This window comes from Plectrocnemia conspersa, unplaced genomic scaffold (assembly GCF_051122295.1).
Source record: "Plectrocnemia conspersa isolate PC_06_02 unplaced genomic scaffold, ASM5112229v1 ptg000012l, whole genome shotgun sequence".
Taxonomy (NCBI): domain Eukaryota; kingdom Metazoa; phylum Arthropoda; class Insecta; order Trichoptera; family Polycentropodidae; genus Plectrocnemia; species Plectrocnemia conspersa.
This window is the reverse complement of record NW_028277176.1, coordinates 23,746,301-23,977,210: the sequence shown is the minus strand read 5'-3', so window position 1 is coordinate 23,977,210 and position 230,910 is coordinate 23,746,301. Positions and strand designations below refer to the sequence as shown.

Below are 230,910 nucleotides of genomic sequence, written 5' to 3'. Positions count from 1 at the left end.
AAGCGTTTCATTCATTTTCCTCAATGATATTTAGCCTTTTAGAACGATAGCATCATTCAATATGCGGCTCACGTTGTCATATTTAATCACCTTAGACCTTCTGTAGTAGCTGGTCTCGGGTCGAAGAGTCGAGGAATCTAGCCGGAGACGGCAATGGGAGCGATCCTCGCGAACGATAAGGAATTAAGGAACAATAAAGATTGACTACCTGGATTTTACGTGATTTCGTCATAAGGGCACGATAATGAACTCGGTTCTCATGGTTCAACATGTGTAACATATCTACCTGTATCTGAGTAAGAATTCCGCGACAGTTGTTGGCTCTGCAATTATATTATATTGAAGAATTAAATAAAAGTTTTATATATTTTGGCTATAAAAATATACAACTACAAAACACTTCTATGCCAAAGGATCTTAAAGATCTATAGGGGAGGTGTGATTTGCATCTCAATAATTGTCGGTGATCAGATAGCTGCACACAAAGTAATATAATATACATATATTTAATATATATTATATGTAAAAATATTTATAATAATTAGAAAAATATTATAATAAAATTATTTGTGGGTACTTTTGAGGAGCCTCTTAAAATATATTGCTTCATTCACCATACTAATCGCTAATCGTATCCAAACGCTCATAAAAGAAAGGAGCTGTGATACAAAAACGGGTTATAACCAAATATTTTCGTATAAAGGTTTCTCAAGAACCTTTACGATTTAATGGTAGTATTTCGTTTTTCTGAGATTATAAATAATGCGAACTAACGTGTCATAGAGGACACGAATAGCTCACAGATCGTCAAATTAAAATGCGTTCCTCATAACAAAGTCGAGCGTCTTGGAAGATTTTTCGCATATGTCGTTTACATACAGAGAGAGCTTTCAGTTGCTCTCAAAGGTGATACCGATATATTCAGCGAAAGTTTTTCTGGTCACAACGTTTCCACTGAGATTATAGGAATAATTTGATGGTGAACGGAATCGAAAACGTACCATAGTATGTCACTTTCAGACACTAACGATCAGACGGTTGACGGAAACCCATCTTCATAGAGAATCTAAAGCACTCTAAATCAAAGAAGCCCGCAACTGATCGGATGCATCTAAACAACTTTAAATCGTCTGCATACAGAAGAAAATATTAATAAATAACGTGAAGTGCAGAGGGTCTGAGTTGGATCTTTGAAGAACCTCCGAAGGAGTGAAATATTCTTTCGACAATCGGCCGCCATAGATTACAAATTGTCTACGATCGTTCTAATAACCGAGTTAAATCATCCGAGCAACCGAAATTCGATATTTTTTTAATAATAACTCATGACAAACCTTGTCGAAGGCCTTCTCAAAATCTGTTACTACGTCTATTTGAATTCCCGCATCGAGAGATTTTGTCAGAAGTTTAATAACAATGAAACGGGCGGGACGAAACTTAAATATGTTTATTTGTCTCAAGAACTAGTGTTAATAAATAAATAAATCTATAAAATAATATAACTGGATTAAAAGACCGACTTAAAACGATGATTGCAACTGTACTAAAAGTTAAACGCACTTCTTGGCTAGTTTATTTCTTGTTCTTATCTGGCTTTTTGAGAAAATTGATTTTTAATACTTGTATCAAGTATTACAAGATATTGGATCGATTTTATACATTAATTATTACAAACACCCGCGGCATACATATATACACACAGGCATATATGTGGGATCCGATTTATTTCTTAATTGCGTACATAAAACACACCGCGCCCGGGGCTTCAAATTGTAAAATATATTCGATATCTCCGGCCCTGTTACGTGGGTGCCCGCCGCAATTACGCGCAAAGTGCACTGTTCCGTCGAATCGGAACCGAAAACGGTTCCGGTTCCGGGAAGAGGCGTCGGGAAATTTCGCACAAACAACGCGTCCATGTATATGTATATATAAAAAGACAAAGCAAAATTGAATCTTTCGAAGATGCGGAATTTATGATCTGTGGTCTCTGTGCAATTTCCTCTTAAAGGTAAAGCCAGTAATGAGATTTGGAATTGTTTCGTTCTAAGTACACATAAATATTGGAAAATTGATTAAATTGGCTCCCGTCGTAAGTTAGTGCAGATTGTAATTATCATGAAGTAGGCAATACATAATGTATTATGTTGATGGTGGCAATGTTATCTAAATGCAATAGTGTTGTTAATTCTATGGAAAATATATATAACTACAATATACATTTTATTTCCTGCCCTATGATTATTTTATTAAATTTCATTGTGCAGTGAATTGTAATGGACTCAATAGTTGTTTAAGAAAATAATTAAAAAAATGACTTTATTTTTTTATGATTTAAATTTGATAAAATTGTATTGTAATGATCCAGAACTAATTGATCGACTGTATAAAGTAATTGCCAATTGCAAAATAAGCTCTATCTGGTACAGATTCGTTCAAGTGTCAAATCGAAGCAGTCGTAGAGGTAAGTACTTGACATCCAGGAGGGGCGTTTTTCTGGGTTGGCCATGTCGGAAGAGCAGCGATCGCAAGACCACAAAGTTCATCATGGCGTTGACGTATTATATGAACACACTCTCAGCTCAAAGGTAAGCAGTAAATATTAGCTGTCGGTTTACAGCATGTAGATGCACGGTAGAGACCGGATGTCAGCTGACTCTCGAGGTCGGTCGACGAAAGTAACAATTCATCGTTACTTTCGTCGACCGTTGTATGACTTTGTCATAGTGTGTCCAGATCGGTTGTATTGTAAATCACGGTTCGTGAGTCAAAATAGAAGGGAATATCATAGTACGTGATAATAAGAGTTCCTCTATTCTCCCGATTTTTGGTTCCCTAGATCAAATGTTGATTCGCGAGTCCCTTAAAAATTGTTAAAATACGTTTTCAAAGATGTCTGATGAAATCTCTGCAAGCGGAAGGCCATCTATTTTTTCGCGGACGGTGAGAAGAAGGCTCAACGATGTGAATATGTAAAGCCCGACACAACCAGTGGCTTTTAGAAATTAATAAAACGCGGAGGTTAGAGTGGACCCGAAAACACTGAGATTGGACCACCGAAAATTAGGCGAAATTCATTAGGTATAGGTCATATAAAAATATAAAATCTTAATTTATTAAGAAATTCTAAAGCAATACATTTTTAAAATAATCAAACTTTTTTAACATTAAGTTTTTAGACCCCTGGTGTGATACACGTTCGTCAAAGAGTCGGAAAAGAATATCTAGCTGATTGCGTAGCACCCAAAGTCAAATATAATGGCGGAAGCGTTATGGTATGAGGTTGCATGGTAGCAGCATGAATAGGATACCTGTATACTTGCGAGGGTAATATTAATAGTTACATTTACATCTCAATGTTGGAATTCACTTTAATGGATTCCTACTAAAAAATATTGCTAAGTACAAATCACGCTACCACCCGATTCTATAGTGCCATACTTCCCAAAGAAGCAGGGGTTAGTTTGCATCAAAAAGTTTGACGCTTTTAAAATGGCCAAAACAGTCACCAGACCTAAATCCCGTAGAGCATTTATGGGCAAAATTAAAAGGAAATGTTGCATAACACAAATTACAAATCCTAAATTGATCTGCGAGAAAAATTGCATATAAAATGGAAATAATTGTCTCTATCCACCTGCAAGTTGTTGACAGTATGCCAAAAAGGGTTGCAGCTGTATTTAAGGTGAGAGAAAGGAGACAACCTTAATTGGTTTTTTGTTTATATTTTCACGATTTTTTAAGATTCATCAGAGTGCTCTATTATTATAACCAAGTATGTATATGTAATAATAAGATTATATAATGATACCAGGCAGTTAATTTAATTAATTTAATTAACATGCCTATTTCCTATATATGCATTCCTCTTGTTATACAAAAAGCTTAAATGATACATAAAGCGCTTTACGCATCTCTGTTAGATAACGCATCGAAAGATAAATTCTCACACACATCGTTCGATTGGAATTCCATTTTGAATTCATCGGAATTCGTACGATATGGTTACTGAAGATAATAGGCTTCGAATCTGACACCTAGACGCACATTAACGACACTCAATATAAACTCGTTAATCGATTACCTTCTTATTTCATACACATAGTATATACATAAATGTACGTATATAAAATACTACGAGTTGCGTGTGTTTCGATCGTAAACATTTTCCATACCCTCCCAGAGTCAAAAGTTTTGTACGATCTTAATTTATTCGGTCGAGGGAAAGAAACAAGCTACATGAAAGCCTATCTTTGGGGTCTCGGATTGGCGGACGCTTTGAAGGGCTTTTATTCGCTTTGTTGTTTCGTTATCGGTTTTCGCTACTGATTTATGTTTTACACGAGTTTCGTGATACACTTTTAACAGGTGACTGATTGGGGTTTTATGTCTTTGGACCTTTTCGACAGATATGGCGACCCTTAGAATAAAACACAATGAAGTATGAAGTGGGTTCGAAAAGTCCCTAGACTATTTTTTTAAGAATAATTATTTTGTTTAATATTTTCATATACCAACATCTACACTATTAAGTATTCATACAAAAACACTGATTTTTTTATAATATATTTTGTAAAACATAAAATTGTTTTTAGCTAATTTATTATGATTTTTATTGTTATTTGTATACATTTACATTTATGTTTTATGATCTTTTAAATATTCTAAATATCATTCAAACTGGTTGTTCTTTTTTGCAACATCATAAAAGTGTTATAAATACATTCTAAGAGATTAAGGCTTTTGCAAAAAAAACTACTGCACAAGGCAAACTCGTCTCATTTACGATGCGCACGCAACGCAATAAAAAAAATCCACTTTTATTTGTTTACGCTGGCTATAAATCAGCAAGTCGATTTTTGCATAAAAATATATTTTATAATGCCGTGCTTCGGTTTCAAAAAAAATCATATCTAAATATTTATCGCGATGACTTATGACTGTCATAAATATAAAATCGTTCACGCGGGCGAGTCTCTCGACTTTATTAGCGCACCGTCTCGTTTGGCAGACGCGTGGCGAGACGAGCCACTAAAAACGAGGAAACGATTCGGTGACAAATATCGCACAAGCTTTGCGCCACTTTATTATGGTTAGATAATTTTTTTACCTCTCGCCTACGTTCATATAGAGAGGTACATATGTGGCGTTGGATTCTTCGTATTTTAGAACATTAACAGATTTTGACTGATGTATACATTTTCATTTTGTAATTTAAATTATTTACTAAATAAATTGTGTAGTACAGAATTTATTAGTATTGTGTTAAATACAAGAGTACATGATTCTGTGATATAAATGCAATTTTTACTTGGCTTGCAACTACTGTAAATTTTGTGTCTTGTTGACTTACTATTACTTGTTCAGAAGCACCACAAGAAGTAATCTGCTCTATTAAGTAAACAAGGAGGTCAACTCATGTCGCCTTTTTTTTTTGTAATTGTTAAAAATTCAAAATTTGATTCATTGCCTGTTCGCCAATTGTGAGTACACCATCTCCAGGTTTGTATAAAATTAATGAATTTTCATACGCCTGATTTCATCAAATCAACTGATGTGTCTCTAGTGGTTGATATGACGAATGGGAGAATATTAGTCAAGTAGCTTCTTAAATGTGCTAAACATAATGGGAAAATTCCATGTTTTTACACTGAAAGGCTTAACATCCAGATGTGGTAGACCCTGGGGTCGAATTATTTCAGGTCAGATTCTTAAAAAAATGTATTTGCTTCTCTTTTATAACTTAAAAAGCACTAAAACAATATAATTTTGATTGTTTATAAACAAAGTAATAGTTAATAACCATAGTATCGAACTTTGTCATTGAAAATTCAATAAAAAAATTAGTCGATAATTAAAATAATATAATAAATAAATAAAAAAATGGCAAACATTGATTATTCTGATCAACACAATTTTTGTCCCTTTAACGTAAATAGCTGATTCCGATAAAAAAAATTTGCACTGATTTCAGAACCGCCAAAATATTATTTCTAGCACGTCAGGTTTTTGTAGGATTTCAGTTTTTGAAAAATGTGTGTAAGAAACACCGATTCCAATGATTTTTATAGCAACACTGTACTCAAATTTCAGTTTGAGAATTATAGCTATAACTTTTTTAATCTCTATTTAACCAAGCACATATTTTGATGTGTTTTTGTAAGTAAATAGTGGAAAAAAATTGTAAAAAATGCCTCCAAAGTACAAAAACAATGTCTTTTAGTTATGTGTGTGGTGAGTTTACACCAGCTTCTCAAAGAAAAATAGTTACGATTTTGGAGAAAAATGCGTATGAACTTTATTTCAAATGTGTTCCAAGAAAAATCAAAAACACATCACATATCCAAACCTAGAATCAGCTATACGGCATGTACGTCATAACAAATCTCTATCTACATCGAAACCTCGAGAAAATTTTCATTTAGAGGGAATTTCATCAAAAGAGGATAACGAAAATTCGGATCTAGAATTTATCGTGGACACGTTTACGTCTACGTCTACAGAGCCCCATTTGTTAATGACTGGTACGTGTACATAAAAAAAATGTTGATCTGGTAAAAATTCATTCCGGCCAAGTTCAAAGCGTGCACAGATTGCTCTCTGCGTGGCTATCGCAGAATAGTTGTTCTCATAATACGCTTGAACAACAAAACCATAACGTTCAACGGTCCAACTGATGGGTACTGGAAACGGCAGAGCCAAACCTATCAAGTTAAGCTTAACCCAAATACAGTACACATAGTGTCCTCTTGAAATTTACAATAAATTGTATTACTAAGCTGTAGATAAAAAAACCACAACAATGCAAATACATATTCGATCTGTACCCCTTGTAGAGATATCAAAAAAAAAACATTTTTTTGAACCTTTTTTAACTAAAAAGAGAGAGGTTTCCAGAAAGTGCACATTTTTGAGGACGCTTGTAAATAAATTGCTTAAATAACACGCGACGCGCATAATGAAGACGAGCCTTCAACGCCTTATTGTAAACTTTAGCGATGTGTATACTAAATCTTCATCTCTGCTCGAACGCGAATGAAAATCTGCTCAATACACTTGAAATGTAAGGGAATTTTGGGCAAGGGGATCTAAAAGTCTTTAAAATTTAGTATGTGAAGTACAATAAAATACCATCAAGTTTTTTTGTCCTTTAAATATGCTGATAATAAAGCGAATTTAAATTTAAGGTAATTGAAATGGCACCCTACGTTACTTTAATTATTAAATTATTATACGCATACTTTTATTTAATATACCATCAAAAAAAAAATTAGCTTCTCCATTAATAATAAAATTTGGGTGATATTTAGAAAAAACTTCTATCAAGCTACCTAGTGATCAAAATATATATATGATAATAAAAATAGTCGTTAAATTAGGATTACTAGGAAAGCTATAAAATATTTTGAGTTATTATTAAAATATAATATTACTTCATTTGACATATGATATGCTTATTGAGAACCGCAGATAAAAAAAAATTGGAAATCAATATTGCTTGCATGCATAATATTTTAGTTTAATATATGGTTAAATATTATATTGTGTGAATTTTAATAATATTAAATAAATTATGATACATAATGCATATTATGTTGAATATGCACCTTGTACACGTATATATAATATCAACGTTACAAATTTATGTACAGGACATTGGTTTAAGACATTGCCTGAATAGTCAGTAAGAAGATACTTAAAGGTTCGAAAAATTCAAAACCGGCTTCAATATATTTTAAATACAATTCGAAACCCGAAGAAATGTGGGCGCGTTAAAATTTTAATTTGTAATGAGCCGCGCGTTCTATTCTGATGTCTCCTCTTATGAATCATTACACATTATTGTAATAACGGACGCGAAGAAAAAATAATATTAACATAAAATAATAAAAAAATCGAAAGAATATAAATTGAACGCGCGCTAACGAATTAACCGTAGAGTGTTAGGTTATGTAAAAAAAATGTTAATTTAAACCTGTGGGTTCAAGGAGCGAATGGGGGCGTAATCGAGAAGGAGTTACAATTATTGCTTTACGTTTGAAAAGGGTGGTGAGATTTCATCACAGTATGAATTATGTCCATCGGGGTGTTAACGCGTATTATAAACTAACACATCTTCCTTATGAAAATAATATAAAAAATGTAGGATGCGACCATTTATCATTTCAAATGCATGTGTACAAATCGAATAATATTCGGAAAGAAGAATATGTGCGAAGCCCAGAAAAAAATTCTAAAGACATTTTTGTCAGCGACTTTTTTAGAAATTAACAGGTGCAGAGTTTCCGATTAACTTATATATAAGCAACCATTTCATGAAGAATTGTTTCAAATACTTAATTTTGTTTTTAGAATTATTGATAGAATATTTATAAAATTTATATATAAAACTTTGTCTACTTTGTATTAGTACTTACATTACGTTATAAAGTTATTATTTTTAAACATTACAAACAGTTTTAAACTTACTATCACTATAATAAACAAGATAGTTAAACTCATACAGAGTATACAGTTAGAACAATATCACGTACATTACACACTATCGTAAAAATAAAACTAAGGAGAAAACGCGCAAGGTAAACTCTACTGATCACATAAAGCGATACAGCTTTTCTTCTTTGGCTTATCACTTATTTAAAAAAAATAAACGAGACTAGTTTATTGTTTCGTTTAATTATAGGGGATCCATTTTGTCGCTCCTTATACGGAAACACCGATTTAAACAAACACTACCATGATATATACATATCTGATAAAATAGTTTGCTTTAGGGGGGAATCTAGTTAAACCTCTAATAATTTTCTATTGATATCTTTTATTAGTTCTATAATTTTTTTAAGTTAAAATATAAATAATTTATGTAACATAAAAAATATGGACTTAAAAGATAAGCGCCACAACAATCAGTGAGCGAGTTTAACAACCTTTCTTTATTCATCGGCCTATGAACCTAAGCAGACAAAACATTTAACAAGTGTACACTAAGTGTAAGAACAATGTGCTCCTTTGGTGAATACTCCTTTATCCTCCCGATTTTATTATTGCGTACCTACTACAAAGTTTGCGCAAACTGCGGAATCTCACACGTTTTAAGAACATAACCGCCGCGGTTGAAACACCGATAATTATGCTTGTTTTACGATTTTCTTAATCTCGAAAGCAGTTCATTGTATGAAATGATATATACATTGTAAATATTTTTAAGGAACAACAAAGACCCACAATGTTCGTGTGAGATAAAATAAAATTTATATTTTATAATATAACAGTGATTGTATTCAGCTAATAAGGTGTGAATTGTGCCTTTGACATATATTGTATTTTTTGAACGTCACAACAGCATAATGACGCATAATTTATACGTAAAACTACTTGCAGATATATAAAATCATTAAATAAAATGACTATATGTAAATTTAACAGCCGCACTCTATGGATTGTGCTTCTAACGAAATCCATATTTGGATTATTGATATGTGACTGTTTGCTAATTTTAATATATATTTTAAACGTGTGCCTTCTCAAACATTTATTATTTATAAATTATGCATTCATTAAATATATACAGATAATCTTAAAAAAATCTACAGCTTTAAAGAAGAAAAAAATATTTTGTAAAACCTCATCAATATATAAAAACTGATGGTGTATATATGTATTTTATAATTTCAGGAAACAGCAAATGATGACACAGAAGGCGCAATAAAAGGATCAATGGTAAAAAATGTTTTTTTATCAACATAACCTTAACATCTTTTTGGATTCATTATTTAAGAACAAACATTTAAATGCTGATTATATTCAAACAGGTAAAAACGCATTAGGCGACTTACTTTATTAAAATAAAGATGAATAAGTTTTGTGGGATTATCATTATTGGTATTTAACTACTATTTAGGGATTCTGTTTCGTGACAACCCAGGAATTCAAAGATTTTTTGCTGTCTCGAGTCCCGGGAATTTAAAACAATAACATGGGTCTCGATTTAAATTTTATTTAATATATCCTACACTTATTTTTTCACGAAATTACGAGTTTACGAAATAGAAGGTATTTTAATATCGTCGTTCGTAGTGAAAACGTTATTTTCAATTTAGGCCTAGTCTTCATATCAGGAAGACGTGATTCTTATAAAATCCAAAGAATTGTTGAGAACCGTTTGGAAGATTTTTTTAAAACCGACATTATGACAATGACAACTGATGGAACTAGCTAGCGTTATGAAAAAAATTGGAAGTGAGAGTCAAGTCAAAAATCAACTTTGCCTAAATTGTGCAATAGTTTTATACCGGAAAGAGGATGAATGTCAAACACATGAAGATTCAGATAAAGAGGACGACGAAGATGAATAATATATTCAGGAAAGTGACTTTTATAAATAATGAAAGTGCAGAAATTCCAAATGAAAAACTTTGTTTGAAATCGAGCTTGAATAAAGCTCTAAATGAGATTCGAAAAATAATCAAATTATTTCGAAAGTCCAACGAAAGGTACAATCTAACAAAAATATGTAAAATGCAAATTTGATGTTAAGCTTAATTTATGTCTCGAAATAAATTAAGCCTGAAAGGCAAAATAAGAGTCTATATGATAAAATTTTTACAAAATCCCGAACATGTTGTCAATACTAACTATTTTTCAAGTTGTTCCAAAATAGTATATTTAAAATATGGTGAAGAATTACTGTGACGACTTTATTCCAGTGTGAGAAAGTTCGGATATCGAAGTAATCGAGGAAGAAAACGCCGATTGCCATCTCAGTAACATGTCGATTGAAAAATAATTAAACAATGCATTATTGAACCACCAGAATATTACAACCATGAAAAATAAAAGATTCAACTTTAAAAAGGAGTTTCACATTTTAGACTCAATTGGCAAGCGGACTCCGAATCTAGATCTTTTGTTCAACTCATTGCTAGCAAAATACAATGTGTCAATTTTTTGCAAAATGGCGACAAGTATAAAAATTTAAATACTCGTAACTCAGTAGGTTTAAATAATTACGAAAAGATCGCTTTACATGAAACGTTTAAAAGCCTAAACTAGATCCAAATAAAATATAAAAAAAATAGTTTTTTGCTTCAAAACAAGCGATGTATCAGTTCGATCGGACCCCCATACGAGTCATTTTGAGACTTTCAGAAGAGTTAACGCTCTTAACTGCTTGGTTTTAAAGATTCAAAATTAAATTTTTAGTATCGTATAGAACTACCAAGCACCCTCTATACGTTCTGTATGAAAAAAAAAATATTTTTTTTTTACAAAATGGCGGCCAATGTTAAAATTAAAAGTGTCATAACTTTGCAAAATAAAATCCTACTGAAAAATGTCGTATGCAAAAAGTGTTTAGAAGCTTGATTTGCATTTACAAACAATTTTTAATTTTTTTTTTTAATAAAAAACTAAAGTTAGCATCGACAGAAAGAGTTTTCTACGGCTGAATATTTGTCATAAAAACCAGGAATAGGCCTTGTGATTCGTCTTTAAATGCCTTGGATTTTTAAAGACATATTTTTATATCTGTAATATATTACATTTTTTTATGTAATATATTACAGATATAAAAATTTCGAATAAAACATTTGTAATAAATTAAATTATTTCAATAATTTTTTACCTATCGTACCTATGTTTGTCCACAAATAATATAAGTTAATTTTTTACCATCAATTTTTTTTCATGATTTTAATGAAAAATAATCAAAGTCTCGGGTCTCAAGAATTGAAAAATTCCGAGAATTCAGAATCCCTACTATTATTGCAAAGGTGTCAACTAAAATGTAAATCCTAAATATTATCAGAAGCATATTTTATATCTAACAAACCATACATAGTACAGTATCATGCAAAAAACACATCATTTCTTGAAACCATAAGAATGTAAAATATATCAGTAATCCTTGCTTAGATTTCTCAAAATAATATATCACTAATTTAAGGGTATATCTATATTAGTCTCAATAAATAAAATTAGGGTTAAAAATAACTACACTTAGTGTAGCTTGAGTGCTTGCATGTATTTGTGAAATATTTGATGAAAAAAATAGTACAGACAACTTTTGTGTATGCAGTCGCATACATGCTATTAAGCAAAAAATTGCGACTAATATGCATAAAATGAGCCAATTGATATAAAAGCTGAATTGTTTTGGATTGAGAAAGAATAACGCTCTCTGATGAAAGTAAAATAAATTTATTCGGGTCAGATGAGATACACTAAAAGATACATAAATTTATTCGGGTCAGATGAAATACAACAAAAAATTATCGTTGATTAATTTCATGCTTTTCATAAAATAAATGGTAGACAAAAATATTAAACTGGTCCTAGAATAGCCCTTAATTAAATCGATAGAATATCTACATGACATAATTTAACGGGCAAACACTAGTTTGTAAAAGTAAGTATGTCTACAATGCCAAGTTACTATAAACTTTCAAATAAATAGTAACTAATAAAAATGTATTTAATGTTTAACCTGTCTATTTATATGTCCATATACACAGATACTACATCTGTTTATAAAATAAATATTTTGTACTTTCAACGTACTCATTTTGGTTTCAATCGTGATTCCGTTTTAAGCTGAGACAATATTAGACAATATTAGAAAAAAAGGATGCAGTTTAGATCGGTTTTTGGTAGAAGAATTTAATATATATTTATATAAATACTTTGGTAAACGTAAGCTTTAATATAAATTTAATTAAGTACCCATATTAAATTTTATTTAATATATGTTAATATTTTAATCATATTAAATAATACAAAAGTTACAATCGTAAATCGAAGACAAGTGCGCTGTAAATTAGATCGTACCTGTACTCGTTCCCCTTCATTAAAATCACAATAAATCCCACGAATTCGTCTCACGCGTGGAAATACATGAACTTCACGAGCGCACCTAATAAATTAAGCGTTATATACGATTCTTTCACACTTGCCTCTCCAGCTCGTATATTACACGTCCAAATTTACACTTAATTTGGCCGAAAAATCCCTTTATAACCCTTTCGCGTGTTACCTCAATTTCGCCAAATAATAAATCAACTCTCTCGACAAAATCAAACTCAACTATAATAGTTAAATATAGCTATTGTTATTTCGTCTGCCGGTTAATTTATCACCGTCGGCTCTCGCCCTTGTATAACAACGTGTACTTATGTATACACACAATCACACGGTAACGAATAAAATTTCCATTAAACTATATGCCCATAACATTCCTTGCGATCGGCCGTAAATTTTAATTTTATAGATATTTATTTGATCGGTCGTGCATCATCGAAGTGCCTTGTGTCGCCGAATACCGCGTGAATATGCGATGCGTGTATGCAGGCCTGCCGAGAGGGGGAAGAGGGGACAAATTCTCGGGAACTTTTCTCTGAGCGGCCCAACTCTAGAAATATATTTATAAAAAAAGTAAAAACCGAACTCAAATAGTGAAGCTGAACTAAACTACAGTTGTTTGAGATGTACAAAATACTGATGTATTTTAGGTATCAGTTTCTTTAGCGCATTTTTATACATATTATACAAGAAATAAAAAGACCGGAACATTGCCTTCAAAAGCACCCACTTTTTAAGTTGTACTTTCACAATAAACATTATTATTCAAAGGTACAGATTGTAGTTTTTTGACGCGGCTCAGTTTGTGCTAAAATTTGATTTCAAATGCTTTTAAATGTTTAAAAAATATTAGACATGAGAGGAAATATTCAACGAATGTAAATTAGTAGCAGTAAATGTAAATATTTGATCTGAAAATTCAGATGTGTAAGAAGGAAGTAGCAAAATTGAATGTTTTTATAAATTGCATTATCGTTACTTTGACAATTATTTTTATGCAGCAAAATAAATAAATAATACACTCAGTTTTATGTGCTTATTCCTAAAATAAAATCTTTAGCCAATCCCATTGAATTTGTATTAGAATAATTGATTCGTTATACGGCTTTTCGCTTTGCGGCCAAGTTTCGTATCTAGGTCGTAAAGCGAAGTATGGGTGTATGCTACGTTAATAATTTAATAAAGCCATATATTTTAGATTTCATATACTGACTATCTTAGATTTCATATGTATTCGCTACTCTTTTTTTGACTATTTTGTTAAATGAATGTTAAGCGGATTTGCTGCTTGTTTTTTTTTCAATTTTCAACACAAGAAATGTTTTTTTGATATAACAAGACGGTATTTAAATACAAGGTCTTAGCCACTTGTATTTGCATGGGGTATGAAGAATTTATTTAAATAGACGTAAAATATTTACGGACCACCAAAAAAAAAAACACCGACCCAAACTATGCAGAAATTAGAAAACCATACATATCACAAAGATACAGGGCTAACTATTTTGGTATCTAAATAAATTAAGGTATTTTTTAAATGTTATAATAAAAAACATTTAAACAGAATAATATTAACAGATTCCTATATGTTTTGTCATTTACTACATTTACTACATAGCCACCACACATACATATCTATTATGTAAATGGAGACCGAATATAAAATAGTCCACCATTAATTCCTAATGAAGAGAGCCTTAAAGAATATTTCTCGTTGGTAATATTATATTGTAACTGAATATACAAATAACCACGCGATCTTTGATCATATTTGTGACAATTCATTCGGCGATGTAATGCTTTAATATTTTCCTGATATTTCGAACTTCAAATATACAACTTTTAAATGTAAATTATTTCGACATTTCAATTCGATTTTTCTGTTCATGTTTTCTAGGCACTAAATCATCAAGCAGTAATTCAATAGAAATTTATAAACAATCAGACTTATCTAATATATATATATACCGTCATAAAATCTACAAACGTATTAAACGAACAACGCTGAAAACGTTTTCCAATATCGTAGCGCATTCCATCAGGCCTTTTATATATTCGCAATGTGTAGTACAATATAAAGTCCCGCTTTCGTTTGCTCAGCAATATTCGCAAACGGAAAGCTCAAGTGATATGCGTAACTCGTGTATGGCTTCGACATACATCCATCCATGTTTACGACTACACAAGAGTGCCTGTGTGTCCAGGCTGGACTTGGTCATCTTTCGACCTCGTGACCATATAATAAACTCTTTTACTGTACCGTGGCGGAGAAATGCTATTTCGCCACAAAGAGAAACGTTAAAAGTAAATGAATCGTATGTATATACTTGGATGTTAATAAAATGAATTGTGTTACATATGTAAAATAACTTTAAAACCTTAGTGAAAAATGAAAAATATCAATAGTCGAATGTACCAAAAATATTTAGGATTAGACATTAGTTAAATTAGTGTTAAAAATATTTAATCAAGTTTATTCTTGATTAATTTTACTTAGCTTAAACAAATAAAATAATAATAAATTGATAAGTACAAATTAAATAATTTTAATTTAATATAACTGTACTGAAAAATTGTAGCCGAATAAAAAAGCCATACGCAAATCAGAGAGAAACTAGCATTGGTATAAAAAGTAAAATAATTTATTTGGTTGAACTTGTAAAATTCATTGTAATTGCTTTGAACTAAATTACTGTGATTCTATATATTTAGAGAAGTATTTATTCAGTGTAGTAAATCTAATACAGTGAAGAAGTTCAGAGTGAGTCTGAATATGGTTTGCGGTTAAACAGATCCACCATAGATAAATTTAAAGGCGTATAAATACAACATTATATTTATAATACATACATAAATCTCCGCCACCTATTCATATACTTCAAACATAAATAATTTGCTATTATGTCTAAAGATATTTGGATTTTCGTAAATTTAGCCAACCTATAAACGTCACGCTTTTGAATCCCAAAACAGTGGTAATGTGAAAAACAATAAAATGAGATGGTAAATGTGGAAAACAATAAAAAGAAACTACTCTAATCTGCCTTATTTTTGCTTTAGTAATCTAAGAAATACATTAAACATTTAGATAAGAAGAAGCCGCTCCGCGTATAAATCGTCAGATTGCAAAAATGTATGGGGGCTTTTCATAGAGTCACGCTATAAAACTTGCCTGTCGGCGAACTTAATTATTGTTAACTTAAGAGATTTTTCATTTTTATCTTGTTTAAAATATAATAAATGTAAAGTAGCAACAGCCGTTATTGACATTTTTTTATGATTCGGGTGCCCAAAATACTTCCTAACTCAACACTTCCGTTCCATTCTGATCCTTCAGTTATATGCATCCATTATAACAATTTCTCATCCTGTTGAAGTTTGCTCTCTTCAACGATCATCCAGTTTTTTTATCAATAATATACTGTGTTAATATAATCACAGATTGATTAGCACGCAATTTAAGTATGAATGGTTAATTCACTTACATACAAACTTCCGATAGGAGACTCCACACGTCCCTAAGCTGCAACTCAGCGCTGCCCAGAGAGCCTACGCCCCACAGAGATCTGCCGAATTCATAAAAATGTAATTATTATTTAATATTTAAATATATGTATACTTTTTGTTATAATAAACATTTTTAAATATCTCATTACCTAATTATTATTAATATTAATAATAAAAAATAAAAAAAAACTTGTTATTTTTTAATCGTAAACTATTTAATGAACCTTTTTTATTAGGTTACCTTTGTATATTTATCTTGTAAAGTATATTTCCAGTTGCGATAATCTTACGTTGGTATTTAATCGAATGTTTTCTGACCTATTTATTATATTTATAAACACACAATACAATTTATGGCGTCGGAAATGGTAAATGTCGCGTCCCGATATCGTAATCTAACATACACATCCGATAATTTCATAAAAAAAATCCAGATTGATGACGGTGCTCAATCATAGATGATGGCCGAGATTAGCTGAGACACTGGCACCGTGTAACAACACCATCACCTCTCTCGTATTTACCCAAAGATCGTCCATGGCCGTCGTGAAAGCGACACCACATTCCCATGATTGACGACACCAATTATCGCCTGCTTTGTTTTAATTACCACACCTGTTCGAGTTAAACGACGCGGTTGAATCTGACGATTCATCATATCCGTTCCTGCGGCGCATGCGCCTTTGTCATGCGTGTGTGGATTTCTTCAAAAGTTCAACTCGAAAGCTCGCCGTTGTTGTTTCGCGTGAGAGCCACTCGATTTTCACACGAGGGTTACTGGTATTATAAATGAAGCTCTGTATTAAAAAATAATTGCAGTATATTAATAATAAACTAAATATAATTAATGTTTTATGAAAATATACTATTTGCATCACTACAAACTGATTTTAGGACTTTTTTGTATATCTTGATTTTGTTCTACATTGATAGCTTAAAATTGCTTCTACATATATTAGTTCATTATCGCCCATTTTGTTATGTATTCGCTTATTGTTACATACAGCAATATATTAATAGAACTACCATGTTGCTACATCGTACACTATATTTATAAATTATAAAAAATAATAATATTTAAACGTTTTCCGTTTGGAATCACTGGCTATAGTAATTGTCACAATTTTGTTATGTTGTTTTGATACACAAACTATAAAATTACATTTTGAATGTCAGGTGACTGAACTATAATGTATGTGTATTCGTATTGGTTTCTTCTATTACACCACTAACTGTCAAAAAAGTGTAAGGCTATAAGCTTGTTAAATTCCCAGACATAAAAATACATTTTTATTAATCTAGGAGTCACACATAGATCTAGTATTTTTTAAAAGTTACTTCTACTTAAAACTTGCTCAAAAGTTTCTCTACCGCATTGTGAATAATAAATGCATTAAAAGAAGTATATATTGAATATGAATATATTATAAAAATAAGAGGGAGAAAATATTCGACGCAATATCTGTGGTAGACGATCGCAATTGACCATTATTCTAAATTTGATTGTGTTAAAATCGCAAAGAGAGCTGAAAGTCGCTGTAAATTGATCAATGGAAGTGTTTTCGCTGATAGTGGAATTTCTGCTGAGCACTTTAGTTTTCAACTAGCTATCAAAAAGAACACCCTCGAAAGTTTTGTCTTTCGACCCTCCTTTTCAACCGCAGAGGTGGATTCTCCCTAGCGTTCGAATCAACATTGAATAATATATATCTAAGTGTATATAGAAAATATACATATAAATCACGTAATTTAAAAATAATCACCGTATTATATTGATAGGAATTGTAAAATTTATCGTCAATTTTTATGGTACGTTGGTGTATGTAAGTCAAACGAAAAGTTTAACTCGTTCAAAATAAATTTCACCTAATATTACCTGTATCTATGTGAAATATATTTTCCGCCATTCGCTTGACGGGACACTTGGAAGTTTTCCGTCTCCGTTCTGGTTCCTTTAAAACTTCCGTTTCCCCTTTCTTCCGATCTGACTCCTGACGCTTTTCCACCACCCTGTCTACGCAATAGTACCTACGTTACATAAGATTATAAATAAATATGTTACTATAATAATTTTACACCAAATATGCATTTTTACCACAGTCATTATCTTTATTATGTGGATTAAAATTTTTTTTTTAATTTTTTAAAAAAATTTGCTTACGACACATTATATCATATATAAAAAAAATAATAAGCAATATTTAATATATGAAGCTAAAGGGTAATGTTTAAAAGTGGTTTAAAAACCATTTCATTTATAGAAAGCAAAAATTAATATATGAAGAAAATGCTTCAAGTACTATAGGGATATGTTGTTTATTTTATTTATTTTGTTGAAAATAAATTAAGGCTATCGTGACCTAACAGGTAACCCCAATCCATCATAATGGTAAAAAATACATAATATTATTACAAAACACAAAAAATACATAATTCACAACAATAATACACAAGAAAGAAAAAAGTAGTTTATAGAAATGCTTAGCGACATATTATACAACGCTCCTAAAAGATAGGCGCTGAAATACAATAACAAATAATAACCAAATATATTTTTATAAACATTTCTGAACTGAAGAGATTTGGTTTTTCAATGATTCTGAATTATAGATCCTGATTCAAGAATGCTGCGAATTAAAGTGTCATAGAAGTTGCGAATGTGAAATAATGCGTTCCTCTAACAAATCCAAGCTTTTTGGAGGATTTATCGCAGAAGTCGTTCACGTGTAGAGAGAAACTCCACTTGCTCTAAAAAGTGATTCCAAGATCTTTGTTGGGATGTTTTCTAGATAAAAGGTTCCAACGGAGATCGTAGGAATAAATTAATATACATGATATTAGATAGTAAAATATATAATGAAAAACATTTATAAATTATGATAAATAAGTGCAAACAAGAAGTTGTTGGTTTAATATAAGTATATATTGATAATAAATTAAAACTTAAAAATAAAAGATTTTTGAGTAAATTGAAGTTACACATTAACTAAATATGCAAAAAATATTATTCTGCAACATTTCAAACATAAAAAATTAGTTGAAAGAAATATTGCAAAATATAACAATGTAATGTTTTTTAAATAAAGATAAAATCTAGAAATATATAAAAATGCTAGTTAAATTTAAATATTTCAGTATTTTTATATAAATTAGACAAGGAGTCAATATTAGAAAATTTATAAAATAACCAATACAAAGATTAAACGGAAATACATATACTAAAAAATAATAGGTTAAGCGCAAAAATATATAAAAAAGAGCTAAAAATAGAAAGGAAGAATAAAATAAAATATAAAAAAAGAATGAAAATTCCATACAAATGTGTTAAAATACTTAATATACTTTCTGAAAAAGATTAGGTACAGAAAACCTAAGAAAAGTAAAAAGTAGAGTTTTTTAATGTTGAAATTGAAACGTAATTATTTACAAATAAATATTATAGTATTATTATTGTAAAATGTTTTTTTTTACAAAATTGTATTTTTTTTTGTTATTTCGGTATTATTTTCTAGCACAAATATTTTTTATTACTGTCGATTTTATTTTTTCTCGCAATAAGAGTAAAATAATATAAATTTTTTATTCTCGCTTTTACCAGAATAAGATTTTTTATTTATTCTTGAAAATATAATTTGAGTAGAAGTAAGAGGTGTGAATGGTGAGGATTTCAATCACATGCACAATTAATTCATGCATTTTACAATTAAGTTATTCTTAAACTAAATAATTGTAATAATAATTATTAATACTTCACGGACAAATCACTAGAACATCTGTCCCGAAACGTTAATCACTCGCAAGCACCCATAAGCACTAGAAAACAACTATTTGTTTGGGAAGGACAGAAGTGCAAAAGACTTAACTTTTAAGACGTTAACATTTTTCGTGGGTGTGTCCAAGAAACGATGCAATTAGCCCGCCAACATTCTAATTTGCAATTCACCAGAGCTGTCTAAAACTAGTAATAAACAAGATGTAATACTTGGTCATAGAAGGGCAGACGGCCAGAAAGATGAAGAAGAGGAGCAGAGCACGAGACAAACATCAGCTGACTCCAGCATTATTATAAAAACATAATATGCCAGATCATAGCCGTCAATAATTCAACTCGACACTCCAGCGAAGATCAGCCATTTAGACCTCACTACCAAATACCAGCAACTAAATTTTCATATATATGTGGTAATTTATACCACATGAAGTAACCGCGGGTGAAAAATATGTATTTTAATAATTATAATAAACTAATTATTAAATTTGCTATGAACTATTTTTTTACTACATAATAGTTATGCAAATATTACTCCTATAATAAAAAATATTACTTCTATAATAAAAGTTTTGTAAGATATTATTGGTAATTCCATACCGTTTTTATAATACATCGTTATTGTGTTTATGCATCATTTTATAATAAAAAGCATGAATATTTAATACAAGAATAATTGTTTCATTAATAAGTTATGTATCTTATGTATTCTGTGAATATATCACATTTATAGCCCTGCATATAAATAATAAATAAATTAAACAATATAAATAAACAATAAAATTAAACATGAAGATCTATTTTATTCACCGTGTAGCACTTGTCTGAAAGTCGTTCACCTATAAACTGACCAAAAAATTTCCAATACTTTAACGCACAGAAAGCTTACGCAAAATCTTTTGCTATTTTAATTAATTTCCCAATATAATAATATATGTTTAATTAAACATCAATAAGTAAAGTACACATAATATTTAGTATGTTATTTACTAAATATTAAATAAAAAAATATATAAAATGCATCATAACTTTTTATATATAATATATATAACATATATAAAAAAACACATAAATTTGAACTATTGGTGATTTTAATTAGTTGATTATTAAATTAATAATACATGAATAATAATAAGACAAATAATTGGTAAACTATTATACTAGTATATCTTTTTTTTAGATATATAATATATACTAAATAAATTATATTACAAAAAAATATAATTATTTGGAGCTACAGGTATTTAGTTTTTTATGTATTGATTATTTTAATAATATTTATTACTGATATTCAGTGATTTAATAATAAAATTTTGTCTATAACTCTTTTTTCAAAATATGTAACCAAAAAAAACTAGAGGGAAAATCGATTATAGACAATTAATGTAAATTTAGAAAAGATCTACAGTATTATGAAATAAGTGAAATTTGACACTTCTTTAAAATATATTGCATTTAAAACATTTAAACGATTTATCAAAACTAACTAAGAATAATTGCAGATAAATAAAAAAATATTTTTTAATGAATTAATGCAACTTCAATGAAATAAAATTAAGTTAATAAATAATATATATATCACATCACTATATAATTGTTATTTTTGTTTTAATTTATTTTTTCATGCTTTTTATTTTTTATTTTAAAACTTAATAATAAATATTTTAAGTGTATTTATTATATTTTTCTAAATGTATACGTATACAATTTATAATTTTAATGTATCAAATTATAACTGCATGATGAGTTATTTTTTACTTATGCTGAATTGTGTAAATAAATAAAATAAAAAAAGGTACAGCTTGCATGTTTATTAATTTTTAGTTTGGTTTATATTTTCGAGTATTAATAAAATTAATGTAATTTAATTATAATAAATATAAAGAAAATTTTAAAATATTTCATCTGACTGTACCGCACTTGCCTTTCAATATTTCGGTTGAAAGAATTTAAAAGACAAGTTTTCGCAGTATATCTGTCTATGCACAAGATTGTCAAATTCGGGGGCGAATTTTCCCAAGGAGGTGGACGTGGGTGGAAAAAGTTTCGCAGTTTTACTTCTGTTTGCGAAAAACAGTCCAGTCAAGCGTCGTACAAAGAAGCGATCAGAGCTCACCTTTAGTGGCTGAGTTTTACCTCCAATTAAATTAACACCTTCAACATAAAATAGTGATTATAGTGATTTATTTTTCTCTTACCAAATTGTCTAAATTTCACTTGTCAACATACTTAAACACAATCAATCACCCTCGATTATGCACCAGTCGAGTGTTGTCACCTCTTCACACTGCTCATGAAAAATTGTCTAAACTCGAACCGAACGCACTATTAATACAGTGACGGGTTAACAGACAATGGGTCACAGTCACAGTCACCGAAATTAATCTTCACAAATGACCCACAGAGCGTCTCAGACCAGAAGACAACCATAAATCATCCGAGAGAAGCGCTCCAGATCAATCGGGACGGTATGTCTTGGCGTTTAAAAGCTTGTTAAAGTGGTAGATTTAATGTACACATAACAACACAAAGAGATGACACTTGCTCTATTTATTATACATACATTTTTAACAGCATAAGTACCCAATAAAAGAGCGCATGAAAAATTACTTTAGACACTTGAAACATATTACTAATCGTACATAATACTATTACGCATCTAATGCCCAACATTGCTCAACCGCATATTTTAATAATAACTTTAATCTAGTTTTTAGATTAAATTTATAAATATAAACAATACAGTGAAAGTGCAGTGAGTCAACGAAATGACATAACGTATTTTGGACACATGAGCAACCAACGTCGAACAAGGTAAGATCAAAATATTTTTATTCACTTTTTAATTATCGCTTTCTAATTAGTTTTTACTAACAAAAATGTCGATCGTCGAAAGGATTGGTTCAATATTTGGGCTATGAACCAGAAATAAATTCTGGCGATTGGGATCAGAACGCGATTCCTGTTACCCACCCACGCACAAATACCCCCAAGGGATCAACTCTTAATAACAGTAAGTTATTGAACAGCATAGGACGATCAGAAAGAGTAAATCTATATTTTAAGAATCGACATTAGAATGAAAATATAACATATTATTTTGTACAGTTGCTTGATATATTTATTTATTTAGATAACTTTGATTTATTAAAATTTAAATTGGTTACTAAATATAATACAATTTGTATAAAGTTTCAACATTACTTATTAAAATAATTCTATTTTAATTATATAAGATAATAAAATAGTAATATAAGTATAAAATAAATAGTAATATAAGTATAAAATAAATAATATTAAATTAAAAATAAATCATTTTAATGTTTGTAACAGCAATAAAATAAAATGTCTTTATTTAATGATTAAGATCTTAAGCTTTGAAGCTTACTTTAATTTTACATTTTGTTTACTTGATCTTATGCATTTAGAAATAAATCAATTCTAGTTTAAAATGTTAGCAATTGTATTTAATTTTTATTATGTAACTAAGAATGCCTTTCACTAAAATATTCAAGTTCGAAAAAAATCACTAAATATGTATACGTATTAAAATTTATTTTTGCTAATTTTATTAGAAATTTAAAAAAAGTTCGCACAAGCTTTCACTTCTAATAAACTCCTGTAACATATTATATAATCTAACTATTTTCATGGGTTTTAAAAACATATATTTTTTTTATTAAATTAAAAACTAACATTCAATATATACTACATAAAATTTACTGAGCAAATACCTATGCCATAGTATCAAAAATATGTTTTATTATATCAAAGTATTTTTACTTTAGGAATATGATGGGACTTAATTGAATTTATATAAAAAAATATTAAATAATTTCTTTAAAACTCAAATTTTTTTAAATGTCTTTTATTTATATAAATTATAAGCTTTTGAGAAAAAAGGCTTAAGACTTTTTTTATGTACCTAAATAAATTATTCATTTATAGAACCAATTTTACATATACTTAAAATTGCGTAAAATAACTAGTCGGCATTATGGACTTGTTTAAAATTTTTGCTGAGACCCATTCGAATGCAGATATTTAGTATGTGAGTCTATAATAATTTTTAACCAACTGTGTAGTAGAAAATAAAGATTTGCCTATGAAAGTAAAATGCAAAAAGCAATGCAACTCGGAATTTGGTATCTATATCAAACAATTATTAATGCAAGTTGCTATTTTTTAATCCAGGGCATTCTCCTGTAATTCTGTATGTCTAGTCATTATGTTACAATAGAAAAACCAATATTTTGCTCAAAAATTTGATAATATATCCTTACGTACATTTTGTATTAATTTTGCTTGAGAGCATTTGGTTAACCTTTCCCCGCGACTAAAATTTGATTCAAGTAAAGTGCCTCTACGAAATTAATACTAAATTCAATTTACCATTCGCTTCGATGTTAAATCCTCGATTATACGTGAAATTAAATTAAAACCACCCTGTAGTCGACGTTCCTAAGTACACATTCGTAACTATTCTCAATTGATAGACGAAACGCATAATTTAATAACAATCTTCTAATTCGATCTACATACGTTTGTTTCGTTCTCTAAAATGTTGTTTGTTCGTAAATTATATTGTTATGACGTTACTTATCAACGGGATACAAGGAATTAACCTTAGGCGAACTATGTTATATCCTGGAGTGTTATTGAAAATTTAATACGTGTCTTTATTTTTTTTATTATTTCATTGCTCTCTAGTTTCCGTAGTAGATCAGGACTGATCCATTGAGATACAGCTAAATAAATTTGACAGGTAGGGCGATTGTCAACTCCTGTGAGTAAGTGGTCAACATTAGAGCCGACAGAGCGAATCTTTTACCTGGCGATCATCTTGTTGACTTTACAACAGGTTGCAATAATTCAATTGCAAAATACGGTCTGTAGTCATGAGTGTTCAACTTTTTTTGGATATTAGAATATTTTTTTATAATACAAATAACATTTTTTAACTCTTAAAGTGTGATAGATGTTTTAGATTAGTCAAAACACTGACATCAAATTTTAATTTAATTCATAGGGTACTGATTTATAATGGTGTCTAAATGAAAAAAAATAATAATAACTAAATAGTTTTTTAAAATTATTTTTAGTTGTAAAAATTAAAATTATAAATTTCAATCGTTTTTAACAATGAAATAATCAATTGCGATAATAGTTTTAAGCACTAAAACATATACAGTCAAAATAATAATGAATTACACAAAATGTTTACGGCGATACATCGTGATACATACTAGGCATTTGGTTCTAAAATACTAATCTCTTCTAAAACTGTTACCTGATTAACCAATTTAAATTATTTGAAACAGCTTGAAAAAAATATATTAAATCCACTTTTAAATAAAAGTTGCTAGTAAATATACTGATGCTAACTAAGTTCACCTTGATATAGGCGTTAAAAGATATTCTATATAAAATAACATATCTATTTTTAAAACATTTATATTAATATATCTATCATATTTTTATTCTAAAATATAAAATTGTAAGTCAAATAAAAAAGTATTTTTTCGTCAATTGACATGCGTAAAAAATATTAAGCTAATGGGACGAATACATTTAATCAGATCCTGTTTAGTTGATTGGTACTTAGTTCCATTTAAACTGAAACTTCTACGAATACTTGAGCGGTTTATAAAATATTTGCTTATCCATTTTTTTTTTTTACTTTAATTAAAAAATATATATTTATTAAAAATGCTGCGCTATTAGAAAGGAATTATTTTTAATCTAGATAACTACCAATTAAAAATGATATAGTTTACCACGACAAAGGTATTACTTATATATATTTACGCATTTCTGAGATATTTGGCTATTATATAATATTTCTCCTTATTTGTACAAAAAATACCAGATTCGTCCGAAAATATGTTGTTTATTGAATTTTTAAAGTAAACTCAAAACAAGTTAAACACACCTGTCTATATGAACAGGTATTGGCATTTTTCCCGGTAAAAAATTTACTCAGAACAGAATGCTCTGTGCAAGTCCTAAAATGCATTCCTGAACCAATTGCCGCCGTTACCTGGCCGACTTTGACACCTATTGAAAAAATAATGAAATCTCGGAAACGTCTTTATTGGTTTCGCCAGACCATAAAACCTGTAGTAGAATCATCGACCTTTTTTTCTTACGGCGCTTACTGCACGGCGATCTTTATTTAGCATTACACCTGATTTTTTTTTAACCAACCCTACCATTGATAAAGGAGGATAGAATAGCACTTTTTGACAGAAGCTTGAAACCGCTTGAGATAAAATTGTTATCTTGATAATGTGTGACGTGATTTATGTTAGTATTGGGCTTAGTAAAAATGTCTCAATGCCGCTTGTTTTGAGAGTTAATAGTATTGCTTTCATATACATATATGTATATATATAAAAATATTCTCATCTTAATATTAATAGTGTCTATTGTTCTATAGACGATGTAAATATAGACGATATAAATAGGAAAAAATTAGAAACATAATCAAATAATCTAGTCAAGCGATAATGGTGGATCACGATCCTCATTAATGAAGAAAAGACAAGAAGAAATATCCTTAACGTAAACAAAAGTTTCGACAATGCCAGCCAACTTTTACTCTGCGAATCCAGGCAATTGCCTAACGACTGTATAATTTAGAGTTTTATTTTTTCCGCGGTTTAATACGATTTTCTCGCGACGCGATTGTGGACGCTTTTCGCAGTCTGTGGACATTCGTGGCATCGTTCCAGATTCGAAATAATAACGACCAGCATCCACATGGGAATTGACTCAGAAATGTGCAACATAATGATGGGAATAAAAGTTATGTTCTCGGCTAACAGCCATTTGCGGAGACATACGGAAACAAGAGGCGGATAATGCACCACACCACACCACACTCCGGACACTTATCCAGATTTCATATGCCCAAAGAAAAATAGCAATATGGACTTTTTTCTATTTACCGCAATAGTATAATAAATAATATTTTTATTTCAATAGGTTGTATTGGGTTGTATTAACTTAAATAAATAACTCATTAAACTATTTATAATATAAAGTTTAGATGTGGCTCAAACGATTTAAAACGTCTGCGTTATGTAGTTATAAGATAATTATTAATATCGTGTAAATTGAAGTTACTTTAAATACCTAATTTTAATAATAAAAAAAGATTTACCTATAAGCGCAAAAATAGTATCAGCGTATAGTTTTACATATAAGTCAGATTTTTCAACCAAAATTTTTTTTGTGATATTAAATTTTGACCATTATTAGTGTTATAAATCAGTGACAAATACCTTAAAGACAAGTGTTTGAATCTCTTATGCACAATAGGGCTTTTTAATTACTGTCGTTTCCGAACTCGGTTGTGTATAGTAACATAAACTTATTGTAATAAAATCTGATAATAAATAAAATAAATGTCACCGATTTTTTAACATTGATATAAGTGTCTCACATATGTCTTTTTAAATAAAATATATACATGTAGTATATACATAAAAATAATCCCACAAAAGTACAATTGTTAAATTTTCCTGCAACCTCCAATAAGAATTGCAGAATTCGGTGGTGGCGTCTAGACGCACATTTGGGGGTTGTTAGTTTTTGTCCCACTTTGTTCACTCGCGTCGCTAAGAAACAGTTTTCGCGGTTGTTTCACCGAAATTCTTTGACGTATTTTCCCGTCGATTTATTTTGATTTGTGCAAAAGATTATCGCATGTCTCTGTCTTCTTCGCATGCTTGCACGAAACTATCTTCGCGAAACGCAATATTTCTCTTTAATAGCGGTCCGGAAAGATAATCTCGTTTCTGACGCATAACATAGCTTTGAAAACTATTTTTTGCTGCATCGTAAATGAATTCTGCAATATAAACTTCCATTGTAAGTTTAAATGTTAGACATTCATTATTGCTAATGACTGCCTTAAAAGATTGGAACTACATCCCATGGGAAAGACCTAAAAAATATTTGTGATAAGAGGCAATCGAATACTGAATTAAAATAAAGAAATAAAGTGCCAAACACTTATTTTTTTATGGATTAAAGCTTTACATGTCATTGCTTATAGAATATATATTAACTACATTATTTTTTGCTTGAGATATAATATATTTACACCTGCTGCTAAATAATATTTAACAATTAAAAAAATATTTCATTTAAAACTATATTTTATAATACATTATACCTAATTATTTTTACAAATTGTTTATGTTTTATGTTTTTTCATTTTGCAATCTCTATATATTTTTTGTTTTTGTCAAAATTATTTAGAACACCCTCTAATTAATATAATATTATTTAAATAATATAATTTTTAACGCGTGTATCATGATTTTTGGTCTCTTCCAGGCTTTTCGAGAGGAGCCCGAAACTGGAAAAAATCATATCAAGAATATATGTATAAAATAAGTAAAAACTGGCCTAAAATAATTAATCTGAACTAAACTACAATTGTTTGAGATTTACATATATACTGATGTAATTGAGGTATAAGTTCCTTCAGCCCTTTTTATACATACAAGAAATAAAAGAAACGGAACATTGCCTGCAAAAGTATCCACTTTCTAGGTTATACTTTCACAATAAACATTATTATTCAAAGGGACAGAGTGTAGTTTTTTGACGCGAAAATAAAATAAAAATTTGCTTACAAAATATTATTGACTTTATTACATTTTAAACGACAGGAGAAAATATTCAACGAATGTAAATTAGTAGTAGATCTGAAAATTCAGACTGAATACCTAAGAATAAATCAAAGAAATAACGAAAAATCAACAACAGCAGCAGCTGAATTATATAAGTTTAAAGTTTTTATAAATTTTATTATCGGTAATTTGACAACTGGATTTTTTTTTAAAATAAATAAATAATACATTCAGATTCATGTGGTTATTCCTAAAAGAAAATGTAGAAGAAGTCTCAAATTTATCCCAAAAATGTTTTTTTAAATATGTCATTTCAGTAAAATCATATTGTAATACACAGTGAAAATATGAATTATCTGGCAGGTGACGATTTTAACTTATCTATACATATATTTACATACCTATCATTATTTATTTACATCCATTTATAAATGTTACAGTGAATGTTTATTTTTTGGTAAAGTTATATTTTCGCTAGTAAATTCCAAATACATTTTCACTAGTAGATATATATTCCTACTAGCGAAAATATAAATATGCTGTTCTAAAATGTCAATGAAACCCAATTTGACAGTTGCGAAACGTTCATTCGCTGTTCAAACCGAAACCTAACCTAATGAAAGTTCTAAAATACTAAGCCAACTCATCTTTCAGGACAAAATAAGCAGAAGTATAAGTACAGACAGACATCGCAACTCACATATTGCTCCATAGTGTCTGAATTTCGATAAAATCTATGCTTTAAAAATATGATAGCTATCCTCACCAATATTACTATTGACTTATAATATAATAGGGATGATCAAAGTATATTTAAACAGAATTTTGGTCAAAGTGCAAAACCAATTACCACTTCTCAGAAGTCAAAAATTAACGTCAAAAGCAATAAAATCGCGTTGGTGCCGTCGCAGTGAAAGCGTTCCCACTGCATTTAAATTATCACATTAATGTCACACATTTCACTTAATATCTAATTTATTCCAATAAGCAAATGGTAAACCATTAAATATTTTAAACAAAGATTTACATATTGTTTCAATACTGATTTGTGTTATTAAAAAAACTAGGCAGCTGCTTCTATTTTAAAAATCTCTATTTAAATTGCAAGTAAATATTAATTAAAATAAGATATTTAACAAATTAATATAATAATGTTTATTTATGAGAAAGATTTCCTTTGTGTAACTTTATGTAACATTAGAATAGAAGTTCCCTCATATTCCACTTCATTCATAGATAACTAACCATGTTTATTCATTCATACCAATATTTTACCGAGAACCCCTTTGCCGTTGCTGAAAAAAGAGGAAATCCTACGTCGGTCGAGCAAGCATTTCAAAAGTGTTAAATCGTTTAAGCCTTTTAGGAATCTGAGTAATCTCTTGCCCTGAGGGGCACGGGTCCTTTCTGAATCCTTGTTTTTATCTCCTTTCGCACCTCGCCACCAAAATGCAAAACGCTTTTTTGTTTGCCGAACAAATTATCCGTGTAATTATATTTTACACGGCCATGGGCTGCACTACCTGAGACGATAATATAAAAGCCCTTTGTATAAAAGCAGGTTTATCTTTTAAACGTAACGGTTAAAGCATTCATTTTTAAACTTTCCAAATCGCCGATACGCATCAAACGTTCCCAAATGGCGACCCACGCGTTCACCATTCAATTTTATTCAATAAAAACACACGCTAATCTGATTCTATTTAAACAATTTGATCCAATCAGCATAATCATAGAGGATACTTCTTAGAAAACCATTTTATACATTACATAAATTATAATATAATACTTCGCGAACGAATTACGTGAAAGTGTATATACAAATACGTATATCTTGGCTTATTACGTAAAACCAGTTTATCCGAATAATTTTAACACGCGTCTAAATAAGTAATCGATTCTCGGAATTGGATCAAACAGTATGAAAATGCGCTGCTAGTCCGTGTATTTACTATCTGGTATAATTAGAGACAAACGATAAGCCGACATAATCTAATAAGTAGCACGAATGCCACTATAAAATAATAAACGTTATGCTCGTATTATGTTACGACAAGTATGATAATTACACCAACCAAATACATTACGTGTGTAATGTAAATATATTGGGTTTTTTTATTGTTATATCGAAACGTCATTATTTACACCGAATGGAATATTTTAGCGATTCTTATCAATTCGCATAAATGCGAGAAACGTATCATATTGATATTGCTTAATTTGTTTTATAATATTATTCACGCGTGTACAGAACCAGGTTCTGTGGTTTTTACACGATTATTTAAACATTATTTTTTATATATAATATTATAGTTTGAAGCTAATTTTGCTTCTAAATATATATAAACGTGTTTTTTTAATATATATTCATATAAGCATCGTTTAATTAATCAAAAATAAAAATTAACAATAAAGTTTTTTTCATAAATCGCAAATCTATTTTTGATAGAATATAAATATTTGAAATGTTATGTAATTCGCTAGCAAACTAAGCTAATTAACAAACAACTGTTTAGACATTGAGATTTCTCATGCAACCGTTTTAGGACATCTGAATTACATCTGAAAGTTGATGACAAAAGGGCTCACGCTTGGAATAAGGATTCCGGTTTGTTATTGTGTGCGTGAATTGTGTAGCTCAAAACAATTTCAACAATTAAAAATATATTATATAATCGAAGAAACCAGACATTGATGTCATTAATTAAATATTTGCAAAATTCAAAATCTTTCACTAGTCAAAAAAAGAATGAAGTGTTTAGCTATTCTTCAAAAGCAAAAAGATATAAAATGGGGAAAGAAATTATTTGCAGATTGTTTAATGGCTCGACGATCATTAGAATCCGTTGAATAAATTGAAAAACTATCATTGGCTCAACGATAAAAATAATAACTTTTTTAAGCCTTACAGAGAATAGTGTAAAAAAACCAACAACGTACGGATTAATGGAAAAATAATTAAAATATTTTAATCCACGGATAAGAGAACGAATAACTTACAGTGCATATTTGAAGCCTTGATATCAATTAATCCAGATATGCCTAAGAAATTTTGTTCTCTTAAAATTTCATTTATAAATAAAAAACAGTAGCACGAGCTTAGTGACCTACCCATGGGACAGTATGCATATCTGGGTTAAACTAATATCAACACAAAATTATTTAAAATAAATCACTAGAGAATATCGAACTTCTGTGCCACACTGCACTTTAATGACGAATACCAGCGTTGACGAATCAGCGACTATCCTTAAAAGAGAAAACGAGACAACGAAGTACACGATACATTGCTTCTCCCTCTCATATACACGTACACGCACACAATAACAAACCGGCATCCTTATCCCGAGCGTACTCTATCGTATTAACTGACCGAAAAGTAGCAAAACCACAATTTTTTAGTCTATTTAATATTATAATTATTAATTATAATATTAATTAACCTAGCTAGACATATTTAAGGTGAATTAAAACAATACATAAAATATTAATCATAAGTCATCTGATATTGAACAGACATGATATTGTTACTAATTATTGTTTTAAATGAAAATTTTATGAATTAGAATTAGAAATTATTCCTTATTCCTGATATTCCATTGACTTTTATTGTACAAATGTTGTTGAACATTATGACATTTCTTTGAAACACAAAATTCATTTAATGAATTTGATGAATTCTTTTATGAATTCACAACCTCCAAAAATTATGATTTTTAGTGAACAATGGATTCAAGCAATGGTTAATGGTTGGAGGAATACAATTTCTGCAGTCAAAGTATATTTTATTTATTTTTTTATTTTAGCAATTATCACATGTATATGAATTCTAGTGATTTGTTCTATTAAAAATATAACATATTTTAAACAAATTAAAACTAACTATGTCAATATAAACCAAATACCATACTGAAACCAGACAGAAAACTGACAAATTATGATTAATAACACTTACAAACAGTAGTGAGATCAAGTTTAAAATCTATTTGGTTTTTTAAAATTCTGAATGTCTGGTTATAATTTTTTTAAAGACTTTAAATCCACGCTTTAAAATTACTTTATAGTTTAGGTATAAATAAACCCGGACATTATTTTTTCCATACTTTGAATTGCAATCGTCTTCTTTAGAAGTTTATTTTGTTATAAAGAACAGCCCATGCAGATGAATTGTTATTGGTGTTAAGATTATTAGTTATAAGAGATTTTTGACCAAATGCAATAAATCTTTGTATAATTTACATAAAATCTAGTCATTCATCGAGAATTCTCTTTCTCGAAAAATTTGATAATTTCCGGATAATTGACATAGAGCCTTTTTTGTTCAAAATTAATTTTGTACGAATATTTTTAAACGTTTTACAACTTCTGCATAAAAAAGGGTGAATCCGTGCCAAATGTTTGAACATATTCATGTTTTCTTGTAAGCTTTAATTAGGGGATCGGAAGTATAATATAGGAATGGCAAAGATTTCCTCAACTATTTTATCTTTGCTTTGGTAATCTAAAAACTACATTAATAGTCAGATTGAAAAAATTCTACCATTATAACAAATCATCATATTTTTTACTTTTTCCTCTTAAACGATCATCCTGTTCTCTGTTTATCAATAATATATCTACAAAAATATAATATATAATTATAATCACATACTATTTATTACATATATTTTTTTAAATGGGAATTCTCGATAAAATCGAGATATGTAAATGAGAATTCTAATTTTTATATAAATGAAAAAACATTGAGAAACCCAGTAATTCCACAACACAAGTTAAGTCTCGTTCACATGAGATTAGATGCACAACGAATTCTATTTTTGTCAAAATATTTTAAAAACTACAGTTTATGCAGTCTTTGAATTTTAGATGCCAATGCATGATGATATACAAAAGATCAAAATATAACAAAAGTGGATGCTGGCTTTATTAGTATATTTATATAAAATTATATATATAATTGTTAGGCCATATCAGCAGCTTTTGTAATTAATTAAAAATAAATAATTAGTTATATAGTGCATAACACTGACGTGTCCTGAAGATATTTGCCTGTATTTAATTAATCAGTAATTAAAGTCGTAATGATAGTTGCTTTATTGAGTTCCTCCATTTATAACATTGGTTTATATATCTATTTAACAGAAGTATTTTCTGTAATGTGTTATCTCTCTTGCTACTCAAGAAAAAAATAAACCATTTCAAAGGTTGATTGTTAAAACCTTGATTATTGTTATGTTAGTTTTTAGAATTCCCTGAATGATTTTTGCAAAATTGTACTTCATTCCGCCGTCATATAAATACAATTATAACAATTTATAGTTAACAGAAAATTTATTAGTCTCTTTAAATATGTTCATTCTTATTTTAGGGTGGCGTTCACCATAAATATAGAACCCTTGTTTTAATTAATGTTTTTTTTTAATCAACTCATGATACAATTGCGCTATCTTACATTGATTGCTTTTATTTTTTTTGTATATTTATTTTATTGTATTATACATGAGGGTGAATGAGTGATATTAATTTAATCGATACGTGGTTCAATGCACGTAGCCATAGTACAATTTGCAAGTGTAAAATAATTCCGTTTTGGCAGCCATGGCATAGCCTTCGGAGCGAGTGCAAATTTCAATCGTCGCGGAATGCCAGACGGCGAAAATTTCTTCTCGGCGGCGGCGTTTCCGCAAGGTCCGCCGTTAAAATTAAAATTAATATCGAATATTGTATTTTCGACATGTTAATTGGTTATTTACTTAGCGACTCGGCCGTAATTCAAACGATTTTACACAAGGTATCAGTTACTTGGGCCGAGCCACGCGAGCGTTTCACTCTGGAGGCACGTTCTTGTTATTGCGCGCGAACGCGCTTAATTTTGACATTTTACTGCTCATTAATTAATTGGTTAATAATCAACAGCCGTTTAATACCCGAAATATATTTTTCAATAATCGAGCTGTTAAAGGGTCATTTTTTTATGTTTTATTTTTATTGAAATTCGGAGAAACGCAACGATGATTTTTTTATGTTGTCAAATAACATATTTAAATACGCTGTCTTCGATAATATATATTTATGAACATTTATCATTTTTTTTATACATTTAACTTTCTGTTTTCATAGATTTGTTTAAAAAAAATTGGATAAGTTTATTAATCAATTGTGAATGTGCAAAAATAGTCTGATAACATAGAAAAAAGCTTGTTTGTCAGCAGCTATTAATTTGTTTTTAATAATGTTTCGCGAATCATATGCAAAACAGTTGCGACAGATACCACTTTGTTGATAATGAAGTTTTTTTTAATTATTTCTTGCAATCTGTCTTTTCATCCTGACATTCAGAAAAACCTCTTTTATTGAATCTCAAGTAGGTGAGTCGCTCATCAGGGATGCATCAGAGTAACTATAAATCATTTTTTTCCCTTTAATCTTCAAGTCGATCTCTCCTTAATTATTTTATTTATCAATTTTTTAGTATATTTATCCAGCCTCTCCTTGTATTTTTGTCATGCAATTGCCAATTCTTCATCGATAATTTTCATTTTCAAGTCCTTAGGAAAAAGAATGTTTGGAACATACCACGAAGCATCCAATACTACTTTTAAAATTAATTTTGGAACCTCTGAATTATTTTTATGTTAAAGTTGCTTGCTGATCTCCAGAGTTAAAATCCGTACATACAAATTAGCTTAAGGATGGATTTGTGTACCCACTAGTCAGTTTTAGTCCTAGTTATTTCTTTTACTCCAAATATTGGTTATCCATATAAACCTTTTTTCGAGGGACATTCTCAAATACTTTGCACGATTCAATTGCGGAATTATTGCGGTATTTAATCGGACAATAAAATCAGTTTTTTCTTATGGTAAACATTACAGACATTAATTCGTGTGCCTTTATTCTTCATATATGCAGCCTTTCTTGTATTTTGTTTAGATTTTCTTAGCGATCAGTGGATGCAAAGAAAAGTAAAGGTCACGCAGGTCTTATTTGTAGTTGGTAAATCTGCTGTACAGTACTGGACCTAGTACCATGCTCTGAGGCATTCCAGATTTTATTAGACAGTCGAAGGATTTTTCGTCTTGATATTTTACTTAAATTAAATATCGCTCAGATACGACTTTATAATTTCATATATATGGTGTGGTAGAGCCTTTTGGATTTTATATTTTCTTTTCAAATGCAACACTTTCTCGAAAGCTACTTTTATTCAGAAATGCAGCTCAGTAATATTTATTTTTTTGTAGATTTTAATTAATCTTATTTGGCAATCGTATTTGTTCAATTGTACTATGCTCTTGCAGAAAGCCGAATTTTTGGCTTTGGATTATTTATTTTTTCTGTAGTATTGAATTGATTCTACACACTAGTAGCTTCTCAAACATTTTTAATAAAATAGACAAAATACTAATTCGCTTGTAAGATTTCACCTCTGGTTTTGGAATAAAGAGCACTTCTGCCACTTCATGTAAAACAATATTGGATTCATATAATTTCGTTTAAAATATTTGTAGAGTACGCTCGGGATAAGGATTCTGGTTTGTTATTGTGTGCGTGAACTGTGTGGCTCAAAACAATTTCGCACAGAATATTTATTTTTTTATTTTAAAAGAAAATGTATGCTTATTTAACATACATACATCTGAGCTAAGTTAGAAATTTCAACGGACAATTAAAAATATATTATATAATTGAAGAAACCAAACATTGATGTCATTAATTAAATATTTGCAAAATTCAAAATCTTTCTCTAGTCAAAAAAATAATGAAGCTATTCTTCAAAAGCAAAAAGATATAAAATGGGGAAAGAAATTATTCGCAGATTGTTTAATGGCTTGACGATTATATTAAATCATTAGAATCCATTAAATAAATTAAAAAATTATCATTGGCGCAACTATAAGAATAATAACTTTTTTAAGCCTTACAGAGAATAGTGTAAAAAACCAACAACGTACGGATTAATGGAAAAATAATTAAAATATTTTAATCCACGGGTAAGAGAACAAATAACTTACAGTGTATATTTGAAGCCTTGATATCAATTAACCCAGATATGCCCAAGAAATTTTGTTTTCTTAACATTTCATTTATAAATAAAAAACAGTGGCACGAGTTTAGTGACCTACCCTTGGGACAGTGGACATATCTGGGTTTTAAACCAATATCAACACAAAATTATTTAAAATAAATCACTAGAAAAGATCGAGCTTCTGTGCCACACTACACTTTAATGACGAATACCAGCGTTGATGAATCAGCGACTGTCCTTAAAAGAGAAAGCGAGACAACGAAGTACACGCTACATCGCTTCTCCCTCTTATATACATGTACACGCACACAATAACAAACCGGCATCCTTATCCCGAGCGTACTCTAATTATTTTTATACTCTTTAACGGTTGTTCTTCCAGCACATTTCCTGCTATTAAATTGCGCATAAAAGCATTTTTTTGGACCACTCTTATAGAATAAGTAAACTTTTAACTTTCCTATGATAACGCAATGTCAGATTTTTTAAATTTACACAAATTTAATAATATTTTACACAGGTTTTATAAAAGAAAAATGCAGGTTAAGCGCCGTATTACCGTTGCTAACCGATGCAATTTATAAATGACGCCAAATTGGCGCAGGTAGTCGATGTCAGATAGGTAAATTGGCGTTCGCTCTTTTGGTTCGGCAATGATTTATCTCGTGGGTGTTACATGGCGCATCGCGTGCAGCCGCCGCGTTGACAGCACTCCGTCTGTAATTATCCAACACCGACAGACGAGACAGGTTAAAATTGCAACATGAACACCTACCTGAACAAGAACTCTCTACGTGATTGGTAAAATCGCGAAGAGCCGCAATTGAGAGAAGAAAGCCAAAGAAAATTCGCAACAAATCAAACTATATGAATATATAAAACTATATACATACATTAAAAATCAACTGCCATTATTTTTAGATATTTCATAAAAGAATTTTAAGCAGAAAAAAGTACTAATTATAGTAAAATTAAATATATTGCCAATGTTATATGAAACTTACATTTTTATAATAAAAATTCAATGACGAATATCAAAACAGCTTTTGTATATAGCCTTACAAATATAATTGTTATAGTTCATTACTTTTTAATTTCAGTGAAAAATAGCTCAGATAATTTTTAAACCTAGAAATCTTAATTAATTTTCTATTAATATTATTTAAATTAGACTAAAACCAACATGCATAGAATGTCAATAAAGTTGACACGGATAATTTAAACTTTAATTTACTTTTCTTATGGCAATACAGTATTGACGTAAGAAGAGTACAAGATTCACTTCCATTTTTACAAGTCTTATATATTTTTACTTTCCAAACATCGCTCGCATGTATGTACAATTATTAATGTTTTTTTTCGCATAGCCAGAATAAATAATATCGTTTAATTAAATTCAGCGTCGGACGAATATATTACTCTCGCAATCTTTGCGAATAATTTATCGGCGTGTCTTTGTATATTTGTGTAAAACATTAAAATGCACATAATTCGCCATCTTTAGAGCTTTAATGGTTCGACTGTTACATATATCGCGGCTGAAATATGATATTCACACGAAAAGTAACACAAAAATCACACGTATAATAAAACGTCAATTTTTATAGCACGCCGATTTTTTTATTATTATCATGGTATATGTATGTGTATTTGTATTATTTTTTATTACATCCTGGTATACGATACTAAACGAACAAATGTCGATGTTGAAAGTAAATATGCCACATTACAAATGAAAACTAATAAATATACTAATTGCAATTTTAAACACACTTTGTTGTGTGTTGCTTTCAATTTTATTTGTATGAATAATTATTTGGCAATAATATATGTTACAGTACAAGTTACTATATTATTACATGTGCTGGAAAAAAATAAAATGGGCAGATAAAATATATTATACTAGGAAACTCCTGACTTTTACAAAAAATATTATGAGCAATATTGGGGTAATTTTTAATTATATTGTCACTACCAATATTAATAAGAATATTGTCAGTAAATTAAATTCATTATGTATATTAAAATAAATGTATTTTTTTAAATAAAAATTAATTTTTTATTATTAGGCTTATTTATTTTTTGTCATCTAACCCGTTGGAATAACGTTCCGGCACCTTTTTTTACAGTATTTTGAATGTTTAAAAAATATTGAAAATCTGCGTAAAATTTAATTTCTTTATTTTTACGTTAATATTAACGTAAAAATAAAGAAATAAAATAAAAAAATAACGACGTCATATGACGTCGTTATTTTCATTTTACTTATTTTTAAGTGTAAAAGCTTAACACTAAATTTAAAAATGAAAAAAAAATCCGGTTACTTCTCAATCGCCGGTCCCACTGAAAAAGGACCAAAACAATGATGACAGCAAATATGGAAATATTAGTATGATAAGAAGCTATGTAAATTATGGATAAAAAATATGGAAAGATAAAAAGCAACAGCTTCACTTACAATTTTTTTACAATATTACGATTTTAAATAATTAACAATCAAATGAAGAACGAATAAACCAAATTTTGACCAATAAGAGAGAGCAAAAAACAATTATCCCTTCTCAGAAGTCAAAAATTCACACCAAAAACCATAATATCGTGTCGGCGCCGTCGCAGCCGACACGATTTTATTGCTTTTGACGTGAATTTTTGACTTCTGAGAAGTGATAATTGTTTTTTTTCTATTCTTATTGACAAAAATTTGGTTTGAATACACTTTGATCAATACTCTCATATCAATAATCTCTAATATAAATTTTGCTTAATTTTTATACGCTTCGTGGCATAGGAAAAGCTGCTTTAAATTTAATGAAAATGATAATTGAATATAATTTTTATAGTAAAACGCTTGACAAGAAATCAGTTCCGAAACCTTTTTTGTTCTAAAAAAAGCCCTATATATAAGTATTATTATGTCTTATGTAAAAGTTTTATCATAAGTTTTTTATTTATTTTAAATTGTATATGATAAATCTTGACTAATTAATACTATATTTCTTAATGAGGAACTCTTTGTAGTAATAACAATCCTTAAGCTCACAAATTAAAATTTTAACTATAAAAATATGAAATGCAAAATAAAATTACATAATTAGTTAAAATGTCATACAATTTAATAAATATTATATCATATTATTAAAGTTTGCCTAATTTTATTTCCTAACTTTGACATAATTTATTATTATTAATGACAATTATTACAGTTTTATGGACTTTTTACTTCACTAAATTAAATAAGTAAGATTGTATAATTACTATACTAGTTTAAATGTCATACAATATATAATATTAAATAGAATGTCATAATATTAGAGTTTGTCTTATTTTATATATTATATATAAAAGACAACTATAGAATTATTGATTAAAAAAATAATTTAGTATTTTAGAATCTTGCTAAATTTGTATACTTTTTTCTTATACTTTAATGCCAAATACACTACTTATATACCAAAGTTACAATGCTAATGTAATTATGATTTTGAGAAATAATAATTATTTTAGAGAAAAATAAAATTACTAATACAAAGGAGAAGTCAATTATTTACTTATTGTATTATAATAGTAGATAAAATGTAATTTTATATTTGAACTATAAAGATATCATAATGCATTGCGAAAAGAATAAAGTTTTGCAATTAATTTAAATTCAATTTGCCTTCCTCCATAATAATCTAGAACTAGTTAACCAAAAATTTAGACACCTGGTTCTTTTTTATTTCATGCCTTATGCATTAAAAACTTTTGTTAATCTTTTTACATTTTATTTATATTTTTTACATTTTTTATTCTGACTATGATTATATGCTATTATGTCGATTTTTTAAATTTGTATCTGAATGGTAGAAGAACAGTAGTATTATTAAGCAAATTTGATTAAAAAGTAGGTTTGTGTTATGCTAAAATGCTAATAATTGGTTAATGTATTTAACCAACATATTCTAAGAAACATCTGCTGATGATATATTATACAAAAATGTTTTCAGTAAAGAATTAAATTAAACTGTTACATATAATATTTGTATAAATGCTATGTTACAATGATAATTTAAAAAAAATATCCCAACGAATAACATCACTGGGTATTTTAACTTCAAGAATTTATAGTTGTTTTTTTTAATTTGCTAAAAATTGTAATTTAAAATTTGCTTCGTACACCGAATTCCTAAGAGCGCTTTCACGCAAAATTAAGCAATCATAATACCATTTCTTCAAAACGGCAACAACACGAAGACGATCATCAAACTAATTTCAAGGGGCGCCCATCAGCAGTAACTAATGGAAGCTTTTAAGCTCACCGCATGCCTTAATTTCAAGCACTCGCCTTCATATACCCACAACAATTCCTCATCTCCGAGCTTGAAACTCAGATCGTGAGTTCCCATGCAATCTCCGCGAACGCGAAATGAGTGCACATTTCATTTTCGCACCTGTCTGCAATTAACCGGCGGCTGTGATGTTGTGATAAAAATTAATAAGGCGTGAAATCGATTACGAATAGATTCTTATCTAATTTTCATCTGATTGAGACGTCAGGAATCTGATCACACATTGTTGTTTAAAAAGTTCCTGAACTTCTGAACATTGCGTCAACGCAATGTTATTAACGCAGCTATTTATCGCCACATTAAAGAATGGGTTAAAATAAAATTGTGATTTAAATTATAAATACTGTGTCATTCTTAAATATAAAATAAATAAATTATTGAACCATTCCAAGATCTACGCAAAAGTTTATACTTCAGTAAAAGTTGCTATTGAATCACTAAATTGCAGATATCTGCTAAAATTTTAACCAACGTTTTACTATGAATTTTAAAAATGAATATTTTTTACTTATATGTTTCAAACATAATTAATTTCATTCATATTTAATAACAGTAGAGTGACATTACTTACTTTAAAAAAACTTGAAAAGGAAATAAATATAAAAACTTATGTATAACAGTGACTTAATTATTGGTATTTTAAAAAGTACCTGGAATCAAATGCATAGTTACTGAAAAAAACGCAATAGAAACAAAATATGTTTTAAATTTAACAGGCTGTTCAGTTTTTAAACAGTTCGGGAACTTTTTTAACAACCTACAAAATTTACAAGATCCAAATCTCATTACATGGCCGACAGAGGTGAGACAAATTTATCAATTAATAACGCGCCGCTATGGCGGATCAATCTGACGAGACACAATCAGTAATATAATCCTTCAGTAATGTAGGAACCATTAGAGGTTTAATCGCATGTGTAGGATTTATTTCTGGCCTACTGTGAAACGAGACCCAAGACCCTGTCATATATGTATCTGTCTGGATTAGAAGTAATAATTTTTGAAAGGATAATCATCTTATGAACGCTTGGATGAAATAATAGTGACGCGTATGAAATGTCGGATTTAATAAGGCGTATTTTGGCAAATATATTATTAAGAAAAACTAATAAATTAATAATATTAATGAAGAAAAAATATGCTAATAATATTTTTGTATTTATTTGTAATATTATTATGTGCATTGAGATGAGATGCAAAAAATAACAAGAACCTAGTTAAAATTTAAAAAAAATTAAAAGATTAAATGGAGATAAAATTATATCAATTTAAATCAAATTATTTGGACGTAACATCACATAGCTGAAAATCCTGGATTGTAATATTTTATGAACCTTAGACTTTTTCAATTTCAATCGTGTCTGAGAGACCGGAATTAGTTATTAATATATAAATTTAATTCTGATAGATCATCACAAATTGGAATTTCATAGATTTTTCCAATCTCACTGATAAATATCACAATGATTAATAAAAATCGAGTTAAGTTGTGCAAGAATTTTTTAATATTGAACTAATTAAATTTTAATTTTAATAGCTCTATTTTGTAACTACAGTTTATTTTACACGGATTGTAAGTACACATATACATATGTGAATATCTAAGAAATACTTTTTGTGCTGTATTCGCTCAATCCCGACACTTTCTCGCATATGTTGCATTACGGTCTGAATGAGCGAACGATTTGCGATTTAATTATAAAGGCCGACAAGACAAGTTAACACGTATAAAGTCCCGCTCGCGTTCAATTTACATGAAGTGTTAACTGCCGCGAAGATATATTACTTTTAACCAAACGTGGTTATTATGGCGTACGCATAGTTACCGTCTGAAGGATCCATAGTTGGATATTAAACGCTTTTAATTCACGCACACACACGAAAAACTGTTTAATGAAACATCGCTTGTGATTAATTAGAAGCACAAAAATAATATTTCGTAATGCTTTTAGATGACCTGAGATTGTACCGCCTCATTGTTGGTTCTATACATCTTATGTGACCGTATGGTACAATGTCGGATGTGACCACGACGAATCTTTTTGAAAAGGACGATCGTTATCTTTATTCAAATGCTGAGATAAGCCACAAAGCATCTTCGCTTAAGATTTATAGCAAAATTTTTCATAGGTCCCACCGTCTAGTTTTCTTGTTGTTACCGAGCGACTGTGGCAGACAAACAAGAGCATTAACCTCTGGTAAATAATTTTATTACCACTAGGTACACCATGGGAAGATTCTGTAACGTTAGTTTCAGTGTACGCAGAAAAGTTTGTGCGAGCTTGCATTGGCCTCGTGCACTTTTGAACAGTTGCCGAGAACCATTGTAATACCATGTAACGTGTGATGTAATATATTTAATTATATCTTCAATAAAATACATGAAGATTAATATGAATAATTACAGTTTTCACTTTCTCGTAAAACATGTGAAATAATTAAAAAGTAATTATAGTGTTATTTGGCTTACTAGTGACCAGTAAAACCACGTAATAATAATAATAATACGAGTAATTACATTGAATAAAACATGTTGTACCAAACATCCTGATACGTATGTTATAAAAATCTTACATCTCTAAAATATTAGATATTCCAAAAAAAAAATACGCCTCTACTGATATTGAAAGGGATTGTTTTATAGACATATCAATTTAGCATATAAAAATATATCTTGTGTAAAAAAAGATAAATACAGAATTATTTTATTTTATTTTTACTGTAATTACAGAGTTAACTATTTTTTACTGTAGGCTATTAAAATGTTTTAATGCTATAAATATATTTTTGAACCATTGCAATTCAATTAGGTGTTATTATAATGTACAACACAAAATTTTTCCGTGAGATTAGAAAAATCTAGGAAAACCTAATTATATATTAATTACTAATTTTAATCTCACAGAAACAAAATAAATAAAATAATAATATCGTGCATATGATATTTGAACCAAGGTCTTTCAGATATTAATCCACCGAGTTACACCTCTTACTTGTCGATAATAGGCCTCTACGATAAAACGCATAATAAACAAACACCTAAATGTGAAAGCTTGATAATAGTAGGGTGCTGGCATTTGTTCTAAACAACCGATAATACGTCAATTACATTTTTACCGAATGTTTGTTATTTTGACATTTCCTCACCATTCGGAAAACCGCAAGATTCACAGATTAAGAAACTAGGGGGGAAAATCTACAATTCAGATAATTTATTTATTCAGTAATTAAAATAATTAAAAAATATTATTATTGCGCTAAAATCATGAACGAATAAATAAGTATTTTTCTTTCCTAACATTTTGTGTAAATTAAAAATGGTTGCAATTGTTTCAAACCAGTTATTTATAATTTAATAATACAGTGGCACCTCAGTTTTCGTCGATAATCTGTCCGAAAACAATCGTTGAAAACCGAGGCAAATATTTGTAGTATGTATTATATCAATAAAAAAAGCACAAAAACACTAACACTGGCAAGCAATGAAATTGTTTGGCTAGATTCCCACACAACGAGAAACAACGCAATACGGGTCGTGTAGGCTGACGAAATCCGAGGCAAGCGACGAAAACCGAAACAAAATTTTCGCGGAAAAAATCTAAATAACCGACTATTCTATGTATGTTTAAATGCTTCTATAAATTTGTATATATCATACAATTTATAAAAAATGTTTGTTGATAATATAATATAATTTGCACTCACCAAATTTTTCGGTGCTCCTTTTCTGCTTACATCTGGCACGGACACATTTATTTACATCACTACACTTATGAACCACACTATATCACTATTTATATTTATTTTTATTATTTACACTTTTTTTGATACGTTAAAAACATTCGTCACTTTTCATTTTTTTTGGCTGCTGGTTTTTCAGCTTAACCGAAAGCTTTTCTGGTGGATTGTCAGCACGGGTTCGACAAGATTTAGTAGAAACTTAAGAAATGTCTTCAGAATCGACATGTTCCACTGAATTCTGCATCTATCCTTACCCAAAATAAAAGCTTTGAATTTAATTTTACCGTTACGATTCAAATTTTGATAGACACTGAACGAGTATAACAACGCACATTGAAATAAATAAACAAACAACCTTTTTTGTTTATTCTATTGTTTTTTAAAATATTCAGTAACTATGTACTGATCGGCGTGATCAGTACATAGTTACTGAATATAACATTTCATATATTTATTACAGTCCATTATACTTTGAATTATAATATATATTTGTAAGGCCGGTCGTTCTGCTTTTTTTCCGTGTCTATCATCTGGCTGTTATGAAAAGTAGATATCAATCTGAAATTTCTTTACTTATTTGTTTTACAAATTTGGATAAGCGTTTTACCTTTTCTGCCATGTTTCATCTGAAGGGACATTAGTTTTGTATTTTTAATGGAATCACTTTCGCACATATCACTGGGGGCGTTGGACAACGCGTCTTAAATTTTTTCCAAAAATGTTTCATCTCTGTTTTGGGGTGATAAAAATATTTTTTTTAATTAAAATCACAATCATAAAAGAATACCAACAGAAGAACAATTTACGCGATACGTTTGGTTGATAGTTTAGAATAAACTAAATATACTCTTCGATTATAAAATGCATTCGGGGTGCGTCGTATACTCCAATAGATGAACTTTCAAAAGGAATGTCTCAATATAATTATACGAAAAATCATACATATTAAATTTCAATAAAATATCTTAATATGTTAAATATAGGAAATTTACTATAAAAGATAATTGTCTGCCATTATTCTGTGACCACCAGGAAAAATCCCGGGCGGTAAGCTGTTACTGCAATCTTAACATTTTCTCTTCCACATACGAGAAGTTGGTTCAGTACCAATGGTGAGTCTTACTCTTTTCTTATTTACTTGTTTTTAATTATATTAAAATCGTTATATGTTCGATGCTTTTAGCCATCGTTGCGCATTAAGAGGTAACGATGGTAGTAATTTTAATAAATAAATATCAAATGCCATTAGTTCCAAAGTTGTAACCTAGCACCCGAAATATAGACCTTTAGACATTTCACAGTCTCTTTCCAGGACTAAATTTTGCATACATAGCTTAGAGAAACATATAGGTACATGATTAAATTATTTTGTACGTGTGTATTAGTCTTTTTTAAAAGAATATTTAAGTCTTTAAAAATTACTTCGCATTTTTATATTTGTCTAATTTTTCTGAAGTATGGTTTTTTATTCTATGTATGTAATTAATACATGAATGGATCTTTCAGGTGTATTTGCATTAATAGCAATTATTATAAAAAAATCGAGTATTTTTTAGGAATAGTTGAACTTGATACATGGCAACCATACTAATGCATAATAAACATGCTTTTAAGGTTGAGTTCTTAAAATTAATATCTGTAGCTTGCAGTTGTGCTATCTTTTAACAACAATTAATATATTTGTTGGTGTTTTAATAAAGAGCTTAAATAAATCCTATTAAAGTATTTTTTTATAGCTGTAATGATTCATAAGATATTGTCATTATTTATCATTTTGTGTAATATTTTTGTTTAAAAAGTGTTCTATTGATGTTTCACTAAATCGGTAAAATAAACTATTTTTAAGTTGGTATTTGGTGTCATGACCACGTGAAACGCCATCTTCAAATAAGATAAAAAAATGTTAGTGTCAGTTTGGACTTTCAGTTCATATGTCATCAAAGTTTTTGTTAATGCTCTTTCACTTGAGGATTTTGGCTGGGACAATTGTGCTTCAAGTGGCTCTTCTGATGTTTTACCACATCATGCTCATGGTTTTCAGTTAACCTTTCCATTCATTTTATAATTGATTGCCTTAAGAGTTTTCGGAGTTGTTACAGGGATAGTTATACGAATATTAATTTCATATGGGATTTAATAAATATGTAATCGTATCAGTTAAACATATTGGTCTTCGTTTTTATGTATGTTTTTTAAGAGCAATAAGCATATCTGAGCTTAAGCAGGCTTAAGAAAATTTAGGAATTGCGTCGGCTAAGCACATGTTGGAATCACGTCGGAAAATTGCTTCGATAGCTAATTTTATAGGTTTCAATACTACTATAATTTTTTCAACTTTCTTTCAATAATTTCCATTGAACGTTATTTGCGTTTTTTGTATATTTGTTTTTAAAAAAATAAACCACTTTAGCATATTATAAAGACTATTTGGTTTTATAGTCTAATATAAGTGACAGGTCTTTTCCATGCTCGTTTTTAACGCTTTTTTGTAAAATAGCATAATCTTTTCAATAATATCACGAATTTTCTCACTCTATTTACATCTCTAAAGCATTGCTTTTTAGATTTACTTTCCTTTTTTCATATCCATCGGTGAATTCATATTGATAATTTTCTTCCGAGCATTATTCCAAAGGTTAAATTGGAATTATTTTATGAAGAACTTCAGAAACAACTAGGTAAATTTCATTAGTGATGCATAATTGATGTTACATGAGTGATACATAATTATAAAGCACATATATGCGTGTACCGAACGTTACAATTTTTTATACAGGCCAATTCGAATTTTGTTGATTGAAAGGTATTGCTCTGGAGCTCTGAGGACACAGGCACCTCATGAAGGCGCCTGTGTCCTCAGAGACGTTAAAGGGCCAAACCTGGGGAATGTGCTATTTCGATGACTAAGTGAATTTTTGAAAATAATAGTACTACTTATAAACTTTATTTTTAAGGTAAGGTTGCCGACCCCATCGCTGGTCTCAGTTCACGCAACAAACTTTAACGGGGACGTCGATTCGAATGAATTTTCCACGTTTTCAGCGAAACGTTGGACGTATTTTCGCAAAGCGTCCCCGGAACCCATTTAGCTCACTTCCCCGAGACTTGTTTCGATAACTTGCCGATACGTCCGACGAAATTTTTCGTCGTCGTCGTCGACCCACATACAAAACTTTACTCGATTGAGACATTTCCAATGCCCTTATCGTCGTGTTTACGATACTGTAAATTACTCGCGCCGGGTGAGATCGATAGAGATGCGATTTAAGGCGCGATTCCCAAGAATGCGATAACAAATTGAAGCAGTATGTTGTAATAGAAAACACTGGAAATGGCAATCCCACTGTCAATCTCTAAATCTTTATACATAATCTGTAATATAAATAAACACGGTTTAACAATTATGTTTTACTATATATAAATATAATACTTCATGTAATCTATACATAATTTAAATTCCCTTCCTTAAATAAAATAGGCAAATCGTAAATATAGACAAGACGTACACTAAAGTTTAATAATTAAAAAAAAACGGTTTTTCTTTAAATATTTTTTTTAATAAAAAGTTAATATATTTACTAAAAAAATATTATTTTAACCTCTAAATAAATAATTCTAATCAAACAGAATTTTTATTTTGTCTAATGTTTTATTTTCTGGTATTTAAATAATACTTTATTATTTGGTAGTTTATTTGAAACAATACTCTTTATGATTTTTATAAAAATATTTTATAAAGTACTTTTATACAATAGTTTAATTTACTGACTTAAAATTGTATTCATTAATATATCGATTATCATAGTTTATTACTTAAAAGTTAAAATAATATGAAGATATCCGCGGTCACAAAACAATCAAATAATCGCACAGACGCCATTAAAATTTTATCGCCTTCGAAAAAAATACATACGATCGATAAATTTTATTGCTCGGCAATCTATTCTAATATTTATCGCTGTTGGAAAAATCTTGGATGAAATGGAATTGTTTTCGCCGCCGTCTCTATAAAATTAACGGTTACTGTTACTGTGTTTTTGTTTAACGTTGCACAAAAAAAAACACACATCGATTCATACCCATCTATTTTGGAATTCGTTTACTAACCTCTTAAAGTATGATGTATTTCATAAATTTCCATTTGAATGGGTAAATCTATATTTTGTAAATCATTTGTGTGGTATTTCATCTTTCATCGTCGCCTGTAATCGCGCTGACGCCAATGACTATGATTTTAATCCAACTATGGACATTTACCGAGCAACTCATTCAATCGTAGTGAATCGTTAATGTGAATAAATGAGACGATGTAGACGCTTTTTGATTTCAATTGCATATGCGTTTATGCGTTATGCATATGAAGAACATAATTGCAATTAGTGATGATTATATATGTCGATCAAATGATTGATATTGTATGATACAATGTATTTATGTTCTAGTTGAAAATCATAATTTATACAAAAAGGAGCTAGTCGCCAAAATGTCTCTTTGCAAAAAATGTAACTTATGGGATGCAAAAGTACTGTTTATTGCATATATTGAACACATAAACACTAATAAAATACGCCACTAGGGACATTGTTTAAGAGAATATTATCTGGGGGCGCAGATCCTCAGCGACGCGCCATCTATAGGTTATGACTAGGTGGCATATAGTCCTATCTGACCTTTAAAGAAAAACCTCGCTTCATGGGGATAATTTGAATGGTTTCCATCTCAAAGAAGTGCGTCATTTTCAATGGGGTGGCTGGCCAAAAACAAGCTTTTAAAAAAGCGGCCCGCTATGGTTCTGGGGGTGATCTTCAAAATACACCACTGGCCGTGTAAAAAGCAAACGATGGCAGTATAGGATTATTACACACTTAAACACTTTCCTCGTCTTCGGCATACCACCGGTAGCTGCTTTTACGCATACCTTTAAAGGCCAGCTGGACTTTGTCTTTCTTAGGCAAAACCCTAAAAACCTTTTGTCTCAGCGATGAGTATTGTTCGGGTTGCATCATCACGGTTGCTGTGAATTCCACCCACGGGACATGGACAAGACAATATTCTCGGGCGACAATTCTTCTTCATCGCCAAGAGCTTCTTTTATTATGAACCATCCATGTGTCCATGCTGATCATCTGAACACGGCGTGGTCAGCGTCATCGACAGCTTTCCCACAGTGCTGATGCTTATTCTATAAATATAGCTTTTGAAGCAGCCCAGTGGCGTAGCTAGGATTTGTACCGCCCAGGGCGATACTTTGCCGCCCCTCCCCCATATAATTTTTGCAGGGTCATAAAATCAGCATTTCCTGAAATAATAAATTGGTTATTATTAAGCTCTTGTTATTCGTGGATTTATATATGTGTTAGTGCATTCAGGATTAAGAACCACACTGACGATCCCATCGCGAATATGCCGCACCCAAGCAAGTGCCGCCCGGGCGGCCCGCCCCCTCCGCCCCACCATAGCTACGCCAATGAAGCAGCTGTGTCTAAGGCGTTCGGATTACCTATTCTGACTTAACGCCTCTCACGGGGGTTTTAGAAATTCGCTGATTTAGATATCTCACCTAAACTAATCGGAAGAGATTAATCATCCATTATCTCACTGACTCCCTGTGGCCATTAAAGCTCTGTTATATTTTACCCCACTGTATACATATCGAGCGTTACAGTGTTTATTACAAAAATATGGTTTCCTATATGTATATATGTAAATGAGTATCGTATTTTCATCTTATTTATTTTTAATTTTTAAGAAATATTTCAATAATGAAACAAATATGTAGTTCAAATATAATAATTTTTAAAAAGAAGAACATATTTAATTTAAAACTTTTTTTCTTATAAATCAGATTATTTAAACATCAAATATTGTTGTAAATTGTAATAATATCAAAATATTGCGCTTGCATGTACGTCCTCGAAGGCCACTTAGCTTAGACTTGATATTCGGATATTTAAGTATCTCATTAAAATTAATCGGAATAAATGAGTCATCCCCTATCTCCTTGGCTCGCTGTACCATTAAAATTCCGCTATATATTCCGCAACGCAAATTATATCTAATTTTAGTTTAATGTTTTTTTAATATATTTATATGTATATGTAAATGGATATTCATATATTTATATCATAAATTTATTCAATTTTATTGTTATTTTCAAGAACTAATTTATGAATAATACAAATATTTATAAGTTTATACATAATTTAAAGGCTTAACGAAAAATCTGCAGAGGTAAATATATTTCGTAGCAATAGTCACAGAGAATGTAGATAGGCTTTATATTTAATGTTTGCTATTTTATTTTATTTTTTATATTTATTAAAACAATATTTTTTTATATATATTATATAAAAAATATTTTTTTTGTATTCAAATTAAATTTTGTTGGGTTTTTAACTCATGTTGTGTAGATACGTAAAAAAATATCTGTGAGAATAATTATTTTTATTAATATATTACTAACACAATCATTCACAACAACTACAAAAACGCATTTACTACAATCGTTAATTGTTAATACTAATAAAAAAAATGGTAAAAGCCTTTAAATTAGGCGAATATTGTAAACTCTAATCCTAGAAACATATTTCACTTGGCTAACGTAGTTGTAAAAATTAAAAATCTAACAAAAACCTATTTACAGTAATAGTAATAATAACTTTGCTGCATCAACTGCAACTTAATCTACTCCAAAATTAAAGATTATATTGATTTTTGAGAGCTACTTTCGCAAAGAATGCATTTAATTTGAGCTTTCAGCCAAAATTAAAAGCATTATGTGTGGCAAAAACGATGATATCAAAAATTCCTTAACTGGATTTTAAAATAATCTGATTTTTTTACAACAATTAAAATTAAACAGTTTAAAAAATGTAACAAGTAATAGGTAAAACTGATTAAAAACTGTTTCATACTAAATACACCTATCTTAACTGGTTGGTTTGCTGACTTTTACTGCAATTTTATTACTATAAAAATTAATTTTGTTTATTCTGCATTTATATAAAATCACTTTAGCTACTTTTAAGAATATTTATGTCGTAAGCATCCATTAGCGACAAAACAAAATATAATTTCTCTATATATTATAGTATAGTTTGTGTGTGTTTACTTGAAAACCTGACTTCGTAAATAGCAGTAATGGCTCGAGTTAATCGAACGAAATTCCTAAGTCGATAAATCACCTCCCATAGGATCACGTTATATAAATAAAATAATTTATTTTTAAAACAAACTTTGTTTATCCACTTTTGTGAATGAAAACAACACTTTGGAGAGTTTCCTCTAAATTTACTTCTCAGACATTTCGCTCGTATCCCTTAAAGGTCGTATATATAGTGTTACGTTCTTGAATGACCCGATTTTTCTGCGTGGGCGTCCCATTGAATTTTCCCGTGGGAGTCTATGGTGTCACATTGTCTAACATTTTAGCAATATCGTAGGCGGAGTGGAATTGTTTTCAGCAGTTAAACGTCAAAAGGGTCAACATTTGTATTATGTAGTAATATGCTAAATAAATTGGAGTATCTATTTTTAGAAACCGGCATCATATCAATTAGTGTGTCTTAGTTTTAATCAAAACTGAAACATGCGGAAGTACAGATTTAAAACGTTATAAACTTTATTTTATCTATTTCAATACATATAGTATGATATTGTTTGCTGTTCTTTAAAGTTTTAATTATAAGCTGTTTTATTTCATCCTTTTCGACGCTGTAGAGATTTACTATGTCTTGAATAAATAGCGTTTATATATCTTGAATAATATAATGACAGAACACTTTTATAAATATATTTTCTAACGTGTATAGCCCGATAAAGATAATTTGAATATGTCTCAATGTTTAACTCAATAAAAAATATGACATGACGGTTGTCAATTATTTTTGATCAAAATTAGCTGAAATCAAATGTTTGTTTAGTGTTGTGTTACTTGAACTTCCAGTTAGTTTCGCCAAACGTTCCTCGTATAAAAGTTATACCGGTTATATTTTAGTTTGATGCATCGATCTTATTGTGTAATAAAAATAAGTGAAATTGTATAGGCGATGAAATTGCTCTAAAAAATCTTAAAATTTATTGTATCGCCGTAGAAAATCATCTTCGGAAGATTCATAATACAAACACAATTCATAATACAAACCCACGCCGGGCTTATAAAGTTTCGAAATGTTCCTATATAGCGTGATGATCCGTCGAAATCGTTCAATATCGACACTGTAAATCAGTGATGCGCCGTGGGCATCGAACAAAGGGGGTCATCAATCAAATTTGGATGTGAAAAAATATATGTATGTATTATGCATGTTATTACGAAAAGCTAAACAATATTTCATTGATCCGAAAGCTACCGAGTTACGATCGCCTCAACATGTTCAGATATGTATTGAACAACTGTGAGCCTTCAGCTATTTAGCGCTTTGTGTGGATGGTCTGCGTGACTTACCATTTTTCATGGCTGATCATAGAATCCATCACAATTATTATGCGTAGGAAAAGTGCTCTAGGGAAGTTTGTGTTGCGGTGGAGATATGATTTATAACACATTTATATGTATAATTGAAAATACTACAATGACAAGGTCAAATCAAAAAGGAAATATTTAGTTAAAAAAATTAGTAAATATTGACATACATTTTACCGTTTTTTACGATACATTTTTTATTATCTTGATCTCAACTTCATGATGGTATATATATCAATATATAAAAAGAGTCTTTTAAATTTTTTTTAATACAAAATGATCATTAAAGGCAACTGTAAAATAATTGCTAATTGCTATAAATCAAATAATATATATAATTTATTGAAAATGAATTAGGGCAAAAGAAAAATAGAATAAAGAAAACATAAATGACGTAAACAATGACCACGAAAGACTTTCGAGCACCATAAACAATTTCCATTGTAACCAAAACCTCTTGAGCATTTACTAATCAATAGTTCATTTTATTTGTAATTTTTGTTGTCATAAAGAAGTGACCATTATTGCTTCGTTTATAAAGGATCACCCGGGAGACTCATGCTATATTAATGGTAATCATTAGATAGGCGGAGTTTGACAATTAAATAAGCCTTTTTCCGATTTGTGCCAGCTTATATAAAATCAAAAAGCATTCGACAAAGTATGTCATTAGTTACTTTTTGAGATGTTAAGCAACTACAGATTTTTTAACGGTCTTGTTACTTTTTATTCGAGTTACTTAAGTAACCACCGTCAATATATGTGCCATGTAAATTGTCGCACCGATGAGTATTTCGCTTATCATGGATCCAACCTGTTTCTTTTTGCTCTTTTTTAATGACACGCACGTAGTAACTATTAACTCAGAATTTGCTTTATAGTCCAGTCAAATAAGGCGAAATAAAGGCTAAATCTCGGAATGAAAGATAACAAGCTGAAATTTTGCACAGACCTTCGTTTTGGTGTTCTAAGGACAGGGTGAAAAGTCTCATAAAATATCGTGTCTGCTAATCAATATATCAAAGGTCACAAAATTTGTTTTTTTGCAAATATCTCGCGTTTTATGCGTCGCACGTCATTAGATGCTTCACAAAACTTGTAAAGCATAAAATTTTGTACAAGTTTGGTTACAATATTTGTTTTGTATCATTAACCGTTTTTGAGATATAGCGAGTATTTCTACCTGCTTAACTTGGTATAAGCTTTGAAAAAGTAAACAATCGTGAAAAAAGTGGTCTTGGCAAGTCGTTTGAACCATAATTTTATTACTTTCTTCATTGTATTATTAAGAATTAAGAATGAAATATTGCTCGACAAGAAATTTGTGCGAAAAAATTGAAAGAGTTGAGAGATATCCTTACGGAGTATGTACCAGATGATAAGAAGATCATTTCCAAATTAAGAGAAAAATATTTAACTGATATTATAATTACAACGAAGATTGGATCATTCCCTATTTTTTCTTTTCGTGATGCTCAAGCTTAAATTTTATCCATAGCTTGATACGAAAATAAAAAAGGCACTTCGGAAGAAGAACACTTGCGCGTAGTGGAAGCTGCTGCGGCGATTATTAGAGAAGATATTCGATCTTTTGTTGTTGAGACCAAGTCCTATCCGCCCCCGAGTAAAATATTAATGAAGAAATTCCGAAAACTTTATTACATTTTCTGCAAGAAGTTATTATAAAGCACAGAAAAGGAAAGACGGGGCATTTTAAAACGAAATACACAGCTATAAGTCATGCTATAATAACTTCCATACGAAAACGGTCCTTTTCTTCGCAGTTATTAATAGGCCTATCTGTATTTCTTCATAGAAAAAATACAGATAGGCCAAACATCAATAAAGACTTTTGGATGTTTTGTCAAGTTTAGGTTTTTTCGCTTCATATAGTGATACTGTAAAATGTTAAATTTCAGCTGTTTATCACCCACAGCCTCGTAATCAACCATCAGAGTCAAGTGCCTTAGTACAGTATGCAGCGGATAATGCAGAAAAATATTTATACTCTTGATGGCTATAATACTGTTCATATAATGGGAATGATAAAAATTTTAACTTCAAAATCTGAAGTTATATCCGATGACCGCATAAAGAAATTTACAACAAAACCAAGTGCAAAGGAATTAGCAGCACTATCACATATACCCCTTCTAGTGTATGAAAATCATGTCGTACCCGGATTGAGCAAGAGATTCAAGTTCGAAATTTTAATGATGTAGAAGAACAAACCGAACAAATATTTAATGTAGTTGATTTGTTGTGGATGTACGGAAAGTGGAAAAATATCTCACCGTTGCCAGGGTGGAATGGATTTATTGAACAACTTACAAAAACAATGAGAACTTTGTAACTTCTCGGATTCTGTTTCTTACTTTTATTCATCATCCTGCGAGTAATATGGACACAATTTACAACACATTACAGTGTGCTATAAACACTGCCAAGAAACATGAACAAAGAACATGGTTAATAACTTTTGATCAGCCGTTGTACATAAAAGCACGTGAAATCGTAGCAGCTTCAGATGCTAACTCAGACTTGTCCCGAGTAGTTGTGAAACTAGGAGGCTTTCATATGCTTATGTCTTTTATTGGATGCATAGGGTATATAGTAAATGGAAGCGGAATCAAGGAAGCTCTCAGTACAATTTATGCTTCGAATTCTGTCGACAAAATGTTGGATGGTCACGCTTTTGCAAGAAGTATCAGAGGCCATACGCTATTACTTTTTGCATTATCGATGATGATTTTTGAAGATATGGAGATTGAAAGTTATAATGCTTTAGAAGGGTTCATTCAGCAGATAACAATTTGCGATGTTTTTTATGAAACTGTGGAAGAATGTGCAAGTAACTCTGGCTCCGTAGTTTACATAGCGTTATCCTATAAACAGATGCGCGCTTCCCACTAACCGCGCTATATCTCGAAAACCATTAACCATACAAAGAAATAAATTATTACAAACTTGTAGAAAATTTTATTTTCTATAAGTTTTGTAAAACTTCTAATAACATGCGACGCAAAGGAGGCGAGATATTTGCAAAAAAAAACTATTTTTATGACCTTTGACCTTTAATATCTTGATTAGCAGACACGATATCTTATGAGACTTTTCACCCTATCTTTAGAATGCCAAAACAAAGGTTTGTGCAAAATTTCAACTTATTATCTTTCATTCCGAGGTTAAACCCTTATTTGACTGGACTATTATGTACTGAACGCTAGTTTGTATTGTCCTTAAAAATGACTTCATTGTCTGGAATCGTATGGAGCAAAGTCTTCCTTGTTAATTATTGTTTGTATAGTGGTCATTATGACGAATTAGGGTGTCAAGTCATGATGGTCAGATTTGTAATAAAAAATAATAAATAAATAAACATTATTAATCATGTTTCACTAATTACCTATTTTAACCAGAACAAAATATTATAGATTGCATATATTTTTACTTAAATGATTAATAGTTCTATAACGGAAATTCTTATTACCCACACAAACGGTGATTCAGTGAACCCTTTTATCTCTCGTGACCACATTTGGCAGTTCATCATTGATCTATTGAACGAGACGACTTAATTCCATAACATAATTCACAGCTCAGATGACAAATGACGCGTGGGCACATACAATAGATTTTTTTTGATGAATAATGAAATGTTTGCATTGAATGCATCTGTGATGACAAACGCACTAAATTATATGACTTTTTTGCCGTGAATATGACTTGCTGTTTCTTTGATTCGATTCCGATTCTACGTGTATATTATTATTCTACGTCATGGGGAAAAGTGACGTCGATACATATATTTTTTTCACAATGCCGATTGAATAACCGGGCTAATAGTGACTGGTGCCATATTTTGGCGCCATGCCAAATAAGTTTGCCATTCAAACCAATTTGTATGAAGCCGACGTCATAGGGAGCATGAAAAGAGTAAAAAGCTATCATTGTTGCTTTATCAATAGGAAAAGCGTAGGAAAACTTGAATGTCACTGCTGATATTTTTATAACGTTTCCCATGTACGGAAAACATAACGCTATATACAGACGCATAATGATTTTTTTAGAGAAAAAATACATACATATAATAAACATTTATTTTTGTGATTAATCAATATGACGTTTTCCGCGAAACACACATTGCGAGATCCTATTTTCTCAGAAAATATTATTAATTTCTATATTCACAATAAATGAACATGTCAAAATTGTGTTAAGCAATTATTGAGATTGTATTAAAATCAATTAGGTACATAATTGCAGTCATTTTGTAAACTCATACGTTTGTAAATGTATTTAATATTTTATATTTATTAGTTAACAATTAAACGTTGTGATTATTTCTGATAATTTTGAGGAAAATATACTGGATTCTTATAGCAAAAATTCTATTTGTGAAGTGGACATTCTATATTGTTTGTTTACCCATCAGCTGCCTGTCAAAATCAACATCAATGATGGGAAATCCTATATCGTCGATAAGCCTTTCTGTTCCATCATCTTAACCGCATTCTGTTAAACGACAGAAGGTTTGACGATAATTGACATATAATATGTATAAACATGTAAGATTTTTTTTATATATATATATATATATATAAAATAAAATAAAATCTTTGTTATATAAGATAATTTAAATATCACTTCCTATTTAAAAATTATATTAATAATAATAGTGCATTGTTTATTTTAACGATAATATTATATTTAATTAAAATAGAACGTTTCGGTTTACCCTTTAAGGCCCTTGAAAATGTTATTCGCACACAAAAGACCACCGGGTTCTGACAATATTTGTAAAGAGCCGACGAAAATATAACATAATAACACCAAAATGGTGTGACAACTGGGCCTCAATTGAGCAGAATTAAACCTCGACTTAATCCCTCAATTGTGCCAAAGTATGACACATTTTCGATCTATTGAACTATTGAAAATTTACCGACTGTCATTCGTGCCATTATAAGTGCACAATAAGTTTAACCCTTTATGTACAATTATACGCACTCACACACGTATACAATAGATTTAATATTATTTTTAGTATAACTTGTATATTATATAACGTGAAATGATAAGACTTCCGATACAAAACACGTGTCTGATCTACTATAAAAGTAATGGAACAAATAAATAAACAGTACATTCCAATCTATCATGATAACCGATTTTGTATCGATTATTTTTACTAAATATTTATATTTAAACGTTTTTTATTGTTGTTGTTTCTAGCTCTTAGTTTATCTTATATTAACTGAAGAGTCATTCTTAAAAAAATAGCCAAAAGTGCCCTTAGAGGCATTTCAGTATCTTTATATTTACATTGAAGACGAGAAAATTTATATTAAAATATAGTTCATTCATAACTTATTTTATCAACAATATAAATGATATTTTAACTTTGTGTATTTATTTGTATTATAAAAACGATTTTGTGATAAATATAGATACTGGAATCTTAAAAATACTAACTATATTTGTTTGGGTTTATTATTTTTCTTAATGTCTCCAAATAAACATTTAATCTTATCTATAAAATATATATCGGTATATTATCTATATTTTTAAGAAGATAACAGTAAAATATAAACATTTTTTTAAGTTCTAAATTGCTTTAACACTTAAAAAATATCGGGAAGAGATCTACGATACTGTAACAAGTCATGTGCTCAGTTAATATGAGGTATACAATTTTTTTCCAAGCCTTAAGCATCAATCGGATATGATGGAATTGATTATATTAGGTTTAAACATATATTTGTCTCATTTATTCCACTTTTTTGTACTGTTTATGGTTTCACAAACAAAAACAAGATGTTCTTTAAATATTTTTTTTTGGTAACAATGAATTTTATATGTCAGAAAATAAAGAACGCAATCGCCACACTATTTCTTTTTTACCGAGAGGTAAAGACGAATCGTAAATTCATTAGAGCCAATATTGTAGAATTCACAGTATCAGTGGTGCGCAAACAATTTTTATTTCGATTTTATTTTGATTGTGTGAAAGTCGCTAAGAGTACGTGATCTGTGTCACGTCGCTTGGCACTCCATCTGACGGCTATTGCGTCTTCTTTTCGCTTATGCTGACGTCATAGAAATAAATATGAATTTTGATAATTTTATTTTATTTTATCATTTTACTGATACTTGATTATTGTTAAGTAAAAGCCTTGTATTTTTTGTCAAATAAATTTCTGTGAATTTTGTGACCCAAAAATCTTTTTTCCATGATTTGCGCATTAACGGTGTAGATGTTTCAATGTGCAAAAATCGGTTCTGAAGATTTTAAATTTTTAAATTTTCTACATTTCAAGGAATATACTTATAGAGTATACTTCTACATTTCAAGGAAGACTACCTGTATCACCACAGACGTATATAAAATCAAGACTATGATTAATAGTAACCTTCAATTGACATTTAAAAAAAATCAAACAGCATAGATTACTGCTAGTACTGTATAGAGACATACAAGAAAGCTTTAAGTAACTAAAAAGCTCGATGTTTGTGTGCCAAAATTTTGATTTCGATTCGCTACTTAAGCGCTATGAAAATGGTTTTATTCTTAAAAGACTGGCGATGAAAAGTGAATTATATATAATTACTTTAGTAAAAAATATCTCGTTAACAGCGAGGTGAGAAGTACTTATTTACTTAAAAAAGGTCGTGTTATGTACGACAAGCTAATAAAATTAAATGCTTACAAGATTTCAAAAAAACATTTCCTTAAAAAAAAGTCTTTCACTTATATAAACGTAGAGTGTCTGTTTCCATAAAATTTATTTAAATTAGGGTAGTTATTGTGTTTCTATAAAATCACGACAATTCAAATGTATGTGTGAATTTACGCGCTGATTTAAAATATGCTGTTGTCTTAATCATTGCTATGTTGCTAAATTAATAATATTGGCTTATATATTTAGTTTAAAAAACACATTATTGCGATACATATAAATTGGTAAATAAGGCAAATAAATTAGAGAAAGATGCAAAAATAATATTGAATAAAAAATATTATGGGGATTTCTTGCAGAATTCAAGAAAAGTTATAAAGTTGTCTGGTTTCTACAAAGCTTGTATATAAATTAAATACTATTTACTGAGCACATCGCTTAGCCTCTTAATACTATTCTAATGATTTTATTAAACTAAAAAATAGTTAAAAATAAAATGAAAAATTTAATTTGAATGAATATATTGTGGAAATTATAATGTAGCATGTCAATAGTTTTAAACAAAAGTTTTTCTAGTAAATAGTAAGCTAGCTAGTAATCATTAATGGGTGACCGTAGCAATGTCAATAATTTCGTTAAAAAATAAAATATAAAATAAAAGCTTAAAAAAATATATTCTTTTAAAGTATTAAACTATATTCATAGTATGACCTATATGTAAATTTTTGTTCAATATCAATACAGTAATTGTAATAAAAAATATATAATATGTATTTAATTTTTAATACATTCTTTACATCGTTGACAACATCAATATATATTTGCAAAAAACATTTAAGCATCTGGCGTCGATCAAATAAGGCACTACATAAAATACTCGCAATTAACATTCGGATATAGAACTGGGTGGTCCACTCTTTAATGTCAGATTCACATAATCGATGACAATTTGACAATACATTTAAGACATTTATAGCACATTCCAAAAATAAATTCGTATTATATATTTATGTCTATCTACATGCAAACGCGTATACACATAATAAACGTCGAACCGTTGAATTCACATGTCCTTTCAGTCCAGTTCCCCCTTTGAAGCGATTCATTGTTTGTACAGAAGATGTCTTATACCTGAATCGCTTCCAGAACCCCATACGCAGGGCTTAAGCCGCATTCACAATATTATTATATAATTATAATAATTTAACGCCATGTCTAGTTTGAGATATATAATATGCTCAGATTACCCAAGAGCGATCCTTTGTGTCGTACCTTCTTTTTGGCGCGGTGAACCTATAGTGACCTTTGAATCTTGTACAAAGCATTTATGATTCATTAAATCATATGGTAAATTCCGATGAAGTATTGCACACTTGAGCATTAAACGCGTCTGATCGATGCACGCTGTGTGGTCTAAACGCAAATTGACGCCGTACTTGTATTTGTGGTAATGATGATGAAAATTGAGCTTGATACTCGTTTTCACTTTCATTTACATGATATTTATGATAAATAATTATAGTTATTTAATTATTATTAATAATATTTATATTTTATAAATGTATGAATTGAGGGGTAGCAAATTAATTTCTAGATGCTCCTTATACCAGATTTTTTGTATCAAAATACGAAATAAATATATTTAACAGAATTTAAATATTAAAATTGCAAAATTAATGTTTAAATATCAGTCGTAAATTATATTTTAACATAATATGTATTTAGTTTATTTTTTATTATAGCAATAAATGCAAATTTGATGCAGTGAAATCTAGTATGTGTTTAAATGTTTAATATTTAAAAATATTTATTTTATGAGACTTTCAAGGCATTCTAAAATTAAATCTACATTGAATTTAATATTCTTATTTTTAATTCTAATAATGGATAATTTTATTAAATTTAAATTTAAATATAAGTACTATTTTTTAATGCACAGAATACTATTTTTTAATGCACCAGAAGAATAAAATGTCGTACTATATTATTTAAAAAAAATACCGACTAGTGTCACTAAAATCATTCCTTGCTTAAATTTATATTATAAAAAATAACAATTATTAAAAATATATGTATGTCTCTAATTTACACACTTTCATTGTTTGGGCTAACGTCTGTAATGTTATAGCGATAGATTTACAAAAACAATATTAACATATAGATTATCTCTAAAATAAATCTTAAGGGAGCTATTTTAATCCACTATGATCTAATAAATTGATATTCCAAAACTGGTATCGTATCGTATTTACCATGCGTTCAAAAATCAAGTAATTTTTAATACATTAAAAAAATTGTTCTATTTTATAAAACAAATTATTGCGCGTAAATATATTGTTACCGTGTGAGTATCTATAGTTGCCAATAATTGAAGAAATCTTAAATCTGAAACAAAGCTTTTTATATTTTAAAAGAATAATTACAATTCCATTAATATAATTGTGGGCTCTTGCCATGCTCCGTGTATGAAACTCTGGATACTACTAGTAATGAATATTGCTTTAAATTTGCTTTAAAAAGTTAAAAGCCTAGCGTCGGGCCATTTTTAAGACAAAAGCTTGGCAAATAAAAATCCATTGGTAATTATTAAAGGACCGACAAACTAATGGTTAAATAAAGTAAGAGCAAAAAAAGAGCGCTGGATACTCTGTTCTGGTTGACGACCCACGATCGACTGTCCAGCGTGGCTCAAAATTCCTAGTATCCCCGACGCCTGGCGAAGGGAGTGAGTTTCTTGAACACACGTGTGACTAAGTCAACGCTTTCTGTACATTATCTTTTTCGAAAAATGGTTTTTATTTGGCGAACGGTTGCCACAAATCAGCATTTTTACTTAGCAATAATCTTTTTTATAAGCTAATAACACTAAAAAATGTAAGTTTATGATAAAAAACTTAAATAATAATTAATATTTATAAATCAAATTTTAAAAATCGTTCTGTATAATAAAGGCCAAATTATATATTCTAGTGGTTAATTAAAAATGGTATGTGTATAAGTATTTATTGCTCAAACTCTACTGCTATAATTTAACATGCGTTACTAGCTTTCTACAGAAAAAAAACAATGTCTGGTAATTGCAGGTATCTATTTTAATGTTTTGTACAATATTTAGATACAATTATAATATCCCTTTAGGTATGCTTCAACATAGATATCGCACCTGTAGCCTAACCTGATAACCGTTTTAGAAAGAACAGAGAAATATTTACTTATATTTTAGTTTTAAAGTCATAATCAATTCACAAAAATAAGCTTAGTCTTCTTTGTTTTGAAGTTGCAATACATACTCATTAAAACATTTTAAATTAACTAATAACGCAGTAATAAATAATTTAACACAATATTTTTACCAAAACCTCTTGATCGACACCCAACGCGCGAAGTTCTGATTGATCTTTTGTTAATCGTTTCATAATATACATATTTAAGCAATTATTTTAATCTTTCTTAAGGTTATCAATAATTTATCGCCTATATAAACGAATGAATAAATAACAAATGGGGTTTACTTCTTTCTTTGTTGTAAATGTCACTCTTTCATGCTTCTTAGTAATAACATTATTGTATATGTTATTGCCAAAAACAGAAGCAAGTTAAATATAAATTTTAACAGTAGTTTCTTTGCTGCATTATTTGGACCTCAGTTAAAACTAATATTTAATTTTTAGTGACACCTATATTTTTTTTTAACTATTTATTGAACGTTTACTTAAACACAAATCTACGTAAGTAAGACTCTTGTCTCAAACAATAAATCAAACGATTCATTGAAATCTGTGTGGTACTTTGACACATATAAACACACATCGGTGTTAAAAATATTACAACTAAAATTTAAATAAAATAGTATCATTTACTTTTTTGAGAAGTTCAATATTTTTTTGTATTTATGGGTGAGTTAGAAATAGTACTTTTATTGAATAAATATATTTCAATTCCAGTCAGAAGCCCCCCCATAACGACGCATTTATAATTCAGTCAAACACCATACAGGCAGACTGACATGTATATTATTCTTCTGCTTGCAAATAATAAATACCTCACGCGTCCATCCCTGAACCTTCGGGTGTCTGTAAAGTAAGTAGCATTGAACAGATATCACGGTCGGATACCTTTGCTCGCTTAATTCAATAGAACGCCCAAACACAACAGATATTCCAATACCCACTGACCGGAAACATCTTTATAAACATATATGTATATAATACACACACAGAATGACAACAAAACAAGTTTCCAAAACGTTCACCCTGACCTCGTGAATCATTAAGATTCAATAATCTTAATCTTAACCCCTTCGATCAAACCGGTCCACAAAGGGCTATGAATCACACAATTAGTCACGAAAGTATAATAATATAAAATTTGATATCGGTGTTTGTCGGACACTGTATGGGTTCTGGTCGCCCCCGGGTTTGGCTTTTTTTCGGTATATAGAAGGGGATGAGAGCAATGGATGACAGTCACCTTTCAGGTAATTTATGTGTCACATAGTAATGGCATTGTGCGGCCGAGGGCACGTGGAACTATTGTCGAGAGGCAGATGCCATGGCCTTCATCTATATTAGTGCCAAATTTTTCGTTATTTATTACTGTCACTTCTTTAGATGGCTACTAAACATGGTCGATGTGACATCATTCGGGGGTCTTAAGAGACTCTGTCTTTTCTAGATCAACGATAGACTTAAAATATGTGACTATGTTTATCTACTATATCCATAATTATAGTATACTATAAACGATACTTCAACCGAGCTTATGTAAATTTTAACTTAATATTTTTAAAATATATATTTGACGAATTTTATTTGCCGATTGCGATATTTTTTTTAGCTTAACCTCACTCCCAGTAAAATAAGTTATGGAATTGTTTTCGAACTTTCCTGAAAACTCATTAAATTTTGAAATGATTTAAGACATTTCAATGCAGACGTATAAATCTCAAATAGTATATCATATAAAGACACTTTTACAAATAAAATTCTAAGATTTTTTAATATTCGTCGAAAAAGTCACCTTAATTACAATATATAATATCTTTTTGTCAAAAAGATAAAAACACAATGACGCTATTTATGTAAATATATAATAACAATGATAATTTTTTTGCTTTAATACATACTAAAAAAAATATTGTTCTTAGTATGTACATTTAAAATTCATTTAAATCTGTGTTATTTTTGATGAAGATTACGGTTATTTCTCAAAATATGATTTTATTACCTAGGTAAAAATAAAATTACCGTAATTAAGAACTATGTATATTATATTTTAAAAATATCATTGTAAAAGCTACTGTTGTTTATTTTGGATAATAACATTAAACTGTGATGTGATATTTGGTATTTGGCACCACGCATGCTATGCTTGTATATCAAATTAATTTCGATGTATTGTTTTCATTATTAGTATTGAATATTCTGATTTTCATAGTCACGTTGTTGTACACGGAATTAAAACTAACACAATTTATTTTACAAGACAAGATAGAGTAATTTTTCCAAGAGTTTTTTGGATTAACCTCCAATTGTAGTAAGTTTTCTGTCCTAAGATCAATGATTTCATATTTAAGTAGGTCAGCATTTCCGATATATAGCAGATTTATACATAAAAAATTAGATTAATGGTTTAGCTTTCATTTCAATAAGATATTTTAGAAATAATTAAAAAATATGTTTTGTAAAATGATTCGTAGATATCTTTTTTCAATGACAGATAATTTTCTATTAAAACTTCATTTTGGTCAAGCTTCTCCTCTATCATTAGAAAATTTATAAAATGTTGTCCTAATATCAATAAATTTAGTAAAATGTATTGAAATTGTCATTAAATTTATTGTTTTTTTTTTCTTGTGCTAAAATTTTTATGTTTTTTTTTTTTTATTATTATATATTATTATTTTTTATTAAATTGTACACATGAAAATGGTTATAAACCAGTAACATGCATATTACATATAATTAGTATATTTGTAAAATTATTTATATAATTGAAATTTATTTTAAAAAATATTGTCCTCTTCTCCCTTCTTCAAAATTGATAACTTAGCCAACAAAACTTGTATCTAATTGTATTCACAATGACTTACATATTTATTTGATGTACATGCCAGAAATAATAATATTTTAGTGTAGATTATATGTTGATATATAAGTTGATTTTTTGAAATAACTGACCGTGAACCCCTTGAAATCTTTTCTTCTAAATTTAAATCATGGGTGTTTAACCCTTTTAATAGTGCGTTTGTTAATTTATTAGTAAATATCTGGGAGTGAGTTACTTATATGTATTCTTCCATAATTATTTTTCTTGTTATTTATTTATTATTATTTATATTGCATTTATGGTTAATTATATAAAAAAATATTGTTTCTCAACGCATTGATTTATTTTACTACTTTTTTGTATTAGTGTGTTTTAATAATTTATTTTAACATTTTTCTAATGTTAAATTTTGTTAATTTATTTTACCAATTTTTTATATATTTTTCGGCTTTTGTGGATTTTTTTATATTAATTCGCAATATTTTTTTATAAAATTAATATAACATATTTTTTGTTCTTTTCATTAAAGTACTCTTTAATTTATTGGTGCTATTTTCTATACAAATCATTTATCTTAAGTAAAATTAAAAAAAAATATTTTATAAATGTAATGTTTTTTATTTATTATTTATATATGTTAACATATAACTCTTTGGGGTACCTCAAAATAGTGAAAGAGCGACCGCCGTACATGTACGGCGATACCACTCAAAGAGTTAAAGTAGAAAAAGTGTTAATATAGGAAAGTGCTAGCTTTCCTATATTTTAAAATCAGGTTACGAAACCGGCTCTAGAATTGCTTCTTACATATTTACAATAATAGTTCTGATTCATATATTTTAGTAGTATATTTTGATTAAATGTTCTCTGAATTTCAACATAGTCCACAAAACAATAGCATACGTTACGACTGGTCTCACGATAAATATGTTATAATTTTAATTTTATATTTATTAATATATAATTTTAGAACGTAATAATTAATTGAACGTATCAGTTTTATAACTTGTAATATGCAGTATATTCTTGTATTCTGATTTGTCGTATTTTAATGGTCTCATATATGATTTGAAAACCATTAATTACAATAAATAATTTCATTTTAATTTAATAATTTTAAAAACAATAAAAAACAATTTTAAATATTATTATTATTATTGTCACTGAAAGAAACACTTCAAAATGCCAAAAAGATAAACGTAAAAAATATATAAAATAACCAGATAAAACTAAAATATCTTACTATCTCTTTATTTTAATGAATTAAAATAGACTACACATTTCTGAAAAGATGTTAATTATAAAGATATACAATTTACATCAATGCACTTCTTATTTGGTTACCGCTATTTGTTTTAAGTGGCAGTTAACTTACTTACATAGCAATAGACAAACCACAAAAGTAATTGCAGCAAAAAGCTTAATGTTGTATAATTTATTAAGTTGAAAACCAAATTTCAAAGAAAGATGCGTCTTTTATATAAAGAGCAAATATGCATTTGCTCTTTCCTTAAAGTTATCTACTTTACACTTAAGTGAATTACTTATTTATAGCCTAGCAGTAAAACCCATGTAATAAACTTTAACCTTCACTGTTTGACAGTTATAGTTTAGAACAAATTATACATTAAAATATGGTTTATTGATTATGAATTCGTGAACAAACCGTCATTTCATATGCAACAATCGAGTTATATTTCGCCTGTTTTTCACCCTTGGCTAATCCCGTATCTCGCAACCACAAAGTTATCCTATTTATTGTCACTAAAAATATTCACCGAGTGTCCACATTTGGGGTGTTTACGGATGACGGAATATCAGAGTGGTACATTTTCGTGTGTCAATCGTCCGGAATGTATTTTCGGGACCGTAGCGAGGAAAATATCTTGCGAAAACAAGCAATTTCTTCTCGTCTCGCGTACTATGTTGACTTTATTTTTTTCTTAGTAACCACATCGTTGAACTTGGACTTTAAACGTGGCGCCCACACGGTGCGAAATGTTTGTCTTTGACCATTCTTGAGATGTTGAATGAACGCTGTTCACCTGTTTCTCGGAAATTGGTATCTTTCAACAATAAACCAAAAAAAAAAAACGTTCATTCCGCTGATGAATGGAGAGTGAGCTTATTATTGTTGTTACTTAGTTAAACCTATAAAACATTAAGACACGAATGATAATATTAAAAAAAAAACAATGAATCCTATAGTGATCATTTACAGATGAAACAAGTTATGGACTATCCGTTTTTGATAACGAATAACTATAATACAATGATGTTGAAAAAAATCTAAAGTAACGCATAATGAGTTCCTTTGAAAAAAATAAATGTGATGCAAATATTGAAATAAAAAATATTTTACCCATACAGTTTCAAAATAAAATAAATCAACTCTTAATATTGTTATTAATTTAAGATTATTTTGTAAAATACGTGTAACTGTTAGGGACATCATTTGGCAGAAAGGCAGGGGGGGGGGGCATTTTCTCCCCCTTAAGTTTGCCCAGAAAATTGTATGTCATTCAATGAAATACTATAAATCTAAATGAAATCGAAATATTAAAAAAAACGACCACTTCTTCCCCCACATTAGAAATAGCTGAAATGCTGTCCCTGAACCTAAACCAAAATTTTTCGGGTTATCCGTTAAAGAAAATCTAAAAAAAAACTGTCAAATTAAACCCAAAAATATTTTTTTAATATCATTTCAGGGAAATCATATCGGAATATATTTTCAATGGCAAATATGCTAGTAAAATGATATGATTTCAACTTTGCTATTTGTAGCAATATATATAATACATACATTTACATAATTGTGATATATAAATTTTACAGTGAATGTGTATTTTTCAGTGAAGTTATACTTTTACTAGTGAAGTCCAAATACATTTTCATTAGTAGATATATATTTCTACTAGCAAAAATATATTTTGGCTGATAGGCGCTGGTGGAATTATATGCTACTCTAAAATGTCTATCATACTTGATTTGACAGTTGCGAAACGTCTATTTGCTGTTAAAAAAAATAAAATATTTATAGTTTAAAACCTTCATTAGGTCTTGTCCAAAATAAAAACTAAGCCAACTCATCTCTCAGAGGAAAATATGCGAAAAAAGTACAGACAGACGTCGCGTCTCACATATTGCTCCATATTTTGACTACATTTCGATATTACACTATGTTTTAAAAAATTATCCCTTCTCAGAAGTCAAAAATTTGCGTCAAAAGCAATAAAATCGTGTCGGCGCCGTCGCAGTGGGAACGCTCGGTAGCGAGCGTTCCCACTGCGACGGTGACGGCACGATTTTATTGCTTTTGACGTGGATTTTTGACTTCTGAGAAGGGATAATTGTTTTTTGCGTCCTCCTATTGACCAAAATTCGGTTTAGATATGCTTCATTCGATTTTTACTTATTGTAAGTCATAATTTTATTATAAAAACTCAAAATATAAATAGCGATTCCCTTTAATTTAGCTAAAAAATGCATGTCATTTAATTAAATACTATAAGCATTGAAGAAATGAAAATAATTAAAAAGGACCGCACATCATTTTAAATAAGTCCCTGTTAATTTGTACCTATTAACAATTATTCAAAGAATTATATAATATTATGTCATGGGACCTAAAATCATTATTTTCCCAGGGCCCAGGATAGTTTTTGGCGGCCCTGTTTATGAATAATGATTTTAAATTGCTGTTAATAAAAACGACACCGATCTATAATTCTCTAGCATAGATATTTTTAGTGTATGGGAGTCATTTAAGTATATTTAACATTATAAAAATATTTTTTTTTAATGAAAAGTTTAAAACAAATAACAGGTAATAAACAATTAAACATGTTATCATATAATAATCCAGTGGTATGAACATTGATTGTTAACAGTAGTTACAGTACTCTACATTAAAATAGATTTATTCCCAGAAGGTTATGATTAGTGTATAACAAAGGTCAAATAATTACAGCTAATACCTACTCTATGCAACATATGCGTTCCTTTAGAAACAGCACGAGTAAGTTGATCGTAATTTTTACTCTTACAAGATAATGCAAGACATATACATAATGTTTGGCAATTGAAATTTATTTTATAACATAATTACCAATTGATTTCTAAGGCTGAGTCGGATATTTATATTACATATATTATTGGCATATTTTAAAAAAATAGTAAAATTCGATTCTGTGGTTGGTAAAAAATATAATCTCTTGGATCATACAATGCGCTTTTAATGCATTGGTAAAAATCTGGATGTTCATAAATGATTTTTTTAAAGATCAAATAGATCTAAAAACATACTACAACAGCTACTTCTGCAATATACATCAATTGATTTTGCCAACAATTAGTGTTTAGTATTTAAATAAACAAGAATATGAATTTATTTATGTAAGTAACTCTATTGAATACAGAAGAGCTATCGATCAAAATGAGCGGAAAATCAGCGCAAAGAACGCTGATTATGAAGACATTACAAGAAAAAAGTGTAGGAATTTAATCAACGTAATAGGAACGACCTAAATACATCGACCGATAAGATTATTAAAGTCAAACTTCAATGACATTTACAAAAACAACAAAAATAACTACGTTTTGGTTAGATATATAGGTACATGAAGGTATACATTATATAAATTTATTTTTGTACCATTGTATAAATAAAATGATTTAGTCATTTATTAAAAATATAATATTTAAGAACATTTCTATTTTAGTTTTATAGTTGAATTACCATTTTTAATGCATCATAACTTTTGTATTAATATCAAAAAAATAGATAAATTTTAATTACGTCAATATTGTCCATATATTAACGTAAAAAAACTGCCGCAACTTTTTATTTTAGTACTCAAAAGTCTTTGCTCGATACATTTAATTAGTAAAAATAAAGCGTGGGTATTTTTTAGTATTTTGGTTCAGTTCTAAATATTTAAATTAAAAAAAATATTAAAAAATCCTACTTATACATATATAAGTATATACCAACTTATCATATTTTATACGATGATAAAAAACATAGTTATTAACGAACAGACACGCTTCCTGTACACACCCCAATTTTGCCCCCTCTCATAATTGTTATATGGAGCATTATCCAATCTTCAATACAAAACTTTTTTTAATCCGGTTTACAGTATTCAAATGATTTTTTTCTATGTATACACAGAGGCGTGAAAGGGTGTGTAAAACAGAACAGGACATTATTGAAACATAAAACAGTAACGTTTCTATTAGAGCACTCCGCGCGAGTATGACCCTTTCATACTCCTAGCTTAAATCCTGTTTTAATATGCCTAAAAGATATAAACTGGATGGTTAATATTGATCTGGCTAGGGTATCATCATCTACTTTATTCGCTTTTGAATGCGCATAATGAATTCATGCGAGGTCGAAGGGCTCAAATGTGTAGAACGTTGTTTAATTCTTAGCCATGTGTATACTTTTTTATTCTGTACATAATTCATTTTGAATGTGATGCGTGGTTTGTAATACTATTATATTAAATTTAAAAAATGTAATACACTCATTCTTTTATCTACTAGAGTTTTTATATACGGTCTATAATAAAATTAATGAATATGCTACAATATAACTGGAGGAAAAACCCATCGTTGACTCAAATGCTTATATGGCAAATCTATTGTAAAAAATAAATAAAATACATTCATGTAAACTAACTGTTTTATTTTTAGAAATGATGCATTTATTGCTTAACATATTTCTATAATATTGCATATTTCAGATATACTTAATTAAAATATATGACTCAGTTGTAAAACTTGCATGAACAAATCTGTGACTTGTGACTAAGCTTAACGGACCTCGGATATTTTTATCACTGTGGTTCTCAAGTCGTAGAAGTGTTGAATTTATTAATGTGTATTAAAATTAAGAACAGTGATATATTTTCGAAAATATTAGTAACTAAAAAGTTTTTTTCTTAAAATACTTAAAATACAGACATTGTCATGATTATATTTAGATTTTTAGCATAATAATAAAATAACACAGATTTATATTTGAAATAATACAATTGATATTTGGTTGCTAGGAAAACAATTTTAGTTTATTAACATATTTTGTTTTTTTGTTAATAATTTTCTTAGTCGAAAGAAGTTCTATTAAAACCTACATATTTTACAAATTTATTTATAACCATAGTTTAAAATTCTGGAGGTCTAGAATTGATAAATCTCAAAGTACACTTTCGGCACCAACTTGTATGTAAAAGAACATATACTGTAAGAAGTTGTCAAAATGCTTAAACAAAGGATAATCTGTTGGCGAGATGACTGGTGTGAATCCTGAAAAAGGCAATATTTTATAGCGCAATTTATTCAAGTTTTCAAAGGTCAGTAGAGTTTCCAAATATTCGTTATTTCCAACTATTCGCATATCAAATAAAATACAATACAAATCGAAAAATACATTTTGATTAGTAAATAGAAGTTTATTTTAATTTAAAAAATAAAAGAACATTTAGTGTTTCAAACTTAGAAATTTAATTCTTAATATACCTGCTGTCAAAAAAAATATTACCATAAATATTTATTTCAGATAGACTTGAAATTAAATTATTCGTATCTATTTAAAATACTAAAAAGTTTATTCAATATGTTAAGAACGTCCACAGCTACACAATTTTAATTAGAAAATATGAGTTATTTCTGTAATTTCCGCATTTATTAAGTGTTTCTTATGTATTCTTTTTTGTAAAAATAATCTAATAATGAGCTACATCAACTCATATAGAATATCTTATATGTAATAAAAAAAAATTTGATGCATTGTAGCATATCTTTCTTCAAGATAATTAGTCATAATTCTTTGCAGATTTTTCGATTTAATTTATCCAGACCTTTGACTAAAAGGGCGTATTATTGTTAAAACAAAGTTTATTGTTTTTAATAATAATTTTTAGTTCGTTGTTCCAATATTGAGCGATGTTTTCTGTGACGTCAAGCTGAACCTGTGAGTGCTAAGAGAGGAACAGTGCGATCTTCTCTGGTCTGAAGTTGAATCGCCTTCTTTGAAGTCCAGATTGGAGAGTTTTAGAAGATTTGAGATAATGTGCTTGAGAGTAAGTGATTATTGGATATTCGCGTTCCTGTATATACACATATTTATAGCATCCTCCATAGATTTGTTGTCTACTTCTTTTCGATAAAACAAACGCGTCGAGTTTTTTTGTCAAATTTTTTGCCAAAATCACTAACGGCAGTTTTAAGGGCAAACCCAAATTCACGCGTTATCTTTTCTCGACAGCGACGGATATTTTAATCCTTTCTAATTTATAGCGTGTACTTTGTGACTTAAGCTGTTAATGGTTTCTCATGGCGGTGTCCTTTTTTAACGAGTAACTGTTGTTTCTTAGTTGTTTGAAAACGATTATCATGTCCAAATTAACCTTTTTTAATTAATATAATACGTGCATAAAAAAAAGTTGTTTTTTTGATAAACTGATAATGTCGAGCGAAATTTTAGTTTCGTTAAATATTTTTGGAATTTTATTTTAGTCCAACTTTTTTATCACACGTTACAATACAACCAAAAATTGAATTGTGTACGTTGTATAAAAGAAGAGCAGAAAATACTTCATAAAAGTGGTTGCATTCTATTCATTTAGTTTATGTGGCACCCATTTATCAAGCTTCTTTAATTTGTTTAAATTATTTAAGAGGCCAATAAGTAGTTCTGTAATTGCTGTCTGTGGTTTTGTTTAAGCTAACGCCTTTAATTGGCCATTATCAATTGAAGAAAGACTCCTGTGAGTTTTATTATCTTTAGGGCTCACTTTAATCACCCGTTCCTTTACAGTACTCACGCCAAAAGATAATTTTATTTACGAGCAGATTCTGCTGCTTTAACTTCTGTATTGAACATATACGAAATAATGTTCATATTCGCCTCTAATACATCAATACCTCAATTTGAATTGACCGATTTAAGTCAATAGACCGAATTTTGGATTCCAAATTTTCTTCTGTAACACTGTCTCTATCTACCGTGCTATAGTAGTATAAGATAAGTTCATTATATTAATCGATCCATCGATACTCATTGGAGTTTATCGCGTTGGTGCGCGTGCCGTCGTTCAAACCCGCGCCCTCAACCACCGAAGAAAAGTGGTGCGTGTCCCCGGGGTTGGGCCGGCGCTTGGAGGGGAGGCTCGCGGCGCCGCCACGCGCTCCAGTCACTCTCTGGCCTCCGCCAAGGTAGCATCAGCGCCGTTCATCCACATCCGACTCAACACCGCTGAACTACCCGGTCGTAGTTTCGGCGAACGCGAACGTTCGGACTCGTCGTCTGGATTTTCACTGTTTTCTTCCTAAGTCAGTTTTCATGATGAAAAGTTGCAGTCAATACGCTTACGTGCTTTTGTGTTTTGTGCTTGTGTTTTTATTTGTTTTTTTTATTTATTATTATTTTATTTGGTTGTAAGCAGTTGCAGGTTTTTGCTTAAGGAGAAAGTGTTGAAAGTTTTTTTTATGCATATAAATATATATATATATATATATATATATATATATATATATATATATATATATATATATATATATATATATATATATATATATATATATATATATATATATATATATATATATATATATATATATATATATATATATATATATATATATATATATATATATATATATATATTTATTGCTTTTTTTATTGTTTTTTTAAATACATTTTGTAATTCAAATTCATATTTTTTTAACCCTTTTAATCACAAAAAAATAAAAGTATATTTAAAATTTAGTTATTGAGTAAAATATAGTTATACATTTTATCAAGTGCCATAAAAATACAGTTGTTTTATTTGGCTCTTGTTTTTATTTATATACATACATTTAATATAAATATGTAATTTTAATTAAACATATTTAATTAAATGTTGCTTAAGCAACAGAACTTTGAGAGAACTTTGCGAAGGCTAGCTTATCGTATATTTTCTTTTTAATTTTCAACTTCCATGTTGAGACCATCATCTTCAGCGTAGTCTTAATGTTTGCATTCATTTTCAACCTATGATTTAAAATCAGTCGAGTAAAAAACGATATATTAAAAAATAGTTTTCACCCAATTGATTGACGTTTCGGCAGTTCAATTATTACTATTATTACGCTAATTTGTAAATAAAATAACTAGCGTAGCTCCATTATATTTATCTTGTTTATATATTTGATCTTAAATCAGACTTGATTTTTTAACTTTTATAGTTGCACGATTAAATCAAAACGACTGGTTATATAAAAAGTTTTTTAATTGACTGATAATTTGGCAGGATTGCTTCTGACATGATCACAGAATATACACTACATGTAGTAGATAGTTGAGCTTACGTAACGCGCTTGTTCTCCTAGTCTTTTTTGTCAACGTTTTGACCTCATCATCATGGCTGCATTGTTTTTAATTCGATTATTTGTTTTATTACTGGATTCATAGCAATTTATCACTTTTTATAACTTACATTTAAGCTTATTTCGGCCTTGGCCATGGAGTACTATATACCGTGATCATGCCGCAAACATGCTAGTCGAAACTTAATTAATTGCAAAAAAACCTGTAATTTAAATTATTATATAATAACGGTATGTACATATGTGTGATATAATATATTTTATGGACACGATAGCTCTCATTGTTAATGTCGGATTTGAACAAACTTTACTGAAAAACAACGTTGAAAGTATCTATAATAATTTAATTAGACAACCTAATTCATATTGTTTCATAATAGCATCTCCATTATAATTTATAACAAAAACTCGGTTTATTTTGGTTCTAGAAAGAAAAATTCAAAAATAGTCACTTAAAATTATTTTTTTCACATAAAAGTTAAAGCTACTTAATTTTTGGGGTCATTGTCGGAAAAAATATGTGTTTTTATATATAGGTATATAATTATACATATATATTTTTTAATTAAAAACAAATTTATATTAAATAATTATAAAAACAATAAGCTATTTTTAAGCAATTGTACATTAAAAAAATTATATTTATATCTCACATATGCATACATATATATATATATATATATATATATATATATATATATATATATATATATATATATATATGCTTTTTGATTTATTTTATGTTTATTTACATATTTTATAATTATCGATCATCACAGATTAGATTTATTATGTAATAAATATAAAATAATTACTAATTCAGATCTCCTTGACACGATATAAATATAAAAACACAGGTCCATATGAGATTCGAACCCAGGTCTTTCAGGTCAATAGTCAGAAACATATACCGTCCGTCTATCGTACTGGTTATATCTGCAAAAATATATATTTTTTTTAATTTGATACTTTTTATAGTGGTCGTTTGTTCTATTATATAATTGTTCCAACTTATTGACTTATTTTTAAAATTAAAATTATTTAAATTTCAACGACCTATATTTCCATTGAATTTTTGTAGGTTAGCAAAAATTATTTGCGTATTAAATAGTAATTAAATTGTAGTAAATTAGTATTAATTTATATATAATAATATAAATTTGTCTAGTCAGTGTCTGGATTGTGTAACGTGTTTATTATTCTTTCACGTCTCCCAATTTATGTCATTATTTTCCAGTATTTTCCGAGACACTTATTCCTGTTTGTAAGGCCAGTGGCATACTTTATTAGATTTGGCCATTTTTAGGGCAAATCCTCTGCTTCTTATACATAAGTTTTTAAAAACTTATATATTATATCACTACTTAAGAAATAGTACCTGATGAATTTGCTTTTATATCGTTTGGAGTTATTGCATCATAAAAAATATAATATATGAGATAAAGGGTTTGACTAAGCATTTAATAATATGGAGAAAGCTTTGGCAAAATTTAATAAACTGATTTTTTTATTATTTAAGTATAATAATTGTACATATTCTCAATGGTGAGGGATTTAGAATAATTAAATATAAATAGAGATAAGTTATTATGGAATATAAAATACAATTAACCCACTTTCGTTTTTATTCTAGATTTTAGAGCATGTTATACATTTGGAATAACAAATAAAAATCAATATATATATATAGTTTTTTTGTTGCAAATCTATTACAACATATCAAGAGCAAAAAAATAAGTAATATATTTTCGGGAGCTTGGCCACAATACATCTATTATTTATCGGCGGCGATTAATTATTGAAAGTGGCACAGGGCACTCGGTCGGATCTCATCCAGTCAATGGGACCATAAACGGTTTCCGATCCGCAAGATTTACGCCCCTGGCGGCTGCCCTAACGGTCGGTGGCGACTTCCATCACCGACGCAAACAAAACGGCGAACGAAAACTTTTATGCGGACAGTTTCACCCGCTGGGGTTGGAAATTTCGGAAAAACCACCACTTTTATTGGCCACTTCGAATGCCTCGAAAGTATGGAAAATACATTTTCACGCGCGCACATAAATCCCATATCCGCCCCCGATTTGTTTGTGCAAAAATATCCGAGAGCTAAATTTAGTGCGACAATAGTGTTTGTACAGTGGAAGTACTATATTCTTATGTATATTGTGTATTGGTTACGCTCGTGTTCTTAAAAATATATTACGTAATAATAAAAATTCATGGTATAGTATTGAAAATATTGCGAAAAAGTCTTCCATTGTTATTTCGGCAAAGTAAGTGAGTTTCATTTTTCAATGAATTTCTGGGAAATTTAATAATGATCAGTCGATTTACTAATATTTTTAATTGTGTCGCACACTTAAGACTAAAATTTTATCCGCTATTGTTTTAAATTTGTTTTGCTTTAGTGAGACACCATCATTGTGATCTTTTAAGAAGAATATCTATATAAAGAAAAATCTCTAACTGCTGTTTCTTAACTTTGTCCAGTAGATATATTTTGAGAGCGTTGCTCTTAACAAATAAGAAATTAATTTCCATTTAAATTTATTTTCTAATAATTTATGAAATATTACTTGACATTTTGCATATCTTAGAATTGTTTCAGAGTTTAATATTGTTTTTTTTTATATACATAACCAAACATCAATTACTCAATCACAGTAAATTAGGGTTGAGTGAATAAAATTAATTATATCCTACACAATAAACATCCACAATGTATGACAAGCATTTTTAGCATATTTGCAAATATAATGTATTAAATTAATGATACGTCATGTACGATGATATCGCGTTATATATTAATTATTCATAATTTTAATAATATATTATTATTATTAATTGTATGTAAAATAAACTAGATCTATTTGGTATGTTAGAAATTGGTTCTCCCTATTTATGTTTTACAATCATCCATATTTTAATCAAGTTTATTTTGGCACGCGATTAAAAAAGGTATACCCCGATTTTTTCGCAGTGGTGCCATTGAAATGCTGACAGATTAGGTTAGGGTTGTAATTCTATGTGATACATAAATTAAACTTTTTCGTCTACTTTATCATGAATACAACTCTAATACAAATTTATTGGTTATGCGTATGAATAATTTAAAATATCATATTAAAATGTTTAACCACTTAGAAACTATTCTAAAATTGATAAGAGGTTGGTTTATTATTTTTGAATTGAAAAATGTGTGTCAAGTTCGCAAATTTAATCATGTTCAATCCTAATACTCGGGGATTAATTGATAAATATGATATTTTTGCTGTGTAACCTTGAATTTATTAGGTCACTGCTTGAGCTTAGTTAATCGATATTATTTTTTGATCAAATAAATCGTGTTTTTAGAAAGTAATACAGATAATCAAAATTGATTGATATTGTTTATCAATAATATAAGAATATGTATTTTGTAACGCTTGGATTAATATTTTTACCTTAATTTAATTATTAAAAAAATAATGAAATTCAAGTTAGTGTTTTGAAAAATAATTTGTAATATAAATAAAAAAAATTATTATAAAGATGCATATGGATTTGAAAATGTTATTGATTTCGTATTAAATAAAGTAAAAAAATATAATATCAAATAATAATACTAAAGATTAAATTTATAAAATAAAATTATTTTATAATTTATATAATAAAAAAGTAAATTTTTTGGCAAAAAAACTATACATTTTATTAAAGCATATAAAAGATTTTCTATGAGCTGTAGTAGCTATTTATTAGAGAATTTAAGATACCTAATATATACACCTAGCTCGATAATTATATAATAAACACTAATTCCGAGATTAAAAATACCAAGCTATATATGGAATTCATTCTTATTTAGTTAACCACTCTAATTGTGGTTAACTTAATAAAATCTATAGCTAGAAATATTGTTACTAGTTCTAAATCTTCTAGCCTTTTTTAATAATGCGAGTGTCTTGATTTAAAAAAAGTGTATATGAAAGTAATTTATATATAATAAGTTAGCAGTATATCAAAAAATCTATAGTGATTTTAATGCTAAATATATTTTTACCATTTATTGAACAATGTTTATTTTTGAGTATTCTTGTTAGAATTTAATTTTTTATAGGACGGAAAACCCCCAATTGAAAAACAATAAATTGCTGATTTTTACAATCAAAATTTTATGTCAACATTCATGTTAGTGTTTATCAGCCGAGTTTTCACAATGGGTTTTAACACGCTGATTGCTTCAGAACTGCAGGTGCTTCACCCAATTACGAAAAAAAGCATTTTTTTTAATAATAACACATAATGTAAGCTTATTGATTGCAACGTGCGCTTTTTAACATGCGGCAGTGCGGTAATTAAAATTTGCATTGCAGAAGTGATTTGTAGCCGCCGATCATTGTCGTCGCGGTACCCACATTATACTACCAGTTTTTGAGTTACTTTCGGCGCTGGAGAGAAGAGAGAGATACGTCGAAGAGCCGCGTCAATAAAAGTTAAGTAGGGGACTTAACGACTTGCGGCTCGCGAATCCCAACTGACAGCGATCGTACGTTAAACTTCTCTATGATGTTGCTGAATATCCTGTTCGATTCGCTTCCCCAGTGATTTCGGTGTTTTGTGACAAAAACCACAACGAGTGCTTCTTTTCGACTGAAAAATTTATCAAAATTTGTGTAATGTTTCCCGGGGATGATGTGAGTGCGGGGGTGATGCGGCCCGCGTGCTCGTCTGCTCTCCTGCGGCCCGTGGGCAGCAGCGGCCAGCGCAAGCAACAGGGCCGGCGCCAGTGAATGGTGTTGTGTATATATTATGTGCATCGTGCGCTTGATGGTCGCTACTTTAAGTGGCTTCCCGGCGCACGCGTGAAGTGCTGGATGCGACTCACTCTGTACAAGTAAGTCACGATTTATTTTATTTTTATTTAAAATCAGATGATACCGGTATCAAAACGACCAATTTTACGCCACCCTTTGATTATTGCGTATATTACGAGCAACTAACAAAATACCACGAATTTTCCTGTATTTATTTCATATTTTCATAATTTTTTTAGACCCTCTTTAAATAACTTTTATGTAGTAATGCTTATAAATTATTGCTGAAGATGTTCCAAATTCTGTTTTTTTTCACTTCCCTGAATATGAAGTCTTCTTAGATCTGCTAATACATCACCTGTCAGACAACCTAAATGCAGTCATATTGTCTGGCAAGTAAATTGGAATAGTATTTAGCGCTTGTTGTAACTCTTTTTAAAAGATAAATTTATTTTAAATTCATAAGTAGTATCTTCATCATCTATTTAATAATTCGAGCCTTCTTCTAGTCGCTGCCGTTTCTTTGATTAAAGAAGATTTCATCAGTTGTGATTTATCGTTTCGTCATAACGTTCGCGGAACTCTCTGAAACGAAACCTTATCCGAAAAAAATTTGCCTCACAATAATTCACAAGTAATTATTTTTATGGAACAAAATATTTATTTAAATGCGCATATCTCTCAAAATAATTCCCTGTTAAATAGCACATTAATTCTAGGGTGCTATTTAACACTACTTTATTCATAATTATTTTACTCGCTGGCTGCCGCTTTTGCTCAGCATATTGACTAAAAAAATCTAAAGAAACTGAATGATTTGTATAGTATTTCTCTTCTTTTGTATCAAAATATTATTTGAATTAATTTCCTTAATCAATATACTCTTTATGATAGAACAATGATAACATAGTTCATTATGGATAATTTTATAATAGTACACCTGATACATTAATGGGACTACCGTGTAAAAAAACCGTGCAAAAAAGTTACAGTGTTCATATAAAAATGGTGATGGGTTTCATTAATGAAAATCACCGTTCAATTTATAAATTTTTTTTTTTTTGAACAATATTTTCATTAGCTACATAAGATACTGAATAAAGTAATCAATTGTCGCTGGCGAAAAATAATGTTTGTTAATGAATATATGTTTATGTTAATAATAAAACAATTATTGATAATGAATTATATATTAGTATTACACCTTATAATCAATAGTTGTATGGATGTAGAATCTTGCTTTTATTTTATTTATTCATCCCTGCGATTAGAAATATATATATATATATATATATATATATATATATATATATATATCGAACGGAATTTTAATTACAATATATATAATAATCACTAATTCCGAACTCCCAGACACGATAAAATATGAAACACATTAAGCCCTATATGGGATTAAAATCAAGGTCTTTCAGTCAATGAATTATACCACTGGTAAAAAACATGATAAGGACACAAACTCAAATATAAAATTAAAACTATATTTATACAAACCCAGAGAAAGCATTAACTTTTCAATATGCAATAATCAGTAAATTTAGATATTTGCTAACATAAAATTTGCAAGAATGATACATCAATCAAAATCTCATAAGTAAATTTCACGTCAATACATTGATGTCAACACAGGATATTTTTAATCTCGACCGTCATCACCTTAGTACCGGAATACTTTTTTTATATAATACATTATTATATATTTTAAATCATATTTTATATAACGTTATTGTTAATAAAATATAAATTGATTAAATCATCTAGTACCTTATCCGTATATATATACATAATAGTAATCTTAAATCAATGTTATGACCACCTCATTAGAGCTCCTACTTGCGATTCTCTTTTAAACCTGTTGGGTTGGCGCGCATTTAATGTAACACATTCGCAAATATGTAAAATAATTAAAATTTATACATCAATAAATAAATTATAATAAAACCCAGCACGATCATAACTTCCCGTGGAAACATTATTAATGTTATTAGCGGTAGAGCGCCGCTATCTCCACGATGCAAAAAATGTCATGTAAAATAATTATTACAAGAAGCCATTTCGTGTACATATTTTTTTTCATTACAACACGGGTGTCAAGTTGTTGTATATCCTCCTTGACACGTGTATTTATCATCATTGTCGTGTCGATTTACCATGTCGAAATTTTCGCAACACAAAAAAAGGATTATCTGATCCTTTGTGCGATTGATCGATTGATCATCGTTATTGTGGACCGTTTTCATGTGACTGATTTAACGACGGCTGTTACGATTTCATAATATGAGTTATGCACAAAAGGGTTACATGTAACGTGTTTTTTTTTATGTAATTCATCTTTTATGGAAATATTATTTTGATACTGTGTAGATCTCGAGAACTTAACGATGTTTCATAAGCAACTTGGTTCACTAATGGTATCATCTAGTGTGTATTTATCACAAATTGCTGTTATTAAGTCCTTTCATAGTTTACGATTTTATTAGGCTGATTAATTAAGTCAAGCTCTAGCTCTATTGTATACAATTTGCCTTAAGTTCGGTGCAATACTAAAACAATCAAACCAATTTTTTATTGTAAATCTTCCGTTGAAACGAGATAGGCATTAGCACAATGTAACAACTACTAATTAAGTAGCAAAACATCAGACTAAAAACAATGACAAATAGTTTATTAATTATAAACTATTATTACAGTTTACAATCAATAAAAAAATATTACTGGCGGAACTATAATCCGGTATGGTGATATTGCTTTTCGAGATGAAATAGGTTTAGGTTTATGTGTATATATTTTTATTTAGCACTATTTGCATTTCATGCAGTTATTCTAGTAACTTTTAAAAACAATGATTGTCTAAGAGTTAAAAAATCAATCTATTTTTATATTTCATATTATTTATTTATATTTTTTTTTAAATAAATATTAGAATTTAAAAGAGCATTATGATTTATTGGCAATTGCTTTGAGACGTAAGCTTACTAGTGAGTTATATGCTTTTTATTTATTAATCTATTAATACCAAGTTCAGCATGACCTGACTGATTAACCTAATAAGTCAAAAATTTTTAACGAATAAAAAAAAACACTGTTGAATGTGCATTTTATATAAATGATTTAAATTATAATTTTTTGTAAAGATATACCATTTTTACATCTCTCAGATATTTTTTAATTTTATTTGCATAAAATGTTGAAGATTTTGATGCAAAATATTCCAAAAACCACTTTTTTTTCGACTGCGTTTTATTTTTTTTCGTCTAGGAAGTGTTGCATTGATCGAAATAAATGGTAATCGGAAAAAGCATGGTCTGGTCATGACACACAAAATATTTTTCCCTGTGAGCCTGGTCTTCGAAGTAGATTTTGCTACTTTAGATAACCACTGTCTTCTACGACATTGTCGTACAACACACATTTTTCATCTCCGTTTATCAAATGAGCGGGAAAAGGCAACTAGCTATAGATCCACACTCATCGACTAGTTTTTCGCTTAATTCGTGTGGAATCCTTAACTTTCGAAAAAGTAGCTCATGAAATTTTTGAATAACTAATTACAAAAAAAATCTTAGAAATAAATAAACTATATTACAATTAAGTAGCATTCGCATTTTACGTTATGTAGCTACAAGTCTTATATAATTGATAATTTTTTTTAATTGAAAATTATTACAACCAGTTTATTTGTAATAATTTAAATGAATATTTTTATGTTTGTAAAATATTATATTACTATTATTTTGTATGCACACCCGGTATACGCGTGTTTATGCGTTATTAAATTGTTATGACTTTATTATGAAAGATTAAACGCCATGGAAAATATTATGGTCGATAGATCACAAGTTTACAACACATCCGCATCTAAACGGTTTTATTAATCAAATACGACGATGCGAAGTTATAAAATATTTTCCATTTTAATATAATATGTAATTAATAATCTCTATGTAAAAAAATATTTATTAATGTTCATTTTGTAAGGAATGTAGGAATAATACGAGGAAAAATAATATTAATCGCACTTGACATAATTATCGGCATGGTATGCGCGTGATTTTCATTAGTTTAATATTAAATTTTATTGTTAAATGTAACATATTTGCGTGTCGGTGGTTAAACTTGTATTTTTATGAACATCGGCGTAACCGCAGGTGTATTTTATGTAACTCATACGTTACCCATAGGGGTTCGAGACGAAATTAGTTTCTCCTCCGTTTCTCCTCCGTTTTTATTGTTTTGATTCCGTGAAACGTTTGAGAAACGGTAGTGTCCGACCTCAAATTGAATTAATATTCTATTTCTCCGTAGGAAAAACATATTTTTTATATTCTTTCATAAAAATAATAAACAATAGAGGAACCCGTCACGGGCGGCCTGGTGCGGTGCGGTACAAACGCCCGACAGTAAATTAACTTGCCTTATATAAGAAACCGTTTCGTGTGATATATTATTTTGGCTTGTCACTGGAAAGGTTTTTGAAATTATTGCTCGAAAAGCTATTTTCGTTAAGCCGACAACGAATAACAGGTGCGCATTGTAATAATATTATTTATAATAATAAAAAAATGCACTTATGCAACACTATATTTATTGTTTAATTATTGATAACGACGCGATGTTTGCTCGCGATATCGTTTATCGCATTCTAATTCAATACACGTTTATAGAACTAATCTTTGGTATGTTTTATACGAATGTCATTGAACTCTGTTTGAGTGCGTATTTTTAACAGTGCAGATACAATGCAGAAAGCTCGAAGCTTTTATGCAAATTTTTACCTGTTAGATTGCACGCCCGTAATATGCGGTAATACTCAGTTTAATGCTTGAAAGAAATAATTCAATAGACATGTAATATATAATATATGATCTTTCTTGTATTGTTAGATAAAAAAATATATTTATTCTACAATAGATACATAAAACATAAACACATGATTGGCAGATTGTTTGTGTGGCACTTAATCGCAAATATGCTCGAATTTAACATTTCTTACTTAAATGTGTGTATCTTTTCATACAGTTAATTAAAAAAACATATTGAACATACAGCAAATTCAAAAACACGAGAGCAATTGTGCATGAGAGCAACTGTCCTGAGAGCAATTGTCACTGAAGCAAAAAAGACAACACAATACACTGATAAATATTTTTTTCTACTTTTGCAATCAATGAAGACTTTGAAAATAAAAAATAATTTTTAATTTTTTTAATATATGTAGAGCACCTATTCATACTATATTTTTGAAAATATTATGGTCCACTAAAATACAAGTGATTTACAGCTTTAAATTTTACTTTATAACCATATTATTCGGCTCAAATGTTTATGGCACCTTCAGCTGCCCAATGAGTACTGGCGATTTTTTCGATGACTTCTATAGAAGCCATCCGCGGTTAAAGAGTTAATAATCCAATTCTACCTGAAAGATAAGCACCAACATATGATCGGAAAACTGTACCAAACATCATTTGTTGCGCCTCAGTTCTTGAACCGATGCTTTCTTTTTTATACAAAATATGTATTAGACTGAAAAAGCTTCATTGCTAAATGACAAATCAGAGTTAAGGATGCCAAATTAAACTATGTTATATTTATGCTGAAAAAAGATACTTGTCTTCCGGTATTCCTCAACGGGAAATAGATACAAGGGAACTCCACCAAATATTTTGGAGTTCGTCTTGACAGAAGTCATGAAAAATTCATATATTGAACAAAATGAAACATTTGGGATTTCGATTTCGCAGGCTATACTGGCTCGCAGAATAAGTTCAAGCTTATAACAATATGATAATATATAACTAGAGCTCAGATTTGGGGTGTATGTTGAGATGTGTGCTTCCAGTGGGAGACTTTCTACTTATTATTTTTTCCCCTAGTTTCTGGGAGAAAAAAGTAAATATATTATAACAATTGCTTATTATTTAAATAGATAGATTCCATTTTAATACAAATAAAAAAACCTTTCCAGTTGTGACGTGATCGGCATATAAAACATCTAAAGCAAATAAAAGCCTTTGATTAATCTAGTCAATCAAAAGTACTTTTGTAGTAACCATATGATATGATATCATACGAGTATATAAAGGTTCTTGTTGTTTATCTTCATATCATTTTATATATAGAGTATTTTGTGAGACATCACAAAGATAATATTTCGTTGTAACAATTATATGTTATTGGCATGTTTATTAATTTTTCAATTTTATAATTTGTGTCTATGCTTGTAGATTAAGCAAAACACAAACACACGCCTTCAAAACTAACGTAACTATGTTTTGTAATAATTTAATTTATGATGAATCGTAAATTAGTTTCTTGAGAATCGTTTTTCAGCGAAAACCCGTCAGTGAATCAGCGCATTTAAACGATACACATATAAAACGTGTTAAGTGCACGAGACGGACCTCACACAAACCACGGCGATAATGATGATGATGATCGTGCTATTATGCGCTAGAAATTTAAAATATGCACACGACAACCGCAAAACGGCACTCGGTGCCTAAAACCGGTCCAATCTAACAAACGACCCCGATTCTTTTCTCCACAGCATCCCAATACATCACACATATTTGTTTGGCCGCGTGAAAAATTAGCGACGTACGAATTCATTCACTCGTAGCCGTGTGAGGTCTGAGTCAGAAAAGCGCATATAAATCTCACTTTCTCCCTTTTCGAGAAATTCCACCAACAAAAGACGCATCCTGCGAAGTTCTCCTTGGGTGTGATTGGCATTTTTTTTACGACCGTCAAAGAGAACTTAACACCTCGCGGGCAGGTATGAGAAAAAAGGTGCTCAGTCACGCTGGGCATTTGTGACCAATGAGTGACCACTCCTGGACAAGCTTTTGTGGCCATTGTATCGTGTAGTATTCAGGCGTTCGTTAGTATCAATTATAGCGTTGGAAGTCTCAATTAACTGTAGACCACTCGACTATGAAGCGACTCCTTGTGCAGGATCCTTTCGAAATACAATCAGCGCGAGCACGTGTGAAAATCATAGTCGGTGATGGATTGCAAATATTTTAAGTAAACCATATTTTTTAACTTAGACTTTACACGTCAATATTTGATCGCTGTGTGTGTGCGACGAAAAATCCTTGACATTGTCGGAGATTGAAAGTGTGCAAATATAATATATGAATACTTAAATTAAATCAGGTACCAAGTTATTTTTTCATATTTTATGGACTTGTATAATACAAGGTGTTTCTAAAGTGACAATTTTTTTTTTAAATCTTATAAATTGCAAAAAACATATAACTAACATTCAAAAATATTTATTGAGATATATTTAAGCAAAATACATTATATAATGATTTAATTTGATGAAATAATTTACAATCAATGACTTTTTTGCACAATACACGGTTTTATGTTACTTTCTCACGACTTTGTTTGCTTTTTATTTCTTTTATTTTGCATATTAGTACGAGCTCTATTTTTGCAAACTCATCGTTACTGATATACGTCTAAAAATAAATAATACATATGTTATAGTGAATGCATATTAGCAAAGAAGTTATATTACTCGCGTTTCGATGAAATCATATTAGAATAAATTCTCAATGATTGTACTAACGAAAATATAATTTATCTGATAGACGCTAGTGAAATTATATTAAAAAAAAATTAAACAGACCCAACCCTAATGAAAGTGTTAAAACTAAATATAGTTTTTTTACTTGCATTCGATTAATTAATTTAGGTTAGGTTTGCGTTTGATTAAGTTTACTCTACATATTTTAGTATTATTTTTAATTTTATTATTAATACTAAGCAGTGAAACTGTAATTCAGTTGTGTAATAATAATAATAAAAATATCAATTTATCTACGATAAATTTTTTTATTTTTTAAGAAACACTTTTACTTACAATTCACTTAAATATAACTTTTATTTTATTTTCTGTTATTATTAAATTTATTTTCTGGGATCTTTAGAACTTTGTATGTAATTCAAAAAGCATTCACTATAAAAAAGCACAGCTTCACAATTTCTATCATATTACTATACAATTATTGGAACGTTTACCAAAATATATATATATATTTTTTGTCTAAAAATATTTTTTTCTTGTCATATTATTGGACTCCACATTATGTTGTTTATCGTGGTCTATATCATTAACATTTACTCATAAGACTTGCCAAAATTAAATGTTAAATTTTTATTAGTTCTTTATGCAATCAAGTCCTTTTTTATCAAAAATTCAGTTAAACCATAATTTTCGACAAAAAAAATCGAAAATAATTTTTATTGCTAATTTAATTCATTAGTTAATGATACCTACTGCATTTTTATTTAATTAAAGCTGAGATATGGAATTTCTATTATAATTGTTCGTTTTTAAGTAGAGAAAGTAAAAATTTTGAAACAAAAATCTTAGCATCAAAAAATACTGTTATAGATCAAATATATAAAAACAATTATACATAAAGTTAAGGAATGTACAACAGTACAATTTTTATAATTTGCTGACGTATAAATAATAAAGTTTTTTATATAATTTTTATTGTTGTTAGTAACAATAATTACTGCGTGTATTTTAACTATCAATAATTAGTTAATACAGAGAACATATGTATTATAACTCAGCTTTGAGTTGTAGATTACACTAAAAGTTAAATTTATGGTATAAAATAACTTTTTTCGTAGAAAAAAATAAGACCAGCAATGTAAAATATTTAAAAATAAAAAAATCTGCTTAATATATTTGCAGCTGAATTTAATTTTTCACTGGTAATTTTTCATAATAAAAAAATCTTTTTATAAGATTTTATACATAATAGAAAGCAATACTTATTTCGTATAAAAAAATACTGAGCAATGTTTATACTAAAGCAAACCTACAAAAATACCTATTTATTAGCTACTTTTGTAAACATATAATTTGTTTCATTGCCTATCATATTCAATTTATTACTTTAAAACACTTTAACATAGCAGTTGTGTTAAAAGAAGACAAATTTTTCTGAAATTCGCTATAAAAATTGACACCTTCTTAAAATCAAGAATTCATGTTATAAAATAATATTATTCCTTCGTTGATCATGAAAATTTTTCGTTCAATTTGATACAACTGGACAAATACAATCAACAAAAACTAAGTAAATAGTGATACATTAAACTGAAATCAAAGGCTGTAAATAAGTGATTTTTGTTGTCACTGTGCACGACCTAGCTCAATTCGATTTTAATTATTCATATGTGAGAATAAAAAAATATAGGAAAACTTAATATGTAATTGTTTATCGGAATTCTTTCACTAATTCTGATAGACATTAAAAAAAACTATTATCTACATGTGATTCAAACGCAGGTCTTTAAGGTATTAATTACCAACTTATATCACTAGTCTATCTTGCTGGTCAAATATTATCTATCATTAAAACAAATATATGGATTAGCCAAAAGATCGCCACCTAGCTTTGTTTAATTCTCATTACTTATCACGATATTTATTCGTGAGAAAATGATGATCTATAAAACCTTATTTGTGGTGATTGATTGGAATTATAATTATATTCAACAATAATAATTGATTTCGATCTCTAAGATGATTCAAATAGGTAAATTTGGACACAGGCGTTAAATGTATTATATTCTGACTTGACCACTATCTATCGTGTTGGTTAAATTTAATTTTTTTTTTTGCTTTTGTATGTTTTATTTTAGACAAAAAAAAATTTTTATTTTAGAATTAAATTATAAAGAACATTTAGTTAATGTATAATCTTGGATTTTAAAAAATCAAAAACTCTTTGAAAGTGTAAAATGGTATCAACTATTTTAAATATTACCAAGAAACCTGTGTTGGTTATTTTCTCGTATTCAACATTTAAAAAAATGTCTCCGCTGTCAGAAGAGCAATCGTCGAAAAGTTGCAATGTACAACTCACGAACAGCGATTAGCGAGATACTGCACTCCGCACGAGCTTTCGTATGATCGTCATACTTTAACACCCACGCGCAAAAAAATATAAAAATAAAAATAAAACTCAATTCTACCAACCGAATCACAATAATAATTCTCTTCGCCAAAAAGGCTCTCACGAATATCGCGTCACGCCGCCGATACTATCTCCATCCGTATTTATGTGCTTAAACAATTTGCCAAAAGGCTACACAAGACATTAGCGAAATCATTGGATTCGCGACATAATGCAGCAACTTCAAATATTTGCCGTACATGTTCGCAAATTGTGTGTGAATGGGCACTTAGAAGTTATGTCGTCAAGCGCGAAAATTCGCGCCAAAATCGGAATGTGTGGGACATTGTTCTGATTTTGGTAGATTGTTTGCTTTGTTGTATTGGTTTAGTGATTAGTTAAATTAGGCGTTTTGTTATTGTTGTTGATTTTAATAGACACACGCTATTCACGCATGTGTTCTTAATATTATATTTGCGAACATCCGAGTTGATTCTATAAATTAAATTGTTTTTTAGCAAGAAAAAATAAAGATTTTCTTTCAACGACGACGAAAAATAACAAAACCATTTATAAGCACTTTTGAGAATCACGTCAATGAATGACGGTATTGTTAAAAATTACAACTTGTGGCGTTATTCGTGTATTCTAGGTATTAGTTCCTTCAGCCCTTTTTATACATACAAGTAATAAAAGGAGCGGGACAATGCCTTCAAAAGCACCCAATTTAGATGGTACTTTCAAATTTTGTTTACAAATTATTGTTGACTTGATTGCTTTTTGAAAATTAGTAGCAGTAAATTTAAATTTAATGTTTCTATAGATTAAGTTATCAGTAATTTTACAACTGGATTTATTGCAGCAAAATAAATAAATAATACATTCAGTTTCATTTAGTTATTCCCAAAAGAAAATCTAAAAAAAGCAGTTTCGAATCTATTCCTACTGCTAGTAAAATTATATGATTATAACTTTTCTATATTTAATTATATATATATATACATACTTATCATTATTTATTTACATCCGAAATGTTACAGTGTATGTGTATTTTTGGTAAATTTATATTTTTCCCAGTCAAATCCGAATACATCTTCAAGTAGATATATATTTCTACTAGCGAAAATATAATTTAACTGACAAGTGCTAATATTCTCCTTTGAAACTTAATTTGACAGTTGCGAAACGTCCATTTGCTGTTCAAACCCAAATTTAAACTAATGAAAGATCTAAAACTATAATTAGTTTTAGAACTTTTATTAGGCCAAGTCCAAAATATAAACTAAACCAACTCATCTCTCAGGGGAAAATAAGCGGAAGAATTAGTACAGACAGACACGCATCTCATATACTGCTCCATAGTTTGTCTGCATTTCGATATTGCACTATGTTTTAAAAATACGATAGCTATCTTTACCAATACTACTATAGATTTATAATATAAGAGGACTGATCAAAGAATATTCAAACCGAATTTTGGTCAATAGTAGAGCGCAAAAACAATTATCACTTCTCAGAAGTCAAAAATTCACGTCAAAAGCAATAAAATCGTGTCGGCGCCGTCGCAGTGGGAACGCTCGGCAACGAGCGTTCCCACTGAGACGGCGCCGACATGATTTTATTGCTTTTGACGTGGATTTTTGACTTCTGAGAAGTTATAATTGTTTTTTACGCTCTCCTATTGGTCAAAATTCGGTTTAGATGTGCTTTATTCGATTTTTACTCATCATATTCTTATAAAAAGTCCGAATATAATAAATGCTTAATAATTCGAGCGATAAACGACTAGAAATTCATTATATGGCAACACTGAGCAACAAATAAAATACGACTAATTATCAGATAAATATTATAAGTAGATATTTTTAATAATTTTTAATGCTTAATTAAAATATTTCGCAACGGTGGCTAATTTTTATATTTATTTGTAGCATAGAAAGGGCTGGCTCGTACTTATTTTTATTTATTCAAGAATTATGATATTAAAAATATATAAAGTACCATTTTTGTCATGAGACCCGGAATCATTGTTTTCTCAGGGTCAGCCCTGAATATGAATAGTATTGTTTTTAAGTGATATTTTTATAAAATTAATCTCATAGTTTTCTTTCTCATCTCGGATTCACTCCGGATTCTGAGAAAAGAAGAGAGAAGCGGCGGCCTTTATGATTTTCGCTGATCTGAAGTTGATTCGGCCTCTTGAAGATACGATGCTTTGAACTCCAAAGTGGATGTTCAAGTGTGATTGACAGTAGTGTCAGAGAGATAATCGTCAGACATTTTGTCTGAGGGGAAGTGATTCATGGTATTTATAACCATGCTCGTCTTTTTCGGTGGACGACCAATTATTACAGGAGGTGGCGAATATTTTTGAAACAAAGAGTGCACGCGTTATCTTTTTTCAAAGCGACGCATATTTGAACCCCCTCTGATTTATAGCGTGTGTCTTGTGACTTAAGCCGTTAAAAGGTTTTCCACGGTGGTGTCCTATTTTAAGAAAAAAATCCATCATAGCTTTATCACAAGTAATTTTTTTTAGTGATTTATTAGCTTGAATAAAAGAGTGGTTTAATTGATGCATCCGACAATAATTATTTGCATACCGTTTTTCATTATATAAATGGCATATTATTTATTTAAAAATTTCATAATTTTTTGTTGTTCATTCGTCCAGTGCATATCAAATACACACGTTTACGTGACATTATACTCGAACTGAATGAAAACCAATGATCAGCCCATAGACATTTAAGCAAAAACAAATAGAACGTGATATTAGTAATCCTCATTTCTAGACTAACTAGATAGTTTGATCAAATATTTACCCGCGTATCAAACGAAATTTTCGATAGCCGAATGTGAAAATTAACACGTTATATAATATTTGACCGAAGTACCGTTATATTGATACGTATTTTCGTGTGCCTTTTGACAGCTGCGTTTGTTTTAAGCGTCGCGTGCTAACTATAAATCAGCGATTCTCAATTTTCGTAAACATATTGTTTTGTTAAAAAAGTAAATAAAAATATTTTTGTATGTCTAATAAATTTGCAAACTCGTCATTGCACATTACGTATCGCTGAGCAAAGATAACTAATTTTTAACACTTGCCAAAATTATCACCTGTAAAAAACGAGCTTTGCAAACAATCGTAGTTTATTTTTTAATTAAAATTATACAAACAACTCAATCGATTGGTGACACGCTAGTATTGCATGCCGTAGAAAAGATTGAATTTTCATTTAAAAACAAGACTAAATCATTTTTTTTATTGTTTTACAACTTTTAAACAGAGCAATCTTTAGAACGTTTTTTTTAATTTATTTAATTCAAGTAGCATAAATTTTAGGCGATAAAACGTCAAGCGTCAAATTTTGGCATTTACAATCCGTTGTCTAAAACCGCACTCGTATTTTTTTACGCTGGGAGCAAAAAACTGGCGCAGCTTTTAAAACGTTTGCGGTCAGTTTTACGACACGTTTAGTTACTATTGGCGCAAAAAATAAACGAATCGACTATTTTACGATGCCCAACCAATTAACGGACTCGTTTTTGGTACGAATCGATTACGACTCAATCATTTGGCTCCGAACTTAATTTTCTATTCAAGCTAAATTCGATATTAAGCAACAAAGTCACTTTCACATCGAAACATTATATATATTTGGACAATAAATTTATATAAATATTCTGATCATAATAAGGTACTACTTAGTATATTATTAAATTATTTTTGATTTACTATCAATTCATATAATTCAGTATAGTGGAAGCATCAAACGCCTTTCATTCTAAATACACATACAAAGCGTATATGGAAGAAGCTTTTCTTCGGTGTTTGAATAACCTTGTTTTTGACAGCCTAATGCGATTTTTTCGGTTCGTTCCGTATCATGAAAGAGCCTTGATGATTTTTTCTGCACCAAAATCTCCTACGGCGCACTGTATCATCATATTTATAAGCCTTAACGGTACGAGGCTTTGTCAATAGGCAATGTTGTTGCACAAGAGCGCTTTGACGTAACGTGTAAACATTAAAATCGTCGGCCGAAAATTTATTAATGCCATAAAACATAATTAATTATGTGTTTCTTCTGATACTGAGTTTGTGTGTAAGTTAAAAAAATCGTCTGGAAAAATACTTTTTATTCTAGACCAGAGTTTCTAAAATTATTTTAATTTAAATTTGAAGGTTTATACCAATATTTTTATAGCTTGACAAAGTAGATTAAAGCTCTATAAAGTGTCTTTTATGATAGGGAGATATGACATTATTAGCCGTAACTAGAGATTCTCTACTGCTTTTTTTAAGTAGAGATTTGCTAAGAAATTTAGACATTATTTTAATGATTAAATAACCAGAGATCTGGTATATTAAAAAAATCTGACATTAAGCAAGTTCCAATATTAATTTGATTATAGTTGATATATTTAGAATATGTTGATGACGTATTTTGCAATAGAAAAGCAATAACACTTAATAAAATAATTTATATAAGTGCCTTATTTGCATAGGTAAAGCTTTATTTATAATAAACAAACTGATTTTGATATTTACAAAATATTTTAAAAGTTCTCACACCAGTGAAAATTTCTATTTAAGCACTTATTTATCGTATATTATATACATAAAAAAAATATTTTCACAAATTTTGATTAAAAAAGTGAGATTTATATACTAATTTTTAAAATCTCAGATAATATCTAAATTTATTAAAATTAGTTTCTTTTAGCGAAAATATCAGAAAATTATGTATTAGGGTGCAATTTTTTCTTGATGATAAAAGCAAGCACTTATATTACAATTTTTTTCGCAACAATGTCAAATATTGTGTATAAACTATATTATAACACAATTTAATTAATCTTTGTTATATATTAATTTGATTCAAGTATGTTTAGTCCACAATACACATAAGACCTAATAAAACAAAACTTAATCTGAACACGTTTGACCTTAAAAACTCTATTGCATGATTGAATCCAAACCAACCTTGAATTCCATTTTAATCTAAAACATTTATATTTTATTATACATTATCTATTCAAATGTACCCAATAAAATATGTGATAAAATACTAATAAATTACATTAAACTATATATTGTAGTATTAAATGTTATTTTTAAAAGCAATCAAACATGATTTATTAATCTAACATATCTATTCAATAGTTTGTCTCCATAACGTGTTAATTGATGCTAAAAAATATTAAATACAACCGTTTTATATTTATTATTTTTTTTAAGATTATGCAAACATCGATGATTAATATTAATAGTATTGTTTGAGTTTTTCCTCTATTAAATAAATAAAAAAAATACATAAGCACTGCACAAAAAGGTCAACGCGTCGAAGATTCGAACACGACATCACAATTAACTATAAAATATATATTTTAATTGTGTATTCTACTTCCATTATGTATAAGTGAATATTGAACGTGTTTTTGTATGCTCGTAAAGCTGTATCTGGGCTAATCCACCTGTGTATGAATTATATTCCCCTTTCATTCCGTGTGGATGAATCAATGAGCAGATGAATGTATCAAAGTAGAAACCCACAAACAAGGGCATTGCCCTGTGCGACATAGAAACCCTTTACTTTTATTTATTTTTTGGTCTTAAAAAATTAGCATATTTGTATTGATTTAGTGCCGGTTTCGCGCTTGGCGTGCGTTCATGTCACTTTAAAAGTGTGACAATGAAACCTCAAGATAGGGTCTTGTAAGTCTGACCACAATTCATAAGAATTTTTGGTCGTTATTAATATTTTTATTTATATAATTTTTAATCAAAAATATGAAAATATCTCGAATATGAAAATAAGTCGATCTTAAATGATTTTAAATTATTTTAACTTAATAAAACTTTTGCTTTAAAAATTATAAATATTTTGAAAGCAATATTGACATACAGATATGACTAATATAAGAAGATTTTTTAATACATGCAGAATTGCAGCTTAGAAATTTATATCTAAAATTATATATAGATTTTAATGTTTTTAAAATTATACTAAAATTAAGTCATAAGAAAGCAGGAATTTTAATAGGCAACTTTCAATTACTGATACGTGAGACAATTCATTATCTAAAGCGCACTAATTTGATTTTTAAATATTTTTTCGGATAATTTCGGATATATTATAACTTTTTTATTTATTTTTAATATAAATTACAATTATTTTTGTATAAAATCTCTAGTTTCAGATAATTAGGTTAATATTTCAAAAAAAATTCTCAGTTTTGTTTTAAGCCTTCTTTCTTAAATGTATCTGAATAGGTAAGGCACTTAAGTTTATTTGTTCCTTTATTAAACTAATTTATTTTACCAGCTCTCTATTTTGATTATGAAAAAAATCAGAAAGGCTTGATTTTATATATTCATTGGTTAATATTAAATAAAAATATATCTAAAATTACAATAAAATTTAAATAAAACTTTTTTTAGATTATTATCTTATAATTTTTTAATAAATCAAATATAATTCATTCACTGTATCTTATGCATATATTCAGATAACAATAAATACAGTACATGTTTTATGTACTGAACTCAAAAATAATCAAGCAAAAAAAATTGCTGTTAGATTGAAAAAAAATATTCGCATGTTTATTAATAAAGGGTTAACCCATTCAACGAATTTTGAATCTCTGAATGTTTTTGATCACACATAGTTTTTTTACTGTGCAGATCATATTAATTTATTCACAAACGAGTCGTCGCATTATGAGCTTAGAATGCGCCGTCGTTGTTTCATCCCAGCGAAGGGTTGAACAAAAGGGTCTTGAATCAAAGATTGGGGTGCAATTTGCGTGTAATACGACACGCATTCCGGACCGTTTCTGGGGCCGAGAGCGACCCCACAAAAGAAACTAATCGTCTTGAGAGCCGTCGTGCATTGCACCGATTTTGGCAACGGTCCGACCCGCAAAGCGTCTGGAAAACGTTCGGAGACATCATTAACCCTGCCCTTCAATGTCTGCCCTTTTGCCGAACAATAATATGTGCAAGAGGGTCGAGCACAAGTGGTTTCGCTTCGTTGGTCTTTGAGGGGAGGGAACGCAGATTTTATTATGTACGAGAGAGGAAAACACGGCGAGAGGGAGAAAATCTTGAGCGTGGAGTAAAAATAAAATTTATGGCGAATGATGGCAGACTGAATTTACATTAGAGTATATAGAAATGGATTTTGTTTTATTAAGGTTTTTAATTGTTATTGTAAATAATATACGTATATAAAAGTAGGAGCTTTGAATCATTTATTTAATACAGTAGTTTTGGTTTGAAAGTGATTGATTTTTGATCAGGAAAAAAATAATCTAATCTATGCCTAAATTTGTTAGTTAGTATTAAACAGAAAATATAAATATTATTGTTTTAAATTTATATTAAGATAAAAACCAATGAAAATTAAATACTAAACTATTGAAATAGTGTGATATATTAGTGCAAAAGTTCTTCTAGCATCAGATATGCAATTTATATTTATTGACTAATAAATAATTTTATATAATAAATAAATAAATGCATTTTAAAATTTTTTGCCGTTGGTAAAAAATGTTAAAAACTACTGATTATATATTATTTTTTCACTATTCATAGAAATAATAGCAATTAAAATGCATTAGTATATTAAATATTTTTATTATATTCATATTATAGAAAATCTTCTTATGTAATCGAGTTTATTTTTATCGATTTTTATTGATGCAGTAGTTTCATTGCAATTTTATATATATATATACATACTTTATAACAGGAGTTGATGATCTTTATTCTATTCTCAAACTAATATGTAATTAGTGTCCTTAAATTCCAGTAATGACTATTAAAGTATAAAATACATATTTTTCTTGAAAAAAAATTAAAATAAATATTGGAACGATTCTTATTTAAGATTTATATCTTTCATTCATAAAGAAAGGTTATAAATTACAGCATTTAATTGAATATTTTTTACGACTCAAATACTTCACACATTGATATTTAATATAGCCGCTTAAAAAACCCTAAAGTCTAAATCCCCCATTTCTAAATGAGCACGTAACGTGTATAAACAACAATAATCTCTAAGTTAAAAAAATATGTGACACTCATACACGATTCAAAGCGTTTTTACGAATAAATACGAGACGTTCGTGAATGGAATGGAATGCAATAAAAGCTTTTAACCATACTTTTTCCTTTATATAATACTAAACTTTTTTTATTTCATTTTATTTTTCGATTGTGATCGTCGCTCTCGTCCGTCCTATCGCTATCTCACAATAGTAATTTAGTTTCAATAGCGCAATGGGAAGTGCACACATTTTTCTAATGGCTAGTGATTCACCATAGGAGTCCCTGTGTCTTGCTTTTAACGAAGGTATTTCTCGATTCGCTCTATCTATCGATTATTAGAGTTGTAGTCTAAAAGCCATAAATGGGATTAAAGATTCATTAGTGGCGAGTCCTTTCAATCAACGATTTAGTTTGGGCGAACAACAACGTGTATGAATCATACGCTTGATGATAAATAAATAACCACAAAACCACGAAGCAAATAAATAATTAAAATGATCTAATATCTAAGACTCACAGTAACATTAATGTATTTTTGGAAGTATTTTGCGGTTTTATGATGTAATATGATTCATTTTAATAGGAATTATTATAATAAATTATGTGTTATAAGTGACAATAAAATGTCAAGACATTTTATGTGATTTTGAATAACTATACTAAATATATCAATGTATCATGTCAAAAATTGTACAAATATGTATAATTTAATCATATACGTATATACATAATTATTCTAATTTCTAACTTTTTTGACTGTTCAACAAAAAAATCTATTGAAAAATTATCACTATTATGTATAACTCTATTTGACCTTAACCCTAATAGTGAAAAATGTGAGAGGTACTAGCAAAAATATTTATTACTATTTTATGTTTATTATTCGACTTTGATAGTTTTAGGTAAACCCGATTTTTTATTTAATTTTTACATCAAGTCGTACCTTTGAAGTTGCTACATTAGTACATGTTTTGTTATATATGTGTTGATATACATTTCGGTATTTAAAAAAAAAGTGAATAATTTATACAAAATTGCACGTTATATGAATCTTCTAAAAAGTGTCAACTACGGATACTTGTGAAGTGCTTGGTCTGTGAATATCAAGATGGTTTAAAAAAATTCGAACGGGAAAAAACGGAATCAAGATGATGATGTCTTGGCTGCAGAAATGGAAGCAAATCCTACTCAAACTATCCATGAAATGGCCGAGATATTAAGCCAGTCAGATTCAACAGTGCAAAAAATTGTGAGGGCAAGGAGACAAGGTGTATAGGTTCCACACAAATAAAGCGAAGAAAACCATTCGGCGTATCTGCATATCCAAAGAGCTTCTGAATCTTGAAGCTGAATCACCTTTTCGGTTGTTGGATAACCGGAGATGAAAAATGGGCATTGTACGATAACAATCGTCGTAGAAGACAGTGATTAGTCAAAGGTCAAGTAGCATTCGAAGCCCGAGCTTACTGTAAAAATGTTATTTTTTTGTGTGGGATTGCAAAATGATTGTGCATTACGAAGCTCTTAAACCTGGCCGAACAATAATAGCAAGCTTTTATTATGATAAGCTGGATCATATGCACTAGGAAGAAAAAATGGACCTACGCTTGTCAATTAATATGGCGAAATTTCGCTGGAAAATTTTATTAAATTCACCTTACTCTCCAGACCTTGCTTTTTCTGGCTATTATTTATTTCAATCGATGCAAAACTTCTTAGATGAAAAAAATCATTGCAGACGATGTTAAAATTCAGAGGAATATTTTAAATCAAAGCATCTAACATGTTACGCTATTGGAACTAAAAAAAGAATGATCGAGAAGTAAAATAAAGTTATATTTTAATAAAAATATTACATTTTAAATAATTATAATAAAAATCAAGATCTAAAAGCGAATTAAAATGCATTTAAAAACGTAATTTATTTTATAAATACCTAATAATTGCTAAGTCTATAAAAATAAAAGCTGTTTTTTCGGATAGAACGTGGAATTTTCCAGGTAGCAATGTTGTGTATGAGATGTTTGTTTGAAATAGCAATTTAATACTTCAATCCCGCTAAGTGCAAGGTTTATTTATTATACGCGAAAGGATAAACTATCGACAAATAATTTTCCTAATCGCAATAACTTTTTGCAAAATACGGCAAAAATGTGTTTTTAATTTTGTGGTTTTAGACCAGGAAGAAGTGACTTGTGCACTCATTTTTATAGAACTGCTCGAATAATGTTCTTAACTGTTATTAAAAGATGAAAAATACAACCTCAAAATAAGGTGCTATGCTAAAGACTATTTTTAATACAGAAAATTTCCTTTCAATACAGTTCACCTTTCCACGCAATATCTAAACATACAAATTTATACGTCGAATTCCTTATTGACAAGAATTTAATCTCGACGCTAATAAAATACGGAATGGTATAGGCATTACATAAGAATGCGAAAGATTATACAAACCTGGCACTATGATAAGTTTACCTTGAATCTGCATACGTACATATACTATACACCGTTATTGTAGTAATTAGCACAACCATTCGAATCCTTCGAATGGTTAAATTTGCTGAAATCGGCCTTGGCGCGTTTATGAAAAGTACGTAAATCAACCTGAATCGAGTGAAAGGTTATCGTGACTAGTAACACTCTATCGTCCCTCAACTCATCTAATTAATCGGATGATTAAATAGGAACGTGCGAGTTGCGGCTCGTTCCGGTAACCCAAATCGAGCCGCAAAACACCACGATCGTTTCTATCTAATTTATTGCTGAGTTTATACACATCCATCCATAATATGAGTGTGAATGTTTTATATTTTTTACATAAATTATATTCATCAAAAACAGATGATGTGATACACACATATATTAGAGTAGTATATCCTTTAATAATATAAATTTAATGAAGATGGTAAAAACATTTACCATCATATATTTAAATTTAACTATGACATAAAAATAATTCATAGTTCAGAAGTTCCAAAATAAAATTTTAAGAGTAATTTTGAATGCTTTGTTGTATATCACAAGCTTTTAAATTTAAAAATTATCACACTACGTCATTTTTTACAATGCAACACAAAGCTTTGTATATACTTACATTTGTAAGGTTAAGCAATATATCAATACCACTTTCTTCCCATCATTTTGATGCATGATGTAAATTTCACATCTAGAACATTTTGTTCGCGAGCTTATCTATTTATATAGCAGTGGCGTACGGTGGGTGTTAATATTGGGTGTGCTATAAAAAATAAAAAAAAACGTACATTTTTTCATTTTTATTAGCCGAGGTTTTGACATGCCTAAACTGCCTTACAGCTTTTTCCCATATATAAATAAATAAATAAACATCAAACCTAATCTATAATATTATTATATAAAAATATCAAATTTCCAATAAACATAAACTTATAATTATTTATATATAAAATCTAATCTTCTTTCTTTAATCATAAATTTTTCTATCACGCTGTCATAAAAAGTGCTCTTCTTTTTAATATCCATAAGGATCCCTTTTTCTATTGAAATCAAGCTAAGGCCACATAGCCTTTCTTGGCCTTGGATACTTCGATAACAATTATTAATTCGTTTCAGAGCAGAAAATGAACGTTCTGCTGAAGCAGTACTGCTTGGAAGAGTTAATATTAGTATGCCTAATTTATCTATTTCCTGAAAACCTGACTCAAGATTATTTGTGTTCATAAATTGTACAAGCTCATGAACAGATTTCTCTGCAAATTTAGGTAAATGATAAAGAACAGCAAGCTCATTTTTTAAACTTATAGAATCAAATAATGCTCCATAGAATTGTTGCAGTTTAGTAAGTAATTCATTTGGAAATTTTTCTTTATATTACTCATATTTTTCTTTCTCCAGAAGGTGAAAATATTCCAATTTGGACATTGAAGAAAAACGGTTTTCAATTTGCTTACATATATTATCAACTATTGTATTAAATAGTTGGCTAAACGCGTGCTTTTCTTCAACAAGCAAATCATTACTCAGTCTTGGATAATTTTCTTCCGTTACATAAGAATCCCATAATGTTTCATAATTATTTTCCTGTTCATGTCTGAGTTGTTGCAAAATTTCGGTAACTTTCTTACAGCAATATAATATGTCAAAAGATTTGGATTGTAAAATGTTGTATAACACATCAGTTTTTCCAAAAAGGTTTGAAAATATGTGGAGAAGTTTTCTTGTTTCAAAATCTTCCAAAAAGCTAAGAAAACCTCGTGCTTTTATTACAGTGTCGGGGTCCCATAGTTCACAATTTTTCACGACGTCTCGAAAAAAGTCCGTAAATTCATTTCTGTATTTTTGCACTGTGTTACTTAACCGTGATGTATAATTCCATCTTGTAGGTGTAACAGAAGGAAGTCTTCTAGCTACAAACTCTTGTAAAGCATTTATTCGTTTGGAAGATTTCGAAAAGAATGCAGACAATCCATTTAAAGTTTGAAAGAATGATTTGCACACTTTTATATTGGAAAGACCTTGTTGTAATGTTAAATTCAACTTATATGGCAATTTTGATTATCTTCAATTTAATTTCATAACTTCTTTTTGAAAATGGATTATTCAGAATATCTTCAACAGAAATTAAAAAATTAAATATTGATCATATGTAAATAAGATAATAAAACATTTTACGCCAAAATATAAAAAATGAGTGACCTGTTATTGTGATATAATGTAATAAAAAAGCAGCGACGGACGCAAGAGTTTTTGAAGTACGCGCACCAAATTCGAGACCAATTTTACTACTGAGCGCTGCCAGCCGACAGATCGACTTCAGCCGTTAAATCTCGGAACAATTTACTTTAGTCGGCGGCCGCGCGCAAGGTCGGCGCGTTATATGTGTTGTTCCAAAACGATCGCTCGCGCGAAAACGTTCAGAGCGAATGACAAATACCAATGCATACTATACACTGCATATTAAAATTTTATAATTTTGCATACTACTGTATGCAAAATGATGTCGCTTTACGCCCTAAATTTTCTAAATTTCTAAATTTATATTTTAGATGGTTTTGCGGGTGTGCGCCGCACACCTAGCACACCCTGAATATACGCCCCTGCTATATAGCAGAAGATAAATAACATTTATTATGAAGTTACACATTTACACTTGAAGCCATTGATTTCTTTTTTATATTATTATTATTATTATTACTATTATAATTATAAAGTTGACACACAGCAAATAAAAATCTTATTAATTTATTTAAATATAATAAAAAAATTGCATTCGTTGTTACCAATTACTCAATTTTTCTTTATCTTTTAACTGATTATTATTTCGAATGTTTTTAATTATAATTTATCATATTATAACAGTTACAGTAAAGTCAGTTTCATGTTTAGATTGAAAAAGTGATGAAATTATTTTTTCTATTTTATTCTAAAATATATAAATTTGACATGGCTGATTTAATATATCATTTATTAAAATGGGTATCAGGCAGTTTTTGATAAAATAAAAACTTTAATTCTAATATATAGTAAATTAAACCGTAGGTAATTAGTTAAAAGCTAAACTTTAAAAGAAGCTAGTGTTGTATATAACAGGACTAACTTGAATTTTTGATATTTTTTATTTCACTAATATTAAATTACAGTATTTTTTTTATGTTTTATTTGCTTTATTGGTTTAAATTTTTATTTCTGATTTTAGTAATGTGAATATTGAACAGTAATATTTTCAGATGTAAAAAATACTTATAAATATAAAATAATGATGATTTAAATATTTTTTTTATAAAATTTTAAAAGTATAAGTAATATACTTACATAAAAAACAAGTTATCAGACAAATAATCATATTTTTCAATTAAAGTTTACTATAACAAGTATTTATGTATTCTTTATAAATAATTTTTTTAAGCCTCTTTACAGTTTTCTATTTTTTTTACTAAATTATTTATCTTTATTAAAATACTAGTATTTTGTTATTTATGACTATTTTTAAGATATAATCAAAATTATTTTTATGATTTAAATATGACACATACAATTACAATTAAAAATAATACTAAATCCCGTAACTAAATGTAATTTAATATGTACGTATTATACATACAAAAAATCCATTTTATTAGTAAATTATTTCTTAATAGCTTAAAGAGCATAACTCAAATGTCGATGATTAGTGCACGTTCAATTTTATTGTAAAATTTATAAAATAAACCTATAACCTCCACTGTTTCACAGTGATATTTTTAAGCTAATCAGTTATTTCTGAAAATAATCGATATTCGTGTCTATTTATTTTAACATAGTATAGTGTAAATTTCCTTTATAATAATTTTGCTAAAAATTTTTTTACATATTGCTGTTTTTTAATTACTTTTTTCCCAATTGTGATATTTAAACACAATATAAATAAAAATATGTTATTCATAGCTCACTATACAAGATAAGGATTTGCTACATTTAAGAAAAACCACAATTCCCTAAGAGTTTTTGATGTAAACTCCAATTGTAGTAAAGTCGATGAGCTCGTTCTTGCTAAGGTTAGGTTATGTTAGTTCAGTTGAATTCTTAATTGTGACTTAATGCTATATATTATATTATTATATAAATTAGATCTAATTTATATATTATAGTAAAAAATATTTTATAGGTAAACCACCCCAAAGATTTATTTAAACGTTTCAAAAGTGGGGTTTGCAAAGAAAAAAAAACTTAATTTCCTAACTAATTTTAACCTGTTTTCTTAAAATCCAGTGTAATTTTGTGATATTGAGAAACACTTAATATTCTGCTACTATTTATTGACTGAAATTAAGTAAACTGATTTTTATGATATTTAAAAATTTCGATCATGAACACTCTGAAATATTCACCCAGATATTCGTAGACCCTAAATTAAGAACCACAGCTTTAAAGCAATATGTTCCATAGTATTTTGTGCTATTATTTAAATTTAATAGATACTTTAGAATTGTGTGTAAGTGTGGTTAAGCAAAGTATTGTTTTATCATTTTTTATTTTGTATTATTTGTATCTTTTTATGAAGTTTTAAGATTGATGTATAAATTATTTTTATGGCTATAATATTATTAGTGATTTATAACTCCCTAATTATATGTATGTATATCGAAATTTTAATATATTTTTACCATGCTGTCTGTTGAATATCAATCAATAAAAAGAGTACAACCAAGAATTTACCGCTGGTTTTCTAAACTATACTATTACCTTGATCACCTTGGAAAATGGAAAAACAATGGCAAAACTTTTCTTAAATTTAATATACACTGTTTTAAATAATTAATGATTATTAATTATTATTTTTTCTTTTTTACTTAATATGACTGCTATACTAACATACATATTTCAATCTGAAAACGTATATTTTTCTCTTTGATGAAAGTTCCTGTATGGATTTTAATTTATTTATTATATTTGTAAAGCTTATCTCACTTAAATAATAATTAATCTTCGAGCTTTATATAATAATTGTGTCAAAAACATATTCTCACGGATTGGATCAAAAGAAAATTATTCACCGTTTCCCGTACCGTAACGAAGACGTATCACGTAGGAATTTCTTCTAAAACGATAAGAAATGACGAGTCACATCCGCTCGAGGAAAAGCAGATATGGAGAGGAGAAGAAGGCACACCGATTCCAGTTTGGAATTTTATATGACGCGTCAGATTGTATCGCTTCAAGGAATTCAATGTGGATAATAAACACACACACAAACTTTCAGTAACATAATTTTCACATTTTAATATGTTTCATAATTTCATATTTTATTATTGTTTTTTTTACGTCCGTCTCGAAGGTGCTTTCTCAGAGGTCTGGTTGACAATAAATTGAGAAATAAGCCCATTGCGGTCAACCGAGAGATAGATGTGTAGAAGTTCTGTCTTGGAATGCATCTTATGTTTGCACAGTGGCCGACCAGGCGCCTCGTGTTGGTCTTCCTCATTAACACTCAGACTCGTCTTCTTCTTCTCGGTCTCTCGACTGACAAACGACTCTCCGAGAAATCTGTGAAAGACCAAAAAATGATTTATTGTATTTATTTGTAAAAATAAAACGAAGCCGCACGACAACGTGTGTGAGCTCTTGACTATGGATTGAAAAAAATATGATCGATTTCTCGTGTAGTGACTTGTTTTTCAACGATCGGATGTACCATCTCTTATCTAACGTCGTAGACTAAGATATCGTTGAACTGCTTTTTGTTATTAATTGCATATTAAAATAATAATTAAATGATTATTAGATTGCCTAGTCAAATGATTGAATGAAACAGTAATGTTATACAGAAAATATAGATGTTTCAGTCCTTTTTCTAAGAATGTATAATTTTATTTCGATATGTTTTGTTTAAAAAAACACACAAATATAATTACAATATAGTGAGTGTATATTTTTTTAGAGCCATTATAGCATTTGGGTCGGCCAAGAAAGTATCGCCCAACAGGTGTTTGGTCAAACACACGTTTCTTTTTCTTGCAATGTAAAGAATCTGCTTGACGATAACGCGACCGTAAGATTTTCTTTCCATCAATGGAATTGCAGAAATATGTTAATTTTTCAATTGAGTGTTGTTTTTGGTACCACATGCGATACATCTTTATTCAACAACACCCATACATAAAATAAACGTTTGTGTGTAGGATCGTACACACATTGATTCGGATTATAGTGTAGCTCATTCATAGCGCTTGCGCTTAAAAGCTTCTCGTTTTACTGATCAAATATTTGTATGCTACTTGAATTTTCACGTTGTATGTTGTGAATTTTTCAAAATATCAAACTGGCAAGCGTGCGACTTTGAACACGTAGCCTTTGAGCCTTGTTTTTGTGGCGGGTTCTACATTTTTTTTGGTCGATTAAATTTTTATCACGACTATTAAGTTTCAATAGCTTAATTAATTAACAAAGAATGATTTAATAAGAGGTTGACATTTAAAAAATCAATATTAAAACGTAATTCTTTAAATGCAGATTATTGACATAAACATTTGAAAATCATTTAAAAAAATTAAGTGGGTCTAAATTGTTGATAAAATGTCAACCATTCCTGAGCTGGAACTATTTAATCCAAATACGTATATTTTTGTCGACTTCACTGAATCACTAAAAATATATATTTACTTACTTGGGAGGTTTTGTTTGCTTCATTGATCGCAATATAATTTAATTAAGTGTTTTTCTGACTTCAGATAAAAGGACATTACATGTGTTATATATTGTACCATTTTATTTAAAACAAGGAAATTATATTAAAAACGTCCTTGAAATTTTAAGTAGTGAATGCTTTTATCATATTCAAAGAAGTAGAAAAAAAGATTGCTTTAAACTGATATTTCTGCTTCCAGTTTAATTTTAGCTATTACTAATATTTTAAAGATATTTAGTGTACAACCTGGCCCCATTTATTAATGGCATAAATACTACAGGTGAAAAAATAAGTTTTCTTGTGTATGCAAATAATTTAAAATTGTTTAAATGCAATCGATTTGTTGCAATCACCCCAAAAAATATGTGCCTTTCATTGCATTAATGGTTGACATTTTAACCAAAATTTATTGAATGTCTTACAAAAAAATATTTTTTGTAAACTTCAGGTCGAATTAATTCTTTTTCTACACTTTTTCTGATTTTATATGGTTTTTGTTTGCATTTTGTAATTTTTTATGATACGTAATATATATTGTATTACACAAATTATTTCTATCAATAATTTTTTTTACTATAAAATAATTATAAAATTTGATAGTGTAATTATGTATAGAATCAATATCTGTAATTTCTTCTTTATTATTTTTAAATCCACTTTTAATTTATGTATTATACAATAAACATAATTAATTAATCCCTTTTATTTATATTGAAATTCATCATTAGTTTCTTTATGCTAATATTAATTTAGGCTACTTTTAAATGTGCAACTCATTCTTTTAACCCAATTATCTTAAAGTTTAAATTATATTGATGCATATCCTCATACAAAAAACTCCAATATATTTTTTTTAGTCAGAGTCTTCTAAAAGTTTATGCCCTTTAACCCGCGATCGGTATGCTAACGGCGGTGGCACAAAACGAAATAATTTGCAACGCATACTTAATTACCTGTCAGACATTGAGCACGTGATAAGACCAAAGAGTGGATGGAATGCGAATGCGAATTTCCATTCAAGTATATCTCGCTTTAAGCAGACGTCCGATTTAAATCTCGCGAGTTTATCGCCGACAATTAATAACAGCAAGGTGGACGCAAATTTAATTAAGCAATCGTCCCCCATGAGATCTAGATTAAAACATTACATACGGGTAGATCTAAAAGTTTCGGGCATATTCGGAACTAAATATTTTTATTTATAGTATTTTATGTTCTTCGTTTTCAATCAATTATTTAATAATTAAAAAATAAAGGAGTTTTAGCTAGTTTTTATTTGTATAAGATTGACGAATAATAAAATATTGGCCAGGTACTTTTAGGCCTATATGTATATGTTTATGTTTAACGAATGTGAAAGCTTAATTAAAACGAGCTTTTCGCCCATGGCCTCCGAATGCTTCGCTGCTTAAATATACATATAAAGCGATCTTTAATTGAAGGTTTCGAATTCACGAAACTCGGCTAAACATATAACTCCTAAGCCGGTGTTTAATTTTACAGCGGTTAATTATAACGTAAAGAAAACGTGCAAAGACGTTCAGGCTTTCTGTAATTAAAAAATAAATTTACTTACGTAATGATATTTCATAACAATTAATAATTTTGTATTACTTGACCGTGTTATTTATGCTACACAATAAACTTCACACAATTTATTTTATTATTTAGCATATTTTATTTATGTATATATTATAATTTTTAACAGCTCTAATAAAAATGTTATATACATATTTATACTATGTTACATTATATATTATATAACAAATACTCAACCTAATTTCTTTAATTCTTGATAAGTTATTTTATTACTGTGTATTTTTAATTCGATATTTTTAATAGATTAGTGGTATCCAATTATTAATTTATAAGTTGATAGTGTGTGTTTTATTCATGTTTTATCGATTAAAGATAAAAAAAAATATTTTTCTTTATTATTAATATTATATTTTTTTCAATATACCTCTTAAAACTCGCCCGATTATTTATGACGCGTTAGAATTATATTGTTGTATTTTTTTATGATCATACGATATGCTCATTCTTATAGATCTAATATGAATATAAAATAAATATTCTTATTATTTTGCTCTTATTTATTTAATAACTGTAATTTTTTACGGTACAATAACTACTAACTAAACCCAATCAAAAGTTACCGAGTAATTAGTGGGACATTAAAATTAAATCAAATTTTATTTTAATTATTTTTATATATTTATCCGTAAGATTAAGAATAACTAGAATTTTTTTATCTGTAATGATCAATTGGAATTATGATTATATATATAATAATAATGACCGTTCCAATCAACACATGGGTTGATATAGGATTCGAATCAAGGTTTGTAAGTTATTAGTCACTGACCTAATCCACTGATTTATGGTACTTGTATTTATGTTATAACTATCTATGAAAAAACTATTTTAAAATATTTAATTTTTCACTTTCAACTAAATTTTTACGTAAAAACAAATTTGAACGTAACTTATATGGTTATAGTAAATATTATTATTAAAATATTTATGATTTTAAAATCATTAAAAATATATATCCCACCGTAATTTTACAGTCTTTTTAAAATATTTTAGTAAAAAACAACTTTAAAGCTGTGAAAAATTCTAAAATAAAAACCAAACTGCCCTAATTATAGAGACCTTGACTTGAAAACCTCACAAATAAATAAGCGAGCCGTAAAACGAAACTTAAAAATTACCCTTTTAAAATTTATATACATCTGATTTTTATGGCCAATTATTGCAACTTTTTCAGACAATGGAAGTTCGTCTATAGTTATTCTTACTTCAATTATGCTTGAAATGTTTTCAAACACAAAGGGCAATGCCATAAAAAATATTTCAACCATTAAGTTTTTTGGGTCAACTTTTATTTCAATGCTATTTTTAATGATATCATTATCTTTACAACTTACATCGTAGCAATTGACAATTTTAAAATTTATTTATGAATCATAAAATATTAATATATTTTATTTTTAATAATATGACTAATTTATTGCATTATGCACAATATTTTTTTATATTTTATATTTATAAATTAATAAATTAGCAATACATTGTATTTTTACAATGCACAGAAAAATAATCAGTAAATAAATAACAAAAATTACATGATATGAGCAGCTTTTCATTGCTGACATTAAATAGATCAATATGCAGTGCAAGCGTATTATGGTACCGGATAGCGACAGTGATAAAATAATTATACGCATCTACACTTTCTCTATTCGAATTATTATTTTTTTATTGTTTTGAACCAGGCTGTATATCTCTTACCATCGACGATCAATTCCTATGAATATTTCACACGCGATTTATGCAAATCATCGCCGTATTAATGTAAATCATAATGTCAATTGAGTTAGGAGCCGTGACGTGTCATGGCTGACCAGACGGGGGTCATGGGTCATGATCGTCCGAGACAATAATCAGATGTGTCGGGAATGCTAATCGAATCTAACAAACAGGTTGTGGTCATCAGTCCGCATTTTTACGGACGTTTGTGTACATTACGATTATTGGCTCAAGCGCCGTATACTACCGTGCGTTACTGTCGATGTTCTGAACTTTTTGATTAAATATCAATTTCATTATTAGTTTTTCATTTATAGTGACTAGAATTTATGTCCCAATTCTTAGGCATAAAGGTATTTATTTAATCGGAAAAATATATAAATTTAAAAAATAAAAATCAGGTTATAAATAATTATTCACTATTTATAATTGATTTATCAGGTATTTTATTGATTAGTGGTATTTCTATATTTCGCAATTATTTGATTTTTAAAATATCGAATTATACAGTTAGTGTATATTTTTAAGTCCTGATGTATGATATATGTAATCGAGACAAACTATGGAGCTTTCGTAACGAGATGTTTTGTTGGATTTGTTGCGTTTTTTGCATATTTTCTCTGATTTAGTATGTTACCTCAAGCAAGGAGAGAGTAAATACAGTCAAGAACAAGTAGCTGTAATAGTTTTATATAAATGGTGTTTTCTAGTTAGTTTGCAATAAAGTACTTTTTTTAGTCTTGTTATAAGATACATACTTTATGTGTACATAATTGTTTGGCTACATTACATAACTGCAATCAGGATTTGCTATTACCAGCCATCTGTCAAAGCATTTTAGAATAGTGTAGAGTTTTTAGGTAGAGTAGTGTGCAGTTAAGATTTTTGTAGAAGCATATTATGACCGTTTTATTCACAAATATTGCAGTTCCGAATTTGATAAAAGGAATATATCTATTGAAATATTTTATAAAAACAGCTCTTAGGTTTGATCTCTGGGGAACGCTTGCCAGAATAAGTCAAGGACTAAATAAATGGTTTTGTAATTGGATACGGAATGATATTTTTTGGCGAAACGATTATATAATTATTATTTGGTCTATTGATATTTTATAAAACAATACGATATAAACATTTTATATTTCATATATTTTATATATTTTGTACACAAGAACTTTATTTTCGTCTATAAATTAATATAATACTGTTAATTGCCTTTCTGAAATTTATTTTGTAATAAATTAATTGATTGCTATTGTTAATATATATTAACAAATATTTACGAATTCACTAAAATATTAAATATTCGTCCGATTTAAAATTAATTTAAATATATATTCAGATATATTTTGAATTTGAATCAATTACTAATGTTCTTAAGTTCTATTAGAGTGTTTTGTATTAGTGTCATAGCTTAAAAATTAAATTTCACATTAATATTCATGGCAAAATCTACAGCTGATTTTTGTAAATCAACTACATTCTTAAATACTAAAGATGGGCGATATATAGATGCTTAAAGCGTGAGACGATAATATTTAAAACCATTTTTTTTGCTCTGCTATTTCATGCCTCTCTGCAATTTTTACAGATATTTTAATACAAAATCTGAAAAGATCATTGACTTCCCAAAATATTCCACTTATATCAATGTTTTTGTTTCTTATTAAATAATTACGAAAGAATAAAATTAATAGTTAATGTAATTAAATCGACAAATACACAAATAGTTGCATTTATACATTGTAAATACTTAAAATCTTTACAACATTTACCCAAAATCGATAATTTATCATTTAATTAAAATTAGATCAAATCTTACTTTATTAATGAGTGTATAGTCACTAAAAAGAAGATGTGCTTTTAAATTTTAAGTTTATAACGACTAGAAATATTGTATTGAATAGTGTTAGTTTTGGATTGTTATTTAGCAATTATGTGGTAGGAGAAATCTGATTTGTTCTCAATAAAATATAGGTGTTCTTTATTATTGAGGTTATACTTTACACAAAAAGTACTTTCCATCTCTTTTTATAAGATGCAAAATAGTAGTACGTTTTGGTTGTGAATCAGCAATAAAGTAGGAGATAAGAATCTGATTTTTTTCATAAAAAAAAAGTTGAAGCTACATTTCCGCAAAAAACATCGTAATTTATTATCATGCACGTAATCCATTCATATATTTTTACAAGTTTGTAAATAGTGTTAGGTTTGGGTTAAAACAATAAGGAAAAAGGCAAAGTTTATTACCAAGTTTTCTAAATATTTTAAAAAAATTATGCACAAAAAGTCGTACTTTGGTATGCAACAAAAGCTTCGTGCACAGAATTCATTCATCACTTTTCACAAGTTATTAAATATTAGTAAGTTCAGTTTTGTGAATCAGCAATACAGTAGGGTATTAAATAAATTAAAAATAAGGAAAAGGCAAAGTTTATTACTGGATCACATACACAATCAGAATAAAAGCATCGTAATTTAGTATGTTACAGTAAAACATCATGCACATAATCCATTCATCTCTTTTTGCAAGGTTTGATTTTTTATTCGGCCATCAAATGGAATGAAAAATCTGCACATAATCAATTCATTAGTTGGATTCATCAATTCAGAGCACAATTATTTATATTTGTAAATATGTATTACTACTTTTAAATATTGAAAAATTTTCCAAATCCTTTCATAAGCATAAACAAATTATCATGTCAATATCAGGACGAGAAAAAATATATACTCTTTACAGAGTATCTATATTTAGTGTATATGCAACGTAGAAACTAAGGTACAATTGGAGGCAAAGTTGCCAATATTTTTCTAGTTCTAGTTCAGTACATATTTTCCTAGAGTCTGTGAATGATTCAGTAAATGCATAATCGCGATCAATTGAGGTCAAACCATATTCTGTGGTCCTATATAATTATATGATTCATATGATTTTATGATGATGGAATTGTTGAATAATTAACTGCGCCTGGTATTATATAGTACTACGTATTTTACAATAATCAATTTGATGTTAACGACACGATCGCTACTTTAACACCGTAAGCATTAAAATACTTTGTAACATGGTGATCGACGGAGTGAGAGAGAGACGGTTTACTGACGCCGTTTAACGACCGACGATTAACGTCTCGCCACCTGTTTGTTCGACGACAGACTGTGACAAAATTTTCCGAGAGTTCCGGGTCTCGTTGGAACCCAGAAGTGGTTCTCCTCGCGGTTGGTCTGCTCTGACCCCGTTCTTCGGCCGTTGTCACTCCCTGCAAATGTTAACGGCGTTGCAACTCGCTCGGATTTAACCTCTTTGGCGGCACAAACTGCATCAAGTGTCTTCGATTGGTGGTGGGAGACCAGCTTGGCACCGCCTCTTGACGAGACCAACACTGACTGGCTGACTGGTTGGGAACAACCTACTGTAATTAGTGTCGTAATGTCCATATGCCCCGCTTATGTGCAACGGTGCTTTCATAAATTAATATGTGCGGTGTCGTTTTGCAGCAATATCGACCATTTGCAAGCAACGAATCGAAACTTTCCGATTATTAAATCACAATAGCAAATATATCAGTGGCTAACAAACTATTGGCTCGTTACCCACTTTTTACGACCGACAACTTTCGCGAAGCACCTAGGAACATTAAAAATAATTATTTTATTTTATCTACTGCTGATTTCACACACAATAATAATTTGATTAGTATGGAAAATAACACACTAACACAGTTTTAAAAATAAGATTGACTTTATTTTTATGATCAAAGATTTTTGAACATTTTTGCTCTGACAGTAAATAAAAAATGCAATAAAATTATCTCTTTATCGAGTGATTTTCTCTTCAATGATATGCTTGCTATTTTATCCAAATTTAAATAAAATATTTTTCTTCTAAAAATAATATATTCTAAGCAAGAATATAACTTTAAGTGAAAGGAATTTACCTGTATTAGGTTTTCTTTGTTGTATTCTATTTCAAGAGCTTATTACTGTAGGTGTTCTTAATTTATATGTATGTAAAAATTGACTACTATGGTTTCCTTCCTAAAACCTAAAAACCTTTCTCGCGTTGATGTTTATTTAATACCCATTTTGGTTGTATGTTTAAGTGTTGATTTAATATAATAACATCAAAGAAAATACGAAAATTTTAAAAAGCGGTGAAAGGATATGTATTATCATACATAAAAAATAATAATAATAGGAACTCATGCAACCATAAAATAAGTTCTATGAGAAAGATTTTCTGTAAAATCATGTTTATACACACACAAGCTCCATGTCTACTTAGTAATAAGTTGTGTGAATTCCATTACATGCAAACTCACCATAAAAGAGTTGTTTTGCTGTATATAATGTAAAAACGCTAATTTATGTAAAGGGATCTAGTGTTAGTCATGAGTGATTTTAAAATTGATTTAATAGTTATGATAAATATATGTGTTTAATCATACGTAAACAATATTAAAATAGACCGATTCTTAGTAGATCTATATAGAATATTATATGAAACAGGCGCGTACGGTGAGATGCATTCCCTTTCGCACGCTCGCATGTTAAATGACGAGAGTGAGTGAGAGATAAGGGCGTTCGTTACATGCGTTCCGCACGCCCACTTCTTCACACTCATTCTCACCATACGCGCCTGATATGATATAATTTTATAAAATTTAACAATATTAATATCATGCATATTTAATGTATTTTATATATTTTTCTTACATACATATACTTTTAATTCGTTATATATACCTACATGGAAACATAATTACTAATTAAAATATATTCTCGTTTAAATGAGATATATAATTTGTTAACATACATACCAATACTAGCTTCTATAATATTATTTAACGCTTGATGTAAATTAAGAATAAGCCTAACATTTGGTTTTAATTGAAGCTACATTTTAAATAGTCCACAATTTATTTTCATAAAAATAGTTTGACTGGAGTGTTTAAGTTAAAATGTTTTATATTACTATCGAAATGGCATATTTTTAAAATTATTTTCAGGATAGAGTCAAATACGAATAAAAACTAAAAAAGAAACAGTATTCTAGATTTTGTTTGTTGCTTAGAATTTCTGGTTTAGAATCGCGGACGTCATTTCATATTTGTTAAAGATTTGCAGTATTTAATCAAATGACATGCATTTTTCTGCCCAAATTCAAAGAGGGCAAATTCACCCCCCTCCCCAATTCACGTCCTAGGTCTCAACATCAGTCCACGCAGTATACAGAAATAATTAAACGGTTAGGTACGAATCGTAGTTGCTATTAGAGCAAAACACCTGACCTTTATATAACCATTGAAAGTTTAAGCATTTATATTATATTACAAAACTGCCTCTATTTTAATAATTACTGTATCTTCGCAAACTTAAGATCCCTTATTTCTAATATTTTAGTAGAAACAATAACTGATTTTAGTTATATAAAAAGTATTTTGATTTTCATATATATAAAAAAAATCAGTAAAAAATGTAGTAAATATATCCAAATCTGAGAGAGAGTTTTCCCCGCGTGGGGTCCTGTCGACTTGTGCCGACTTTATCCCCGCCCGACACAGAAGTAAATTATTGCTGGAGCTTTATCTCGTTCGTGTACCGACAACAAATTGTTATTAACAAAGTGACCATCCGTCGGCATAAACGGGTTATTGGCAAGGCCGAAGGAAAGCTTCGCAATTGCGTCACTAGAGTGTATGCATCTCGAGACCGAATTCCGTCGCATTTAAATTAGCCGATTCGCAAGAGGAAAATCTCTATCTTGAATCACATACCAATAAAGGAAAACTGGGTCGAGAAGATTTTTTTCTTCCTCCAAAGCGTATTTCATTGCACAATTGCTTCTTTCGAGTCGACGACTAAGGAATTTGCGCCTCTTAAAAAGCAATTCCGTTTATTGATGCTTCATATAAATTATGTGCATTTTAAAGTTTGTATATTTAATACATATGTATGTAAGCGATCAAAAAGTGTATAATAATAAAATACTGTATTGAATGATATACAGGAAAACGTTAAAAGGTCTCCGATCTTGGCTTATGTAACTTGTACGACTGGATCGTTTGTTTTGGGTAATAAAATTATATCTAGCACTGGCTGTTCACCTATTTAATTGAATGGAAAGCTCTTTAGTATTACATTTAAATTTTCATATATAAATTCTGATATTTTACTGAATTTATATTATGAGCTAAGTAATAAAAAAAGCTTTTTAATATAAATATTTTTTTATAAACTTCCAAAATTTCTCTTTGATATCTAGAATTACGTCAGAAACTTTTACTACCTTTACATACACATGTAAAAATTAAAGCAAATAATAAACTTATTATTATCAGACAAATTTTACATTTTGTTTTTACGATAAGGCTTATACCAAAATTATATAATACATAATAAACCAAACTGTGGATTAATAATTCTTAACAATATTTTATGTAATATGTTTAAATATTTTATTTGTCACAGCATATATTAGAAAATAAAAACCTTGGGGTTTTATTTTTAAATATTTTTCACTAATCTAAAAACATAATATTAAATTTTATTAAAAATGTTTCGTGAATATCTTTATGCTTTTATTCATTCTTAAATGTAAAAAAACTAAAGGCTACATCTATTTTTATAAATTAGATGAATCAATCAATGTCCTGATTTTCAGTTCCATGTTCCAAAACTAGTCTAAATGTAAAATAGCCACTGGCTACTTATAAATGCACAATTATATTTTATTTGATAATTATTAATAGCTCTTCATTACCATTAATTTTTTAAGCGCAATTATTTGCTATGATATAAATTATTTATGCTACTAATTTACCTTAAATATACCCATTTTTGCATTACTAATTTATATTACAGATACAATTCAATCCATTATAAATTTTAACTAAATATTTATTTATTCCCATTTTATAATTACATTAGTAAATATGTATATAGAGCACGAAAAATCGCTAGTTAACACTGATAAAAGAACGCCCCACTGTTTACGGAGTACACTGTATGAATGCACAGACCCTTGGTGACACATTGTCTAATAACTGATGGTCAGTGAGGTGCGTAAGTGAGACCGTTGCCATTAAAAAAGCAAAATGGATGGTTGTCCTTCTTAGAAGGGGCTTAACCAGTGAAGACAGCTCTATAAGCTATAGTCTCTAGGTAGCGCCACTCACTGATCTTTATGGAGAATGTCATGCATGTGGCACCTAGCTCTATGAATGCAGTGTCCCAGTCCCAGAAAGGGTCTCTACAGAAAATATGTCATAAATAGGGTCAGATAACCAAAGTCAAAAGCTCGACGCTGGTCTATTTGCAGTGAAATCTAAAATGAAAGCGCCCGGCCAAGGACAAAAACTCGGACACGACTAGCCAATGATTAAATAAACCCATACGAAAAGTCGTGAAAAAGTCCTTTCTGCTCTATTTAACGACGCAATATCTTAAATTCTTGACGTCTGTGAAAGATTAAGTTAAAACCCAACGATTTCTATATTTTTAGAAAGGCTTTATTCATTCTATATTTTTTGCTTAATAATAACAGTGCATTTTTATAAATAAAAATGTAAGTATGCTGTGGGAGCATGACTCCGTTGCCCTTATGTTATCAGTCTAAACCGTTATTCAAGCCCTAAAAATATTTTTTTAAATGATTCCAAAAAAAAAATCAAAATTTTGTAATCAAAAATACACAAGATCAAAATTTAGTTTTAGGAACGTTGTTATCTTATTTGGAAAACCGTCACCATAATATTTCATTACTAAAACTACGATTAAACTTTTGCTCTCAAACTTGTTTTTTTTATCCTAAGTACATTATATTTTATCTACGAAATGATTGCATCTCTTGGAAATAATGTCGTTTCTGATAAATTTATTTTAAAGTATTATTATTTCTGTCATGTTCCTGAATTAATAAATATGTTTTATTAAAATTCTATAACCATTTAATATAACTTGAAATTAAAATGTTTTGTTACACTTTATTTACAAATGTTATAAAAATGATTCCTTACAGAATTTTACACAAAAAAAAATACAAAATCCCATTATCTTTTTATTTCTTTAATAACTTATCTTAATTATTTTAATTTATTTTATCTTAATTTACCTATTTTATGGGCTCGATTCAATAATTTTAAGTCATGATAGTTTTTTACATTAATATTCATTCTACACCAATTCATATAAAGTTTAAAACATAAAGAAATTTGTATAATGTTCTAAGACATCATAATTGTTATATTCAGTCTTAGTATACATATAAAGTCAATTTATATATCAAAACGGTATATTATAAGCTAACTTACTAGTGAGTTTATAAACGCTTAACGTATCGCGGCACTAAACCCAATTTGTCATTATTTAAATGAATAGCTCTGCGTTATGTCGGTACTTAACTCATGCCACACAACAGGGCGGTTCGAATCCGAGTCAATTATACTCAAAGAAAAATATTCACTTTGCGTTTTATCGATACTACTATACATCAACTTGCGCCAGTAAATTATTGCAGTTAATTACATCGTACCGATTCAAAAGTGGCTTCGCACTCCCCATCGTTACTCTGGCGCTTACGACTTTTTACGCAATTAACATTACCACACTTGTGCTATAAAATATATACAACTGAGTATCGTTATTTATAATAAATTATTTTGGATCATCTTAGACGAATCAGTTTTAAGAAATAGATGTATTTAATACATTAATTTTCTATGAGTACTTAGATTGGATACGAAGCTTGCTATATTAAGTCTAATGCCTGAACTACACTCTCTGGAAGTTGTCCGAACCGAAGTTACAACTGAAGTCGGCCGAGACCTACGACTTCGAGTAAGCGACCACAGTGCCGCAAATTTCATATGCCGTCCGGACGGCGGCTTCTGTCACGTACAGCTGGCATATTTGCGCGCGATCAAAAAATGTGCCAAATAATTGCAATTTTTAAATTGCCATTATATTAAAATTACGCTACTGATAATTATAAAAGTTTGTGTGAGCACTCACCAATACAACATCAGTGAAAACTTTTCGGTCGTAAATATTCAATTTACGCAAAATCTTTGTCGGCTTTTGAAAAATGACATAAGGCATAAAAATGATACTTCAGAATTAGAACACAACGTTTGTGACTATCCTAGAATTTGTTGCCATCGATTCTAAATAAGCTGTGACATTTACATAAACCGATCTAAGAAAATGCATAAGGATATTTGAAACGATTTTTTTTAACAAAATCAAGTACCATTAATTATTTAATTTTATATGAAATAAAATATAATAATGATTTCTGTTGGAAGAATATACTATCAAAAATATAATTAATCTCTTTTGGTGCCCTAAAATATTCAAAGATATCAGTAAGAGTCTGTTGAAGTCTCTGATAAGCATGTGGTATTATAACTTGACCACGTGACCACGATGCAGCTCTCGACGTGCGTGTTAACCATAGGACGCCTACGCGCATACTGAAAGTGAAGCGATTACTCGTTCTATCTCTGTTTGCGAAACACCATATCATTATCTCTCTCACTCTCGTCACTTAAAGGGAAGTATCTCACCGCTCGCGCTTGAAAAAGCAGCTCTGACTTCGGTCCTTTTGCCGACAATGTTCGGAAGCGCTCGAAGCTGGCCAAGTCGACTGAATTACCCCCACTTTACCTCTAGTTCTCGGTAGCCTCGGACAACTTCCGAGAGATTTTAGAGCGGGCAGAACCGAACTCAACCAAAGTAACCTACTATATTATCCGTCCTTGGCCAAACTTGGCCAACTTCCATGAGAGTGTAGGGCAGGCATAAGGCTTTAAATTTTATATTGCTTCATTGCTTTTGTCTACTCACAATTATATTATATTAATACTGGTGTTTTTTATTTTCTATCAAATCTATAAGACTGTGTTTAATGATTATTATGTAGTTTTAAATCCGATCAATTTTCACAAATTAAGTTTTTTTTTTATTTTTACAATATGTTCATAATTAAATAAAATAAAATCGAGCTGTTCACATTGGGCGTCAAAAATAATTTGGAATTTAGAAACTTAGGTTTTTAATTTATTTTAAATTTTACTAACAATTAACTCTTTTATTTAAACTCTTAAAAATAAAGTAAGAAATTTAAATATACATAATAAAATATTGGGAACATGCCTCGGACCACACACCTGCAAAATTAAGAGATATTCTTCAAGGAACGTTAATTTTTGAACGATCATTCGGTCACGCAATAAACGCTTTAGTACAGCCATTCCATTCCAACAATGTTCCAATTATTTGATTAATACTTAATTTAACGGACCGGTAGTTATTGTTTCACGTTCATTTTATTAACACAATAAATATCTATAAAATTAACACATATGCCTTGTGAGGGCGGAACCGTTATAGGTAAAAAATCACATAAATCGGAGCAGTTACATAAAAATGCCTCCGAGCGGAAAAAGCGAGAATGAAATATTGCACTTCGGAGGGCAAAAGCGCACCACAGCATTTTATCCGGGGGGGCATTAAATTGAAATTTTATCAACCAATCAAAGTGCAATTAAAGCATGTTAATCTGAACTGCATTCGATGCACTTATGTCCGCCGTCCGGCCGGATAACCGATTGATATTGGCTCCGTCGATTAATTGCCTTGCATAATTGGATGGAAATCGAATGTTAGAATTAATTTCGTTTTAACGCGTACACGTATAAGTCTGACGCAACATCTAGTGTTATACCGTATATCTGCAAGTCTTACCTTTTCTATATTTTTCATAAATGTTGCAAAAAAGACAACCGATTAAAATATTCTTCCATTTGAACTAGCCTTTTATTTTCGAATATCTCCATAAATCGACGTTAAAAAAATTATCAGTAAACTTTCATCGAAATGCATTTGATATTTTAAAGGATCGCTCACTTTAAGCTTATCCTTTCGCCAAGTGTTGCTATTAAAAACATATTAGCAGCACCCTGGGTGGCTGACAAACAACAAATGAGAGTTTTAATGAAGAATCATGGTCGTCGATTACAGGCACATTAAAAAAGTAATGTTTTATAGTTGCGATTCTGGACAGGCTTCAATAAATCTCTCGAGCATCTGGACGACGTGTGTAAACGGAATTTAAATCGAATCACTTTCGAAGGAGATAAACGAAAATGGGTCATAAATTAACGTCGGATTGTTTAAATATCGACACATTGGGAATATCAAAAGATATTAATGACTGAGTACTGGTTATAGCCGTTGAAACGAGATAACGATTAAAAGATTTTTTCCGTTGATTAAAACATAAATTACTTAATTAAGCGAAATATTAATGTTTAATAAAGCGATTATGGCTTAACTGTGAGGAAAAGTATCAGATTTCTGGTAATGTATAATTAAAATACAGTAAGCAGCTTGAACATATAATCTGAGAGGCCTTTAATCGTCATAAGGCACTTTCATTAAATTACGTAAAGCTACTTTGTAAATCTGTACTATAACAGCAATATTTTTTAATAATTAATTTTGATTGTATGACTATTGAGTATTATCTCAAATAATTATCTAAATTGAAACTGTAATCCACACTTTTTTTATATAGTTATAATCAATTTTATTTAAAAAATATTGACCAATCGATAGAATCTGTGGTAATAATACAACATATCACTAATACGAGTTCTTATCATATTAATAGCTTACAATCACAAAGTCAGTTTCCCAATATTTATCCGGTTAAAACTTGCTAAAAACTAACAGATACCTATTGAAAAAAATAATCATATCTAGAGAATCTTAAAAATCTTTATAAATTGCAACAATCTCATACAATATTCACATATCAGAAAAAAACAATTTTGTGTAACTAATCCTTAAACATTGCTTTATTATTATATCAACTATTAGATTTAATCATTAAAATAAAATTGCGAAATCTGTATTTAATTTTAAAACACATTCACGTGTGACTTTTATGAATTGTTTCCGCTTTTAACTGATAAGACTACTATCTTCATTGAAAAAAGGATGATATTTACAATTGCTTTTGTATCACAATATGCGATATAATCGCAATAGCGCAATAGAACAAAGTCGACAGTATACTATTTTTATACGATAATCTTTTTTTACGATAAATAATTATTTTAATCAATATCTAAAATCTGTTTTGTATCCTAAATGAGGATATACAAGTAGACATCGTATGTATAAATTTTAAAAAAGCTTTCGTCTAAGTTTGTCGTAGGTTATTAGTAGAATAAGTCAAACTTTGGTTACTCGGATGATCTCACTTGATTATCTACTTTATTTTATTTATCCAACCATTTCTCCCTTTAATGTCGGAAAGTAGCAAATTATGACACTTTACCGGTCTCATTAACCGATCTAGGTGGGTACTTTCTGTCTAGAGAAACTTTAACTAAAGATCTCTGAATCACTTTTAATAGCAAGTGAAGGTTCTCTATACACGTAAATGACATCTGCGAAAAATCTTAAAAGATGCTCGGTTTTGTTATGACTAACGCGGTTCAATATGATGATCCGTCAGTAGTATATGACCTCTATATTACTTTCAGTAATGACATTCTTGAGTCGGGATCTATAATTTAGAATCCTCGAATAAATAAATACTTCCTTTTTATCAAAGAACTAAAAAATTTTTTTTAATTTCTGATTAACTACTTTTCAAACTAAATACCTAAGATAATAAACATATTTTATGTTGCATAAGTTGTGTATTTTTTAATGTGTCAATTGAATAATTGAAATGTTACACAACGCACAATTTTTGACTCAATATTTTTTTTTAGCCATTACTTTGTGGTATTATAGCTACAGAATTCGAATATCGGCAGGTAGCTGGATACCAGCATTGCCTTTGACTGGTTTAAAGAATGACAAAAACACAGGGATAGTTGCGAAACGTCAATGTTGACTGTCGCGGCGCCATTTGTTAACACTCGCCGGTCAAACAACGGTTTCCTTTTCGACTCGCCCGGCGAGATTTTCGTCTCCGGGAAAATCGGCGCCTGCACTAATGGCAAAGACAAACACGCGATGGCGTAGGCGCTATAGTCGGACACCAACCGGCGCCGAAACTTATTTACGACACTAATCCTCTAATTTGAATAACCGCATAATCATTAGGACGGACACTCGATATTTGCGATCATGTTCCACGGGCTGGAGATTAATTCTACTCCAAGGTGTGCGTGTTAGCGTACTACGTCAGTTAATACACATTCTGTGTGTACAACTCATTGAGGTGTTGTTAAAAATATTAGCGACTTTGTGGCGCTTCGGTATGTAAATTAAGAATGAATCCTTTTCATCTTTGCGGGCACTTAAAATAGTATAATTGAGCTTGGTCATTGGTAGAGAATATATCTGATTTTTTTTATTATGTTTTTTTAACCCTTTCTAGTCCAAAGTTTTTTTTAATAAATGTTGCCCCATAAAAATTTCTATGGTATCTTTCTAAATAATATGAAATAAATTATATTTTCGCAAATTGAACTTTAAAAGTTAAATTATGTTTTTATACTATACATAGTATATTAATATAAATTGTTTGAAATACATTTTTTTTATTGAAATTAAATTTTTATAATTAAATGAAATTTAATTGATAATAATTCAGAAAATGAATTAATACTTATATCATTAGATTAAAAACCTTTACTACTTATATGAATTGTTTTATTAATTTATTATTTTATAATATTATATAGATATTTATATAATAAATAAAATATTTAAAATACGTTTTATTTATTTTATTTATTTATAATAATGTATATTTAATATAAAAAAAAATTAAGATATACTTTTAAATAACTGTCTATAGACATAGGAGCTACCAATAAAAAACTTATGTCTATACATGTAGACAGAGGACTCCAGAGGGTTAATGGCGTAAATACTTATTTTAAGCAAACTTTTAATTTATAAATAATTTCTTTTGCTATCACTTTTTAATCAAACTTTCAGAATAATCAATGAAAGTATACATTTTTGCTACCAGTTGTTTGCCCAATTAGAAAACTTTCAATTAGCAATAAAAGTTTTGTGAATCCATAGTCATGAAAAATGTCTGAATATTTATCTGTTGGATAAGAATAATCAATTTGATCTTTTAATAAATAAATGCGCAACATCCTTATTAATTTTATCATCTTAGTGATGCAATAAAATAATAAAAATATCAGAGTCCATGATCATTAGTGGTCAATATTTTTTCAGCTATTCTGTTTACTTAGCCCAATTTTATTTTTGTAAGTTTTTGTAATTTTATGTATTTTTTACTTCTGAGTTGTTTGCTATTATATGCATTTTTTCGCTATAGTCGTTTTTTATATTTTTTTACGGTTAATTGTGACACATGGTTATTACATATTTGTATTAGCTTACTATGGATAAACTTTAAAATAAATCAGACTGATTTATATGTAAAAAATCATTACGTTTTGTTTTAGTCGATTTTCTCATTGAAAAAAAGCATTATAAAAACTGTTGGAGAACATCATATTCTGTTTCAGTGCAAATTATTTTTTATTGCAAAAATATGTTCTATGGTAAAGTGATGCACACAATTACAAACCATCAACCCCAATAAATTATAGACAATATTATTATCATATAAAAAAAAAATTTGTAATAAAATACTTTTTTAAATACGGATTCTCAAATATATGTAATACTTAAAATATATATTATTTTAATTTAGAGTATTTAACTTAGCCTTATATTAGTTCATTTAATACCTTGCATTATATTTTATCACAATAAAACATTGGTAATCTTAACAAAAATAAAATCAACGTTATCTTTAAATATAAATCTTACATAGAAAAACTAGTTAAATTAAATATTTATTTGACTTACATCTAAATCTATTAAATATTAATGAAAATAAATATTATATTATATGATATTTAAGATTGCTTTTCAATATTTTTTCTCTTTGATCTGTATATTTATATTTACATATTTTTTTTATAAATAAAAGTGAGAAGTGACAAGATATTAAAGCGAGGTTAAAAATCTGAAAATGCTTGTTGGTTCATCATAGGAATATTTCACGATTTTTTTTTAATTTTACTAAACTTTTAGCATAACCTAAGGCAAATTCTTACGTATCGTGAACTCAAGTAATATAATTTCTAAATTGAATCCAAATACTGCGATCAACACTAATTATTGCACTGCAGTTACCCTTTCTCTGATATTTGGAACTTTATGGAATCCTAAAATTAAAAATCTCACTTAATCCAGAAATTAACGTGACTCCAATTTTTATGTATAAATTACAGATATGTACATTTTTTTAAATCAGTGCATTTTTTATGTACATAATGAATGCTTTTATTTATCTAAAAAATATTTCGGGAAAACTCTGTTTAATTAAATCGTTATTTTATAGTCTTTTAACATACAATTATAATTATTTTATAAGTGGTAATATACGTTTTATTTATATCATATTTGAAAACTACTTTCATATTGCATATTCTATATTTGTATATTTTTTCTATAAATAAAAGTCAGGAGCGATGAGATATTAGAATGACCTCAAGAGACAATTTTTTTCTCAAATTTTTAGCATAACTGGAAGTAAATTGTTACGTATCATGAATTGAAGTAGATTCTAAATTAAATTCTATTGAAATTAAACAATTAAAATCCTCTTAAAAATAATCTCGATAAACTTCAGCGTTCAATGCTAATTATTGTATTGCAGCAACCCTTCCTTTGATTTTTGTCAATTTATAAATCCTGAAATTACATCTCTCACTTTGTTTGCTAAATCCGAAAATTCTTGGGACTCGATTTTTTTATACATAAATCACAGATAAATATTTTTTATTTAATTTCAGTCCATAATCGATTTCATATTTATACATAATAAATTATTTTATTTATATTCTTATTTTTTAATAAATATATCTGCTCTAGAGAATACACTTTCACATTGCATAGACTTAACTTAATTATTAGTAATGCTTTATGAAATTTTTTTTTTTCTTTTATAATAATATTTTAATAAGTGATTAATAAATTATTATATTTAAAAAAAAATTAATTTTATGGAAGTTTTTTTGGTTTAATTTTGCAATAAAAGTCATCATCAATGATTTTATTAAGCAAAAATATAAATCTTACAAGACTCTTATTTCTTCTAAAATGTTTTTATTTTCAGCGAATTTCTTTTGCGATTTCAAAGGATATCTTGCTATAAAATCCATTAATCAGACATTTGCATCTTTTCGATCTTAAAGCAAATACCTTATTTCTTTCAAAATTTTTGAGAGCATAGATTTATTTCTCTCTTAAAAAGCCTCAATAAAACAGTTATATCGATTACTTATCAATGACCGGTTTTCGGGCACGATTGTTAGTGACTTGAACTTAAATAAACTTATATCAATATACCATTGTGTCGCATTAAGTCTAAATCATCAAGTTTTGTAAAAAAAAAATACAACTGCAAATGTTAACAAACGGCGCCGGCGCCGTAGCTGTCAACATTGACATTTCGCAATCATTTTCAAGAGTATATATCGTTAACTTTTGAAGCACCGCCTATAAATTTGTTAAACTGTTTTTATCTTATACTCTAATGCGTCGCAAGTGAGATCGTATTCGAAGGTTTTTCCGAAAACTAATAACGTATTACGATTGTGATGTTTGCTGTCATTAAACGACCTTCGAACAAAGAAATATGTTCGTTGTTTATAATGGACATGTTATTTGCTTATATTAAAATTAAAATGCTCTGATTGATTTTAAGAATACCGTCATATGCAAATTAAATATTTCTAAAGCCTAGAATGAGCTTTGATAATCGAACAACTTGTAAAGACGCTTAACTGGCACCTTAACTAACTTTTATTGATGAATTTAATAAACAAAATGTTTAATATTGTAAAGACAATCGATATACATTTTTTTTAATTCAAGATTTCTCACCGCAAATATTAATGCAAAATCTGAGAAACTGATATATGTATATTAAGATAATTCTGTAATATGTTAAGAATAAATGGATAAAACGGGTTTTCACTATAAAACAATATGAAAAGTGAAACGTAGGTCAGAATGACAGGTCATCGATATAATACGTGCGTATTATAAATGGCTTTTATTAGAAGTTGCGTACATTTTAAAGAGAAAATATATGATACTTTAACATAAACATGAATTCTCTTAATATATATTTTGATAATTTAATTAAGAAATGTTAACTGTACTTGTCCTGAAAATTAGCAGTATCTTAACTAATGACTAAGTAAATATGTATCCAACTGCCAAATTTTAATATATAACGGTAGATTTACAGTAAGAATAACAAATATTAAGTTTCCTAATTAATTTCTGTTTAGCAACTGAATTAGACTAGGCATATAGTACAAAACAAAATTATTTATAAAGTATGTAAGAGGCATTAATATACTATTTATTAAAAAAAAATATATTTTGAACTCTGCAATTTCATATCAAGTAATTAATTAAAAATACAATGGCAAAAAATCACAAAAAAAAATAACGAACTAAAATACAATGCCAAATAAACATTAGTTTCCAAACTATGAAAAAATTTAAATAATTAATGGCGTAGAATCAATAAGGAAGGAATAATACGAAAAACTCGGTAATATATAATAATTTCATATCGATACGTCTATATTATAAGCATATTAAAAATATTTATATGCTCGGCGTCAATATTTCACACAAGAGGCGCCACATTTATAATAATATATTCATACAATTTAGTTTTTCTATTATTATTACATACATTTATATTTTTTTTATTTTTGCTGACTCGTTATTATTATACGGCCAGTATTCACGGTGCTAATTTATTATCGTAACATTTTTATTATTTTAACTAGATTTTTATTTCTCGCGAGACGGCCGCCAATAATTCATAGACTTTTAAATGTTATAACAACAAATAATAAAAATAACAGTCATTCATTCATTCACACAAAAGCTGGCGCCAAACACTTTGCAATTTATTAATCACTCAAGATATCAAAGATAAGATATGCGCGTCTACGTATAGCGTGCCTTAAGAAAATATATTTATAATACATTTTTCGCATGTTATCTATACCACATTTGTATGAAATTGTATGTGCATATTTTCTATTTCTAACTAACCTAGGTCAAGTAGTTATGGTTAGTGGCCGTGGACTAACCGTGACACGTTTGATGAAGAACTGTCTAAGAAGGCTTATATGCCACCTACGCGACTTTTACTTTGATCGTGATATGCACCAGGTTTTCGAGTATGTAGATGTTTTCAAAGCATGTGTTGAAAATGGCAATCTAATGATATTTTAGTCCGTATATATATATATACTATATATCAGAATATATCACTCTAAAAAATATATTAATAAATCCTAAGTTTAACTAGTTTATTTATTATTTATAATGATAAATAAATATATGGTTAAGCTACGATAAATTTCCATAAAAAAGATACAAGGATAAAAAACTATTTTTTAACTCAGCAATTGCTGTATTTTGTTAAGCTTCAATCGTATCTGTTTTAAATAGTCGCGTCAATTTCTAATCTAAATGCGAGGATTATTTAATCACCTGTTTCTTCTGGCACTGAAATTACTTGCTACCTTATGTATGTTTCTACCAGGAAGTAGTGATATTTAATATAGAGTTGAAAGCCAGCTTGAGTCAAAAAATTACTCATTCCAAGTAATTAAAAAATAATGATGATAGTTCAACGATGTTAACGTATTTATAAAATAGTTATTGAAAGTTTAAGCTATATACAGTAATGATGAACCTATGACAAGTGAACTGTCAACATTTTGGGTGACATGCATCATTAACAAGTAAGGATATTTCTAGGCAGCTATCCTCTATAAGAGTCAATCAAATTGTATTTTTAAATTTGTTAGAGTCTCTACAGATTTAACACCAGTAAGTTTTTGCTTTGCTCACTCCATTTCTCAGCATTGAAATTCTCTTAATTAGGGAGAATTTATAAAAAAAAATCTTCTAAGATATGCACCGTTGTTATATCAAATGTTCAGTTGATCATTATTGCTTTTATTTTAATATTAATATAGGGGTGTTTCATGGCTAATCTAAAATTAAATAGTGGTTCGATATAATTTTTATTTCAATCGATCATCACATATACGGTATACCTAGATTTTCATAATCTCCCAGATGAATAATTAAAATCAGGCTAGCTCGTACATATAAGATATTGAACATTCTCATAAAACATAATGTTAATATAAAAAAAATATTTATTGCTGATTTTTTCAATAATTAATTTACATGATCTTTTAATTATTAAGCAATAGCTATTTCCACTAATTCACCAGGATTCAATAATTATATATTATTTAATTAATTGTATTTACAGTCTTGAAAACACCAATTAGCATTGGATCATAATGTTGATGTTATTAATAAAAGTCAATATTTATATGCTTGCAATTTGTGCTTAAATATTTTGCCAAGTCATCATAGTCGTCAGATGAAAATATTTGCTTAATAGTGCTAAATGTATAAATTGTATTACTATGATAATAAACTGTCGGAATTTTTCGCGGAAAATTTCTATTCGCGTTTACCACATTTGTACAAATACATTTTGGTTCAGCATTCCTGAAGTTTTTCCTTTGCGGTAGCAACGTCACACTGTTTGTTAATTACTTTTTCTTCGCTATCCTGTCGTGTCCAGTAGATATTTCAAGAATTTCCTTGTAACGATGATTCTTGTTTCAAGTGGATTTTATTCAACAAGACCATCGGCGCCGTCACGAATGCCAGGCTTCCGAGAAAATCTTTTTAAGAACTCGCATCCTTTGCCTTTATGTGTATTTGTATATCATTGTCGATATTGTTTATTACTAACAAAAATAAAACACTTGTACTATAAATAATCATAATACATGTTAAAATATTTATAGTGTTTCATCAGAAAAAAATCAGCTTTTCACTATTTATACAGTTTTAACCTTACTAGTGAATAGTGAAAAGCACTTGATTTTAAATGATTGTTTAAGATGAAAATATGTATATATTTTTTGCATAATTTTATTTTTTAAGAACATCTTAAAATCAATAACCTAAACAACTTCACTCAATACTTCGCTTTAGAGAAAACATTTAGACTTTGCAAAGTAAACACTTCATTTTCAATATTCGATTTCGATTAAGAGAAAAGCAATCATTAGTGAGTAGTCTGTATTATATTAAAATGTTGTAAATCTAAAGTTTGCTTAATAACATCAACATATTTAATTGGGTCATCAATGAATCTTATATTATAGATATTGCTTCATCTGCTTTGAACATTTTATTCTGTTTGATGAATAAATTATATTTTTTACCGATAAAAAAATGTTCCATTTAAAATAGAATTACATGTAAAAAACTACTGTCTAATTTTATAAAATACAACAATATTATTCTACATCGATACAATCGAATATGTGTTTATATATAAAATGATGTACATCGTAAATATACATATGTTTATATGCATATATGAAAGTTAAAAAATGTAATAAAAAAATAGTTAAATTTATATTTTTGTAGTAAAATTTTTATGGTATAAAAAATATTTTTAATAAATAAAATATTATGTAATATTTTTTTTATCAATTAAAAAAATATTTTATTTTAGCGATTAAAAACTTTAATGCCTTTTGAAGATATAATATTTTACCACCTCTTGGTAAATTTATTAATTCCATTAGCATTCAATGTTGGAGGCTTTGATTTATATTCCGATAGCTTTTTTTTACCTTTTTACATTTCGTCTGAATTTTAACTTTTTTCATCTAGAAAGTATTACATTGATCGAAATAAATGGTAGTCAAAAGGAGCAAGATCTGGTGAATAAGGTGGATGGTTTTTTTATTTTTAATTAATATAATATTCTATTGTGTTTTAAAAAAATATTTTTTAATACTCTTATAATATTCAATATTTAAGATATAAAATCTTTTTTACATTTACAGTCCAATAAAGAAACAAAAATTAAGCTTAAAACCTCTTTATATTAGTATGCATTAATTTATGCATACACTGATTTAATAACCATCCTGCATTAAAGTCTCAAGACCCACTGATCTGAAATCTATAATATGGAGCACAGCTCTCCCACCGAGATAATGCGATCCTAATTAAAGCAGCGGTTCTCCAACTTTCGGCCCGTCCTTCTCCTACAACTATACAATGCTCAATTAAAACGGACAAGAATGGTTTATACATACATGTACATATATATATAAAATAATATTGAAAAACCAGAAATATTAGATATTAATTTGACCGGTCAGGGACTCTGGATGCATGTACGTCTACGTGGACCAGTTTGACTGCATTTTTATCAACGATAACCAATGGGTAATAATTTTCGAGTCCCCAATGTTATTATCTAGTCGCTGTATTCCCACATATGAGTTATATGTGATGTGTAGTTTTTTATTTTAATTTTATTTACTTCTTGTGTACGCCTCGAGTATAATTCGTTGAGGAAGTGTGAGAATTGTTTGTGAACTAATCAAGACAACATATCGTTGGACGTATCGAGAGCGAACGGATGAAAAGGGTTAAGATAATATAAATAATACGAATCCTAAATATTTATTTTGGGAAAATATAGACTATTTGTTTTACTATTATAATTTATTAAAACCAAATACTATTTCCGCGAAATATTAGAAAATATATCAAGGCACACTCCTGTTATAATTTTCACTTCTCCTTTCAATTGAAAGGAGAACTAAAAATATTCACAAAATAAATTTGTAGTTAATACATATTATCCATTTATCATATTTTATAATATATTATATTTATGTGTACTTATTAATATTTTCCTTTTTAATATGTTTTAAATATTGTATAAACGTTTTCAATTTTTTTTACATAAAATTTTATAGATTATCCTGAAATAAATCAACAAATAAAATTATTATTAAATTGACAAAATTAACTAAATACAATATTTTATATAAACAATGTATTTCGCTAAGCCGTATTGACCCTCAGACGCGTAATTTGTTAAGCTGTCACTGGCCAGACACGGCCTATAATTTAAAAGTTAAAAATTTCATTGATTAAAAACACTGTCAATTCTTATCTAAAATAAATTAAATATCCATGTAAACCGTGTTACATACACGATACCCGAAACGCCCGTACACATTAAACACATTTCAAAGGTTCAGAATTAATTGTTACAGGGTTACGGTTAAACGTCATTCATATATAACGAATAACTCCAACGTTGCTTTTCATTCAAACTACAAATTAAAGAAATAGTCGGACTTTAACAGTTGAATTAACCCCTAGTATAATAGGGTATTAGCGTCAAACACATGTCACTGTCAAAATTCATTTGTAAGGAATCAGGACATGTATAAAATATGTAAAGTGATTTTCTAAGTCTTCGTTATTTCCATATTACGTATACTATAAATACACAGCGGTCGCTTATATGTTAATTAATTATTATTTAATAGGCCACTGAAAAAAATGCCCGATATTGTGTAGTGTAAATTCGGTGACAAATTAAGATGATCAGATTATACGGTGATATGCCGAAAACCGGTTCACGATTTGAGAAATAAAATAATATACGCGGATAACGCTTAAAACTCGTGTACCATACATCATGTAGATGTATATATTAAAAAATTGTATTGATAATAATTTTGTTGGTGGCTGTGCGTAATTGATTTTAATTGTTAACGTTTATTGCGACAATTTTATTTATATTTTTTTATTCCAATATATCAAAATATTCAAAACATTAATATTTTTTGCCATAAGTAAATGTACTCTCTATTGTTAGATATAAATCTTATGTTTATGATTAAGTTACAGTTTTATACATATTATACTATCAAAAATAACCGTTCCTAATATTTCAATAATTTTTTAATCTCATGTTATAATATTTATATTTAAAATACAATGTTAGTATATTAAATAGTATTCTTTCTATTATAATGATTTATAGTATAAAATATATAGCACAAATTACAAATAATATAAAACTGATTTATAATTTTGTAGCCAATAAAATTTACCGTTAATTGACATACCTTTAATTCACATATGATCTGTTTATGATGCGGGAAATTTAGACTCGATTTCTAATTTAAAATATAGCAGTAAAAATTTTAAATTCTGTATTTAACTTTATATTTACAATTAATTAGTTATTGTAAAATGGGGTAGTAGAAAACTAAACCTAATTAAGTACTAAAAAAAATTATTCGAAGATGGTAACCCAAATTCTTAGATTTTTTTTAGTAACTCTGATTTGCAGAGTGCATTCGTGAATAATTTGTATTAGTAAATGGTACTTTCCCACGGTTTACTTACTGCAGAAATATATAAACAGTATTAGACTTGTTTATATCATATACTTTATTTACTAGATAAATGTAAGAATGTACACTATATGAGTATAAGACTTATGTTTAAAATTAGATCAATTTAAAAAAAGTTTGTTACAAGAGATTTTTAAACAAACAATTAATACTTATTTAGAAATTTCCCAACTGCTTTTTAGTATAGTTTATATTTATTCCTTTTTAGTTTTTTATCCATTCATTTTTATTATCAGACATATCTTCAGATAGATAAACATCGAATGATGTCATCTCAATTACCAAATTAAATTATATTTAAATACAATTTATTATATTAGTATAAATAAAACAATATATAAACTATTGTTTTAATTATATTTTAATTTTAATTGTATTCTTATTCCAATCTGTCTGAAATATTAAAATAATGATTATTATTAGTGGAACTCCGATTGATCTTAGCAAAATAGGTTTTTCTGATTTATTTTTAATTCATAGATGAATATCATTACGATTAAAAGAAAATGAAATAAATCACGTAAAGATAGTTGATTTTTCTCTAATAATGAGTTAATTCGGCTCATAGAAAATATCACATATGCTTAAAAAAAAGTATATTTTGTAGCTGATGATATTTTTACATTGTACTCAAAAATAATTATTGTGCCATATCCAATGGCACAATTTTGGTAATTTAGCCAATATGATTTTATATGATTTAAGACACTTTCTTCTTAATATGGTATTATACATCAGCATTTTAAATAACAATTACTATTTTTTTAAGCTTTTTTTTGCGAATACATAGTATATGAAACTTTATAAAAGGTCCGTATGAGTGTTTTTGCCAATTTTCAGATCGTATTGTTGAGTGCAAGCAAACTTTATTTTAATTTAGAATTTCTTGATGGACGTTTCTTCATAATATTCTTGCGCCTCGTAATTAACTTTTGCACATAGTATTTTTATTTCCATCTGTCAATATGATTATTTAAAATCGTTCTAATTGTACTTTATTATCTCTTTAACTTTCGCTTTTATTTAAAAAATCAGTAAAATTAATCCTACACTATTTCTTCAATAAAACTCATTTAAAACCATCAAACGCTGAAATTGAGATTAAAATTAACAGCCATTGTATCTTACTTACGTATTGCTGATATACATATCATATATAGAAAAATGACACCGGTTCGGTGACTTTCGATTTTGTTCGACCCCACACAAAATCGTATTTCATATACCGGGAATTTTCTAAATTAATTCCCAATCGTCACGGCACGTTCGTGACCGGCCCGAAAAGCGATATGATATAAACTCCTCGGCCAATCGGTCAACCGTGTAATTTAGTGTGATCATAAGGTTTCTTCCGTGAATTAATGACCGTCTGGCTATCATATGATAGGATCGATATATACGGCGCGATAAGCCTTATTGATTGCCGAAGGAAGTGTCTACCTGTTTGTCGCCTTGTACACACACTCGCGTAATAAATACGTAGACGTCATTTTTTTATTCCGCCCAACACGCCCACGACAATAATTCCAAAGAGCTTTTTTCCCTTTCCACGTATCTGTTACGCAGAGCTTTAAAGCTCGGTTCGGATTTCGAGCTCCGCGTGGAAAGTTTGCCGGAAAATTTATGCGATGCACGCCGCAAGAGATTTTTTTTAATAATTTCATTGTTAGTTTAACGTGTAGAATTTATTAATAATATCATTAAGCTTTACTTTATATATAAATGATATTATTATTAAACATTTAATAATGTTTTAATCAGGACACTATGAATGCAAGTTAAATATACCAACATCTACTATAATTTTAGAGCTTTATAAAATATAATAAGTTGATAGCCGTTTTTTATTTAATTTTGTTTGTAGAAAGCTTGTCGTAAATAGAGTTTTTAATTCCAGTGTTTATACAAAACTAAATATCTGTATTGAAAAATACTACAAAACTTTTATATTTGCTAATCGAAAAATATTTTTTACCAGCATACAAAAACTTTAGGTGAATTAGTGATGCAAGATGGTTGTATAAATAATTGTCTTGTTAAATTTTAATAAAATAGAAAGGAGGTAAACATGCGATTGCTTTAGTAGCTATATTTATCATTTTTATATTATTGTATATTATTAACTTTTAAATTTATTTTAACTCATATATAGCAAGCGCAAAAATTTTTTGGCGCTGACCAAAATATCAAATTAATTCATGCATTAATGACATGAGTCGCATTTTATAAATTCATCTTAATCTTTATCTTGACAATTATTGCATTGCAAAATAGAGTGATAAAAATAAATTATTGTAGATACATTTGTAAAAAATATTTATCTGTACTCAACATAGATGACAATACATTTTCATATCAATTACGAGATAATTTATTGGATTATCATCCATGTATATTTCTTATATTATTAAAATATATTTTTAATATGTACATTGCTCTTACATAACAATAAATTACGTAAATATAAATCAATTTCTATTGATATGTCCTCCAATCATAATCGACATTTATAGCCTCCAGTGTTCACACGCAATTTCCATAGATCAATTGGAGCAGCTCAAACAGGCTGTCTTATTTAACGATCAATTAACGGCGTAACGTACTGCGTGTGATCCGTATATGATTTAATAGACAGGATAAATAATGGCCGAGCTGTAAATAATTCGAGCCGGCTCTATCTGACAGGAAAGCAGTGTTGTCATCACACTTGGCAATATCCACTCGCTCGATGGGGTAAAACATTATAATTACACAGCGACAAAACGGTCGATGATTTACTACGTAGATAATTTAGTGGTAGTTTTGTGTGTTTACGGAAAAGAAAGTGTTTGTTTGCTTTCGGTTCACATTGAAACAAGTCTCGAGTAATAATTAGTGTTGCCTCAACTTGTGTTTACCTTTCGTGTTATTTACCGTGTTTTTCTTCTCTGAGCATAATAGGCTTTGATTGAAATCGATTGCTTCGCTCGTTTAAAACTTCTAATTATATTAAACTACGTCAGTGTTACGAGTTATTTATTTATTTTTATTTATTCAACGTGTTTTATGATTAGCGAGAAATTTAACCGATCGTTATGTATGAACGTGCAAGTTGCGACTTGACAAATCGAGTGGTATTCCATGTAAGTGTATTGCGTTATTCAATATAAATTAATCTTAATGAGATGAGTGCTTCGGATGATGGAATATTGTCATTCTTGATCCGATCGTCATTCTTGACGAGTCTTCTTTTGTGTATGATTTTTTATATTAATAAATCTCATCAAGCACTTCAAAGTTTTTATAACAAGCCAAGTATTCATAATAAAAACAAACGTTTGTGCAATGTTTTAATTTTATTATATTATATGTTTATTGCTGATTACATATAAAATCTATGAGCTGAAGTGGCTCACTCTTAGCTCATTTTTAATACCTAATATATACGACCTATAATCATCATGATTAGGAAAATCTAGGTAAACCTATCGATTGATAGGCTTACTAATTAAAATTTAATAAATAGTTTTTAGTAGATGCATATATAATATATATAAACTGACATGAACACAATTTTAAAATATTTTATTATTTTAATATTTTAAAATTCACCTGTATTACGTATTTTATGATAAATCACAACATTGCAATGTTTGATTCTGTCTATGATGTTTCAAATGTAAAAAATTTATTATTGACAAAAAAACTACAGTAAATTTCAAAATTTATGAAAAGTGGTAGTTGAATGTTATATAGACATATTTTTTAATTATTAAAATTATTATTAATGTTCAACATATCATCCAATATTCTTACCATTTTTTTGTAAAAAATATTTATGTTAATTAGTATGTCTAACCTATTTCATAAAACAATGCATTTTACTTCATAAACAATATAAAAAAAGCGTTAACTTACAAAGCCAAGTATCAAAACATACTTATGTAAATTATAAATTAAGACTGTTTTTTTCGTTTACTTTTATAGCTGGTTCAGCATCTATCAGCTTTTTTGGAGCAATTGAAATGCATTTATCTAAAAAACAATAACTTGTTCATGTCGTTAAATTACTTTTAAGCCAATTAGTAAACTAAAGATATGGCACAAAAATTAGAACTACATACTCAGCTATATCGAAGTTTTTTGTGTAATGTAGAATTTTAGTTATCATCAAAGTTTTTGAAAGATTACATTAAAAATGTATCGTTCTTTAAAACTTTCACTCTGAAAAAAATACTTTAAAATAGTTTTAAATTTATTCTATTAATCAATTTTGATATAATACAATACAAATAGCATTTATTTATATTTATATTTTTATTGAAAATCGCTATAAAATATTTTTTTTATTAATATATTTTATAGCTACTACTACTAGTGCACTTTTATGTGATTAAGTCTGCTTGTCTTTCAAGTGTTTGATTAAAGAGGTATTTTGTTTTGTTAAATTCTTGTTCATATTTTTTATATGTGACGAGTAACTATATATGTTATATTATTTAATTATTTAAAATATAATATTTTAGTATAACGTAAAATAATAACAATATTCTATAATTTTTTAATGTAGTAAAATCATCGATATAAAAAATACGTAAAAAATATTAACGACTTAATAAGAATTTATGCATAATACAAAATAATGTATAACAATTCAATCATTCAGTATAATATAAAATTATATATCATAACATAAATGTGAATAAAAACATTAAAATATATCTACAAAACTAGATCTTTTTTGCCAAAATTATAGTGCATAGAATATATAATTTAACGTATTATTTTTGTGACAAAATGTTCAAAACATGCTTGCAGTATTATTATAGCAGTTCATACAGTTATATGCATACCTTAAAAAACTTGTATTAAATTATATCTGTATTAGGAAAGTCATATGCCCAGATACTAAACATACTACTAGAATCCGCGTTTTAAATATTTGTAACTATTTAACTAACTATTCGTGAAGTATTTTTTAATATTTGTAATAGATTATTTTGTAATTTTTTACTTAAAAATACAGAAAGGTTTTTTTACAGCAAAGCAGATGCTGCATTATCAACACCCCAATTGTGCCCTTTTTCATATATATAATTTATATCGTGTTAACCAATAACTGACTATTAAAAAAATAATTATAAAAATTCCAAAAATTACCGTGTTAATAATATACTAGTATTAAATATTTTATCTATTTTAAAGCAATACGAATAATGTTTATTTAAAGTGATATTATTTTTAAGCATACTGAGTTAATAGTCTTTTCTGCATCAGGTGCTATTAAAATTAGTCTGATTCGGGTGCTATTAAAATTAGATTGATTTATACTTTAAAACATTAAATGCTCTATTATGACTTAAATTAAAATGAATATTCTTGAAACTTTATATTGTTTTTTTATGTTTTAACATATATTCATCATCAAAACTATTTTTTAGATTTTCATAACCTAACGAATATACTTTAATATTCGAATAGTTTATCGTTTATTATTTGATAATGGTTTATAAAAATCAATATTTTGAAACTCTAATACAAAATCAGTCCATGCAAATAAAAATGTATATTTAATTAAAATTAAATGTTTTTTTTCATTAAACATATTAAATTAATAAAATAGCTTAGTTATAATTTAATGTAACGCTCCATAGAAGTGCAAAGGCGCCATATAATTTAACGACCACAAAAGACCCTGCGGGATTACTCCGAATTCGAACCGATGTTTGCTCACTCGATTACTATACAGTTTATATACTATAATAAAAGCTAAATAATCAACACTTATATACCAACAACTCGTTCATATTATTTAAGCACAAAAAATACTTTATTGATTCAAACGATCGGTTATGTTCGAACGGAAGGTTTCAAAGAAGATCACGATTTAAGCTATAATCACGGCTAAACGGTAACGATTTGCTCGTTCATTTCCTTGTATCATAATCAATGGTTTAAAAACTATTTAATTATGGTTATCCTTGATACACAAATACATACATATACTTACTAGCTTTTATTGTACCATTTGCAAGGTTTTATTTTTGTAGAAATACACAAAATATTTTTTTTTAAAAATCTGGTTTTTATATTAGAAAAATAATTTATTACATCACTTCAATAAATAAATTTAATGCTAATATATTGCAATAGTTAATTTCGTTTTTTTTTTATTAGTTTAATTATCAAAACTTATACTTCTCATACACTAATCAGTAGAAACTTGAAGAATACAAAATAATAAAAATGCAATTAAATTCGGATATGACTCTTAGTTCAAAATCGTTAAAGGCTATAGTTCTAGATTATAAACCAATGATGATTTTTTTAATATTTCGTACTTTGTAGTATAAGTTTATTTTTTTTAAATCTAGATCTTTTATAGATAGTATTTAAAGACCAATTCATGATTGATAGTTCTCAGTTGCTCTTTTATGAGCAAATCTTTTTGAGACAATATAGTATTAAAAACACTGTTTATTAAATTTTCGTCCATATGTTTTTGTTACATATTCAACTTCAATTTTTCGTTGTAATGCTGTATTTGCTTTTATATTTTACAGCGAAATTAAATTGTAACAGTTGATATAGCAACTTTATTACATTAAACATTTTGAAAAAAATCCAGTCGATCTAATTAGATAATTCATCACACCTCTGAGGTCTAAAGGAATGCGAGACACGGACATGACCGCACATAGGCGAAACTCGATTATGGAGCGATAAAAAGGGCCCTTTTATGATCCTTTTAAACGAACTCTTTCAATTATATTATATAACTGTGCCCATTGTCGACGACGGTTTTTTATGAGCGCGCAAAAAGGCTCAAGTCGTTAAAACGCGTCGCAAAAGCAACAAAGGACCTTTGCACAATTTCATAATGCACTTCACCTCGGGACCTTCTCGAGGGACAGGCCGCTCATTAAAAATAATTTCGCCAAAAAACAATCCAGAATATAACACATCCCCATTGTTTTGCTCCAATGTGTTGCTGTAAAATAATTTATTTGATTGATTCAAAGTATCCTTTAACGTGTGAACCCAATATTGCAAATGCATCCTTAATCTTTTTCTCTCTAGCTATTTTATCTATTTAAGGAATTTTACAAAAATCCAATAATTTTATTAAACGTTGTTACTAGGATATCTACTATATTTTTTCTTACCGATTAATATCTATAATATCTTTAAAAAGTTTTGAATCTGTGATAGGTCTATGCATGCATTGGTATTGCCAATTTCTAGATTCTGTGTTATTTTCGCATATAGCAATGCATTTTGGTTTCTCGATGCTTTTGATTTCTCAAAAAATAAAAAAAAATTCAGTTTTCGATTATCTTGACAAAATCTCGAAAAAATTCGATAAATAAAAATATGTTAAGTTAAAAAAACTCTTTAGATTATTGTAAAAACAAGATTTAAGTTCATTGACCAGCAAATTTTACAGCATAACCCTTTGGAAAGCCTCTATAATTTTGCAATCTAGCAATTCTTACGCGGAGCAGAATCTTATTATCTGAATATTAATCTAGTTCTTAAGATTACCAGAACGAAAATATAGCCAGTAAAAGTGGTTGAGAAAATCATAAATATTTTTTTGCTATTCAAATACTTCCGATCTCTAATAAAAGCTTTCCAGAAAGCATGCATATTTGTAAGCATCTGGCACGGACTCACTCTCTCTTACGTAGCGCTTGTTAAATATTTAAACATATTCGTACAAATTTAATTTTGAACAAGGAAGGGCTCTGAATTTTTTTGAGAAATTATCAAATTTCTCGTAAAATAAGAATTCTTGCTTTGCCAATTTAATTTGGATTACTGCTTTAATGTCTTTATATTCGCGATTTATTGTAAAAATTCATCAGAAGCACAATAGATATACCAGCGTTAAAAGTTAATTTGTGGTAAGGAGTTCAATAAAGTAATTTTTTAACTAATATCGTCTTTTTAGATCATAAGAATGCTTATAAACTAAGTTTTTTTATATACATACATTTTAGGTATAAAATAATGCTACTTATGTGCTTAAATAAGATTGCTGTAAAATTTCATATAACTAAATATTTAATTCATAAGCTCTTACTATAGTTAATATAAAAAAGTCAAACTCTTAGAATTAAAATTTATCCGAAATATAAAATATTTCTTATCGTGACATTATTTTATAAAAAAAAATACTGTATTACGATTTTTTTTATCAACTTGCATTGTTAATAATCTTTTTTATGATAGATATCTTTGTATATACATTTATTGAATATACGATACAATATAATCCGATTATTTACAAATACACTTGTTATAGCTTATTATGAAAACGCTGAAAAAAATTAATCCTATAAATTGTTTAATCAATATGTGCTTTACTATCAAAAAAAATACAAAATCATATCAACTTTACATTAAATTAAGATATATATATGTATATACATTACATAATTATCAATCAATTAATTAAATGAGAATCTTAATTTTGCACTGGTTTCTATTAGATCTGAATGATACAGATTTTCCAGCAAATGTTAATATCACTAAGCAATAAATATGTCGATTTCCGATTTCTCAAAGTGGTTTTAAAATGAAAAATGTATATTTACATAGTAATATAAAAAAGTATAATAAACTTGAATACGCATCGATAAATGTCGATGCACAAAAGATGCTCTAGTATCCATAATTTACGAGCTCGTAAAATCGAGAGACTCGCAAAAATTATTATTGCAAATACTCTCTTATTTGATTTTAATATGAGCACGCACCTATAAGTCGTAGCAATATTAAGTTTCTTCATATGAAGTGGCATTTAATGCAAAATTAGATACTTTACATATTAATTTGTATTTTGGAAACATAGCGACTTGTCATGGATTTTTTCTGTAAATTTTAATTGAGTAATAGATACTTTTAAAATAAAAATTGAGATAGATCTCTCTTTGTTGTTATTGAAAAGCAATTTAATGATACTATTATATCTATACTACAATTAACTGTAAAACCTAATATTATTTCAAAACATTGATTGATTTTCATTAAAATTTATATCATAAAACAATTTCATATTGTTGTGTTCTGTTTAATGATAAGGGCATTGAAATAATTTCTTAAATTAAAATATAATTTTTCGTAGTACAGAAAAATACAACAGTAAATATTAATTCGAAAGTCCATTGTTGAGATTATATTGTTCGTTAATCAGATTCGATGATTTCTTTTTGGGTATTTTAGAGATGATATTAAATGAATATCTATACAAGGACAGATATAATGATAACAAGTAATATGCCATTTAATTAATATCATATACAAAAAATATAATTGATTTTACAAATAAAAATATTATTAAAATGAATTAATTTATATGTACAACTACATACTATTTGTATCGGAACTTTTATATTAAATGTTAAAATTTACACTAATGTAAAAATTAAGGATTGATGTTTGATATGTCATTGAATGATAAAATTAAAAATAATAGGCTATTTAAATAAGATAAGAGATTTATCGGAATATATTCATAGATTTTTTAAATCGTATTGTCAATCAGATTACTATATCTAATCATAATATATATTTTGATACTTCACTAGAACAGTTTAATTACAATATATATTGGAATCATTTGTATCTATATTATTTATATTAATAGTTATAAAGAAATAAACGTAAATTGTGAATATTGATATGAATTATAGTTAAAATCGATCGTTTAGGTCAAGTGTCCGTTATATAAACTACCGTATCAAGTTACTGATAAGAAGTTCGATTACACTTTTAGTCGTAACGTTTTAATCCTTTGTTGTCGTAAGATTATCCGGATCACTTGTCGCAGAGCGAAAATAAACTATTACATAACAAATAAAACTTGCCACACTGAAATATATATAACTAGGAGTCTTCCAGAAGCGATCGATGACACACAACGTGTCTGGATTTATTTTGGCTCCAGAGTCAATCCAGTGACGTAGTCTGATGACATGACAAAAAAATAGTACGACTGGTCACTACAAGTCACCGAAGTGATTTGAAGTGTTTTTGATCGTTCGTAGAGATCGTGACTCAAGTGGTGCGTTCCAATAAAAGTCCTCTGGGAGTGACGAAAAAGATCGGCGACCGATAATCCCCAGTCGTCATCTCTCGAATGACGAATCGTCTACCAGAAGTGGCCAACTATGTCGCTAATACCCTATGATAAATCATTTATGTAAAAAAATAATTACCAAAAGAATTGCAATAGTGAAATGTTGAAAGTCTGCCAAATTTTTGCAGAAATATGTAAACATATCGCGAATTTAAATTTCTTATGAGTAATGCATCTTTAAATATACATATTATTTTATTTACCACTATATGAATTATTTAATAAGTAATAAATCTTTAAACCCCCTCTCTATCAATACTATATTGTGAGCTTAAGAATTACTTGAAGAGTGTAAGGTTTAGATTTATATTTTTCTATAAAAAAAAAAATGACTGATCTTAGCAAATAAAATCTACAACTCAACATTTATATAAATATGTATAATCATAATTTACCTTATATATGTTTTTTGCTAGATACAAACTATTATTTTTTGTTGCAACATAAAAAAAATAAACCACTTACTTAGAAAATAAAATTTGTACAACTAACCATTCAGATACAAACATAAGTATATAGTCCAAAAATTAATCGATCTGCATCCAGGTGATTACTAATGCAACACTTGACCATAAGTTCATATGTAAATTACTAAAATCAAGTAAATCAATGTTGTTGATTATTTATGGATTTTATCAATAACTTGTTTAAGTTTGGTGTGAAAATTTATTATCTAATTTATAAATTCAATTTAAATTAATAAAAATAGCATCTTTTTAAATAAATATTTTTATTAATAAATAAATTTATATTATTATATAAATTATATTAATATCCTCTTTATATACACATATTTTTACATTTTTTTGTACAGTTATATTTTTATGGACAATTACTCTTCTTGTTCAAAAATTATTTAAATTATCAAGTAGGAGATTATCATAAAATTAAAATATAATTTTTAAAATACTTACTTTCACTTCTCTCTTATAAAATTAACAATACTAGTTTTAATTTTTTAGCTCTGTAACATTTTAATATTTACAACATATTCTTTGAAATATTTCCACTGTTTAATCTTATATTTTTGAGATACGCTTTACACTAATTTAGTACGTTACTTTTAAACCCAAACTCATTAACTTCCTTGTACATCTAATAATATTTATGTTTTTTGTACAATAAACGTCATCTTATGAATCAAATATTTTGTTAACACCATTGTTTATATATTATACTATATAGATAGAACAACACTATAAATCAATCTAAGTTTCAATTATTTTATACTATTTACTATCAATTAAAAGCACATCTGTATATGGTATTTCCAATTCTTTTTTTGCAAATTTTCCTCATTGTATTGTAATACAAATAAGGAAGACATAAAATATCAATATTTGAATGTTATCCTTTATTTTTATTACAAATAAGGCTTTAACGCCGACGATTAAATAGTTTTTCTTTTGTGTCCGCTCTGTCGCGACGGTTCTGCTTCCCACATTTCGCGAGCATTATGCAAGCGGATTCGTTTATGTCTAACACGTACGAATATTATCAATTTCTTACCAATTACCACATATATGAGGTAGGCGGCTATAAAAACAAACCATAGGGGGCCGACGGTCGGCCATGGGGCCATGACAGCTCACGCTGGGCAAGTGTCAGCGAGACTTTATACATTTAATAAGGTTTCTCAACACATTTTCAACCATGGATGCGCTATAGAAATTAGTGATAGTTAAAAAAGACCGACCAAATCCGTCGCGATCCATATAGTTAATCGATCGATACTTCTGCTATCCAAATATAATTTTTGATAATTAAGTTATAATTAAAATCGTTGAATAATTAAGTGTGTTTTGTACGCGATCGGAATTTATAATTAAGCAATTATGTTGAACGTCGTAGATTATGACGATAAAATACGTTCGTTACATTCGTGTTAAATATTTTGTATCGACTTGTTTGAGCAACAACTGGAATGTAATGAAATATCACAGAGAGAAATTTTAACAAGAAAAAATATCAATGGGTTTGCCGCTTCCTTGATCGTCGGAGTCTAAATAACTCAACGGTTATAATTGTTCTCGATGTGAAAAATATGCAAGGTTGAGAATCGATGTAACAATTATTTTATAATTTTATCAAAATTATTATTGAATTAGTTGCTTTATTTTATATTAAATATATAAATTTAATAAACTCGCGTACGATATTAAAAATTATCTATATTTTTTAACTCTTGTTTTTTTTTTATATATATATATTTTTTTTTTTTGTAAAGTATATATTAAAATTCAAGTATTAAATCTTACAGTAAAATATATATAGTCTAAATTTTTAAGGGTTTTTTCGATTTACACATTTAATACATGTTTTTATGTTAAATAGGAAAGCTGCAGTTTGATAAAACTGTATCATTTGTATAATAAACATTTTTTTCATTGGGTCTTTAATAAATAATAAACCAGTTAGGATAAATTTTTTATGGGAAAATTTAAAAAAAAATAAGACTCAACTGAACGTTTAAAGAAAGCTTAAATTATTAAAATAGCGTATTTGGCTTTTATTAGGCGGCTATTTAAATATTTATAAAATAGCTTAAATTCTACAATTTTTTTTATTAATTGAATCAATTTACAATATGGTATTATATAGACCATTATATCATTATCAAAAAGACAAAAGTTGCATTAATCTATTTTCTAATTTCGAATATGTAGATATATATATATTTTATAATGTCGTTTGACTGTTTTTCAGTGGTAAATAAATTTCTGCTCTAAATAGTTATATTTTCAACAACATATTGTTGAAGATATAACTTTTAACCGAAATACTGCATTAATACTAAAAAAATAATATCTGAAGCAAATTTAAGTTGCACCTCTGCTTCTACAATCTAAAAAAAATAAGAAAAAAGCAATAATGTTTTCCATAAATATTTAAGCAGAAATAGCCCATTTTGTGCTTTTTTTGCACGTAGTATTTATTGGATTTGCTACAAGTTTGTGAATGATTTAAAAGTTAATATATTTGTTTATTTTAATAGCATGCCTTCAGTCTAGAAGAGTCTGTAAAAAAACCGTTGAGTCTCAAAAAAAATATGAATTAAACGTTGCTCTTAAAACACATATATTGTATGTGGCTCATTAATTCTATTTCGCAGATATTTACAGAACATTCCTTAAATTATATAATAACGATGCTCATAAGTTTAACTGTATGCTATTTTTTTGTATACCATATATTCACCCTAAATTTTATTTATATATGAGCCACAATTTTTTTTTTTTTAATATATACATATGTGATTGAAGTGAATTCATTGAAAAAACAATATTACATTATTAGTAGTAATGATGTGAATTCAACATCGGGTTAGCCCAAAATTTTGCAATCGGTAAAATTAAGTTTTTAAGCTCTTTCTAACCCTATTTTACCAGATAGGCATCATTAATGAATATCTTTATGTAGTGTAATTTTTAATACACGCGTGTATTGGAGAGTTAAAAGTACAGTAAAAATATGTTCTATATCATTTTTAGTTTTAACACATGCACGTTGTTAAAAAGTAGCATATTTTTTATTTAACAATACACAAAATACTTATGTTATATTCATACAATGAAGCACGCAAATAGTAAGCATTACAATACCCATAGCTAAATCTATTCTAGCATATACTTAAGATGATATAAAATAGCCGTTTTGCGGTTAGAACTATGGTGTTTACTGTGTGTTTACCCGCAAAGTTCACTTCCCTTACGCGCATAATGAAATTGTGTTTACACAATTTATAACCCATTAATTTTATACCTTCCAACAAAAAAATTCTCATACCGTTTTGGTCAGAGTCGCGCCACGTGAAACAGGCCTTATTTTAACTGGATTCAATTTTGTGTGTTATACAAATTATCACAGTTCCGTCCTAAGTTTCCACATTCGCCGCAGATGCAACCTTAAATAAACAAAGCAAATATTACAAATCAAATAACATTAACATAAGCACGTCTCACAGTTCAAATACACGCGTGTTCTTCTTCTTGGTCGATGATAGCTTTCTACGGATCGAAATCTGTATGTGTACCGAATGCAGCAACATAAATATAAATTCATTTAAAATTAAAATTAACTATTTTAACTGAGTGGTTTATTATTATTGCGGTTTAACTAATTTATGGCTGGTCTAAAATATATTTTAGTAATAATATACATACGGGCGCATGGATAAATTGCATTCTTCATAATTTGTACATCCTAATTAAAATTATTTATTGCAGCTTCAAACCAATTATGAGAATATTTATCTATAAATATTTGCGATTCAATATTAAAACACAAAGCTGTATACGGCGTTGGTATACAAAATTGTTTCCTTATCGTAATTCCAGTTGACGTTTATAATCCAAAATAAATATTAAAAAATTACGTACGTAAAATGTGACGCAAATCATTGTATATTGAAGAGAGTTTTAGTACATAAAATATTTGCTATCAAGAATAGTAATACAACTTAGTGAGACAAATATTTATACATGACTTTTCTATCCAAATGTGTAATTTATGACTTAAAGATTAAAAAAAATTTTAAGTACAATTCTGATAAAATTTTGTAGAAATAAAATTACAATTAAAGCAACCAAGAATAAATACATTTAAAAATAATATTATGATGTACAATGATAATATTTCAGGAATTAATACAAAGATAAATTTATTTTATTTACAATATATGTACAATAATTGAAATAACACAGATTGTCAATCTTAAATATTCTCGTATTTTTAGGTATCGATGACTTTATTTTTTTGAGCTAAATTCGCTTTAATTACTTTAAAAAAAAATTTATGCTATACATATAGTACATATTTTTAATAATTTAATGTTTGAATAGAAAAGTGAAATTTTCGCTAAAAATGTCTATTCAAAAATTAGATTATTTTTTATTAAAACAATATTTGTGTCATTGTAGTGATGCATAATGTGGTTGTTTTAAGAATGTATTACTAGCTGTGCAAGGTAACGTTTTTTTAATCAAACAAATTATTTTTGACGCAATCGATTTTTATGGCCATAATCAATCGATAGCAAAAATCTACTGATGCCTAAAAATATTTAAAATTATATTTGTACTAAAAGTAAAAAATATTGTACAATAAGAGCATCAACGGTAAACCACTATTTTTTGAAAAGGTTCATAGGGAAAAATATTTTTTTTAGTAAAAATATTTTTTTTATAACTTGAACATTCAAGAACATTTAAAAATTTTCCTTGTCCATATAAGAAATAATATAATAGGTAATGCCAAAATAAATAGCATTTTTTTATAATTTAAGTTTTAACAATCAGTCTTGCTTTGGCCTTTGAAACTTGAGTACGTATTTTGTTGTGTTAAAAAAAATTGATTCCCAAAATTTACGATGGCAGAATTCTACTACAACTATTTTTTACTGCAACTAACAGAATTTTATTGGCAACTACGGACATTAAAAACATTTTTGGAGTGGTATGTGATTTTTAATTATATATAAATGTCAAAGATTGTTTGAAAAAAATCAAATAGTAAATTGCGATATCAAGAATAATACTGAATGTGTGGGAACAGCAAAGATAGACGATGTTGTTCTGGCTGCAGAAATGAAAGCAATTTCTACTCAAACCATTTATCAGCTGGCCAAGAAACTCCGATTCATCAGTGCATTTACACATTAAGAATATTGGGAAAACAAGATGTATGGATTCCACATGAATTGAGCGAAGAAATTGAAAGTAGACGCTTTTTCCCAATCATTGTGAACATAAATAACAATAATCGTCATACAAAGCAGTGGTTACTTAAATATCAAGTAGCAAAATCTAATACGAAAAAAATCATGTTATGTGTATGATGAGATTGCAAATAGATTGTGCATTACGAAACTCTTAAACCTGGACAAACAGTATCAGCAAGACTATATTGTGAGAAACCGGATCGTTTGCATAGGGGTGTAAAAAAATAGGCCTGCAATTGCTAACAGAAGTCAAAAAATTTTACAATACTAAACCGAAAAAATCAAAATGCGGACGATATAAAAAAGGGGCTATCGAAACATTTTGCATCAAAGTCTTTATCATTTTATGTCAATAATGTAAAAACTGACCGAAAGGTGAGAAAAAAGTATATAAAAAAAATTAATTCATTAAAAAATTAAACGATCAAATGACTTTTACATTAATTACTGAATACAATGAATTGATCATATTTTTAATTTTATATTCCTAGAAATACTAATTAATATTTGGATTTGCATAATAAATAGTGAAATTGTACTTTGCTACTGAATTACCAGTCAAATATAGCAGAAAATGAATTAATTTAATTAGTATCAATCATAAAACAGTGTAATATATTTTGATCAACGAATGTATTCACGTTTTTTTAATAATAATGGTATGTGTATTAAATTAAATTGTTTATGATCTTGGTATATATTTTTTTAAATATAGTATTGACAATTACATTTTAACTAAACCTACCCACTGCTAATATGATATGATAATGTTGGTTAAATACCCACTAACGTGATCTGTTTATAATCATGACCTACCGCAACTATTTGCTAGTAACAAATAAACAACTCAGCAACCATATGTCACCGTTGATAAATTAATCGGTTCATTGAATATAAAGTTATACTAAACGACCGCATTATACATATATGTATATATATATTTTTCTAATACAAACCACAATTAGTACAAATATCATTTATTCATTTAATATTAACAAAACCATATTTAATTAATCGAAGATTTCTTATCGAGCATTGAGTGCACTTGAATCACGTTTTGGATTTTTTTATTAAATATATTTGATTATGTATGATTTTTTGTGAGAAGCATATTCCACTCGAATCCCCACATACTGTTTTGTACCACACAAAGGTGTGCTATAGTCTAACCATGAGTTGGTATCACACAAGTTTTTATATCAGTTCGCGCCGAGCCACTGTCGCGCTAACACGTACACTTTGGAGCCGTCGCGTTTGGTTCAAACACGTTTTAGACGTACATATATATACAAACTTGAATTATGTCAAAAAATTATTAAGTGTTTTGATTATTTTATTGTGTAATAAAACATTTATAAAATGCATTGGAACAGTGCATAAAAATATGTTAAACTTTCCGCTATGAAATGCACGCACGCCATATAGACGAATTTCGCGAAGTGCTCTAAATATTTTTAATTCTATTAAAATAATTAATATATCAGCCGATTGTGAACGTATTATATAACTATATCAGTTGTATAAATTTTAAGTGTATGTGCAACGAATAATCATTGGCAAAATTAATTCATCTACATCTTCTCAAAAGCAATCGTGCTACAGTTCAGTTTGATGTGCGATTTGAGGATTTTTACCGCAGGAGAGAGCGCAACATGACGGCAACATTCTGCTATGTTAGTAAAATAAAAATAAAATTTAAATTTATATATTATAATATATAGACAAACATTCAAGATGCTGCATCTTCATTATATAAAAAAAAATAGTACATTTAACATGATTTATATTTATAACCATTTTTTAATTCTATCTAATTGATATCGCCTGATCGACAATTCATAAATTAATCAAAAGTATAAAACACATGACTTATTGCTTTGACACTTGTGAGAGCAAGAAACGTGACATGTATCAGTTTATGTAACATTTTTTACATATATAATTAATGATCGTTGTGCTTAAATCGTGATACTAATTAGAATATTTTAGATGTACGATGCAAATAATTTACTTTTAATTAATCGTAACAAATAAACAAAAACAACCTTCTCCTATAATAATATCATCATATATATATATAATTTACTTTCAATTCAGGATGATTTATGTATTATTATTTATTTTTTATATCTTGTAAACAATATTAATAATTAATTCGTTATCTGCATGACCCCCAGATATGCAAGAGACATTAAAACATACATTCTGCGCTATTAAGATAATATTTCATAACAATAATATTGTATCTGAGAAAGCATTAAATTTTTTTATGCATATCAGATTTTCGCAACTTGTTTGATAAGTGACTTATCTATTTTTTTTTTATAAAAAAAAATATAAATGTATATCTAATAAATATAAGCTAATCGATGCTTTTATTTTTAGTTGCAATTTTCGTCTTAACGGGTGCGTTGCTTTAAGAACATTATCATGATGGATTATCTAATGTGTTTTATTTTAAAATTCATATAATAAGTCAGAATTTCAATAATATTTCAATATTTCAATAAAATTTTCATTGTATTTTCAGGTTACCACAGCCTGCCGTGTCAGTGAAGTTACTGTGCCTCCTGATGGTAAGTGTAATATTATTTTTTTATCTTATTATTAAAAACAAATATGTAAGTTTTTCCTGTACTACTTATTTTTATGAAAAATAATTTCATTTAATCAATACGAGCATAAATAAAATTATCTCACCACAATTGACGCGAATTAGATAATTTATTTTTTATAAAATATTTATCCTTACAGTTGTATTATATTTTTTAATCAATTTATAATCTGACATAATTTTTTTAATAGAATTATATGATAGTAAAACGTTAGATTAATGAATAATTTTTCAACAATTTTCATTGGCTACATCTATTGTATTTTTTTTATTGACCTAGTTAAAATAAGCAATTGTAGTATAGTATTAAATTCATAAATAAAAACCTGACACCGTCGGATTTCACACAAATATTAAAATACTGTCAGGCATTATATAGCTGCGAAATTTTATATCCACGATTGTGGAAAAACTATTAAAACTTTGTAGTAAGCTTTCTAATCAATAATTATAGCTTTTAGACGCATGTTAAAAATATATATTTATGTTAAAGAACACCAAAAATTGAAATAAATATATAAGAGCATAAAACATACTTTTATCAATTGCAAACATAAATTTTTAAAGCATTTTACTAGTATTCCTGTATATCAGTAATTTATTATAGAATTTTTGTATAATAACATGAATTCCAATAATTAGTAATGAGCTATTGTGATCATAAAATCCGTAATTTATATTTATAATTATTTTTCTTCAAAATTAAAATATACGTTTGCGACATTAAAATTTACTTCAATCAAATTACTTTTATGCAATTTTCTCCCTTTTTGGCATGAAGCAATGCCAAAAAAACTAAATTCGATATTGGTCCTTCGGATCTACGTAGTTTGCATAATTTTATTCGTCTATTTTTTACAACGACTTAAATCATTATTTTATCGTTTTTATTATGTTTCGACACGACATGCTCGGCGTTTGTTTAAATAAAGTGTTGTGTTTATATATCGGCTCGGCACGATATCGATTGTTTGCCAAAGAGATAAGTAAGGAACTAGGAAAAAATAGTTATAAATCGTTAATCATGTCCGCAAAATAATTTTACGACGTACCGTACAGGTGAACGTTTTACACCTACTAAAGATCGTAGCTACGCTTAGAACGTTGCGATTTATAATAGGTGTATTATTATTACGCTCTTATATTATTAAAATACTTGTGTTTAACAGTATAAAAATACCCTTAGTAACTATTGTGCTAATTATAAATTAATAATATTTGCAATCATTTTTACACAGTGTCTCATTATGTCAATTTCTCTGAAACGATACTTAAGAAATCTGTTATCAGATAAATAATCAAGACAGAACAAGTATTTATATATATATATATACAATAAGTATTAAACATAATCGCCTATTTATATAAAACACATTATATAAAATTTAATAGATTTTTAATATGTTTACTATATAGTACTTTAATATTTTTTCTTTGAAGGCACCTGTATTATAAACGCAAATTTAACAGAACAACAATTTTACATTTTAAATTGCTACAAAAATAAAATAATTATATTTATTTATTTAAACTATTTATAAATGTTTTTTTATATTTCATTTCTAATATTTTTTAATTAAAAAAAATATAACTACATAAACATATATATTTCAACTTTCGTGTTTTAATATTATCTACCAAGCAAAATTTTAATTTAAAATCCTTATTTAATATTTATAAATAGAACTAATTTTTATTATGATATTAGTTAAATTTAGAAGTGTATATATTACATTTTTTTTAACGACTCGCATGACAAAGCTTGCACTATAAGCAAATCGTATATAATATATAATAATAGAATCAAAAAACAGTGCATAATTAGGAATATTAATTAGTTTACTGAATATTCGTGAAAAAAACTAAAAGTGAAATGCCAGAAAAATAAAGTAATATTTTTATTTTTATGAGTTACAGTAGCTCATAATTAGATATTTTTAATACCTCTATGTGCGATCAAGCTCGATTTAAATCACGATACTTATCTGTGAGCTTAGAAAAATTTAGGAAAACCGAGCAAAATCATAATTATATAATAATTTGCAATTCTGATCTCCCAGTCACGATAGAAAATTGAGAAACACAAAGGTTTACATGGGATTTACACCCAGGTCTTTCAATTACTAGTCAGTATACCACTGGTTTAATCTGCTGGTTAATAAAGACTGCTATTAAAAAAATTTAAACTCTGCTCAATGCTAGCAAAAAATCAGTGAAATGTAAAAAAAAATACTTTGTAAAAAAAAAACCTAAAATACTTTTAAGTTAGAAAAACATAAACCATAATAATTAATTTCAAACTCAAGAGTCTATATAATCGTTTTATTTAATCTTTTTTTACCTTTCTAATGAATAACTTATACCTTTTTGTAATAATTTTCTGGTTTATACATAAATCAATTCCACTTATTCTAGTTATTTTTATGTTTTTCCACTTTAAAAAAACAAATAGTCGGAAGGGGTCAAGTCCAGTAAATATAGAAGTTGCAATAAAACTTCCCATCTAAGGTTGCAGATTTTATCCCGAGTCAATTTAGCAATGTGTTGTCATGTTGGAGAATATTTTTTTGTCTATTACAAATCTCTTTTTACCCAATCGGGTTAAAATTTTACTAAGCACTTTTACCTTGCTCTATCTAACACATTAAAATAAATATTTCCTTCGCAATTATACACGAAGAAAATCATTTTATGATGCAATCCAGATTTAAGGGTTGGAATCGCCCTATTTACGTGTGATAGCAACTATTTTTCTTAGTCACGTTTGAATAAAGAAAATATTTTTCGTCTGCAGTGATCTGGTTGTAAGTATTATTTTTTACGCAAAATAGTACATGTGTTGATCCTCGTTCTGTAGTGATCAAACGATTCATAGAGAACCCTAAAATTCTCGTGTCAATATTTTTCAAACATCTTTGTTTAGTAGACAACTAAGTACCAACCCTGTTTGATAATTATTCGATGTGCTTCAGCTTCAGCTCGTATGGCTATTTCATCCACCAAGTTGTGTGGTCCACTTCGAGGCTCATCCGTTAAATATATTTTTAAACATCTCTTACATTGTCTGACATCCAATAAAATTCAGCTCGATAAAAAAAATTAAGGACAAATTTCTCCCATTATTTTTCGATCAGGTGAAAGGGTATTTTTTGTCATACAACAAAAAATTGAAATACAATCCAACGTAACTATTTTCAAAATCTGCTTCTCAAAAATATTATTTTTGGGTACCTCAAATATTATAATATAGATTAATAAGTAATAATATTTGTGCGTTAAAGATTTTTAAATAATGATAGTTTTTGCATGATAAACGTCGCTTTAAATAAAAAACCAAGCATTACTTGAGCAAACCAATTATAATTTATCATCCTAAATTCTGCGTAAAAAATCAATATATTGTAGTCTGTCTTATTAAATGTATAAAAATAATCTTTTGAGAATTTTTTTTAATTATTTTGATCATGCAAAATAATTTACCGATTTTTTTGAAAAACGCTGCTTAATTGGCTAAAAATAATATATTTTTAATCTTTGAGGCTAATCTTATGATGTTATTTAATGGAACATAGAAAACCATTTATACCACAGCTAAAGCATTTATCAAATGTTCTATATATCCTATATTTCAAGTGTGATTCTAATCTTTGTGAGGACTTTTAACCATGCGCTAATAAATAATACACAACCACGAAGCCAACTGGAATTTATGTAAATTTCATTAGAAAACCGCTAAATAATAGTATAATGACATTTGCGCTAATACACCACTAATACACAGTTCATGAAACGAAAGGTCAAATTAGATACGCTCAGTTGATAAATAATGAATGAAATAATTATAAATACTCCAATTACATAGATTTATGCCGTCTATAAATCAGTAGATTTTTATGCGTTTCAGCATAACACCCAAGAGTGCGTGTCTTCCCTATGGGCATTCTGCTCACCATGATAATCGGGTTTAATATGATGAATATTTCTATGAGGGATATTCGACACGGAAACGTGTCTTGGGGGCAAAAGGACGACAATACCGCGGTTCGTTCGTTACGCGAACAAATTTTATTGCTTTCCAATAAAATCCGAATAAGCACGGTCGACGTCGGCACGGCTCAAAGTTTATGCAAGAAATATGCTTTCGTTTAACACACACTGTTTCAAAATTTGTACAGTGTGCTAAATCAATTTTTAACTTGAATTAATTTTAAATCATAGCATTAATACTTGATTCAAGCTCATTATTTATTTATTATAATTAATTGTATTATATTTATTTTATTATCACATATTTATAGCATTGTACGTATTGTATTGACGTGTAGCATTTAGTTAAAAATAACACAGTGAGTTACAAATAGCAGCCAAAATGACATTTGCAAATGTCACGTAGCTACTGTTCACGGTTTGCGAGTTCTTGTGACAGACAGTCTGTTTTATAGTATAGATTTTAGAGTAGCATCGAATTCAGTATATGTCTTAATACTTCATATAATAAAGTAAAAGAGTCAGTATATAATACCGAGTTTACAATATCTATATGTCAATCTCTGATTAAAGCATAAATTGCACTCTTACGGTACCCCCAAGCAATCGATTGTTCGTGAAACAGATGTTATATAGTTTTCAAAAAATATGCTCGTTAGATACTCTTTATAATACATTACAGTTAATTTCTAAATTATTTTATGAATTTAAATATATAAATAAAAAATATTCTAATTACTAAGAATTATTTTACAGTTATATAAATATATTATTAAAATTGTAATCTCACTGTAGTGCTGTATATTAATATTTATTCAAAAAACAATCAAAACCAGACCATCGGCCCAACAAACATAAAGATAAAGCAGCTCATTTACTTCTGGGAAATTCACCGTAAAAACGCCATAAAATCAACTCAACATCGGATCCAATCAGTAAACACAATACATTGTCAATCGAAGAATGCCAATAAAATAAATTTAAATTAATATCTTCTGCTTGACAATTGCAATATTTCATAGCTCATAAAAGCATTACTTGTATTAAATTTATGATCTAATCATTAAAAAATAAATTAAAGCTAGGTTTATTTAAATAATTAAATAAATATAAAAAAGTCGAATCAATGATAATGGATTTAAGTAATTACGTTCTTGCCAGTTACTAGATTACAAATTTTACATTAATAGATCTAGTTAGGTATTGTGAATAATTCATTCTCTAAATTGTGTAAAAAAACTGAATAGTACATTTATTTAACAAAACACAAGTCATTTCTCTCAAATCAGTACAGAGAGTTACTACCTACCACGCTTCAATAGCAAGTGGAATATGTTAGCAATGCGGCAGCGCTCGATGCATGAACGATACGAGTCCAAAGGCGATAAAGTTCCAATTGTGTGCACTTTATAGCTCAGTAGTATAGAGTACCGCCAGCGAGAGGAGGAGAACAGGGTCGCATTTGCAACAGGTCGCCCCGGGCGCCAGCACTTTGTGCCAATCGCAAGGGACACCTCCATAGGGCTGCGGGCTAAATGTGCACTTTTGAGAAAAATCTCGTAAATTTATCAACAGGAAGCGAAACGGACCACTTTGAGAACATTAATTGTGAATAAACCCTTCGTACAATAAAGAAACAGTGGTTCAAGATCTTTTTTACACTGGTTTATATTAAAATTATGGTACATTTTAATCACACTTTATTTTTAAGTACAATGCAATTCTCTCGCATTTACGAAATAGTTAATTCCTGCTTTTCTCTAGAAATTGGTGAAACACAGTGTTATATTAACTGCAATAATATTTAAAATCAACTTTTTCAAAGCTTCAATCCACTATACAGAAAAAAATACATTAAATTTCTACCAAATAAATTTTATTAAATTTCATAATCTCATTAACATTAGCTATCAATTTACCACAAGGGTCAAATAACTATTTGTATTAAAACATTTAAAAAAAAACAATTTTTATTGCACAAACTCTAAAAATCTGTAAATATCAACAACGCAGGTAGTCAATTTTTTCCTCTTAGTAACACTGCAGTATCTACAGTTTTGCACATTTTTGTTTGCGATGTTTATTTTAATAACTTGCTGTTGTCTGTTGTTTGCGATGTTTATTTTATCAATGGTCGTAAACAATATAATAAGGAAACATCACTTTATAATTGCAAAAATCCCATAAATTACTCGGATTTCCAAGTTATTATGCATCTAGAATTCTAGAGTTTTCAATGGCTGGTTTAGTTTTATTTTTTTTTAAGTCAATATAAATTATGTTTAATTTAAAGTATTTTTTTTAATAAACCGAGTTGTAATAAAAACAACAAAAAACGATATATCTTTTGTACTTAATAGGATGAAAAAAATACATCTAGATTTATGTTTTAAAATTAAAAATTTAAATTTTACCCAAATTTGATCAGTTGTAGAGAAGCTTATACTGTATGCAAAAAATAAAATTAAAATAATTTCATATATCTATCTACAAAAAAGACAGAATGATTGGAACAACTATATAAAACATTACTTACACTCCCAGAAATAGATTGTAACACTCTCAGATACAAATACGGATACGACCCGTACGCATCATAAGATTCCCTATCGAGCTCGACGGTTTACTGTTACATTCTAATTAGAATCCACTACTATTTGCCTCTCAGCCATACACCGTGGGGGTGTTACCCTGCGCTTCTAAAGAAATATTTACCATTTTATTTGTATTATATAATAATGCTCTTTTCTTATAATAAATATAAATATTTTATTGCATTTGGAAACAAAAATAGTAGGAATACATTTAATAATGACTATAATAATTATATTTATTTAAAATATCGTTAAAATTCTGCACAAAATTAAAAAAAAATCAGATACATAAGTAGTAAAATTATAGAATGAAGTTAGTGGTATTGTAGATTAATCAAATTTATTCATTTAACAATCCAGAACTGACGCCGATCCCCTAGAAATAAAAGTGGGAGTGGTGTCGCATCCAACGAAGAAAGAGATAAAGCATGCTCTTTCGTGTAACGGTACTTCGTCCAGATGACATGGGAATCTTATGAAGCGACCCGTACTTAACTAAAAAAAATCTCTAAGAACAAGGAGTTCTTCATTTTCTAGGATTCCAAACAATTCAATGAGACATATCGTACAAAAAGCAAATCAGCAATAACGTGAAACGCACTTCGCGTAACGATTATGATATTAAAGGTCTTAAATGATTATAATCTCTGACGTCTTAATACAAACTTTAGCGATGCGTGTTCTTAATCTATATCCCTGCTTGAACGTCACTTCCAAGTTTTAAAAACATCGTGTTTTATGATTTTCTAAGATTATAATCTTTAAAGTTAATAGGTCATCTGTTTAAGTATTTTTTTCTCTATTAAAAACGAACTCCAATCTTAGCTCAGCCCCATTCGCAACCTCAACTTAAATTTCTTAACCCAAAATTCAACTAGCATAGGAATTTTATGTATATTAAATAAATATAAATTAGAACAGCTTAAGCAAAATATTTCTTGTGATTACATACAAAATAACCAGTGGAAAGAGCAGCAAACTTATTTTTATTTTATTGCAGTTCATCTGTGAGTTTTCATATTTGTATTGAATCAACTTGGAATTTCGGATAAATCTAGGAGTTTTACTGGACAAGTTTTCTCGCATAATACGTAATGTCTAGTCACCTAAATTTAGTAGCACTATGGATTATTTTTAATATTCAGATTTATATATATGTACACTATATTAAAATAAAATTATTACATATTTTAATATGTTATGAAACGTGGTTATTATAAATTAATCAATTCTACAACAATTGCGCATAGATACGGATTTTTTGTTATCAATTTTTTATTCATAAAATATTAATATTTTAAAGATAAGATTAATCGGGAATGGTATTGTAAATCATACGATTTCAGGAATTTAAAATATTTTATCAAAAAAACTTTCATCAAATACCAGATATCTCGCTTGATCTATATTATTAATCTTCATTTGGCGTACACGTGTTTGGGCGTTGGCAACCATAAGTTTTCTATACTGACTCTGTCAAAAGAATGTCTGAATTTCTCGTTCATCTTTTATTAACAGCTGATAAATATTAACTCTGCATTGGTTATACAATGAAAATTTAAAAAAACTGTTAAATATTACTAGTTGAAAATGGCTGAAACATATTAAATGACTATGTTGTTACATATACTGCTATTTTTTGCCGTTTTATGTCATGTATTGACCTGCATTATAAACTAAACTTTTGCGGTTGAGTCATTTCAGATGATGAATGCTTCTATAATAATTTGTATTTCCAATAGGTCATCGACTCACATGCAAATCATTGTAAATACAATATCTGATATCGCACTTCGTTATCTCAAAAAATAAATGCTTGTTTTAATATTTATATCTTTCTGAGAACTGGCTCCATAAATAACTTAAACCTATTTTGAAAACGATTAGCTTTTATCTGTTATTTTTTATTAAATTAAATTTAGTAATTGATTATTGTATCTGTAATAATTGCTCTTTGATGCACATTGTGTCAATACATTTTTAGTTCATATATTTATATAATCATTTACCAAATAAAAATATACAATTTGATTTGCGGTCAGATCAATCCGATACTCAAAGATTATCGCGTGCTTTAATGTATGGTTAATGTCAATAAGATAATCAGCCATTAACTATATTAATTACTCAGTCTGGTCAGTTATGTTATTATTCAAAGAACAGTTTAATCATTCAAAATTTCATCGATCATATTTGTGTGGTCCACCAATTAATATTTATAGGAATCCATGAAACGCAAGACGATAAACAAACGAGAGACAATAAATCTCGGTGCTGTCGAGTGACACGGCTCGGCTCGGTTTCGCATGCAAATATTATACATATCCCTTGCGAGAGCCCTTGGGCTGTTGGCGCGAAGAAGGGCAGAAGTTGTTGGCTTAATTATGAATATAGGAGGCATAATTTATATTAATTTTCCAGCCGCGGGGTCCGAGCGGTGAAACATTTGCATAATGCGTCCGAGGAGATATGAGAAATGTTATTTCTCGTGGGTGTATGTGGTGCACGCGCCGTAAAGTGCTTCAATTTTCACCTCTTCAATTAGCGACCAAGTATGAAGCGTGCCGGAAGCTTGCTGATGATTTTTATGTGAAAGCTCTGCGTTTAACAGGGCTTTTCAATGATAAAAGCGTCAGAAATTGCGAATGAAATAAGAGGTAATATTGAATCATATCATTGGCAGCTCGCAGAAATTTTTATTGTATAAAATTCAATGAAATCAATATGCCAGTTACAGCATAGATAATGGACGAATATAAGAACATGGAGTTATTTAGTTTAATTTCCTAAATAGCTGGTGGCTCAAAAAATAATTTATAAAAACGTTCATTGACTTTATAGATAAATGCTTTTATGATTGTCAACTTTATCTCATAATGTCATAATCAGAGTTATCAAACAGACATGTGCATTTTAACAAAAAACATAACAAATCTTGATACAAATTCTAGTTTCAACTGAGCGATGTTTCAAAATGACCAAAGGAAGAAATCAAAGAGACTTTTGAAAAAAAATATTTCCACATTCTGAGATTTGCTTTACGAACATGACCAGAAGTTAACCATTGAAGTACCAATAGATCTGCACCGCATGCGACAACAAGAAAATACAAATGAGATTTAGTCTTAGGAGGAAGAATAGAGGCTCAGACTCACTTAAAACAAGATTAGAAATATCTCTAAAAAGTTTAAAGCAGTGCTGAGTTTCGTAGAGCAGCATCAGATTTTTGCACAATCCTCAAAATAAATTGTCATTAGATAAATTCCTAGTTAAAGTTTTAAAAAAATAAAAAAATTGAATCAAGCTAGCAGGGATTTAGATATGAATAAATTATAAATTTAATTTTTTTTATAATAAATTTAAATTATAAAAAATATACGTGTATTTTGTATCAATAATTTGTATATGAATATTTTCGGGTTTTAGAACGAATTATCTTATGTGTCCATTATTTCCTTTAATGAAATTTGCTTTAATATATGAGCACGTTTTTGGAACAAATTATGCTGGTGAACAAGGTTTCACTGTATTAAACCATAAACTAAACAACTTTAATTTACTATGGCAAACGATAAAAACTTTTTCGTGAAAATGTATTTCTTTAGAATGCGTTCCAAACAGAAATAAATTTGTAATGCAGTTAATATTTTGAGAAAATTATATTAATGATAGTATTTAATTTACTTTAATACCCCTGGTTAGTACATCCATACTGTATAAACAATTTATAGAATACATGCAACACGATTTTAATGTAAATATCCGCAGTCGTTCGAAAATTAAATATTTACCTCAAATTATTATAAGTCTTAATTGAATTTTTATTGAAGTATTTTAATTATAATGTTAATATTTACTTAAATTGTTTAATTTTAATGCCACCATCATTATTTTTTTATGTAAACAGAAATCATTTGCTAGCTACATATATATTTATATATAGTATAACACCCTTAAAAAAAGTTTTCTATAACTTTATCACATCCTATTTATAATACATAAGCAAACGTTATATTGATAATGTAAAAAAAACACCCAGATCCGCGTGTAACGCATGAAGTTAGTACTTTAAATTGAACACAATCATAATTAATTTGGTAGATTTTAAAATTGTTTGTATGTTTTTATATATTGAAAATAAAAATTAATTGATATATTACACATAATATTTTTATAGATAATAAATATAAAAAATACTACTTTTACGTAGTATTTATTATTTTTTAACAAATGTATATAAAATAGAAATTTTTTGGAGCAAGACTTTTATTATTTTCATCGTTTTTGCGCCTTTAATTTGCATGTATGCCATTATGTAACTAGTTTTTTATATATTTTATTTTTATTTCATAGGTGGTGACCTGTGGTGCTGCGACGTTAATTCGTCCAATGCGACTATTCAGCGAATGCTCAAAACAATACTTAGAAATGTATCCAAACGGCACCGTGATTGCAAAAGGCGACGACGACAGATCCGATCCAAATCGTAAGTATGCAAAACAGCTATTATCTAGCATAATTTAAATGTGTAGAAGATGCTAGAATTTGTTATGGGGAACGCGTGTCACTTTAACAAGCATTTGCCGATTTGTATTCTGTACAATACGTTAATTCGTAGCGCCCTCGAATATGCCTTTATCGTCTAATACTTCATGTTGTTGATGTCCAATCCATCAATGCTTGGTATTTTTAGCTGCGAACGTAAGAGTCGCGATCGCGTCCCTTATTCTTGGAGTCAGCTCTTGCACGAACTATCTAGCTTCTAAATGAGTTGTGATGTTTTTTGTGATGGCCATAAGGAGCTGAAAATAATATATGTGATATTTTAGATGTACGCCAATATCGTATTTTTAATATTTTATAAAACAATTTTTGTGAATATCTGTTGAATGTTCTTGCAGCTTTTTAAGCTCTATAGAGAACTTTGATTTAAAAAAAAAAAATTATTCAACATTTTAGTATAAGAAACGTAAACTAGATTTTACAGTAATCTTTTCTTCTATTCTATTTATATCACTAGATAGTTAAAATCTCACTCCTCCATTTTGTGCAAATTTTTCGTTTAACAACTCAGTGTTACAAATCTTTGTAACGAATAAATTGATAAATCGTATAACTAATAACCATATTTACAAGAATTAAATAAAAATATAAAATTTGTGTGTAGTTTAAAACGTCAAATATTAGGATGACTTTTAAAAGCCTCAGATTATACTCCAGTAAAATATAATATAAAAAAATATATAAGTCATGCGACTAGTATATGATTTAAAGATTGAATAATTTTCCATGACTATGTTGTCAAATTATTAGAATAATTTAAACTGCTTATACCAAATAAAGTCAACTTTAACCGGCTCAGCGTAATATTATAATTAGCGTCACATATTCGTGTCGATTCTAACGAAATTTCACGTTTACCGCATACGAAGAGAACATTTATTTCGTAACCACAAAACGGTGTCAAACAATGTCACCGGTCCAACTCGACTAATTCTACTGTAAACATTTTTTATAGATATTTTGCTCTAAACACACAGAAATTTCAAGTATTTTTCTTAAAATTCATCAATATGGTGAAAATTAAATTATTATATAAATTTTCCTCATACACTTGGCGCCGTCGTGCAAATCTTATCGGGAAATGTATCGACCGAGACGTTACATAAAGATTTAGATATTTATCTAGAAACGATCCGAATTCCTGAGCTGCAAATCGCGTCACACGTAAAGATCACGTTCGCAAACTTGTGCAGTTTTACTATTGACCGTGACGTCAGAGTGCATTGGCCTTAGGAAATAAATATGTCCGGTGTGAGCAAATATTGAGAAGTTAACTCAGAGAGACGTCAGAGGCGAGCAACCGTCGCCAAAGAGGGCCTTTGACGTTTGACTGTTTTGCGAGCGAAATGACCGTGAGTATGTAACAATAAGTTATTAAGAAAATACTGAGATTCTTTAATTTATTACTTATTAAAAAACAAGGCATATAAACAACTCAGAAAACAATAAAAGCAATACTTCATATAAGGCATATAATGTATGGCTGATCAGCATAAAAGAATAGTATATAAATGTATATAATTCTATCTTAAAACATACTTCTATGCAACACTGAGTATCTTTTTTTTATCTTAAAAAACAATTAAGAATAAAAAATATGTTTTTTATTGGTATATATCGTATGTTAAACCTTAGTTATGAGGTAGAAGTATTCACCTCTCAAAAGCGTTAATTGAAGTTTGCACTTCAATTAAAATTTGCAATTGAAGCATGAAAACTAATTATAATCTCTTCTAAAGATTTCCCCATATTTCATTATATATAACTTAATAAAATAAAATAGAGTCCACATTTAATTTAAATATTTTAAGAACCATACATTTGCTCACATGATCTAAATTAATTGTTTCTCCAGTTACTTGAGCGATCGTAGAAAGTTCATAATCTATAGCAGCTGACTGTCAAAAGATTATTTCACCCCTTCAAGAGTTCCTAGAGGGTCTAATCTGGTCCCTGCTCTTCTTTAATTCAATAATTACATAAATACGACAGTTACAAATTCCAGTTTCGAAATAATTTAAATGAATTCAATCTGTTCTGGACAATTTTACTGTACAGAATGATTTAGATTCTCTATGGAGAGTGTTGTAGAATGTCATATTATCAGGCGCATACGGTGGGATACATTCCCTTTCGCTCGCTCGCGTGTTAAGTGACGAAAGTGAGTGAGAGATTAGGGCGTGCTGAACGCATATAGCACACGCCCTTATCTTTCACTCACTTTCGCCACTTATCTCATTCACCGTCAGAATATTCCTACTTTCTCGGTGAGTTCAGAAAAGGTTTTAAAAATACCTTTAAATGACAATATTTTGTAATTATTTCAGCGCTTATTAGATGAACGTTTTGATACAATTTTCTTACAGAAAGTTGTATGTTGCTAAAAAAAATTGAATAACTATGTGTTATTGAAAATCTATATATTCTCGAGGAATTTCAGGTTGGGTTCCGGAACGTATTCGAGAGTCATGATCGCGTCCTCTTCTGATTCCCGTTAGAAACAGGACGTCCTCACTAGCCAACTCGCCTATGACTCTCCCCGTCCATTACACCTTGCTCTGTTTTATATCAAAAACGCATTTTAAATACAAATAAACGCCATTATTGTTACATAATCGCAAATTGGCCATCAATCGCGACATTATCTTGATCTAAACATGTCACTGCTGTCGCCAAGTCCAACCAGTGGATATCGATAGCCGTACAAATGAGAGACGAGACCACCGTATGGTAATCGCAGTCATGTTTATGGCCATAGAGTAGCAACTTAGTCTCTTCGAGTATCCGATTTCATCCTGATAAGAACACCCGTCGGGTAAATCGAGAAGAAACAATCAATGGCAACTATCGCAAGACACGATCTTATGCAAGTCTTGTGTGTTTAACATATTATCAATGATTGAAAGACGCATATGTGAATTGTTTGAATATATTATAAAAAATAATATGAAGCGCGATTTTTTTATTTATGTAATAAGGATAAGTATCATATTACACAATATTTGAAATTTATCAAGATTAAAATATCTGGGTTTACCCAAAATATCTGTTTGGGCGTTTTATCTTTAAAATTGACTATATATATTTAATTTATTTTATTAAGCAACGACTATTGAAAACTGTTAATAATTTTGGGATTTTCTGTTATGTGATAGATTATATCAATATTATTTAATAAAATGGCAGATATTGATTGCAGTAGGTCATTATTTAAAATACATATTGTTATCTGTATGTTATATATAAAACATTTATGATTCCAAAAATACATTATTTATACCATAAAAACTAATGTTAGCTCGTAAATAAATATTTCTTGAAATTCATTAGCAATGTTTTTAATATTTATTTTTCTTAGTATTTTAACAAACGCATTCAATTCACAGTAAAATATGGATATTGAAAATAAAATCTGTAATTAAATCATGCTTTTTAATGAATTTTGTGAAAGTGCGTGAAAAGAAAGATGTCAGTATTTATATATCACACTAGATTGTATTTTAATAATGCTTTAACTTATTCTATAATAGCAAAAAGATGTATGCGTAGAATATATATATATATATATATATATATTAAAAATAAAAATAACATTTTTTTCAAGAAATAAAAAATAGTTTGAAACAGAAAGGATATATTATTAAAAAATAATGTAGGAAAATCCAGTTTATTTTCTGTTCCCTGTTTTTTTAAGCATCCAGAATATAAATATATTTTTAGCATTATGTAAGTTATATTATTACATGTATAATATGTATCCTTTTGCGTATTTAAATATGCTTAAGGAAATATTAAATTATAATTATTAAAACGTTATTTTATTTGCTATGAACTTCATGAGCGACAATAAAATTTAATTGGATTTTTATTACGCTATCTAATAATCATAAATCGTAAAATGCTCACGTGTGACAAAATGCATATAACTCGTCACTTCCCATTAAATACGCCTACAAACAGATATCAAAATATCTATTACAAAATAAAATTTATATACTGATTGAAATACAATTAATTAATTTAATTGCATGTTATGCGTCTTATGAATATATTAAACTAAATGTTATTTTCTTTAATATATTTTTAAATGTTTGTATCGATACTTTTTCGACCCCATATTGATACTGTATGTCGCTCAGCTGCGTGTACTGGGTTTATGATTATTTTAGTTCAAAACTTCTGTTATCAAACTAAATGCAAATACCGCGACTGCTTCACTTAAAAATGTACACTGGCTAGTATACTGCTATCAGATTACGGCAAACAATGGGCATAGCTCTTTGTTTCCACCTTGCATTCAAGTCAAAAGTTAAACTTACGCTTAATAATAATACATTGATATTTTTTTCCTCCAGTGCATTGTTAGATAAATAGAGGACGAAATGCATCGAAATCATCGTACTTTGATTTACGATTCCGCGTTATATAATATAATACAGCTGACCCTCAATTTCGAAGTTATTAAACCTATTTACGGTCTTGACCATAAATCAACGAATGAATAAACACAATGCGCTCGGCTCTATGGCCCCGAGACCGCAAAAATCCTATTAATTGTGGTCGTTGGAAAATATAGGTAATGTAGATAGTTTGTGTGTGTTGGTAGAGATTGTAAATTAATACACCCCATGCTGTAAATTTGAAGTTGGACCACACAGCTTCTAACGGAACCGTCATCCCTCTCTACATTTCCGTAAATATAAATTTGATATATTTTTTTATATAATTCATAAAAAAATATTTTTTTTAAACATATGTTACAGTAGAACTAGCAAAATATATCTAATTGCGTTTGATCTAGGAATGTTATTTATTTATTTTTGTAATTATGCAAAGTTACCACTCGCTTAATCTTTAGCCGTCTTTTGTGCAACTGTTCAGACAAGGTCTCCAATGGAATTTTACCATATGGATATAATTTAATTTCACTAGCTATTACACTACGCGAGCGAAGAGGAAATTAATAACAGACACCGAGTGCGGTACTGAGGTCAAAATAATTAATTAACACCTTTCAAATACGCTCGTGGGTCTCAAGTTCGCCGAGACGCGTACAAATGTTTACGTGTAATATTTTAAAGCTTTCAAAAATTTTCTTTTATTATTTTCATCGCCTAGTGGTGTCGAAATATCGCTACGAAATTGTGGTTGCCCGCCCGAGTGTGGCATTACAAAAGCTTGGTGCGTTATGGGTGGTCCATGCAATTTTACCCCCTGTGAGTTAGTTATAGGGTATCGGAAGCTATATTTTATAAATTCTTTCTAAGGGTGGTTTGTACACATTTCACAAAAGGGCCGTATCTATAAATTTTGAATCAATTTTTAAAATTATTCATCGTCGGTTTGGTTAAATTCATGAGGCAAAATATAGCATTTAATATAATTGAAAATATATAACTCATTGACATCAATTTAAATTATAGTAATTAAAAAATAAATTGCAATAAGTATAATTAATATTACTTTTTTAATTTCTATTGTATCTAGGAGATCAAAATTAGTACTTATTATATAATTATAATTCCAATCAATTTTTTAATCTCGCGGATAAATATCTAATCTCGGAAAAGTCTCTAATATTCGACAAAAAAAACCTAAATCATACAAAGTATTGCCTTATTTATTTTATTGAGTCTGATAATTTTTATGCAAAAAGATTTCAACAGTCACAAAAGTGAGAAATGTTATTAGTTATTATTAAAAATAAGTATAGGAGCAAAATAAAAATGGTAGATAGATTTATGATTTTATTTTTGTAGTTTATGCCATTTATACAGATTAACAATATGTTATATATACACAGACTATTATATTGCAATATATACAGAATTTATGATTAAGAGTCAGTGGATAAAAACAAAGACACGCAGAATTTCTGTGATCGCAGAGAAAGACTTAAATGATATTTTTATCATTTAAGTAAATATAAAAATATGAACATACACGACCATAAAAATAATTAAAAAGTATCAGAACGAATTAAAAATAAAATTTATAACCCAAGAAGTTGATGGTCTGGTATTCACACACACTCACTAGCTGCGGTACCTCACGGTAGTGAGGTTACCGACAACTAGTAACAATAACTGTGTTAACATTTAACTTTGTTAACCAGTTTTCAAATACTTTCACATCCCTTTATTTGTGGTAATCGACATAATTCTGAGATTGAAAAACCCACAACAAATTTTGAAAATATCTTAAAAATGAAGTTATAGGAGTAATGGTGAAATGCAGTACCTTCTAAAATCCTAGTGTGATCGATTGTGAGCATTACTCAGTGAAATCGATAGTTTAGTTTGATAGCAATATCTTGTAGTGCAAGATAATTTTTCAATCTCAATAGATATGCAACATGACCTACTTTGGTTGCAATCCAGCGTTTTCGATGGTATATTCTGGTTCACCCCACTGTAGCCTTGTTCTTAGTATATTGCTAAATCTAGCTTTAATGTATTGTTAAAAAAATTCATATATCTGAATCAAAAATTTACAAGGAAAAAAATAGATTTAAGAGATGAATGATTTAATTCTGAACATGGCAATTTTAAGTTGCAATGTCACAAGCGGTGCATCCAAAACATCTATTCGTGGTCAAATAAAAATATTTACACGAAAATCTAGTGTTAATATATACAAAATAACTTGAATACGTATATGTGTCAAGGTGATGATTTCATTTCAGCAAATTTTTCATGAATTTATTTTATTCCGCAATTCAACTTGCTTTTTCCAAATTTATGTATCACGTTAAAATATGCAACGCTCGTATTATGAAAGAAATTTTAAAATATGTACTTTCTATTGCGTGAATATGACGACACAGCTGTGCCGAGCGTTTTCCACGAACAAGAAGAGGAAGATGCAATTGGATAGCAGCGGTGAAGATGATGAGGGTCTGGTGTGATGATGTATCGTTCTCCAAGCATTGTAGATCCACAATGGAACTGCTGAGGTATCTCCAGCGCGTGCTACACACAATGCCGAAGGGTAACAATGCGGTCGTCTCGATTTTCGTTGATCGACGATATGTCATCGACGATCAATAGAGATTGATCGATCAGCTACCTTCTGAATTCGGTGGTCAGTCGAGGTGTTGGATAAATAAATATCTATACGCACCGTAAACACGTATTGCGTTGCATTCTATAAAAATCTATTCACACTATATATTTTCATATGTATGGTATAATTGTATTATGAATGATTATACTAAGATATAAAAATAAATTCAGGAGTTCTCATCTCAAAAATATTTTCTTCACTTTCAGAACATCCCTCGTAGCTCAAACCCAATTGAATTTTCATAATAGGTTCATATCACATTCATTACACGTATCATACAATAGGCATGCCACGAATCGATCGCATTTCACGCATGGATCGTAAATAATTTAATAAGCGTATCGCGCCATAAAGAAGGACATTTCCGGACGATTCGATGCAACTGCGGCTGGTCAGGGGTTGCCAACTGAGCAGGGTGACGAATGGACTGGCCACGTGGTGATGATCCAAGTCGGCCGTGACCGATCGACGGTCAAATTTGGTCTCCGAATGAATAGGATTTGGGCATCAGAGCGATGTGTTAGCACGCAATTTGTCAGGGGTATGCAATAATGGTGTCTGGTCGCAGACGCCCCCGTCTCGTCTCGACAAAAACGGAAGCACCCCAATGCAACGAATAACGGTTTAACGAGCCGTGAAAATCGTTTGTACCTACTCCTCGTGGCGTTCGTTTACCATGTAGACAAATTCACGCACGCTCGATATTCAATTCCAAAAGTACTTTCTTGCTTTTAGCAAAGACATTCATTAAGCAGTTCGGAGTTCTCTTTTTTTTAAGACATTCATAAAACAGTTCAGATATCTTTACTGAGACACATAAGGGTCTCAAATATATTTATTTATAAAATATCATAGCAAATTTATTTGAGAAGGCTTTCTATAATATATTTCTGGTAATATTCTTTTTTTATAATAGTATAGCAGAAATTAAATAAAAATGAATCATGTCTTTAACTCCTTTAACGCTTTGAAGAGTATCGCCGTACATGTACGGCGGTCGATCTTTCACTGTTTTGAGGTACCCCGGATAGTTACATATTTATATACATAACTAAAGAAATACTAAATAAAAAACATTATAATTATGTAATATTTTTTTTAATTTTATTAAATGATTTTTATAAAAAATTATACTAATAAATTAAAGAGTACGAAATAAATTAACATGTTATATTAATTTTATAAAATCCATCAGATTAATAAAATATTAGGCTTATTTTTTTATTAAAAAATAAGTATCATCGTCACTAGGAACTCCAACCTCAAGTCATTATTGTAATCCCTTGATTTAAAAATTTCAATTTTATCCTGGGATGTCGGGACTCATGATTGCAAAAAAATGTTCAACGAATAATATTTTAAAACACAATAATTTATGTATGTCTACTAAATTAAAACTATTTTTATTACCATTGCTCAGCTCTTGTTTTTCTACTTTTGGTTTTCGAAAGTTTGCTCTGTAAATAAATTTTAATCATTAAATTAATTACATTTTTGATCTTGTTATAATTATAGTTGTCACTCTTAAAAGCTTATTTATTACTTTAAAAAATATGTCTGTCCCGCGTTTGAAAAGTTGTGTAGCAAACATTTAAAATTTATTTAGAGAACAACTCAATTATTCTTGCCAAAAAAATCCAAAGAATATGTTTTTTAATTCTGAAATTCATAGGTATCGTAAATTATCCATGGTCCCGGTACCTTAGAATTAGTTTTTATAGTCCTCACTAAAATAGTGATATGTCATTAAAAGCAAAATTTTTATTGTAAATATTTCTTACTTAGCGCTTTAAGCTGAAACTTAAAAGTAAAGTATTTATTTATTCAGTCCTTGAGAATATGCATTTTGTTTGGGTCGTATATGTATATTTATATTTTCACTAGTAAATATCACTGAAACTGTATTTATTACAACTATTTTTTGAAAATATAATTAATTTGATAGTAAAATTATATGCTACTAAACTGTCGTTAAAAGCTAATTAAATACAGTAAATGCCTATTTTTCAATAGAGTATAAAATAAACATACTAATTGATTCAGTAAAATCATATCCAAATATATTTTACGAAAATATAATTACATATAAACGCTAGTGAACATAGATTCTGGTGAAACTCAATTTGACAGTTGCGATATGTTTATTTGCTGTTCAAACCCAAACCTAACCTAAACCAAGTTATTTATAGGTGCAAATGTATTCGGAAAACTCACTGAAACGCCAGAAAAAATATAACTTCACTGGTATATGTATATTCATTTAATTTAATCATAAATATATAAACAGCATAATGAAAAATCACAATATTACGAGCGAAAAACTAGCAATTATTATTTGCGAAATCTCATCTTTATAAAGGACATAAAAGAAAACAAATAAATATAAATCCCTATTTTAGGCATTTCAATATATTATTGTAGGTTTTAACCCAATACTATATAATAAAATAAGTCTAGAATTCTGGTAAATATATATTCATAAAAGTCAAATATGTATAAAAATATATATTATGTACATATTAATAAAAAAATTAGAAAAATTATAAAGATATTTACAATAAACCAAAAAATGGGATTCGAATATTAATAATCTTAAGGAGAAACTTTAATTGATCGTGGTTTAGAAAATAATACAATAATATTTATATTTTAATTTAATTTTCTAGTCTTTAACTTTTGAATAAAAAAATAAAATAGTAATATTTCTATAGTATCATTAAAAATTAAAATTTAAATAAGATATTGTAAAATTATAAGTTGCATATCTGTAAAATACAGATTTTTTAAACTATTCCCAGATACTCCAAAATAAATTTATTTTATTTAATGAATATCTAGTTTCTTGTATTTTAAAATAAAAAAATATTTAAAGAGCGATTTATAATTATAAATAGTAAATGTTTGTATTTTAAAATATATATAAAAAAATAATATTTACCTTTATTTAAATAATTCTTAAATTATATATTCATAAAAAATTATTGATAAAAGCATTTAATATATTATAAAGAATATATCATAACATATGCAAAGAAAAATAGTTTCAGTATTATATACAAGGATCGATTATGTGTATTTAACCACACACATACACAGTCTTGTAGTATATCAGCAAGATACTTCAATCAGTAGCTCGGAATAAAGACGTTATATGTCGATTATTTTTCGAAAAACTGTTTAAAGCAAAAGAGATTACCTTTACAAGCATGTGGATAAGCAAAAAATGTGTTATTAGCTCACGTAAGCTACCCTTATTACGGTTCACTTTAACCGCCCTGTTATTAGTGGTTATAACCGCGAGCAACTACGAAGTGAATTAACTAAAAGCCTATCGGAGCAGCGGGAATTCCTCGAGAAATTGGAAAAAATTGCATCTAAAACAGATACTTGGTAATTACTGGGATGTATGTCGGTGTTTGATTGATTGTTCTTCGGGCGAGATTGTCATTTAATTTAGGTTTAAAACTTAAGTCTCTTATCGTCGTGGTTATCTTCAAGACCGATCTAATAAACCATGAGTAGTATTTCTTCTCTAATTAACGTCGAGTTTTTGATACGACTCATTGATTCTTTATGTGGATATACTTTTTTTAATTGGGTCGCCTGGCGTCTCACCTTACATTATATAAATATTTACATTTCTGTGTCAAAAAGGCGCATGCTATAAATGTCGCGATAAGAATCGTAAAATTTTATTGCGCTCATGATATTTCAAAGGAGAACGACATCGATCGGATCAGATTATTGTCGTTAAGCGACGTGTCAACAAAGGCCACCTGCGGTTGAACAGTAAAGAAAACTGCTCACGTCAACAGTTAAATTATTATATCCAGATACAATGAGGTTATTATATACATTACCAGTGTTAAACATAATAGAAAATGTTATTGTTACGTTTTTGTATAGGCTACTTTTAAATTGCGCCATAAAATATAAAAATCTCACTAATGAGTAAATATATGCTACATGAATATATCCTTTATTAAATAAACTATAAATAAATATTTACGTTTTCTATCACACGATAAGACTATACATATACATTTTTTTAAAGACAATCTGTCTATTTTGACAACAAGCAATTCTGATAATTATTGTAGTCTTATCTTTATTTTATTATATTATTGTATTTTATGTTAGGTTAAAGTATTATTACGGCTTACAATCAATGTATGTCACTGTGCACAATCTAGATCGATTTTATATTAAATATTTATCACGATATTTTTTCGGAAAACTAAGAAAATCTCAGAAAATCTTATCCCTGATTTTTTTATTGAAATTATATGTAATTATTCAATAAATACGGATTCTGATCTCCCAGACAAGGTTCATTGAAAAACATTGGACCTTGTGAAAACAATGATTCCGAACCTTTTGACAAAAATGACATTTTATATATTTTTTTAATATTGTAATAATAATAGGCACGAGTTAATCCTTTCTATGCTACAAATAAATATAAAAAAATAGCCACCGGTGCGACATATTTTCTACATAATATTAGGCATTAAAAATATGTACTCATAGTATTTATTTTATTTATTTATTTATTAAAATTATAACCATCGTGACCTGACAGGCAAACCTAATGCGTCACGATAGTCAAAAGTACTAATACATCATAATACATACAAATATAAACAAGACAAAACAACAGACACAAATCACCTCAACAGGTGTGCATTGTCCCATACGAATTGAACCAAAACTCCATAAGTGCAAGAGAAAATGTCAATATTACTATGGACAGAATTGAGCAGATAAATGGCCTTGGCCAGAGAAGAGTTGGCAAGTGCTCCAGTTCTACACTTAACAGGCAAGAATAGTGGACACGACCGAGAACTATATCCACCTTCAGGAGCCCACATTTGAAGCTGCTCGAGCACTGAAGGATTGTCTACGATGCCCTTGAGCAATTTCCAGAAGTGTTTAATTACATAAACACTTCTGCGAGTCGACAAAGAAACGTATCCCAGGGCTCCCAAAATAAAAGCACTGGGAAACAAGAACGGATAATACCCGTATTCCTTCAAGTATAAATATCGAAGAAATTTACGTTGTACTTTTTCCAGCTTCAATTCATTACATTGATTCATTACGCCTGGGATCCAAATGATGGAGCTAGTTTCTAGTATGCTGCGGACTAGAGTATCATAAAGAGTGCGCAATACTAAAGTATTCCTGAAGTAACGCGCATTTCTCAAGATAAAACCGAGCATTTTTAAGGATTTGCTATGAGTCTCTGCAATGTGCTGGCTAAATTTCCAACGTTCTTCGAAAGTCACTCCTAAATCCTTAGTTGAAGAAAACCTTTCCAGAAAATATCCGCCTAGGTGGTATGAATATTTTGCCGGCGTTAACGACCTTGAAAATGAAATTGTGTGACATTTCTTTACACTGAAAGGCAATTGGTTATAGCAAGCCCATTTCTATATAGAGTTGAGATCCTCCTGTAGGTCGAGGGAATCAGAAATCGAATGCATTTTCTTGTAAATTTTCAAGTCATCTGCATGTTATAAAAAATCTTAATGCTCTATTGCTGTTTCTATGTCATTAATGAACAATAAAAACAACAATGGACCCAAATTGGATCCTTGAGGTACTCCAGTAGGGGTCTTATATCGTTCTGAAAAAGAGTTATTATACTTGACGAATTGATATCTATTGGTCAAGTAATTTGAGAATAGATTTATGAGATCTTCAGAAAACCCGAAATTAGATAACTTTTTTACAAGTAAAGCATGGTTAACTTTATCAAATGCTTTTTAAAAGTCTGTGTATATGACGTCCACTTGTACACCAGAGTCCAATGATTTTGAAACATAGTTAGACAAAACCATTAGATTAGTGACAGTGGATCGAGATTTACGGAAACCATGTTGTTGGTCGAGAAGCATACACCTACAATGATTAAAAATGTATTTATGCAAAACAATTTCAAATAATTTTGCAATTGTTTTGCATAAATACATTAATTAACCTGATAATAGTCGTGTTTAGTCGTGTTTTCTTTAATGCTCAGTGTTGCCACATAGTGAATCTTCGGTCCAGGTCAAAAGCAATAAAATCGTGCCATCGCGGTGAAAACGCTCAATTATCAAGCGTTTATATTAGGATTTTTTATAACAATAATACGAGTGAGGACCGAATTAAGTACATCTAAACCGAATTTTGATCAATAGAAGAGCGCAAAAAACAATTATCCCTTCTCAGAAGTCAAAAATCCACGTCAAAAGCAAAAAAATCATGTTGTCGCCGTCGCAGTGGGAACGGCGCCGACACGATTTTATTGCTTTTGACGTGAATTTTTGCCTTCTGAGAAGTGATAATTGTTTTTGCGCTCTTCTATTGAGCAAAATTCGATTCGAATATACTTTGATTAGTCCTCTTATATTTTTAAAACATATTTTAATATCGAAATGCAGACACACTGTCTGTACTTATTCTTCCGCTTATTTTCCCCTGAGATGTGAGTTGGCTTAGTTTGTATGTTAGACTTGACATAATAAAAGATTTAAAACTGAAATTAGTTTTAGATATTTCATTAGGTTAGGTTTGGGTTTAAACAGTAAATGGACGTTTCACAACTGTCAAATTGAGTTTCATATACATTTTAGAGCAGCATATTATCGCCTATTAGTTAAATAATATTTTCGCTAGTAGAAATATATATCTACTGATGAAAATGTATTTGGAGATAACAAGTTAAATTATCACTTTATCAAAAAATATACATTCGATATAACATTAGATGTAAATAAATAATGATAAGTATGTAAATATATTTTACTACATATAGAAAAGTTGAAATCATATAATTTTATAAGCACCTGTCAGATAATTTATATTTTCACTGGTAAAAATATATGTCTACTGGTTAAAATTTATTCTGTTATGATTTTACTGAAATGACATATTTTAAAAAATATTTTCAGGATAGATTCGAGACATTTTTTTCTAGATTTTCCGTAATGAATGTTCCTCTCCTTTTATTTATTGTATGTATAAAAGGGCTGAAGAAACTTATTCTTGAAATACATCAATACATACATCTCAAACATCTGTAGTTTAGTTCAGATTCATTATTTGAGGTCGGGTTTTACTTTTTTTATACATATACTCTTGCTTTGATTTTTTCCTCTCTCCCCATTTCCCCTCTTGCCAGGCTTTTAACCTAAGTCATTCAAGTATTAGTCACCGACTTAAACCACTGATCTATAGTATTAGTCATATACCAATATAATTTAACTAAACTATATGTGTTTTGTTTTAAATTTGGTGCAAATAAAATTATTTAATTTAGTACAAATAAAATAATTTAATTTAGTGCAAATAAAATTATTTAATTTAGTGCAAATGAAACCTCCAACTGTCGCTCTAACTACCATCTAACAACCACCATAAAATTTAATGATATTCTGATAGATTAAAAGATGAAATATAAAAATGTACAGTACTGAGCTGAGATAAGTTGTAACGCGAAACTAAAAACTAAAAACCTGTTTTAATATTGCATAATAATAAAACATATCTGAATTTGCGACAATTCAATCGGCTTTTAAATGCTAAGGCTCTCAAAATTTGCTTATACAATAGAATACAAAAATATGAAGCATATGATCTGCTTTAAATATATGAGATTTTAATTTGCAGCAGAATTTTTAAATGTCACCCAATTTGAATATACATCAAAAAGAGCGTTCACCATTATATACGTCTTACTGTATAAGTATATAGCTTATAATTTAAAGACCTATTAACTAAAGTGATATTGAGCGTGTGAAAATAATTAATTGGCGTTTAAGAACCATAAAAATAAAGCATTGCACTATCTATACACGCCCGCCTGATGACTTATTTCTTGGTGTGATTTTTTCGACGAGACAGAAGACTGGTCCAGTCACTTTTTTCCTCACCAAAATTGGCCAGAGTAGAGTCGTTCGGTGCACAATAATTATGCACCGAGCGGCGTTAATCAAAGGGAGCAGTTTAATAGTCAATTAAAAAATATTCAAATGCCGACTAGCCGTGGATAGGTGACGGGCCGTGAAAACTTGTTTAGCTGTCAATGAGAGCGATTTGTTAGTATTATTGATCGTCGCACCCGGCAAAAGTCAGATGCGTGACACCAAAATTTACGTCCCTAAGTTAAATTTACTGCTCTATATTTGTAGTATTCATTTGATAGTTGAAACATCCAAACGTCATAGTAAAGATTTAACTAATGCATTGATACATTAGCACTATTATTTTAGCGATTCACATAGATTGATGACAAAGATTAGAAACTAAATTTTAACGAAAATGGATTTGCTCTCCTTGTATTCTAAGCTATCCATAGCAAACGTTAAACATTCAATCAGATTTCAAGGATCACATCAACTGTACAAACATTTCAATCTATCCGACCCCAATTTGTGTTTCATTCAAATTTCAGCGCTCTTATCCCAAACTCATCTATTACACAATAGGAATAATTGCGGTAGTATAAATAAGCGTTATATAATACATCAATGTTTGGATGTAATCTTAATCCTGACTTTGCCGCTCCGACTTCATGGTCAAAGGCTCGACCGTTGGAGAGTTGTTCAAACAAGAGCAACCGGCGAGCAAACAACCACCAAGAGGGAGAAACACTTGATGTGAGATTTTACATTGTATAGGACTCGGTTCACCTTCTCAGGAAACCCTCGTTGCAAATTGACGTTTTGTACTCGCTTTGATACTTTCCCGCTGGACAATAGTAATCGCAGTGAAAAGAGAACAATGCAATTCTAAACAGATATGACACCATAAAATGTCTTAGACATAATCTAGCATCCACGTCGCTTGCGTGCATAAATTATGAAAATAAATTTTATGCGCGTCCGTGCCGTTTTACAGCATCCATTGTTAGATGGATTGTTCCGCGCAATTTTGTGATATTGGCGAGAGAGAATTATTCACCGTGACTAAACCAGCAGTAACGAACTGTTAAATAGTTATAAAATCTTCATTTCACGCTTGCTTTTGTTTCGTTCGCAGAATCCCTGAGAACGATATCCAGAGACTTGGATATAAAGCTGTTGATAACGACATCGAGAATGGAGAGGTTCCTGTGTTTCAAGAACTTTCAAGTGAGAGGGATAAAGATGGTGAGTAAATTATTCAGCTTTATTAATTTATTATAGATCTTCCGTTGTCACGTAACAGGCGTTAACTCAATGCATTACAACTGTTAAACACAAGTAAGTAGTGACATGAAACTGAAATTAATCAACTTTAATTAATATAAACTATAAAAACAGCTTACATGAAATATATCACTACGCATGATTATTTTTCATGAAAAATCCAAGAAAACTTAATCTGTGATAAAAAAATAATAAATAATAAAACTTGATCGAAATTATAATTATAAAATATTCACGAGTTACGACCTTCCAGATACGATAAAACTATACGACAAAATAAACTTTTATGTTCTTTACTAAAACCTGCAACTGTCACCCTAACTATAAATGTGCATCATAAAAGGCCAATATAATTTTTGATGCTTTACTTCTAAGCTAAAAGTATGTGAATCTAGAGTACTGTGCTAGAATAATTTGTGTCAAAAATTTAGAAACTAGGTTTATTGTTGCATAAAGAATCAAACATATTCATGGTCTTTTAATTTGTTACTTTTCAATTGGCTTTCAAATGGTAAAGTTCTCAAACTAAATACAGCATTTACTATGCACAAATTAGTACGATATTCTTTCGCAAGACTAGGAAAATTTACGAAAATCTAATCGGTGATAAGATTGATTAAGATAATAATTACATATTATTCACTGATTTTAATCTCCCAGGCACGATAGAATTTGAATAGCACTAAAGTCAAAATAGGATTAAACCCAAATACTTCGGATATTAATCCCCTTCTTATACTACTGCTCTTTTGTGCTTCTATAGGTTATGAAGAGAAAATAATATTCCAGAAAAAATTAACTTTTACTAGCAAAGTACGTAAATTGTTTATAAAGTTGCTTATTAAAAGAATTAGTCTTTCGCTTTTCTTCACAATTACCTTCACTTCTTTCTGCTTAAATATCAATGCTATAAAATAGATATAGTTGCCAATGAATTTTAGCAGCATTTCTTAATATGCAAAAATATCAATAAAATCTCAGTAATATATAATTTTTTGCAGCAATAAAATATCACTTCTTGGAGCAATATAACCTTGTGTTTTACTTAAGCAATAATTTATTGAGCTTTTTTAATTATGTTTTTAATATTCAATTAAATTCACTACTCTATTGTTCTTCTATAAGTTATGAAGGTAATATAATATTCCAGAGAAAATTTAACTTTTACTAGTAAAGTACGTAAATTGTTTATACAGTTTTTACATCGTTAAATGATTATTAAAACAAATCGTTTATTACTTTTTTATTCCCAATTACCGTTGCTTCTATCTGTTTAAATATCAATGCTATAAACATAAATAGAGTTACCGATAAATTTTAACAGTAATAAAATTTCAGTAAAATATCAGTTTTTGCAACAATAAAATATCACTTCTTGAAGCAATTTAACTTTTCATTTTACTTAAGCAATAAATTATTTTTTAGATATTTAAATAAATTTACTAATTTAAGAAAACCAAGTTACATTGCCACTACAACGTGTGTCCGAGTGTTGTCGTGTAGCAAATAAACCTTTTGCTTAACCAAACCAGTAAATTATATTTTTTATTGAATTTCTTTTGCCAAATCATTTTAACAAAATAAAATAAGTTTCGAATGTATCTTAAGTTCTTTAGTTAAATTCACTAGTTCAGGAAGATATTTTTTTTGAAACTTTAAAACGCAGTTAATTGTTGTCATTGAATTTAGCGTCATTAAAATGTTCACTGAATCATTTTGTATTTCACAAGACCAAAAAAAACTTTGTGTGGCAAATATTCTTAATATCAACGATCAAACTCTTGCCATTTAAATCAATTTTTTGCAACGATAATTATTAACTTTCAGTTCTAATTATATTTTAAATGAAAAACATCTAAACTAAATTTTGACCAATAGGAGAGCGCAAAAAACAATTATCCCTTCTCAGAAGTCAAAAATCCACATCAAAAGCAATAAAATCATGCCGTCGCCGTCGCAGTGGGAACGCTCGTTACCGAGCGTTCCCACTGCGACGGCACCGACACGATTTTATTGCTTTTGACGTGAATTTTTGACTTCTGAGAAGTGATAATTGTTTTTGCGCCCTCCTATTGACCAAAATTTAGTTCGAATACACTTTGATTAATACTCTTATAAATATAAATAATTTTTTTAATAAATAAATCTCTCATATAAATTTTGTTTCATTTTTTTCTTTAATGGCATAGGAAAAGCCGATTTAAATTTAATATAAATTATATTTGAATATAATTTTTTAAGTAAAACACTAGACAAGAAGTGAGTTTCGGTATCTTTTTGGTTTAAAAAATAGTCCAGATAATAAGTAATGATCAACACAAAACAGTTATAAAATAATAAAAAATAAAACATGTAAAGTAGACAAGTTTCGTATTTCAATAATGTTTTATATAGTTGTGGTAATAGATGTGGGTTGTGGTTATTGTGCAATACTGAGTGTCCTACATTTCTATATATTTAATTACGCTATTTTTTGTATGACAGATCTACATCACATATTTCATTGTTAAAAGTCATTTGCCGTTTCCAGGATCTCATTGAGAGTTACTTACAATTTATTAATATTTTATTTAATAAGATTTTTTAAGAAAGCCGTGCTACTTTTTAGCTACTAATTTATGGGTTTTTTTACGACTGTTATTTATGACTATATGTTACATAATGTATTTTTGCACCTAATATTTATTTATATATTTTTTTTAATTTCGTGTATTTTTATCTTCATTAGAGTCTGAACGAGGCATGGACTCGAGAGGAATGCCAGTTCATCGAAAACATGACAGATGCCGGCTACCAAACATACAAGTCAGCGGCAGCTTTTCCGATGGGGCGATTCCTTCATTTCAACCCAAACGGGCAGCAGAAACTCCCGAAGAACCAGAAAAAATACCAGAAGTGCACCTACTTCATCAGGATGCCAGGCTCAAGCGACCACAAAACAACGACAGTGCACCCCAGGAAGAATCATCATAACCCCAGCTCCTCGCAAGAAAAGTTCAAAAACAAAGAAAACAGGAGGCCGAAGGGCAAGTTCATGAAAAAGCGACCGTTGAGATCAAAACTGAGACACGAAGGCCACAAAATGCGACAGCGTCAGCACCCGGAGAAGCGTCCACGTCATTAAATGCGCAAATCAAAATTCAAAGGCCTAAAGTTATATTGATGTCGCGAGCTTTTTGCGAGCTTTCTGAGCTGGAGAAGAAGAGAGCGCTTTTTGCTTCTACGGCGTTCGCCCTTTGTGATGTTTAGTTAAAAAATTACATGAATCCTGTTCGCCTTTGCTGTGAGACTATGCAACACTATTCACGTGTATTCCTAGCGATTTTTTATATTATATAATATATAACATATTTAATATATTCAATTTTGAACTTGTGTGTCGTGTGTGCTTCGTTCGAAGCAACTTGGTGGACAATCGGTGATATGAGTATTTAAAAATAAGTGCGCTTAAGACTCAAAACTATCAGTGATCGTGTAAAATTCGCCAACGGACTCGCTTAACACATAAAAAATACGCTTATATAGGTTTAAATATATAAAAAAGAAGAAAACAACCGTAAGGTACTCGACACCGAGTAACTTGATAACGGGGAAAGAAAAAACTCGCGTATAATTTATTGTTATTTTTTTTGTATATTGACACGCAGTATTATCGCATTGACTGTGTAGGTTTTGCGTAAGTTTGGATGACGGAAATTATTTCCAAAAATGCTTAACACCGTATTTATATTTCAGTATTGCGAAAGCCTAAATGTACTACTAATGTAATTATGTAATGTAACGCTTTACTATCGCAAACATAATATAAGGCAACCGTATTAAATCGATTTTATACGCGTGAGCCTTTATTAGATTTTTTATATATGAATGTAAAATGTAGACGTAGTTGTGTATATTGTTTATATTATTGCCAAAAATGTTTATATATGCACTTAATCGTTCTTCTCTATCGACTAATTTATTTCTTATCGTTAAATTTAACTTTGTATTTATCTGAGTACATTTTTACCAAAAAAATATTAGCTTATCAATGTCGCGATTTATATAATCTTTTCATTCTTCGAGGCACTAAAATAGTCGTGTTCAAAAAAAAAATATGTATGTAATTGACATTGTTTTTAATAGACTGAATTTCAGCAATATTATTTGTATAAAAATAAATATGAAATGTTTGCATTTTTTATTGTTTAATTAAAAAAACTTAATACGTTCGAACGGTAATTAGAATGAATGGCAGATGTATATAAGTCGCGTATTGAGCATGAAAACGTGTCGAAAGTTTACCAGTTAAATGTATAGATAACGTGTTTATGAGTGTTGATATCATGAGAGTGTTAGAATAAGAATGTTAGGTATTAGAAAATGGAACGACAATGTTGTATATTGTTTATATATTTTTAATATTATATATTGTATGTATTATTATTACCTAACAGTCATGACATTGTTTATACGTATTATTTAACAGTTGTATTTCGAAACATTAAATAGAACAGATAGAATAGCTATTTTATTTTTTAATAAAATATGTAACTTTGAGCACTCTGTATATTTTAAAATATGTTGAAAATAATCACGGTATTAAATTATTTAATATACAGAGTAGTTTAAAAGAGCAGGAAATTTTTAAACACAACCGTTATTTTTTATTTATTTATTTCCATTATAACAAACTAACAAGAATTATTATTTTGTTTATTATTTACAATACATAAGATCTGTGCCATAATGTGTTATTTGGCAAAAACGGTTTATTATATTATATATAATATATATTTATATATTTTTTTTTATTATTAAAATTATTATTAATTATTGTAATTTTATTCATTATTATTACACTATAAAAACATTTGTATAATATTAATATTTTAATGTAATTACTGAAATATTAAAAATTGTACTTATATACATTCCGAGTCTGAAAAATACAAACTAGTGAAAAAATAATGGAAGATATATGAGAAATAAACGGCGAAAAGAATTTCAGCAAATATCAATCGTTTTATTTTAATTAAATTATTTTCAGAAACAAGTATTTTACAGTAACACTACAAAAAAAGTTACAGTAAATTTTTAATAGCATTTTTATATGATAATATCATTACCATCGTTCTACCACAAAGATACGATTTATTAATAAATAAGTAACACTAAAATACGTGAAATTCTATAGAACTATGACCGATATTTGAGACTTTGTATGAACCCCCGCAGATCCTTTGGAAGTCTTTAACAAATAAAAAACACAGCATGATTTCCTAGAACTATAGGGCTTAAAATCCTGATTTCATGTTAAATTTGAATACACTCATATTAAATTCTAACCGTTTCGTGTGTGTCCTTTGAGCCTGAGTGTATAGATAGGTAGATATTTCTAAATTAGTGTTTGTACACAGATTTGTGGGAATGTGGGAACCGCTCGTCACGGATTCTTTATCGACTCGGCATCCCGAGTGCGTTCGTAAAACAAAAAGGAAAAACGACATCAAATATTGGTACAAAAGGGGGAAATCGCTTTTTGAGTACTGCGCTGACATTTTTTGTGACGCTTCTCAAAGTTTGTACAAACGGGAATTAGGAGTCCATTAAGTAGGCGAAGGGCCCGTGTTTGCCCTGAGACCTACCGTGTCGGCCCCGCTTGCTACGTTAATGGACCTCGGCTATCAAGTATCAAAAAGCAGAGCGACAGGTTTCCCTCCGCCGGGGATAAACATTAAAGCTCGACCACGGCCTCTTATCAAACGCAGCATCCCTAGCTATGGCGGTGAGCGGTCGATCTTCGGACTCTATACGAATCGGCAAACAAGTGTTCCACTCACTTAACAAGCAAACAACTAAAGACCAATTGGAATCCAAACAATCCAATCGAAACGATTCGTTGACCCATTCATGCACTCAGGCTCACACACATATGTAAAATATAACCTATGGATAACCACATTGAGACACAAGGTTTTAAAAAATAAATGGTAAATATAATTACCCATTGATTTATTAAATCTGGTAATATCATAAATTAGCAGGTGGTGTAACATGCTTTTTAAAGTAAACTGTATTTTAAATTTCGTTTATTTTCGAAAAACGCTTGCTCTTCAAAAAGTAGTTCACTGTGCTAAAATTATTTGCAAAGATTAAAAAGCAGCTTAAAACAAAATTTAAGAACGTACCCATAAATCAGTAAATAAAAACAACACAACAGAGATATGAAAACTAGTAAACAAAACAAAAAGGCTAGAAGAAGATAGCGTCAAACCAGATAAAATTATTTCAAATTATGAATCACAGCAATTAAAAAGAAAAATTTAGAATCTAAAGGAAGAATAGTTAAATAATTAACTGCATAATTTAAGAACATGTGAAGATACAGAATATTTATTATGGAAGCAACTATAAATTTAAATAGACTTATAACCCATATGCCGCCCATCAAAGCTGAGAAATTGCGATTGGGAGATAATAAATAAAAAGCCAAAGAAAACTGAATAAAATTGAAATACTGGAAAATGGCAGAGGAAGTGAAATAGAAAACCAAGAAAATAAAATATGTAACACCAACAAAAGTAGCCATAGAAATGATAATTAATATTAATACAAAAAAACGCTTCTGAATTTACCCTAATAACTAGAGAAATTATTAAGAGGCGTTCAAAAAATACTACAGTTAAACATGTGATTGGGCATATGGAAAATATCAGATGTAATAATGATTCACACGCCATTAAACGAAATAAAATCGTACAGACCTATATCATTGCTATTAATAATATCCAAAGCATTCGAAAAACTCCTGTTAAAAAATTATATAAAATAATATAATATTTAAGAAAAAAATCATTTCTTAGATGTTACTCAAGCTTTTAATGAAAGTTTTGATGCACAGAAACTTTGATGCTTAATTCAAAAACTGCACAACGCACTATCATAGCAATAACGTACATTTTTAACAGAATTTATAGAATTCAGCAAGAAAACGAGTATTTTGTATTAAAATAAATAAGATCTAAAATCCCAGAAAAAAGTGTTCTAGAGCCGATACACATTTTAAATGTAACGACATAGTATTTTTTTTATTTTTATATATTTTTTAAAATGCAATTAAAGCTACTAAAATTTAAACGTTAACATAGTAGTGCTTATAAACATAATTTATATGCAAATATAAAAACTACCATTGTGCCCGTTTTAATAAACGTAATAAAAAAGCTTACCTTTTACGTATTTTCAACGAGAAATATAATGAATTGGAAGCATAAACTGCTTCTAGGTATCATAATAAAATAATCTTAAACAAGCGGAGAGAACATTATTTCATTCACATTGACCTTTCGTTCACGCGCCCAGCTGCTAAATCATATGTGACCAAGAAAGTAGTCTTTAGAAAACATTGCAATTAAAAATTAATGTGTTCCTAGATGTAATCAAATAAAACTGCTAGAAAATCTAAATATCAATAAGTCAAAAAATATTCTAAAATAAAATACTTTGTAAGGAAAGTAAAATTGTGAAAAAGTGACGGGATTGCATAGTAATATAAATAAAAGTCTACTATATAAGGGTTCTGATTTACCATACAAAATCACAAACTGTGAAGTACAGTTATTCTTCAATTCCTGAACAACAAATTACACTTGACTTTGAATTCATTTTTATACGAAGCTCTACAACTAATCGGTTGACGAAAGACCTCTACTAAAAGGTATCACAGTCTCTACCAAAAGGTACAACAACTCTGCTATAGTTGATATACGCTGCTCACCAACTTCAGAATAAAAGTTCGAGTTGAGGACATTTTAATACATCGAAGCCAATAGAAGATGTTAATTCTAACTGGCAAACTATGGACACTACCTCTTTCTCTACGTCTCTTTGACGTCCACCTTAACAAAGACTTAACAAAAATAAACTAATAGCTATGGTCATTAATTTGAACGTTGATTCATTGTATCTTACGCGGCAAATAAATAAATATATATTATTTTTGCTGGTCACTATTTTTAAATACATAATAATAATATTGTATATAAATCCATAAACTTAAATTATTAATTTTATAATGGCTAAAAATCGACTAATTTAAATTTATTCTATATTTTAAACCACATCATGACAATAATCGTTTATTGCAAAATCTGACAACACTATTCAATGGATCACACTCTCTCTTGAATTAATATTATATATGAAAGTATATACGTATGTACCCGTATGACAAGAGTAATAAAATTAAATTCCAAAACAGCTTGATGCTTGACGACACATAAAAGATTATTAATTCTTACGATCGCAAAAAGAACATATTGAGCGTCACTGGATCTGCGATTGAGGCCCTTACCTGAGCGCCGCAGTTACACCTATGGGCATGCAACAAATTGCCCATTAAAACGATAATTTATGGAAGTCCTTTTAGGGAAAGCGTTTAAGTCTCCTGTCAGCAATGACCGCACGGTATCATCTTCAGTTTTTATGTCAATCATCTAGTTAATTGATTTTTTTCCTTTTGTGTTTCCGCATGAAATATGGTAATTTCTTCAATCTATTGTATGAAAGATTGAATTAATGATACCGACTAGAACGTCAGGCTAATTCTGTTGATTCAATTTGTATAGTATTAATTTAAGTGGCAAATGAAGCGGTAGTGCCTTTTTTATATTCGCCCTTAAGCATATCCGAAAAGGGTCGGAGAGCCCTGAATGCAGTTGCATTAGCTAACACCTGCTCAATTAGGCAAATTTTTATGTTGATATAGAAAATATTAATATTCATATTCAATTTATAAATATTTTAAAAAAATATTTTTAGATTGTCAGAAAAAAAAGATAAAAATTGTATATGTATATTATCTAATATGTTTTAAAATTTCAAAAGAAAATTAGCAAAAAAACTAAAATTTATTAGTAAAATTCAAGCTTATTTAGCGCAATGATGTCACTCTTTACACTTGGTAGTATATATAATATCAAATGTTTTTTAGTGTAATTTGCGTGTTATACAGTTTACAATTAACAAATAACAAATGTATTTGATTACATGTCTGAAGTATTATTTCCACGTTTTGGACTTGACAGTTTTAGATTTTTTAATTTTAATTTATTATATAAGTGATAACAACACTTAGCACGCGCATAGCACATGCAGTTTTGAACCAGAAAACATTAAATCTGCCGCTGTGCAATCGTTGGGCCGTTTCGCAATCGGATCACGCGCCACGCAGATAAATCACGCGATAAAATTACAATTACAAAAACCAGATTAGAACCCATACACCACTCTTATAAAATAACATCACCCGACAAATAATTTATATTACATGGTACAGTGAGAGCCGATTAGAATTTAAATGCGGAAAGTGGGCCACCCCGTCGGGGCGGTTGAAAAAAATCGCATTTACATACAATTGCCGGCCTTGTGCAATATTTTGCACGGATGCTGCGCACAATGCATCTGCGCCATCTGCCCCGTGACCCCGGTTATGCGATTCGATCCTACGGTTAATTGATTCACCATAAAGTGTCCCTAATAACAACAGTTCTACCCCTATCTCTATCTGAGCGGAGAGAGATAATGGCGGATCGTAATGGCACGACCGATGAACACGAGATACGGTTAATATAGTGAGCTAGAGATAAAATGTTAAGAAAGTAATTTATTAGTTTTTTAAACGTGAAACATTAAAATGAACACGTATATAAAATTGAAATAAAATATGATGTTTGAACAATGTATATGTGATCATATTGTTGTAGATGTACCATTTTAATATCACGAGCGATAATCCAATGCATTTAAAATGAGTAATGATCAACACATTGAATTTCATAATATTTATATTACTCATAACACATTGAAATTTAGTTATTAATTATAATATAAAAAAGTATGAAAAGTAAAGAAATCAAAGTAACAAAGCTATTCGTGAATTTCATCAACTGCTTTAAACTGTTGTTTATACTCAATTAATCAATTATAAAACGACTATTTACTGTTTAAAATTTAACCTACACGAATCAACCAAATCCAACTTGGCCTAATAAAACTATAGCTAGCTTTAGAACTTCGGTTTGAACATAAAATGGATTTTTGCAACTGTCTAATTCGATTTACACGACAGATAAGAGAAGCATATAATTTTACTAACGATCAGTTAAATACGATTTTCGGTAGTAAAAATTTCCATTTAGGAAACCCGTTATAGTTTTATTTTTGCGGATTGTCCTAGTAATATTCTCGTTTTTTTATACCTAACTATCCTTAATTTTTCTCTATTTCTAGTATTAAGTTTATATACATTTTTATTTCTTAATAAATACGTATTAAAATACTCTGGTAACATATTATTTTCTAACTTATAAGAATATAGTAGATTGTAAAGCAAAAAGTCAATATAATTTTAAAAAGGAATATCGTTACAACCCAAAACCGTGGTTTAATGATGATGGTAAAAATGATATAAAGAAAAGAGATGAGTCATAAAAAAAATTTCAAATAATAAAAACAGAACAAATAGAATATAAAGTCTTTAATGATAAATGGAAAACATACACACAATGTAGAAATATGGCAGTCAAAGTATTAAGAATGGCTAAAAAGAAATGGTATGAAAAATTGATAGATGAAATACAAAATGATCCAAATAAGATGTGGAAATCAATAAAACAATTAATTAATCCAACTCAGAAAAACGACATAATAAAAATGGAAATTAAAGGAAATATATCAAGATCCTTATATAATGGCAGAAAAAATGAATACATATTACATTGAGAGCATAGAAGAAATTGTGAATTCAATACCAAGGCTTAGTAATTTAGTACAATATAACAATAAAGCAATAATTGTAAAATTTAGTAAATTTAAATCAGTATCATTAGATGAAATTCATAACATAATATGTAAATTTAAAAAAGGAACTAGTACTGATGAACTAGATATAAATATAATTAAAGAAACTTGGGAAATAATAGGAACTAAATTAAATTATTTAATAAATAAAGCACTCTCCTTAGGAGAAATGCCAAAAAATTTAAAGATTGCTACTGTTGTACCTATACCTAAAATAAAAAATAGTAAAAAAGTTGAAGAAATGAGACCAATCAACATGCTACCGTGTATAGAAAAAATAATGGAAGAAGTAGTAATCAAACAATTAAAGAAATTAATTACTTCTCAAAACATAATATGTGAATAACAATCGGGATTCATAGAAAAACATTCCACTGAAACTGCATTACAAGTAGTGATAAATGATTGGTTGTTGGCTAAGGATACAAACAAAATCATTGGATCAGTTTTCTTGGATTTCAAGAGAGCCTTCGAAACAATAGACAGAAAAATAATGTTAAAGAAATTGGAGAATATAGGTATAAGTGTTATAGGTTTAAGGTGGTTTAATAATTACTTACATAAAAGAAAACAAAAAGTTAAAATAAATGATGTATATTCTGAAGAGAAATTAGTGTCTTATGGAGTACCACAAGGGTCTAAATTGGGACCATTGTTATTTGTTTTGTATATTAATGATATAGGTGATAACGTAAGAAAATGTAAAATTCATCTATTTGCGGATGACACATTAATGTATTGCATAAGTGATAACATTAAAGAAATTGTAAATAATTTAAATAATGAATTAAGTATATTAGAAATATGGTTAAAGAATAATGTACTTAAATTAAATGAGAATAAAACTAAATGTATGTTTATTAATTATAAAAATGTGTTAGATGATAATATCAAAATAGTAATAAATAACTCTAGTATAGAAATTGTGGATAATATAAAATATTTAGAAGTAATTGTTGATACAAAATTAAATTTTAAAGAACATTGTGATTACATATTAAAAAAAATTAGTAGAAAAATAGGTTTATTATCTAGAATAAAAAATATATTAAGTATAAATACAAAAAAAAATTTACAATAGTATAATATTGCCCATTTTAATTATTGTGCAACAATATTAAATATGTTAAGTAAATTAGACAAACAAATGTTGCAAAAATTACAAAATAGGGCAATGAGCGTAATCTTAAATAAAAATAGATTAACTAGTTGTAAAAGTATGATTGATAGATAAGAATGGTTGAATGTTCAAGAAATATTGAGTATGAATGTTTTAGTATTTATATATAAGTTAGAAAATAATATGCTACCAGAATATTTTAATAAGTATTTATTAAGAAATAGAGATGTACATAAATATAATATTAAAAATAGAGAAAATTTAAAGATAGATAAGTATAAGAAAACGAGTACGGCTAGGGGAGTTATGTACGGAGGTTTTGATTTGTATAAAAGTGTTCCAAGAATAATCCGAAAAAGCAAAAATATAACAGGTTTTCTAACTGGAATTGAAAAACACCTTCGTACATATAGAAATAAATTATAATATTAAGTCTTATTAGTGTATATTTTTATTTTCTGTTTTGTATTTTTTATATATGTTTATATACTTAAAGTTGTTTGATGTAAAGATTAGCTATTAAGCTAAATAAATTAATAAATAAATAAATAACTTATATATAAATACTAATAAATGCATCTTCAATATTTCATGAATATTTAACCATTTCAATCTATCAATCATACTTCTACAACAAGTAAATCTATTTTTATTTAAAACTATTCCTACTGCCCTATTTTACAATTTTTATTTAATTTATTAAACATACCTAACATTGTCGCACAATAAGTAAAATGGGGCCATATGATACTATTGTACATTATTTTCTTTGTATTTATATATATTTTTAATTCTAGACAATACACCTATTTTTCTACTATTTTTTTTAATATGTAATTGCAATGTTCCTTTAAATTTAATTTTTTATCTACAATTACTACTAAATATTTTATATTATCAACTATTATTATTTTTTGATAATTATTAAACATACATTTAGTTTAAGTACATTATTTTTTAACCATATTTCTATTACACTTAATTCATAATTCAAATTATCTACAACTTATTTAATATTATCATTTATGCAATACAGTAATGTGTTGTTCGCAAACAGATGTATATAATTAATATATATTATAAATAACAATGATCCCAATTTAGACCCCTGTGGTACACCATGAGATATTAATTTCTCTTTGGAATATGCACAATTGATTTTAACTTTATCTTTTCTTTCATTAAAATTATTATTAAACTATCTTAACACTACTTCACTTTCACTGATATTCTCTAATTTCTTCAACATTATTCTTCTTGCTATTGTTTCAAAGGCTCTCTTGAAATCCAAGAAAACTGCCTAAATGATTTTGGTTGTATCCTTGGCCAGCAACCAATCAGTTATCACTATTTGTAATTTAGTCTCAGTGGAATATTTTTCTCTGAATCCCGATTGTTATTCACATAAAATGTTTTAAGAAATAATATTTTTTAATTGTTTGATTACTGCTACTTTTATCACTTTTTCTATACAAGGTAATATGTTGATTGGTCTCATTTCCTCAATCTTTTTACTATTTTTTATTTTATGTATAGGTACAATAGTAGCATTCTTTAAATTTTCAAGTATTTCCTCTTCGCAGAGTGCTTTATTTATTAAATAATTTAATTTATTTCCTATTATTTCCCAAGTTTCTTTAATTACATTTACATCTAATTCATCAGTACTGGTTCATTTTTTAAATTTGTATACTCTAATGATACTGATTTAACTTTACTATATTTTACATTCAATGCTTCATTATTATATTGTGATAAATTAATAAACTTAAGTATTGAATTCACAATATTTGTAGTAATCACATCAATAAGGATACTCAAAAATATCAAATCTCAAGGTGCCGATAAGTAATAACATTATTATCTTAGATAAAAAAACCTTAGAAAACTAAATTATATTAGATAAATATACACATTGTTTGATGACGAAACGTATTAAATTTATTTTGTGGACCCTTTACATTCTAAACCAAATATACGAGTATCGAATTCACACGATACGCTATAAAATACCATTTACGATCATTTATTGCCGGTCACAATCTTGTAATACGCATCGGAGAGTAAATATTATAGCGTCAAGTCAATATTTTCATTTTTAATTTCCCTCACCATATGTGGAGTACGACCAGTTAGTTCGGTTATACACGCGTAGTACGTACACATTTTTTTCGTCCGTCGAAATTTCACGATTACACAACTACTGGTTCTAAAAAAGAGGAGAAAAAATAATGTTTAGACGGCGGCGGGTGCGTGGGTTGTCGAATATCCATTTGACAATCGCCGCAGATGAAAATCACACTCTACACTCTCGATGTGCCGAACGTGTGTCGGCCTCTTGACGATCGTATCCCCTGTGTGCTCCTCCTTCACCAGTTTGGGAAATCTCAAAATTTTTGACCGCCACTATAAAAGGAATTCGACGACGTGAAGACGCATGTCACACAATATTGTCGTATCAATATTATCAATTCGGCGTTTTATTGTCACAATAAAGTTGTCGAGTGTAACCCCCCTCAGACAAAAGGCTCAATTCAGGTTTTTTGATCGCGTGACGCAACGAAAGCTCGACAAAACATGACGGAATTATTGTTATAAAAAATATTTATTTTATTGGATGCCACAAAAGTTATCATAGTGCCATATTAATATTTTCTTTGGAGTTGTGCAAAAAAAAAATGGAAAATATATAATGAATAAGTGTTATGAATTAAATGAATGCGTAAGATTTTAATATCAGATCGTTTACGGACGTTTAGACCCTTTTCCATTATCTTAATGATACCTCTTTAAAAAAAATGTGCTAGAAAATGCCAATGACATTTTTTTCAAATGGTTTCGGCAGAAGGTAAAATTCTTAAATTTACACCAATAATATGTTTTAAGTTTTTTATCGCGATGATTAAGAATTAAATTAATACTTTCTTTAAAATAAGCAGAAATGAACTTCACAATAGTGCAAAACTGTGAATATTTCAATTAAAAAAAAACATTGATCATGAATTTAATTTGTAAAATTTACTTACAAATAAAAATATAAAATTAAAACTTGAAATGAAAAGTTTAGTTACCTATACATTACCTAGATAATAATATGGTACAAAAAACAAAGTAGCAACTATATAATATCAACAATCTAATTATAATTATATTTTACACATGTTTTTCGCATGTCTTCGAATATATTATATTATATTTCACTTAGGCGCTGTCTGCAATACTTTGCTTAAATGTATTAAAAATCATAAATTGATCTATATATTTTTTAATAATTTCTGGATACTTCTATATTGATAATATACTTTTATTTTATATCCTATGATATTTTTTAATAAAAATTATAGCACCTTGGATTTTTATGGTTTCAACCACCTGCACAATTCAGATGTCATCCTAATGACCATTTGAGCAACCAAAAAATAAGAGCAAAAAACATTAATTACTCATAAGTATTGCTGAAAAACTACTCTTTGTTTGAAAAGGATGCGCGATAGACAATACGTTTTCCCTTGTGCATACTATTGTTATTCTACCATCTATCCATCTAAGCCATTTTTATTTTAAATCGTAAGCACATTTTGTGAGTTTGCTCAAAAAGCGATGCAATTAGCACCCAAACATTCTCATCTGCGATTCGCTAGTCGTCTTGAACCAGCATTATAAAAGATGTAATCAAGATCGAGAATATGACGCGATAAATGATTGATGGAATAAGCATCTGGACCATTTTATTTTAAAGCATAAACACATTTTGTGGATGTGTCCAAGCAGCTATGCAATTGGTACGCAAACATTCTCATCTGTGATTCGCTAAAGTCGTCTTGAACCAGAATTATAAAAGATGTGATTAAGATCAAGAAAATGACAGTATAATCGAGAAAAAAGGGCAGGCGGTTGATGGAAATAACTTTTTAAAGAGTAGTCCGCAAATTCCGAGTAAATCATCTGCATTCTAAATAAAACTTGAACTTATACCGACCGTATTTATGTTATTAATAAAAAAAGTTAAAAACAGAGGGCCCAAATAGAATCCTAGAGCAATCCCCGAAGAGATCTCTATATAATACGCACTAAAGAGGTCAAAAAATTGCTTAAAAGATTAATATTTTTATTTTTATACATAATTTAATTTATAATAATTGATTAACATTATTTTACCAAGAATACATATTTGCAAAATACACTTTCTAAAGCTCTTCTGTGAGTCAGTCTTTCCATCGAAATTTCCTTATGGTGATTGTGTCATAATATGGACCACTTCACACTTTCTTCGTGCATGTTAGCGGGACCATTTACCATGCAAATTGTGGCCCAAGGGCTTCAGTGATGCATTGCCGCCGATCTCGACCCCTACTTATGCTACCCTGCAGCGTCCTTCATCTTCATCTTCATCTCCTGTGAAGATCGCCGGCGCTACTACGAAACTTCACGAGACTTGAAACAGTTTTGCTTCGGCGTTATTATACGAAGGCGTTTACGCATAGTGGAATTTCAATCGTCGGCTCCTTAAAAAATATCGGCAAAGGACGGTATGAATAAAAAATTCGCCGTAATTACCAGTGTTTTTAAATAATTGCTATTATTTACATACGTGATGCGAGAGCGCTTGTAAAAATTCAATAAGTAACCACTCTGATCGGTGTTTTTCAACTAAAAACATGATAATAAATAATTTATGATGTTAACAGGGTGTATTGAAGTATATTACTTGAATAATATCGTCTATTAACTTATTTATAAAGTGTGATCAAATTATTGCATCGAGCAATATGAACTGTTTTAAACATTATTCTACTAAAATGTTAACTATAGAATGTGGCATTTTAGGCTAAATACATTTATGAGCTTTTAAAATAGCTAGAAATAATATAAAAGAACCACTTATAAAAGTATGTTTATTTTGTCAAATATTGAGTAAAATGGCGTTCACCATTTACAGGAAAAATACGAAATTTTGTAAAAAATAATTTAAATGAGTTAGTGTTTTTTTTCTTATATAACATTTTTTTAATACGCTTATTAACAAACAAACATTATATTGTACTACTCGTATAAAACCTTTTTCATGTTAACAATTTTATAATAAAAATGAGATAATCAAATAAAACGCCGATGGTTAAAATTTAAGGGCAAAAACTATAAGGCCTTATTAAGGTTGTTACTCCACACCGAGCAAGCATATGATAAAATAGGTCTGAATATATTTTTGTATATTACAATCGTCGGTACCGATAAGTTAACTTCATATTAGTATTATTAAATAAATTCGCATAGCAACAACGAATAGACACATGTTACAAATTAATTTAATGTAATTAATATTTTACACGCTTTGCTCATTAGTCATTGATACACGTGTATGATTAAATATTTAGTATAAATGTAGAGCGATTTAAATCAATAGAGGTCAATAACTAGTCGCCAAGTCAAATTGTCTTATTATTGCTGTTGCATCTACGTCTCACTTATTCCTGGTTAATGCCACTACAGCGCCCCCCTATATAACGGGGGTGAAAGTGGTGAACTACCGATGTGATCTGAACACGCAAAGCTAATTCAAGCCACGCCATTCAAGACAAGGACGGCGAAAAAGATATATTTTTAAATAAGCGTATTCTTTCTATAAAATATCAGGCTTAAATTTTTCAGAGCGAAGTTCGAAAATATTTTGAGCTCAAAAATAAACTTTTGAATAAAGGGTTTTAAGGACAAGCTATGAATAGAATTAAATGTCATCTACGTAAAAATCAAACGTCAACACACTGATCTTTGGAAATGGTTTAAATTGCTTTTGAATCCGACAGAAAAAAACTGCTGAAATACCAAGAATCTATTACAAGAAAAATATAATATTGAGGACAATGTTTTATATCAACACACGAAGAATCTCAAAAAATGTTTAAATGCAATTAAACATTTTTTGAGTTTCTGTTCCTTTTTGTGAAATATTTCAGTAATAAAACTGTAAAATGTAATATGTAAGAATTTATATTCAATTAACTACTTCTTATACCATTGAAGATGCTGACGTTCTTCAACTAATAAACGGATTTCATGGAAATTGCTTAAAATACATTCTAAAGTTTAATAAGCTCTGACTTATGAATTTTGGAAGGTTTCAAAATTGTTACACTGCGACTCATTAAAACCAAAGTCTGCTATGTTCGCCACTATTTTAGTTTAGCTTTGAATCACAGACCCTTCAAATTATTTTGGCAATGAATCAAAGTTGAACGCATCATAAAATTTAAGTAAAATCATGGGACCATTTGTCTGTCACTCATCATCTTGCACAAAGCTTAAAAACCATATGAATAACATCATTTTTTATCATACACAATTAATGTTACGATTCGTATTTACCCCATTGGGTTAACCTTTGTTTACAAATTGTGATACAAGCTGAAAACAATATAATTTTCCACTTAATTCACATATATGAAAAGCTTTTACAGTGTTAAAAATCTGTCCTAGTAACTTAAAGACCTGAGTAATGCAAGCGAAAATGACAAAAATATAACTACATCACACAAAATTTGTATTCAGCGTAATTTTATATGTTGTTTAAGTAATCATAAATTTGTCTCGAAAAACTTATTGTTAAGCATTAATAACAGTAGCAGCTTCACAGTCAACATACTAGGTAACAATGTTGTGGTTTTCCGTTTGTTTTTTATGCTGGTAATAGCAAAATAATAAAAATAATATTAAAAACATAATTTATTCTTATGCAAAAACAGTTAAGATATATCTCATGAAAGACGTATAAGCACGATCGTTAAAACTTGTTACGTTAACTATCGTAAAATTTTCATCGCATAATTTTCATCACCGCGATCCGTTAAGTTCCTCAAGAATCGTATAAATTTCATCAAACGTCACCCTTAAGGTATTCTCTCACTTTGGCAAAATTACAATATGCTTACGGCGACCTCGGACACTCTCCAATTATCACATACCTTTCGCGAAAGTAAATTTCGGGCGTCATATAATAAAATATCCTTTCGGGAACACCACATGAAGATGTTATCTCGATTGGATCGCAGGTTCATCGCACTTTTTTCCCAATCTTGATTTCATAAAACCCACCAACCGGGAGACTGGCACTTCTTGGCATTGCCTCAATAATGTATGCAGCTATTCTGGGGCAATTTAGGCACCGAATACCAAAAACGGACTTTCACATATCGCCCGGATGAAATACGCACACAGATTGAAGATTGGTCAACAAGCGATCAAAATGCCATACGGATCGTTTAAGGAGTGAGGAGAGGTTCGTGAGAATTTTTTTGGATAATATAATACCGATATGTTCCATGAATTTATAAGGAGAACCGAAAAGTAATCAAATTTTATCAGATGTGTATTAAAAATCAAAGTATTTTTATAATATAATAAAATTAATCATTTTGCTCAAAATAGTGTTTATTAAATAAATATTAATGTACCTACTGGTGCAGCATTTTAATATATGTGAAAAAGATCCTGTCTTCATCACTAGACACATAAAAATAATTCTAACTAAAAATTAAGCTGAGTGTACATAAAATTGTACAGTTTTTTAATTTATTACCAATTGAAGACATATTTTATTATTAATTTATAATACTAAAAATAAAAATTTAAGTAAAAAATACTTTTAATTGACTAAGTGGTTTAAATTATGACCAATATAATATGATTCATATTTAATATTTATGATTGATAAATGCTGATATAAATACTCGAGTGTAAATGAAAAAAATCGTACAACACAAATTTGAGTAACATTAAAAATTGGTTAAAGCTAAATAATAATAAATTATAATGGAGGATAGTAGTTTATATTTATAATATGTATAGTTAGAGAAATACGTCAGCGACTAATGCCTGAAAGACCTGGGTTCCCAAAATAACTCAAGTGCTATATTTCATTTCAATCGTGTCATTATTATATAACTGTATTTTAGTTTAATTATTTTCGTAATCTCGCAAAAATCGAATTGTTTGTAAAGTGAAATAGTAATTAATAAAATATATATCACTGATATATAAGGGTTAACTTTGATTTTAGTCTTAAATCTAATACTTAGACGTTGAAATGCATTGGGCTTACTCCGTTGAAAAAGTTGTCATATTAGAAAACTATTTTATTAATTTTAAAATATAGTCAAAATAAATAAGGATATTTTACGAGTCGAAAGAACAGTTTCTTAATTCAAACGTCATTTTAATCTCACGCCTACTTTCTATTTTAGCACTTAGTTCTTTATTCCAGACAGCACTTCACCTGTTCATAACGTATTCGCTTTAAGTATACATTATACTAGTTAAAATTAAAATTAACAGCAGTTTATCATTTCAAATTTCAGTTCAACTCGATTGAAATATCATACTGTAATTGACACCTAATTAACTGTGTAAATCTCACATAAAAATATTTTTTAAAATTAACATTACTGTTCATAAAGCAGCCACGACCCTTTAAAACTTTATGTTCATATATAAATAATGAAGTTAAAAAATCTGAATTATGATAAAATTTAAATATCAGTTTTATAATATCGTATATAATATAAAATAATAAATAATGCTTAAGTAAAAATATGTCGTTTAGATAACCAAAGAACATTAAAATTTTGCATAGCAATGCAATTAATAAAAATATGGCTATGAATAAAATTAGATAAATACCACTCTGGATTTTTATGATTTTGAAACCTTTTTTTAATTTATACTAAATATAATATATTATATGCTACTTTTTATCGACTAAAAATATGGCTATTTGAAAGGAAAAACGTCTCTAGGTATCCGAAGTGTGCCGACCTGCAGAAAAATGCAGATTGCACAATATAAATTGCAGTCATCATATAATGTGACCACCCCGACAAAACTTAAGGCTAAGTACAGCCAATTATGCTAATTTAACGGGATCCGAACCAAAGTACTGCCGTGTAATTTGCCATCAATCTTGTATATTTGACAGGATTTACCTTATGACCGCTACAAAATAACGAGAATACACACAACGCTTTTACATATTATACAATTATAATAAATATCTAAAAAATAATTAAGGTATGGATGTTTTAGTTGGGAATATTATTTATTATCTCAAATACACAAGACTGATGGCAAATTACACAACTGTACTTTGGTTTGGATCCCGTTAAATTAGCATAATTAAGCAATGGTATTGTTTATGTATTATAAAAGAAAAAACTCACTTTTCAGCCTCGGAGCCCGTCGACAGGAATGCAAAATTTGAAGATTTCACTACGAAGATTGTTGTATGATTGTTTATCTAGTTTAATCAATGTATTCATATACTTCTTACACATATTATGTATATATTTCATTTTCATGGTTATAACACACCTAGTTAATTTGCAATCCGATTATTTATATCCAGTCAAATCGAACAACGCACATGACGAATTAATGAAAATGATTGTCGCGTAACAAAATTTTATTAATAAATAATAATTATTTAAAACTGTTGTCACGTTACTGTCGGCCATCTTGTTTTATATTTGAATGCCTATTTTTCATTGGTCTACAACAAAAGAATACATTAGCGGAGGTTTGAAAATCATCGTGCCAACTCAATTTTTATTTTTATTAATTATTATGCAAAGCGATACGATTTATAAACTATTTTTAAAATTGAGATTTGCTCTTTAAATTTAAAACTATATATGTAGTATTGTTATATGTATGCTTCTCGACCAACAACAGGTGTATGCTTCTCGACCAACAACATGGTTTCCGTAAATCTCGATCCACTGTCACTAATCTAATGGTTTTGTCTAACTATGTTTCAAAATCATTGGACTCTGGTGTACAAATGGACGTCGTATACACAGATTTTAAAAAAGCATTTGATAAAGTTAACCATGCTTTACTTGTAAAAAAGTTATCTAATTTCGGGTTTTCTGAAGATCTCATAAATCTATTCTCAAATTACTTGACCAATAGATATCAATTCGTCAAGTGTAATAACTCCTTTTCAGAACGATATAAGACCCCTACTGGAGTACCTCAAGGATCCAATTTGGGTCCATTGTTGTTTTTATTGTTAATTAATGACATAGAAACAGCAATAGAGCATTCAGATTTTTTATTATATGCAGATGACTTGAAAATTTACAAGAAAATGCATTCGATTTCTGATTCCCTCGACCTACAGGAGGATCTCAACTCTATATGGAAATGGTCTTGCTATAACTAATTGCCTTTCAGTGTAAAGAAATGTCACACAATTTCATTTTCAAGGTCATTAACGCCGGCAAAATATTCATACCATCTAGGCCGATATTTTCTGGAAAGGTTTTCTTCAACTAAGGATTAATGAGTGACTTTCGAAGAACGTTGGAAATTTAGCCAGCACATTGCAGAGACTCATAGCAAATCCTTAAAAATGCTCGGTTTTATCTTGAGAAATGCGCGTTACTTCAGGAATACTTTAGTATTGCGCACTCTTTATGATACTTTAGTCCGCAGCATACTAGAAACTAGCTCCATCATTTGGATCCCAGGCGTAATGAATCAATGTAATGAAATGAAGCTGGAAAAAGTACAACGTAAATTTCTTCGATATTTATACTTGAAGGAATACGGGTATTATCCGTTCTTGTTTCCCAGTGCTTTTATTTTGGGAGCCCTGGAATACGTTTCTTTGTCGACTCACAGAAGTGTTTATGTAATTAAACACTTCTGGAAATTGCTCAAGGGCATCGTAGACAATCCTTCAGTGCTCGAGCAGCTTCAAATGTGGGCTCCTGAAGGTGGTTATAGTTCTCGGTCGCGTCCACTATTCTTGCCTGTTAAGTGTAGAACTGGAGCACTTGCCAACTCTTCTCTGGCCAAGGCTATTTATCTGCTCAATTCTGTCCATAGTAATATTGACATTTTCTCTTGCACATATGGAGTTTTGGTTCAGTTCGTATGGGACAATGCACACCTGTTGAGGTGATTTGTGTCTGTTGTTTTGTCTTGTTTATATTTGTATGTATTATGATGTATTAGTACTTTTGACTATCGTGACACATTAGGTTTGCCTGTCAGGTCACGATGGTTATAATTTTAATAAATAAATAAAGATGTGATAGTTTTACTGTTATGCAAAACATTTTATTGTCCCCAGAACATCGACAACTATGCCAGAATTATAGACTGAATTTAATAGTTTTGAAAGTCTATATTGAAAAAAAAATTATATAATAATGATACTAAAGATGATAAAGAATATTTATTACAATATGAAGATGCTATGGCGATAGGAAAAGCAACAGTTGTGAGCCACGCCACACGGTTGATCTTTGGCCGTCGATTAGAAAAGAGGGGTGTGCGCGTTACAGAATTTATTTAAGCCTTCAGTTTGTCAGTCCCAATACCATTAAACATAACACCCAATGTTATTCATTTTTTGAGAATTGTCGAGATATTAGGACATATTTATTTTAATGTTTATTTTTTTTCTGATTTTAATATATATTATATGTATGTTGACTTAAAAAAAATTGATGAATATGAAAAAAATATATGTATAATACAACGTATGTATTTATATTACTACAGAATAAATTTTTGTATATGAAATATTTTTACTGATATACCAAAAAAATGGTGAATATTGATGCATTTAAATTCTAAAATTTTTAATGATTAAAATATAAACAAACGCAAAGAATAATAAAAAAATATTAAAACATACAAAAATAAAATTTTATTTATAATTAATATCTGACTAAAATATATAATATCTTTAATTCACCGTCACTTTCCTTTAAATGATATTTACTTTCATATTTTGCAAAAAAAAAACTCTTGTTAAATTTAGTTGATAAACAAATCCTTACCTCGGACGTAATATTATAATAAATTATAGGTAACTAGAAAACGGCCGTTATAAAATATTACCCAAATGTCATTCCCAGAGTTTATTATAAAACTTATATTGCCAAAGAATATTTTTGGAGTGTTAATCAGAAATCCCTGCCGCTTTTATAACTACCTGCTCTGAATATAGTTATGAATTTAACAGAACGAAACAGAATTTAAACTACTTTTTTCAAACTTGCAACGGTTTTTACCATTTTAAAATACTCGTATAAATATAATTTTTAAGAAAAAAATATGTTTAGAAAATTCTCGAGAATCTTTAAAAGTTTGCATTTATTTAAAAAAAAAAACACTAACAGCTACCATCGATTAAAATGCAAAAAATTTACGTTGTGTAATAATACTTAGTGATCATCAAAATTATAGTAATTTCTGTAAAGAAATTAGCACTCCATACTGTCAAAAAAAAGCAAGTTTCTAACAAGTTTAAATTGATCTAATTTGTTATAACATGTGTATATAAGTATGACATAGAAAGAAAGATATATTCATCGCAATATTACAATAAGCACCATAGACCAAAAATCACGTCAAGTTCGATCAAACGTCAGGGTTTTCTTAATGTTTTCATTCGTTACAACGGTATAATGAACGGCAAATAATGCTTTACAATGTTTTTGTAAGGCAATCCTAAAAAGACAATGTCAAAAATCTTGAATTTGCACTACGATAACTCAATACAAATTTACTAATTTTGGTAAAAATGACACCGCTGTGATGCCAAAGCTAGCATATTCACATAATATGGACATTTATATTATTCACGCAGATTAGGAGCACAATGTTTTACCACCATATAAGAGATAAAATCACTAGGTGGAATATAATTTATACTAAATAGTGCATTTGACAAATGGGTATCAGATCAGGAGAAGCGTAGCATAATATATCTTAAAGAGACGATATTAATATTTTTGATAAAAATTTTAATTATCGTTAGTTCTTTATCACACCTTATTTATAAATTAATACATTTTATTAATTGTATCGCCTTTTTTATATTTTTCACCTGCGAAATATATTTTTTTTCTTAGTAAACTAATACTTATACCCCATCTATTGAATGGTTTCAACGACATGTTGAGAATGCCAAATCCTTTCCCCTGCACATTCCGAAGCATTTCTCTAATGCGTAAAATATTCACAAATCATCTCCTCGTGGCACCCAACCTGTGGGTTCCATACACACTTTAACCACATTGTGAAAGTAATACACCTGACCGTTCGTCGAGTGCACTCACGAGTGCAAGTTTCGACGTTAGTCGGTGTTTCACATATTTCACAGGGCATCTACGCATGTGAGTGTGTACTATGTGTATATATGCACATTGTGTGTGCATGATGATGGTTGACCATGAGCAAAGAGGGCCATAAATTAGCCGGAGGTAATGGCGGCCGAGCGTGACGCCGTCCGATCTAATGGACGACGATGTAAAACGAGAAGCCGAAACGTTTAACCTGTTGATTTGACGCGATACGTTTTATTATATTGTGGGGACGGGCTTCTGTTCTTCGCCGACGCGATGCTTAATTGGGTCAGGTGGGAAAAGTCCGGGAGCTTTACGAGCTTTCGTAAGCTCGACACTTGCGGGAAGCTAAACTTCAATGTATAGAGTAGGCATTATAATTCTCGACACATTTTCGGGGATGAATAAATTTGTATATATAAATCTAAGTGTAAAATTAAATATGTGTTATTTTTATTTAAATGAAAATAAATATTTTTTATTATTTTATTTACCTGTTTTTTTTTTGTTAGATTACAGCTAATCTTTTTACATTTATAACTCGTAAAACCTGCGACTTTTTACTTTGGAAAGCTATATATATGTATATCTGAATTACATGTTTAAAATATAAAATTATAAAGGATGACGCTAATGGACTGTTTCAATTTTTTGGTATTGCGTCTTCTGTGCTGCAAAGTCGAACTTTAATTTGTTAATTTTCGGGTCTATTTAAGTGTTTCCGAACATAAACGAGAAAATTATGCTAGAACTATAGTTCTTATGGTAATGCTAAAAAAATATTTCTAACAATGAACGCAACATTTTCCTTATTTTCTCTAACTAAATACTAAACCAAATATTTGATTGACGATTCTACGAAATTTATATATAAACACAAATTGAATATAAAATATATACATGTTATTGAATATAACAAACATGGCCTCATTGAGCGAAGAAGATAAATACAAAAAACACAGATAACGAATTACATATATAATAAATACCTAAACCAAAAAAATTATATTAAATAAATAATATTTGTAATGTACATAAATATGTATATAATAGCATATACATATTCATAAGAATCGTATATAATCGCCCAGCATCACAGAAACGTCTCTATTAGCCCATTTTCGTAACAAATCGCCGTCGCCAAGCCAAATATTTGTATTAAAATGAATATATTCATGGATCGCTGATAAACAGATAGAAGAAAGACACCGTTTTCGGATGATAGATAGATCCCACCTGCGCACAAGATCGATGGATCGATTGTCGACCGATTACGGTTGCGAAACGCCAGACCCTTGCCAGACATTCGATCAAATCGGTCGTTATTAAGTTATCGATCGTAAATTTTAATTTGTCCTATTTGGCCGAGACTGAGAAACTGTCGCCGACAACTCGTTTAATTTATGGATGACATGTCCACGGTATAAAATTAGTATTTAAACGCTTTCGAGGCGGTTGTAAATCAAAACGTAAGCGTTGGTAGCACTTCGTATATCATTCGAGTTCGGAACGAGTTGATCTAGGAGCCAATTGTAGTGATTGGCGTGGTAAAAGTATTTCACAGTAGTCACATTAGTGATAATGATGACAACGTTAAAAAAACAGATCATTCTTAGAATTAATATAATTAAATCAAGATTTTATAATTAGACGTAAAAGTAATTAGAATAGATCAAACGTAAAAATTCCAATAATTTAATTAATTAATAACAGCTTTACAAGGCTGTAAATTAAAACAAATACACTAAGGTCTGAGTGGCATAACAACGTTTTCCAGGTCTCAGTAACAGCGAAATAGTACTAGCAATTTGTGATTAAAATGCATTTCAATTAGTAATCTCAGTGCCAGGTTTCTTGAGTGATCCGTCTTTCCTTTACAAAAGAAAAAAATCTGACGCTAAATTAATCATCTTATTTCTCTTTATGCAAATTATTAATGTGACTAAATTACTTAAAATTATATTTTTCTATCATATATAGCATTCAAACATCAATGACCTCAATGTATTATATATTTAAGAATATAAGGTTCGATGAATAAAGCGCAATATTAAAATTTTCGCACAGAAAAGTTTATATATAAAACTTAATATATATGTAAAAAAACTAAAATAATAATAACAAAAAAAAGCCATATAAGAGATGATGTCAATAGGTTGCGATGCCTTAAATGAGTCTTTGATGGGGTCACCTGGCCAAGGACAAGAGCTTGGCAAATGTCAGTGCGACGTGATTAATGTTTTTTTTTTATTTTCGAAAATTCTTCAAGAAAAATTTAAAAGGATATTCTTTATTTGTATAGGGGTATCTTGATTAGAACAAAAAAATGCTTTATAGAATCCTCTACTCTTTCATTTGTGTTTAAGCTTCGGAAACACAAGTCATAAGGTCATCAGATCAAAAGAGATCAGAGGCATTTAATAAGTGATGATGTTGATAATACAATGGACACACTGGTGCACAAATATTCCCATATTTAAATTAAATAAAAATAAGAAACATAATTTTGACAATATTTATGCAATGGAATCTCAGTGGTTATTTCGTAATGTGGTCGTAAATGAGATAGTAACAAAAAAGATCCTTTGCACACTGGTCTTACCAATTAAAAACGGAAGCAAGATATTCTGTGTTAAAGGCACTTTAAAGACTTTATAGAAAAGATCTGAAGAAGGGTCTTTAACAGAGTTATAAAGAAGTATCGTAACCATTTGAATCATTCTCGATAATATTTTATGGTTAATTATTACATAACATCCTTCATGGCTAAGTGAATTTTACTGTAAATTATCTAAATACTTAATACTTCGTTGTGGCAAAAACCTATTATGCAGTATATCCCTATTTATTTGCAAACAAAAATGTGAAGCAATGATAGAATAAATAAAATACTGGTAGTCCAGTCAAATAAGGCGAAATAAAGGCTAAACCTCGGAATGAAAGATAACAAGCTGAATTTTTGCACAGACTTTTGTATTGATGTTCTAAGGACAGGGTGAAAAGTCTCATAAAATATCGTGTCTGCTAATCAAGATATCAAAGGTCAAAGGTCACAAAATTTGTTTTTTTGCAAATATCTCGCATTTTATGCGTCGCACGTCATTAGATGCTTTACAAAACTTGTAAAGCATAAAATTTTCTACAAGTTTGGTTATAATATTTGTTTTGTATCCTTAACCGTTTTTGAGATATAGCGCGAAGAGTGGGAGGCGTACATCCGTTTATAGAATCCAGCGAGTATTTCTACCTGCTTAACTTGGTATAAGCTTTGAAAAAGTAAGCAATCGTGAAAAAAGTGGTCTCGGCAAGTCGTTTGAACCATAATTTTATTAATTTTTTTATTGTATTATTAGGAGTTATGAATGAAATATTGCTCGACTAGAAATTTGTGCGAAAAAATTGAAAGAGTTGAGAGATGTCCTTACGGAGTATGTACCAGATGATAAGAAGATCATTTCCAAATTAAGAGAAAAATATTTAACTGACATTATAATTACAACAAAGATTGGATCATTCCCTATTTTTTATTTTCGCGATGCTCAAGCTTAAATTTTATCCATAGCTTGGTATGAAAATAAAAAAGGCACTTCGGAAGAAGAACACTTGCGCGTAGTGGAAGCTGCTGCGGCGATTATTAGAGAAGATATTCGATCTTCTATTGTTGAGACCAAGTCCTATCCGCCCCCGAGTAAAATATTAATGAAGAAATTCCGAAAACTTTATTACATTTTCTGCAAGAAGTTATTATAAAGAACAGAAAAGGAAAGACAGGGCATTTTAAAACGAAATACACAGCTATAAGTCATGCTATAATGACGGTCCTTTTCTTCGCAGTTATTAATAGGCCTATCTGTATTTCTTCATAGAAGAAATACAGATAGGCCAAACATCCATAAAGACTTTTGGATGTTTTGTCAAGTTTAGGTTTTTTCGCTTCATATAGTGATACTGTAAAATGTTAAATTTCAGCTGTTTATCACCCACAGCCTCGTAATCAACCATCAGAGTCAAGTGCCTTAGTTCAGTATGCAGCGGATAATGCAGAAAAATATTTATACTCTTGATGGCTATAATACTGTTCATTTAATGGGAATGATAAAAATAATAACTTCAAAATCTGAAGTTATATCCGATGACCGCATAAAGAAATTTACAACAAAACCAAGTGCAAAGGAGTTAGCAGCACTATCACATATACCCCTTCTAGTGTATGAAAATCATGTCGTACCCGGATTGAGCAAGAGATTCAAGTTCGAAATTTTAATGATGTAGAAGAACTAACCGAACAAATATTTAATGTAGTTGATTTGTTGTGGATGTAAGGAAAGTGGAAAAATATCTCACCGTTGCCAGGGTGGAATGGATTTATTGAACAACTTACAAAAACAATGAGAACTTTATAACTTCTCGGATTCTGTTTCTTACTTTTATTCATCATCCTGCGAGTAATATGGACACAATTTACAACACATTACAGTGTACTACAAACACTGCCAAGAAACATGAACAAAGAACATGCTTAATAACTTTTGATCATCCGTTGTACATAAAAGCACGTGAAATCGTAGCAGCTTCAGATGCTAACTCAGACTTGTCCAGAGTAGTTGTGAAACTAGGAGGCTTTCATATGCTTATGTCTTTTATTGGATGCATAGGATATATAATGAATGGAAGCTGAATCAAGGAAGCTCTCAGTACAATTTATGCTTCGAATTCTGTCGACAAAATGTTGGATGGTCACGCTTTTGCAAGAAGTATCAGAGGCCATACGCTATTAATTTTTGCATTATCGATGATGATTTTTGAAGATATGGAGATTGAAAGTTATAATGCTTTAGATGGGTTCATTCAGCAGATAACAATTTTCGATGTTTCCTATGAAACTGTGGAAAAATGTGCAGGTAGCTCTGGCTCCGTAGTTCACATAGCGTTATCCTATAAACGGATGCGCGCTTCCCACTCCCCGCGCTATATCTCGAAAACCATTAACCATACGAAGAAATAATTTATAACAAACTTGTAGAAAATTTTATTTTCTATAAGTTTTGTAAAACATCTAATGACATGCAACGCAAAGGAGGCGAGATATTTGCAAAAAAACGATTTTTATGACCTTTGACCTTTAATATCTTGATTAGCAGACACGATATCTTATGAGACTTTTCACCCTATCTTTAAAACGCCAAAACAAAGGGCTATGCAAAATTTCAGCTTGTTATCTTTCATTCCGAGGTTAAACCCTTATTTTACTGGACTATGGGCTGTTATATGTATTCACATAAATCATTTATGGGCTCAATTTAAGAATGCTTTTCTAATATATCATGAAGCTTAAATTATGATGGACAAACATGTTAAAAATGAGCTTTACCCCGAGCCCGCTACATATGTATATTATTCACCATATGAGTTATGCACATACGCGTACATTGTTGGCGCAGCTCGACGAGGCCAGCGCCCTACAACAATGCGAATCCTATAAATTAATACTTTCCAAGAAACTGTGTTTCATCTCATCTCTCTCTGCGCTGCATCTCGGCAAACACATTACGCGAGCCGATTCGTTTTACTGTCGAACGTGCCGTACTAGCTAGAAAAAATTATGCTAAATGTAAACTTACATACATACGTACACTCTATGCGCCTTTTCACCGAGATTATAACTTACGGCTCCTACGCCGAAACTCTCGCGAAAGGACGATATTAGGTATTAAGATGGATTTGCACGGCTAGACAGCAGCGGCGCAAAAGCAAATGATTTTCTTCTTCTTGCTAAACTATGCATATGTCTATGCTTTCCAATAAGTTCTCTGCGAATTAGAGATTGAGATAAGAAATGCTAAGCCGTCGAAGATTGCTTTCGCTGAATGATGGGAGCATTTCTAGTGTATATAATAATATTTATCTCATATGAGTATTTAGTAAAAATGGATAGATTATCATTAGCAAGTGTAAATTGGCTAGCTCATATTATAAAAAAATATTTGATAATGCTATGAAAACCTAAAACAATATTTCTACATAAAATAAAGTTGGACTCTTCCACTATCAATAAATGCAACACTACAAAATGTCACCATTTTGTTCAATAATAAACAAAATATTTTATTTTTAAATTCATATTTGTAATCTCAAACACGTGGCTAAGTACCGAGTTCAATAAACTCATTATCAGACCTTCATCTCCTGATTAACCAATTTCCTCTAATCTTCATTGGATTCAAACACATTTTCGCACACCCCCAAAGTACTTCCGCTTTACACACCCGGAAATGGAAAACTCAGCTAAGCCATACAGCAAAATAATTTCACCAGCATCGATCCATTGAGTTTCATCGTACATAGAACCACAATTCGAGTTGTCCATTCGGAGGCGTAACATAGCTAATGACGCGATAGTGGTGACAAACAGTCGACCATCGGGAATCAATTACAGCCACAACGGACTAACGACCGAATTCGTCGGTAAATCACACAACAAACAACCACAATCGTTATTGATGGTGTCCAAGGGAGATAACACGCAATAGAAGCGAAAGAACAACATTGTTCGTACAAGTGTCATAGACAAGCAAACACCGCTATCAAATCTATCGAAGGCTGATAACACAAACAAGATATAAGAAATGGTATCCGGACACCCATTCATCTCGTCAGGTTGCTGATAGACGAAAGCCTCTATGGTTGGTTTTATCATACAACAATAGACGGTGAATATTGTGTATACAGGTGGCTTATAAAGCGCTTTACTATATTAAAAATGCTTAACTTTTTATTTCCCAATATTTATTATAGACTAGTGATGTAAAAAGATTATTCGCATATCAATGGACTTATTTTCTGATTTACTTAGCATTTTTATATAATACATACACACTGAAACCTCGGTTTATAAGCATAATTCGTTCCAGAAAAGTTCTCATATTTCAAAACACTCTAATTTACTAATAAAAAATAATGGGAACTTAAAATATTCATATAAAAATTATTAATACAAAAAAAATATTATTTAAATGTATTTTATTTTTTTTAAATTTATTGATTAAATCTTTTTCGCTTCGTAGAAATAAATAGGAATCTATTAAATGACATTGAAGCTCTACGGCAGTGTACACTAAGGATCGAATTCTCCATTTCGTATCGATTGAGTAACGATAACGAACGATAATGAATTTTTAGTGATAGTGATCGATAATGATCGTTATTATCGTTTGTTTAAGCGATATTTGGCGGGAAAATACAAAATAAAACAATGTTAACTAATGACGCGTGAAATTATGCGCCCTTTGACTTCACGTTTATGGCTGAACTAGTCCTGCTACTTAAAAAAGTTAAAGATGTGAGTGAGGGACTTTCTGCTGATGATTCACTGACCGCTCAAAAAATATTCCCATTTCTCTTATTTTGGAAAAGTGCTCGCTGTTGATGCAACGACTCACGAAAGAATTCATCGCTGAATTTCAGAGACAAATGGAACGAGTTTTGCCGAAACCTAGTACTGAAGAGCATCATGTACGTATGGCCAATAAACTTTACCCGTATTATAAGGGATTACCTCTTACTCAGTTCAACAAGGAAGAGTCCGCTCTAAGAAGATTTCTTGACTCACATCCATCGTCTCAAGAGGTTGAACAGGAAACTCCAACAAGGCAGCATATCGGACTGGCATCAACTTCTGCCCTCGACGACATGGATTTCATGGATCAGTTGGTGGCTGAAAAAGCTCAGCATGCGACTCTAAATCGGACAAAATCGGCAGTGGAAAAGTAGTGGGACTCCTTCAAGATTTATCCCGGACCTTCATCTTATAATATTGATCTGGTGGAAAGACTACAACGGGATCTTCCCGTTGTTGGCAGCTGAAGCCGGAAAATGGCCAGAAAAGTGAACGGGTTTTTTCTGCTATAGGAGACCCTGTAACATCTCAGAGTATAAGGTTTGACCCGTCAAATGTTGAAAAGATCCTCTACATACAACTGAATCACAGTAGTCCGTATTACTAAATACAACATTGGAATTCCTATTGTTGAAGAATTACCTGTCGGAGAGAGGGATGATGAGGAGAATGGACCATCATTTTTAGCTGCAAGAAGTCGTACTGGTTCTGCATCTAGTGCAGCAAGTAAGGACTCCCGCAACACCGTGAATGTGACTCCAAGAAAAGCTCAAAGACAGTTAACGAAAACTTAAAAAAAAAGTTACAAAGAATTGTGTATGCTCTAGATTCAGACTCAAAAGATGATGTTGTCAGCATTGGTCCTTCAGAGACTATTAGTGCAAGGAACACAGAATCAGATGCAGATACAGAAACTGATTAATGACTTATTTTGCTGTGAATGCAGCAATGCATCTTAAAAAGTGATTAAAATAAGGTGAATTTTTTGAAATTTTAATATTTGTGATTTTTTGGCTTTAAAGATAAAGTAATATTTTTAATTTAATTTATAACTGGTAATTTCAGATAATTTTGTAATAATAATAATTTAATAAAATTTTGTTAACAATTTTTTTTTTTATTACAAATGAAAGTTACAAAATTTATCATTAATTTTTGAGGTTGTAGAAAATTAGGCAATATTCATAGTAATATTAAACGATATTATTTATATTAAACGATTATTTATAACAAACGTTGTTATCGATTAATATCGTTCATTATCGATTACACAAACGGTAATATCGATCAAACGATAAATTATCGATCATTATCGATCTACTCGATATTATATTTTTTATCGTTTCGTATCGTTTCGTTCATTATCGCTCCTTAGTGTACACCATAGCTTCCAAATTTTTACACTAATACATTTGCGCGTGCTAGAGCCGAGTCACAAGAAAAAAGTCGTATACGTCGCACGAACATATGATTGTATGTTGTTTTTGTTTCTACCTGCACTACAATAACGGTTATTGTCAAGAAACTGCAGGGTAACGACATACTTCAAAGAGTATATGCAGAAGTTAATAACAATGTTACACACGTATGATATATTATTTAAAAAATGTAATTAAAAAAATTTCAAAAATTAATAAAATATTTTAAATAATAATAAAATAAATATTAAATAAAAGTGAGCTTCGATGTTTTCGATTACGTTAGTTGATGATTCGTGGTGGACATTTGCACAGCGAACTGTACAGAGTGGCCCTTATGACATCAACATTATTTTTTTAAATGATAAATACATTCATAAAAAATGTATCAGATAATCTATATTTCATTAATATGCAGTGAATTATTTAATACAATAAAAGTATGTATCCTTATTTAATTAAAACAAAATCTTTATTTGTAACAAAGTCATTCAAGTTAGCTTATTTATTACAAAATAAATTAAGCCTAGTTTGATATTTGGTCCTGCCTGTCTGAAATAAGCTCATGGATTTAGCTCCAATGCCATTACTGTAAAACAGAGAGCCGTGTTTATTTTAAGCTTAAATCCATACTGAGTTTTAATTATTGTCATGGATAAAAAGTTTTTTTACATCACAATATCAAAATTTTCATTGCTTTTTTACTTAGCAATAGGAATTTATTTTTTATGGAGAGCCAAAATTGAGTTCTTGATATGGATAATTAATACTATCGGAAGTTAAAAGTTACAGTAAAAACGGCTTATGAACCACGTTGTATATATGTATATACGTACTTATTGTCACAGATGTAAATTTCTCTAATGACGCAACATTTATTAAGAATGCCGGTGAATGTTTGACAATATACGAGTTGATATTTGACAACGAAGACCAATGTTAAATGCGTCCGAGCACGCAAACAGAAATCCGAGACTGCGTGGGTTATCCTCGTGGAGAATGTTTCCCGTGGAAATGTGATTCAGAAACGATCTGATACGGGAGAAAAATGTCGATTAATTAATTCAAACGCACCAGATTGATAGAATATGGTGGTGTTACTTTTTTTATAAAGCGCCGTTAAGGAAAGATAGGAATTCGATGTTTTGTTACATTTGTGTCGTTTTGGTAATATTGTGAAAAGAACACAGCTATTAGAATTGTATTGTGCAACAACAATAAATAGCTTTAGTTCGAGAATTTCATAATCTTAACAAAACATATTGAAATAGCTCTTTGTGACGCCAGTATCTTAAATTTTACCGTAAACATATAATTTTGTCCTATTATCTTTGAATATTACTTGCTTTAATATATTGTAGGTTTCTTTAAAATGTTTTTAAATTAGTTTGATTGATTCAGTTTTTCAGTTAAATGTAATTTTGTACTAAATTTTTCCGACATTGAAGAATAGAAGGAGAGATAGCCAGTGATGAAGGATTCATAATTCATCGTAGAGAAATCGTAGCTCGTTTGGAAATCCTGTCAAATTTTTCCACTGAAGAACTAAAGATCCCATAAAATCTCGCTTTAGCAAAGTTTCAAGCTTTGTTGCTCGGAACTAAGAGAATGATCTTATGCCAACAAGATTACTTTAGAATATATAAAAATTACTTATCAGTAATCCCGGAAGATTTTGTAGATTTGTGCGCACAATCCGCGTCAACAGTGAAGTTTGGCGCAAATTCTTCAAAATATATTGCATTTAAAAGCTTCAATTATTTACCAAAATCAACTAGGAATAATTGCAAGGAAATTAAAAAATATTTTTTTTATGAATTTATACACCTTAATTAAATAAAATTAAGTAAATTAAGTGACTTGCTTTTTATCTATATTTCGACGACGATATTCCTGTCATGCTCACGAATTGTCATTTATGTATTTTTTATTTATTATTTATTTTATTAATTTATTTAGCTTAATAGCTAATCTTTACATCTAACAAATTTAGTAAACATATATAAAAATATATAAAAAATACATAACAGAAAGAAAAAATAAAAATATACAATAATAAAGTCTTAATATTATAATTTATTTCTATATGTACGAAGGTGTTTTTTTATTCCATTTATGAAACCCGTTATATTTTTGCTGTTTCGGATTTCTCTTGGAAGACTATTATATAAATCAAAACCTCCGTACATAATTCCCCTAGCCGTACTCGTTTTCTTATACTTAATTATCTTTAAATTTTCTCTATTTCTAGTATTATATATATGTACATCTTTATTTCTTATTAAATACTTATTAAAATATTTTGGTAACATATTATTTTCTAACTTATATATAAATACTAAAACATTCATACATATTTCTTGAACATTCAACCATTCTAATCTATCAATCATACTTTTACAATTAGTTAATCTATTTTTATTTAAAATTACTCTCATTGCCCTATTTTGTAATTTTTGCAACATTTGTTTATCTAATTTATTTAACATATTTAATAGTGTTGCACAATAATTAAAATGGGGCAATATTATACTATTGTAAATTATTTTTTTTGTATTTATACTTAATATATTTCTTAATCTAGATAATAAACCTATTTTTCTACCAATTTTTTTTAATATGTAATTACAATGTTCTTTAAAATTTAAATTTGTATCAACAATTACTCCTAAATATTTTACATTATCCACTATTTCTACACTAGAGTTATTTATTACTATTTTGGTACTATTATTTAAAACATTTTTATAATTAATAAACATACATTTAGTTTTATTCTCATTTAATTTAAGTACGTTATTCTTTAACCATATTTCTAATATACTTAATTCATTATTTAAATTATTTACAATTTCTTTAATGTTATCACCTATGCAATACATTAATGTGTCATCCGCAAATAGATGAATTTTACATTTTTTTACGTTATTAACTATATCATTAATATACAAAACAAATAACAATGGTCCTAATTTAGACCTTGTGGTACTCAATAAGACACTAATTTCTCTTCAGAATATACATTATTTATTTTAACTTTTTGTTTTCTTTTATATAAGTAATTATTAAACCATCTTAAAACTATATCACTTATACCTATACTCTCCAATTTCTTTAACATTATTTATTACACACACAGATTCACTACAATTTATTGTGTTATTGATTGCTACCATAATGTTTTTTATACAGTTTCTAAGACCGGAAACCAAAACTTTGACATCTCGATTTTTAATGGCAGTCTTTTAGAATAATAAAACTATAAATATAACTCTATTCATAATGCATATATTTTAGCTTAAATTTCAATGTGTTGTTTTTATCATTTGGAAAACATCGAATTATTTTTTTTAATTTTACAACTATATTTTAAAATAGTTATTATTTTTTCAATAATTTCATGAAAAGCCATTACTATGTTTATATCAATTTGTAAATTATTATGAAAGAAATGCGAATAAAAATAAAAATCATTATCGATGTTGCTCGCTCAGCGACATAAAGACAAATGACAACTGCGCTCACTTATCGCCTTTTATATCATTTCGAATCAATCAAGCGCGTCTAAGCATGCGAACTAATAACATAATTAAAAATCAACGGATCAATTACTTTCAAACTACTATTAAATACAAAATATGCTAATAAATCCATTTTTTATTAATACGATACTCAACCGCATAAATTAATATAAAATGATTCATTCAAAAGGGAAAACAAGCCACGAGACTAAAAACAGTATTTAAAACATCAATCATCGAGCAACGAGTAAAATTTCAATCAATCTTTGAGTACCGTACGAATCACGATCAACACGCTCATTATCCTATCTTCTTCGTGTCGGCCTAAGTATTACACACACTGAATATAGGCGACCCTAAACGGCGTTACCGTTGAACTGTGCCAGGGTTCCAACCCCTGAGACCCCCCACCAGCAGCGGCACCTTTGTGGGCGCCTTTGCGCGGTAATAATCGAGTTAACCTCTAAAACAGCCTAGGAAACCTGTTATTTGGTCTCGCCGAAAGGCCAATTATCGAGCCCTATCGATCAGGGCTTAGTCCGAGCAGCGCAGACTTATCCTACTTAATGATATCCCTGTCAAAACTTTTGACCATTCTTTCTCGGAACCGTATACATAAAGTTGCGAATATGTGAGACGTATGCGAGTTTTGAATCACTGTATATAATATATGTTTTACAAGTTTATCTATTAGATATATGTAAAAAATTCGATTATCTTTTTAAATTACATTTTAATAAGTCAGATACCTTTCGATGCAATGACTGAACCGAGTATTTTTTACTTATTTAGTGACCTATTTTTAAATGCATATAAATGATTATTATAGTGAATATAAATTTAATTAGTTTAACTAAATTAAAATATTTAATGACAGATTTTCGAAACATAAATTATATTGCAGGATAATAAAATGCATTTAATGCCAAAGTTTAGCGTTAAATCACTCAAACAACGAAACGCAACATGCAATATATTTTACTGCTAGCCATCAAACTGCTACTTTTAATATAATAAAAGCCTTTATGAAAATATAACTAAAAAGCATGAAAAAATAAAATTATTTTTATGTTTGCATAGACTCTTTCAAATACAGATATAAAATATCATGGCAAACATTAAAACAGTGAAAATGGCATTTGCAATTAATATTTACAATAAGACAAGCAAAAGAAAATGGTAAAACTCGAAAATAGCATACAAAATCATGTATAATTACTATAGCAATAACAACAAAGTGTTTTTAGCAAACATTTTAAATGGCAGACAAGCATTTTAAAACAAGCTATAAAATATATCAAACTTAATGTATTGAATGATAAATTTGATTTAATATTATTGTTCTAATACTAATTAAGAATACTATATTGTAAAAGTAACTAAATATTATGATAAGAGTTAAGAATAAAGCTATATATATATATTAATTAAACATAATAAAAATTTAGGCAATTTATAAAAAAATATTTTCCGATTATTAAAAACATATTCTCACTACGCAACCAATTAAACCTTAAATTTACATTAAATAAACTAGCAGCTGTTAAGAACAATATCAAAAATCTAACTTTTCTAGTGAAAGTAACAGTAATAATTAATACAAACCTTAGACATTTATCTGTAAATAATAATACTGATATAAATTAAGTAATGGGATATTTTATGCTGCATAAAAAATAAATAGAAGCTAAATATTATAATTAAATAAAATATCAATATATTAGAGAAACATCACAAATATTTGTGCTGTATATCGCGTCTTATTAAAATCGCATCCTGAGTAAAATATCTCAATTATTTAAACTACATGAGTAATTGCATTAAGAGCAAATCTTTATATAAAAAGCCAATTTAACCATTGGGTTGCTCTGATATTTTTTTAAAATAATACTATTGATATCTTTTTTTAAAATCATTCAATAATAAAATAAATAAATAAAATATTTAATATGACATTTAAGTTAAATTATTATTTTCTTCTTAAAAATTTATGGAGAAAAATGCAAAATATTGCTTTTTTTTATTGCTCGATTAATATGAAGTTTTTTTGAGTTTACTGATTAAAATAAAATAATATGGATATTAATGCTTTAGAAACGCTACTATTTTGAAGAAAATCAATTATTTAAATCGGTTTAATTCACAGGTGCATTCAAAGCAGGTAGTTAAAAAAGGTGCAGGGACACGAATGACAAATTGTAATATATTGAGAAATAAAAACACTACTCAAATCCATAAGCATTATTCTAATATTATTACGAACAAAAATATATCATTGTTTTGCATCTAAAAATACCCAAACACTTTTAATGAATCTGAGAGCAAGAAAATTACTATTCTGACGAGACAAAAAAATATCCCAAGTTTTGATTATTTCTCTATAGATACAGACAACCCCTCTGCAGATATGCTAAAAAGAGGTAAAGATATTCTTTTGCAACACAATCAATTAAATTAAAAATATTTGGCAACATGAAACATCAAATACATTAAAAGGCTGACTCATTACAATTTTGAACTACAGATGCATAAATACAGCACATAAAATTGTATTTAATATTACACAGAGCCATGAAGTAAAAACAGAAGGGAAATAAGAATGTTGATTAAGAACAGGAATTTTCTCAATTCGATAAATTCTAAAAAAGAGTATGGTATTCAATATCTAGACACACCACCTATAAATTGATTTTAAAAATAAAAAAGGTGAAAAGCTATAAATAGCTCATAAAATGACAATACAGTAAAATCTCAGTATAGCGAAGCTCAAAAAAATTTCATTATACTGAAAATTTGGTATATTGAATGTAAGGAAGACGATATATTTTATTTTTATTTTTAATTACCATATTACTACAGCATCAAAATAACCTCTTACATAATTGACAGGTCGTTTTTTGTCCATTTTTAATGATACTGTAATGAGCACAATAAAATTTCTTAAAAAAAATGTTTTATAAGAAAAGTTTGAGGGTCGGCGAAACTTTTTGAATGTCGCTTGTGAAGACATCCGGTGCACGACAAGCCAAATACAAACTGAATTTCGAGAAATATTGTATCAAGTTGTAACGTAATTCTTAAATTCGGATCAAAATATTTCGTTATACTGAGATCAGTCTTCGTTACAATGAAAACATTTTATATGAAAGTTTTTCTAGGACAAATTAAAGATTCGTTATTTCGGTATTCGTTACAAAGAGATATATAATGAATCTAAATTGCGACAACCCAATAAAATACTAAAAAAATTGAGAGCTTCTCTGGATTTTTTATAACCCACTCTCCGATTTCAATTTAGTTTATTTTCTAGTTTAAAAAGACGAATTTATTAACTGCTCTTTTTGGAAACTTTAAACCGTGCAAAGTTCTCACTGCAGAGAATTTTAATAAATATATTGTAGTTTTAATCAAAGTCTGAAAACTAAACTGCAACCAATTGATCTGTATTTTCACTTATGTTTTTAAATATCTCGCTGCTCTGATACGAAATTAAGGCATTAATGACGGTTGTCTTTAAACGTCGATAATAATAAATTGACGAATGATGTAATAAATCTATCAGAATCTGACACAGATGCATCATGTTAAGTGGCCCGGGGGCTCGTGTACGGGGGGCTCGTTTTTAATTGGACACCGGCCCCCGTAGTCCGCCCTTAAAAAGGGACACGCACCTCCTTTTTTAAAGTATAAAAAAGGAATGGCGCGAGATAAAAGGGCCAAATCACCCACTCGTCTCGGTAATTATAATTGAAAGCGTTTAACGGGGAGATTCCGGCGCGGCGGTGCAGTCGACGCGCGATAAGATAGTATGAGCGCGCTCATCAAACGAAAGTATAATTTAATTAATTGACGGTTAAAACGCAATTTTTCACTGCTACCATAGACTGGGAAGTGTTCTTCTCTTTCGGACTTATTAATTTAAAGTAGGCGATCTTTGAAATATTAATTGGATATTTAACAGCTTTTGAGGGTGGAAATCCATACACCTAAGCTTATGGATTTTGTGTATATTTATTTTTTAAATCAAAGAGTCAAAAGACTTTACTTACATGCTGTAGTATATTTTTTTCACTGTACAATAAATTTTAAAGACTCGTTGAAGGTACATAAGTAAAGAATAATTTACGTTAAGCTAGGTTTTATAACTGCTAAAATATAACTCTTTTATGCCTTATATAAAGAGCTATATATAATTACAAAGAACAAATCACCGATACACTGAAAGTAGTCAATGTTTTTCTTTGGTAACAAAAGAAGAGACAAATTGTTTAAAAATAACCTTTATAAATTTAAAAAATATATGAATATATCAGTTACGTTTTGAATTAAATTATAGAAGTACTTAAATTGCAAATATACTCTAAAATAATAAATCGTAGGGTACTGCATTATTATTGGCTTATTCATAAAAAAATATATACCTGCTATTATAAACATGCTTGATTTTATTTTTTTTTAATAAATTATTCATTAAAATATTTTTCAATGGGGTAGTTATGATTGATGGTCTCAATATTTCGCAAAAAGCGTATTAAGGGAATTTTTATTAAATTACATAATTATCGTACATCAAATTGAGACCGTATATTGCATCCCCAGGGGCGATTGGCTTCGGTTCCGATGAAATAAATCAAAAGCTATATGAATTCTGATATCTGTGGCCCCCGGGGACCGGGACCACTAAACGGCGTAACAATTGAAGGATCAGATATCTTAATTACTTAATTTTTGGGCTAATTGGCTCCAGCAGGGGGTCTGCACCGATATATTATTTTATGGCGGCCGCGGACATAGTAATGGACGACGACAGCAACCCTTGACGATTCTATTAAGCTATCTCCTTTCAGCGACGCCGTTAAAAGATAAACTAATTAATGACTTGACTTTTTAGTTTTGTTGTTATCGATTGAGTTATAGTAGTACTGCGTTTGAACAGAGCCGCTTTAGTATTACATAAACTAACGTTCTTGGGTTAAAAGAAAATTGTGAACATATACAACAAACCTAGTTTTGTTTATTAACGTCTAAAAAATATTCGAGTCAGTGAAATATGTCGCGAAAAAACTGTGCTAATCCTTAATTTCGTCGATATTCCTGTCGGTTTTATAATCTTAGACTGTAGGCGTATTTAAAATGTAATCCTGAAAAGGGATATTTGGTATTTCTTGAAGTAAAAATACATCCAATCACTTTATAATAAAATTAATGTTTATCAAGCGACTAGAACCAAAATAAACAAGAGGCAAAGGAAGATTTTTCTATAAATTTTTACACTTAATTAGAAACACCTATTATTATTAACATATTTATAAATTGTTAGCAGAGCTATAGACGTATTATGAAAAATATACAATCAAAGGCTAATTATTTGTCTTTAAATAATAAATATATATATGCGAAACTAACGTTTGGGATACGCATTTATTTAGGTTAAAATTACGAAAATATTACAATATTCAATATTCCGTCTTTATAAATTTGTGTAATAAATTTATATTTAATAATATACATTTTGGAGTGACTCTGCGTCAAAAAAATTTAAAAAAAATATAATGGTAATAATTATAGATATTAAACGTAACATGTGAAGTTGGCGAGCGCGCTAGCTCTGGCGCAATATGTCTGTATGCGCGTGTAAAGTTAAATAAAAGATTTATAATTTGCTGGATCGTTTATTTGAGTTTCTCAAGAAGCAGTGATTTCTTTAAGAACCATTAAATTTAGAAAGGATGAAGAAACCGTTTTTAAATAAATCGCTTTTACATATTTATATTTTAATCCGCATACGACGCATAATTAAATTGTCACATTTATTTATTATTTAAATAAAACCAATTTATTGATATCGAAGATATAATAATAAATAAGCACATAATACACACTTTAAAAACGTGTAAATCAAATTTTATGTCCCAATACAATACGAATTAAAAATCGTCTGAGGCCAGCAACGGAAGCGACAACGTTAATTCTCTTTATGTCCGAATCAATCATTTGCTCCTCCTTAGAGAAGAAAACGCAGTAAGTATATAAAAAAATACAAACACAAAATAGGGAATAAATAATAAAGTAGTGAATAATGATCGTCGTAAAAGACCGGATTCCAGAAAGCGATGACAAAGACATAAAAATTAATTAATCGGAAAAATCGTACGGGTCGTAAAAGTGTTTTACACGGCGCCACGGTCCAGCTTGAAAAAGTAAATAAAATCTTGCGCAAAGGCAAGAAACGTAGGCCGCAACCACCTTATAAATTAATTAAAAACATGTTAACCACCAACGTTTATTATTGCGCCGGTAAAGCGCCGTAATGGGTTCTGGGGGAATGTTTAACTTGTATTGTTGCATTGGGACCAGATAGTCTTAAATTTTCACTGGAAATTAAATTTTTAGCATTGTATGTATTTTAAAGTGCGTTGGTAAAGTTTTAAGACTACCCTTTAAATAAATAATAAAAAAAAATGATGAATAAATAAGTTGACTTCAGACTGTATTTTGTGGGGTACCGCATGGTTCTGTTTTGGGTCCTTTTATCATATACATATATAGTATATTGTAAATATTAAGCTACATTGACAAATATAGTTGTATACAAACAGTATGAGCTTTTATCTAATGTTTAGTGAATATAAAGTAATAACTACAAAGTATTGTAAATTAAAAAAAAAAATTGGAAATATTTTTTTTTTAAATATTAGTATATTTTAATTTATTATAAATATTTTAAGTATATTACATACTGTAAATATATGAAATTAAATAAAAATATACATTGATAAACAAAATTTTGTACTTTCAAGACCAAAAATAACTATATATGAAGCTCAAACTCGATATGTACTTTTTAATAACAATTAATTATATGTATAAGTTTGTGAACATATAACATAAGGACAAGACGAAATATCTCACCTGTCATTATTTTTTCCTGCTCCAATGTATATTTAGACTGCTGCTTTAGAGATATATATATATATATATACATTTCTGAAAAAATATAGAAGCATTAAGCAGTTTTCACAAAACAGTTATAATTTCCCTCGAAAATAATAATAGATACATTATTGGTTTAAAAAAAAATTGTGAATCTTTTTTTTATAAATTAATTGAATAGAAAAAATGATTTCTACATCTTATTATTAAAATCAGCCACTCACCTAATATTTGTTGCACTTAGTCCAGAAATTTTTCTGCCATGTTCGCAGAAGTTGTATAGAAATGCCAAGACATGGAAATGAAACTCACGATCGTATTAAAACGTTAAAAGGAATAATTGCCGATTCGGCTTTGATGTATTACCTGTACATTAGTCGGTCGGGATGTGCGTTTACATCTCACTCGCGTCCGGCAAAAGCTCATTAGCATTCGGCACTGAAATTCGTGGCTTTCAAGACTTCACTCAATCGCCATGGTGCCCACCCTTGCACCATCAATCATTCGACAATTAGCAACCATTTATCACAGTCATCAGTTTTTTTCAAAAAATAAATATTTTCAAATTTTTACTACTATATGTACATACATACACAATCATTTATCTTTATGACTTATAAATGAAACTATATACATAAATATTCGGTTATTTATATATATAAATATCAGAATTATTTGCCTGAAAAGTCCGCAAATTATTTTATAAATATATCATTAACAATGAGACAATCGCTTTTTTAAATGTGCCTATATGTGTGGTCGCCACAATAGTAATTAAATAAATTAAAAATGAAAGTACGAAGAAATCCTAACAATTATTTATTTTATACAATCTAAAAAATTAGAACATATTAATAAGGTGAAATAAATATGAACACATTAATTATAAAAATTAAAAATATTTCAACAAAATAAAAAAAAAGCTATCTGAGGGAATATTTTTACTTTTATTGGGTTCTTAGGATTGTTGAAGCAGACGCTATTTAATTCATTTATTATTATAAAATAGAGCAATTCAATCAATTAAATGTTCTTAACGCTACTAGTGAAACAGTAAATGGAGGCGCAGACCCTCAGCGACGCGCAATCATTGTTTTGTAATCTGCGAGACCCACTAATGTCGTTGTTATCAGAAGAACAAAGTGGAGCAGTTTTCCATGTGTTTTTTTCCTTGTGTGATTTTATCACTTGTTGTTCTTTCCAGTGTAATTTCATTCAGACACCCATTTTTATACCTATGTTTTTTTTTATGTGTATTCGTTATTATATATTTTTAATAAATTTATACGATGTTTATTGTTAGATAAAATTTATGATAATAAATAATTTATTTAAAAATATAATGATTTTTAAAACTGTAATTTAAATTTAGGATCTTTGATATTATCGCCCCTGCATCAAATCACCGTTATATTTTTTTAATCGATTTTGGGTGTATGCACTCCTAAAATACTATTCAATCAATTGAATCTTATCAATGTTTACTGTATCCACACAAACACAAGATAACTAATGTAATCGTATGGAACTATGTATACAATTTCATTAATACAACTTTATTTTTTATAACATAATATAGTGTCAGATAGTGCAAGCCACACACGTTCAAAAAATCAAATATATAAAATCAGATATTTATTGATAGTACGCTGCACGTAATGCCATATTATGTTACGTTTATAAACTAATAAAAAATACAATTTACGTATAGAATGGCGCCGCTCATGTTACGTTAATTGATACGTTACGAAATAATAATCGGTGTCATTTATTAACAATTGATCGCAATATCAAATATGTGTGTGTAATTTAAAGTAAATATTAAGTAATGTAGAAAAAAATATGCACAAAATAATAAATTATTCAAAGACAGCTATTAACAGTAAATGACATTGCACATGTAATAATTGTATTAACTAACCGAGAAATAACAACATTTATGAGTTCTTAAAATAAACATTTTTTGTAAATTGCAATGGGATTAATAATAATATATATTTATTTTATATACAACTTGAATTAATATGAGAAACCATGACTCCACGATGCGTATCTACAGAAAATTAATTAAATTTCTCCAAAGATGATTATTTAAACAGACGTTGAAGGATACGCATTTGGTCATAATGGAGATCGCTCAATTCGTTTTCTTGTAGATAAAGATCTGTCCGGTGAAACGATTCGGTCCTGGGAAAAAGGAGCTTGTCAAAGGACGTTCAACTCTCACATCGGAAATATTATTGAAACTTGTAAGCAGGATTCCTCTACATGACGGTCATTATCTTTTTCGATTTGAATGAACCGTCCTGAACTATTTGATGGGTATTAATGCGGTCTTAACGCTCGTGAGAGACTAATGTATCACCAGGTACAAAAAAAGTAACATACCTATAATGTGTTCTGTATTATTGGGTATATGATTACGAGTACCTTTATTGATAATGATAATAAATTAACTTAAATTAATATCGAAGTTGACGGCAGTTTTGTGTCATTAGAGTTGATTTAATGCGCTGTATGAATTATTTTAATTGGTCTGAGTAAAAGTTGTCTTTTCCAGACGGTCATTGTTTATGAAACAATCACTCTTTGGTTTTGAGACCTCAACGTCCCACGCCAAAGTCCTCGCTTAGAATAGTTCTCCTTGACACTCGATAATGTCTGTCTGCGTTTATAAAACGTTTCTGCAATTCATCTATAATATTTTCAACAATGTAGGAAACAAAATATGTTCTTACGAATACATTCACATAAAAACACAATGTATTTTCTTAGTCCTTAAAAGGTGTGAAAAAATATTTATCTTGCATGATTATGGGTCATTATTCTTAAAGTGGAAGGTCAGGGGAGGTGTTAGTTTACACTCTCTTAAAAAATAAAAAATACAATCCGTCCTGACCTCCACGGGAGGTAATGACGGACTAGAGCTATACAAAGTTGATCGACAGATAAAGCACACACATGTCCCTTTTTAGACCTTCCAGGGTGCACATTACGAATGCGTGAAATTGAATCAAATTGCCGTTAAATTATCGAGTTAACAACCGCAGACCATTTCATAGACCCAATTATATCATAGTAGACGAGCGGACCCTTTGAGAATATTTTAATATGTACATGTAGACACTTCAAGGATTAGTTTGATTGATAATGTTTAAAAGTCGAAGTCAAAACATATGCAAGGTCTTCGTACAAGTTGACAAAGTTATTTTAAACAATTAAAAAAACCGAAATTTGTGCAATAATTACCGAACTGACGCGACAAATAAATATCAAAGCGTAGAAGGTCGTATAAACAAAAATAAGGTTGTTCTTATAAATAAATATCGTATTAAATACAGAAAATAGTATTTTAATAAATATTTAAAAAATATTCCGTATTACTTTTCCACTCACTCACTCACTCACTACCACCCGACTATCATTTATATTTATTTTTCAATATTTCTCTTATTAATATTTTATATAAGTATTATTCTATAGTTATTATTTTATTTTATAGTTAATATTCCTAATATTCATAAAGTTAAATTTGTTTGAACTTGAAAGCAATTGATGATATTTTTTATTTAATTTTTTTATAAATTATATTTTAAGCAATTTTATAAAAATTACAATACCATCTATGAATACAACAATGAAAAATGTTCAATTTTGACAAGTTTTTTTTTAATAAAATTTAAATACCATATATTAAATTATTACATAAAAAATGTCTGATTTATTCTAAACATCTAATATAATAATTTTTAATACGCCCTCTTATAATACAACCAATTAATTACATATTTTTTGTTACAAATATTTTAATTTATCCTTATCTAATACATTAATCAATTATTTTTTCAACCAAAACATAATAATTGCACCTCGATTGTTAAATATATTTTGTATTATTTTTTCCTTGTACATACATATTCATGATGTACAAGTATTATTCAAATTATTATGGGTAAATTCAATATTCCGTTAAACGAAAGCAAATATTTTTTAGCATGGACAATACACTCGAACATTAATAGGAATGTTTATAATATAAAAATACGTTTTCCTCAATAGAAAGCTATATACAGATGGCGGCCTTCGAAATGATAATGAATAAACAGCTTTTGCAATAGTTTATAATGTATAAATTATCTTAATAACTTTCATCTTATAATATAATCCTTATATTGTACATTAAATAAAACCCTAATGAACCAAAAATCCATAGATATATTAGACTTGTTTTTCAAATTAGCAAAATATTGATCAGCTCATTAACGAACACTTTTTTTAATTAAAATATGATAAAAATATCCCAATAAATTTTAATGTTGTGTACAATAAATTTAAAATAGATTCATTGAAAATATAATACTGCAGGACTCGAAATTTCTTAATAGAAAGGATCACAAGCGTTACTTCATTTTGCTTTAAATTTACTTAACCATTTCACCAATGGCATAAATATAAACAAGCTACCGATGAATTTCAAAAGCAGTCTCTCCTTTCGCACATAATAAACGGATCACTAAATTTAACACTTGCTGGATTAAACTGTGATGCAACCATTTAACTCAAACATTGCAAGTGGAAACGGCATTGTTTACAATCGAGTGAAAAAAATTGCTTCTATGCTTTATAACTGTAGAGAATAATTGCGCAGATTAATAAGGCCACTGTTTTCCGATTAGCATTTAATCGTTTTCTCTATCAATAATGTGAAATGTAAAAATGGTACAAGAGTATTTGACCACACACAGAGTTCAATCGGCACCTCACCGCCTCGGAGCATAATCACCTGTCGATAAAATCTCATCTCTGTACCCACAACTCTGCGGTCGGATGCTGGGTATTCAATGTGTATTATTTCTTCTGGCAACGCACGCGTAAAGTCTTTGCAATATTTAAAAAGAAAAATCTTACATGTCTGAAAAATTATCATAATCGTTACATGATTTGACAGTATCAACTCAAATGTAAAGAAAGAGGGATGTCTATTTTTTTAGGAAGCGAATTTTAAATGCAAATGGATTTTTCTTAAATTCATTCATATCAACACATACTGTGGGGTGAAACAACAATAGTTTATTAAATATATGTGATTATGATAATTTCACTTTAAAACAGGAAATATCCTTTCTTGTCTAATCACTAACCTTGAGCATTTGATTTTTTTTCGAGCGTAGCACCAAATCTATGTCTCTCAATACGCGCTTCAAAAGTTGTTTATTTAAAAACGATCCATGTCCAAGCATTTTTTTTGAGAAAAACAAAAGCTTATTCGGCCTAAAACTATACATGCATGTAATTTAATTATAAATTTTAATAAAAATAAAAAAATTCTTTTTATATACATATATTACATATTTTTATAATTTACGTCCTAATAATAAAAACGCAGATTAGTTTACGCAAGGGGGCAATGAAACATACTAGTTTATGGATATAAATCTGTCCATCCTAATTAGTTTTGCCATTGCACAAAGATGCAGGAGTTACATCTGACTGACAATAGTGACGCTTCCTGACGATTTTTAGAGTAATAGAAACAAAGATAATACTGTATACAAAAAGCAATCTAAGATTCATTTAATGATTGTAATAGTGGCAAATAGTCTATAGGTGGTATTTTTTGTGTATTAAAATATATTTAGTTCGAGACGATTCAAAGGTAAATTAATAAATAGTTATTAACAATAATATTTTTATATTATATACAGATATCTGACACTTTTCCTTACCTGTTAAACTATAATACTCTTTGGGTAGAATATGTTTTATTAATAAATCTTTAATTTGTTTTAAATTATTTAAAACAAATCATTACATAAAATTTTAGTGGGCAAACTCGTTTGAACTTCAACGAGTAATGTTGATGAAATAAAATTCAAATGTCGTCATTCTAAAATATGTTTAATCCAGGGATGCTTGGTACCTGTTCACACCACATGTCTTCGCATTTGCACCGACATTTAGTGCAGTTGTTCGGCGGAGAATCCTATTCTTTATTTTTGTAGATTCCGCGGATTTTATACAAATGCTTTTGGAACTGTTAATAGATACCATTTAATATGATAGATACACAAATCAACTGGTGCACTGTTTTTGAACTGTCAACAATAAAAGAAAATGCCAGTTGAATTATATAAAAATATGTATATTGTAGTTATTTATAATACAAAAGTTGAAAATACTTGTCTTGCACTCACTCACATTACATTTACATAATATTATTTGACACGAAACGCGTATAGCTATAATATGCCCTTACAATGCTAAGCCATCCATGTCAAGACAAAGAAACGTGTGTAGTATATCTTTGGTTTAAGGTCATGGGTGGTTGTATGGTGGAATGGTAACCGCAGAAGAAGGTCTTCCGATGTCTGTCGAACCGATGAAACAATGGGTTTTCGCTTAAGCAACCCTAATAAAATTACTCATCTGTCCGACAGTCAGATTGATTAGACCAAATTAATATTGGTCTATTCGGCGTCATTGAACCGCGACCTTGTTCCAAATGCTCGAATTATGTGTGGTCATGGTTGTTTTGCCTTCATTATATCTAAATTAAACAATTAAATTCAATTAATGTAAGTCTTAAAACTATTTCAAATTAAGGATATCATTA

The 230,910-nt window shown here is 28.9% G+C and overlaps 1 protein-coding gene across 3 annotated transcripts; it reads left to right on the top strand.

The window, feature by feature from the left end:
* The first annotated feature begins 74,268 nt into the window (after positions 1-74,268).
* Positions 74,269-183,485, top strand: LOC148228673 (fibroblast growth factor 1-like). 3 transcript variants are annotated; one of them, XM_088199710.1, is made up of 6 exons: positions 74,269-74,409; positions 79,803-80,323; positions 152,466-152,511; positions 163,484-163,616; positions 179,786-179,895; positions 182,663-183,057. In XM_088199710.1, the coding sequence occupies exons 4-6, from the start codon at positions 163,537-163,539 to the stop codon at positions 182,905-182,907; spliced, it is 435 nt and encodes a 144-aa protein (XP_088055836.1). In that variant the 5' UTR covers positions 74,269-74,409; positions 79,803-80,323; positions 152,466-152,511; positions 163,484-163,536; the 3' UTR covers positions 182,908-183,057. The 3 variants fall into 3 exon arrangements, with proteins under 3 accessions (XP_088055836.1, XP_088055834.1, XP_088055835.1); XM_088199708.1 differs by lacking the exon at positions 74,269-74,409 and having other exon boundaries at positions 80,080-80,323; positions 182,663-183,198; XM_088199709.1 differs by lacking the exons at positions 74,269-74,409; positions 79,803-80,323 and adding an exon at positions 151,137-151,608 and having other exon boundaries at positions 182,663-183,485.
* Positions 183,486-230,910: the final 47,425 nt, after the last annotated feature.

Bases quoted from the DNA above. Each gene is read 5' to 3' on its own strand.
- LOC148228673 (XM_088199708.1), top strand. From the start codon at position 80,220: ATGGTGTTGTGTATATATTATGTGCATCGTGCGCTTGATGGTCGCTAC. The intron at 80,324-152,465 runs GTAAGTCACGAT...TTGTATTTTCAG, and splicing joins ATGCGACTCACTCTGTACAA to GTTACCACAGCCTGCCGTGT. The intron at 179,896-182,662 runs GTGAGTAAATTA...TATCTTCATTAG, and splicing joins AAGTGAGAGGGATAAAGATG to AGTCTGAACGAGGCATGGAC.